The following is a 288,358-nucleotide window of genomic DNA, read 5'->3' on the forward strand; positions in this document are numbered from 1 at the left end:
GCAACTGTGGCTGCCCCTGGATCCCTGGCAGTGCCCAAGGCCAGGTTGGATGGGGCTTGGAGCACCCTGGGATGGTGGAAGGTGTCCCTGCCATGGCAGGGGGGTGGAACAAGATAAACTTCAAGGTCCCATCCAACCCAAACCATTCCATGTCTCTAACATTTGAAAAACACACAGCAAAAGAAGAAAGCAAGTCAAGTAAGCACTTAAGCAAGAAGTAGAATCTAATGAAGGAATCATTAAAGAAGAAAAAAAAAGAAAAACTAAGAAAAATTAATTAAAATGTTACGCCACATGCTTAAGCATAAAATCAGAAACACCAAAGTGATTTCAAGTGATAAAAACTAACCCAGGCTATTTATGAAAATATAAGGAAAAAAATGAAAGATGGAGGAAATCTGTGAATTCTCTATAAGAACAATATTCTACTCTATGACAGAATAGAAAACCAAATAATGGAAACCACAGAATATTTATAACAAACATAAAATTATATAAATATAAACACAGAACCTTTATATTATATAAATATGAACACAGAACCTTAATTTCCCCATCCTTCCAAAAAAAGGATTAGCAAGTAAAAATAACTTAAAAAAACATGAGCAGTGATGATCCAAGACAAAAACAGGTTAAAAGATGAGAGGAATCAAGACTGATGGATTCAAGGGCCTGAAGAAACAAAGCAAAAGTAGCTGAGGTATGGGCAGGGTAAAGTTTGGCTCCTCAGGAATCTGAGACCCACCAGCTTTATTCCAGTAGCCAGGAGGACACTGGTAAAAATTACCAAATAATCAATTTATAAGAATCTGGCAGAAAATAATGTAATAAAAACCAACCAATGTGGATTTGATTAGAATAAATCATGTCAAGGGAGTTTTATTTCTGCTCTGAGAGGATGACTGGGTGTATCTTGGCTTGGGGAAGGTTTGTGTTGCTGCCCCAGTGAAAACCCATCAGTTCTGCAGGAGCACCAGCTCTGGACAAACCCCCACCAGCTGCTCCCAAAATCTGTTTGCTCTTGCATCAGGTGGGCATCTGAAGCTGATTATCAAACTAGAAGAGGCTGCAAACCTTCATGAGGTTGGGTGAAAATTAGGAATTATTTTGTTAAATTGAAGGGATGGCTCCAGAGCCAACAGAAGGAAATGCAGTGAGTGGTAGGGAAGGAAGGAGGCAGAAAGTGGCTGGAAAGAGCATCAGAAGATGTAAATGTCCTGCAGACAAAATGTGAGTGGAAAACAAAAAAGGTGTTGCAATGAGGAATGTTGCACCTCCCTGTTTTAGGAGGTGATCTGCAGAGTTTTATAGAAAAATTGGGCAATGCTGGGTTCAGCCCAGTTTTGCCATCACACAAAGATGTGCTGGAGCCTGGAGAAAGCAAGGAAGAATGGAAAGCATTTGAGAAAATAAGAAACAGAAAGGAAATGGGATATTTTCTCCTGCAGCAATAGTAGCTGTCATTGGAGGAACAGGCTTTGTGACAAAACTGTTATGGTACAGTTATAAAAAGTTAATAAAGTTATTGGAATTTTTCTGCCTCAAAAAAGACAAGTCAGGTTTTTTTTGTTTCCAAAAAATAAATTAAAAAAAATAAAAAGTGTTTTGCAGCACTGGGAAAATTGTCCAGCCCGTATCTGACACTCAGCACAGGCACCTGCTCACACTCAGCTGGTTCTGGGTTCAAAACAGACCTGAGAGGAGGGCAAGGCTTTTCTTGAAGGCTTCCTCACTTTAAGGCCACTTAACTGTGAAAAACTGGCTTGGTTTCCAGTGGGATCCTCTTTTTTTAGACCTACTCCTTTTTGTAACATTGTCTTGATGCCCTTAGTGCAGTTCTGGTACAGTCACAGGATGAAAAACCTAACCCCTGTTCTGCACAAGTTACTTTTGGGTGGGATCCACCTTCAGATGTCCCTTTTTGAGACATCTCCTCTCATAGCCAGTGGAGAGGAATAACCTCTTTCAGGAATAACATCTTCCTTTGTCCATCCTGGTCAGATGGATTAAGTCTGCTCCAGCTCCAGTGATGGCCTCATGTCAGAAAAGAGCCACAAAAGCATCAATGTCCATTTTTTGTTCTAGCAACACAGCATTGTTTTCTCCAATGTTTTTCTTCAAAAAGGAGGCACAGCTCCAAGAGAAACCAAATTTCCCCAGCACCAGCACCCAGAGAATGGCTGTGCCTGCTCCCAGGATGGAGCCCAGCCCCAAGCCTGGATCCTGATACCCCCACCAAAGGCAGAGCAGGATTTACACCCACAAAATATTCAGATTCTGGGGAGGTTGGAACAGAGGCAAACCTTTAAGGAACAGCTGGAAAGACTCAAGATCAGGAAAGACCAGAGATGGGACAGCACAGAGCAGCCCTGGTGGGAACTCTCACCTTGTTAAAGGCTGAGTGAAGCAAAAACCAGGCGCAGCTCCAAGATAAAACAAATTTCCCCAGCACCAGCACCCAGGGAATGGCTGTGCCTGCTCCCAGGATGGATCCAGGGAGGGACCCCAGCCCAAATCCTGCATCCTGATACTCCCACCAAAGGCAGAGCAGGATTTATGTTTTCTTCAACTCACTTGCCCCCAGAACACTCGGGTGTTTTGTACCCCCAGAGTACCCAGTGTGATGGTGGGGATGAGGAAAAGACAGTGGCAGGTCTGCAGAGGGTTATTGTGGTGAATTGGAGGGGGACACACCAAGCTGCCCTTCCCAGGATGATCCTCAGGGAAATTATTAATCTGCTTTTATTTATCACATGGTGAAGAAATTACTTCTGAAAACAAGATCCCTTGGGAAAGCTTCCTTTAGCTGATATTGGAACAGACTTTATTGATGCTGCCAGCAGCAGTGATCCCTGCTGATTCAACAGCAGCTGGACTTTATTCTTGCTGAATTACCCATTTGACAGGGCCTAGCACACTGAACAATCAGTCCCAGGTTATATTCATAAGCAAGAGGCCAACACCAATTTCTGTATCAGCCAGGGCTTTGTATTGCAGGATACTCCAAGGAGTAATTGTCAAGGTAATTCTTTCCTATTTTCACTAAGTGCTTTAGCTGTGTTATTATGAGATGTTCAATGTCTTGCTCGCAATGAATGGGAATAATTTCCCACTTTACAGGGCCTGTGGCACTTTTGGCTGGCTGTGCTTGGCTTGGAGCTGAGAATTGCCAGCCTTGCTGACCCTGGCTGTGTGAGCCAGAGGGGCAGGGGACACCTGCAGGTCTGTGCCTGTTGGGACCCAGGACATTCCTCTGGCTGCCCTGGGTGATTCCAGACCCTGGCAGGGGGCTCAGAGACCTTGGCACAGAGTCACAAACACCTGTGCCTTTGATTTTAGCCCAAGGAAACAATTACCAACTTTGTGTGAGGAGTTACAAGCCACAAGGGTTTGAGTAGAATGATAGTGAATTTGTCACAGGGTGAAAAAGTAGAATTTTGGGGGTTCAGAATGGGGGCTTAAGAGGCAAAATGAAGGAATCTGGGCCTGTCCTGTCCTTCTTCTCCTTCTTCTTGTCCTCCATTTTCTGCTGTGATGGTGACACTTCTGGATTGGATTAGAGACAGACTGTCTAACATAGGTGATAGGTATTGGAAAATCATTGTAAATAAAGTACATGTAGTTGTTAGTATAAAAAGCCAACACCACCCCAAGGGCAGGGACTGTGCCACAACCCAACCTGCTGGACAGATCTCAGTGGGTCAGAGAGAGAATGTCATAGATAAGAGAAAATAAACAACCCTGAAAAGCAGAACTGATGGATCCCAACTTCTTCTTCGGTCATGGGGCTGGGAAAAAAGACTTTTAATGCCTTGGGAGCCATCTCAACCACAGAAACTTGAGATGTGCCCAGCTGGGAAAGGCAGAAAGAAAGGTTTCAGCTTCCCTTTCTCCCTCCCCTCGTTCAGAACACCCCAGCTCTGCAATCCAGCCCCTGGGCACAGCCCCCTCCTCTGCATGGCCATCCCTTCACCCAGGACAGAGTGGGAGCTCCTACAACAGCACCAGGAAATCTTCACAGGTCCCACCAGCCCTTGCGATGATGTCTGTGGCATTCACATTCTCTGGAAAATCCCTTCGCCCAGGATTTTTCTCCTGGGAAGTTGAGAAACCTCAGAGAAAAAGGAAAACAATTCTTATCTCATTTGCTTCTCCTGTGTTGTGCTCATGTGGAATGTGTTTGGAGATTGTTTACTACAGGTGATTGTTCCATTGCATTCTGCTGTGAGTTGTTTTCATTCTTTGGCCAATCAGGGCCAAGCTGTGTTGGGACTCTGGAAAGGGTCACGAATTTTCATTATTATCTTTTTAGCATTCTGTAACTATATTTTCTGTATTCTTTAGTATAGTATAGTTTAGTTTAGTATTCTTTAATATAATATAGTAGCATAAAATAATAAATTAGCCTTCTGAGAACATGGAGTCAGATTCATCATTCCACAGATCCAATAAATGTCCCTGCTTCAGGTTTGACTCTCCTGAGGTCGTGTATCACCCACATTCCTGCAAGGTCAGCCCTTGGAGGGGACTGGACTGGATGACCTTTAAGGTCACTTCCAAACCAAACCGTTCCATGGTTCTAAGATGATCCTTGGGTTTGTGACTGTTTGGACAAGGGTAGAACTGCTAGAAAGGCTCAACATTTGCTTTTCCAATCAATTTCTTCCTTGAAAATTAAACTTGTTCTATTCTTATGTAAGAATGGCCAGATGCAAGTTCCTTCTAGCTTAAGATACATTTGAATTTATGGCCATTGAGACCTAGACAAAATTCCCTGAACTGCAACAGAGTGGATTTAGGCTGGCATCAGGACACCTTTTTCAGGACTAAGGCTAGTTTAGAGCTGCAATAAGTTGTTGGGGGCAGAGGGAGAAATTCTGCCATTGGAGAATTTTAATAATATCTATCTTTTTAGAATCAGAGAATCATGTAGGTTGGAAAAGACCTCTAAAATCATCAAGTCCAACTATTAATTGGTCCAACCAATAGTCTTCTCTCTGGGACAGCTGGGTAATTCCTGCTTGAGGTGGGAGAATTGATGAGCTGATCTAAATTCGCCATGAGCTGCATTTCCTTGGCTGCCCTGCTCCCTTTTACCGGCCTGTATCTTGTGTTGCAGTGGTTTATTGGACTGACAGGAATTGTCCCAGTCCTGTGCTTTTGGAGATCTTACTCCTCTCAACATCCTTCTACTTCAGGGGGATCAGATTCCTCCTCAGGATAAAAATTAAAAAAGGTAAAGAGAGAAAAAATTCAATCAAATACAGTTTTGTTCCTTACAGCTCTTCTGTGTCTCTGGCAGACCTGAGGTTGCCTCAGGAAAAAGAAAGATTTTTGTCTCTGGATGTTGGAATCTGACAGCATGGGTGACTATTTATGCAAAAAGATCAGTTAGGAAATGTAGACCTACCCTACTAGAGAAATGTTAAATATTCACAACATTCATGTAGCACGTAGAGAGAACCTTGGTTATTTTCCCCTGAGCTCTATTGCTCACTGGGAGCCTTGAAATAAAATGCTAATTTGCCAAGACCTGGTGAATATTCCCTGCTCCCAAGCCTTTCTCCATTAGCACTTGAAAACCACAGGTTCCTTCACAAGCCACCCTTGATGTTTTATAAATGTTATAGCTGAGACATCGCTTCTTCTCCCTTTAATGCATTTTTTACAGCTGCAGCAGAGATATTATTTCCATTCAGGCTGCAAAGAGTCATCCTGGAAGGGACCTCAGTTACCTCTCCTGAGCTGCTCCCAAAACAGCACAAGCTGCCTGACCTAAAGCTAATAACCTGCTCAAGGACCCCATTTCACATTTTCTGTGCAATCTCAGCTGCAGAGCCACAGGTCAGGAGCCTGATGGATCCTTACAGGTACAAAAAAAGCTTTCAGAAGAGAGCTCAACCTTGGCTGAATTTCACGTGGATGAATTTCCATGAGAAAAAAAAAACCCTGGATGTGGAAGAAAAGGGGTGTTAATAGTGCTTGGATTAGAAATGGTGCAACAAGTATTGCAACAAACAAAAACCTTCTCAAGGTTCAGGAAGAAGATTGTCTCCAGCCTAGAAACCTCAGCCAAATCTGCCTCTGTGATACCTACAGTGTTTCTTTCCAGGGATTGCTAAATAAACCTCACCAACTGTCTTAAAACTTGATTTTTACTCACCTAGAGGGTCTCTGATGAGAAACATGCACACACAAGCCCATAATGATCCAATTGGATATTAAATGGTACAGGCCTATTCCTCCCAGACAAGGAGGAAAAGCCTCCCACTTTGAGCTATGCCAAAAGCTAAGAACTCTGCAGAACTCATCTGAGTCACCAGGCACAAATATCCTTGAAAAAATTAGCTTTTCAGCCTGTAGAGTTACTATTCTGGTGCAATCAGTAAAATTTAGGCCAGTTAAAAGCCTTTTTTCAATTGCATGTACCAGAGGAAGGTGATTGTAAAACTCTACCCCTTCTCTGGTACAACAATATCAGAAAAACTTTCAAAGAGCAGATCTGGTGTCAGCCACAGACACTAAATGAGAGGAGGAATTAAAGCAAGGAGTTGTGTATTACTTTCCTTAGCATCCTCAGGATCCTGCTCAGGAAATCAGTCAGTTTGGGTCCCAGTTCATTATCCAACATGCAAACGTTGGGTGTGCACTGCAGAAGGCACAGAATCTGCTCAGCTAAGCCAGTTCTTCCTGAAGACCTGCTGGAATCTTGATTTTAGGTTTAACTCCTTCTTAGTGACTTCATCTAGTTAAGCAAGGAACAAAAATCACAAAGAAAACACCAAGGGGAGGATTGCTCATTTCTCCTGTGATGGGTAGCCTCAGATCTGGTGGTGGTTACTAAAACACTTGGCTATAAAATATGCATTTCATTTAAAATATTAACTTTGCTGTTATTATTTTGTTTTACACTACAATATCCAGAAGTTTTCCAAAGCAGTAAGTGCTGAGGTTCCTTTGGTCATTCCTGTGTTTTGTGAACTCAAGGGGGATCTTTTTCCTGATTCCAGCTGGCCTTATGTGGCATTCACATTCTCTGGAAAATCCCTTTGCCCACGATTTTTCTCCTGGAAAGCTGAGAAGCCTCAGAGAAAAAGGAAAACAATGCTTATCTCATGTGCTTCTCCTGTGTTGTGCTCACATGTGGAATGTGTTTGGAGATTGTTTATCCACAGGTGATTGTTTCATTCGATTCTGTTGTGAGTTGTTTTCACTCTTTGGCCAATCATGGTCAGGCTGTGTCAGGAGTCTGGAAATAGTCACGAGTTTTCATTATTATCTGTAAGTATCCTTTCTGTATTCTTTAGTATATTTTAGTATCTTTAATATAGTATAGTATCATAAATTATTATTATTATTATTATTATTATTATTATTATTATTATTATTATTATTATTATTCCTTCTGAGAACATGGAGTCAGATTCATCATTCCTCCCTGCTATGGAGATCCCTGCAAACACAATAGCCTTAGATCAGATGTGTAAATCTCACCCTTAGATGAGATCTGATACAAAACAGTCTCCGTTGAAAGAATCCATTTACCAGAGCTGTGTTTTCACATTTTAGTTCCCAAACTCTGGGCACATGCCACAATGTACAACTCCTTTTCAGGCAGAATTATTGCAGCATGGCTCTGCACATTCTGAGCCCAGAGCCTCCTTCAGCATAGGAAGGTAGGCTGGAACTGCAGGGAGTTGGGTCTGCTGCTTTTGAGGTCTTTGAGATGGAGCCCTGCAGCCCAAACTGGCTTTCTAGGCTTCCTTAAATCGTGCCTCTTCACCCCATGCCTGAATTAACTTCTGGAAGGATCCTTAAAGTTATTTACAGAGAAGCCCCAGTGCTCACATGAGCACAGCTCGCACACAAAGCTTTGTGTGGCTCTGTGTGGATGCAGAGCTGTACAAATGCCTGCCAGCTTTATCCCAGAGAAGCTGAGCATCCCAGAGGAGCCATATTTTTACTGCATTTCCATCTTTAGCAGGAGAAGAGGAAAATATTTGAGGGAACAAGACAGCAGCTGCTAGAGATGGTCCTACAAATGCATCCCACCCTGCAGCCCTGCTCTCGCTTTCTGTAACCGCATGGGCAAGACACCTTTCCAATCTGAATGATTCTATGAGTCTATAACACAGCTACAAGTTCTTTTTAAAACAAAAAGGGTTAGAAAATTGCTTTACAGAGTGATGTGCAAACCCCGAGTCACTCTATGTGTCTGACACCAGATCTGCTCTTTGAAAGTTTTTCTGACATTGTTGTACCAGAGAAGGGGTAGAGTTTTCCAATCACCTTCCTCTGGTACATGCAATTGAAAAAAAGCTTTTAAGTGGCCTAAATTTTACTTCTTGCACCAGAACAGTAACTCTAAGGCTGAAAGGATATTTGTGCCTGGTGACTCAGATGAGTTCTGCAGAGTTCTTAGCTTTTGGCATAGCTCAAAGTGGAGGTCCCAATCCTGAAACTTTTCCTCCTTGTCTGGGAGGAATAGGCCTGTACCATTCAATAAGAAATTATTTTTAACCCAATACTTACTTCAAACTCAACCTAAACAGTGTTTCTACTTTCTTCTACTGTACATTTTCTGTTTTCAGCCTCGCACTAATCAAGGGCTGCTGTTTTAACAGGTGACCCCTTAGCCTGATGCTGATGTAGGCCATATGTTCTTTTCCTCCCCATCTCCTCACTTCTGGATGTTACAGCTGAAACACAAACCCCTGAATGCCCAGGGATTTCCAAAGGCCAGAAGACATCTGCTTGCTGTCACAGATGTTTGCAAGTTAACACATGGATGAAATAATATTAGTCAGTGAGATTCAGAACTGATTCAGATTTCCACAATTAAGCATAAATGGTGCTTTGATGAAGAATTAAGCAGGGATGAAAAAATTGAAACATAGGCATCAGTTAACAACAGTTGCCTAATAGATTTCCAGCCTTCAGCCTGGAGTGAGACACCCAAATCAGGGTGTTACAGGAATCAGTCTTGCTGTAGCAGGAAGAAATGCCTGTGTGGACTCATTTTGCTCTGTTTTCAACAGGGAAGGTACTACAGCAGCTTTGTGGTTTCTGGATAAGTGTGTCTGCAGCACAGGTCAAGGCCAGGCTGAAAAGGGCTCTGAGCAGCCTGGGGTGAGACACTGAAATGTTTAGGGTGGATGGTTCCAACATTTGCCCTTCTGTGCTTTGCTGGTGCCAGGTTTGCACCCGAGAGAGGGAGGCAGAGAGTTCCTGGGTGTGTGGTGTCATTTCACTCTAACCTGCCCCTAGTGCTATTAACAAGAACAAAAGTGAGTTACCTTCATCTCCTGCAGCAGCTTGTAACACCTGGGATAGTGGAAAACATCCCTGCCTATGGCAGGGGGCTGGAACCAGATGGTCTGGATGGTCTTTGGATGGTCTGGATGGTCTTTGGATGGTCTTTAGATGCTCTTTAAAGTCCCTTCCAACCCAAATCCTTCTGTGAGTCCAGGGAGGCAAGCATGAATTTGGAACCCACACCAAACCAAAGAGCTGGAGTGGAAAGTGGTGGCTCAGGCTTCATATAATGCATAAAAAAGAGAGATGTGCCAGCAGAGATGAGTCCCACAGGGAGATCTGGGTGGGTCCCTTTTCCTGGGGGAGCCATCACAGCCACATTCAAGGAAAATGCAGAGTGAGTTTGTGTCTCCACTAAAGCTAGACTTGTTGCTCTCCATAAATATCCTGCTGCTCCTTTTGTGGTTTCCATTTGCCCTTTTGTGCTTTGCTGGTGCCAGGTTTGCACCCCAGAGCAGGAGGAAGAGTTTCTGGATGTGTGGTGTCATTTCACCCTAACCTGCCCCTAGTGCTGTTAACAAGAACCTGAGTTAGCCTCACCAACCTGCAGCAGCTTGTAACACCTGAGATAGTGGAAAACATCCCTGCCCATGGCAGGGGGCTGGAACCAGATGGTCTGGATGGTCTTTGGATGGTCTTTAGATGCTCTTTAAGGTCCCTTCCAACCCAAACCCTTTTGTGAGTCCAGGGAGGTAAGCATGAATTTGGAACCCTCACCAAACCAAAGAGCTGGAGTGGAAAGTGGTGGCTTAGGCTTTATATAATGCATGAAAAAGAGAGATGTGCCAGCAGAGATGAGTCCCACAGGGAGATCTGGGTGGGTCCCTTTTCCTGGGGGAGCCATCACAGCCACATTCAAGGAAAATGCAGAGTGAGTTTGTGTCTCCACTAAAGCTGGAATTTTCACTCTCCATAAATATCTTGCCGCTCAATTGCTGTGTCTATACTGATCTCCACAAGAAAACATCCCATTTTTTTTCAGTGGGATCCTATTGGCTGAGGCAAAAATAACTCCAGAAATCGTTTATTTCTTCAGAAAGTGTGGGAGTACTTGTCCCTGCTGCTGTCAGCTCCCATCCATCCGTTTTATCAGGCAGTATCAACACACTCTCTTCCAGCGAGGACTGCTCAACAGCACACAATAAAATTGATTCATTACTCATTTTCTCCTTATTATCTTTCAATTGCTCCAGCTCTTGATGCCACTTAAAGTGGACATTAGCTCTTTGTAACCAGTGTGTGAATGGTTTTTCTCCAAGCTTTCATTACATCTATTTTCATTTAGTGTCATTACACCATGTGTCTTTCTCATGAACTTCTTATAATGCCTTTATACTCATTTGTGTGTGCCCTGTCATGGTGAGGAGTGAGAACCCAAATGGATTTCTTGAAAAGCTGCCCCAGGTGCTCTGTGGGTGAAAATGAGAAGTATTTAGTGCTGGAAAGTGGTTTTATTTACAGGAGCTGGCTCTTGAGCTCTCCAGAATGAAAAAGCCCAAAATCACTAAGAATAAAGCTCGACTTTTGTGCTTGTCTTTGGCATGAAAGCAAAACTGATTAAACTCCAGGAGGGGCAAGACTTTCTGTTTATAATTAGCCTTGAAATGGAGATTGGAGCTGAGAGCTTTGTTTTGGGGTAGGGGGGAGGATGATCTAAACTTCTGTCTGCTTTGGGAAGGATTACGATGACAATGAATTTAACACAGTTTTGCAGACTCTGATTCATACTCTGGAAGGAAAAATCTTCCCAGTTTCCACACTCATGCAGGATTTAATTCAAAGAAGTTCAAAACAGTGCAGCTCCAGTGGAGCAAACCTCACAAGTCCCTGCAAAAGTTTTTCATACAAGTAGTTATCCTATGGGGAATCTCTGCTCCCTTCTGGAATCTCTGGGACCAGGGTTCTTCTTGGCTTTGGGCTGGGTTTGGGACTCTTCTCACCCAAAGGTCCAGACCAAGGTGTCTCACAGGCTGCTTAGGGCCTGGAAACCAGTTTTGCTTTATTGAGACAGATCACAGCTAATACTCAGCTGGAAGTTTGAAAGTCTCAAGCACAGATAAAATATTTGCTATTTACCCTGGAGGGAGATGAATTTCTTTTCCAGGTCCCTGGAGTGATTTCTCCCCCCAATTACAAAGGGGATTAATACTTCAGCTGCACTTATCTCAATATCTCCCAGCTCAGACAGATGAATACAACCTTCAACATTTCATGGGATCAGATTTCTTTTTAATTAAAGCAGCCCTTTGTCTCACTGTGCCTCTGAAAATCTTATTTATCATTAAATCCTTTAGAAGTCTCTTAGGCAAATAATTTCCTGCTCCCAGTTTTAACTGAGCCTTTGGATCTCCTATCTCTTGTCACCTGTAACAAAGTGCTGTAGGAAGGAGCAGTGCTGGATTGCTTTCATGTTCTCCATCAGCTCTGATATGGATGGTTGTTATAAGGCTTCATACATAATATATGCCATGTCTTAAAGCAGCCCTGTAAACTGTACAGCTGTAAAGGTTTCTTAACTCCACCAGCCTCCAGCTAGCAGCTATAAAAAGGCAGTTAAGCAGATTAGCATTAAAACTACCTGGTGAGATGAAAAATGGGGAGGCAGAACGGCCCAGTGATGGATCCTTGGAGTGTGACCAGTCACTGGGGATGTCACCTTTCTGTGCCTCACACCTGCTGGCACTGGCACTAATCATTTTGGGGATATTTCTCTGTAATTGCCTGGTTTGCCCCCACAAGGGCCACCTCTCTCAGCACATACAGGGAGGATTTTCCAAGCAGTCCAAAGGAAATGTTGACCCTCTCCTGCTGGGTCTGAGTTTTCTTGGTCTGCTTTGAGAGTGCTGCCTTTGCTGTGCAAATGCCTTTGAATGACTTTGCATGCTGAGTTTTCTGCTTTTTTCTGAAAAAGAAAAGCCTTTGGAGCCTGTTCTGCCAGGAAGTGTGCTCCCATTCCTGTCCAAAAAGCTTCTCCTGGCCCCAGTTTTTGAAAAGCTGAGCTGAAAATCAAATGCATTTGAAAACTTGTCATGAGGAAAATCAAAGTCCTTTCCTACCTGGACACCTGGTGTTACTCAGCAGAGGAGGAACAGGAATTCTGTGCCCTGTGCTGTCCCATTGATCAGGTCTGGATCAGTCTCCAGGGACATTTCTCACTGCTCCCATCCAGGAGGGATGGGCACAAATAATAGTTACAGAAAAATAAATAAAAGTTACAGAATCACAGAATTATTTGGGTTGGAAGGCACCTCAAAGATCATTTCATTCCACCCTCCTACCATGGGCAGGGATGCTTTTCCCTTGACTGGGTTGGTTAGAGCCCTATCCAACCTGGCCTTGAGCACTTCCAGTCATAGAGCGTGGAAATATCCCCTGAATACTGACATTTCCACAGGAAAAAAAAAAATCCCCAATTGACATTTCCAGAATCATTCACATCCATTGCATTTGGCTAAATGACAGTGTGACATACTGCCATTTAGAAGGCATTGCAGGCCAATCTTTAAGGCATTGAACATTGCTTTTCAAACAGAAATAATTTTCCCTGTCTTGTTGGCTCCTCTTCCAAAGTCCCCTTTTGCCTTTGCCCCTACTCTTCACTCTTTGTTTATGCTAATAGCTAATGAGCTGCCTTTGTGGATCTTGGATAAATGGGATATTTCATAGACAGTAACATAATCAATTAATGGACTGCAATCATGATTTGTTTACCTAAACAGGACTTTAAATCCAATGCTTGTCAACAAGCATTTCCTCTTGACAGGGCTGTGCAACATCCTTTTGTTTGTAAAGAGGTAATTTAAAGGACATTGAGATGAGAGCTAAGAAGATTTGTCAGGGTAAAGCATTCTCTCATTTTACATTATGAAATTGTAGGTGTGAGCAAGAAAGCAGCAGTTATAAAAAGTGATTTTTCCTGTGTAAAGAGTTGTGTTCCTGTAGATGAAAACTTTTCTTCAGAGCACTAAAACCTATTATTTTCCCAACACCATGCCAAGAAGCTTTTACATTTATACCTCACATGTATAATAAGAGGTGATCAAAAAGCAAGGAAGGAGAATAATTTTTTCATGTTAGAATGTTTTAGCTGTTGGAAGCACACCTTCCCCAGTGATAGTGTTGGGGAGCCAGAAAGGCAAACTCATCCTCAGTCACATTGTGGGCAAAGGGAAATTTTCCTTCAAGTGACCCCTGAATGCACCCTGGATCCATCAGGGAACAACCTGATTCAATCCAAAAGAAAACCTGAAAGATGGTTAATATTTATAATGTGTGACAGGAACAAGCTGAGAATTTTCTTTTTCATGTTACACAGAACTGAACACACAGAAAAATAGGGCTGGCATGAATGTCAGAATTTAGGAGAGGTTTGGAGATTCCCACTGGAAAAGGCTCCTGTCCAGACTGTAAATCCTGGCCTGAAGCAGTGCCAGTTTACAAAATCAAAAGGGAATCAGCAATTAGGTTGAATTGCACAAAATCTCTGTCTCATTAAATGCCAGCATGCCCCATGCCATGTTTTAAGGTTTCAGATCAGTCCCACCACATAAATCAGAGGGGTTGACTCAGATGACACAGTTGATGCCTGAGGGCACATTCTTCTCCTGGCACTGTGACTGTGTGAGGGTGTCTGCACACAGCCAAAATCCAGGTGCTTTTTTCCTATGATCCTTCTTGTATGTGAATTATGAAAAAGTACAGCCATTATTGTACAGCCAGATCCACCCAAACTTGGGTTTTTTGTTGGATCCCGCTGGGATCCCCCAGTGGGATCCAAATGACGGTTAAAATAATTTGATTTTAAAAAAATGATTTTGAGCATTACCCAAACAATGGTTAAAATCTCATCATTTTAATGGATGGGATACTCAGGTAAGAGTCCTGGCTTTGAGGGCTGAAGTTGTCCCAACATCATCTCACCCCTTTAAGAGGAATTTCTGAGCAGCCAGGGTGGGTGCTGAGGATTTTCACCCTCTCTACGTGTGGCAGCAGTTACAATTTTTTTTTCCAAGTTTGAATTTTTTGGGGGGTTTGGATGCAAGTTTGTGATGCAGGAGCTGAGTCTCTGTGCAGGATTTCAGAGAGGGTGTGAATCTCAAACAGAGCAGATGCTACTCCAGGACCAAATCTTCCTGAGGCTCCTGGAGATGCCTGAAGGTAACCAGACGTGTCCTGGGCAGGTTTATTGTCTAAAACAAGCAAGGCTAATGCCATTTATTCGTGAACACAAATTTCATCTCAGCACCATGTTCAGCTTATGAGTCCTTCAGGGACCTGCTTAAATTTGGGCCTGAAATGGATAACCAAATACACAATCACCTACAAATCCTACAGTGTCCCTCTGAGCATTTATCTTCCCAAGCCAGGAGAAAAGAGAAAAATTAGGAGTGTTAATGCCATAACATCTCTGTTTGTGTGTGTGCTTGTGCCTCCTTGTGTAGGGGATCTTTTTACATCTCCATCTATCCTCCAAAAACATGAATGTGCTGAAGGCAACAGCCTGGAAAATGGGAAAATTTTTGTGTCTTAGTAATCTTCTCCTGCAGATCAGGAGCTGCTAATATCTGATCAAAAGTAATGGGACTGTCTGAATTTCACTGGGTTGGACAGTTTTTGTGTGTGCAGCTATGGAGAGTTTGGGATGTGAACAGTTCCATCCTTGGGGAGTGATCATCAGAGGCAACAGCAGGTGGATGTTCATTACAGCTTGGGTACTTGGTTCTCAGGTAAATCTCTTTTTATCAGTGCTACTTGAATAAAAGTGTTTTAGTTAAAAAAGAGTCTAAAAGTGGAGAAAATTGTATCAATATCATAGTAAACAGAAGGACTTTGAGGAACTGACTTGATCCTGGAGTCATGTCCAAGGCTGCTTGCAGCTTTTTGCCTTCCTTAAAAATCTCCCTCCATTCCTAAAACCTATTATTTGCAATAGGAAATCCAAGAGGGATTTAAATTATTAAATATTTTTATGGACCTGACTTTTAATTTGCCTAGATTTCAATCTCCCAGCTGTACAGTGCTTCCTTTCTAAAGACAAAGTACAGGATACTTAAAAGGTACAGAAGATGAGATTTTTCAGCAGTGAATTCTTCAAGCAGTTTATAAAACCAGGGCATTGTTCTTATTTTCATTTTAGGGATGGGAAAACTGAGGCCCAGAGGCTGTCACTTGTCATGGCTCAGCCAGTCTAGGGTGAAACCATGGGCACCTCACCTGCAGACAGAACATGAACTACCAAGGGAGCATGGTGTGAAATGAGATCAGAAAATTCACTTCATGAAAAAAAACCCCAGAGTTCCAGTAAGAAAAGTATTTAAACACCTCCCCTCCTGATCCCTGCACTGAAATACTCAGTTCTGAGCTCATTATGACCTTAAATATGTTACCTATTACCCTTAATGGCATCCTCTAGACTCCTCCACTCATATGCATCCTTATTAAGTGTGCTTAGCAACCTGGCAATGAAGAACTAGAAGTGTCAGCCTCTTCAAATTAAAATAAAAAATCAATTATGCTCTTAGGGGCAGATGGAGATTAAGCTGAATACAATGTACAGTTACTCTGTTGTGGAAGCTGGGCTCTTTATGTGCAATTAGTGGCATTTTGTTCTTAATCTTCCTCCTTAATACAGAAGGAGCCATTAAAAGAGCAAAAGCCATCCACAAGCCCTTTTCATAGTCAGCTTCATAAAGACACTTTAAAATGCATCATTTTCATCTTAGCTCTGTCAAAAACATCCCTCAAAGTACTGCTCTGACCTTTTAATACTTTGCTGTGAATTTGGGGGTAATGCTGAGAGGGAGCTGGAAGGAGGGAGGACAAGGTCAAATGGATAATTGCAAAATTAGGTTTTGTTTCATGGTGAGATGTTTGCCAGAGAAATTTTGGGCACAAATTGTGTTGTGGATGGGCTTTTGGGCTGTTGTGGGTATTTCTGACCACAGCTGTCCAGCTTCTAAATCCTATTAGGTACCAAAACCTAATGGAAATACCTGAGCTGGGTTTTGAGCCCACCATGCAAGGAGGGCACTGAGAGAGCCAGACCAGCTCAATATTTTGCAGGCTATGACACAGAATTCACTCCATGTGCAGCATGATGAGAAATGCTGATGTGGTGCATAATTTGTGAAATGAGAAAAACTTTAATGAAACATGAGCTCCTGGTCATCCTTGTCAGTCAGAGATTTTGGTCTCGTTCTGCCATTAAGGATATTCCTGTATGAAACAGGAGGGAAATGGAGAATTTACTTGTTTGACACCACAGAACCTGGCAGAAACAGCCCTGTGAAGTGAAAGCTGTAACCACAGTGCTGCATCTGAGGTGTAAATCCATTTCCATTGTCACAGCCTGGAATTGCATATCTGTGTGTGAGATCTCAGCTCCTCCTGCCTCAGCTTCCCCAGCCTCCCTTCCCAACACCAGCTAAAAACCAGGAGGAGCTTTCCTGCCCAGGCAAAGCCTGTAAATACTTGAAATAAATAAAGAAGCTGTTAGTAAATGGTAGAAATGAGCAAGTTTTTGATATGAGAGTGGGTCTCTGCTGTAGTGCTGGCACGATCAATAAGTCTCATAGCTGAGAGCCTCAGTATTGAACCTCAGCTCTGTGATTTATTTGGTATAGCATGTGCTTCCTTTTCATTTACTGCTAAGGTGGGAAAGCCATTGTTTAGCACAGAGACCATGCTTGCTTGGCATTCCTGAGCTGCGGGCACGAGGTACTGGCTCAGATTTTCCAGTTAATATTAAAGCCACTTATTGCCCCTCTGCTGAATAGCCACAACCCCTACGCAGCGATTTCTAATCAACAGGCACTAAAAATAAATTAAAATTGGGTGAATAAAGTGCTTTGGGCCATGGAGGTGGTGTGTGGGTCTGTGTTTGTCTGGGGCAGGGTGTGCAGGGCAGCTGGGGGCTCTGGGGGTGCCTGGCCCTGGGAGCTCCTATTTGAGAGGTGATGATCTGTCACAGACACCTTTTTATGAGAAATCTTTCTTTAAGTTTTTTTTTTCTTCTTGAGAAGCTGAGAGACTTCAAAGACAAAATGTAAACAATGATTGTCTGCTGCTGTGGAATGCAACAGGTGCATCTGGGATTGGTCTCATGTGGGTGTTTGGAACTAATGGCCAATCACAGTCAGCTGGCTTGGACACAGTGTCCGAGCCACAAACCTTTGTTATCATTCTTTCTTTTCTATTCTTAGCTTAACTAGCCTTCTGAGAACTTTTTCTTCTATTCTTTTAGTATAGTTTTAATGTAATATATATCATAAAATAATAAATCAAGCCTTCTGAAATATAGAGTCAAATCCTCGTCTCTTCCCTCATCCAAAGACCCCTGTGAGCACCATCACAATGATCCCTTTTCCCTGGTGTTCCTTGAATTCCTGCAGGAAAAGGGCTTCACCAAGGCACCTTTCACCTCTCCAGGGGATGTTTTTTGCCTCTGCAATCACTGCACACAGGGCTGGTGCTGCCAAGAGGTGCAAAGCCTGTGGGACCACAACCCAATGAATATTTCATGAACCCCAAGCCAGCAATTCCTCTGCTGTTCGCAGCATTCAAGAGGCAGGACTTTTACTGTGAAGCATAAAGAGGGCGTTTAAATTTTGGATTAACTTCATTTAGGCTAATCTCTCCTTTAGATCATGCCTTAAACACCTTAAACACCTGCCTTCAAAGCTCAGATACGTGGAAAAGAAAAAGGTATCAGAGAAATTCAGCCTAAATAGGATCTCCAGGAGATGGCACTGTGAAACAAGTCTTTCAGCATCCCAATGCCACCTCCCAGGGACCAACTTCTTTCTGAATTAGGGCTGATGGATAAAAAGAAGACAAAGGTAGAAGTGAAAGCCTTGGCCCAGGAGATGTCATGAAATAAGGGCCTGATGGTGTCTTTACCTCCTGTAAAGATTGTGATAAGGTGGGGTGAAAACTTGGGAGCTGAAGGCCACAGTTTGTGGAGAGGAGAGGGAAAATGCAGAGAGGCTTTGCTGTGAGCCCAGGAGCAGTGCCAGGAGATGAGAATGGCAGAGGAGCTAACAGGAGCTGCACTTGAGTGTGGAGTGGCCCCAGTGATGTCCTGTGTCCCCTCTCTGACACCAAACTCCTTTAGACACTCTCCACCCTTCAGCTCACTCAGGCTGGACTCTTAACCTGCCCCAAAGAATTCCCCAGTGCCAGCTGCACTGCCCTGCCCCTTTTCCAGTGCAGGAATCAGCACCCCAAAAGCAGAAAAACACCTCCAAAAGTGGAGATAACCACATTTTTTGGGTTAGAAGGAAACCTGGCTGCCACCAAGGAACTTCTGCCCAGTCTCACTCACAGTGTTTATCACAGATGAAGCTCCAGAGCCTCAACTTTGCTGAAGTTGTCTCAGATCCCCCCAGCTGCTGTCTGAAAGGCTAATGCCATTTATTCATGAACACAAATGTCATCTCAGCACCATGTTCAGCTTATGAGTCCTTCAGGCACCTGCTTAAATTGGGCCTGAAATGGATAACCAAATACACAACAACCTACAAATCCCACAGTGTCCCTCTGAGCATTTATCTTCCCAAGCCAGGAGAAAAGAGAAAAATTAGGAGTGTCAATGCCATAACATCTCTGTTTGTGTGTGTGCTTGTGCCTCCTTGTGTAGGGGACCTTTTTACATCTCCATCTATCCTCCAAAAACATGAATGTGCTGAAGGCAACAGCCTGGAAAATGGGAAAACTTTTGTGTCTTAGTAATCTTCTCCTGCAGATCAGGAGGTGCTCATATCTGACCTAAAGTAATGGGAGTGTCTGGATTTCACTGGGTTGGAGAGTTTTTGTGTGTGCAGCTATGGAGAGTTTGGGATGTGAACAGTTCCATCCTTGGGGAGTGATCATCAGAGGCAACAGCAGGTGGATGTTCATTACAGCTTGGGTACTTGGTACTCAGGTAAATCTTTCTTTAGCTTTTTAAATCTTTTTTATGCTACTTGCATAAAAGTGCTTTAGTTAAAAACAACAACAAAATTCAGATGTGAAACTTCTGTTCCCAACTTAAAACACAAGATCAGGTGTCATGGTTGCCAACAATAGCAGCACTAAGGAGCAGGGACAGCAGTGAAATTAATGGAATTGCTTTAGATGAGTGGAAAATTCATCCCTGAGAGTCACTGAGACTGAAACTGGAGCTGATCTCAGGGTGGGTTTCTGCAGGGCTTAAATCCATTTTACATCTTGGGATGCTACACCGCTACAACTCAGTATTTCTCAAAGCACTTTCTTTTTTTCCCAGTGATGCTCTCAAAGGCAGTGTTAGAGTGAAATCTCTCAGCAATTACTGCAGTTCACGTCCACTAGACCAATTTGTATTCTCAGCAACGAGCAAGATGCAAAGTCTTTGCTGCCAACAGGAGCTGTTAGAGTCATCTCCAGCTCAGCCCTGATATAAATCTGCACCTTTTCATTCATATCTGAGAGTTTTGTTCTAGCAGCCACTTAGAAAAGTTCCAAGGGAATTTTCCTCAGCTTTAATTACTATTATTTTCTTTTTTTTCCAAACCACCTCTTTGGACCCCATCCACAAACCTAATTTAGATCACAAACTCTTAGAAGGCTTTCTTCCACATCTCTCCATAGAGGCCCAATTGAACCATCAGTGCTTCAGAAATAGTCTCTAAATAAAAGAGAAAATCGAGGTGAAGAGGAAAGAAGAGCTCCAGAGAAGACAGTGGAACCAAAACTTCTGGGAAAGCCTCTTAGGCCTGAATGGAAAAAAAAAAAAAAGAATAAATAAAGCACAAAGGCATCTGGTGTTAAAGGAAAGGAGATGGAGAAACACCTGAAGTGCTGTGAATCTGTCCCTAAACTGGATGATGCCACCAGCTTTAGATGAGGAGAGGCTGCAGCCAGAGAAATCTGAGTGTAACCTAATTCAGAGCAGATTAAAAGGACAGAGAACACAGATATGGTGTTTGCAGAGCATCTTCCTTTCAAAAGTGCTGAAAATTTGAAACGTCACTGTGCTGAAAATGTCACCCACTTCCACAATCATCAGGATAAACAGGACTCCAATGCCCTCCTGGCATCTAGTTGGGGGTTTGGTCATATTTTGAAGTTCTGAGAGCGCTTCCTTGCTGTTTTGAAATCCCATGCAGCCCAAAGTCTGAAAATAGGAGCTGCTTGATTTGTATTTGTATGTATATGTATATGTATATGTATATGTATATGTATATGTATATGTATATGTATATGTATATATGTATTTGTATATATATGTATATGTATATTTGTATTTGTATTTGTATTTGTATTTGTATTTGTATTTGTTTTCCAGGAAATCTGCTGGAACAGGAGATGCTGAGCCCATGCCCGTGGCCTCTTGGAGTGTGAATGGCAAGAACATGGATTGTCTTGAAGAAACACTGTCTGCAATATTTGCTCTTCTTTCCAAGCATTCACCATCTTCTCAAATGTATTCCAGAATCAAAATATTTCTTCATCTTTATTCCACCCCTCACTTGTCTTCTTGCACAAAATCCATGAGAGGCTGGTGGAAGAGAAACGGATTGGAGAGAGAGGAAGGGAAAGGGGTTGGAGAGAGTGGAAGGAAAAGGGGTTTGGGAGGTTCAGTGATGAATCCCCAGCAAGAACCAGTGGAAAGGTGCTTGCAGTAGGGCAGAGAAGATCTGGGGTCACCTGTGGGAAACCAGCTCTTCCCCAGGTGTGAGATCACCATCCCTGCTCCTGCAAGGGATGCCCACAAAATCAACCTGGAAACTTCAGACCTTGGCTCAGAAATGTCCAGAGAAAGGCAAGTGGAGACAGCTCTAGACATTTCTGAGCCGAGGTTTGAAGTTTCCAGGCTGATTGAGCACAAGGGGTGATGTCAATTTGGCAGCCCTGGTGTGGGGATGGACATAGTAGCGTTTGGGGTTAATTCCAAAAGGAATTTGTGGAAAAGACAAAGTCCAGGACTGGTTGCTGCCTCAAAACTGGGATGTTTTGAGGGATGTCCCTTCCCTCTGCTCTCCTCCAGACCTGTTGAATGTGTGTGCCCTGCACCAACCCCCAGCTCGGAGGATGCTCCAAAAGCATCCCTTTAAATCCTCAATTGCACCAACCGTGCCTGCAGGGAAACAACGGGAGCTGGGGCTCCAAAAATCCCCATCAAAGATGCTTTACACATTCCCTGAGCAGGGCTGCAAGAGGGGGAATGAAACCCTGCAGAATTCACCCTGAGCAGACCTGGGTAGAGGAAGCTCTGAGATCTGCGGGCACTCGGAGCATCCCGAGAAACCCCGGCTGCAGAAATGCGGATTTATCCCCATCCCTCCCACCCCAGGGGATTTTTCTGACCCCCTCCCCGAGAGCAGGACCCACGGGCAGTGATGTCTGGAATGATTTCCCAGTCCTGCAGCGGGGCTGATTTTCTCGGGAGGGAAGAACAGAATATTTGTGCAATCTGAAAAACCCCGCAGTGTGGCTGTACGTGCGAACACCCCCGCAGCAGCACCGAATGCAGCGCGAATCCCCCGCACTCGCCAAAGAAAGGAAAAACCACCAAAACACCCGAAAGGAAAAAAAAATCCCATCCGATAATCTGAGGAGCAAAGGAGGGAAAGTTGTGCGTGTCCCTGTGCACCGGAGGGTGCCCACCAGTTGATTTTACATTCCTTCGCCGGCTTTTCGTGATATATTTTATTTATTTTCCGCAACAGGGAATAAACAGGTAATGCCGGAGCCCTGCGGAGCGGAGGGAACGGGCTGGGCTGAGTGATGCGCCGTATTTTTGTTGCTTTCCCTCTTCTCCCCATCTTCTTCCCCCATCTCCCTCCCTTGGAAGTTTCTTGGCGACGCGAAACGAGGAGGAAAAGCGAAATAAAAGCTTGGGAGGAAGGCAAGCCGGGAGGCAGCGCTCCGGTGTTGAAGGCTCGGATTTGATGGTGTTTTATGGTATTTGATGGTGCTTGATGGTATTTGATGGTGTTTTATGGTATTTGATGGTATTTTGTGACATTTAGGGTGCGGGCGGCCAGCCCTGGATGCCGCTGCGTGCTGTCCCGGGTGGGGACAGGGATGGAATCCACGACTTCCACACGTGGATTCCATCCCTGCCCAAATCCCCGGCAGAGGCGCGGCACAAGGCGCGGAGGCACCGCGGGCGCGGAGCAGCGGGTTGGGATGCGCGCTTGATTATTTTATTATTATTTTTTTTTATCCCTTTTCTTGAAACTGCTGAAAAAGGTCAACGAAAGGAGTTGGCTGCTAAATATTAAAAGGGAGAAAAAAAAAAAAAGCGAGAAAGAAAGAAAGAAAAAAAAAAAGCGCCCTAAAAAGAGCGGCAGGCATGCGCACTGCGCGGATGCCATATTGGAAGGAGCCTGCCGCGGGTGCGGGCGCGGGCACGGCCGGGCTCCGCTCCGCGCAGCGCCGCGCACCGCTCTGCGGGGCAAAAACGGGAAAAACACCCCCAAATCACCCAAACTCGCACAGGTAAGGCACGGCTCCCAGCAGCCACCCCTCCCAAACCCTCCCGGCTGGCATTTCCCTTTATTTTATTTATCGCGTTTGGGTGGAGAGGGTCGCTTTCCCCTTTTCACGATGTATTAAAAATTCTTTCCAATTATTATTTTTTTTTTAAGCGTGAGAGGTGGGTGCGGGTATTTCATCCGCCCGTTTTGCAGAGGGCGAGCCCGCGGTGGAGTTGTGGAAGTGCCGGGGCTGAGCCCCCGGCCGGGACCGGCGCTCGGAGCGCGGCTGCCGCTGCCCGGCTGCGCCCCGGGAGCTCCGCGCTGCCCCTCGGCTGCATCGAGCTTTTTTACTCGGCAGATCGCGTTTTAGATGCTCTCATCTCCTTTTTCCCCTTCCTTTCTTCCCCTCCCTTTCCCCCTTTTTTTGCTTTCCCTCCCCTTTTTTGCCTTTCCCCCCCTTTTTTTGCCTTTTTCCCCTTTTTTGCTTTCCCCCCCTTTTCTTGCTTTCCCCCACCTTTCTTTTGCTTCCCTCCCTTCTTTTTTTCCCCTTTCTTTTTTTTTCTATGTTTCCCTTTCCCCATCTTTCTTTCCCTTATTTTTTAAATTTTTTTAAATTTATTTTTAAAGTTACACCTATCTTTTTTCTGCTTCCCTGCCAAACGCTCGTGCGACCTCCTTTCAGATTTACGAGGCTGATGATGCACATCTCTCGGAAAGAGTTATTTTGGGTGTGCGGGTGGGTTTCTTCTGAATCTGCGGGGGAAAGGAAAAGCTGCTGCAGGAGGCGAAAGGGAAGGGGAAAAAAAATAAAAAGAAAAGAAAAGAGAAGAAAGCGATCAGCTGTGCCAAAATGTGCAGCCCTGATCTAGACACATTTTCCCGTAGCGCTCCCGAACTGCGGTAAATGAATATTTATAAAGCTTGTTCAACATGGCGGGTTAAGGTGTCTTCAAAAACTGCAAATAAACATTTTGAGAGGGGGAAAAAGAGGGGAAAGGCGTTTGGTTGAACTCTCTTTTGTTGCTCGGAGAGGTGCGCTGGTGATTTCCTTGCGGAGGGATGAGGATGGGATCCCCAATTCGGGATGCTCCCCCCGCTGGAGCCGGCGCTGGGAAAAGCACCGGGGCATTTCTGTGTGCTGGGAATGGATGTGTGGAGTTGGAACCGCGGCCGATTTGCCTTTGAATGCCAAAATCGCAGGCGTGCCGTGAGAGTGGAACAAAAAAAAATAATAAAATAATGCGCCGGGAGACGGAGCGCTGATTTATTTTGCATTAGCTGTAGACATGTCGTGGGATGTGATGTCCTGTTGGAGCTGTCAGACCTTCCTGGGCGCAGGCAGCTGGGGATGGCTGGGGTGGTTTTTATTTTTTCGCTTTTTGCATGTTTTTGTTTGGCAAAAAGCCGCTCTGGAATCGCTCCACGCGGAAATTCGGGCGGCAGAGAAGCGAGCTGGGCAGTGCGAGCTGCATCTCTTACAGAGAGACCCTGAAAACCCCCGGGGATGGAATCGCAGCTTCTGCAAAGCCAGAGAAGGAGTTTGCAGAGAGTTCTCCCGGAGTTGTTCGTGCCCTTCCCGGCTGCCTTTTCCAGATGTATTTTCCAGGGGAGTGGGGAGTGAGGTTGTTACAGAGGCAGGGAAAACTTCCTTGATCCTGTGCAGGGAGCATTTGGGTGCTGCTGCTGTTCCCCCGTGGATGTAAGGTGTTGATTTTGGAGCATCTTGTGTTCTGAAGTGTGGGAGGGGATGGAATGGGATGGGATGCTCCAGCACCGCGGGCTGTCAGTGCCTGGTGTGGATGGAGGAGCCAGGGAGGATCCAGGAGAGGATGGAGGAGCCAGGGATAATCCAGGAGTGGATGGAGGAGCCAGGGAGAACCAGGAGTGAATGGAGGAGCCAGGGATAATCCAGGAGTGGATGGATGGATAATCCAGGAGTGGATGGAGGAGCCAGGAAGAATTCAGGAGTGGATGGAGAATCCAGAGATAATCCAGGAGTGGTTGAGGAGCTGCTCTGCTGCTTATTTCCCTGTGCCTCTTGGAGATGCTGCCCACAACCTCGCTGTGGTTTTATTTATTTTTATTTCATTGGTTAGCGGTGCTGTTTGCACACCTTGTATTGCAGGGTGAGGTTTCCCATTCCAAAAAGGTTCTGATCCGTCAGCCCACACATTTCCCCCTCTTTTCTCCAGCCCCTGCCAGGACCAAGCTGGCTCAGGGATCCACAAACTCACATTGCAGGGTTGGGTGGTGGGGAGGGGGGCAGAGGAGAAGATGGGGGTGAAATTGTGATTTCTTATCAAAATAGCAGAAAATAGCATTAATTATAAGCAGAGAGGCTTGGAAGGCAGTTATCAATCTGTGGTGGGATTTGGGTGGCAAAATCCAAGAGCTGCAGTGGGGTTTTCTTTGGGATGGGAAGAGATTGGAAGAACTAGAAAGGGAAGGTATCTTCCCTCTCTGCCCCCCATGGATCTCCCCATCCCCAGCTTTGCTGTCCCTTGGACAGAACAGCTTTTCTAAAATCAGTTTGTGCCCCGGTGTTCTGGGATAGAAGGTGTGGTAGCAGAGTGATGACCTTGTGTCTGAGCAGAGCAGCAGCTTCACCTGGTTGTGTGATGGGGACGTGGAGATGGAGGGGATTTGGAAAGCTCTGTGGAGATCCCTCTGAACCTGGGGCAAACCTTCCCCAAGGAGTTTCTTCTTCTTACACAGAGGAGGGTGCTGGCCAGGAATTAGTGCAATTTGTTTTCCCTCTCTACTAGCTTTTAGGTGAAAACAAATTTGATTTCCTTTGCTGTTGGCAAATTAAGAACCTGCCTCACCTGCTCTTTCTTTGGGCTTGGGACTGTTGCCTGAGTGAGCAGGGGTGCAAGAAGTGGCTTTTTTCCTCCTCTTTTTTTCTTATTTTCTTCCCCTCTCGCCAACAGATTATTTATGAAAGGGAAGAAAATATCCTCACAAGTCTAATAACTTCAGTGCTTATAAAGGATTAGGTCCTAATAACTCCTGTGATAAGATGGAGGCTCGGTGTAATCTGTTACTAAGTGAAGATCTAAAAGCCATTTAAATAAACTCAGCAAAGAGATATTGTGAGATTGGTACCTTGTGCACAGCAAGGAAATACCTTTTTAATGATTTTTAAGGGGTGCACAGGGTAGGGGACAGTAAATACATTATAAGCAAGGCAGTATAATTTCAGTTCCGTATTGAGAGAATGTTTGCAAATATTCAACAGATGTTACATGTGGCAGAGGTGGAGAGTGTGTTTTGCACAGATGTAGGAACATCTGCAGAAGACAGTATACAGTTATATAGCTGTGATTATGAGTGATAATTGCCTGGCTGGACAGGCAGTTGATGTTTTAATGAAGCATTTATTAAAACTTTATGCAAGTGTTAGTAGGAATAGGGTAAACACCACAACTGCTGACACTTTGGACTGGGGATGCTTTTCCCTCACTCCTGGTTTGTTCTGTGCTGAGCTGGTGTGTTTTGGGTCACTGCTTCTGGCCTTTCAGAGCCATGGGATGCTGCTCTGAGATGAGTGAGGGGATGTGATGTTAACTTTAGCGAAGGACAGGACATGGTAGAGAAGGTGCCACCTTGTTTGTCCAGCAGATTTTGGGGAGAAATTCTTTATTGTGAAGGTGGTGAGGCCCCGGCACAGGGTGCCCAGAGAAGCTGTGGCTGCCCCTGGATCCCTGGAAGTGTCCAAGGCCGGGCTGGACATGGCTTGGAGCAACCTGGGATGGTGGAAGGTGTCCCTATTGGAATGAGATGATCTTTAAAGTCCCTTCCAGCTCAAACCATTCTGTGTTTCTGTGAGTTTTCAGGGGCATTTCACTGCTTAAATTCATCTTGGTGTGGGGTAAGCAGAGGCTTGGAGAGCATCTGAGGAGGTGTACAAGGATGGTGATGGATGAAGGAGGTGGCTTGTCCCTGATTGTGTCCAAGTGATCAAATAAAGGAGTTGTGAAAAACCCCAGAACTTGTGACAGCCAAAACTTGAAGCAGAGGAGCCAGAGGTGTGTTCATGAGGGTTCACAAAAACAATAATGTGGTAACCACAGGGTCCATGCTTTAGATGACCTGAAGGTGTCAGAAGTATTTTATTACTATGAATATTGATGCAGAGTCTATCAGCTGGTGCAGCAGGATCCTCAGTGCTGAAAATGAAATTGTTGATAATAGTGATGCCACCTGCAAATAGGAGTTTGTTCTGTCGTTGTTACATCTGGCCCCTAGGAGCAGTTGTTTTGGGATTAGTGTTGCTGATGGTAACTTGTCAATATTTAAAACTCATCATTTGAAACTGTTGATCATGATAGACCCTGTTGAAACCTGTCAAATCCATCCTATGGGTTTTTTTTGCCAAAACATTTCTCTTTCCCTTATTTTCTGTGTCTTTTTTAACCACTCCTACAGTGGTTAAAAAAGTTGGAGTTGCAAAATAAGGAAATACAGAAATAAGAGCAAAGATTTCTCCACTGACATTTAAAAAACTCCTGAAAAAGTTTATTTTGAGATTGGCCTTTTGTAAGACCTCAACAAAGCATTCTTGTGAAGGCTGATTTGGAAAATGTGTTCACGGTTACTCCCATTTCTATGAATCACAAGTGATGATCTAAAATAAAATAGTAATAGAAAGAAAAAAAAGGCCAAAACCATGCAGCTCTTGACAGCTGACCCAGAGATCAGTTCTGAGTAGGTGTGAGGCTTAAAAAAAATATGTGCAGAATCCTGGCTATTTTTACTCCCAATTCCTGCTTTCATGACTAATACTCTAAGCATCACTGGGTGGCTTGTGCAAAAGAGCCTTATTTCCTTGGGTAAAGATCTGAGACCCAATTTGAATAAAAGTTAATTAGAAAGTCTTGCATTTATTTGCTTGGCAAGGAAGTGGAATTCCCTCCTAAAATCCAGGAGGTGGCATTATGCCTGCCCCTGCTGTGTGGGAGATCAGACAGGATAACCACAGGCTGAGGATCCTTAAAGTCTAAAGGGTCATAAGTCCTTTTTTGGGTAGAAAGCTATAACTCTCCTAGGTGCATCAAAAATACACCTTTAAAGAAAGTTCAGGAAAAAGCAAAAGTTACGTGTTTCTTGGAAGGTGTTTTTGCCATGGGAGCTCAGTGCCAGTGTCAGATCAGGCTCCAGGATGCTTTGTTGGGATGGTGGTGGGGCATTAAACCTGGATGTTTTGCAGGAATTCTCATATTCACATGAAAGGGAATCCAGTTTGTTTTACCTTGGAGAAATGGGGTGGAATTAGCCCTGTAAAAGTGACTTTTAAGACTCTGTGAGTTGAAATATCCTGTGCAGTTTGGTTCTGCATGGACCTTGGCAGGGCTGTGCTGGCTGCCGTACATGTGCTTGGAGAAGGGAAGTGTTCTCTTCCTTCTACTGTGCTCTGGGGTGGCTGGAGATGGTTGTGAGGGCTGCATCTTCTTTCCGTTTTCCTTGTTTTGGCAGATCCTGCCAGTCAGTGAAGCTGCTTCTGGATGTGAAGCACCCACAGGGATGTGAGTGTGTGTAGGACTGAGCTCAAGTGCTGATCAGCTGTACTGTTTAAATGAGCCAAACACTGCCAAGATGTAAAATGTCTTTTTTTTTTTTTTTTTTTTCCTAAAAAGTGTTGGAATCAGATGGCAGATGTTTCCTGGATTCTGCTTTGCATCTTTTATTTTTTTTCCTCTTTTTTGAGAACGACTCTGACTGGTGCAATGACATAGAAGGCAGAACTGATTGCCCTGGACAATGGGAGTTTGGTTGATGAGGGACTTCTGAATTGGGCTGTAAATTAAGTCTGTGAAAACAGTGTTTTGTGTTTCCTGCTGGGTGACTTCTGTCTCTGGGCTGATTGGTGCCACTCAGGGGGTCTGACTGATTAATTTGGTCCATGTGGCTGCTGCTCTGAGGTGATCAGTATCACTTGGTGGGGGCTGGAACTCCCTGATCTTTAAGGTCCTTTCCAGCCCACTCCACTGTGCTCTGTGATTTTGCCTAACAGCATGAGGTGTCTCAGGATGCTCAAGCAGCTCTGTGTCTTGAAGTTACCCATCTCAAAGGCTTCATGATTTCAGCTCAGTTTCAAATGCAGAGGTGGGAGAGGACAGTGTTGCACATGGTTGTTGCTGTGCTTCTTCCTTGCCGTTCTTTTTCCTGTCATAAAGGGCATCAAGGACACTGTCCCAGTCTTCTTCACAGCCCTGCTTCAGCTGAGAGCTTTAGAAGATGCCCAGATTTACAAATGCCATGTTTCCATGTAGTTGGTGTATGTTGGATGGTTGGCATGGGTAGAAATGCTTTACCAAAGTGGGGGGCAGCATCATGGAAATTGCCTGTTGAGTCATGAAGGAGGTGCAGACACCTGTGAGGGGACAGAACATCTGGAAACAGGAATGATTAGTGTGTGGTGACCTCCCTGTCCTTGGGAGACATGCTTTGTGGGGTGCTGAAGGTGGGCATGTCCAGGGTAACCAGGGGTAGTGGCAGGAGTACAGGTGGGGCAGCAGTGCCCCCTTGCCTCTGTTTATAAAATGTCCAACTTATTCAGGAGAAGGAAAATTGAATGAAAAAGTGCTTTAATTTTTGAGGTCTGATCTAATCCTCAGAGAAGTTTGTGGCAGGTTTTGGCTTGAAGTCCATCTCTAGGTCCTTAGGTTTTATTCACACACAGGACAGTTACGAGGGTGATGTGTACCCAAGCCTCGGTGTCTGCCTGTCATCTCTCTCTCTTTCTTTTAATACTGCAGGGCTTTTTGCTGTAAACAAGTTAACAGTCCCTAATTAGGTTCATTTTACTTTCTGTTATCTTATCTTACTACCATTTATCTCTGTGTGTATCCTGCACTCAGGAGTGTGCCAGGTCGAGAAAATTGCTTTGTGGAACAGGTTTGTCTCTGTTGGCATCAAAAGTATGAAGCTTTTGGCACCAGTGCAAGAAGAGAGGAGAGCAAGGACCAGCTGAGTTATAGGGGCTGCCACCACCTTGCACAATCCCTTCTTCAGAGGAGTTTGGTTCCTTTCCCTCTCTGACTTTGAGATAGACAATCCAGACCATCCCTGCTCTGGTAGTTCCCTAATTTCCTGTTTTTACATGTTTTCCCTTGATGTTTTCCCTCCTGTTTTTACATGTTTTCCCTGCTCATTTATTTTCTCTGCTGCACAAATGCTGACTTCAAGAGCAGAAAGATGAACCCTGGTAAGTGGCTGGAGCAGGGGGACTGGAAGGGGACTTGGACTGACCATCCCTTAACCCAGGGCAGGATTAACTCCCCCAAGAGTTAATTAACATCCTAACTCCTCCAAAAAGCAGAGCTCTGTGCCCTTCCCACAGTGTATCCCACTTTTTGACCAAATTCATTATAAGTGATTTCTTCTGCCTGAATCATATCCCCTCCCTGCAGTTTCAACCAAGCTGCCTTCTTCAGTCCACCAAGAACATGGAAAACAGATTATACTCTTTCCCCATTCAGCTGTTTTTTATGTATTTGAATATTGTGAACATTCCTGGTTCTCCAGAGTAGATGGGATTTGTTTCTTCCACCCCAGAGTGCAACACAGAGCTGTTCAAAGCAGTAAATTTCCCTTATTAAAATCCTGTGGGGTCTTCAATATGAAAGAGAAATTGTCAGTTGATATAAGTGAAAACATTTGGGCGAGGGAAGCTCTCAAATAAATAATAAAAAAACCCTGGATCGTGTTCCACAGGCATGAGATCTCCTTCATCCTGCCCAAAAACAGCACCAGGGCCACCTGGAATTTGAGCATCTCCCTTCACTGGTCCAGTGCAAGGTGTCCCTGCCCATGGCACGAGGACTGGAACCAGGTGATCTTTATGGCCTCTTCCAACCCAAACCATCCTGTGGCTGATGCAGCTTGTCTGCTGGGAAATTTGGGTATTTAAAACATTAGCAGGTGCTGTGCAAGAGCAGGAACCCCCTGAGGGTTGTTCATCTCATCTGAATTGCAGGTGTCTGAAATTAAGGCAGTCATCCTTTGGATGTGATTTCTCTTGGCTTGGTTTAGGCTGGGTATTTGGAAAAGGTTCTTCCCCCAGAGGATGGTTTGTGGTGATGGTCCCAGGATGAGGGAAGAGATGAGAATCTTAAGTCTATGTTTCAGAAAGTTGATGTGTTATTTTATTATATATATTATATTAAAATAAAATTATATATTACATAATTATATAATTATAGATAATTATAATTGTATATTATAAAATGTATAAAATTATATATATTTATTATATTAAAATAAAACTACATATTTTATGATATATTAAAATAAAATTATATATATTTAGTATACTAAAACTATACTAAAAGAATAGAAGAAAAGGTTTCATCAGAAGGAATAGAAAGGAATGGAAAAGAATGATAATGATATCTTGTGACTGCTCAGTCCCAACACAGCTGCAGTTGGTCATCAAGTAGAAACAACTCACATGGACCAATCAAAGATGCACCTGTTGCATTCCACAGCAGCAGATAGTTATTGTTTTTCTTTTCCTCTGAGGCTTCTCAGCTTCTCAGGAGAAAAAATCGTAGCAAAGGATGTTTCAGAAAATATGTCCATGACAGAGATTGGGCACTGAAACAGGCTCCCCAGGGAATTGGTCTGTCCTGGTTTAGGGCAAATTTGGGACAAAACCTCCAAAGGGGGCCCCTCCAGAAAGCAAACCCACACAGCCCCTGCTTCCAACTGCGTCAGGAAGGATTCCTCAGAGAGAAGTGGAAAGAACCTGTTTATTTAACAGGCACAGCACCCCCCAGCACACAGAATGAACAATACCAGGTGACACCACTCTGTCACTGCTCTGAAAAGATGACAAATTCAGAAAGTCTCTCCTGGGGGTGGTTGTTCTATTCTCAGTCCCTCCTGTGCTGGGGCAACTGCTGCCCAGAACAGGCCCCAGTAGGCCGCAAGGTGCAAACTCTCGGGGTTTGCCAGGGCCCAGTCCAGAGCAGGTTTGAGAAGGTCAAACAAAAAGGAAAGGAGAAACAGTCCAGGAAGAAATTTGGACTGTTTAGTTAAACTAACTAATGAGCAGAAGCAAGAGCAAAGCAAAAAGCAGAAGCAGCACCATGTACTGCCCCATCTGTGTGTCCCACCAACCATGGGGGAGCAGCTGATAACAAAATGAAAACAAAACATTTGCTCTTCAGAGCCAGTCTTGAAGGCACAGAACACAATATCCAGCATAAGCAGAATGCACAAATGGGGATACAGGCATCATAACATACCCTAGGACATGGTCACAGCACCAAGGCTGACAGAGACCATAAAGAGTTTGGACAACACTCAGGCACGTGGTAGGATTGTTGGGGTTGTCTTCTGCAGGGCCAGGAGCTGGACTTTGATGGTTCTGGTGAGTTCTTTCCAACTCAGGACATTCTGTGATTCCCTGACCCTGCTGCCACTCTCAGGTGTTGCCGTGCTGAGAGATGGGACTATCTCCCATCAGTGCCTCTTGCTGGGTTTTGGAGGGGCCAGAATCAGTCCCAGATCACTGGGAAAGCAATGAAATTTATTTCTCCGCCATTCAGGACTCAGCATTACATTGGCACACCTGGTTAACTGTTCAGGCTAGAGGTTTCAGGGATTCAGCATCTTTCCTCTCTTCTTGTGTCAATCCCGATTAACCAAGCATGTATTGGAGGGAGAAAATGAGTTTTTCAGGAGTATTTTTAAGGAGGAGCCCTAGGGGTGCTGGATTTGTGTGTGGGTAAGAAACCTCTCCCTACAGAGGATCACTCCAAAGGAAGAAAACCAGGATGGAGCTGACAGGAGACGAGAAGTGTAAAATGGTGTGAGGAAGCCAGTGCGGTGCTTGTAGAAAGAGCCAATATTGATACAGATGACAGGGCAGGGCTGAGACTGACAGCCGTGGGAAGGAGGAAATAAAAGAGATTCTTCATTATATTGCCTGCCTTTTCCTGCCTGTGAGTTAAGAGCCTGGATCTGAATTAAATACCAAGGGAATGGGAGCTGCGTGGGGGGAAGAATCGGCTCAGTCTGAGCCACCACTGTGCAGAAACAATGAGCAAGGGATCTGAAACCAGGGAATTTCCCCCTCCCTGCTCATTCAAATGCATTTCATAGGATTTTCCTTTGTGCTCCTGCCTGGTGTAATGTCACCTTGAGCCTCTTTTGGTGCAGTTTCCCATCACCTTGTTCCCAGCAAACCTTGATTTGGTTTACAGTGTATTTCACTGGGAGAACAGTGGTGTGTGCTGCTGGTGTAATGTTTTGTGCTACTGTTAACAGGATGGCTGGGGACTCTGTTTGAAGTGTTAATTAGCAGCAATTAATAAGAAGTGAAAAATTAATACCCTGTGTCAGCTTTCTTTGCTAGTTAGTAATACCAACACTAAAGCTCAGCGCTGTTTTGAGGCTGGTGTTTGCATAAGAGTTTGGTCTTGTTGTCACATGCTGTTGGGAAAATACTGAAGTGCTCTCCTGCCATAACTGGTAAACTTGTTATTCCCAAAATAAACCAAGTAATGGCCTCTAATAGATCCAGTTTCCTTGGGACATGGATGCTCTCAACATGACATTTCAAAACCAGTATGTCCAAGCAAAAAACACATTAAAATAGAGTTTAAAACCCCAAAAATGTTGATGATGTTGCTGAATGTGCCTCAGAGATTCTGTATTTCCCCTTTTTAATTGAAGTAGGCTTAAAGCCAGCCCCAGATGGGGCCACTGAGGATGGGTCCCAGTTGTGTTGCTGACACCTTGGGCAGGTTCCTGCTGATTTGCCCATCCACTTTCCATTTCTGATGGCAAATTCCATGATCCAGGGGTTTGAGTCCCTCCCATGGCTGTGGTGGCAGATTTGGGCTGTGTTAAAAAAAAAAAAAGGCAAATACTGTTGTTGTCTGATTGGGCACCTTCAGCTTTTTGTCAGCTCATAACTCTGTTTTATCAGCATCATAGAAGCATCACAAGATTTAACTACAATACTGAGAGGATTATGTTTCTTCTTGGTATTTATATTGTTAACCCTGAGCTCTCTTTAAGATGATGGATTTGTTGTGTTTAAATTGATGCCTCTTTTTCTCTCCATTCTTTGAATTTTTTTTTGTTAGACCCAGGTTATCTTCCATCCTTGTCTGGTCCCTGGCAAAAATTAAAACAGCCACATCCCCCCAAGGTTTAGCTTCAGCTGGCATCTCCCCTCCTCTGACATTTAACAAGCTTGATGTAAAGTCCTGATACTTAGCTAATTTATTATTAATGATATTTACGGAAGTGTCTCTATCAAAGGAGAAGTGGGGGTTTTTTTTGACTTTCAGTAAACTGACTGCTTCTAGTTTCATGGTTAATTGAAACTTAATATACACTGGGGATGAGTGATGTGTATGTTCAGAGGTTAGCTGCACTCTAATATTGGAGTCTATAATACACTTAATTCATTAGCAAGTCTCATGTCAACAAAGAATAAAGATGTAGTGCAGTGGCAGTGGGAAAAGGGTCATATTTGGGGAGTATTTCAGATTTGCTGAGCACTCTGTGAGGACACCAACAACCATATTGCTCTGAGCTGGGTTATGATCTTCATTTTTTAAAATACTCATTTTTTTCTTTCATTAGCAGATTTCTTTGGGGTGGGAAGCAAAAATTTCTAACTTTGCCTGAACAGCCTTTGGTGGGGGTTGAATCACCTGGCTTTGTAATTTGCTTTCACCAGTGGTTTTTCTGTGAAACAGCCATGGTTTTTGCAGGTTTAATTGCAGCTCCAGCAGACATTCCCACCATGGTCCTGCTGATGGATATCAGACACTTGACATGCTCCTCATCTTTTTCAGTTCTGATCTAACTGCTCACACACGTCCATTTCTTCTTTTAAATTGCCTCAGGAGCTGCCTTAAAAACTGGGAGTGAGAAATCCACAGCAGAACACTCTCCTCCTTTCTGTTTTACAACCATCATATCTAGTCTTCTAGAATATGCCTCCAGAGTAGTAAAAGTTGAAAAAATCCCATCTATTTTTACAATCTTATTACATCCTGCTTTGCCTGGCCTGTGGCTGTAAACTTCTTTCCTACTTTTAGTCACACATTTTGCAGAGCATTTGGCACAGTCCTCTCTTGTCATGCAGGGTTTGGAGGCTCCTCTAATAAAATAAGCAGGACCAATTCTCCCCATCAGATATTCTGGCCACACACCTTCCCTGCTGCCTGGCTTGGCTTTAGCATATCTTGTGTGAATAGTTGCTTCCCTCTGTGCCCATAACCCCAGCTCTGGTTTCTCTTTTTCAGTTGTCCTTTGACACCTCATAATTCATCAGCATCTCAGAGTTTTGCTGAAAAGCTCACTCTGGAGTTGTTTTTAATCTACTCCTAAAGGTGTATCCTGGGGTGTTGCTTGTCTGGTGTGGCTGGAAATACAGTTCTCATTTAATCTCATGCAAGATCTGAGCATTGTGCCCTTCCTCATACTGCTTTTCATTTCTGTGTGTTTGTATTCAGCTTTGAGTTTACTGTGGTCACTCCTGCTAGAAGAAACTCTTCTGCTAACACAACCCAATTTAAAATCAGCTACTATTTCCTGCCCTGCATGTTAAAACTGGTACAGTTACCTTACTCAATAAATAGCCAGCACTATTACATGAAGGTGTCTGCACTTTGCATGCTCAGTTTTATTTTCTAGAGTTACTCCAGTCTCTTTCTCATGAGTATTTCACTTCAGTGTTTCCTCTGTTTCATTATCACAGATCTCCCCCTTTGGAAGTTTGAATATTTGTGGAGTGAGATATAGTGTTAGTTATCAAAATGTTGGAAATCAAGGGCTGAATAGCTGGAAGTTGGTGGAGATGATTTTTTTAGCATGGGTTGTGCTGCCTTGTGGGCCCATCCTTCTCTCTCTGTTGGTGAGCTGGAGGGAACTTTGAGGTGTGAAGCCTCTGGATGCTGTTTATTACCTTATTATCTTCTCTCTTGTCATTAATTTTGCTGTTGCTCGTATGATATTATTGCCACTAAGGTCCTTTGTTGTGGTTTTCATTCAACCCCAGCTTCAGGCTGGAGATAAGAGCAGGATGGAAGGGGCACCATCAGAGGGTCACAGAATTATTTAGGTTGTAAAAGACCTCTGAGATCTTTCATTCCAACTGTATCAAGATGGAGTGATGTGAAAAGAGTGGGGAAAGGCTGAGGGAATGGGTTGGTGTACCATAAATCACTCATTGCTTTTTTTCCAAATTTTCCTTGTAGCTTGTCCTTGCTGCAGGATGAATTAGGAAGGCCAAGCCTCTTCCTCTGAGCCATGGAGACCAGGGCATCCTTCATTGCCAGCATGAGAGAGACCCAGCAGCTCTCCCCAGAGCAGGATCCCAGCCCAGCCAATGGTGATGGGGAGCACTTTGATTCAGGTGAGTGTGGGGTCCCAGTTGTTGGTGTCTCTGGATTGAAGGCACTTGAGATGGCAGCTCATGTTGGGACTCAGCTGTTTATTATTTCTTATCAGTAAAACAGTCTCACTACTGTGAGTTCAGCAGCTTTTCATTAGAAGGCACAAAATGGCCAACAATCTCTTGTTACAAGGCCTTTTAAGACTGAACTATCCAATTAAGAGCTGACACCTGGATTATTTTGCCTTATAACCCAATAACTGATCCTACAGAGCTGCAATGGGGACTTTTCTGCCCAATTACAAAATGCCACCCAAATCCATGGAGAAGCAGCATGAAGAAGAAACCCAGGATGACACCCTGTGCCCTCCATTTTTCTTCCATCCACAGCACACTAAAAATCCCAAAACCTCAATTTCTCACCAAGTGATACACCTACACTACTCTCTATAATCTATTTCACACTTTTGTGGGTTCCAGTCTATCTGGAAGTCTGGGAAATTTTCTCCATGGATGAGGGTCAGAGTCAGTGCTGCCCTGGGGGTCAGGGCACCCCAGAGCAGACAGAGGAATATTCCCTGTGCCCGGGGTTTCCACAGGTGAGCTGCCACACTCCTCACTGCTGCAGCTCCTTGCAGATAGATCTGGAAGCCAGGGAGGCACTGGGAATGGTTGTACAGCTCCAAGCCCTTTTTTGGGTCTTAGGATTGGACTGTGTCCTGTGATTGATGGGCAATAAAAGTTTTTCCTCTTCTGGACCTCATTTGCAGTATCAGCTATTCAAAATTTAAACAAACAGCCATGGAAAACCTTTCCCAAGGCAGCATATTGTGTTCTCCCAGCTTCCCCACCATTTTGTATCCTGTTGAAATTTTGTGGTAAAGAGAGACAGAACAAACATTCAGAAAATATCCTATTTCCACTTCTATCCAACAACCTCAAGAGCACCCCCAACACAATTACAAACACAGTCCAAACCTCCTTCTTAATCAGCCTAATCCCAATAACAATCTACATCCACTCCAGAACAGTGGATGTAGATAAATTTACAGCATTTGTCCTTTGTTTTGACCTTTCCCCTCATTTCCTTCACTATTTTTTGGAGTGCTTCAGGTGAGGGGGTTTCACAAACACGGAGGAGAGGAGAGCTGGTGCCATGTTGTCCTTGTGCTCATGACTGGATGCTTTGTAATGCTCTGGGATGGGCTCCTGAAGGTGTCAGGATCTGCTGTGCTAAATTTGGGTGTTCTATGAAGCAGAAAAGTAAATGCTTCATTCTGGTGATTTTTGATGGAATCAGGTGCTTTAGCTTCTCCCATCTAGCCAAAGCAGGAGGAGACTCTGTCATATGATGGAAAAGTACATTATGGCTAGACCTAACCTACTTTCTTTCTGAAGCCAAGTTTTTCCTTGCTTCTCCTTCAGCAGGTCACAAATTTGGCCACTCAACCTTCAGTTTTCTCACTTCTTGTAGCAGCTCAGTGATTTTCCTGTTTCCTTGGATGCCAGATCCTTGGATTTCCAGACCGGACACAACTGGGTTGATCTGGTCACCACTGGATCTATTTTTATCTATTTTTATCTATTTTGAGAGATAGGAATCTCTAAGGTGAGATTCAGTTGGCCAACCATAGACATTTTTTTGGGGAATGAAGAGAACTGGCCTGTAATGCCTGAATTTTGGTGGGGACAAGGATTTTGATGGCTCTCCCAAGGCTGTGCCAGAGGTTTGTGGTTGATCAGGTGTCTGTGTGTCTCCCCACACCTGTTGTGGGAGCATTTCAGTGCTCTGTTCACTCAAAAAGTCATTTTTATGTATCTAGATGCTATAAATAAGATGTCTAAACAATTTGCCTTAAATACTTTCTCCTACAGTGAAGCCTGAGGGGAAAAAAATTAAAAATCATTGTTTCTGGAGCCACAGGGTTTGGGTCTTTTATCCCTTTTCTTTTCCATAGCTGAACATTCCAGGGGGCTGTTAACAGCTGGAGCAGTTGCATTTTTATAATGTCAATGCATGAGCACTTTAAAGCCATTGAGAGGCTCTCAGATAATGACTTGTTGATTTTATTTGTCATCCTGGGCTTGTTTATACATCACCGTATTGTAAAGCAGCCAGCCTTGACTCTTTCATTAAGAAAAAGCTCTGGACCTAAGTGCCAATAATTGGAAAGGGAGCTGGTATGTAAAACAGGTTTAATGGCAGATTTATCACCTTTCAGGGTGTCCTGAGCTCCTCAGCAGTTGGGTTTTTTGGTGATGGATGAGGAGATTTGTGTGCAGCCCTGTTGAATGTGTGGGTAGTGTTGGGTCCTTTGGGCTGGTCCCATCCCTGTGTCTGCTCTGCCAGAATTTCAGCAGGGAACCAAGTCCATTGAAAAACCATTTTAGAAAACATACAGTCCCTTCAGAATCCCTTGTGGTGAAATGAAGCAAAATAAACCAGTGATGCTGTGATAAATGAGTACTCTGACATTATTTTTACAGACCTTGTAAAAGTAATTTCCTGATAAAGTCTGCAGATAAAGCATGGTGTAGGAGCCAGGCTGGTGATGTGTCAGAGAGGAATGAGCTGACAGCGAGGGAAGGCTGCAGCTCTCACTCTGCCTTGCCTCTGGGCCTTATAAAACCTCTTTATTTGGGTTTAGAAAGGAGAGATCTGGGTGGTATTTTGTTACAAAGGTGGTGGTGTGAGTTTTGCTGGGCAGGATGTGAAATAACCTTCCAGTGAGAGTCTGTGCTGGCCTGTGGCAGAGCAGGTCAGGTGTGATGGTGTTCACAGGGGTCTGAGGGTGAGGGAAGAGATGAGGATCTGACTCCACGTTTCAGAAGGCTGATTGATTATTTTATATATTACATTAAAACTATACTAAAAGAATAGAAGAAAGGATTTCATCTGAAGGCTGGCTAAGAATAGAAAAAGAAAGAATGATAACAAAGGCTCTGTCTCGGACTCTCTGTCCGAGCCAGCTGGGCTGTGATTGCCTATTAATTAGAAATAACCAACATGGGCCAGTCACAGATCCATTGTTGCAGACAACTTTTATAAAAAATCCTTTCTTTAGGATTTTTTCCTCCTGAGAAGCTGGGAGGCCTCAGGAACAAAATGTAAACAATGGTTATCTGCTGCTGTGGAATGCGACAGGTGCATCTGTGATTGGTCTCATGTGGTTGTTTCTAATTAATGGCCAATCACAGCCAGCTGGCTTGGACAGAGTCTGAGCCACAACCCTTTTTTGATTCATTCCTTTCTATTCTTAGCTTAGCTGTCCTTCTGAGATGAAACCTTTTCTTCTATTCTTTTAGTATAGTTTTAATGTAATATATATCGTAAAATAATAAATCAGCCTTCTGAAATGTGGAGTCAGATCCTCATCTCTTCCCTCAACATAAGACCCCTGTGAACACCATCACAATCCACCTGTCACATTCCACAGCAGCAGATAATCGTTGTTTACATTGTGTTCCTGAGGCCTCCCAGCTTCTCAGGAGGAAAAATCCTAAGGAAAGGATTTTTCATAAAAGATATCTGCAACAGTCAGGGTTAATAAGGTTGTGAAGGACTTAAAGCATCCAAAAATTGCATCCAGTTCTATTTGTTAAAATCTTTTCCCAAATTCTGGAGAGGACTCTGACCTGCCTGGAGACTTTGCTCCTTGCAAGGGCTGGGGATGATGCACTGGACTGGCTGAAAACCTCTGTGGAGTGAATCTTTGCTGTAAGGTTGCTGAGGAAGGCTGGAGAAAAGGAGAATGTGCTAAAGGAGAGACTCACACAGGAATTTAGAGCAAAAACAGGAATAAAAACTGTCAGTACACAGAGGTGAGGGAAAGGGAAGTGCTCTGACATGGAAGTGCCTGACCAGGAGAGAAGAGAGCTGACCTGGAAGTCACAGAATCACAGAATTATTTAGGTTGGAAGAGACCTCTGAGAGCTTTGGGTCCAAGTCATAGAATCACAGACTTATTTAGGTTAGAAGAAAACTCTGAGAACCATTCCCCAGCATTGCCAAGAGCACACCCTAAGCCATGTCCCCAAGTGCCACATCCCTGTGAATTTTAAATCTGATGGTGACTCCCCCACTGCCCTGGGCAGCCTGTTCCAGGTGTCCTGGCCATGTCCTGAGGTGGAGATGCCCTTGAGATTGTTGGAACAGCCCATCCCAACCCCACAGAGACAGGCAGCAGGGAGAGATGAGGCACAGGGGATGATGCACTTAAGTTTCCATGTCAGGTGCTTCTGACCTTTGGTGGGTTGTGCTCAGGGAAAAAAGTTGCTTAAGCACTTTTAAGCCTGGAATGGATAATCATATCTGCCCATCTCCTGATGGACTTGGTTTTAGAGGCTCAGCCTTTGCAATCTCTGCACACAGCTCTTCTCTGTAGCATTAACTCTGCAGGGTTGCAGGCATGAAGGCTGAAAAATATCCCTGTTCATCTAAATTGCCTGCCTGCATGATACAGAATTGTTCCACCAAGCTCCTACCTTGTGGTTAAGTTGTGGCTTATCATTCAGTCAAGGTTGAACAAACCCCTCATTCTGGGTCAGATATCTCAAGTAGAGCCAGCTTCTGAGCCTGGAGGTTTTTTCAGTGATTGCAAAAAAACAAAACAAATCCCATTCTTTATTCTGCCATGAATTTGTCTGTTTTTGGGTTGTAATCATGGAATTGGGTTATTTCTTGCTGAGTTGAAGAGTCACCTGGTAGTGTCTTTATCATGGAGTAAATGTTGATTTGCATCTCCATATTTAAGAAGATGATTTAAGTTTAGGGCAAGGAGTCAGGCTTGATGCAGCAGCATGAAAGTGTTTAATAGTGTAGACAGCTCAGCTTTGAACTCCCAGACAGATCTTTACCCTCTCAAAAACCCTCTTCTGTTCCCCTTTTTCCCCCCTCACCTACATGGGTCTGGTGCCACAGGCAGCAAATAAAAACTGTGTCTTCCCCTTTTAATAATGAGAAATTTCCCCTTGCACAACATCATTTTCTCTGGTCCTGGAAACTGGAGACCTGTAGCAATAATTGCAATAAATTAACCTAGCCTTTTTCTTCATAAAACTGTCTGGGGAGGGTTCTTAATTCAGTTTGTCATGAGTCACTTTAATTACATCATGGCCACGCTGATGAATGCTGGGGCAGGTAAAGGGTCTTGCAGAGTTTGCCTGATAAATGCTTATTGCAAAGAGCTCATTGCCAGACTGTAAATATTTTTGCTCTGGGGATGAAACTGGGCTTGCAAGATTGCTTGGGAACAAAATGAAAACAATCAGATTTGGCTGATTTTCTGGAAGTGAAAGAAGATTTATTTTTAATTATTGCTGGATGAGTTTCAGAGATGGTTTTGGGCCTTGGCTGTGCCTCAGTGTGGTTCTAAAGGAAGAAAATAAAAAGTGGTCATGTCCAGCCCTTGCTGTGGGGTGTGGATGGGGGAGAGGCGACACAGAGCCCCAAATCTGAAGGGGAGCAGGGATAAGAAGGCAGTACGGGGCTGGTGAGGTTTGGGGAAAGCAGCTGTAGCTTGTAAAAGGGATTTATCTGAGATTTATGGGTGCAGTGATGCTGAGGAAGGAGAAGAAGGGTGGCAGGAGTGAAAATGGGTCTCACTCACCCCAAGGGTTGGTGTTTGGTGTACTCACGGCTCAGCCAACAGAAGCATCTTTAATTTATCCCTGGGGCACTGCTGAAACCACCAGGGCTGGGGAGCACTGTGAGGGCACAAGGACATTGCACCAGTGAGGGTGGGCAGGCAGCCACATCCCTCACAGCCTGGGAGTCACCAAATGCAAAATAAAAGAGTCCAAGTGCCTCTTGCAGTGTGTGACAGCTTTGTGCCCCCACTGCCATGGAAGCAGAGTCATTTCTGGTCTCAGTGTTGGCTGCTAAAAGCCCAGAGTCTGCTGAATTCATAGCAGGAGCTGGTCAAAACACAGATCCTTAAAGCAGGCTTTCTGTTTTCCCTTCTGTTGATGTTTATACTGGTTGCTATTCTCACCCTGAACTCTTTGACACAACTTTTGCCTTCTTTGGCTGTGTTTTAGGCTGCTTTTCTTTCTCTCATTTTTTTTAATTTATTTTTTTTTTTCTTCTCTTGAACAGATGAGGGCTCCAGCATTGAGGATGTAGACTTCAACTGGGACGAGTTCCTGGAGGAAACAGGAGCCAGTGCTGCTCCCCACACCTCCTTCAAACATGTATGTGCTCCCTGTGGGTGTTGGACACGTTCCCTCTTCTGGTTTTCAGAGTCTCCCTGGAGAACTGAAAGTGAAATCTTCCCATTTTGGGGAGAAATTTTGTGGTTGAGCAAATAGACCAACCCTCAGTTGAGCAAGTATACCATATTATATTTGTCTTTATAAATAAAAGAATAATTTAAAACTGCTATTTCAGTTGGAAATCTATCAGAGACAAGCTTACCTAGAGTTATAATCCCTCTGGATTTAGCAGCTGATAAGGTTCTAAGAATCCTGTGGTAGTGACAGGTCTGTGCTCTGCTCTGTGTTAGCACCAGCAGCGTTTGAAGGCACCTCTGGAGATAATCTGGTCCAACCACCTTTGTCTCCAGGTGATTTTGTGGTTGAGGACGTAGACTGTGTTATATTTGTCTTTATAAATAAAAGAGTCATTTATTTCAATTGGAAATCTATCAGAGACAAGCTTACCTAGAGTTATAATCCCTCTGGATTCAGCAGCTGATAAGGTTCTAAGAATCCTGTGGTAGTGACAGGTCTGTGCTCTGCTCTGTGTTAGCACCAGCAGCATTTGAGGGCATCTCTGGAGATCACCTGGTCCAACCACCTTTGTCTCCAGGTGATTTTGTGGCTTGTTTTGTAGGGCTAAAGGAGCTGCAGGGATGAAAAAACCTCTCTTTTATCTAGTCTGAGAAACTAGAAAAGTCCTCTATTCTCTATTTTGCTTTCATTTTAACAACAGTTAACCTGGAGCATTGCAGGATGAAGGACCAAAATTCTCTGTACTGGAGATCTGCAGGGCAGTGCTTATTGTGGAGTTTATTCTTGATCCAGCAGCTGCTTGGAGAGAGCATCTTGTCCCAGATTTCTACTCCAGGCTCAAAGTAGAAAGTTTAGTGCTTCATGAAGCCCTTAAGGATGCCTTCAGTTGTGAGGAGATGTCCAGCTCATCCTACTGATCCTGCTGACTGCAGTGTCTCACAGCATCTCAATCCTGGGATTGTCATTGTGGGACACATTGGTGCTGGAGCAGCCCTTAGTGACTGCTTCACAATCTGAAACTCAAAAATCTGGCCAAAAGCTGTAGGAGGAGATTGTATTATCTGTCTGTCTGATTCTCCTCTTGATGTGATTTCCAGTCACAAGTCTCTTGGTTCCAGAGTACCTTGCTGGTGTTACAGTGAGCACAGGGCTCAGAAAACCCCCAAAAACCAGTAAATGAATCACTCTCTGCAGGCATCTGTGACAGTGTTCATAGGGGTCTTAGGATGAGGGAAGAGATGAGGATCTGACTCAGTGTTTCAGAAGGTTGATTTATTATTTTATGATATATATTACATTAAAACTATACTAAAAGAATAGAAGAAAGGATTTCATCAGAAGACTGGCTAAGAATAGAAAAAGAAAGAATGATAAAGGTTTGTGGCTTGGACAGAGTCTGAGCCAGCTGACTGTGATTGGCCATTAATTAGAAACAACCACATGAGACCAATCACAGATGCACCTGTTGCATTCCACAGCAGCAGATAACCATTGTTTACATTTTGTTCCTGAGGCCTCCCAGCTTCTCGGGAGGAATAATCCTAAGGAAAGGATTTTTTATAAAAGATGTCTGTGTCAGGCATCAGGCTGAGGTGCTTTGAGCTGCAGCTGCGATTCTGTACTGGGAGGAGGCCAGGAGATTCAGTTTGTACTGGGACATGGGCCGGTCTGTAGCCTGGATTATTTGTGAGGACTCTGAGCATTGCTGAGGTCCTGGTTTGGCACTGATTAAGCAGTGCATGTCACAGGCCACCCTCAGTGTCACACCATGTCCAAAGGTCCCTCTCAGTTGTTCTGTGCCTCTGGGCATTGATTCTGCTGGAAGTGCCCACCCCAGGAAAGGCATAGGGAGTACAGATGATGAATGGGTTTGGCTGGGCAGCCCTGGGGTCAGAAGCTGGAGCTGGATGAGTGAGGGATTACCGCTGATGGACCAGAGGAGTATTTTCTCAGCAGCTTGGCATCCCCACATCTGTGAAATCCTTGAGCAAGTAGACCATGTTATATTTGCCTTTATAAATAAAAGAGTCATTTAAAACTGCCATTTCAATTGGAAGTCAATCAGAGACAAGCTTACCTAGAGTTATAATCCCTCTCTTATTCAGGAGCTGATAAGGTTCTATGAAACCTGTGATAGCCTGTCCTTAAATATCTCCTGAGGAGTAACAGGTTATATTTTGGATGGTTTTGTGAAGACAAGGCTGGCACCTGACCAGTGCACTGGCATCCACCTCTTCTTTATCAGCAGCAGCTAGAAGTATCCCACTGGTGCTTGGGACACAGGTGGTGCTACAGCAGGCCCTGGTGTTCATCAGCAGTGTCCCAAAAGAGATGCACTGGCATCTGCAGTGTCCTAGGGCACATTACAGGTGCCCTGTCACTGCTGAGATGAATGGAAGTGACATCTCCATCAGATGGAGGACAGTGACTCAGACAATTTACTTCTGTCAGTGACAGGTCATGCCTTGTTTTCCATGGGGGAATGGGTTGAGGCTTGAGCTGCTGAGGATAGGTGCAGTGGAAATTCTCTCCTTGGTCTGCCTGGTACAGCATTCAGCCCTTGATGCTTGTCAGGCCTCTAGAGGTGCTTCAGTGTTGTGATGTGACTAAATATTGTAGTTGGGCTTAACTCCTGGAGGTGCTCCATGTGACGGTGTTCACAGGGGTCTTATGTTAAGGGAAGACACGAGGATCTGACTCCATATTTCAGAAGGCTGATTTATTATTTTATGATATATATTACATTAAAGCTATACTAAAAGAATAGAAGAAAAGGTTTAATCTTAGAAGGCTAGCTAAGCTGAGAATAGAAAAAGAAAGAATGATAACAAAGGCAGCTGTCCTAGACTCTCTGTCCAAGCCAGCTGACTGTGATTGGCCATTAATAAAAAACAACCCAACTTGGGCCAATCATACATCCACCTGTTGCATTCCACAGCAGCAGATAATCATTGTTTACATTTTGTTCCTGAGGCCTCCCAGCTTCTCAGGAGGAAAAAATCCTAAGGAAAGGATTTTCATAAAAGATGTCTGTGACAGCTCCATACCTGCCTTTCTGTGCCCTGTGGTGTGCCTGGTGGAGCTGTGCAGTGGGAAATGAAGCTTCATTTGGGTTATGCTGACTGTATCCAAGACACTGGGGACATGTAGGGGTTGAAGATGAGTGCCAGTCCTCTCTTGGATGTAGTACACCTGAGGACACCACTCCTGCATGTGGGAAATATAGCTTCATTTGGGTTATGCTGGCTGTATCCAAGGCATTGGTGACATTGAGGGCTTGAAGATGAATGCCAATCCTCTCTTGGATGTTGTACACCTGAAGGCACCACTCCTGCACTTCAGTGCCTGCATGATGGGATATGAGCCAGTGAAGTAGGACTGGAACTGCCCAGAGAGAAGGAGGAGGAGGTGGTTGGATTAAGAAGCACAATCAGCTCATGTCCTATCCCAGGGCTGCTCTTCAAGGGCAGCATTCCCAGGGGAGGTGACGTGAGGGGATCTCCCTACCAAGCGGAAAAAGTTAACACCATTCCTTTCTCCTTTTGCAAGGTTGAAATCAGCCTTCAGAGCAGCTTCCAGCCAGGGATGAAGCTGGAGGTGGCCAACAAGAGCAGCCCAGACACGTACTGGGTGGCAACCATCATCACCACGTGCGGGCAGCTGCTGCTGCTGCGCTACTGCGGCTACGGCGACGACCGCAGGGCTGACTTCTGGTGTGACGTGATGACAGCAGACCTGCACCCCGTGGGCTGGTGCACGCAGAACAACAAGGTCCTGATGCCCCCAGAGGGTGAGTTCTGCCCGCTCTGTTGGGGTCCTGCTGTGTTGTTGGGCTCCAGGTTTCTGGTTGGGCTGGGATTGTTGGATTTGCGGGGTTTGCTGATGAAGGGAGGATGATGAGTCTGACTCCATGATGAATCTGAGAACTCCATGTGCTCAGAAGGCTAATTTATTATTTTATGATCTATATTATATTAAAGAATGCTATACTAAACTATACTAAAGAATACAGAAAGGATACTTATAGAAGGCTAAAAAGATAATAATGAAAACTTGTGATTCTCCAGAGTCTCAACACAGCTTGGCACTGATTGGCCAAAGTGTGGAAGCAACTAACATGAAACCAACGAAACAATCTCCAAACACATTCCACATGAACAAAACACAGGAGAAGCAAATGAGTTAATAATTGATTCCGTTTTTCTCTTGGCACTGATTGGCCAAAGAGTCAAAACAACTCACACCGGAATCCAATGAAACAAACACCTGTGGGTAAACAATCTCATAACACGTTCCACATGAGCACAATACAGGAGAAGCAAATGAGATAATGATTGTTTTCCTTTTTCTCTGAGGCTTCTAAGCTTCCCAGGAGAGAAATCCTGTGTGAAAGGATTGTTCAGAGATTGTGAATGGGACGTGGGATGGGTATTGCAGGTCCTTGGCTGCTGTTGGGTGATGTGGGCACAGTTGTGTCCCCGCAGGATTCAGTTTGCCAGTCAGCCTTCAGCAAAGGAGTTTTTGCCCTAGTTGTTGACAACAGAAGGCGCTTCCATAGGGAAATGTCTTTTTACTGCTGAGCTGTAATGCTGTGATTTTCACTTCAGGGAGAAGTCCTGTTCTTGTGGAAAGGAGGGGTGAAATTCAAGAGTGAGAACAACCTAAAATAAGCAAGATCAGCTTGGGTGTAACCAAAATCAGAAGCTGACTTTGCACTCAAAACTGTTTTGCTCTGAAAATTTAAAACCTTCCATCGCCAGACTCTGTCAGCTTTTAATTCCACTGGTAGATCCACGTGATTAAAGATAGCAGAATTTGGTCATTATTGTTTAGAGCATGTCCTGATTGGCAGCTCTTAGGTGCACAAAAGCTGAATGAAAGTGTTGTGGATTTCTGAATGGCCCATGTGGAGCAGTTTGTTAATAATACAATTTGATCCCCAAGGTATTTGAATATAAATATATATATAAATGTATATATAGGCTATGTGCATCAACAGAGCAGCTGTGGTGTATCCTTGCTATTACATTGCTCCAAGCACAGGCATATTGTCAGTGTTGCTGCTAAGTATTTCTGCCATATATCCCATTTATTCTGCATCAAGGGAAGAAGAGATGAATATTCAGCCTCCAGCTTGTGCATACATTTAAGGGAAGTCTCATTTAAGGGCTGTGCTGCTGAAGTTACCCTTTCCCTTTCTGCTGTGTGGGCACTGGAAACAGTGCATGTGCCAGTTGTGTGCCATGTGGGAATTCTCCTGGAGTGAGTGTTCCTGCCTTCCTCCTGAAGTGAGCTGTACACACAGTCTTTGAATCAAAGCTGACATTCCTACCTTGCATGTGCCCAACTGTGAGCTAAACTTGTCTTTTTTGTTCTGGTCTGTGTGTTTTGAATAAACACAAGATTGATTGCTTAAAAAAAAAGGGAAAAAAAAGGAAGTCTTGAAGATAAATACAGCTGAGAAATCTCTTGGCTTGGTACCAGTAAATCAAGCTGATGTGAGAGGGTTGAGGTGTTTTATTTTATTGGCCTCTTAAACTGCATTTTATTATGTGGATTACAATCAGTGTTACCAGAAAGGTGTACAGTGCTACACACCAAATCTCAAAAGTGAGGGTCAGGGGGGTAAGAGAATTTACTGAATGTCATAATAGAAAATAACAATTCCCTTATAACCTGAGGCAAATGCTTTTCATGGATCTGCTGGAATTTGCCCTTTGGGTCGTGGCCACTCTGTGTGAATTGCCTTGCTTGACTGTGTCATGGTTTGAGCCTGGCACAGAGCCAGTGCCCCCCCCATGAAAATGCCTCACCCTGGTGTCTGCTGTGAGATGTGACCAGGAATAAGCAAAACAGGCTCTAACTTAAACATAAAGAACACTTTATTACTTAAACTACAGGAAAATAGGGAAAGACTATAAGGAAAAGAAAAAAAGAAATTGAAAACCTTACAAAAAACTTTCCTCCTCCCCACTCCCTGACTTTCCCAATCCGATACATTCTCCCAAATCAACTGCCCAGCCTTGGCCCCACACTTTAGTATACTCAAACTGCAGTTCATGAAGAGGAAAGGAGTCCTTCTTGTTCCATAGGCTTCTCCTGGAAACACACTGAAACCTCGTGTGCTTCCTTGTCACTTCGGCACCGCCCGGAAAAAAGTCCTTTTGCCGCTTGTGACATCTTCCTTCCATGCCCAGTGCTCTCACCACTGACGGCATGGACCAGAGCTGCTTTTAGGGTTGTCTTTCAAGGATGCCTTGTCTCACTCCAAAAAGGCACAGTCTCTGCTTTGGGACATCTGTCCCCCCATATTTTTCCAACCCCCTGGGGCCGGGGGTCCTCACGAATGAACCCTCCTGGTTTTGAGGCACTGCCTCCCCCTAAAATGCAGTCTGTGTCACAGGAACAACTGAGTCCATGGCCACAAGAAAAGTCCAGCCAAAAGGCCACTCCAAATCATCTCTCCCCATTCAATCATCTCCACGTTCTTCGGGCCAGGTCCTTGTCTCATCTCATCTCTTATCTCCCTTCTTATTCAGCTTCGAGGAGGATTAGCATTTTTGCAAGGCCCCAATCATGAAAGAAAGGGTTAAAAGTTTTCAGTCTCTGTCTATCTCAGAATGCTGGTAGAATGCTGGTACTCCCACAGGTGCTGCTGCTCCACCGGCCAGGCTGCACTCTTCCCTCCCCTTTCTCCTCCTGGGCGGCTGCTATCACATTCAGACGCCGGCTCTCCTCTCTCTCCCTCCTGGGGGGGGGGGAATGACTGCCCGATGTCTCTTGGGGCTCCCCCACCCTTCCATCCTTGAGAGCTTTCTCACCCCCATCTCTGTCCAGGCCCCGGGCCTACCGCATGGCTGCCCCTCCCCCGCCCAGCAGCAGCGGCTGGGCTGGACGGGGGAGAGATCTGACCTCTTCGAAGCGACGTCCCAAGAGAGAGTGCCAAGGGCAGTGCCCTGCTTTTAACCCCTGTGTATTCTCGGAGGTGTGTCCAAACCCCACTGGCTACACCGGGTGCCAGTCTCAAACCCAAAACCTTCATTGGTTTGACCACAGCTTCCAGAATTCCCACTCCTTCCTGGTCAAACCACCACAGACTGACTTCCAGTGTTCAGTGTGCCCTGCATCCCTTTTCCTCTGGTGGGTGATGTAACTGGACACCAGGGTGCTGCATGTGGGCAGCTGTTCTGTTAGTTTGGGGCTTTTTTTGTTTATTTTCTCATTCCCACTCCCATTTTCAGTGACTAAACTTGGTTGAATATGTCACAGTATAATTTTTAAAAAGAAGAAATTAAATGCATGGGTTGTTATTCCAAAAGAGATTTAAACATTTAAGAGCTTGGCTCATTTTGGAATGAGGCATCTAAAATGCTCAAGAGGACCTCAACCTTCAGTACTTAAAGAATCATAACACCTATGGTAAAAGAGAAGCTTTTCTATGAAACTATGTTCTCTATGTGGAGATTTTTTTAAACCTCTTTATTTTGTGGTCAGACTTTTGGGTGGAGAAACAAAAACCAGCATTAAACTGCACAGACCCAGTTGTGAAGGCATCAGTTCTGCACACCTTGATTACAGTGGCTGTATCTGTTGGCTACAGCATGGCTGGGGCTGGTTGTGTGTCATTAGGCTGTGATTTTAATCAGGAGCTGAAGGCCTTGGTTAAAAAGCAGAGTTGCCAAAATGAACTTGTTAAACAGGCAGGATGGCAGCACTGGGACAGTGCTTTGTTTCTGCTCACGAGTCAGGTTGGACTGATGGGTGCTCATCTCGTAAATGTGCTGCCAGACAAGAATGGTGGAGTGATGGGACAAAGAATTTCATTAGATGAGAAAGAGATGCAACAAAATGGGCTGGTTCAGTTCAGCAGATCAATAGAACTTGATTTAAAGTCCAGCACACACAGAGCTTTTAAGAGGCGGCTGCCAAATAATTGTAGTTTATGATCCAAATCGAAGGAAGTTGATTAATTTGCAGACTGCTGCCGTGTTATTTATGGGGTGACATTAGTTACATCATGGTGCCTGTGGCCTGTGAGTAAAATGTCAAGTCATGTTCTGTCCTCCTGTGACGTGATGGTGCAGTCACCAGACCAGGAATACCTGAGGTGGCAATAAAATGTCTTGGTTTATGGCAGGATGATGTGAGTGCACGTGTGCTGTGAGCTTCATGCTCCATCCCCCTCCTACACAGGAAATCAAAGGAGTAAAATTGTAGTTACTTCAAGCTCTGCCATTAATTATATTTTTCTCATTACAAATCGGTGTGTAATTTGAATTGCAAACTCAACTATCCTGGCAGAATAGATCTGTTTACCATTCAAAGCAAAATGAAAATTATTTAAATTAGTTAATATAGAACTCATTTGAATGAATTGGATGTTTATTCATGAACTAGCTGAGGCAAGTGTGAAGCTGTCCTTATGGTCTGTAGCTTTGGCAGTGATCAGCTCTAATGTCACGTCCTGGGACAGAGATTTCTTCTTTATTGCATATTAACTGTGGTGTAAGCAGTGGGTAACTACAGCCTGATGTAGCTGAGTGTGAAATTTTCATCCTTCCTGACAAGGCCCTTCAGCACTTGTAATTCATGTGAGGAAGGGCAGCCTGCAGAGTTCACTGGCAGTGGCAGGGCCCTGGTGGTGTGGGAGCCTTTGTTTCCTGCACTGTAAGGGTGGGATGTAAGGTAGATTTTCCATCAATTAGTTAAAATTTCCCCATTTTATCAACCTGAATGGTAGCAGGGATAGAATTTATCCCTTCCTATGTCATACCCAAAACTCTTCCTCCTCCAAGTGCAGTTTGTTGCCTTCCTCATCCCTTGGACTGAGCATCCTTCATCCCTTTTACCCACTGGGCATTAAAAATTGAAGCCTAACTAAACTTTTTTGATTACTGAAAGGAAAAGAGGTGTTCTTTAGACTGTTCATTTCCATGTGTGTTTTTCTCTGCTGGTGACAGTTGAGTTCATGGCCACATCCACCATCGGGCGTGGAGAACCTGACAAGTGTAGTAGCTAAATTATGCATTGTGAAAGAGCAGGGATGTCCTGTGATTGACACTCAGGGGGTTTTTGTGCAGATTGCAGATTTCCAGCTGAGCTGACAGAGCCCAGGCTCCCCTGGCACTGTTGTAATGCATCCTGGAATGAGCTAAAGACACTGGATGAGGGAATTGCTTTGTACGCTTGGAATTGCAGCAGTGGCTCTGCTTTGATGCTATTGACAGATGGAAATTCAAACAGAGCATTTCTGTGTGCAGATCTGTGAGCTGGAGTCTGTGGAGATGGAAAGAAACACAGCAGAGAGAGAACCAGGTCTATATTTTGATTTGGTGATAGGCTGGTGCAAAAATGGGGAAATCTCTGAACACTGGGTATACCTGGGCTTGGTGACCAAGAAGATCAATCCCACTGTGATTCTGTGTGGGAAAGCAGCTTTCACTTCCCTGTTGCATCAATACAAGGAGGATTAAAGTTCAGAAGTCTGATCCTGAGTCGAAATAACTTCTCTTTCATGGTGCTGAGCTTGACAAAGTTTAGTCATCAAATATACCATTAAGCTGGGGTAGAGTTAAAGCATTTTGCCTGCCCAGGCTTCCTGTGAAGGCAAACAGCATAATTTGGTCAGTATTTGAGATAGGTTTTCATGTAGCTCTCAGGTGAGATTAAGGCCAAAGGAGGGAAATTTCACTGTGATTCCAAGTGCTGGGTCAGATCCTGGGCTGGATGTGGTTGAAAAGGGAGATAAAACTTGTGCCAGGGCATATTGAGTTACCTTCAAATAACAACTTACTGCTTTTTTTGTTTGGTTGGTTTTATATATTATCATGTGAATCTATCCCAGAGCAAAATCCTGCTCTTTGAGGTCAGCAGTGTAAAGGAGGGGAGAAATGGATCTGGTTGGACTTGATGAAATTTACAGCAGGGTGATTCTGAATGGCCGCAGGATGGCCTGCTGTGTTGCAGGTGTGGGTTTGATGGCACTCCAAGGCACACAGAAGGCTTTTTTTGAGGTCCATGCCCTTGGCTTTCAGCATCATTTATGGAGCTGCCTTGCTGAATGCAAAGCTTGTCCATGGGTTCTCAAAAGAGGGACACAGAGATCAGAGATGATGTTTCTGACATTGGATGAGGGTGTTCAGAGATGCCCTTTCAGAAAATATAATCATGAATATAGTTGGATTTCTTTTTGTTTTTATTTTTAAATGAAGTCATCTTCCTCCTGGTAATCTCATCCCAGAGGAAGTAAAAATTAAACTGTACTTGCAGATAGAGAGATAGATGGGGAAGGTGGACTTCTCCTTTTGCTTTTTTACTGGTATGGAGAGCAGATATGGCCCTGATTTAGCTCTTTCACCTGAAATATCACTTCCTAAGAGCTTGAGGCTGGAGAAAATAAGTAGGCATTCACTGAGCTTATGCTGTTTTACATCAGCTAAGAACTGGGCCCTCGAGCCAAGTAAAATGAAACTCAGAAATCTTCTTTGGCAGGTTGCACTCTCAAAGCCTGTGGATGTTTCTAAAGCAGTATACAGGGCTGGTTCTTAAAATCTCTGCCCGATCTTTATCCTGTTATTCCATCAAAACTGAGTTTAGACTAGCCTAATGTAAATAGATGGCAGGATTTCTTTATTTTAAATGCTGCAAATGACTCTTAGTGCAGTGTTTTATGTGTGCTTTTCAAGTCGACTTTAGCAGACTATTAATTATGCAGGGATGACGTTAGCATAAATAACTAGTCAGCAAATAAATGTCAATTAAATATTCTATTAGCATAGTAGGCAGCTTTATGCATTGGCACAGAACATTTAGCAGATCATACTTAACGAGCACATAAAAAAAATGGATTTTTTTTCCTCCCTAAGCTCTCCTGATGACGGCAAAGGGGAGGAGAGGAGGTAAAAATGCTGGGTTTGCCTGAAATTTGCTGTAGTAGGAGTCAGGTCAGTTGGCTCTGGTGTATCTTGGGAGTTTCCAGGAGCTGGAATTCATTGGAGCATGTCATGGCTTGGCATTTCCTCCCAGCCCCTCAGATTTGCTCCCCCTTGCAGATTTGCTCCTGAGAAAAGCATATTTTCATCAGAGCACCCTCAGTAGCTTTTCCTTCCCCTCCTTGGCATGAGTCAGATCCCTCAGCCTGGGATGTGAAAATTCAAGAGTCTCCTCGTGGGTTGAGTGGCATCAGGATAATGTTGTCTTGATGGGGAAAATGTTCTTTTCACTGTTGTGTGAAACTGTAAATCTTTTTCATGTGCTGCTGGCTTTAGTTACTTTCAGAAGACTTAATATTGCCAAGAGAGGCCCTTTTGGGGTAAACTGGGCATAACAGCCCCCCATGTGTGTTTTGGGAATATAATTAATTGTTGAGCGACTGTGTAAATGTGGCACAACCTTGTCACTTTGCAAGAAGTTTGAGTTGTAGACTTTATCAAATGGGTTTGATCATCTCTAGCTCTGCTGGGCTTGAGGTCAACATTTTCTGTTTTGATTTTCCTTTCAATATAATTTATCAGGTCCAGAGGCATAACTGCAGAGAGCTTTGCAGGGATGAGATACTGGCAAGTTTATTAGGAGGAGTGGGGAGTAAATGAATTATCCTGCTATTTTAATTGTGAAACTGAGACCAAAAAACACTTCCTGAGTGGGAAATGTATGCACTGCTGTGGCTCTGAGAGTGATGGAGAAAATAGAGGGGGAAAAACAATGTTTGGTTCAACACAAGTCTTTTTGTTGAAAAGTGTTTTGGGAGTGCAGTAGAAGTTTTGGGAGTGCAGTAGAAGTGTTCTTCAGCAATGTGGACAAGACTCCCAGCCTTGGCTCTGCTGGGGCCCTGTGGCTCAGGTAGTGCCCTTGGGGTGCTCTCAGCTCTCTGCTGAGGGGAAAGTTTTCCCTAAGGCCAAGTCTCATCAGCTGGGGTCACTCTTCTTGTTTCTCTTCAGTGTCTGGTGGAACAGGCTTAGAAAAGTTCCTTTTTCCCCTTCATGAAACCATAAACTCAAAGCCTCTGCTTTGAGTATTGTTCTTCAGGAAAAAGTCAGCATTTTTCCACTCAAAAACATCAGGATGGCCGTCTTTGGGTTTAAACACCCAAAAACCTGTCTTTGAGTTGAGTTGCAGCACCCCAAAAGTGGGTGCTGGTCCCTCCTTGCCCTTTTGCCTGGGTTAGACTTTATCTCAGAGGGTTTTGGCTTTTCCTTGTGCGTTCATCTTGAGATTTTTCTCCTCTATCCCCCATGAGATGCTCTTGGGGAACCCACCCTTGCTGAGGATCAGGCATTTGATGAACTGAAACCATGCAAGATTGTTTAGTTTTCCAGTGGAAAAAATAAAGCCTGGAGCTTGCACATGAAGCAGGCTCTGTTTATTAAAAGCAAGAAAAGAAACACACTTTTATCAAAACCTAATTTTCCACTAAGAAGCCGTTTCAGCAGAAACATGCCCAGCAAGCTGAGTTTCCAGGGACAACAACATCTGCTTATGCTGTATTTATATTTATTTATGCTCACAAGCAAATGGAGGGAGGGAAAAAGGAGCAGGCCTGAGCAGACAGCCTGTGGGTCCAGTGAGGCAGGGATGTGTGTAGTGTCTGTGGGCACCAGAACTACTCAGGAACCTGCAGTGCACCTCATTTTCCTGTTCAGCACCTGTATTTGGGCACTTTTTTATCATAGAACCCAAGGATGGTTTGGGTTGGAAGGAATTTTATTGATGATCTCATTCTAACCCCTGCCATGGACAGGGACACCTTCTGCAGAATAGAGTATTACTGAGGATAATTTGAAAAATCAGATTTGGCCTACACCTGGATTAGATATCAGTGCAGGTCCTTAGAGGATTGAGAGCTTCACTGATGCCATGTTCCCTTAATGCAAATCCCGGATTTTTGCAGATTTCTGTGTGGAAATACTTTTCATCTATAACTGTAGCTTGTCCTTGTTCCTGTACTGGACTGAGCCGTGTAGTCAGCAAACCTTGTAAAAAACATGACTTAGTTTTGCAGCTAACACTGAGGATAATGCAGCACTGTTTACTCTAGTGTGTTATTAACCCAGCTCCGAGCAGGGGTTTAATCTGGAGGTTGGCTGGCAGCCAAGGATGGGTTCCAGAAGTGGTTCTCCAGTGGATGAGGTTTGAGAGCCAGAGCCTCAGACATGGCCCTGCTGCAATGAATCCACTCCCTGCCTGCTTTTCCCTGGCTTGGGTGAACTCTCTGTTGTAGCCACATTTCCCTTCACAGAGAAAAATCAAGGCACAACTTCCCAAGGATATTTCTGGGATTCACATTCTCTGAACCTCAGAGAAACAAAAACCAATTCTTATCTCAATTGCTGCTCCTCTTGTTGCTCACAAGTGGAATGCATTGTGGAGGATTATTTACCTGAAGGAATTTGTTTAGATTATTTACCTGAAGGAATTTACTTGATTGGATTCTGGTGTGTGTGTTTTGATTCATTGACCAGCTGAATCCATGTCTGTGTGTTGGGACTGTCAGGTGACAGTCATGAGATTCTGTGCAATTGGGTGCTTGTACAGATTCAGTTTAGATGTAATGTAATAGAGAAAAATATAGCATAATAATTAATTATACTATGTGCAGATGGGTGCTTGTGCAGATTCAGTTTAGATGTAATATAGAATAATATAGTATTATAAAGTAATTAATTATACTATATGCAGTTGGGTGCTTGTACAGATTCAGTTTAGATGTAATGTAATACAGAATAATATAGTAATAAATAAATAATATAATTAATAAAGTAATTACTTATATTATGTGCAGTTGGGTGTTTGTGCAGATTCAGTTCAAATGTAATATAATATAGAATAATATAGTATAATAAAGTAATTAATTAGCTTTCTGATATCCGTGGATTCAGATGCATCATTCCTCCCGGACATCAGGTAGAAATATCACCAATACTCTGTTCTGACTTTTATCTCCACATGCTGCTGCCTTCCCCCATAAAGATGTGATGCTGCCATTCCCACAGCAACTGGATGGGTTGCAGCATTGTAAGGGTCCCTTTTGGGTGCTTTGGTGCCTTTGGGTGCTTTGGTGCCTTTGGTGCTGGGAAGGCTGAATGATGAATCCTGTTATGATTAAAGAAGCAGCACCTTGTGTACAAGCAAAAGCAGAGCTGAGGATCAGGGATATTGCAATGAAAACTGAAAGCCTAATCCTTTTATAAACAGTCTGGAGGGGGGAGAAAGAAAAGCAGTGATTTTTGGGGGCTTTGACAAGTTATAAATATATCCTGAGTGAAACCAATAGTGTGGAGCTTTATGAAAGATTTAATGAATGAATATTTCATGCCCACATGGTGCTTCTTCTGTAAAGTGTGCTGTTGGTAAAAAGCAATAAACAAAGAACCTCCTTCAGGGTTTGTTTGGGCTTTTAAATTAAACTAATTTAATCAACTTTTCCAGTCAAGCTTGATATTAGTTCCTTTCTGTACACAGCTCTGTACTGGGTTCTGTTTGTTTTCTCCTGATACCTGTTCTGCTGTTTGGGAGATGCTTGAATATCAGAGAATGATTCATTTCATCCTGCCCTTATGGTGCATCTGTGTTTTCAAGGCAGAGAACTCCTGACTTTCTCCTTTTCCCAAAATCTGAGGAGCCATCCATCCTCCACCATCACAGCTGGAGGTGTTCCAGGACTCCAGCTGAGGTCATTATCCAGCAGGAAAATCACTTGAGCATGCTGGTCATTTCTGATTGTAAGCAAATAGGATTTTTATGGGTTTTGGAAGCCTTCAACACCCAGTTTGCTGCTGCTTGAAGGACTAGAACAAGCCCAAAGTGCCCTGGAGTCTGGCCCCCTATGGCCAGTGAGGCTTGGACATTTCTGCACTGGATTTCACAGATTTATGCAGAGAGATGGAAATTCTCTTCAAGCTCAGGCTTTTGGCAGGCTGGGGCTTGGGTGTGCTGGTGAAGTTTCTTTACGGTTGGCAGTCATGACAAATGGCCAGGAGGAAATCAGGGTATGTGTTAGCTCTGTGTTCCATGTCTTTTGCAATTATTTCTAAAAAAAATCCTTGGGGATGTGATTTCTCCTTGGGAACAGCAGGACTGAAGCCAGTTGATGTTTTCACAGCTGGACCAGCAAGTGAAAAGCAAATGAGGCAAGTAGGGAGGTAAAAGCAAGGATGATTGGAGGGGTAGAGCTGATTTTGGGAAGGCATCAGCATGGGCTGGGGATCCTCTCAACCCCACACCTTGCATGGAGTGCTGGGGTTGGTGTTGTATGGAATGAGACATTTCTTAGCTGCTTTTGCCATGAGAAGGAGCAAAAGTGCTTTTTTTTTCTTTTTTTCTTCCTTTTTTTATTTTTTCTTGTGCAACCAGTTGATTTTCTAGCAGGCAACTTTGGGAACTGAAATTTCTCCCTCTTGGCTGGATGGAGTATGGCCCTGTGAGGTTTCTGCTACATAGGAGCAGGGCTTTATATTAGAAGAGAGGTTGTGTTAGAAACTGAGAGAGTTTTGCTTGTCCAAACCCCCACAGATCTAAGTTCCATTTTTAGGGTGGTGTTATTAGGCAATGTGTGAGATTCTGTCTCTGTAGATCAAGTCTCAAGCCCATTGCACAGCACAAGCATTAAACTTCAACAAATACTGATGCAGCAAAACTCCTTGCAAGTGGTGCTGAGCTGCAACAACTGATTTACCCAGCCCAAAATGTTGGCAGAACCAATTTCTGTGGCAGCTCCTGACCCCCTGCAAGGAAATCTCATTTCAGTGGGACTCGGTCTCTGTTCAGGATGCCTGAGGTGAGCAGGTGAGACCCCATGGCTTTGCCTTGTGTTGCTTATGGTTCTGATCACAGCCTGCAGCCTCCACCGTGACCAAACCATTGGTTCTGAGCCTGGTGTTCAGCGCAGGTTGTGCTGGAGGAGCAGAGATGGGGCAGGAGAGGAGTAATTGCAGCTTGAGGCAGAGACTGTGAATGAGGAGCTGCATTTCCAAGGAAATACTGCAGGAAAAGGCTGTGAGCAGACACCAGATTTTCTGCAAAGAAATTTCCTGAGATTTCCTCCTTCTTTAGCAGCAGAGTTGGTTTTTGGGTGGTACCTTTGAGACCATTTCAGAAAACAATTCCCTTTGACAATTCTTGCAAAAAGCTTCTTGCATCCACTGAGTGAAACAGCAGAATCCTCCTCCCAATACATTTAAGTGCCAAGATGGGAATTATTTCATAATCAGCCTCTGTGAGGCTCCTTAAAAAAAAAGTTTGAGAACTACTGGCCCCATTGCTCTGAGTTTAACCAGTGTTTGACATTATCCAACTCCTTGGTTCAGACCATGTGAATACGAAAGAAAATGCAGAAAAGTTGAGAATCTGTGCAGTATCTAAGAGGAGAATTACAGCCCCATTTGTAGGCTTGGTGTGTGGTCACTGAGGAGACTACAGCATCAAGCAAACACCATTGACATGTGCACCTTGCTCACCTTGAATATCCAGCAGTGAATATCCACAGTTGTTCTTCCACACTCACACCATGTCCTGGGGCATCTGCTCTCAAGCTGGGGAGCTAAAAAAGTCCAGAAACCACAGAAAAATGGGATGATTGACCCTGAAAGCATAACAGTGGGTGCAGACCACTCATTTTTGTAATTGTCAGTTTAATTAATGTCTAGCTAAATGTATTTTTAATAAAATACTCTTAAAAAATTATTAGTTTGAGAGATTTTTAAATAGTCATTCTTGATAATTGAATTTAATTTCCCTTCCCCAGTCTCCTGTAATTTTCCCCAGAGGAGTTCTGGAATGGAAATGCCACTTCAACTGTAAGACTAGACTTAGGTAGTTAATGATATAAAAGGTAAAGCATGGTCAAACTTAATTAATCTCTACTGGAGACATCTGTGGAGACTTAAAAAAAAAAACCATGTCTTTGATATTCCAAGTTAGACAGTTTTGGATGTTTATATCAGAGAAGCAGGTGATATTTTTGGTGCATTGGGTAGGAACTGGGAAGGGTGAGTAGCACGAGGGATTTGCTCCAGAGCATGCCAAAACTGAAATACACTTTTCTGCAGTGAACCTTTTTTTGATCAGTTTGAATATTAAATTATGCCTTTTAGTGCTGAGTGAGGGAGGATTTTCTGAGGTCTTTTAGACCAAGGACAAACCACCATGTCCAGTGCCATGTCTTCAGCAGAGCTTTCCTTCAGGTGCACCTGGGATGGGTGAGGAGCAGGCACGGAGTGAATTTGGGAAGCTGCTCGTGGCAGATGCAAGCACCAGCATGATCCCGAGCCAGCTGTGACTTGCACTTGATTTTTCCTTCATTATGCATGATAATGTGGGCTCCCAGTCGCCGTGGAAGGGGCTGGGTTCCTGAAGCAGGCCATATGCTCCTGCAGCCCGTGGAGGTGGCTGGTAACACAGAGCAGAGCTTTAAGGGATGCTCCTATAAAGCATTTTCCTGATGGCAACTAAAAATCAGTTCTTCCAACCCAGATAGAAAATTCTGGGTCAGTTCTGGCCCTTCTGGATTGGAGAACTTTTTTGCTCTGAATTCCCAAATAATCCGTTTCTGTGTCTGTGTATGCGTGCTCTCGCTTCCATTTGATTTTGGTCACAGAAGGAATAAAACCCAGACCTACAAATGAGCTTAAGGACATGCTGAAACCCATCCTGATTGATGGTTTATTTTGTGTTGAGAGGCAGAGCATCCACCTCCTGTGTTTGTAGCTAAAAAAAGCTGCTTTCCTCACGCTGTCACTTGGGAATGAAGAAACGAGGGGAAAGTCAGCGTTTTTAGGTGTAAAAAATGTAGCTACTTCCTAAAGGGCTGGAGTTGATGTAGGAGATTAATTATATCCAGGGGAAACCTTTTCCAGATTCAGGAAATCATCCTGCTTTGTGTTGTACCAGTTTTACTGAAGAGGCTCTGCTGTGATGAGTACAGAACATAGAGAGGGGGAAATCCTGCAATTCCTCTGTGCCAAAAAAACTCAGGGAAGGTCAGTGAGGGGTGGAACATCTACACCCTGAATGTTTTGGCTCCTGAAATTACCTTTTCCATAGAATCCTGCTTTGCTTTGAGCAGTTCTGCTGTTGAGCTTGACCTTTTCAGCAGGTGGATCTGTTGGGAAGGCCTCTTCATGTAGAATATCTAAATTTATTTAGAAAGAAGGCAAAAAAACTCAAGAGGAAGCATTGTATGATGAAGATGAGTTAAAGGGCTCACAAACCAGTTGAATGAACCGTGGCTCTGCGCTAATCTTTGATTTAGCAGTGAAAACATTTGGGTTCAATGGAGCATCATCATCTCCAGTCAGAATATCCCAGGCTGATGGAGAAGCTAAAGTTTTGTAATTCAAAGGAAATTCAGAGAGCTGTGGAAAAGCTGCTCCCATTTCTTGTCCTGTAACACATTGTTATTCTCAGTTCACAGTAATTTTCCACGTTGATCTCCGATTCAGATTTAAACTCTTCAAAGTTTCAGGGGATGTTTTTGATCCTGGGATTTATAGTTCAAGCCCCTTCTCTGTTTCCAAGTGAAGAAAACACATGTTTAGCAAGCACAAAATGAGCCTTGATGGAGTATTTCTTTGATGGTGTTGTGATGATGGTTATGAATTTACATTTTGTGCATAGGGTGTTGAGCACCTCATGGGGCCTGGCTGTGCTTTGACTGTACCATTAATTTGGGGAAGGATGCATGATGAATGTTCATCAGGCCCTGCAGGTTCTGATTTGTGGTGCTCACATCACACAGCTGAAAGGCTCCAGAGTGATTAAACGGGATTCAGTCATTAGGAGCTGGCAATACAAATGTGATTAATTACAGAACGCACTGTAAATTGTGAAATGAGTTTGATGGGATTTTTTGGAAAACATATGTTTCTGCTTCATGGGGTGTCAGAAGTTGGAGTCGTGGTGAATGAGGCTTGGTTGCTATTTCCATGAGAATTTAGGAGGGTGCTGGGTCATGGGAATGGTTGGATTTTCATTGTTGTCCCAAGCTCTGGCAGTGAGCAGTGAGATTTGGGGAGAGGCACAGGCAAACCCTTAAATCAGACCTTACAATTCCACCTTGGTGCCCACAGCCAGGCTCTTGTACTGCCCAAGGTGTATCCTTTGAAGGCCTTACAATAAATACCTACTTTATTCCTTCAACTCTGTCTAGTCTCTGTTTCAGGTCAGCCTCTTTAAACATAAATTCCTCACTAACCCAATCACACTTGCACCAGCCTCCCCCTGAGTCCTGACAGAATTTTCCAGCCAAGAATCTCTTTGCCTCTTGCCTCTGAGATGCATCTTTGTGTTGGAGGTGTCAGGCTGAAACTAGTAATATATTGCTTTTCACTTTGAAATCTCTGAAAAAAAATGTTGGAAAAAATTTAGGATACACTGCCCAGAGAAGCTGTGGCTGCCCCATCCCTGGAAGTGTTCAGGACCAGGCTGGATGGGGCTTTGAGCCACCTTGTCTAGTGTAAAGCATCCCTTCCCACTGTAGGGGCTTGGAACAAGAGGATCTTTAAGGTCCCTTCCAATCCGAACCATTCTGTGATTCTAAAAAAAACTCTCCCAGTTTTAAGCATTAACCAAAATTTCAGTCCTTTTTTTAATTGGTGTTTCTTTCATTGTGTATTAAACAGTGTAATGCCTACAATAAACTGCAAGCATCGTCCCCACTCATTCTCCTCTTTCTGTAGAATACAGAAAACAAACAAAACAAAAAAAAAAAAAAAAGAAAAACCCAAAATCCCAATCCCAAATCAGAATGGATTTCTTGGACATCACATCCCTCTATTTTGTCTTCTGTGTTTTGATGCTTTTATTTGCAGTGGATATTTGCTGTAGACTGTTGGCACTACCAGGGAAAAACACCATAATTGTGCAGTGAACTGGTTTATGCTTTATGTAAGAACATGGTGCTGCTGTAAATCTGCTGGGTTTTGCAGAGCTGTCTCCAAAGAATATCCTTCAAAAAGTGACCATGGGGTTTGGGAGTGAGAAGAGGCACTTAGTGTGGGGGATAATTGGATGGAGCTTGGAGGTGTGGGGTCAGAGCCCTGGGCAGGATATTTATACTGCAGTGACATCCCAGCATGGAATGGCCCATAAATTTTAGGTGTTGTTGTGCCACAAAATCTATTTGGGGCTGGTCTGTGAGGTTCCAAAGGCACAGGGCATGGAGCTGCCTCTTGTGTCCATTGCAAAGGCATGGCAAACACTCATTTTCACCAGTGTTTGGTGTTCAGGAAACCTCCAAGTTTTCTTTCTTTCACTGTGTGGCATCAGTGACACCTGGGACGATGTCATTTGATGTGAAATACCCCAGTTGATTCCTACTGTTGGCAAGGGCCAGTGTGTGTCCATGCTGCCCAGAAACTCTGATTGAGCTCTCAACCAAGCTGGTGGCTGGCTTGCAATAGTTCTGACTGTGGTTAGGAATTCTGACTTGGATGGGGATTTATCTAAAATTCAGTATTTTACTTTGTAGACACATTTTTTCCCTCTTTCTGTGTTTCTGATGTGGAACAAGTGCACAAGGAGATGTGGAATGCTACAGGAGGACTTCACCAGGATTGATGGCGGTGCAGGCAGCACAAACATCCTCCCCCATGGCTTTCAAAACTTTTAAATTATACTTTTAAAGAAAACTTTTGAAACTTTTAAACTTTTCAGGATTTTACAATTTCTGTACAATTGTACATTCTGTTCAATTTCTGTTACATTTGTCTATGCATTTCTGTCTTCCTACCACAGTAAATCTCTTTGCCTGCAAAGATGACTAAATAGTTTTTTGGTTTTCAAAGATGACTAAATAGATTTTGGGTTTTCACCCAGAGGGCCTACAATTTGGAAGGAAATAACCATGCAAATGCCTGCTCAGTGCAGGGAATCTGGTGTGTGTACTTGTTTCTCACACAGGTGAATTCATAACCTTCTCATGCAGTCACTCTGAGCTCTGTGATCTGGTTTTGCTTCTGAGCATGTTGCTTAAGATGCTGATTTTCCCTGGATAACAGCACTCTCACAATGTTATTGCTATTATTCTTTTATCTCTATGGGCTAAGAACTGATGTAGAAATTGCAGTCACAATATCAGCTTCCCCCCTCTTCCCTGAAAGCTCCCAAACTGCTGATTTCACAGGGCCTTCATTAAACACTCCTGGGTCTGGAGATTGGGAGCTGGAGCTCTCCATCCATCTCTTTTGAGCCCTGGGCACGGTGCTTAATGCACAAGGAAGGAAAAAAATAATCAGGGAATGTTTGTGGAGGCTTGGGGTTAAGTGCCAGGAGCTGCAGGGTTTGGATGCTCATTTTCACAGTGAGCCATCACCCTAATGGTCATTGATACTAATGATGGGAGAGCCCCCACGGTGATGCGGTGTGCAGAGCTTTCACAATCCAGGCACTGCCTGCCTCTCAGAAATGCCTTTCAGAACTCTGTGTGCACATCCAAGATCATTTCAGTCAGCCAGCCCTGATTTGTTGGATTTGTTTCTAAGGGTGTTGTTGGCAGCAATGAAATTCAGGTTCCTTGTTCCTAGAATCGAATGGGGCACAGAGCAGTTTAATGCTGTTGTTTTAAAGAGTGTTCAGGTTATGTTTATCTAAGAAATTTTGGAGGAGCACTAATGACTAACTCTGGGTGAAACACTCTGACTCTGTAGTTACACCTCAGGATTTTTCCTAATTTATCACACAGGTAACAGAGACTAAAATCAGCCCATTTTTGCCACGTTGGATTCTGTAACAAAATCAGAATAATCAGCCTTCATTCCTGACTGCAGATAACTGCCCCACTGTCCTAGGGTGACTTCATGCTGCTTGTATCCCCAATTGCCTGTTCTGCTTATGCTGGATATTGAATTCTGTGCTTTTAAAACCAGATCTGGGAGCCAAGAGGGGAGTATGAGAAGCAGTGGAATATCTGAGGTGGCTGTATGCAAAAACATAAAAGAGCTTCAGCTTTCCTTCTCACAGACTGTGTTGTCTGCAGCCTGGGGAGCAGGAGAGAGCTCTCCTATGCTTTTAGTTGGTTTTTTAGCTAGGTGAGGCAGAGAAGTTCTTTGTGGCTTTTCTTCTTCTTGGAACTGATCTGCTCTGGACTGAAAATTCAGAAAAGCATCAGGAGCTCACAGCTGTGACCCACTGGAGCCTGGGATGTGGCATTTTCCAGCAGAGGAGAGACTGATAAGAGACTGAATGAGCTGAGTTATCCCTCACAACAAGGACTTTCTGTATTTCTTCAGAACAACGAGAGGTTCCATTGTTTAATATTATTCATTTTTTATGCTTGTGAATACTTTTTTTGTTACATAAACAGGTTTTTTCCACTTTTCTCGAAGGAGGTTTACCTCCTGAACTGATTGTGGGGGGGACTGCTTGAATTTGCTTTCCAGAAAAGACCACTTCAGAAGTTTCCTCCCAAAATTTCCCCTAAAGCAGGACACCCACTTAAAAATGGTTGTGTCCAGAAAATAGTTTTGCATTCCCTTCCCAATTTTTGATGGTGTTAATGAGGGTGGGTTTTGATACCTAGTCTAGGTGACAGCATTGCAGAATTGTGTTCCAGGTGAAATCAGTGTAAAATCACCTTTAAAATAAATAAATGATCATAGAATTGTTTGAGCCCAGCCATTAACCTAGGCTATAAATACATGGTAAATGCTCTAAACAGTTGAATTCTTTATTAAATTCCAAGCTGTTGGGTCTGGATGACTTTTTGTTATGCTGAAGGACCAGGTGAATGAATTGGTTGCATCCCTGCAAGTTGAAGGATGGGAAGAGATTAATTCCCCTCTCCTCTTTCCATGTCCCACCTGCATCTGTCTTCCCTCATTCCCAGATCCTGAGGGAGAGCAGGGCTGTGTCTGGGTCATTCCAGGCTGGCTGGTGCTGATCACACCTGGATGAAGCCTTGAAACAAGTGCAAATGGGAGCTGATGGATTTGGTGCTGCTCCTTATCTGCATAATCTGATTGCAATTGATAAGTGACACCACCAAGATAAAGCTGAGTCCCTTCCCACTATCACACCCCTCTCTTTTTTAGCTTTTTTCTAAAAAATTATTTTAAGTACTTCAGTGCAAACCAGGTATTGACTTGGACTGAAGGGAGGTAATTAATCACAGCATTTATGATTAAATAATTTTCTGCTGGGTGGGTACCTGAGGTTTTTCTGGGAGTCAGGGCAGGCTGCTCTGGATTTGTGGCACTGTTGGGATCTATGGGACAAATTTCTGTTCTGATCTTGGGCAGTTTGACTTGGAAGCAGAAAGCCACAGCAGTGGGATGTCAGAAAAGTGTGTTTGTGTCCATAATATTATGTTTGGGGTGAACACAGCTGATCCTACTGTTGGGAATGCCTCAGTAGTTGGTGGTGGTGACCAAAGTGTCTTGTTCAGCTTCCTGAGCTGAACAAAAAATCAGTATAATAGCATCCCCTCGCCCTATCTGCACACACTGATGATGTTCTCCCACAGAATCCCACATTCACCTCTTCCATCCAGAGTTCCTGCAGCTGGGTTGGAGTTTGTAGCCAGTGCAGTTTTTAATTTCAAGAAATGAAAAAGCAACTCCCAAACCACCCACTGCTTTTTTATTGTTAAAAGATAGCAGTTAATTAAAGACTAGGGAAACACAAGGGGAATGGTGCACATGTCTGTGAAGGGCTCAAAGAATGTTGGGAAGCAAAATGTCCTGTGGACACTGAGGCAGCTTTTTGCCCATCAGCTTGCTTGTTTTGACCCAGAGGATATAAGCAGATAATTTCTGGAAATGCTGAATGGCAGCAGGAAGGATAAAAGTTGCATTGTACTGAAATTCAGTGGAGTTGAATAGAAAACACTGTAAGGGAGTTCAGGTGAGAACCTAAAGCATGTGTTCATGCTTTTATCTGTTTTTTAATTTTCTTCTCATTTTTTCTAATTAAGGGCTGCTTTTTCATGCAGAGTTGGGTGTGCAAGGATTAAAGTCTGTGTGCTGGCCCTTTCTTGGGTCAAGACCACAGAAACTACAGTGTAGTCTTCTCTTAAAAATGAGATCAGGGTGGTTTGGATAGAAAAAACAGAGGACACCAAATATCTTGAAGAAAATTTTTAAAACATTTAAAAACATTAAAACATTAACATTAAAAAATATGCAGAATATTGTTATTAAATTAAGTGGCTCACATGGGCTAAATATTAATTTGAAGTTTGCACTTACTCAATTTTATTTTTTAAAAAGTGAGATAATTAGGAGCAAGCAGATTAATGAACAGCTTAAAGGATCAAATACTGAGAGAATGCAAGAGTGACACATTCTCCTGCAGACATCACACTTCCTTCCAGCATCTGCTCATTCGCCTGCTGTAAATTCCCATGAATGGGAGCACACAGTGCTGCTGGTCCAGAGGTGTCTTTTGAGCACCTGCATTTTTTGGTGGACAGTTGTTTATGACTTCTGGTTCCCATGAAAATCCTCTCTATGTAATATTTTCCATGAACACTTTATTTAAGGCAGGTGTGTAGAAGGCAGTGCCTGAGCTCTGAAGTTGGGGTCTCATGATATTTGTGGCTGCACCACAAGGAAATCAGATCAACAGCTTTTGATGCACTTCCTTTTCTTTTCTGGACCGAATTTGCATTATTTTGTGATCCAGTGCAAACCACAGAACTCTGCTGCTGTGAGAACAGAAGACTGTTTGAAGTTTTAAGTAAGAAATTGTTTGAAGATGTCTTTAGCCCCATTTGGCTCTTTTTCAGGGAGCCCACAAAAGAATTCAAAGCAAACAGTCATTTTTATAAAGAAAAATCATTAAAGCACTAAGTAAATTTTTTTAAATGTAGGTTTTACTTGATTTATTTTGGAAATTCTTAATAGGGGATCTGGCTTTGTGTTCCCAGCCCTGAAGGTCTTGGGGAGGGTTCAGAAACAGGCTGAGCCTTTACTTGGGGACAGCACTCAGCCCCCATCCTGTTTTCACATCCAGTCTCGTTCACAGGGATGTAAATAGTTCAGCAAGAGGAATGGAAATGTGGGGATTCAACCGTTTCCTGTCAAAATGCTGTTTTATCAAAATGGAAATATTTTGTGAGAACATGTCAGTTTTGACAAATTGTTTTGATGGGTGAAGTCTAAACAAATTGTTTTAGCATTCTATGTTATTTTGATATAAAGACATCTCATTTCAACTCCATCATTTAGACCTTTATAACATAGCTACAACATTTATGTGTTAATATTTTTGTAACTTATAAATATTGCATCGGATTTGTGACAACTTTAAAATTAAAAGAAAATGTCAATATTGTAAGCTTTCTATATGGTTTTGCAATATGCTGTTTAGCTTTTAAAGAACTGCATATCTTGTCACAGAGTCACAGAATGGTTTGGGTTGGCAGGGACCTTAAAAAACATCTTTTTCCACCTCCCTGCCATGGACAGGGACATTTTCCACTGGATTTTGGATGTTCCAGGCCCTGTCCAGCCTTGGTTTTGCTGGCTGGGTGACCTGTAGCAGATCTCCACTATAATGTCACCTATCCCTGCTGGATGGAGTGGCTGGAATTCCCTTGTGTTGCCCTTCAGGTGCTCTCCTGCTGATCTGGGTTCTTTCTTCCCAGGCTCTGGGCGTTTCTTTCTGGCACCAGCAGCTTTATTTTAATGTATCTTAATTGTATATCTGATTCTTGTATCTCATATATATATATATATTCATATATATATACACACAAATACATATATATAAATACATAATATATATAACATATATAATATATGTACATAATATATAAAATATATATACATAACATATATAACATATATACATAATATATAAAATATATATAATATATTTCTTTTAATGAATTTCTGTATATCTGTATTTATTTTCACAATGCAGGCAGAAGAATTGCCTGAGTCCTGCCCAGCTATAATTCCCCTTGTTAACTGTTTTTGTTCGTTCCAGTCCTGGGAAAGAGTTAAATTTTTTAATGATAAAAATAGTTCCCACACTGAGAGTGTTGTCATTTAGCAGATTAATCTGAAAGATCTTAAACCATTTTATAAAGCTGTTTAAGATGCTGTTCTTCACATATGAGAAAATTAAAACTCTGCTGTTTAGAGGTTGATGGGTTCCAGTGGGGATTTTCCAGCAGAGGTGTCGACAGGTTGCTGGTGATCCTGGGTTATTAAAAAAAAAGAAACCCAATGTGAAGAGTGTTTTGTTGTTTTTTGGTTGTTGTTTTCTTTTCGATATGGACAAAAATGAGCATAATTTGATATTACTGCTTCTTGGGCACGTAGTATCCATGGGGCATTCTGAGGTGTTTCCAAGGAGTAACTTATTTTTAGGTGCTGAATGCCTGTAAGTTATTTATGCTACCATTGCTGTATTTTACCAAATGCAGCAGTTCAGATCCCTGAATCTTGTTCTTGCCAATCAAGTGGGTGCCTTGGGGTGAAAAAACAGTCATGAAAAGTAAAAAACGAACCACATTCTCCCCCATTGTCTTGTTGATTTTTCAGATTTCAGGGTTTTTCCTGCACTTTGCAGTGTCCTGTTCTTGGGGAAAGAAAAAAAAAAAAGAGGAAAATAAGAATTTCCATGTAAACCTGAGAGGAGTGACTCTCAGCAAAACAGCAACTACTAGAAAACAAGATAAAATCCCAAGAGCTGCTAATGTGATAATAGTATCTCATATTCATTGAATGGAGTGCCTGTGCCTCAGTGCTGCCATGGGACTGTGAATGTGCTTTTAATCTCTTATTTCTCTAGAGAGGCAGATAAATCTGAACCCATTATGTGCTGAGGCTGAGGCAGGGCACAGAGATTTACAGGGTTGCAGGGAATGAAGCTGCTGTCCTGGCTCTGGGGCACGTGTTCAGGGGGATTGGATGGGATGGGATGTGCATTTCCAGCTGCTCTTGGAATGGTTTTCATGGTCAGCAAGCACAGAGCAAGGGGAAAGGCTGGGCTTGATGGGGAAAACCTGATGATAAATACCAAATCCATCAGCCAGTGAGCAGCTGGCAGCAGCCCCTGCTCCTCAGGTCCAAATGCAGCCTGGAGTGTCAGGACACAGCTTGGGAAAATGAGTAAAATGAGCAAAAGTGAGGAAATGGCAGTGGGAAAGAAGGGGAGAGAGGAGTGGGAGTCAGAGATGTTGTGGGCAAGGTGAATTGAGTAGGGAAAAGTGGGAAGAATTTGAGGGATATTGGATATGATCCATTTCTTGGTGGAAGGAGCACTCAATTTTATAACCTGAGTCTTAATGTTGGAAAGGTCTTTTTTCTTACTCAATAATTTGCTGTAATATTTGCCACACTAGAAGGTGATCTCTGAAATAATCATTTTTTCATGGAAGGAGACAGTGAGCTGCAAGGTTTTTTTACTGGTTTTTACTTTTGCAGGTGTGGATAATTTCAGTGAGGTCTGTTGGGAATGGTTCACCCTTCACCAGCCCATCACTGAGTCTGGGAACTGGTTCATCCCTGCATCTGCTCCTCAGGAATTGGGAGGGAAATTTTGGGTCTTTTTCAGGTGTTTGAAGCCCATGGACCACTCCTGACTCACTGAATTAATTTAAGGCAGGGGAAAATGTTTTGAAAACAGGAATATTAGTTTAGGAGTTTAGGTCACTGTGGAGCAGGATTCTTTATCCTGGCCACCTTCCCTTCCCACCAGCTGCAAAAAAAAAGCAGAATTCTCCCAGCCTGTCCAGCAGTTGGAGAGGTTCAGTAGAGCCTTTTCCTGTAGCTCATGATGGGAAATAGTGATGGGAAGTTCACTGCTTCACTCCCCAGTGCTGAAGGAGTCTGATATTCCAGAGGAACAGCATTTCTGGAGAGGGATGCTCAGGCTGGGCACCCATGCATGGCACTGACAGCTATTCTCATTTACCCAGCAGATTTTCCTTGTTTGAATATATTTGTTTAACATTTTGCTTGGTCCTCAAAGGCTTTTGCAGCTATCGTGATCATTCAGATTCACTTCATTACTACTAAAAATTAATATTTGCTCTGTGGTGACTTGAACTGTAAAGCTGAGCAGGCTGATTGTGCTCTGTAGGCACAGAGGAAGGTACAAATCCCTGTTTCTACAACTTCCAGTGCAATTTCCTGTCTCTCAGAGGTTTGCAGAGCCGTTTTATCTATGCCACAAAAGCATAATAAAGGAAAACCCTAGAAATTAGATTTGTATGGGAAGAATGGTTCTGAAACCTAGAAACTGAGAACAGCTCAGATTTTTTTTTCAGCTGAGCCTGTTTAGTCTGAAAACAGAGGTCACCTTGTGACTTTTGGACTTTGGAAGTCTCTAATCCAGATCTGAATGTGGAGAGGAGCTTATTTAGATGTCAAACTGTGAGGTGCAAGTCTTTTAAAAAAGGACAGGGATTTTTTTCCTCTCTCTGAAAGGCACTGGGAGACTGACAGACAGGCAGATCTGTGAATCAGGCATCGTTATGACATCTCCAGTTGGGCATCTGGAAGTGGAAGCCCCTGAAATCTGTTAATCTGTTGTCAACTCCGAAAAATCCTATTCTCCCCCCATCTCCCTCCCCCCCAGTCCTGCCAGCTTTCAAAGTTCAAAGTGTGTGCTTTTTATCACATTTGTCATTCCTCGGTAGCGAAGCTCTGGCATTCAGAGATTTGGCTGACAACTTTGTGGGAACGAGCCAGAATCGAGTTCAACTTGCACCTTTCTGTGCTGCAGCCAGTGCTGTGCTCAGGGGGAGGCAGAATCTGAGCGAGAGGGACCCCAGCCTCATTCATTGCCACAATCACCATCCTCTCCCTGGTGCCAAAATTCAGCTCGGTTTCTTTATCCTAAGGTAGGTGGATGGGAACTGATGAGTTCAACACAGCAGGAGTGTTGAGAGAGAAAGTGTCATATCTAAACCATTTCTTCTCAGGCAGTTCTTTCATCTTAAATAATGCAAAGGTCATAAATCTTCCAGAAATGATGCAAAACTGGTGCTGCAAAAGACTTAGAATGGTTCCAGGCAAGTTCAAACACTATTTTATGGATGCTCAAGTCCAGCAGTGCAAGGTTTGATAATTTTAAGTACATTTAAGGTTTGATAATTTTAAGTGCATTTAAATGCACATTTAAAGGAATTTAGATATCTAAATGGGATGTATAGCTCAAGCTGGGAGAACTGGCTTTTGGGGAAGGAGCAGAGCACAGAAATGAGGTTGAGGCAAGGTGCCCTGGGCATGGCTTGTGTCTTTATCCATGCTCAGTCCTGTGGATTACCATGGGGTAATGGTCTTTAAATAACATATCTGGTTGTTTATTCAGAGGAAATGTTTACATTTTCAAATGTTTGTGATTTTTCCCTTCTGTAGGTGTTTCTGAGTTAGTAGCATAACTGCATGTCTGATGATTCTCTCACTTACAAGTAAGATTCGTTTGAAGAGAAAACAAAATTTCAGATGTAATTTAATTCTCATTTACAGGCAGGTAGAATTAAAGTTGAATTTCTGGATTTTTGATAGCAGCTGCACAGTGCATTTGAAGAGGCATCTCTGTCTGACAAGCTGAGATTTGCTGAATTATTGCCTTCATGTGTCCACTGAATTAAACCAGAACTGACCTGGAATGTGAATCCTAGAGGCAAAATTTATATATTTCAGTTCAAATCTTAAACTGCATACATGTCCTAAATTGATGCTGGTTCACAGTGTTTACCTCAGAAATTACTCTTTTTTTTTTCCTAAATGAAACAGAAGTTCCTGATAAGGAAAAGACTTTAAGTCTTTCTTCTTGCTGGTGTATTGACTCAGCAGCTGATATATGATGTTCTCAGGGTTGATTTTTCTACTCTGTTGGAAAAGCACCTGCAGTTTCTGGTCTCCTGTCAAGGAATTGAAAGTTTGCACAGCTTCTTTTTTTCCCAGAGGTCATTAGTGAACATACAGAGAGACTTTATAAATCACATCTGAGCCCAGGTGATAAGCAGGAAACGAGTGGTTACACAGGCAGTGGCCAATTCTGAATGGGAGAGATGGGGATGATAAACCCTGATGTTGTAAATCACTGTCAGTGGCTACAGTGGAGCAACACCTTCCCTTTTTTTGGCATTTAACTGTGTGCACAGGTTGCCCAAAGAACTGGACAACAAACCAGCTTTTCTTCCTTGTCTGAGTTGCAGTTGGACCCAAAACTTTAGAGCTGGTAAATCCTGAGGAGATGTTTCTGATGGATTCACAGGATGGTTTGGGTTGGAAGGAACATGAAAGATCATCTCGTTCCATGCCCTGCCATGAGCAGGGACACCTTCCACTATCCCAGGGTGCTCCAAGCCCTGTCCAACCTGGCCTGGGACACTTCCAGGGATGGGGCAGCCACAGCTTCTCTGGGCACCCTGTGCCAGGGCCTCATCCCTCTAATAATGAATAATTTCTTCTTAATAAATACACCAGGTCCACTGTGTGACACACACATGGCAAGTCACTGCAGTCTGCTGTGCTAAGCATTTCTTTTCTTCCCTTCCCTTCTCTTCCCCAGCAATCAAGGAGAAATACATGGACTGGACAGAGTTCCTCATCCAGGATCTGACCGGCGCCAGGACGGCCCCTGCCAATTTGCTGGAAGGTGTATGTATTAGATTGCATTCCTCCTCCTCCTCCTCCTCCTCACTGTGTGCTTGCAGTGTCTGTGTCTGCCAGCCCTGGGACCTGACCATGCCCCAAAATCCATGGCAGCAGTGCCTGGGCTCTGCTGGCTCTGCTTCTCACCCAGTCATGGGGAGTTTTGCCTTTTTGTTCTTTACAAAGTTGGTGCTCAGAAAAGGCATAGAGTGGGGAGGGGATCCACAGAAGGAAGAGCTCAGCCCTTCAGTGCCCCAATAGATCCATCAAACGGGTGAGCTGAGCTGCCAGTCCATCTCTGCCCCATCCCTGGAAGAGTCCAAAGCCAGGCTGGATGAGTTTTGGAACAATCTGGTTTAGTGGAAGGTGTCCCTGCCCATGGCAGGGGGTTGGAACTGGGTGATCTTTAAGATCCCTTCCAACCCAAACCATTCTGTGACTCTGTGGCACAGCTTGGAGAGGGTGTTTAGTAGGTTGATGGGGAGCATCAACCTACTTTGGTTTATCTTTATATGGGAAGTGCTCCCTCAAGGACATTCCCTCCACCTAAATCCAGCAGTCACATTTAGCGGGGAAGTTGTTGGGTGAGGTGGCCTCAGAAGAGCAGAAGGGTTCATTTTTTAGATGCTCCCAGAGCCCAGTCTGTGCAGCAAATCCAAGGGGTGGCTTCACCTGGGACAGCCTCAGTGTGCCTTGAGATCCTGGGCAAAAACCCCACAGCTTCACCTTGAAACCACTTTTGCATCAGGGCCTACCCTGCTCTGCTGTGGGTGCTTTGGAGAGGAGACAGATGGTCCTGCAGGAGCCCCTCATTCTTTGTCCCTCTGTGTTTAGGCTGAGGGCAGAGCCACACAGAAATTTGTGAAAGTGCTCATTTGGCTTGTGGGAGGCCAGTGTTCATCCAGGCACCATTTTTGATCATTTTGTCCCTGCTCACTTCCACCATCCACAGCTGCATCCTTTTTCCACGTGCCCAAGCAGTATGGATGGACCTGGCAGGGGTAATTAATAAATACCATTAGGGTTTTTCCCCCAGTCTGAGTGAAGAACAGCCTTGCAGCCCCCAAATAATCCACATCCTGCTGCATCCCCATTCCTGGACTACCACATGCAGAAATCTGGTGGTGTCCAGCCCCCATCTCTGGTGTGTGCCAAACCTCCCCTCTCTGCAGGCAGAAAAGCAGAGAGAGAAAACATTGAGTTGGCTTAAAGCAGTTTCTGACCCTTTCCTGGTGTTTTATGTGCTCAGTGCTGTCTGTGTCATGCAATGTATGTTGGCCCCTGTTGACAGATTTGCTGTTCATGAGTGCTGCAGATTGTTGTTAGGCTGTTAAATCAATATGTAGTGCTACTTTTTAAATCCTTTTTTTTTAATTTTTACGTGCCAGCTGTGCATGTAAAGGGTTCTTGCATGATGGTAAATGTTAATATTTCATGCAAGCTGATTATTAATCCTAGCCATTCAGTTCTCATGGGGTAAGTGACAGCCCATTGGCTTAAAATTTAGCACACAAATCAGGGAAGCAATATTCACTTTGATACAGCCAGGGATTTATTATAATAAGTTAAATCATTACACCGTCCTTTCATATTAAAGAATATTTGGTTGCAAGCAGTTGTATGAGAGGGGAAAAAATCCACATTAAAGTGGATTTCTGTTGTATTATTAAATTCTGACACTGCATTTTGCCATGAAATAATATTTGAAGAGATTATACAGATGCTTACAGCTTGCACTGTAGAAGAGTAGCTTATTTTGGCAAATATATTGTTCTGAGAAATATCTGTTAATCATAAATTTGTTTAAAGTTGTACTTGTGATAAGTTTTTTGTTAATTTTAATTGCATTTTTTTACCATATTCTCATGCTCTTGCCTGCTTTTTTGGATTAAGAGAGATATATGAAAATCAATTGCATCTCAAAATTTGAATATTTTCAATATTCAGTAAAAATATTCAATGTTCAACATTCAGGAAAAATAACTTCTTGAAAAATAAGGTTTCTCCTTTTGTTTTGTAGTCATTATTAGAAAGAACCATCCTGGACTGACTCTTGATTTACAGAATTAATATTTTAAAAAGTAATGTGAGATGTTTATATGGTTTAATTAAGTAAAAGTGAAACAAACACACAGAAAAAAAAAAAAAGGTCTTTGTTTTTAATGCATTTTGCCTTTGCTGAGCATCTCCTTTGGGGACCAATGCTTCCAAGTCTTGGGGTCATTTTAATGCTGCTCTTAAAACCCCGGAACTGAGACATTGCATAAGAATTCAAACTTGTATTTAATAACAAATAAGAAATTTAACCACTATGTTAAAGCTTGAGAGCACAGAGATGCTCACAGTCACAAAACAAAACCACTGAGCCCCAAAGGGGTTGTTCTGCAGAGCATCTCATGTTTTTTTAATGCCTGTGCTTGCAGGTGGAAATTACACATATGTATAAAATGCAGCAAAAGTGGGATCCCAGAAAATAACCATGGGGAAGCAAATAACCTCAGTCACTGGGATTTCTTGGGCATGGTGGCTTGACCCAATAAATCCTGTGTGCCCTGAGCTTGGCTCCAAACCTGCTGTGGGCTTTGAGCTTTGGAATAACCCCCACACCCTCCTGCATCCGTGGCTGGGGGGGATAATTTGCTCTCCTTGCCAGTAGGAAAAGGATAAAGCTGATCTTTGGTGAAAGAGATCAGTACACAGAGTGAAATTTCTGGGTCATGCACAAAGTAGTCACCTTTAAGGTAAATATTAGGGTCCAGTCCTGTGGTTGGTTCTTATCAGCTGCAATCAATAAGAATTTGTTTAAAATCCTTCAGTACAACTGGGCTTTGAGTAGTTCAGGAGCATCCTAAATGGATATGCTGTTCCACCTTTATTATTCTTTTTTTGTTGTTGTTGTTGATGATGTCGCTTGAGAAATTAGCACAACTGTTGTTTTCTGTTTTACTTCTGAATTTGCACTTGGAAGACATTGGGTAAAATAGAAGAAGAACAGACTGTTTGCTGATCGCTTGGATGATGGTGTGAAAAACAAAAATAATCTTCTGCTGTCATCTGTTTCCTTGAGAAGTCTTCAAATAAAGTTTAAAATAAGGAGTTTTGCTTCTATTCAAACAGCCTCTGCGAGGAAAAAACCCTGTAGACCTCATTACAGTTGATTCCTTAATAGAGCTGCAGGATTCCCAGAATCCCTTTCAGTACTGGATAGTTAGTGTGGTTGAAAATGTTGGAGGAAGATTACGCCTTCGCTATGTGGGATTGGAGGAGACTGAATCCTATGACCAGTGGTTGTTTTACTTGGATTGCAGACTTCGACCAGTCGGTTGGTGTCAAGAGAATAAATACAGAATGGACCCACCTGCAGGTAAGGAACTTCCTTGAAATATTGTCTCCCTTTGTGGTGTTCACTGATGTTTTGAGATGATTCTTCCTTTTCCAGCATTCACATTGCTTTGTCAGTAGCTTCTGGTTGTGGCACAAATAGGAGCTGAGATCCATCTAATTTGGGTTCATAGTGGGTCAGGTGAACGGTATTGTTTATTAAATAAATTCAGCTGAATTGTGGCACGGATGAGAGGTGAGATCCATCTGATTTGGGTTCAGAGTGGACTGTATTGTTTATTAAATAAATTCATTTGAAGTCTTTGCAAGTCTGTCAGACCATATGAAACATCAGGAGATTACAGCTTGGAGATGAAGTGTCTTTAGGGTTTGGAAGTCTTTAGGGTTGCGTTTAGTGTTCATACCAGCTGGAATGGAAAGGGATCAGGACTGCAGTTAAGCCAGCCTGGGATCACAGATTGATCCACATTCTCCTGTGTAGGTTAAGTGCATCCAGGTCTGTGCCTCATTTTCTTTGTGCTGTGGGTGTAAGTTTTTCCATGAAAGTTCCCCTCCTCTGGGAAGGTGTTTCTGCTGTGGCTTCTGTCCCTCACACCTAATGAGGAGAGTTGGCCCTGACATGTTCAATTCTCATGTTCACAAGTTTGTCTGGGACTTGGGTCTTGAGTGGAAGCTTTTTGGAAGTGTGTGTTTTTCTTCTCTGGTAGGTAGGAATCAGTTTTCCCCATCATTTGCAAATTAGATGTGAGTGCTGGAGAGCATGAATATCACCCACTGTTATTTTACAGAGTCTTTGTGTTACAGAGAAACAATTTTTTCATTGACCATCTCTGAACCCTCTTGGCCTGTATAGGTTTGGGGAATATAGAAATGACCCAGAGGAGATTTGTGCTTCCTCTTTGTTCATTCCATTTGCTTTCTACTCTTTCCTCCTTTTATCCAGTTGTGGAATCCTTCTCTGTGGATTCCCCACCCCTCATGCCTTTCTTTTCATTTTTTCAGTTGTATTTCTCTAAACTTGTTACTGGACTCTTTATTTGCTGGAGTTTACTTTTCTTCTCCCCTCTCCTTGATTTAACTTTTAAAATTTCTGTCTCTTGTTCTTACCTGTTTTCACCTGATAGCTGTTTTCTCTCCTTTAATTTTCTGGTCATTCACTTTTTAGTTAACATTGTTATTAATGGACACAATGCCCACATCTTCTTCCTCACTTAAGTAGATCTTCATTATTTTACATCTCCTGAAGTTGAGCCTGGTAGGAGTTTGCTGTGAAAAGATCCTTCAGGTCTTAACTTTTCTGTTTTTGCCCAAATCCTCTCCTGGGGTCTTTCATTAATCCCCCCCTTGTGACCCAGCTGTCAGGCTCTGCCAGGCAGGAGTGGAAATCTGAGGAGTTTCTGGAGTCAGGAATTCTGGTTGTTCCTCTCCTGGTCATTTGATGTCCACCTAACATGGAGTCACAGAATCATCAAGGTTGGAAAAACCCTTTAAGATCTTAGTGGCTGATCTTATGGGATCTGCTGCAAATTAAAGTCTCTGCAAAAGAAATCTTGGAGCAGTCAGGGAAGCACTAATGAGTTGTGAGGACGAGGTGCTGGCAGCAGAGAGCTCTGAAGAAACTCAGAGATGAGGCTGTTAAACCATAAACTCAAAAAATGAAGTTTGCTGAGGACCTGAGGCCTGGAGACTGTCTCAGGGGTACATCCCCATGTGATTTCTTTAGGGAAGAGCATTTGGGCTAGGCAGATGTGTGTTGTGTGAAAGACCTAGTGTGGACCTTAAGGAGAGATCATGTGGGCAGTACTTTGTTTTTTACTCATCAGGGATTAGATTCACCTGCCATGGTGCAGGCATCAAAAGACAGTTCTGCATGAGAAGTCTCTTTCTCTTTACAATGGGTAGGGGAAAGAGGATGCTAAGACACACCTAACATAGGTAAAATGACATCTTTTTAAGCCTATTTTTTGCACTCATGGGGGTTGAAACCAATGAAGACACACTTGGTTGTCCTAAATTTTGAACATCTGAAGCAAGTTAAGGCAACTCCTTGATTGATAAAGGGAACAGCCTTGGACTGTGAATCAAATCTGTTATGAATCTCCTCTGAGGAGATGCTGAGGACATGCAGCTGCTCCCAAATCAGGCTGTGTGAACCCTTGCTATCAAACAAGGGTGTTTTTGTGCATCACTTCTGCAGCCTGTAGCACTGCTTACCCTACCCTCAACTAGGATTCCACATATCCACCCTGAGCTTTATTTCCCTCTGTGTCTGACTGTGACTTTTCCCTGTTGATCCACCTCTGGCACCTGCCAGGTTCCCAGGTCAGTCTTTCAGGATGCAGAGCATCTCAGATAAGGGACATCCCATGGACCCAAGCAAAATTTTGGATGGAGGGGTCTCTTTCCTGAAGCCATCCACATCCTAACACCCACTTAATGTGAAAGAGGGTCCTCTGGGGATTGGAACTAGATGATGTTTAAGGTCCCTTCCAACCTAAACAGCATCTCAGCTGTCTCCTTCAAACAACTCTGTATATCTCACAAGCCAATTTAACTGAAGCAAAGGGGTTATAGCTTATTTTCCCCTTCAGATGTATATCTGAGTCTGGAATAAGCCTCCTTGCTAGTGCAAATTGGCACAGGCTGCTTGACACAGAGCCACTGATGGCCTGAACTCAGCTGTTTATGCAGGACAAGATCATCCTGGTTTATGCCACTTTCTATTTAAAGACAAATTGCCAGTCATTTTAATTGCTCACTGCTTGTGAACCCTAATACAAATTGACACAGTACACTTTGTTCAATTACTTGGAGCCCTGACACTTAAATAAAATGCTTTATGCTCTTTTAACCATGCAATTTAGTGTCCATACACTTGCCCAGCATAAGTGAGGTGCCACTAATTAAATGTGCGTATTCCTTGCTGGCCCTTGAAACCACTGGAGGTGCCTCTGTATCTTGAATTTTGTTGACACTACCCAAAGAAGTTGCTGCTTGTTTTCACTGATTGTGGCCAAAGTTGCCCAAAACTTGGCCAGAGTTGCCCAAAATGGCAATTTCAACTTTCCTGTGTTTCACTGGCATCACAATAGAAAATGAGTGTCTGTTTCCAGCAGGGAAGCATCAGGCAGAGTTTTTCTGAACTCAGACCTGAAACAACAGGCTGTCTGCAGCATGGGGCAAAATCATTTTGTGTTAAGTATTTCCCTGTAAATTAAACCAAAAAAGAAAGAAACAAGGTGAGTCATCCCCCTCCCTGCACTTGAGGCTGATCAGAATTCCTGCAGGCAAGGGAGAAGTGGGGCAACAAAACTATAAAATAATGAACAATTAGATAAAGAGTGCACTTCTTAACACTTGTGCCCGCCGCACACATTGTAAACAAAGACTTGAAATCTATGTTCCCATTAATAACCAGACAGCTGAGGAATTAAAAATACTGCCCTGAAAGGTTAACATTCCCCTTCAAGTGTGTTTAAATTCATATGCATATCCTTGATGTCTGTTCTGAAGTAGTGAGATTTGATATAGTGGAAGTATAAATACATCCACTTCAGTGAGTGATTCTGCAAATCCTGCTTTGATAAGGTCTTAAATCTGTTGAGTTCAGAGCATAAAATTCTCTTGTAGCATCAGTGCTAGGTGGAAACAGTGCTTGCCAATTCCTTTTTTTTCTTTACACATATTTTTTATTCCCTCTTTCAGAATTGTAAGATACAGCGGTAAATCTTCTGCTAGCTAGTAAATATATATGGTTATTAGATGTGCAGGATTAAATGCAAATTGGGCCAAATTGAACCTTGATGTGAATGAGGGGAGCCAGACTGGCCAAAGAAAAGCTCCATACTCCTCACTCTGTATCAAGGTTCGAGTTTATTACTGAGCACATGTTCATTTCCATTTTAATAATTGTTGCAATCTGTCTACCTATCTTCTCTCTTTGAGGCCTTGATATGAATGTTCTGCAATAACTTGTTACGTGCAAGATAACAATGTGTTTTCTAGGGCAGGAGTAAATCCAATATAATGTTCCCCATCACAGCATTGTTCCCTACATTGTTCCCTTTGATGATTCATAGGCATTTCACTGCACTGAACCATAAAGGGCTTGTTAATATCATGATTTAATAATATTATACCTGTGTAAAGAAACTCACTGCAAGCAATGTGAAGCTGCACAAGGATGTTGCCTAAAAGTATAGTGATGAAAATTCATAAGTGGAAGTCCTTGCTCTGGTTTGAGTGTGATACCAAAAAATGTATCTGGGTAGGGATTTACCTGAAATGTTTCTTCCCACACCCACCCCAACCTTGCAATTAAAAAAAAACCAAACAAACCAAAAACCAAACCTTAAACACTTTCTGATGAGCAGGTGTCTTAATAATGATAATATTTGTTTTGTTTAAATATGACTAATATTGCTTGAAGACCTGAGGCTCCTCAAACTAGGAAACATCAGGTATTTTGAGAACTGAAAATTAGTTTTTTCACTATTTTCAAGTAATGAGATAATACGATTCTCATTCCTTCAGCAGCATTTGAAGGATGTGAATTTTTCTGGGTTTTACTCCAGGTTATAAAACACAATCTTTTTCCAATGTGCCCCTGCTAGCTGCTTTTGTGTTGATTTTATCCATGCTGCACAGCTTGGAATATAGACACTGTTCATTTCACTTGCTCTGTCCATTCATATGACTTAAAAACTTTAGTCTTCCAAAAATGTTTGATGTCTAAACAGTCACCTCTTGGTTTTGTTGTTCTTTTTTTCTTTTTGTTATTGTCATCCCTTTAGATATCTATTCTCTGAAGACTATAACTGAGTGGAAATGCGCTCTGGAAAAATCCCTTAATGATGCAGCAAATTTTCCTCTTCCAATGGAAGTGTTCAAGGTAAAAGATATTTTTCCTTTGCTTGTGGAACTTGTGATGAATAAATATCATGCCATGTTTAGTAGCTAATGTTAAACTTTCTCTAGAAAGGCCTTTGCTATAATAGATAACCGTGGAAGGTCACAAGTTGGATGTTTGTATAAAACACTTTTTATGTGTGGACTTATTTCTTAGTTGGTGTTTTCTGGGGGCTGGGGGTGACCAGCAGGGATTTCTCCAGTTATTTTTCCTGTGTCTTACTCTGTTAAATCTCTGCAAAGACATCATACATAACTGTGAAATAGTAAGGCTGTGACTGTAGAAGTTGACACAAACTGGACAGATTTCTATGAGCCTTGCACCAAAGTTTTCACCTGACGACAAGCTACAAGGTGGAGAAATCTCCTCCAGAGACCTGTAGTAGAAATGAGAGATTATTTTGTTCCTGCATCTTGTTTTCTATATTTTTTTTTTTAATTCTCACTCTGGTGCTTCAGCCCCAAGGCACTACCTTTAATTTCCCATGTAAATCTGCACTGCTGTGAACCATGGTGGCTCCAGCTAATCCTGATTTACAGCTGTGCCTGCCTGGTTCCAGCAGTTCCACCCTGGCTGGGGTGGCATGGGCAGTGAGGGGATGCTCAGGGAGCTGTGTGGGAGCACAGCAGTGCCCCCATGGCTCTGCTGTCACCTCCTGCTTGGGGACACCACTAGCCTGGGGACCCTCTGGGTTCCTTCCCTTCAGCAGCAGTGCACTGGGATGCTCCAAAACATCCCTGGAATTGGTGCAGTTCCTGTGTGGATGTCACACTTGGTGGTGCCCTTGGCAGTGCTGGATTTGGATCTTGGAGGGCTTTTCTAACTGAAACAATTTGATGGTTCTGTTACTGGAATAAATCTCTTACCATGTCCCATTCTGGCAGCCACAAAACCCCAGTGCCACCTTCACCCTCCCTGGATTCCATGAGGAATCCAGGCTCCTCACCCAGCTGGGATGCACTCAAATTAACCACATTAATTAGGGGACACTTTGCTAATAGCCCAGGCTCATTGGCTGGGAGAAGAGGGAAGATTGGAGTTGGCTTTGGGCACAGATGTGGGTTTGAGGAGCCCTGTGCTGGGATGGAAGTGGAGTGCACAGAGTTCTGGGTCTCTGCCATTCATCTCGTCCAAGGCTTCCATCTGCCAACTCTATTAAAAGTTTGCATTGGCAGCTTCAAGATCAAAAATGCTTTGTGTGGGGCAGGGATTAAATCACAGAAGGGAATTTCTGATGTGTAAATTTTATTCCTGTCTGTGTGAAAGAGTGAAGAATGTTTCTGATGAGGCTCATGAAACATCCTTTTTAAAAAAAAAGTTTATGACTAACAGCTGTGTTGCTGCCTCTTCCCAGTGTGCCAGACTTATACCCACTAATTTTAATTATTACATGCAGGTCATAAATTTGAATTCATAAAATCCCAGTTGCTGTGCTGTGTGCTTGGAGCTTTGGAGCTTGCAAAGATGTTCATCTTAGAAGACAGTGCAAAACCTTGGAATGCTTGAATGGCCCAAGAGTAGAGTTACTTTGGGGCCAAATATGGCAAAAATGTCAATGTTTGGGTCCATGATTAGGTCAGTAGGACTTCTCTGTTTAACACAATGTGGAAAGTGAGCACAAGATGAACAGAATTCAGATTTTATTGCTGGGAAGGCAAGAGACTGAATAGATTTTCTGTGTGTGGGCATCACTTTATTCTGCCCATTTGGGGTGGATCAACCCCATTTTGTACATCTTAATGAAGGAGAAAAAGACAAGATGTCATCTGTGCCTGTGAGCAAGTCTTCCTCTAGTAATGACTTAAACCTGAGTTAAGGCTTTAGGAGACTATCTGGGAGTAAATTCAAGTGATCTTGCAAAGAAAGCCAAGGATTATCTGTGGGACCTTCAAGTAGAATCCCAGATCCCAGCAAAGTGTTGTATCCAAAGGTGTCTTTTATAACTTCCTTTTAATGTGAATTTTTAAAGTTTTATTTACAAACCCAGCGCAGAAGTAGCGTCTCTACACTGTGCCTGGGGCTCCTTGCTATTGTAGCTGTTTGTTAGATGAGATAAAAAACACAAGGTTTGACAGCTGGCAACTCTTAGAGATCTTCTGGAAAGCTGAAAGTGTCTACTTTGGCAGACAGGCATGGTGACTGCACACTGAGCAGTTACATTCTGTTTTTTCCACATTTCCCTGTAGAATTCCCTAGCTGAGCAGGGTGGAGGTGTGTGCTTGCTCTCCATGAGCACGTCCCCTGGGCTGGATTGTGAGTTTAATCCATGTTGTCCTTAAAGCTCTGCCTGACTGAGGGAAGTGTCACTGTGGTGCCATCCAGCTGTCCCCAGGAGGTGGCACTGGCAGAGCAGGCCCACGTTTGCAGGGTGAGGAGCAGCAGCTCTCAGGGGTCTGTCAGCCCATTGCTGCTGTGTCACTCCTCACTTTTGGTGTCACAGGGTTGGGTTCTGCCTGACAGCTCAAAAAAATGGGTTTGAGCCTGAATTATCAATGCTCACAAGTGTGGCAGAGCTGAGCTTGGCACATGGTGGTCTTCAGCAGCAGCTCCAAAAACCCCTTGCAGAAGCACAGCCCTGATCCCCTCCTGGTATCCAGGGCGATGACACCAGATCCCATGACCTGGTTTCAAAACTCAGGAGAGAAGGCTGCAAACAGAGTTTTCTTTTTTATTTTTTTTCCTGGTGCTGTTTTACACTTGGCCATATGTTGGAAGTGTTTGTAAAATGCTTTAGGATCCTTTGAGAAAGGAACATGATGTTTAACTGTCACAAAATGCTGCTATTATGCAGCTACTAAACATAGTGTTTTGCAAACTGCACATCCTAGAATAAATTTTCCTCCTCACAAAAGCTTTTTGCAATGCACCTGCTATTTTGTCGTTCCCTGCCTTTCAGAAAACATGTTGATCCTTGAAGAAAAATAAATACAGACAGGGTTTTCAAGGATGTTTGAATGGCTTAGGAGCACAAATCCTTCCAAAAGGCCACAGCCCAAGGACATGTGTCCTTTGCCGTGTCTGCTCTGATTTCAGAGTGCTGTTGAGATGCTCCCCACACTTGGTATGGTCATAAATGATGTCTTGGGCTTCAGGTGACACCTGATAAAATGGTCCGGGCTTGTTGTGAATAAAAATGGTCAAAATGTTGCCAGGGCTTGATTTCAAGTTAAGTGGAACAATTTCAGTGGTTTGCTTCAGTGCTGGCATTGCTCGTGCTCTCTAAGGGGGAGCCATAGTCGATACACAGCCCTAATACTACAAACTAGTGCATATTGTAGAGGTACAGCCCAGCAGCTTGTGTAAGGTGAATGGGTTTCATTTCCTGGAGAGAGGCAGACAGGAGATCCTGGATATCCTCTCTGACCTCCCATTCTGCTTTCTCCAGTCTCCTGTGCCAGATCTGTGGGTGCCATGCAGATCTTATGGATCCTCACCTCACCTGCTTGGGCAGCTGAATCCTACCCAGGATTTGGGGTGCTTGTCATCTTTCCATGGATTTTGCATATTGGCATCCTGTTCCCAATTCCTGTGAAGTGAATCCTGATGCCTGGCTTGGATGGAGCTGTTATCAGCCACATCCCTAAACCAAATCCTCATAAACTGCTTGAGGAGCACCTAGGAGAGAGAGGTATTAGATATCTAATACAGGTGGAAGTTCCTGCTTTATAGCCTTTGGTCCCATTCCTCCTATCCTGAAGTTGTTTGTTCTTTCCAGCTCTAAATCTCTCTAGCAAAAACCCTTCTTTATTATACCCAGCCCAATGTTCTTCTGTTTCTGACTGGAGCTTCTGGATTTCTCCTGTTACCAGTTAAAAGCATTAATTAATACTAAAACTAGTGGCATGGAAGGAATCAGTTGGGACAAATCTCTCTTAAAGAGACAGATGGAGGGACCATCCACCACCCAGGCAAGAGCTGCCCCTGAAATTCAGGACAGAGTGGTGCTTCTAGCTCTACACTCATAAGCCTGACAACAAATATTGAACAGGACTCCTTCCTACAAAAAAAAAAAAAAAAAGTTTTTTCCATTGGATGAACAATGCATTTTAGTAGTGAGAGTGAGAGCAACATTTCTCCAAGACATTGATTTTTTTTTTTTTTTAAGAAAACTGTCACATCATATTTTCTGAAAAATCCCTTTGCCCAGGATTCTTCTCCTGGGAAGCTGTGAGGCCTCAGAGAAAAAGGAAAACAATATTATCTGATTTGCTTCTCCTGTGTTTTGCTGCTTTGGAATGTGGTTGGAGGTTGTTTATCCAACAGGTGGTTGTTTGATTGGTTTCATATGAATTATTTTAACTTAATGACCAATCACAGTCAGGCTGTGTCAGACTCTGGAGAGAGAATCATGAGATTCATTATCATTCTTTGTAGCCTTCTGTAAGTATTCTTTCTCTATTCTTTAGTACAGTTTTAGTATAGTATTCTTTAATATAATACCATAAAATGATAAGTTAGCCTTCTAAGAACATGGAGTCAGATTCACTCCTTCCTGCCATGGAGGACCGCAGAAAATACCACAGAAAACAACATCTTTCAGAATTTAGTAAACATTGTGGTTGTTTCAGAGTGTTTTCTGTACTGGAAGAGTTGAAATTAGAGAAACTCATAGGATTTTCACTCATGGACAATCCTGACCTGGCTGCATGAGTAGCCTTGAAGCCCAACAGGGTTTTTGTGTCTTCATCCCCCTCAGTGGATGGGCACGTGCTGCTGCAGCAGTTTGAAAGGATTATGCCTTTGGTCTCCCTTGGAAGCCGAGCCCCAGTCCTGAGCTCCTTCATGCTCTGCTGGCCTGGCTGGCCCTGGCTCGGCACACTGTGCTTTAATAACCCACGAGTTGTCTGCAGGCTGCCAGATTATTTATACTCCATCTGTTCTGCCTCATCTGTGGGCTCTCCAGCCCTTTTCCATGGCTGCTGCTTGCCTGGCTGGGAGACATGCATGGGGTCTTGGTTTGGAAAGTCAGGTGTCTGCTGAGGAAGGCAGGAGCCTCCCCTGAAATGGAAAATGTAAACCCCCTCCCTCTGAATTGTTATAAATTTGAAATTAAGGGGCTCTCAGGCAAAAATATGGGAGCAGGAATAAAAGTTTTTTGTTAGGGAAGAAAATGAAAAGATAAACAATGCAGTAAATCAAAACAACACTGACAGAGTCAGAACCCAACCTGACACCCTGTGGGTCAGGGTGTTGGCAGCACTCCCATTGAAATTGTGGCTGCAGCCTTCCTGCAGTGTCAGGGGTGGTTCTGCTGGAACAGGGATCCTGTAGAAAGGTGCAGGCTTCTTCTGAAGATCCAGGGGAAGAGGCACCTGCTGTTCCTCTGGGCAATCCAGTGGAGAAGCTGTGCTGGTGTTCCAGAATCTCCAGATTATATCCAGGTAGGAATGCTTGGCTCCTCCCTCTGGGCTCACATCTCCCAATGGGATGCTGTAATTCTTATCAGTCAAGCAGTGACATTCAATGGCCTGTTATCAGCAGATGTCTCCCCAGAGGGAGGAGTGGTTGTGGAAGAGATAAGGAAAACTGCCCACTTAACAGAAGACCACTGCCATCCAGATGGCAAACAGAATACAATTTGCTTGGCAATCCAGGACATGTGGCTTCCCAATCCCTTTGTTGTTCTGCTGTGTTTTTATCCACTCCTGCCTCAGCACTTATCTCTGTAAGAACCATGGGACACCACAGGGGGAGTCAAGAGGGTGAGATGCAGCCTGGTGCTACCTCTGTGAGCAGTGAACAGCTCTAACCCTCTCCAGCTCCCTCCTGACTGTCCAAGGCTGAGCAGGGATTTGGGTTGGGAGAGCAATCCAAGGAGGTGGGTGAAGCCAAGCCCTGTCTGAGGTGCCCCAGGGTCTGTTTGGCAGCACCATATGAAAGTCAGGGTTGGCAGGGAAATGCTAGAGGCAGTTCAAGCCAAGCAGATGGGATGAGTGAGAACCAGGTCCCTCAACCTTCCTCATCCCTCTGGCATGTGTAGTTTTCTTCATTGGGGATCTCTCAGGATGGGGAGAGGTCAGCAAAAGAGCCTTGTTTAGTTCAATCACTGCATCTAGCCTTGGTGTGAGGGAGCTTGTGACATCCTTAGCTCCTGCCTTCCACATCCCTGGGCAGTGTTTTTCACTTGGGGGGGCTGATGTGCACCTACAGCAGCATCTGCTCCTGTGTATGGGATGGGGATACCTAGAAGTCACCCATTTTAGGGCATTTTGTAAGGACATGAAGAGAGAGGGCAAGGAGGAATGGCTTAAAACTGAAAAAGGGAAGGTTTAGGTCAGATATTAGGAAGAAATTCTTTCATGTGGGGTTGGTGCCTTGGCTTAGATTGCCCAGAAGTTGTGGCTGCTCCGTCCCTGGAAGTGTCCAAGGCCAGGTGTGATGGGGCTTGGAACAACTTGGGACAGTGGAAAGTGTCCCTGTTCATGGCAGAGGCTCTAGAATGAGATGATCATTAATGTCTCTTCCAACCCAAACCATTCCATTAGTCTACTATTGTATGATCTAAAGGTGAATTAATGTCCTCCAAGAAAGCAAAAGCAGCTGTGGTCTGTAGCTGTTATCCAGGATGGTTGCATCTCACAGTGTGCATTGAATGAGCTCCTGATCCTCTCTGCTCTCACAAATTCCTGTTGATTTCTCAGTAATGATTCCTGCCATGATGTTACCGTGGGCAGCCTCAGGCCCTGCTCACACTTGAGGGGCTGTGTGTTGAGGGGATGTGAGCAGAGACACTGCAGGTTTCACTCTGAGCACTCAAGGAGCTGTTCCCACCTGTGCCACCCTTTCTGTGTGACTTTACCTTCCGTGAAATGGGACCTGGGTGTGTAACACAACCAGGTCTCACCAATGCTTGTGAAGTGCTGTGTCTCTGAGATGCTAAAAACCCAAACCAAGCTGTCCTGGTTTTGGGAAAATTTGGGTGAAAACCTCCAAAGGGGGCCCTTCCAGAAAGCAAACCCACACAGGCCATCACCCCAGCCAGTTCAGGAAGGATTCCTCAGAGAGCAGTCTGAGGAAGTTTATGTAACAGACACAGCACTCCCAGCACACAAAATGAACAATACCAGATGACACCACTCTCAAAAAGATGACAAATTCAGAAAGTTTCTCCTGGGGGTGGTTGCTCTGTTATCAGTCCCTCTGATGCTGGGGCAGCTGCTGCAGCCACAAGGTGCAAACTTGGTGTTTCCCAGGTCCCAGTCCAGAGCAGGTGTGAGTAGTTCAAAAAAGGGAAAGGAAAAACAGTCCAGGGAAAAATTTGGACTGCTTAGCTAAACTAACTAATGAGCAGAAGCAAAAAGCAGGAGAAAAGCAGAAGCAAGAGCAAAGCAAAAAGCAAAAGCAGCACTATGCACTGCCTCTTCTCTGTGTCCCACCAGCCATGGGTGTGCAGGCTGATGACAAAACAAAACTTTCACTCTTCAGAGCCGGTCTTGAAGGCACAGAATACAATATCCAGCATAAACAGGACGTACGAATGGGGATACAAGCATCCCTAGGACACAAACACACCAAAAAAACCCCAAGTGGATGAATATCCATCTTGTTTACCTCTGCCCATGCTTCCAGTGGCCAGGCAGAGCCAAGCAGGCGCTGTGTGGGAGGGGGATCTTTGCCCTAATGCCATCTGCCTTGGCCCGAGCCATACGGAGAAGGTGTGCTTGGATTTCGCCCGGCTACTCTGCAATGTTGCTGTTTCTATGGTAACTATTTTTTATTCAACAAGAGGAGCTTAAAATCCATAGGGCTAAATCCAGTCCTCGGCAGAAGCATCTGCAGTTTTTCAAGGGGCTCTTCAGTAGGTGCAGTTTGTAGCTGGCTCTCATTGCTTCAGGGTTGTGGTGTCTCTAAAACGTCCCTCCCAGCGCCCTTTCCTCATCATCCCGCCCCACATCTCCACATTTTGGTCTTTCTCTGATGGCTCTTGTCAGAGCAAGGGGACAGTTTGTACATGTTGTGTCTTACAGGGATTTCTGTCTCCCTGCAGAGAGTGCACCTTCAGGGAAAATTGCTCCGTGTTTAGCAGAGTAAGTTGGTGAATCACAAACAAGACTGATTCATCTGCAAATAACACAGAGGGTTGCATTGGGTAGCGTTTCTTTCTTTATTTTCTCTTTTTTTTTTCTCAATTAAAAAAACAAATGCCAGATTCCTGTGGAGGCAGTTTAAGCACTGCTATTACTGTGTTTGTGACTGGTTCCCACACGTGAGCTTTGTGATTAAAATTAGGCTATTAGGAACAGCCAGTTTCTTGGAGAAATTAGAGAGAAAAGATGGAGGGGAAGTGATTTCTTCAAAAATAAAAACCAAATCAACTAATACGTTCCCAGTTATACCAGATGGGGCCTGCTCCTCTGTGTCCTTTATTGGGGTAAACCAGGAGAGATGGGACTGAAGGCAAGAGTAGTTCACACTGTTAAAGGAGGCTCAGGTCAGTAATTTATTAAGTGGTCAGTGTTTCTAATTACCCTCTCAACCTTGCAGCTTTTTAGCATTCAGACTTAGTTCTGAATTTTACATGGAGTTGCAGTTTTGTAAATTGTGTGCATTTGACTGTCCTGGACCAAAAGAGCCCTGACTTCCAAAAATATTTGAAAATAAGCCTGAAATTTGAAAATTAGATGCAAATGCAAATTAGATGCCTTTTGCTCTTTTCATACACTACGTAAGCTGCTGTGTTTAAAATTATATTACTCCAGTGGTCTTGAGCAGAATGGGCTAAAAATGGAGATTTCACAATCTGAAAGCGATGCCCTTCCTTGGTTTTGGGGACACAGATAAAGCAGCCAGCTCTGTCAGAGTGCAGCTTCCCTGAGTGTCACAGACAAAAGCAGCTTAGCCAGGTCCCCCTGCTCTATCAGCTTTACCCAGTGCACTGTAAAATTACCTGAGCTCCACTCTTGTGACAGGGACAAAATTGAGTTTATTTACAGCCAAATGGCATTTTTTAGCAGAAATTACATTTGTTGACCTGGTATTTAGCTACCAGGTTGGGCAAATGGCAGTGATGATGATTTTGAAATTTCTGAGTCCATCACCTAAAACTAAAACTTACTGACTTAATTATCAGGACTTAAGCATGTCACCCACACAGGTACTTCCCTAAGGCTTACTCAGATCCTGAAGAGTTGCAGTGCTTTTCTAAATCTGTTTGTGGATCTCTCTTGGAGTGACATTTAGGCTTCCATGTCACCTGGCATTTCTGAAATCCACACTGCTGGTGGCTTGTTAGCTGTGAGGGAGAAAATTATGTGGCTATCTCAGACCCTAAAGAAAGAAGGGAATTTGGGAAGGGAATAAACTCCCTAACCTGGGAATTTGGAGCCTGTTTCTGCTCCTAGTACTGTGGCTAACTTGTTAGTTGACCTCCAGATGTGCAGTTCCCAGTTCTGTGTGTGATGCTGGATGCAGTGAGCTGTTACAAAGCCCATCAGTGATTTTTGCAGGATAATTACAGAAACACAAGCCATGTAAAGATGGAAATCATGGTGCAGATGTGTATCAAAGCAGGGCTGTCTTTCAGGTGGCCCAGAGGGTCACAGCCTGTGCATTTGCAAATGCACCCCCTGCTCTAAGGCTGTGAGCATGGGGGTGAGTTTAATTGCTTTTTTTGGGATTATAGTGAGAGCTGTGACAGCTCTGGCTGTTGCCAGTGGGTTTGGACTGTGAGTGACAGACGTTCATTGAGGGCTTTTGCAGTGCTCCACTCATTACCCCTGAGCTGTAATCCATCATGTTGGAGACTGTGACCCTTGGAGTGAGCAGCTGTGCTGCCCGTGCCACGTTTATTTGTTGAATGTTTTGTGGCACGGTTTTTCACTTTGCTCTGAGGGACTCTTCTGAACCCTTGTTGACTGTCAGTCCAGGTCACTTGGCTGCTCCTCAGCAGCCAGAGGGTGTTTGCATTGCCCTCTCAGGGCTTGTGAACCCCAGGACAGGCAATCCTCTGGTGTAAATTATAGAATCACAGAATCATTGCCTCATTTAGTTTGGAAAACACCTCCAAGATTGAATCCAACCATTAACCCATGACTGCCAAGCCCACCACTAAACCAGGTCCCCAAATGCCACATCTGCACAACTTTTAAATCCCTCCAGGGATGGTGACTCCAGCACTTCCCTGGGCAGCCTGTGCCAATGCTTGGCAGCCCATTCAGTGTAGAAATTTTTCCTAATATCCAGAGCAAACTTCTGTGTGGTCAGCCAGGCTGCTCCTGGGAAGCACTGACAGCCAGCAGGAGTAAAAGCCCACCATGCATGAGGCTTTAAAATGCTCCAGCTGGTCAAAACTATTCTGCCTGTTGATCTCCATTTCAAAGGAAATTGAGTCACTCGGAGAAGTTGCTAGAAAATAATGGCTGGTGACATCCTCGCTGGTGGCATTGAATGCTGTGAAATAGCAGCAAAGGGTCGAATTCTGCCACCCATTATCATGTCAGGCATTTCTTTTGTTCAGCTGCAGAGCCTGGCGGGGACCAGGAGAAAGTCTCACCCCTCCAGTCCTTTCCTTGTAGCTGCTTTTATTAAACAGGCGTCGTTCCTGTCAACGTGAATAAAGGGAAGAGAGAGCAGTTCATTATCCAGTGTATCACTTTGAGTCTAATACTAATTAAAAGCTTTGCCATCACTTCTCTGGAACCTATTCTTAGAAATTATGTAAATTAATTGGAGTTTTGAAGAGGAGCATATGCCAAATCCTAAGTAATTCCCTGCTGGCTGAGGCAGCTCCAGCGCTGGAACCAGAGAATGGCATCAGGAATCTTTTTTCTTTCCTTTTGTGGCTGCAAAAATATAAAACTGCTTTGGTAAATTCTGATGATTCTCTTTAGCCGGTATACAAGACAGATCAAATATCCAGACCCTGACCATTTTCCAGAGAGGTGCAGTACAAAGGCTTTTTCTCCATGAAAGCTTTTCCATCTCAAAAATGACATTTAACACAGAAAGGGCTTTTACATCCTCAGCATTTCTCAAAAGAAATGCATGTTTCTGCTTCAAAGAGGATTTTGACCCTCAATAGGAAGACGTACTTGAGATCCTGTGAACTCCCCTTGTGAGTTCACTCTTGCTACTAATTTAATGGGGAAAAATATTTACTTGCTGTGCTGAAAGACAAGGGAGATTTGATCCCAAGGTACACAGTGCTTTTGAAGTAAAATACTTTTAAATATTATTAGTGGGGTTTTTTTCCCCATCTGATTATTTTTCCCCTTTGAAAAAAAAGCCAAAACAAATAGAAGGAGAAACACCAAAGAAAATGGTTCAGATAAAAAGGAGAAGCAGTGTGGTTTGGTGTCAGTATATTTTGGTCTCAATCAACAAATCACTTTAAAAGTTGATTAAACTACTTGTGTGTTTAAAGATAAACATGATTAAGTACTTTGGTGGATCTTGGCTTATTACACATTGAGGCTGGATCCGAGCGTGAGTTGAATCATGGAACATTTGTGGGGAGATGCTGATTCCAGGTGCACATTTTGCAAAGTTCCTTTTTCTTTACAACCTCACCCTGAGGATCAAGAGAATCAGAGTGTGGATCCTCATGCAGGAGGAGGCAGCCCTCCAGTCCAGATGCTATTTTTCCTTTAGGGGTTTAAAGTTCAGTGCTGATGATACTGGAGTTTTGCAGCCATCATCTTTTCCCTCTGAAGCTTTTTCAGTATTAAAGGTGGCAGTTTTTGATAGGATCTTAAAGCTCATCTCCTTCCACTCCCCTGCCACGGGCAGAGACACCTTCCACTATCCCAGGTTGCTGGCCATGAACACTTCCAGGGATGGACATCCACAACTTCTCAGGGAAACCTTTCTTAGTGACTCAGTTCCCTCACAGTAAAGAATTTGTTCCTAATATCTGATTTAAATCTGCCTTTTTTCAGCTTAAAACCACTCTGCCTCATCCTATCATTGCAGCCCGTATGAAAAGGATGCTCAAACTCCTGGATGTCTGCTCCATCCTCAACCATTAGTCCTTTGGGCTCTGGGCCATTATTCTTAAATATTCCTCATCAGTATTTTCTTCTGCTTTGAGACAAAATTCATTATTGTTCTGTTGGTTTTTTCTGTTTCTTGTTTCTCACCAAAAAGGGCTCAGTAACACTGCAGGTTGGTAGGATGAAAACAACCATTCATTTAGCTGTGGTTGGAGCTTGTAAAAATCCTTATCTCTAGCAGCAGTTGGAATGGAAGATCCCAAAATAGAAGTTGTTAAGCCCTTACAAGTGCAGACAGTTCTTGGGAAAAGAAAGCACAATGAAACACAACTTTGGATCAATAGAAAATCATTTTAGAGCAAGAATACCATGTGTAGCAATGAATGTAGATGGGATTGTTGTTGCTAACCACTTATTCGATAGCAAGCTTTCTGCATGTATTTTGGAGTAGGCTGTGAGTGTGTGCTAAATACAGCATCATCTCTCTTCATGCTTGTATTGGCTAATGCACCAGTGGTTTAGAAATACTGTGGGACATTTTTATTGAATGAACACAAAATGCAGTCATTACCCTGGAATTAGGGTGGCAGCTTGTGTGGCTGTTAGATAGGGATCACAAGGGATGGAGTAATTAGGTGTTAAACTAAACTGGTGGCAAACCAGGGAGTTGAATCTGGGTTGCTCCTGAATTTCAGGACTGCATTCTGCATCCCCAGAGCTGCTGTGGGGAGCCCTCTGTGTGTAGCCTGTGGTGCAGCCAAGTTTTATCCCAGGTGGAAGTGTTGTGTTGGGGATGTGCTTGAACACAGCTGCCTGTTTTCCTACCATCATCTTCTCTGGTTGCCCACATTTTGGGTCTGCTTTCACTGTCCAGGCTCTAATCCATTTCCAGTCTCCTGGCTGGAAAAAAATACCTTTCCATATTTCCAGCCCAGTGCTTGTTTTGGTGCCCTGCAGGTGCTGGACATCCATCTGGGTAAATCAGGGCCATGCTGAGCTGTTTGCATCCATCTTGTGCATTACTCTGGAGGGCTTCAGTTTGAGTCTTGGCACCTCTGGACTCTCAGTTGCTCCCAGAGGGTGATGTTGGTGGCAGAGGTGGAGAGGCTCTGCCCACAGGAGATTTTCAAGCAGCAGTTCCTTAGCCAGGTCCTCACTTTGGTGAGCACAATCTCCTTGTGGACCAAATTCTGGTGGGATGCCTGAGATGGGCATAAACTCTGTGCTTTAGGTATGATGGGCTTGGTGCTGTAGATATGTCCTCTAAGACTGAGGTTGTCCCCTCTCTTTCTGTGGTTGGGTTGGCATGAAAGGAACACAGGACCAGCTGACAAAACCCACATGGATGTCTTTCAAACAGATTTTCAGATGTATTGGCTGCTTCTTGGTGTCACCACATGTTCCTCTTCCCACAGGACCATGCTGATTTGAGAAACCACTTCTTCACTGTGGGGATGAAGCTGGAGGCAGTGAATATGAGGGAGCCATTTCATATCTGTCCTGCATCAGTGACCAAGGTGAGTGCTCAGAAAGGAGGGATGGAAAGAACTTGTCTGGGAAACCCTTCCTGATTTCCACTGCATTTAGGAAAAAATGTAGTGGAAATTAGGAAGGTACTTTTAAAAAAAGGAGTGATTCTTAAGTGGCTGGAGAACACATTAAAGAATAGGTTTAAAATCCATGAATGTTCCTAATTAATTCTTTCTTTCCCACATACATCACCAGCTGATTCCATGCACTCAAAACCAATGGGAATGAGCACATTCATCTACCACTTGCATGCAAAAAAAAAGGATCCCTCTTTTGTCTTTATCTCGCCTCCATCCATATGTATTTTCCCTGCCCATCTGAGAAACCTTTGGAAATAAAACAGCTGCATGGAGGTGGTGGCTGGATATTTAATCCACACACTCAAATACAAGAGAGAGGAAAGCTCTGGGGTCTTCAGGATCATCTCCAGTGTCTGCTCAGCTGTGGGACCCTGAACCTCAGCACTTTCCATTGCTTCATTTCACCCATCTCTAAAACTTAGACTTTGATCTCTTGGGTAGAAACACTTTGATGCAAAGATTTAAGTGAAAGCAAATTATTTTCAGTAGTTTGATGCCCAGGTTTGACTGTTTCAGCTTTCTATGTTACCTAATGTTTGCAGCAAATCTAAGCCCTGATTTTGGTCTCTTCTTTTTCACCCCTTAGGTTTTTAACAATCATTATTTACAAGTGACCATTGATGACTTGAGACCTGAACCCAGCAAAATCTCAATGCTTTGCCATGCAGATTCCTTGGGGATCTTGCCAATACAGTGGTGCCTTAAAAATGGAGTCAATCTCACACCTCCCAAGGGTTTGTATTCCTTCTCAGTGATTTTTTGGGTTTACTCTGAAGCACGTTTGCTTGCTATTATTGCCTTTAAAATTGTGCTGGTGGTTGCTGCAGAGCATCAGCTGAAGTATCTCAAGCCAGAGTAGTTCTCTGGAATGATTGGGGCTGTTCTGAACATGAACATCTCAGCAAATGTTTCTTGCTGGTGGATTGATGTCCCTGTGCTTTGAAGTCTGATTAAGGTTTGTGAAATCGTCATGAATTCCTGTGGGATGAATCCTAGCAGTTCTTTGTGTGTGTAGAGAGCAAAAGCAGCATTAAAACTCCAATCACTGCAGAGGCAAACCCTGTTTCATCCATGTCAGTACAACACTGAGGCCAAGCAGAGCTCCTAAATCTGGATGTCTGAGCTAAAAACAGCTGCCTGCCCAGGAGTGTGGAGGGATTTCCTTGGCTGTCTCAACAAATCCCAGGGCACACTGCAAGCAGTGTTCAGGTCACAGCCAGGAGAAACAGCCTCCAGCCCTGCTGTTCCTCAACTTTGCAGCGCTGCAGTTAATTACTCCCAACTTCAGACAACCACCTGTGGTGCTCTAGCAATATTTCTTTGCTTGCAAAATGTGTTGGTTCGCTGGAATTTCAAGTTTTTGAAGCTGGCTGGGTTGTTGGTCTGTTGCCAGAAATCAGTGTTGCTTGGGAGTAAGAAATGCCTCAAAAAAAAAAAATTAAGCTAAGTTTTGTGTATGAACTTTTGCCTTCATTTTGGAAAAAGCATGATGCTGCCAAAGCCAGGGAAGGGAAGGGTTATTCCCTACCAGATTCAGAATCCTCTTATGTATATCCAGAGTGTAATTTGAAATTCCCACCAAAGTCCTGGAGCCCTGTGCCTGCAGCTGCATACAGTGCATCCATGATTGCTCTGCTGCTTCTGCTGAAATAAATCTGCTGTCTGGGGCTTCAGCTCTCTCCTGCTGAAACCCAGGTGTAATGATAATGCCTGTGTAAGCACTCACTGATACTGGCCAGAAAAGTTGCTAGAAATCAAAGTAAATGGAATATTTTGGGGATTTTCCTCCGAAATTTACATGCAGCTTGTCCAGGCAGGATAATTAACTGAAGGAGACCATAAGGCTTAAAAATTTCCAGTCCATGCTGACACAAAGCCTGTCTGAGATGCTGGTTTATAGGTCAAGTGTGTGTGAAGTCTATTTTAGATGCCAACATTTGAAGGCGTATCTGAAGCATCTGTCATGTGAATATTTTTCAGCTTGGCCAAGTCTGGTGGGAGGTGTCCCTGCCCATGGCAAGGGGTGGAACTGGGTCACCCCCCAGGCCCCTTCCAGCCCAAACCATTCTGTGTTTCTGTGATCTTGTGTGGTGCTTGGTTATTGGGATCCACCTGGGCACCTGAGGAGGTGCAGAAAGTCTGTCCTTATTCCCCTGGTGAAAATCAAATTGGCTTTCTGCTCTGAGATCAGAAATCCTGGGGGAAAGCTATTAAAAAAGCAAAAAGCCAGTGGCAGATAGATGCATTCTATGTGTTGCTGTATTTTTTATACTGTGTATAAGGGCTGCATGTCCACACTGAATTTTAGCACCTTAAAACCTTTTCTATGGGCAGACACTTTCTTTGAGTTACTAAAATGTAATCAGATATTAGAATGAGTCATTTGAAAATAAGCACAAACTAAACACAACAAAAACCCCAAAACCACTAAAAAAGAAAGCAGATGGAAAGTGAAAAGCATCCAAACCCCTGTTTAATATAGGCTTGACAAGGAGGTTTTCTGATCTCAAAATCAACTGATTTTTTTTTGGTCAGAACAATATGCCAGGTTGGGATATTAGAGTTTGGAGTTCTTTATTTGTCTGATATCCATTCTCTTTCCTTTTTGCTTATCAGGGCTTTATTGAAGACAAACAAAGAGTAAATGGGTCATGAACAGGAGGTGCAAATATTTGCTACTCGAAATAGAGAGCAGTATTTTCCTGTACAGTGCCAAAAATGAATACCCATTAACTGCTGCTGTATAAACATTGAACAAGCTCTGTTTATATTTATTAGAGCAGGATTTATAGACCACTTCCCTTTAGAGTAACAATCATTGTTTTATGAGCTATTATTAAGTGGGGAAAAAAAAAACATTTTGATAATGTTCCTTGTTGTAAAGCTTACTAAGGAAAAGCCACTTCCAAATCCTCCAGTACATTTGTGTTGTTATATTTGCTTTGAATTAGCTTCTCATGCTGGGCTCTTCCATGCCCAGAGCTGAGGTGACAAACATGGTGAAGGTGTTGCATTTTTGAGGAGTTGTGCAAACACAGCTCTCAGTGCTGTCCCTTGGGCTGAGCCTTGCAGGGTGTGAGTGCCACATGCTGATGGAGGCACTGGGTACCTGGTACCTCCCTGTGTGCTGAGGGAGGCAGCTGGGAGCAGGACCACAGAATCAGGGATCAGTGAGGTTGGAAAAGACCTCCAGGCAGGCTGAGTCATTGAATCCATCTTTTGATGGCCACCTTGTCATCCACACCACAGCACTGAGTGTCCAGTTGTTTCTTATCACTTCCAGGGGTGGGCACTCTGCCCCTTCCCTGGGAAGCCCATTCCAATTCTTGACAACCCTTTAAGTTGGAAGAAGATATTAGGAAGACAATATTAGGAAGAAATTCTTCCTAATATCCACCCTGACCCTCCCCTAGCACAGCTTAGTGTCATTCCCTCTCCTCCTGTCCCTGTTCCCTTGGAGCACAGCCCGATCCCCCTGGCTGTCCCCTGTGGCATTCACATTCTCTGAAAAATCCCTTCGCCCAGGATTTTCTCCTGGGAAGTTGAGAAGCTTCAGAGAAAAAGTAAAACAAATTTTTATCTGATCTGCTTCTCCTGTGTTGTGCTCACATGTGGAATGTGTTTGGAGATTATTTATCCACAGGTGATTGTTTCATTGGGTTCTGCTGTGAGTTGTTTGATTCTTTGGCTAATCAGGGCCAAGCTGTGTCAGGACTCTGGAGAGAGTCATGAGTTTTCATTATTACCTTTTTAGCCTTGTGTAAGTATCCTTTCTGTATTCTTTAGTTTAGTTTAGTTTAGTATTCTTTAGTATTCTTTAATATAATATAGTATCATAAAATAATAATTAGCCTTCTGAGAGCATGGAGTCAGATTCAGTTCCTTCCTTCATTGGGGCAAATTCTGCAATACAATAGTCCCCTCCCGTCAGGGACTTGTGCAGAGCCACCAGGTCATCCCTGAGTCTCCTTTTCTCCAGGCTGAGCCCCTTCCCAGCTCCCTCAGGTTCTCCAGACCCTTCCCAGCTCCATCCCTTCCCTGGGCAGCTCCAGCCCCTCCAGAGCTCTGTGGCCATGAAGGCCTGGAACTGGCGACAGCCATTGAGGTACAGCCTCACCATGCAAAGGCCACAGACAAGTCAGGGCTCATTTGAAGTCCAAATGAAAAAAACCCAAAAAAACCCCAGAAAACTGGGAGATTTAGTGTTTTCAAAAAATTGTCTGTGAGGAAATGAGCTGCAGTGCAAAGGCCCAAAACATGCCAAAACTAAGCTCAGAGATGTTGCAAAAGCAGGAGAAAAAGTCAAGGAGGAAGACACAACTTGGAGGGGAAGATATGAGGGACGTGGCATGGATAGTTAAAACAAAAAACAAACAAACAAAAACAAAACAAAAAACAAAACAAAACAAACAAACAAAAAAAATAAAAAAAAAAACCAAGAAAAAAATCTTCTCCAAAGTCAAAGCCATCAAAAGGCAGGACATATGCCATCAAGGGCAGGCACATGCAGCAAAGCTTGCCAAAATTGATCCCCACTTAAGTCCAAAACTGAAAAGATGGACTTAGGAACACTCTGGAATGGAGATACCATCAAAGGAAATTGTAATTGGAGAGGGAAAATAAAGAAATTTGGGAAATTTAGTGACTCTAAGAAAATGGACTGGGATTATATCAAGTGCAGTGCGAAGGACCAAACCAGGCCAAAACGAAGCTCACAGATGTTGCAAAAGCAGGGGAAAAAAATCAGAGGAAGACACAAGATGAAGGGGAAGATATGAGGGACATGGCATGGATACTTAAAAAAAAAAAAGCAAAAATCTTTCCCAAAGTCAAAGCCATCAAAAGGCATGGCATGCCATCAAGGGCAGAGACATGCATCAAAGATTCCTCTATTGGTCCCCATTGAAATCGCAACATTCCGTTCCCCTTGGAATCTTGCGAACCCAAAAAAAAAGGCTTCCAAACACCCTGGAAAGGAGATGGTTCATGAGAAATCAATTCCTGGGTGTTCCTCCCTTAGAACCCTCCTTGTGCTGCTGTGGGGAATTATTTTTACCTTCCCCGCTGCCCTCCTGGCTTCCATTCCTGCTGAAGCCTGAAGGAAAAGGCTTCCAGTGGTTCCAGTGGTGCAGGGCACAGCGGGGCAGTTGTGTGGTGACAGCACAGTCTGGTTTTTGTACCTCACTAAAACACCTCTAGTGGGCCTTTTCCATCCACTCTGTTAACATCTGCGTAGCTTAAAATCAAGATGCAAAACCCATCCACGAGGGGTTTGAATTGGAGATAAAAAAAGAGATCAAGTGCTGTCACTATGATATTTTTTGAAAATTTTTAGTTTCCCAGGATTTTTTTCCTGGGAAGCTGAGAAGCCTCAGAGAGGAATACAACCAGTAATTGTCTGATTGTTGCTTTTGTATTTGTTGCTTTGGGAATGTGGCTTGGACATTGTTTACCAGCAGGTGAATGTTTGATTGGTTCTATGTGAATTGTTTTAATTTAATGACCAATCATGGTCTAGCTGTGTCAAGGTTCTGAGGAATTACAGGGTTTTATTATTTATTCTTATTAAACCTTCTGTTGTATCTTTTTTCTTTCTTTAGTGTAGTTTTAGTATAGCATTTTTTAATATAATATAGTATAATAATAAATCAGCTTTCTGAAAACAAGAAACCAGATTCTCATCTCTCACCTCGTCCTAGAAACCCTCACACCACAAAGTGTGAAGAAAATACTGTTGCAGAAATTGTTGAAAAACAGTGCAAGGATATTTTGTGTATGAAAAAAGAACGTTTTTTACAAGTAACTACCCTTTTTTCCTTCCCTGTGCATGTTTAGTTTTTTAATTATTATGCACTTTAATGCCCCACAGAGACAGGCATCATAGCTCAAGGCTTTATCTCAGTAATTTGCTTATCATGAATGCAATTACTAGGAATAGAAATCGTCTTATCCAAGATACTTGGATCTTAGCAGGATGCTTGGCATGTTGTTTGCAAAAATTTTGCCTCCTTTTTTTGGGATCTGGCAGACTGGTAGGGGATTATACTCAGTATTCCAGTCCTTGCCTATTAAAAAAAAGCCACAATTTCCATTGTCATAAATGATTCATTCACATTTGGTCTTGAGTGTCCGTTTTTGACTATCAAGGCAAAAGGCATTTAGGGGTGTTCTGTGAAATGAGGCCAAGCTGAGATTTCTAGGGAGATTGAGGGGAGATTTTGGCCTTTGGGTGACTCCTGAAACTTTCCAGTAGGAGTAGTTCTGCAGTAATGTCATTAGAGTATCCTCAAGCCCCTGGACAGGATTAGCACTCACTGGTTTCAAGCACTGCAAAAATAGAGACTTAAGAGGCAAGCCAAAAAAAGCCCACAAAAGCAAATTAAAAAAAACCCCTGACACATCTGTCCCAAGAATTTATTGCTAAATTGCCAAATAGGAATAGTGGATGAGCAGAGGTCTGATTTGTCTTTCTGTGATGGAACTCCTTGAGAGATGCTCATATAAAGGAATCTCTTAACTTTACCTGGAAGCAGAGGCTGAAGGGATGATCTACTTGCTGAGGCTGTTTGAGGGAGATCTGCATTCATTTTCCTGCTTTGCTCCAAATTTCTGTAACATTTTTACTGTGATGGGATTCAGCTCACACACCCTGAGCTGCTGGGGAGCCAGTCAGGAAGGGTACATGAATGAAGAGAGGGGAATTTATCTCCTGCTTTGAGAGGGAGGATGGATCAGCTCCTGATTATGCTGATCCCCTCCCTCTCCACTCCTGAGGAAGCAGCAGATATCCCATGTCCAGCTCCATCACCTTGTCCACCTTTTATACAGCTAAAAGCAGGACAAAGAAGTCTATTTTCCCATATGGAAATCTGGCACAGTGGCATTTCATTAGTTATGGGTTTGTTAAAAGTTGGGAGATGCTCACATAAAAGGGAAAAAAGGGGAAATAATGATGTCTTACTACTTTTTGGTGGAGAGTTGGCAGTGAAATGCAGATGTGTGAGTGGAGCTGGAGGAGCCATTGGCTCTCATGTTGTGTGACCAGGGGTCCTGCTGACACTGCAGGGGTCACTGAGGCAGGATGAGATGCTGAAACACAAATATTCATCTGCTTGTGGTCTGTTTTGTCCTCTCTCTGTGGTGTGGAGTGGTGGCTGATGGCTCTTTTTGTTTCGCCCTCCTGCAGGTTACTCTGGCCAGGACTTTGACTGGGCAGACTACCAGAAGCAGTGTGGAGCTGAGGCAGCACCTCACCTGTGCTTTAGAAATGTAAGTTCTTCCTTTTGCTCCTGTCCAGCCATGTGAAACAAAACAGCTTGCACAGAAAAGCTGCTGCAAGGCTTTGAGGGGTGCCTCCCAGAGCACCATGAGGATGCCTTAGGAAGGAAACTGGGGGAATATTCCAGGTTTCCATCCCTAAAAGTGAAAAAACTTATTTTAGTCTTGTCTTTATCTGTAATTATCCTGCTCTTCATCCCCTCTCTGGTTTTGTACAGCACTATAAGGATCTCATCTGGTTATTGCTATTAATTCAAGTGCTACTAAAAATAATTCAGGTAAAGAAATTGCATAGTATCATTTGTCCCTTTTTACATTTTAGGTGTTCTCTCTGTATCCCAGGGATACAGAGAAACCAAACCACATGTATTAAAATGCTAAATGTTGAAAATGTAGGAGATGATGATTAACCCTCATGGATGTTCTGGTCCTTGGGACAGTTCATGTCCTTCCCTAATGCAGCAACAGTGATGTGAGAGTGATGGATGCCATTAAGATTCACAGGTTTTGAAATAATCTTTTGCAGGCTGTTTTATGACAATGACAGTCCTGTGTGGCTTGATCTGACATCAGTCTGATTCATGCAGCCTTCTGCCTTTCCCAGCAACCTGGTGCTCTCCTTCATGTGCCCATCAGCTGATGGAGGTTGAGATCCCATCAATAAATACTCCTGATGGTGGTACCTAAATGTTAGTGCACCTAAAATGAGCACAGAAAGCTTTGCAAAATGAAGTGATGTGGTGAATGATGAACAGACAGGTTTCTGTAGGAATTGTACAGATTTTCACTGGGCTCAGAAATCACAGGACTGAGGGATGTGGTGTTTATGGATAGCAGAATGGAGACAGGCACCAGCTTTGGTTTTCCATGGCCTTCCTCATCTGTGGTGGCCTAGGGGAAGCCTGGCTTGGAAGCTTTGATGGTGAATTAGTCAATTTTTTATTGATGAACTCACAGTACCATGAACAGTCTGACTTGGGAGTCAAACCAGGGTAAGGATTTCTTAGCCCCATAAAGGCCCTTTTCCTGAAAGGACTTAAAGCAAAGATTTCCAGCAGTCCTGAGGGAAGCTGCATCACACAAATACAGTGGGGCTATTTTTACATTTCTCTTCTGCAAGCATCCCTACCTTTTCTTTATATCTCTTTTAATTTTGCCAAGTAGTGAATCTCTTCTCTCAGCAGAGAAAAGTTTCTGCATAGTATCCTCTAAGATTAAGTCAGGTCTGGGCATTTTTTGGTCCTTTTTTCTTTTTTTTTAAGGAAACATTCACCAAATGAACATGTGTCTCTTATTCTTCCACTCTCAATAACACAATTCTTTTCAGAGGTAGCTGCTCTGCTGTCACTTGTGCAGCCTCCTGGCTGGCTGATCCCCTTGAATTGTGGCTGTGAGGGGCTCTTTGATGGAAGATTTTTTTGCATCTCCCACCTCGTGCAGCCAGACGTGGTGCTGGCAGTGGAGGTGCTGGAGCTGTTTCCCCAGGAGGGATTTTTAACAAGGAGAGGCAGTTATGGAATGGATTGACGTGCCCAAATGCTTAGTAAAATAAACTCCACCTAACTGTTTTGCCATTGATTTTGTATAAATGAGCCTCCAGCACTGAACTGCAATGAAAGGAGCCAGGGTGATGATAAATGGCATTTCCTTGTTAGGCAACATAAAAGGCATTTAAACAAACTCAGCCTGCATTCCTGCAGCCCTGGCCATTAGCAGCTTTTGCAGGGTGAAGCTGATCTGTGTGCTGAGCAAGGCTTGAGGCAGTCCAAGGTGTGCTTGAGAGTAGCAGCATGTTCTAGGATGGAAAAGAGACCAAAGCCATGAGTGTTTAGTTTCTCAAAGAGCTCTCAATGGTTGTTCAAGGTGAAGTGCCCATGGTCCTTGGTGTTGTATCAATAGGAGAAGGGTTGAATTTGAGCCTGGCTTCCAGGATGAGGGTTTGGTGTCATTTTGAGTTAGTGGCAATTATTACCCATCCCAATTATTATTAGTAAAAACTCTCATCCCAGAGAGGGAACCCTTTCTGTGCTACTGTGTGCAGAGAGATGCAGAGCAGGTGCAACAGAAGGGAGGGAAATCCAAGGAGGGGAAGCCCTGGTATGGACACAGGTGTTGCATTAGTGTGTTTGCAGGGACAGTGGTGGGGAGATACTGGGAAGGGACTGAGAATAAGTGACAGGAGGGGACACTGGAAGGAACAGTGGCAATGAGCACAGCTGGATCCATTTACGCCCCAGTCAGTGTACCTGAAAGCTTTGTTCATTGAGCTTAAAATAGAATCACGGGATGGTTTGGGTTGGAAGGGTCGTTAAAGACTGTCTAGTTCCAATCTTCCCATCCCATGGGCACTGCTGCCACCCACTAGATTGGTTGCTCAGAGGTCCATCCATGAAAACTCCATGAAGTAAAGCATTCTTGAAAAGGTTATTCAGGTATCTTCAGCTTCAGTCAGCTTGGGTGACTGCATGCTTGAAGAGGTTTCTCTGATCTCAAGCAAGATGGTTTTTTTGCTTTATAAAGTTTCTCCTAGCAAGGTGAGAGATGCTTAAGCACAGGAGTTCTGGGAACCCTCTGGGTAGTATCACATTAACAGAAAATGCATAATTGGCAAAGATTCAGTCATCTTTGGAGCCGATGTGGAGCAACCTCCTCCCAGTCCCCTAGGAGTCAGGAATAGAACATGATGACATGCATTTCATCATTGAGTTTTCCAGTTGGTGCAAACCTGCTCCTGCATGGGCTCCTCTCTCCAGGGTCAGAGGATGGATACTCCTCTGGGTATCCATCTCCTGTGACAGGGATCCTCCAGGGGCAGCAGATGGGTCTCTGCTCCCCTGCAGACCCCCATCTGCTGCAGGGGCACAGCTGCCTCATCCTGGGCTGCACCAGCTCAGCTCTGATTGGGCTCTGGATGCCTTTACATTCTTCAGGGTATCCTGCCCTTCCAGCTGAAAGCAAACCATGTCTGTTCCCAGCAGACAGTCTGGATGAAGTTGTGCAGTGCTGCAGTGCCGTGTTTCAGCATTGTTTATTGCCTCTTTCAGACATCCTTCAGCCGTGGCTTCACCAAGAACATGAAGCTGGAGGCAGTGAACCCCAGGAACCCTGCAGAGATTTGTGTGGCTTCCATCACCTCGGTGAAAGGACGGCTGATGTGGCTGCACCTGGAAGGTACATACTCTAAAGGCTGCTTGGTGTTTGTCTGCTTCACTTACTCACTCACTCAATTTTGTCCTTCATCTCTGCACAAAATTGCTCTCTCCAACTTTTCAGTGTTACACACATTGATCACTTATGATTTATGAGCAATTACATTTACCTGCTCTTTCTCTGGGGGAGCTGCAAGTTCCTCCACCCTTCCATCCACATGGTCTTTATGACCATGATAACACCCTCCTCCCTGCCATCATCATACACCTTCATCCTAGGAATAGTTTGTCTCACTTGTGCAGAGACTTCTATAGCGGTTCCCAACCTGACACTTTGTACAGGAGGAGAGATCTCTAATCAAAACCCTTAAAGTTGGTAAAAACATTGCCAAGTAACCCAAAAGATTATAGTTCCTCCCAAGTGTTTGCCTTTGGTAGAGCTGTGTGCAATGGCAGCAAAAGCTTATTTGGAGCCTGGTCTGGACACAGGGCAAATATTATTTTTTAATTGCTGCAATCAATAATTGTTTGATTATTAATTTCATTCTCACTAAGGCTGTTGTTGAATTTACACCCATCTGATCAAGGAATTTGACCCATTTTGGGAACTTCTTTTCTTAAATGACCAGGTGCCTTCACTTGTATATGCCAAAGATGTGGATAGATGCAGGAAGAGGGCAACACACTCCCACATTGCTTCCTTCCCTCATCTCTTTCTTCCTGCCTCTTACTCTTTTAATTTCTTAAAGGATGTTTTTTTACAACTTACCATAAAAAAGCCCTGTGTGCATCTATTTTATTTTGAGTTCTGATATATAGATGCTTTAAGCTTGGTTTATATCTCAGTACCAGGAATTGAATGATCTGTTGTAAACAGAAAAGATGCAAAAGACTGCAGAAAACAGAAAGAAATCTTTGCTGCTCTAGGAATACATCACTACAGTATGCACAGTGTTATGCAAAAAGCAGGCATTAAAAAAAAAAAACAGCCAACTGCTTGCAGAGTTGTAAAATAAATGTGGCTTGAAGTGAGGCATGGGTTTTTTTTACTCCATTAATATAGTGTTGTTTCTGACTGATTCTTTATATTCTGGAAGCAGCAAGGCTCCCCAGCTTCCACAGGAACCCCTCACTGAAGACCTCAGGTCCCACCATTTATCACAGGCGCCTCTGCAGCTTTCATTGTTGCCCTCCCAGTTTCCCAGTTGGACAGCCCAGGCTGCAGGCATAAACCAGGAGCACAGGAGTTAAGCAGGGCTGAGTTAGACATGGGGGAACACTGTGTGATAAATCACACTTTGTACAGTAGCAAAACCCTAAACTCGAAGGCGAGCATTTAATGAGCAGCAGTGCGTTCCCCCGTGGTGGAGGAGAAGCTCAGGACTGATGGGATGCTCTGTGCTCTCTGCTACTTTATTACTCATCATCTGCATTGTTAATTTTTACTGGTTCATTTTAGATTTTAGAGCTTGAAGCTTTCTGCTGTGAATTTATACAAGTAATAATGCACGCTCCCTGCACAGCCCAGGAATTTGAGGAAAACCCTTTTGGTTAATCACTTCTCCAGGGAGGTTTCCTGTAATTTCCCCTTTTACAGTTTTCTGGAGTTGCTGCTCTGTTCTACCCATCCTGTAAAATTCATGGTAGACATTTTCCTCACCCTGTTTCCAGTTTCCTTGTTTTCCCTTTAACCTCCCAATTCCCATGGACATTTCTTGCTCTGAGAAGAGAACGGCATAAAACGCAACAGATGAAACTAATGAGTCTCAGAAAAGCTGTTTTCCACTCCTGTGAGTGAGGCCAAAGGAAGCAGTAAGATGTTGGAAGTGGAATTCAGGGTTATCAATTGCCAGAGGGCAGAAGCAGTGCCAGGGAGGACAGAGGAGCTGTGAATGTGTCTTACAAGAGGAACAAAGTGTTGCTGGAGAACAGGCATTGTGCTGCTTTCTTGCTCCTCAGGGTGGCTGCAGCTGTAAAATTGAGAAGCAGAATGTTCATAGAACCATTTTGGTTGGAAAAGATCCTTCATGTCTCATTTGTTGTTGCTTGTAAGCAGGAAAGTACATTTCATCTGGTTACTTTATAATAATTTTGAATTGTAGAATAATTAGGTTGGAAAGGACCTCTAAAATAATGGAGTCTGTTTTGTCAGAATAACACCATTACAATAATGAAGTAATTGGTTTTCCCAGACCTGGTGACATTTCAGTGGGGTCTGTGTTGATTTCTTGTTCTGTTTAGGGCTTGATCCATGGCTTACTCGCTGTCTGCATGTCTTGCCACTGACTCATTGTTGTCACATGGGGTCCTTGCCTGGATTTGTGTCAGGTGGAAATGGAGCTTTCATCAGGTTCAAACTGAGCAGTGACCATGTGGTATTATCTCATGGAGGGAAATGGTTTTTCAGGGAATTTCAGCTGCTGGAATCTTGTATTCAGCAAGTTGTGTCCTTGCCCTATACCTTCATCCCATTCTCTTCCCCCTATTCTGGTGTGTATTTTCAGTGGATACTGCATGAACACAATGCAGGGCTCAGGAAACACCATGAGGACATCTTTGGATCTACACAGACATCATAATTGCATTTTTTTCATTATTTCCTCTGCACCTATTTCCCTGCCTCCTTTGAGGAGGAGGCTTTTTTCTGCAGCCACACACTCTGAGAGCAGCAGGTTCATTACTGAGCCAAATGCTGCACCTCAGCCTCAGTGCTGTTCCCATCTCAAAGTTCAATTACTGTTTCAATTACACCACAAGCCCTTGATGAACACACATTAGTGAGAAGCTCCCTGTAGTCCTCTGGCTGTGCACAGTCAAGTGCTTGCTGCCTTTAGCAGGAGGCAAAGATGTTTTAGCAGATGCCAAGGCAAGGGTGATGCAGGGGAAACTGCTGATCCTTTGGTCTCTTTTATTAGGAGATCTCCCCATGCTGGTGCTGGAGCGTCTCTCCTGGGGTGGAATTGGCAGAGGGAGGAGGTGAAGTTGCTGGCCCAGGTGTACCAGCAACTTGAACTTGAATTGGAGTGGTTAAATGGTGCCTTGACTCAGGACACAAGAATTGTTTTATAAAGAACTCAAAGCCAGCAGGAGTATCTTCATTGCATTTTGAGTGAAAATCGGGTAAATTAGGGAAAAAAGTAGGAAAAATTTCCTTCATTGACGGAGTGGTCAAGCATTTTAACATGTTTCCCAGGGTAGTGGTGGAATAATGTCTCTGGAAGTGTTCAAAAGTCACATAGACGTGGTGCTGAGTTACATGGGTTAGTGGTGGGCCTGGCAGTGACAGGTTAATGGTTGGGCTTGATGATCTTGGAGGTCTTTTCCAACCTAAATAATTCATTTGTTCTGTGAGTGGGACCCACATCAAGAAGAAAGGAGGTTGTCTTCTTAAGTAGGTGTAATAACCAAATTGGAAGATAATTGCTATAACTAGAGACTTCAGGTGAAGTTTTGGAGTCAGCATCGTGCCATAGACCTTGGAGCATCTGTCCCACTTGGGATTTTCATACTGCTTCTCTCCTGTTGGGTGACCAGCTCTTGTTTCATGTGAGGAACCCTAGGAGAATTCATGGCACTTCTGGACAGAGGAGTGGCCACCTCTCACCCTTAGAAAATGGGACTCAAGGGCAGAGCTGCACAAAAAAGCTTCAGGGAAGCACTGGAACATCAAAGCCTCTCTCTCACATTAGCTACCAGCCTGGGAAAGCCTGGATGCACTCTCCTGCCATTAAGAGCAAGCATTCAACGCATCCTTCTAACTCAGATATGCAACATCACAAAATATCCAGGGGTCAGCCAGGCTGTCTTGTTGAGGGAAGTTACATGTGTTTAACCTCCCTGACTTTTGGCTGCTTCACTGCACACCCTCAAAGTGCTCTTAATGGGGTTTTCCTCTGAACCACATTGCACTGTAAAAGCAGCAGACCCATCCTTGCTGTCTGTGCAGAGCTGAAGATGAAATGATGCCTGATTTGGGTGCAGGGAAGCAGATTTATTTTTACATGTTCCATCACATCCCAGGCTTGTGATGGATGCTTGGATGGCTCTGAGCTTGGTGTTCCCATGCCTAAATCCCATTATAAATTTGTGTTTGTAGGTTCACAGATGCCCTCTCCAGAGTACATTGTTGATGTGGAGTCCATGGACATTTTCCCTGTTGGCTGGTGTGAAGCAAATGCTTATAACCTCACCCCACCACACAAAGCTGTTTGTAAGTACATGGAGACCTGAGCAGTGCAGATGATATCAGGGATTTTTCCTAAGGTCTCTAATCCCATTTTTGACACTATCAACCTACCCAGCAGACCAATAACCAGGCTATTTACAGTACACAATCAAGTGTACTGCAATAAATCATAATAAATCTAATTAGTGACCAGACTGGAATTATACAGTTTGTATTTTTCTCTGTGATCAGCCCCTCCAAAAATGGGGTTGTCTGTGCTGGGGAAGGCTGTTCCGTGGTTTGGGATTGCAGAGGGGGTTGTTGGTCAGTGGGGTTGTCAGAGGGAAGCCAGGTTTTGTTGTGCTGAGCCAGGTTCACTCAGGCAGCTGAGTGCACTGGGGACAAAGACCTCAAATTGAAAAAAACCAAAACCATAAAATGTCAGGTAGAATGGATATACAGAGGCCATCCAGATGCCCCTTTCCAAAACAGGATCTGCTTCATTTAAATAGAGAAATAATTGCTGCCATTCTGTGATGGAATTTCTGCCCTTTCCCAGGGTATCTGTCCCTTATTTCACTGCCCTTGCCAGCTCAGAGATTTTCCTGTGCAGTTTAAATTCCCCCACAGCACAATTAAGCTCACAGTGTTTTGTCCTGCCTCCAGTGCATATTAAGACAAATTTCTTTCCTTTCTATTTGCATTTGAGGGCAGTTCATGAGAACTCAGTGGCTTGGTGTTGTTCTCCTGTTCCAACATATCCAATCTCAAGCCACTAGGTGAAAAATTGGCCTCATTGTTTATATTAATTAACATCTGAAAGGCAAATTTTAAAATGTATTGTCCCTTTCAAAGAGTTAAATATGCTTAAGTTAAAAATCAGGCAGCCAGAGCCTAATTTAGGAGAATACTGCTATGGCAACATTATGCAGCCTTATCACAAGTTATTGCTGGGGATAAATTATGCTGGAGGTAATCATGCTTGTAAAATGTAATCTTATCCATATGTGTTTCTGTATGGAAAAATATTTGTGTTTTTATTTTAATTTTTTTTCTTTTATGCTGATCCCATAAAACACAATATTAGCATTCCAGAGGAAAGATTAAATGTATTATTACATCCTTAAAGTAGGTTTTAATGATGTAGTGACTTACTTAAAAAATACCAAGAAAAGATGGTGATAGTAATTAAGTACCATTTCATTGTGTTCAAAGTCATTTTATAGTCAGTGCATTTACACAGCTTTTTATGCATTCTGGGTGTACTTAACAGGACAGAAGGGGACAAAATTATTTTTTTCTTTCTTGCTTCATTTTTGCAGTGCGAAGGAAGAGGAGAATTGCAGTTGTGCAGCCAGAAAAACAGTAAGTTGTTTTGGGTTTTTTTTGTTATTTAAGGTGGTGTTTTCACAGGAATGCATCAGGTCTTCCAGGGGGGATAATACACAGCAGCTGTGTAGCTCAGTAACTACTGCTCAGATACTGCAGCACAGCCAGCAAGAGGATTCTTTTAAGGCTGAAATATTTGTTAGCATATTAGAAAGTCTCTGTAACAGCAATTTTTTATTGGCTGGGGCTGTACAGCCCCTGTCTGATGGCCAGCAAGGGATGCTTAGGGAAGATGGACATATACCAAGAGGGCATTTCCCTGTCTAGCTCTTGCAGTTTGTAGAAACTTGAATTTAAGGGGTTTAAGGGAGATATTTGGAGCCTGGAGGTCTAAAGCTGACACATCAGAGTATATTTTCAGAGAAGGAGTGGATCTGGCTCCTTCATCTGCAATACCCTGGTCTGTGATCAGCCATGGGGAAGTGGAATTGTGTTGGAGGTGTCTCTGTTCCCCATCCCAGGCTGCTGCTGGTGTAGCTTTTGATTCAGCCTGGGGACTGCTTCTGGCCCTTTCTGATGCTATTAAATACAACAAATACTCTATTAAATACACCCAATTCCTCTTTTAACAGGTTACCATCCACAGTGCCTGTTGAGAAAATACCTCATGACCTCTGCCCAGTTCCTCAGCTAGACACAACAGGTAAGGATCCTTATTGCAAAGACCCATGTCCTGTGTGGAAGGGGAGGACCCCAGAAAGGCAGTGAGTTCCAGTAGGGGTGGGGAGATGGAACCACATCCTCAGGGGGTGTAAGGTGGAGTGAACCCTCCTGATGCACAGCAGGTGAGGGTCTGGTTCTCCACATGTCCTGCTGGGGCTATCAGATTTCCCCTGGAGCTTGCCCATTTCAGATGTTGATATCAAGACAAGGCTGATGACTCTCTCTGGTGGAGATGGGTGCAGGTTGTTAATTGAAACTGATGAAATTTGGTACAGCAGGACCTGATGGGTCCCCTCTGTTATGTCAGGACTGTGTGGTGTGGCTGCTGCTTCAGCTAAAGGGAAATTCCTCTCCCCTTTAGCAGTGGCAGGAGGCTCTGAGTGCAATATTCATCCAGTTAATGGTGTGAACCCAGCAGCAGGGACAGGATTTAACTCACTTTATTTCAGCAGGCTGTGGACACATGTTGGCATTGCAGCCAACACCCCATTACAGTCAAATGGGGAGAGTCAGGGTCCTTTTGGGTATGACAACCAAAAAAAGTGGATAACCACTTGGAAGGCCTGTGAACCACATCTAGAAATTCCCATTTCTCTCCATGGTCTATAAAGGAGCCCAGACTAATTAGCCCAGCCAAGGAAAACTGCTCTGTAGACCCATGCTGGGTCAGGGAATGGCACTGCAGGACTTGTGGGGTTGGACAGGAGCTGAAGAGGGGTTTCTAAAGCTCTTTCTTCACTGAGAGAATGTTCTCCCTGAGCTGACCCCCTGTCTGTGAGGCTCAGCTCATGCATCCCCTCCTGGCAGGTTGCAGTGAGGTGCTTGTGTCCCCCTGCATTGTGAGTTCTGGGAGAGCCCTGGCTCATGTCGTGGATTAACTCCTTTCCCAGTCCTCCTTTCAGCAGCCAAATCAGTCACTATCAAAAACACTTCATTTTCCCATGCTGGATGGATTTGAATAGCAGAGGCTTCCCAACCCTGTATCCCAGGGCAGAATTTTGTTCCTCCTTTTTGCTCCTCCCCTTCTTCCCACATCCAGGAGGAAGAAGTGTGGAAAATAGAAAAATAGAAACATCCACAGGCACAGGATGGTTTAATTTGCAGCCTTGGAAGAAGCTTGAATTGATGTAAAAATAAAGTACACAGACATTAAACAGAAAAATCATAAACTTGTGTTCTGTAGTTATAAGTAAGAATATGCCTTAAATGAGAAACTGTACTGATGAAGGGTTTATAATGTCAGGGTGTAATTGTATACAATAAGCTAAGAGTTTAGAAGTTATAATAAAAGCATGTGTGTGTACATGTGATTGTAACCCATTAGATGAAAGTGTATACACATTACAGTAGAAGTAAGTAAAGGTGATAAGTTAGAAAAACAAAATAAAGTTTGTGGCAACTATCCATTAGATTAGAAAGTTATATATTATCTTGTAATGAAAAACTTGAGACCATTTTGAGCTACAGCTGACTACTTATTCTCTTAAATATCACAGCCTCTAAGATTGATATTTATTTAAACAATAAATTGTTTTTAACCCAACTGTAGTCCCATCCCTTCAATTAAAGCAATGATAATAATACAGAAATGCCCTTGATTTTTGGTATAAGAGTGCTGCAGGCACCTCACTGCTGCTTTCTCCTTGCAGGCACCATCAATGGGAGGTACTGCTGCCCCCAGCTCTACATCAACCACCGCTGCTTCTCAGGTCCATACTTAAACAAAGGCAGGATTGCAGAGCTACCTCAGTCTGTGGGGCCTGGCAAGTGTGTGCTGGTCCTCAAGGAGGTATGGCCCTGCTCTCTTTTGGGGGGATTTCAAAGGAAACTATGGGTCATGGCTTGCCAGACCCAGAATTAACAAACAGTGCACCTAAAATTGTCCTGGAGTGGTTACCATGAGGCAAAACTGCAAGCCAGGAAGAAGGGGCAGGTTTTGCATTGTGGGTTTTGATGGGAGAGCTGATATTTTTCAAGCATGGGGAGTTCTTTTGGTTGGAAGCAACTTCACTGTGGGTTGCCATCAACACAGGAGCAAACAGCAGTGTCATGGAGATGTGGGCATCTTGTTTTGGAGATATAAACAATTTCCCAAGGAGCAGGACAGTGGCAGTGGCCCAGCATTGGTTACTTTGCAGAAAATATTCAAGCTTATTATGGCCATAAACTCAAGCTCATTCTGACCGTGGGAACCAGTTCCAAATTCTGGAAAGGGTGAAAAGAAAATATTCAGGGTGTTGCTGTACCTGATTCCTGGTAGCTGTTGCTGAGATGAGGGAGGTGCCAGCAGCACAGAGAGCCCTGGGCAGGATGGAGGTGAAAAATTGCAGCACAATTGAAGTTTCTGATGCTCCTCAGCCATTTCCACCCCACCATCATTATATTTGTGTACCCTTGAGTCCCAAAGTTTTAGGTGAGTTACAAGTAACTCTTGTGTAGTTTATACCAAACTTATTTTTACAGCCTAGCTGTTCATTATTTCCAGTGCCACCACAAGTTTTGTACTGGGACCACTGGTTTATTGTGGTTTCTTTCACTGGAAGAGGCAAGTGAGGTGGCAGTGCCTGTTGTTTGACATCAGCTGCAAAGTTTGTCTCATTCCTGAAGTATTTTCTTGGAAAACAAGTTGAAACCTGGAGCCAAATACAATGGGGACATCAGTTACTGCCATCCAGCCATTGCACCTGGGCTGAAAAGTGGTGACTGTAAGGTAGTTCTATGTAATAAAGGCTGACTTGAAGCTAAATTAAAATAAATACATTGTCAGCTTTAGTTTTAGTACTGGGGTCAGAATATCTAAGAAGCCTAAACAGTTCTTCATATGTGCCAAGAACTCCTCAGCAGCATTGTAAAATAAAACAAGGTGTCTTCTTAAGACTCCAGATGATCTATAACCCCCCATATTTTAGAGAAATATGCTGTAAAGATTAATTGGCTTCATTGCTTACTGCTTTTGCTATTTTTAAGACACTTTGCTCTTTCTCTATTTAAAAAAAAATTGACCATAACAAAAGATGCCCTTTAGATCCTTGATCATCTAGTGAAAGAATCCCAGATAACTCTTCTGCTCTCCTCTCTCTGACACATCAGTATTCCAAGTTAAAAAAACTAAGTTTACTGCCCTGCTTTGAGGCCACCCTGGGATTTAGTATCCCTTGTTAGGTGAGAGTGTGGGATTATATCTCAGATAGAGGAAGGAAAATGAGTTTTTCGTCATGAGAATGCTGATCATTGAGGTCTTGAATAGGAGAAAAGAGTTGTGATCATATTTTAGCTGTACCTTGACAGTGAAAGTTAGGAAGGAAGTTAGGAGTTTTCCTAAGAAAGCTTCATCCATCTCAAAACTTGAGACTGTTTTGAGGGGGATGGAGATGGGAAATGTGTGACCACCAAGAGCTGTGATGGGAACAAAAGTGCTGAACTGCCCAGTGGCATCAGGCACACCAGATATACTCAAAAAAGAGCCCTGTGCACATGAAAATACATGACATGGAGAACTTTATGAGCATCATCAGGTGCTTGTGAGGTGGGGCAAAGGCTTGTGATGGTGCTGCCTGATCATGTTCACTGGTGTGACTCCAACTCACTCAGCTCTGGAAATCCAAAGGTCAGCAGCATCAAAATAAAACCTCACTGATGGATAACAGCAAAGGCTGAGCTTGCCTAATCCCCCCTGTGCTCCAAGGCACCCAAACCAATCCTGATGCAGAGGGCTGAAATTAAACCACCAAAATCTGTGACTGGTCACGCTCCAGCCAAAGGAAATTTGACATGTCTGAGATGGTTGATGTAATTTTCCATCTCCAGAGAATGTTGGAAACTGGTCTAGGTTTCTTCACTGGTTTTGTTTAAATCACAGTTAAATTTTTTTTCCAAAATTCTGTTTGTTTGCATTTAATAGAGTGCAATATGTAGTGATGCTGTTGCTAGAAGGTGCCACTGTTACTGTGATGATGGACCTTTGCTGTAGAGTAAGATGCCATACCCAGTGACTCACTTTAGATACAAGAAGAGTAAAACCCAGAGGTTTTAAATTTTAAAACCAGAGGTTTTAATTTTTTTCCCCCTTCCCTGTAAAGGAAATAATTGTTCTTACAAAACACTCATTTTTTTGAACTGAGTGTAGAAGTTTACAGAGTCCTGCTGGTGACAAGCCAGCTTTGAGAAAAGTCCTGGCACTGTGGGTGCCTGTGCAGGGCTGGAGTTGATTAGGTGTCTGGGAGAACGCCCAGACAGGGCCACACTGGTATTGCAGGCTTGGGTTTTCTTTTCTTTTCTTGCTCATTTCCCAGCTATTCTGACAACTCATACAAGCACCATTTCACGGGTGGAAATTGGTCAGCAAGATGCTTTCTGCCCCATATGTCTGCACCACCCAGGGTGGGTGTAGAGGTGTGCTCAAGGAGAGCTTTCCAAACAAGCACCTGCACAGGGGTTAAAACTCCCTGGATTTGCTGATCAAGGCACCTGATGAGCTGTGAAGGAGTGTGGCAGCTCCCCAGACACTTGATGTTTTGAAAACCCACTTCTGTCTGGCTTCCTGATACCAGGTGTCACAGGCCAGTGCCCCTCAGTTTGTGTGGGGAGAGACCAGCAAGAGAAGTTGTGGATGAGCAGCTGAAAGGGCTCACTCAGAAACTGTCATTTCATAGCATTTTAAAATGGTTTGGGTTGTATGGGACCATAAAATCAGCCAGTGCCACCCCCTGTCATAGGCAGGGACATGTTGCACTCTCCCAGGTTGCTCCAAGCCCCATCCAGCCTGGCTTTGGGCACTTCCAGGGATCCAGGGGCAGCCACAGCTTCTCTGGGCACCCTGTGCCAGGGCCTCCCACCCTCAGGAAAGAATCTTTTCCTCATTTCCAGTCTAAATCTACCTTCTGTCAGTGTTTGGTGTCTCTAATTGGACTTTTTTGAAGACTGGTTTGAGTTATGTTTCCAAGGGCCCAATGATAAATTAAATTTTGCTTCTAGTAAATAACCTATCCAAGCAACTCCAGCCAGTGCCATTTTACAGAGTGCTCTGCAGCATTAAGTGAAGCCCTTGCCTGAAAATGATTAATCCTGTAGGGTTTTCAAAATGCTAGCAAATCCTCAGGTTGCTGGATTTAGAGGGGGAAAAAACCCAACCCAGAAAAAACCAACCAAACAAACATAAACACATTGGTCACTGCAGTATGACCTAGTTATTTTTTCATTTCTGATGAACTCTGTTCATGGTTGTTGGATAAACTTCATGTTCATCATACTGAAATCATTTGCAGGCCCCCAAGGAATTAAGAACAGGCGTTAGGTAAGGAGCTAAATTAGATGAAAACCAATCCAGATTCACTGTGGGATCACTCATGTGCATACAATGCAGAGTGTTCAAACACACAGTCTGGTGCTGTTAAGAGATTTGTTTTCCTTGTGTTTATCTCCCTATGCCAAGTGCAGGCTATTAAAGCTTGCATTTCCTGAGCCAATAGCAAGAATCATTTTTATTCTCAGTGACTTTGGATTAAAAGGATTGGCACATGTGCTCTCTTGTACAGAGTGGACACACACTGGGCTCCAGGCACACCTCCTGCAAACTCTTTTTATGGAGACTTCATTGCTATTCTGTTAATACAGTCAAGGCACACAACTCTCAGCCTCTTAAGCACATTGCTGACCTCAAATGTGTGAATTTCCCCTTCAGTGTTCACTTTGTGGTGGTGCACATGACCTGTATCTGGTTGTGCCTTCAGAACTATTTCTGCTTTCATTTTTTTATTAAACTGGTCCATGATGGGTGCAGTCTGTGGAATCTGGTTTGGGTGAGAGTGTTTTTCCACGAAGACAAAATCACTGCTTAGCAGACTTTTAGGGTTAAACAGCAGCATTTAATGCAGTTACCTTTTCAAACTCAGGTGTTATCTATAATATGGCAACAATGATGGCAAAATATGTATAGTATATATATTATGATCCATTCTGGGACCCCTCCTGCTTGCATCCAGCACTTAACCTGTGCAACCAGGACAGAAACAAGCTGCTCCTGCCTGTGCAGCACCTGTGTAGTCAAGGACTGCTTTTAAAGGCATCATTGTTGTTGGTTTTATCTCCCCATAGGTTCTCAGCATGGTGATCAATGCAGCTTACAAGCCAGGGAGTGTTTTACGAGAACTGCAGCTTGTGGAAGACCCTCAGTGGAATTTCCAGGAGGAAACACTTAAAGCAAAGTAAGTCTTCAACCTGTGTTCTTTTATTTGGGAGGTTTCAGAAAGGAAACTGACTTGGGAAAAAAAAATGTAAGAAAAGGGTTTTTTTCTATTGTGAGAGTTTTACTTTTCTAATTATCGTTTTGCTCCATTGAATTATTTGACTCATTCGTAGCAACTTCAGAAATGAAATATTCACCTGAACAGTTCATTTCTGTTGTTTTTCTCCAAGCAGCCATCCAGTTTTTGATGAAGTCAAGTCCTGAGTTTTATGATAAGCTGTTCTTATAAGCTTGGCTATTACTGAATGAACTAAATTCCTGGCTTCCTAGATGGAGGACTATGGCTGCTTTTAAATTAGAGCCTGTCAGGGTAATGCGGGAAAAACTGGTGAGAATGAGTGGCACCAAAAAAAGTTCAAACAGATTAGCAGGGACACATTTTTTTAACAGGAGTGTGATTAGGGCAAAGTAGTAACAGATCAGAGATTCAGGTCAAGATTTGATGCCTTTCTAGAATATATTCTTCAATTCTCTTCTAAACAGCACAAAAGAATACTGAATTCCTCCTTCCAGCATTAAAATCTACCTGTTTATGTCTTCTTTATGTAATGGGCACTATACTTTGGATGTGTTCGAACAATTGTTGTCTCTCTGAAAGAAGGGAGTCTTACCTAAGCTCTCTCCAGAGTCCTTCTGAAGAATAATTCTTCCCACTTGAAGATGGATCTCAATAAATATTTCTTTGAAGAAAGCTTTCTTTGTTGACTAATGGTCACCTTGACTTTTTAAGTACTGTAGTTAAATGCAGTGAATCTCACCCTTTGTACTGAACTCTGTGACTCCTTTTCAAAGAAAAGCAATTTTCTCTTGGTTATTTGATATGAATAGCTGCCAAACACAGCACTATTGATGGCTACTGTGTTTGCTCTTTGCCCATGCAGATATTACAGAGAGTTCATGTGTTCTCTGGTTGAGGGAGGGAGTTGAGAAACTTTTACTCTGTACACTTAAACTGCATTCCTATAAGGAGGATTGCAGACTGAAATGAAAATCTACTAAAAACATCCTATTTTTAATTTGCTGCTTTCACCCATGTGGAGTATCAGGCTTTTGTGTTTGTTGTGGATGGAAATCTAAAAGTCAACTTTGTGCATGCAGATTTTCATTTAAAACAGGTCTTTGTCCATGACCTGGTTTTCATTGATTCCAGGATCTCACATCTTGTGCTACAAATACCAGGTAATTCACTCCTGCAGTTACTTAGCAGTTGTGAAATCAAGTTGTAATGCCCTTTATTACTTAATATCCTCTTCTACAAAGAACTGAGCTTACAGGCACTTTTCCTATTAGCAGTATTTTGAATAGGATTTTGTTGGAGTTTCCCATTTGAGTGTGGGGATCTGCCTGGTGCAAAAGCAGAAATACCTATTTCTTAAGGCTGCTGCAATCCATATTTCTAATGGGAGACAGCCTGGGAAATGTTTAACTGACCATCCATGGTAGTATTTTAGTCACAGTCCATATTTGTGTTCCGGTGTGCTGGCTGCCCCAGCAGGCATCCACCTCACTCTCCAGGGAGTCAGGCAGCGTCTTTCAACTTTATTAAGCCACAGAAGGGACCATTACAGGCTCAGAGCCAGGACAGAAAGTTTTGAAGTGCTTTCTGAGGATTCTCCTCCAGTGTGGCATTGCCCTCTGGCTCCTGAGGAGACAAAGCTCGTGGGGCTGGACAGTGCCTGGTTCCTGCAGCTCTCTGGCTTCTGTGGCTGATCTCTTCACAGAGCAGTGCTTGGTGCTGGTGCCAGCTTGCACCACTCTGTGGGTAGTTTGAGTGCTTCTAAGAGTGGATAGCAGAGTATTGACATGCCCCAAGACTGTTTGGCTACCCTAGGACTTCCTTCTTATTTTCCTTTTTAGTTTGTTTGAGTTGCTCCATTCTGAAGTTTTAATTGCATTAGGTTGTTCAGGAGCAAGAAAGAAAATGCAGTTAGGAAACCAGATACTGTGGAACATTCAAACAGCCCATGACACCTTCCACCAGCTGTGACAGTGCTCCAGAATCTTAAACACAGACCTCTAATGAGCAACAGAGGCCTTCAATGAGCAACTTCCAGCTCCATGGGCTCTGGATGGTGCCTGTTGCTAAGGGTGGCAGCTCCAGAGCCAGCTGTGATGGGGACACATTGTGTCACCTTCTTTCTGATGTGGGCTGGCACCTCCTTGGATCTTGGCAGTGCTGTTTGTCTGCAGTGCCTGCAGCAGGGTGGAGCAAAGGGAGAGGTGAAGAGAAAGCTGCCTTTCCCACCATTCCAAAAGCCAGGTTTTGCACTGCCAGGAATGCATTATCTCAGTCCTGGGGCAGCCTGTGTTTAGTTCTCTCTGCTGCCATGAGTGACCACTGTGGAATCAATTACGCCCACCTTGCAAAGAAGATAAAACAATTTAGATTGTCCAGAGAGATATGTTTGCAGGGTGTGATGGCAGCTGCTTCCCATCAGCACTGCTGGCTCTGTGTGAGAAGAGTCAAACCTGATTTATTGGTGATGATGAGTTAGAAATGTCAGCCTTGATCCTCCTGGGTTCCCATGAGGGCCAGTTGAAGCTCTTGGCATTCAACCCTTATAGTTTTGATGCTCTTAAGTGCAGTGCCTACATCTTGATTTGCCTTCCCAGTTTTACATAAAATGCTTAAGGGACTTCATGCTTTTCAAGGGGTTTCATTTCTAAGCGCTGATAATGGGGCTGTTTGGATTTACCCAATTTTGCAAGGCTTTGGACATAAACAAAAGCAGTGTGTGCACAAAGTTGTCTCCTGGGTCTTGTATGAAGCCCAGTTGATCAAAATAATAAAGATGAGTATTCCTTGACTCCTTCATTAAATGAAATCCTGAGAGGTGCTCAAATCCAGTAGCTGAACTCCAGGAATATTTACCCCTATGCCAGACATCATTGCTTATTTATGAGGCAGCATTTCAAAGAAAGCCTTTTCACTGCAGCTGCTTTAGAAGACTGCCTTCAACTTGTGATAGGTGAGGTGTTTGAAATCTTCTTTGCCTCAGCCTTTGCTAGTGAGGGTTTGCTCGCAGGCTTCCCAGAGCCCTGATCCTGTTTGAGGGAGTGAAGTGTTACCCGCAGTAGGTGGAAAAGAATCTAAAAACCCGGGAAGCAAGCTGGATGTGCACAAGTGCATGGAAGCAGTTGGGATGCAGCCAGCTCTGCCTGGGAGAACTGGCCAATGTCATTGCAAGGCCGCTCGCTGGCGTGTTTGGAAGCTGATGAGGATGAGGGAAGAATCCTGATTTTTGGAAAAGACGATTATCACACCCCTCCTTAGGAAGGACAAGAAGGAGGATCCAAGTAACAAAGCTCTCAGATTTATTTTCCTGGAAAGGTTATTAGCCAGATCCTCTTGGAAGCCATTTCTGAGAACATGCAGGACCAGTAGGGGACAGGCAAGAAGCAAAGGGTGAGTTGTGCCTGATGTGATGAGGTAACTGGTTTGGGGTTGAGGAAGAAACAGCGGAAATTTGTGTTCATTTTGAGCAAGGCTTTACAAGCCAGGATCAGTGGAATGATTCACACCTTTTATTTCTCTAATCAGGAGACTTAATGAGACAAGGCCTTACAACCAGAGCATTCCAGTGCCCTTTCTGAATCCAGTGTTCAAGAGTACAAAATGCCACTGGATGATTAAATAGCTTTGAAGGAAGTTAACTACTTACGTTAACTTCAAGGTAGACAGACAAAATAGAAATTTCTTGCAAAGAATAGAAAGGAGTTTTAAGTCCCCCAAAAGGAAATTGAGACTTTTTAGTTGCTCAAATTAGTCACAAGAATTGTCAGAACTCCTTAGAATGGGACTTTTGAAAATGAGGTTCTCAATGTTCTTGCTTTTTGAAGTTTTTCAGCAAAATACTTTCTGTGTCATCACACAGCAGTCCATAACTGGGGCTTCTAGAAGTCCCTATGTTCTCCTGAGCCTCTAATCTATTTTAGGGAGCTTCAACAGAAGAATTCTATTGCAAAGTGTTGTTCATTTAATATTTTTGCTCATGGATCAGCAAGTGTATTTTTCATGGAAATAGTTCCAGCCTTAAGGTTTTCTCTGAGTTTGGCATCTGAGGGCAGAGAAGGGGGAAGAGGAAAGAAAGATTCCTTTGGTTTTAGCTGGAAAATAATTTTTTTAAAAAAGAACAGTGATTTCTAAGAAAACCAAAAATATTATCCTTGACATAGCAATTTTCCAAGTCTCCAGTGCTGCCATGCTATGCATGTAGATATTTGCTGCTTGCAAGTGATTGAGAAGATAGGAGCCCTGGTGTAAAAACATAAATAGGAGCATCAGTAGTTGGTAACTTTTTGAGAGATGCTAATGGAAAATGTTTTCTGACAAAGGAGCTCCTACATGGCTGTCCTAGAAACAGCTCAGATTACATTTGGTGGTGCCTGTGTTAAAAATCTTTAGTGTGTGTGTGGAATATGGAAAATATTAGGAGAACCTGGTTTATAGTTGAAAGAGGTGCTGCCAAGACCAAAATGATGTAAAAAATATTGCTGTGGCCAGTGCTAACACCTTGGGTTATTGAGGCTGATTGCTGCAGTCATGGAGATCTCCATTTTGCCATCCTCTCTGTTAATTAAAATGTGTGTTGCATTCAAAGCAGACGATGAAATCAGTCAGTTGTTCATTTTCCTAGTTTCATCTTTTCCTTTCAGCAGCCACTGCAGTACAATGGGTCCTTCCTGGGCAGCCAAACACAATAGGAAGCACACAGTTAGAAAAAGTCAGCCATCCTTGAATAATACCCATCAGGCAGCTTTCTTAGCTTATAAGAAAGAAGATCAAGAAGCAATTTGATTAGAGTGCTTTTGCAGGGAAACAAAACCAGATGCAGTCTTTTCATCCTAGTGCTGAAAGTCAGAACAAGGACAAATAAATGTGAGTTAAATTCAGATGCATCCAGACATAAAATGAGGTGTAGGTACAGGTGCTCCCTGTGCCATGATTCTTCCAGTGGGGAGACCCTCGAGGCTGGTGCTTGTCTGGAAGTACTGGTTTAGTCCAAGCAGAGTTATTTGGGTCCAGGTGAAAGCAGCTCAATGAAATCTCTGAGAGCAGACTCACTGACCAAACAATCCAGGCTGTCATTAAACTTCATGGCTCCTGGAGAAGTAATAAGTGCAGGAGTCTTTTCAAACACATTGAAAAGAAATATAAAACTTTTATAAGTAGGTGCATTTAAATGCCTGTGGCATTTAGTGGTTTTGGTATATCAGGTATTGCCAAACCCTGCTCAGCCAGCCTGCCTCTGCAGCTGTTTCATGGGGAAGCTGGGATCATAACAGTGCTCTGTACCTGAAAGGAACATTTTCCCTTTTACATCATCTGGCCAGGTCTTCAAGGGTGTGTGAAAAGGTCGCTCATCAAATCATTCATGCATTCAGGTTAATGAATCCAGGATTGTCCTGGCACCAAAATGGGTATCAGAGCCTGGCACCTTGCAGGAATGCTTCAGGTTTTATGCTGAGGTGATAATTTGCATTGCGACCTGAGCATGGTTGGACTGGGCTGTTCTCAGACCCAAGTTTCATTTGGGTTTCCCCTTTATAACACTTCATGTGCCACAGTTTCAAACCCTTTTCCCACACCTCTTTGTTTCAGAGAGAGCTGTCTGAATGTTTTAACTCTCTGGTCACATCTTTATTCCACCACCTCCTCCTCTTCCTCTCCCATATCTATCAGCAGCTGCTAGGAAACTGCAGATCTTAATACACTGACAAATGCTTTGTTTCATTTTTCCTGGTGACTGTATCTTTCTCTTTCCTTGCCTGCCATCCAGTAATCTTTCTTCCACTGTTATTCCCTCTTTTTCTTGGGTATGTGTTGCTTTTCCCTCGTCTGAGCACATTTGTAATGCCAGCGCCGGGCTCTGGCACAGTTGTTTCTCGTGTTGCATTCCTCAGGATACATAAGAGATGTTTTGAAAACCTTATCTCACTGTTTACAACAGCTTGCTGCTGCTGTTTAATAAATTACGGGGATAATTGGTTTTCCAGGGTTCACATCTACAATGTAGTACAGCAGGGATGTAACTGTATCTTTCTCAGCCATTTATCACTCAGAAACACTTCATATGAAACACCGAAATAAATGTTTTAGTGGCGTAGCAAATTTAAGACAAACCTTTCATTGCAGGTTTCTGCTCCAAGCATTCCCTGCAGGAATCAGTTTTTAGGACCTGTTGCTGCAGCCCTGTTAAATAACTTCAGAGACTCCTGATGAGTTCCTCAGGTTTTGTAGTGCCCACATCTCAGAGTGGTGAAGTCATCTGGTCCTGGGGTGGCAGAGATTGTTGTTTCACACAGATACTTCTTCACAATGAGTGTGTCCTGATAGCCACAGCTGGCACCATGAGTCTTGGGGATTGCTGGGAGCTGGAACATGATATGGGAACAGGAAAGATGGCAATGGAGAAAACCAAAGTGCACTGAGGGCTTAGAGAGTTCAGTCCAAACACAGGGTGGTGACCAGGTGTATAAGCATCTGATCATGGGTCAGTATATGCAGAGACACTGCATCCCTCTCCCAAAACCTTTGCATCAGTTCACAATAAGGGCTTGCTGTCCTGTGCAGTATCCTCACCAAGCCTACTGAGATTCATGTCCACACCTTCAATTTATTTCACCCTTTCCTTCCTCGAGTCCATCTGAAATGGAGCCACTAAAAAAACTAGACCTGTTCTGCCTGCATTCTCAAGAGAGACACTCTCCCAAAGGTCCCTGGGGAGGATCTCTCCCTGGCAGAGGAGGGTCTGGTCTGCAGCACCACAGGATTTTGCTGGATGGGTGACATGGGGCCCTGTGCTGCTCCCCAGGTACAGGGGCAAGACGTACAGGGCGACGGTGAAGATTGTGCGCACGTCGGACCAGGTGGCAGATTTCTGCAGGAGGGTCTGTGCCAAGCTTGAGTGCTGCCCCAACCTCTTCAGCCCTGTGCTGGTGGCTGAAGTCTGCCCTGAGAACTGCTCCATCCACACCAAAACCAAGTACAGTGAGTATTGGGGAAATGCCTCTTGGTGCTGGCTGCGAACCAGAGAAGTGGGAGGTGGTGTGTGGTGAAGAGCAGGAGTTGTGTGATATGATGTTAATACTGATGAGGATTCATCTCATCTAAGAGCTGTTATTTAATCCTGAGGCCACCACAGATTTCCTTAGAATCCAGTACCAGAAAACTGTCCCTCTTACTCCATCCCAATACATCTGTTTGGTGGTGTGTGATGAAGAGCAGGAGTTGTGTGATATGTTAATACTGATGAGGATTCATCTCACCTAAGGGCAATTATTTAATCCTGAGGCCACCACAAGTTCCCTTAGAATCATGTACCAGGGAGCTGTCCCTCTCACTCCATCCTAATGCATCTGTTTGAGCATCATCACTTTCTGGAAGTCTTGAATTTTCTTCATACCCAAAGTTAACACAAGGAGTACATAAAAGGAACCTGCAGTGGCAAGCTGAGATTTTAACTTGCTACATCTGAGACAGCTTTGTTAGGTGAGATGAATCCTCCTTGTAAAGAGTTTCTGGCATACACACCAGCACAGAACCACAGTGCTGAGGTGCTGGAAGGTTTGAACACTGACTCTCTACTCAGTGTTTTTGATATTTAAACATGATCCTGCCTGTTCAGGAAGGTTGTTGTTAGAGTTCAGTGCTTTTTGTTGTCAATATTATTGGTATTATTGACTCTCAAACAGGTCAGGAAAGTGGAAGTGAGTATTGTCCTTCTTCCACAAAGATTGCAAAAAGCAGTGTAATTGATCTAAAGCAATTCTCTTGAGTGTGGTGCCAGTAGAAGGAGGAACACACTCAGGGGGATACTGAGATCCCTGGGGATGGGTTTCTGTAGAAATCTACACCTGAGCTGGAGTCCTGGCTCCCACTGGTAGCAAATGGAGAGCTGGAGGAGCTCCAGCTGAGGTTGTCCCACCTCAAAGTTGATGGTTTCTGTGACTGGATGAATTTTTCCTCAGAAATCCATTGATTTGCTGAAAAGCTCAGTTCAGTTATGAACTTTGCCATGGGTGCCAAGGGCCATTTTAATTGTCCTGGGATACCCTTGCTGTCTTTCATCAGTGTCTTTCGTCCCCCGAGTGTGTCAAAAGGATTCAATACAAATATTTAATGTAAGGTCAGAGGATTCTCACATCCTTAATTTGAACCTGAACCACAAAATAGTTAAATTAATAAAAACCCATTCCTTTGTACATGACTGAGGCTAGCTGGCCCTCTCCCCTCTCTGCTGAAAACTTCAGCAACTTTACCTCACACAGAACTGTGTTGGATCAAATCTGGAACTTGTTGGCCTCTTTCCCTCCAAATCACTGCTCAGCTCTGCCTGAACACATTGTTAAATTCTGAAGTCTTCATTCATCATCAATAAATCTGGGTACGTAAGAGCTGTAACACGCTGTGCTAGTCCAACATGACCTATTTATGCTGTACTTTTTTTTTTTTTCCAAATCAATGTATTTTAAAGTTTAAATTGCACTTAGAGTACATTCCTGAAACTGTAGCAAGGAGCAAGCCAAGGTTCCCTTCTTTGGGTGGTTAAAGTTTTTAATGGGCATTGTGCTTCTTTTCTCCAGCTTATTATTATGGGAAGAGGAAAAAAATCATTAAGCCACCAATTGGGGAAAATAACAACATGAAAAGTGGCCATGTCAAGCCAGCCAGACGCAGAAAGAGGCGGAAATCCATCTTTGTGCAGAAGAAAAGGAGATCATCAGCTGTGGATTCCAATGCTGCAGGCTCTGCAGAGGTTTGTGTCACTTTGGATAAATCAGCAAAAACCCCTTGGTGCCTTCTGCATTTTCCTTTTGTGGGGCTTCTCAGCACACCTGAGCACTTCCAGTTTCTATTTTGGATCCTTGCTTTCTGCTCTGTTCTTCTAAGATCAGTCTGGTTTCTTGGGGCACTTTGGGGATTTTTACCTTGGCCATTTCAGAAGTAGCAAGCAGATTTTTTGCTCCCACCTTTCCAATGCTCACTAATCTCTTTATTTTATTTCCTTCCTTAAAAGCAGGCAGATGAGCCTGTTGGATACTTTGCACAGCATTTAGCAGAGTGAAGGAGCTCTCTGATCCATGTCTAAGATCTCCAAATATTGTAATCAATAATAATAGCTCATAGCCATTGTGGTTTCAAGGAATTTTACATATTTTTTTAACTATTCCTAATATTTTTTGGCTCACAACATCAAGGCTTAGCATGCAAGCAAATGGTTTGTGTCCCAAATACATGGAATTTTAGGGCTCAGTCTTTCCAGTCTGCTGTGTGATACAACAGGTTCTGAGCCTCAGCAAAGATTCATGTCCAAATTAAACCTGGAATAGACTTAGCTCTGTGTGGGCTGTTTTCTGGGGGCTTTTCCCATGGTGACAATAACAGAGCTCATGTGTGGTTTCACTTCCTCAGCTGAGTGCCAGTGATTGCTGCTTTGTGCAATGTGAAATAAAATTGGTTTACTTAAATTCCCTGCACTTCAGCTAGAGTAAGTTATTTTATTCAGCTTTCAGTTGATTGCCTGCATCTTCATGGCTTGGTCCTCATTTAGGTGTAGTTCTGCTTCATTTCCTTAGATTATACCTGCTTCAAAGGAACTTAAACCTGTGTTAAGCCTAAATCAGCCATTAGCCAAGTTTTTCAACCTTTCAGCCAATACAACTATCTTTGTCTAAATTGCTCTTTCACTCAAGACCTGAGCACATGGCTTTGGCTGCCTGCTCACACTTGGATCAGAGATAAGCTGTCAAAGCCATTTGGGCAGGTTATATATATATAAAGTCCAAAATGCACAGTTTCCATCAGTTGGTGAGTGCTTGTAAAGCCCTGTGTGACAGAAATAACAAGAATCTGGTATAATACTTCAAATGGAACTTAGGGCTTCACCTCCAGCAGTTCAGTGTTGGGCTGAAAGCAGGGAAATATGGGTGAAATCCTCTGTCCTGAGTTTTGCAGAAATGTCACTAAAAATTGCTATCTTGAACATCTAGCCATTTTCAAAAGGCACCAAAATTTCCCTTTTTTCAGGAGCAGTAACACCCAAACCAATTTGAATCAATGTGAAAGTTTAAAGTCAAATTTCTGATTTTACTTCCTCTCAGTCAGCCTGAATTTTGCATGCTCGTAGTATTTTCCGTTTCTCCTCCTGCACATCAACAGTGCCACAAGTTTTGAGATACCAGACCAGGATAGGAACATTTTATGCCAGATGAGTCATCGGTGTTGTTCCATAGTAAACCACCTTTGCTGGATTCAGGGTGTCCCCAGCAGGCTGCAGGGTCCGGATAGCTCAGTCCTGTTTGGGACAGACTGTCCCAGTTCCCAAGCAGTGCTCAACCACAGGCAACCTTAGCAAGCTTTATGATATATATTACATTAAAGCTATACTAAAAGAATAGAAGAAAAGGTAATAGAAGAATGGAAGAAGGCTAGCTAAGCTAAGAATGGAAAAGAAAGAATAACAAAGGTTTGTGGCTCCGACAGAGAGCCGAGCTAGCTGGGCTATGATTGGCCATTAATTATAAACATCCAAGATGGGGCAATCAAAGATCCATCCACCTGTTGCATTCCACAGCAGCAGATAATCATTGTTTACATTTTGTTCCTGAGGCCTCTCAGCTTCTCAGAAGGAAAAAATCCTAAGGAAAGGATTTTTTATAAAAGTTGTCTGCGACAGGACTTAACGACTGACTCTTAACAGGTGATTACAACAAGAAGTTATCAAAGAATTCTCCTCTGCCAGCAACCTTTTAAAAGAATGGGCAACCTTTTTTTTACTCATAATACTGTGCTTGCAGGAGAGTGAGGAGGACGAGGCGGACGCAATGGAGGATGAGACGGGCAGCGAGGAGACGAGCTCGGAGCTGCGCGACGACCAGACGGACACGTCCTCGGCCGAGGTGCCCTCTGCCCGGCCCCGCAGAGCCGTCACCCTGCGCGCCAGCGCCGAGCTGGACAGGCCCCCCGTCCCCGAGAGAGCCCGCCGCAGCCGCAGGGCCCAGCCCCACTCCGGCAGCGAGGCGGACAAGGGCACGCCAGCCAAGGAGGTGAGCGTGTGTTTCATAGCACAGTTCATCCTAAATTGACCTTCAGTGCTGAAATAAACAGGGCAGGAGACCTTTCTCCTTTTTAATGCATTTATTAAAAGTGATCAGCTTGGCTGGGGAGAACTGATGGGTCTGCGCTCACACCACTGCTGCTCCCAGGGTGATGAGGAGGAGGAGGAACAGTGCAGCTTTGTCCACTGGTCTGTGGGCAGAGCTGGGGGTTCTGTCCTCACAATAGTATCAGGAAATTCCCTTCCTTTTTGGTTCAACATTCGAGCTCCTCTGTCTAGCGACATCCTTTTAGGTTAGGGTGAGGTGTAAAAAGGCCTTGGCGGATACTAGATTCTGTTCCTCACATCTAGTCATCACTTTGATTTGTCAATTTTGTGTTGGCTTGTTGTTTTAGAGGTTTTTGGCTAGGTTTGGTGAGGGGTCCCTCCTGTTGCATGCTGGATCCGATGACATTTGCATGCTAACTCCAATGTCCCTTCCTCTTCACCGTCTGGTGTCATCCTCCAGGAAGCAGCAGGATGTCACTGGACAAAAGGGAGAATTCTTAACCATCAATGACAGGGAGTTAAGAAAAATGACAGGTGATTACAGTAACAAACAGTTAGAACTCCATCCTGGCAGCAGTTGGCACAACCTGTGAACTCTGCAACCTTCTAAAAAATGGGCAGCTTTTTCTACTCATAACAAGTGCCAAACTTTGCTGCTCTGAGGAGGGCAGCCCTGCCCTGGTTCTCCACTGTTGGACTTCCCTCTGGCTGTCCTGGATGGCACAAGCACCTGCCAGGGGGCTCAGAGACCTTGGCACAGAGCCCAAGACCCCCCTGTGACTTTGATTTTGACCCATGGAAAAAATTACCAACCTTATATGAGGATCTGCAAGCCACAAGAGTTTAAGTAGAATGATAGTTAGTTAGTCACGGGGTGAAAAGTAGAATTTTGGGGGTTTTAGAATGGGGGCTCGGGGTCCCAAGATGGAGGAATTGTCCTTCTTTCTCCTTTTTCCTAGCCTCCATGTTCTGGGTGATGTTGGCACTTACGGATTGGTTTAGGGTAGAGACAGACTGTCTAACATAGGTGATAGGTACTGGAAAGTTATTGTAAATAAAGTACACATAGTTCTTAGCATAAAAAGACAACACCACCCTGAAGGTGGGGAGTGTGCCTCTGTCTGACCTGCTGAATGGACCTCAGCAGGTCAGGAAAAGAATGTTAGAGATAACAGAAAATAAACAACCTTGAAAACCAGAACAGAAGAATCCTGACTCCTTCTTCGGTTGCTGGGCTGGGAAAAGAGACTCTCGGACACATCTCAGGGTCATCCTGACGACAGAGACTCCACAGGAGATAGTTTGCTTTATGATGTCACCCTTGAGCCAAGAATGACACAAGAACAAGTGAAAGACCCAATTGCAAGAGGAGAAAAGGAGGCCTTATTACAAAGGATTCTTCAGTTTTTATAGACCAGTAGGATACATTCCACTTGATTGGCTAGTTAATAAAAAACACCTTTCACACACACCATCCTGGAGAAGAACAGGAAAACAAAGTGAAAAAACACCACCTGCAGATTGTTTGTACTAGCAAGTTATCACATTCTTACAACTCCATAAAAATTCTCACAAGCCACTGGGATAAACAATTGCCATTTCTCTCTCCCTGACTGGCTGGCATCCACATGATGAAAACCTTTCTTTGATTTTTTTTCCTCACAGGAAATTAAGCCAGAAGAGGAAGAGAAGCTCATCCTGGACAGTAACCCACTCGAGTGGACTGTGACTGATGTCGTGAGGTTTATTAAACTCACCGACTGTGCACCCCTTGCCAAAATATTTCAGGAGCAGGTAGAAGTCCTTTTGTCACTTGTCCCTTTGTGTCTGTGGTGCCTGTTCACGTTACAGGACATCCCACCTTGCTGGCTGGGCCTGGGGCTTTGGTTCAGGGACTGTGACCAGACTTCAGGTCCATCAGGCCAAGTTATAACACCAATTTTGGCAAGGCATGAAAACCCTTAGAAACTTGAGTCAGAACCTTGCCAAATCCTCAGAGAGTCCAGAAACTCAACAGCCTTGTGAAAGACCCTTGTGGAAAGCAGGAGGTTCAGTCCTTTCATTCCAAGGCCCACGGTGCCATACTGATGTCCCATAGGTAGGAACCTCAATGTAAAAGGAGGTCATGGTTACCTGGTGCATACCAGGCTTTCTCCAGCCAGATGGGTTCCATCCTATTCCAAAATACTGACCTGGGAAGCAGAAACTTCTGCTGCTTGAAGCCCAAACTGGCTTTCTAAATATTTAGCACCTAGATGTCCCAGGTGTGTAGACACCTAATTCCTAACCATGTTCCTCTGAAGATCTGCCAGTCAGGCATTGGATGACCTAAATTTAGGAGATGCCAGCCTTCTTCCCATTAAGCAGATAGGTTTGCAGGAGCAAAGCCAGTGCTCTTCATCTCAAGCCAGTGTGAGTGTGTACAGTTTATGTGGAAAGAGCCATTCCTTGGCAAATGAGTCGCAGCCACTGCCGAGGGTAAAGGGCAGCACTAATGAGCCGTAGTTAGGGAAAAACAAGTGTAGTTAATTAGTCAGTGGTGTGGCCAGCTGCTCATTGAGCTGTCTCTGATTCTTCACCATGGATGACTCCAGCTGCTGTGGCTGGGAGAAGGTGGAGGGTGAGTCTGGAGCAAGTGAAGCTCCCCAGAGCAGGGTGCTGCAGTTGCTGTGTCACAGCAAGCTCCAGCCATTTGTTAACCAGCCTGGAGCAGTGCCAGGGCTTGGAAGCCAACCCTGTCTCTCCCTTGCCAGAGGGTTTTATAGTGGCTTGAATCAAACACAGATGACTGGAGCTTTTCCTTGTGAAGCCCTGGTGCAGTGGTCTGTGCCATGAACCTTCAGTGGGGGATGGACCAGAGCTGTGGACAGTCTGATCAAAGCAGCACTTCAGGTGTCTAAATCCTCCTTGTCTAAATCCTAAGTCAAAATCTTAACTCCAAGTCAATTTAAAGTGCTGCCTAATCAGGGCTGTCTTGGGGAGTTTTTGTTGGCTGTGAGTTGCTGTGCATAGACTCTGATGCTTTTAAAGGGTTAAAAGCAGTTTTGTGGCCCGATATCTCAGTCTATTAAAGAATAAAGAGAGCTTGAGCTCTTTATTAAGAAGAGGATCATAAAGCCAGCAGAGGTTCCCAATAAAAGTGCTCATCCAGGGTACTGCTTCATGGAGTTTGGTGCATAGTTATGCTTGAGGGAAAGATGACCTGCAGAGGTCCTTTGCAGCCTACACCATTCTGGGATTGTGGGACATTGGAGATTGCAAGGGCTTTGGGTGGTCCAGGCCCCTCTCTTGGTTGTGCAGCAGTGGAACAAGGCAGGTCCTGGGTGTACCTGGATACAGGGCGTGGAGTGAGGCAGACATAAACCTGTGCTGAGCAAATCCTGGCCAGAGGAGATGGGGAAAGGGTCTGACTTGGCAGTGGGACAGCATCAGTTTCTCCATTCAGTTCCCTCCTGGTGTCTGTCTGTAGCCTGCCCCTTGTTTCAGCTCCTCAGGCATAAAATGGACTGATCAGATCTCTGTTGGCTCTGCAGAGGTTCAGCAGGTGATCCCTCATTTCAGCAGCTGGGAGGCTTTTTCCCAAGCTGGGGGTTAAACCTATGAAGAGACACTAGACAACTTCTGAAAAATCATGTTGTGTCTCAGGGAAGGGAGATGGGCAGTGTCAAAGTGGGAGAAAAAAGCAGAGGATAAAAGAACTTAGTTTTTAGGGCAAACTGTTCTTCTTATTCCTCCAAACTTGCTTATGCATTCTGCCCTCCAGAGTGCTCAAACAAACCCATTTTCCCTGTGTTTCTCTCCCCAGGACATCGATGGCCAGGCCCTCCTGTTGCTGACTCTGCCCACGGTGCAGGAGTGCATGGAGCTGAAGCTGGGCCCAGCCATCAAACTGTGCCACCAGATTGAGAGAGTGAAAGTTGCTTTCTATGCACAATATGCCAACTGACTGCACTTCTGCATTTCTTTCTCTCCTCCTTGTTCCCTGTCTTTTTGACCATTTCAGCTTGTTCAAGGAGTTTTCTTCCCCCATATCCTTTTTCTTTTCTGGGAACAAGTGGAATTGGAAGCACTGGGAGCAATCCATAGGGGGAAAAAAACAAACACAAGAAGAAACGAGCTACAAATGGAACTAACTTTTCTGTACTTGTAAAGCACATGGAAAGACTTCTGGCATCTCTCCTCATGAGCCTCTCCAACCCATTGCCCAGTGGTGCAAGGCCAGCATGGATCAGGTGATTTGTCACCAAACCAAGCCTACCAGTGGCAGACACATTCCCAAGGAGAAGGGTCAGACGTTTCCAGGTGGTCATGGTTTGTCTAGGACAATTTCTGGACATGAACATTTCTTTTTGACAGCTCTGACACTCTTCTTTCATATTGAAATGTAAGTCATCATTTGTAGCATTACCTGGGGTTTAACTGCAAGTTTGATCTTGGTGATCTTGCAGTGATCTTTTTTTTTTCCTTCCACCTCTCTGGTTTTACAAAAGGAAGAAATGTTACACCAGGCATATAATGGTTATTCCTGACTGAATTTTGGAAAGGGACTCAACCCATGGTCTCTGTGATACCAGACAAAATTGCAGTGGACTGACAGGGGTGACACAAGACCTGGTGGGGCAGCAGCACACCCTGAGCCATGCTGGCTCTGCACAATCAGCTGAAAATCTCTGTGATGGGATCTGTACAATGCTCCATTTTTTACAGGAACATGAAGGCTTTCATAGTCAAAATCTTAACTCCAAGTCAATTTAAAGGCCTGTCTTGGAGCCATAAGGTGACAGCAGACTGGGATCAGGGACTCTGCTGACCCCTGTGCTCAGAAGATCCTACTCACCAACACCAGGCTGCAGCTGCTACATTCCCCTTCACTGGTTTCCTTCTTAAATTCTTTGGAGAAGAGGGAGGACCTTCAGATATAAATACTCTGGAATACATCCAGATCTTGTCCAGAGGGTGTTTTAGTCAAGAAGCTTTGCCTCTGCCATGCATCACTTGGGAATTCCTGGCTTGCCTTTCAGCAGGTTTCCTGATTTGTCACTGAGGAATGGGATTGGTGCAACTGCTGCAGGCTGGACCAGATGCTGAGACTTCATCAGAAATGTTCTTACATGGAAGATGAGCAGGACTGGGTTTGTTCTCCGCTGTTGCTTTGTTCTGAATATCTTCTTCAAGTTTTAATTGGTTCAAGGCAGTATTGGTTGCCTCTGCATCAAATGCTGGGGTTTTGTTCTTCAGAAATCTAGAAACAGGGTTCTGTAGTGGGGCAGATGTTAAAAAAAATGGGGTTTAGACTGGATTTCCTGCTGACAGTGAAATGTGTCAGTGCAACTGATTTGATAACTACTTTGGATCCCTCTCAGGGTCCCCTGAAAGTGTTGCTCAGTGCTTCACCTGTGAAGACTGAAGGATTGCACCCAGCAAAGCGAGAGAACAGCTGAGAAAATCAGGGAGGCTGCTTCTCCCAGCTCCTCCTCACTTCAGCCCAGTCCTGGTGTTTCATCTGTCAGCAGGAGACAGCTCCTGGGAGGATTCTCTCGGGAGAACTGGAGCATGAGGACGTTCCAAGGAAGAGAAGCAGAAGGGCTGTGTGCAAACAGCATCCCAGCACTGATCCTTTACTCATCAAATCCAGCTTCTTCTGCTGCTGTGATGTTCTTGGAGTTTCTGGCCTCTGGGATTTGTCAGAGACATTTCATGCCTTCTGGGACACACTGCAAAAATGTCATTTTTTGTCTCCATCAGCCTTGTGACTGTAGATATTCCTATGGCAGCTAATTCCTCGTGGAGGCATGACTGGGGAGCAGACACACACAGACTCTGAGAGCAAGCAGCTCTAGGGCTGGCCAGCCAAGGAATGGGTGAAGCATTGAGCCAAGAACATGGGAATCTTTACTGGCTGTTCAGGGAAGTTAAATCATATTCAAAACTCGAACTATTAAACAACAACAAAAAAGTTTTAATTTTATCTCACGCCGGCTCTTTTATTTCTTCAGATTTCTCTCTCACTATTTGTCTTTCACTTTATTGTTCTTCAGTGTTGCCTCATTTATCACTTTCTGTCCTCTCAGAGAAGTTGATAACCTGAAATCTTTATGCTAAAATTACCTTGGGTGGTAAATGCTTTACAGTTTCTTTTTAGTCTGCAGGTTGGGAAGAATACAGGGTTGTGGTAGTGTTGTCTGTTGCATTGGTTGTGTTCCAGAAAAGCTGGAGCTGAACTTCTTGGGCCGCTTCTTACACAAGTGGACAATGAGTGGTGTGGAGTTCGACTGGACAATATGCTCAGATTGAACAGAGATCAGAAGGAACTAATTGCCTTTGCCTGGACTTCATTTCAATTCTGGAACATCTGTAAAGCTTTGGAGTAATGTACTTCAAAGGAGGTGATGGGAATCCAATCTTGCTGGAGTAAAATGCCACTTTACTTTGCAGTGTACAAGTGCAAACCACTGTAAATTTGTGGGATTTTTTTGTTCCAGACCTGATTGATTCCAAGTTAAATTCAGAGCTGCTGCAGTTCCACAGATGCACTAATGGCAGTGGTGAAGCCACATCTCCCCTCCCTGTTGAGAATTTGGTATCCAGGCCTGAAGTTTGTTGTGTTACCTGCAGCAAAATTCCACTGCTGAGAAATGCTGAACTCATGGTTATCCCAGGCCACCACCAAGGGCTGGGGAGCAGCCCTGCTGTTATTTCTGGGCTGTTGCATGCTGACCTTCAGCACACTGACACTGACACTTTGCTCCCACAGGGAGGCTGTGCAGGTGTTCCTGGAATCTCTTCGGGCACAGGACCAAAGATGAGCATTTTTGGAGCAAAAATAGGGGGCTGAAGGGTGTATGGTGCCTGCTCATCTTGATCTGCACTGGCTTCTTTGGAGCTTGCACTCAGGCTGAACAGATCCATGGGCAGGTCCTGCTCCCTTCACAGCCCTTACCTTGGCAGAATCAGCCAGTTCCCACTTTTCAGACCCAAAGCATCAATCTCTGAAATTGGATGAAATCATTAACTTAAGGAATATCCATGATTTCCTGCTTGGTTGTCCTGCCTTCCTCCTGTTGTCATGGATGCTCTTCAAGAAAAATGATCTTTGATTTCATAGCTTTTCTTCCTTTTTCAGCTCACAAACCCTGGCTTTTCCTACCTCTTAGAGGCACAAAGGAGGATTTCAGGGTTTTCAGCTCTTTTGTGTTATCCATATTCCATAACCCTTGATAGTTTGGTCCTGCAGGGTGCAGAATACCCCTAAAAATGCTGTGTGCCCTCAGAAAACACCAAAATCCAGCCACACCCTGTCCTTAGTGAAGTTCTCAGTAGATGCATGTCCCAGTTGAGATGGCCTGACCCACCCTAGCAGATGTATTTGGATGCCTGGTGGGATTTAAAAAGTTTCTCAGTGGGACACCTAAACTCCTTTATTTTACTCTGGGCAAACAGCTGATTTGCCTTAAACTGGAAAGTCACCATTCCTTGGCTTTAACCTTCAGCCTGTTGCAGTCCCAGTTGTGTGGTGTCCCCATCTCAGCCTTTTGAAGGCAAACCAGGCAATTCTGGGCTGCCATCATCAACATTTATTCACCTTAAAGCCTGCCTTGGTCTTTTCAGGGCACAAAATGGAATTTGGCAGAGCTGCTGTGCCATCTCAGTGTTTCAGAAGCTCTGTGCAATCAGGGCACTTCAAATACTTTGTGCTTTTCTGGTGCAGTGCGCGTGGAAACTCTGAACTCAGTGTGTTCCTTTCATTTCCAAGTTCAAGTGCCAAAAGAGAACAACATGCTGCAACTGAACACCATTGAAACCAGCTTTATTATGCATGGATAAATACAGTCCCAAGGGCTCCATTTTGGTGCTAAGATCTGTCACGCTGTATTTTCCATTGCTTGGGATTGCAAAGCTGATTCCTTACTCCAGGAAATATTTTCTGTAATCTGCAACATCTTGAACATTAGATTTATTTTTTCTTTTTCTTGTGACTGTACACTTTTTAACTTGGATACACTCAACAAATACTCCTTCACCCACAATACTGGGTGTTTAGGAGATGTTTTATACAGTATGTTTATGTAAAAATTCTCTCAAAATGTGGATGCATGTATATTTTCCCCCTCACTAATATTCTTTATCACATCACCTGACCCAGAACTAAAGGAATCTGTTACTCAGGATTTGATCCAGAAATAACTGAGGTTAGTGTTAGGGCCCTCAAGACGTGTGGGTTGTGGAACCAGTTTCGCTCACATAGAAGTCAAAAAGTCTGCACTTAATTAACAGAAAATTTAAATGCCTCCTTCTGCTAGCAGGCAGAAATGCAGCTGCAGTCTGTCAGACTTCACAAGAGAGGGCTTGTGTCCTTAGGTGCTCATGAACTCCCTGTAAAGGAGCAGAAGCCTTTAATGGTCTCATTTATTTTTTGGTACAATACTCCAGCAAGAAGTGTAAATGGTGTTAATGGCTGCATATAGAATATGAGCCAGTCATCAAAGATGAGAATTTTATAGCCCAGCAAGGCTTTAAAAATGTCAGCTGTCCTGCAGAATAAGAGTGGTTTTGCAGTGATTTGGTGCCATGCATGGGAATCCTCTTGGAGAAGACAGATGAGCTGCACAAACCTGGGTCATAGTTACAAATACTCGTGGCCTTTCTCTTTTTTTTAGTCTATGGTGTTAATTTTTGCCGTGAAAAAGGTAAGTCTTGATCACTGCCAAGGATGTGGGAGAGGAGGGAGAGGGCTTCAAGAGGAGGGAGCCTGGGGTTCTGGACTTGAGTTGTCTTTGTGGAGAGAGAGCTCTCAGAACAGCAGCACAGCTGGGCTCTGTGGGCATCATCCCTGAAAGCTTTTCTTTTTCACAGCAAAAATGGTGTTTGAGTCCCAGCAGGGGCCAGGTGAGAGGAGGGAAGGAAGCTGGCAATAGACTCAGAGCTACAATACTGAAAAGTTCTATTTTTTATTTCCCAGTGGAGACAGAGAAATCTGACTCAGATATCTCTAGGCTCATTGGCTGGATAGGAGGGAAAATCAGTCTTTTTTCATTGTACCCAACTCTGGTGTGTCTTCTGGAGTTTGGGAGCTGAAGACTCTCCTCTTGCACCTTCCAGGCCTCCATAGGAAATACCAGGCTAAAACTTGAGCTGTCTCCCACTGGAAAAGGTGACACTGCCCTGAGTTCAGGTTGTGGATGTGCAGAACCCTCTGCTCTGTGTTGTGATGTGACAGGATGAAAATGCTCATTCCCAGGGCACCCCACCTGCTTCTTGTTGCTCCAGCCTCACTGAAGATTATGGACATACAAATGTCTGTAATTTATACATTGTAAATGTGTGCATTCCATTTCCCCATCCCTGTTCTGCCTGACCTGGTCAGGATGTGCCAAGTTGTTCCAGCAGCTTCACCTTCAGGGACCTACCTGCTTTCTGGAAAACACCTGGGGAATGGTGTGGGAATGGTACCATGGCACTTTGACATGCACAGGCAGGGGTGCCCTGTGTGTTCCAAGGGAGGTGACAGTCCCAAATGCAGCCTTGGAGGGGAGTTGAGTCTTTTCATGTGCCTTGTGTAGGACAAGGCAAGCACTTAAACCCTCCTGTCTCTCCTGGAGCAGCAGGAATTGGCTCCACAACCAGCAGTTACCCTCCATTCGTGGTGGTGCATGTTGGAAAACTTTGAATTGTTCTGCATTCCAGTTTGTACTGAAGGTTTTTGACCCCAAGTTTGTGTACATAATCCCTTTGGTGTGTTGATACATATGTGTGTATATATATATGTATATATATGTGCGTGTATATGTATGTGTATATATATATACATATCAACCAATCAATGCTGGTGTTTTTACTTTTTCAAGTTCCCAGGGCGAAGGGCATGTTGTCAGTTTGCTGTAAGATTCTATTCTGTATATATGTTTCCATGTAAATAAGTGAAAATCTATATTCAGAGTTATATTTTAATTTTTATTCAGAATGAAATCCCTTTTTACTTGAAACAGTTGTAAGCCACGTTGTTAATAAAGTAACAATAAGTCATATATCTCTCCAGGCTAGTTTTGTTTGTTTGTTTGTTTGACAGAGATGTGGTTTGATGTATCAAGCTGCCTGATCAGTTTTGCCTTCCCTGAGCCCCCATACTTCCAGAGGTACAACAAAACCTCCCTGGCTCAGCCCTCCATAGGCACCAAGCTGAATAATTTTGGTTTATGCATCTTGAAGTTCTTCCCAGCATCAGGACATGAAACAAGAAAGGTGGTGGGTGGTGAGGAGACACAGCAGCATCCAGGAATGTTTTAAGGAAGTGATGGGAGCAGGGTGACAGGAATGGAAATAACTCAGTGAGCAACAGGCAAAGGAGGGTGTAGGAGAGGAGCTGATGGTTGCAGGACGAGAGTTACAGCAGGACATGGAGGAGGGAGACAGAAAATAAAACTTCCCCAGGTGCACAGCAGCCATTGAAGATGGGGGAAGCCATTCTGCAGCGAGGAAAAAATAGCTGTGAATTCCAAAGGGTGGGCTTCAGGCATAGCTGCTTTGCCAGACAAAACCTGGTGTGCTTTATGTGCCTTGTGTAACGTTTTTCTTGCACTTACAGGCTGGGCTGAGCTTAAATTCCAGCTATGCAAGTCCTGTCACCTTGCAGACCTCTCAAGGGCATTCTGAATCCTGCTCTAAAAGTCTCTGTTTGTTGGACAGGCTTGGCTACCAAGCATTTGCCACTGGTGTCCTCCCCTATCCCATCTGCCTCAGTGAAAGCAGGGTGGTTGACTGATGTGTACATGGGAGAAAGTGAGCACAGAGTCCATAGAACTGGCTAACGAGAGTTTGGATGACTCTTTTTGGTTTTGTTCCACTGTTGAGTTTGGGAGGTCCCCAGGACGAGGGAGGAATTGAGAATCTGACTCCATGTTCTCAGAAGGCCGATATATTATTTTATGATATTATACTATATTATATTAAAGAATGCTACACTAAAACTATACTAAAGAAAGAGAAAGGATACAGACAGAAGGCTTAACAAGAAGAATAATAAAAACTCATGACTAACTCCCGAGAGTCCAGCTCTGATGGTGATTGGTTATTAAGTAAAAACAATTCACATGGAACCAATGAAACAATCACCTGTTGGTAAACAATCTCCAGACCACATTCCAAAGCAGCAAACACAGGAGAAGCACTCAGATAATTATTGTTTTCATTTTTCTCTGAGGCTTCTCATCTTCCCAGGAGGAGAAATCCTGGTGAAGGGATTTTTCCAGAAAATATGACAGTGACACTCCATCAATCCTATTTAAATGCCTCTTGTGGATACAGCAAAACCAAAATTTCTCCCTCCGCGTTCCATTGTTTCTCCATTTTCATCAAGACTGGCTCTTGTCTATCAGACAAAACCACAACCATGGGCAAGCAGATGGGGGTAGAGTGATTTAAAAAATAATCAAGCCATTGGAAAATTGTTATTTTACAATGTCAACAAGTCTTGGGATGATAATCCTGTTGTCTGACTCCTTATGACTCTTGGGAATAAAGCATCAGAGCAGTGGGTACTGCTGGCTGCTGACCAAGGGCCTGCTGGACCACAGAAGAGCTCACTGAAAGGTGAAACACAGAATGGGAAGGATTTATCAAAGGGAATAATTCTGAGGTGAATCTGATGATGGCAAAACCAAAAGAGCAAAAACTTGAATGGTTTGTGATATTCATCAGGATCCAGAGGTGAAAATAGATCCAGGTATCTCCCCATAGCTCATTATGTAGTCATTTAAAAGTAATGCAAAGATCAGACACTAGTTTTTGAATTTCTGCCCCAGCTCAGGCAAGACTCAGAGCTCTGCAGAGAGACAATTATTGAATAATATGAAGTGACTTTAGGCAAACCCTGGCAAAACACTACAACTGAGTTCCTCTAAATTAATGACCAACACATGAAATATGGTTGCCATATATCATTTCCTGAGGGGAAAAATGCCTACCAACCAGTCTGGCTTCTGGTATCACAGACCAAGATTTTGGAGACACTTCCATTTTTAGTGTTTTTCATGTGCAATTAATTTGTGAAAGATTTGTAGATACTTGATTTGATTTGTTGAGACAATCTAGCAGTCACCTAAGTGGAAGTATGAACACCAACATGTAGTCATCCATCCCTAGAACAAAAACACCTACAAAACAAAAGTTATATTTTCAGGTCTCTGAGGAAACACCATTTTCTTTCCTGCATACAGAATGAACAAAAGCAGGTAGTTATATTTCACTCCCAAGCTTTCTAGACAGACTTTCAAGGCAAATAATTACTGTTTTTAATAACCATGTTGTTGCTGTTACTGCTGCTGTTGATAGCAGTTTTATTACTTCTTTAATTTCAAGATTCATGCCTTTCTGTGAAATTTAATGATTCTCCAAGTCCCTCTACTGCTACAATATTTACTTAAGACTGATACACCTCTTGCTGTAGTGTCTGTACTCAATTACAGCAAGTTGATTTTATAACTACGTCTCAGCTGAAGTTGTAATTATGCTGTCTTCTCTAGTATGTCATAAAATCTTAAAACCAGAGAAAAAATAGTGCTGCAGGACACCTTGAGGTGTCAGGTTGACTGTTTCCCTCCACCAATTAGACAAATCTTGTTCCTATTTGGCATTTGTTTAACCTGACCATTCAGATGGGTGTCAAAGCAAGACCTCCAGCAACAAGCCTTTCCCCAGCGCTTGCACAGCATGTAAAACAAAAAAAGTGATGGCATTTGGATGATGAAATGTGATATTCCCAGGCAAAACCACAGAGCTGATGTTGCCATGGAGTGGTCATTTCATTTTGGAAAGCTCAGTCTGACTGGTGATTAATGCAGCAATTAATAAAAGTAAAAGCAGAAGATTCATGGTTGAGATGGAGAAGAAAGGAGGGAAAGGGGGAAGGGGGAAGGAAAAGGGAAGGGAAGGGAAGGGAAGGGAAGGGAAGGGAAGGGAAGGGAAGGGAAGGGAAGGGAAGGGAAGGGAAGGGAAGGGAAGGGAAGGGAAGGGAAGGGAAGGGAAGGGAAGGGAAGGGAAAAGGGAAAGGATTCCCTGCCAAGGCATTCAGCAGCCTTCCATGATGTCAGCCAGCAAAAGGACCTGTTTAGGGGAAGAAAGTGTTATTTATTATCACTTTCATGGACTTGTTACTGAGACCTGGGGACCTTGCAGAAATCAGGGCCTGTGTTCCCACTGGCTTAAGGTGAGATCACACTTGTCTCTAGGGAGGAGTGTGCTGGGGGAATCACCACATTGAAATGCAAACATCCCTCTGAAATTCACTGTTGTACAGAGCTGGAAGGACCTCCAGCATCCAAACTGTGAAGCTTTAGGTTTGCACAGGAAAACTGCAAGGTCTGCTGAGCTCCTGGATGTATGATTGATCTTAATTGCATTTTAGCAGTGCAGTTTTCTATTCAGAGCCTCCACAGCAGGACTTTCCCTGGCCAAGGAAGGATTGAGCACAGTGGGTCCCAAACCACAACCACCAGTGCCAGGCTTTGACCCTTGTTTTTGTGCTCTGTCATGAGGACAATAGAGAGAAGGACAAAAGGAGAGAAGAACAAGAACCTGGACCATCTGAGGACTTCTCTGCCTCCAAGGATCTACTTCAGCATGAAATAAAGCCCTGAAATATCATCCTCATTTTGTTCTGTGCTTGCTCGGTATCTACAACTGCTGGTGCCTTGGAGCTTGACTTCATTTTTAACCTCTATTATTACAAGGGATAAATACATTAAAGAGAATATCTTCAGCCAAGAACTTTGAATAAATTCATACATCCTTTTTCAGTGGAGAAGCCCTGCTGTCTTCTCTTGTCGCAGGAACCACTGAGGCAGGCCAGGATGATCCTGCACATCATGCTGTGTTGCAGTGAAAAATTGGGAATGTCTTTCCTCCTCCTTCCTGATTCAGGGTCTCTAGCACACTTAAGAAATCAATATACAACTTTCCCTCTCCTTCATGTGCTTGAGAAAACAATGTCCCTAAGAGGGTGGCTGATACCTGGGTCATGACGTTTCTCAATGAAATCTGAATTTTTATGGGGGTACACTGCATTTGTGTATGGGAGGGCAGAGTAGAAAAATACCAGTCCAAGCCCAAATATTTGTTAAGAATGAGATGGAGGAGGAAAAGATCGTGGAGGAGGTGGAGGAGGAAAAGAAAACCAGTCAAAGAATGTTCTCTCTCTTTTCTCTCTCTTATTTCTCTTCTGGGAATGAAGTTGCTATTTGAGGTTGATGCTGGGGGCCTTTTTCTCTTTTTTTCTTTTTTTTTTTTTTCTTTCCTTTCAATTTACTTCCTTTAATAAGAAGCAGCTTTTCTGTTTTCATTTAAAGTTGTTAAGCTGTGGCATCAATGTGCCTGATGTGTCTCTGTGTGTGAGAGTCTCCAGCCCATTGTGAAACACAAACCAGAATATCAAGTCCTTGCATTGCCTTAGATCATGGTTTTTATCTGATATTGAATTAAGTAAAGGGCTTAATGTTCAAAGTGGTGTTTGGGGAGTTACTTGCACAAATTCTGTTATTGCTGTTAATGGGATTTGTGCAGATTGCTTTGAAGATGAGCTCCTTCATGTAGAATGGGAAAAGACATTCTCAATTAAAACTTATTTCAGACAAATCTATCTTTAATTTTTTTACTGATAGGGCATCAGAGACATGAAGCAAAAAAGCATTGGATTAATTTTTTATTAGTATTATTGACAGGCATGTGAGGAGAGGTTTGGTTCAGATAATTGAGTGGATATTTGGGTAATTTTTAGGAGTGGACAGAAAGAGACGTTGGAATTTTGGAATAATGATAAATTTTAGAATAGTGATAAAATTTGGTGACATTTCAGAAAACCTACAAAGCTGGGCAGTAATTTTAAGTGTTATTTAATCTTCAGGTGCCTGGGCAGAGTCTCTCACCTGACTCCAGCCAGGGCTGGAGATTGTGTTACCCCAGGGCATCCAAGACATGAATGGGATGGCAAAGCCAAGGAACAGTCACACCCTTTAGAGCAGAAGTGGCATTTTCATCTCTCTCAGATAATGGTAAACACTTATTTTGTGTCAACTCATTCATGTCCCACCTGGATTTCTGCCTCTGCAGCTTCCCTGGCTGTTCCAGGTGCATTCACAGACCCTGAAATACCTCCAGACATGGAGATTTCCATTATCCTTTCTGGGAGAAGCAAGATCCAGGCTCCCTTTGTTGTTTCTGTCTCTGAAGGGGTGTGAGGGGTGATAACCACCCTGGTGCAGGCAGCTCCTCTAAGATGGATGAGCAGTTTAATTCTGCTTTTCTCACTGCTGGGCTTGCCGTGAAGATTTGTGGGCTGCTTCCTCCTCAGATCCTCGCAACCCTATTTTTTATCCTCTGATCTGGATAACAAATCTGACAGAAGTTGTATAAATTACAGACTTTGGAATATTAATGGGCTGTTTCTAAATGATTAATTACAGGGGATCTCTTGCATTCACAGATCAGTATTAGTGAGTCACCCAGTATTATCCACAATATCTCTTTCTCACTCAGCCTGTCCTGGATGGAAACAGTTTGGGAGTTTCTGGGCAGAGAGATGTGAAAAAGTTACAGGAGGAGGAGTTAGGATGGACTTCTGTGCTTTTTCTGCTTGTCATAACTACCTAAATGTAAGTTTGTGGCTCAAAGCAAACAAGGAGGAATTTAATGCTCTTAACCCACAAGCCAAGGTTACTCTGTGGCTTTAGAGGGAGGAATTTCTGCTTCACTGAGTGGCCCCATCCCTCCCCTGTGTTCCTCCTCCTGTCTCCCTCATGCTGACATCAATTTTTGCAGTTGGGAAATTCATCTGGTTAAACATTAACCCCCATGGAAAAGCTCTCAGCTGGCTCATTTTCCCATTCTTTCTACCTGGATGTCCAAGTTTTTCAGTCAGTGTTTAGGTGTGGGGAGGAAGGAGCACTTGGATGGAAAGAAGTTTCCTTCTTTTTCAGTTTCACATGGGTTCTTTTTCAGTTTCATCATCTTTTCCAGTTGCACATAGATTTACACTGGAATCAGGAACAGGAATTGCCACAGTCCTGAGGACAAGGGCAGACACTTCTTCACACCACATGCAGAGCAGGAGAATTGTGTCTTACACAATTCAGTTTTCCACAATTCAGTCATCCACACTTTTCATGTAGATAGAAACTTGGCTCATTGTATTTTTGCTCCATTAAAAAAAATCTTTATGATTTCGAAATGAGATTTCCCTCTTCCTTTCCCAAAAACCTGAAAAGGGAGTGCCCAGCTGTATCTTCAGGCACTTCTAAAAAGCTGTCCCTAAGGGAACAACTATTTACCACAAGCCACAACAGGTCCTTTGCTAAATAAGATGATTCCCTGATAGTGCAATTCCCAAGGTAGAGAGGGGCAAGAGCAAGGACAGCATAAGAGACTTTAAATGTCTCCCTTTTCCAGCAGGAAGCAAGCTGAAGGAATAATTGTTAATTGCTGTTAATTGTTAATTGCTGCCTACTCCATCTGCAAAGTTTCCATTAGGAACTAATGAAACCATGAAAGAGCTTGGATGGGTGTATTGTTCTCTGGCTCTAGAATTTTTTTCTCCCTAGCTGGAACAGGCTGAGTTTTCCATGAGCTTTGTTCAGAAGGATGCTCAGAGTTTCTGATCCTGCCATGTGTTTCCACCATGCCAGAGGGGCACTTCATTGGGAAGAATTCAATTTCTTCCACATATTCCCCAATATTTTCCTGTTATTTTCATAGAATCACAGAAGGATTTGGATTGGAAGAGACCTTAAAAATCCTCTCATTCCACCCTCCTGCCATAGACAAGGACACCTTCCCCTTCCCCAGGTTGCTCCAAGCCCCATCCAACCTGGCCTTGGACACTTCCAGGGATGGGGCAGAATCCCCCAAAACTTCAGAACTCACCTGTCTTCAGGACACCCAATTCTGCTGTTCTGCCTCCCAACAGCAGGTTCTTGTGCAAATAAATTTAAGGGCAATTCATCTGGAGAAAATATTGACACTGAGACTCAAAAAGGAGCTGAAAAATCCACTTTTCATCCCCACAATTAATTATTGTGCAAAAAGTGTCTGTGGACAAGCTTTGCATCTCCCCTTATCAAGCCTTTTACCTCATCCAGCCTTATTATTTCATTCATATTTTAGTGAAATCTGGAGGCCTGTTCATGGGACAGGAAGATGGCAAATCAAACCAGGAGCTGCACTTGAGGAGCTGCCTCACCTCCTGCCAGCCACTGCATCTATTTCACGTATTTTTTCCATCTCCTTGTCTGCAAAATGTGCAAAGTGTTGCTTACTGCACTTCAAGAATCTTGTGAGCTCCTTAGCTGTGGATAACTAAATATTATGACATATAAAAGCACAGGGTATAGATATATCGTAGACTTCACACTTGTATTTCACACTCTCTATTAATGTGGCACTCCACAGTGACATGATATTTACCAAAAAACTTCCTGGAAGCAGATTCAAAATTTTAATTTTTTTTTTTTCAGGGCTAAAAACTGTTAAGCTCAGTGTTTATCTGCAATGGCAAGGCAAGGTGCTCAATGAATGGTAATGAAAGGTTTCTAGTCCTAAAAATAGCCTTTCCTAGGCAGAGGAAAGAAAAAGAAAGAAAATACCCTGCGAGATTTTTCTGGCATTAAGGCAGTCAAATTGTCTTTTTAAATAGTGTGAAAATTGACAGATTATAAAAAATAGAGAGAACAATCACTGGAGAGTGTACGATAATCTGGCAATATGGAAATTACAAATTTTAATATTTCCCCAGAGCCAGTGAAATATGCAAAGGAACAACTGCATAATGCAGCAGGCTCTGTGTAACCCCGAGGTAGTTTGACTTAGCAAAATATTCTGTCCCTGCTGGGTTTTTTTTTCTCCTTGGTTAATAACAAATCCACCAAATTACTTCAATGGTGAAGGACAGGAAAATCCTCTCTGAAGTTCAATTGTTGCGCAAAGCTGCTCCATTAAATATCCAGATTTAATGATGCTCTGGTAGTTCCTGATCTTGCTGAATTCTTTACTGCAACACGAGGAGTCAGTTGTTCTAAATTGGTGCAGCTGCCATCAGCGTTCAGGTGCCATAATGGATTTTGTTGGTGATCCATCAAACCCAGGTTTTCCTCCAGCAGAAACCAGCAAGCCATCCTGAACTGTGGGGAGCTTTGCTCTCCAGCTTGTAGCTGGTTTCCTTTTTGAATCACAACATTTTCCTGAAAATTTGGAAGAAATCTGAATGGATGTCACATCCAGGATTCCTGTCTCTTTGGTAATGAAACTGCAGAGTAATTCCTTCTTTAAAGAAGATCAATTCCTTCTTTGAAGAGAACAAAATATTTTAGTAAACATCAGTCACCAAATGACAAGGCGTTTGTTCCTGCAGAGAAAGAGCAGCATCAAACTCACCAAGCAGAACATGTGTTTTGCTTGAGAGTTTCTTTTTCCAGGAGCTTTTGTTTGGTTTCATTGCCCAAGCTGCATTTGGAATAATGGATTGCAGCAATTTTCACATACAGCAGAAAATTCAGCCTGAGTTTGCTCAGGCTTCTGATTAAGAAGAGATCTTCAACATGTGCTTAATTTAAGCATATACTTGAGGGTCTGAAGGGCTGAACAACACATTTTTTTGCCTTTCTAATTAGGGATTACTCAAATCATGACTCAACTAATCTTCCTCTAAAGCAGAGCCAGAGATTACTCAAATCATGACTCAACTAATCTTCCCCTAAAGCAGAGCCAGAAGCAGCTCCAAAGGAGCTTCTCACAAAAAATACAGGGATATGCCTGTAGTTAGAGTCACACAGGCATGTTCTGGGCTGAACTAAGCAGGGAGATCCTGGCAGGACTGTCCAGAGAGTCCTGAATGTAGAAATTGGATAGAACATGGAAATCAGACTGTTTTATTTGGATAAAACATGGAAATCAGACTGTTTTATTCAATCCCTCTCCAGTTTTCAAGGGAGGCTCTGTGAAGTGATGCTTGCTTTGCCTGAGGAGATGATGTTGACAGTTCATGGTTGACCCAGCTTAGGTCCAGACTTACAGAACTTAGGGCACCATGTAGTGAACTTTGCATTGTGCTAAACTTGAACAAGTAGTTTTCTTTGAAGGCAGGGTTCTGCACCAGTCAGATTTTGTCATTCAACGTTTCCACTGAAAAACTTCCTGTTTCCAGTAGTTCTGACTGTAATTCTCCCAAATACAGGTGCTTCAGACAGGAAATCCTCCTCACACATCTTCCCTTTTAACAACTGAACCAACCTGCCTTGCAGTGCCTGAGCTTAGAAGATTTCAATAATGGTTTTGATGCAAGTTTATCATCTCCCTTCTCTCTCTTTACAAACTACAGGGTTTTTTTTTTTGTTAAATGTGATGCTTGTCCCTGGATCAACAAGCCAGAACAAATATAATCCTCCAGTAGCAGGAGGAGCAGCCCTTTTTCAGGGGGAGCAATCAATCCCCTCCAGCGACACGTGCCTAATGGATCTGTCTCTTTCATTAGCTCTGGGCTTCTAATAACCACTGTCTTTGCCAAATGAGGGATGTGTTATGTCAGCCTCCTCTGCCTCTTCTCCTCCCTTCCCTGCCTTGTCAGCAGCATGCTAATTTATGTAATCAATTCATAGGACTGCTTAATGAATAGCTTTGAAGTCGTTAGATTCATCTGCTGGTAAAGAGGCTGATTGGTCAGCCTCTGAATCGTTTCCATTTTCTGAGGCTTGAAAGTGTCAGCCAACATAATTGCTTTAGAAACACCCTTGGGAGACACTTGGGAAGTAGCTGCACAATCCCTCTTTATGTTTAAGTGGAAGACAAAGTGGAACAATAATAATACTTAGCATTTTTACCACACTTCATATCATTAAAACGCTTCCCCAAACATTAACTAATCCTTGCAGTGTGTCCAAAAGGTGAATCATTGCTTCACTTACACAGAGCAGAGTCAGCAGGAAAGACAGTAGATCTCAAGCCTCTTGGATGCTGCAGCTGATGGGTATTTTTGTGCTCAGGAACGTGTAAACCCAGATTCACAATGTCCCTTCAGCACCCAGCTCCTATGGGAATCCCTGGGGAATGTGAGCTCTAGGACTTTAAAATTTTAAACCACACAAAAGGCAGGAAAAGGGACATGGTGGGATTGCTGGGGTGTCTATGCAGGGCCAGGAGCTGGACTTGATGATCCTTGTGGGTCCCTTCCAACTCAGGATAATCTGTGATTTGTCTGAAGTATAGGGAACACTTCCAAAGATGTTATCCTGCTCCTCTCAGGTCCGTGGTTCTGATGGAGGCACAGGCAGCCACTCACAACTCACAATTACTGTGATTTGGGGCAGCAAGGTTTTTCTTGGAGTCTCTGTAGTCAGGATGACCCTGAGATGTGTCAGAGTCTCTTTTCTTAGCCCATCAGAAAAAGGAGGAGTCAGGATCCTTCTGTTCTGCTTTCCAAGGCTTTTTATTTGCTGTTATCTGTAACATTCTTTCTCTGACCTGCTGAGATCTGTCCAGCAGGTCGGGTTGAGGCACACTGACCACCTTGGGGCTGGGTTGTCTTTTTATACTAAAAACTACGTGTACTTTATTTACAATAATTTTCCAATACCTATCACCTGTGTTAGACAGTGAGTTTCTACCTTAAACCAATCCAAAAGTGCCACCATCACCCAGAAGGTGGAGGCTAAGAAGAAAGAAGAAGGACAAGGCACGCCCAAATCCCTCCATCTTGGCTTCTGAACCCTCATTCTAAAAACTCAAAATTCTCCTTTTCTATCTTGTAACAAACCAACTATCATTCCACTTAATCTTTGGTGCCTTGTAAATCCTCACATAAGGTTGGTAATTGTTTTTTCCAAGGACTAAAATCAAAGGTGTTTTTGACTCTGTGCCAAGGTCTCTGAGCCCCCTGTCAGGGTCTCGAGTCCTCCAGGGCAGCCAGAGCAATTTCCTGGGTTCCAACAGGTTTTTAATCTGGATTGGCAGCTCAGCGCACGCCAGCCAAGCACTCTTCTGTCTTCACACCCAAGTCCTGCCCTCCTGATGGAGAAAGCTTGTTGAATTCCCACCCCAGAGGGGATGTGCTCAGAGGGGACCCTGTGTGGGTGGAATTTGCTGCCTGGGTCAGACACTCAGGTGTGTCTCAGCCAGCCCCACCTGCACAGAGGCAGCTGGGACAACAACAACAAAATCACACTGATTTACTCAGAAATGGAAAGGAGAAAGTGAGATTTCCTTCCAGCTCAACTGCCTGCTACCAACAGAGCAGAGTACTCCTCAAAGGACTTGAAAACTTTCAAGCAGAGTGTTTTGCAATGTTTATTCAGTGAGCTGTGATGCAGGGTGCCCTCTGGCCACACCAGCTCAGTAATGACTCTGCCATTTCTGACAGAGACTAATAGTAGAAATTGTTATCAACGTTTTTAGCAAAATACTGCAAGCTAGAAATTGGATTTCCCCCCCTTCTGCATCCTCCTTCACTCGTTAATGAGCCACTTCTTCAAGGTGCCAATGGTAAAGCTGTAAAGTGAGATGGGCAATTAATTTTCTGGGCTTGAGACCCTTAGACACAGGAGTACAGAGTTATTTATTTTAATGCATCATTCACATAAAATTACATCATGCCTTACAGATGTAGCAGGAAGACAAGTTTCCTTATCCCTGGGACTTATAAGGAGATATTGATGAGATGCCAGAGCAAAATAAACATGAGATGAAGAAATCTCTAACTGCAGGTGTAGGTGAGGGTGGTGAGAGCAGTTCTTGCTATGCATCACCACTGGGAATTCAGGGATGGACAGGACATTTCTTTCTTGATGGGGATATTTTGACTTTTTAAAAAGTTACAGGACACATGTAACATTTCCAATAGAATGATTTGTCCTGCACTAGTTCAGAAGTTTAAAATCAGTGAGATCAATAATGCTCTGTTTACAATTCCCTATTTCCCATGGTAGACAAGAGCATATCTGTAACAGCTTCCAGTGTAGGTGTTTCCACCTACATCATTGACATTTCTGGACTGATGTTACCTGTGCACTAAAATTGCTTTCCTTCATATTCTCCTCCCTTTCCAGAGCACCCTAATTTTTTGAGGTTGTTTTTCGGACTGTAGAAATATACATTATCTCATATTGGATGGATGAGCTTTGCTCTTTGTGGAAGCTCAGGCCTGCATCATCAGCAAGAAGCTATTTTATAAGCATATTGATATTTTTATTAAGGTAAGAATATATTAATATTTACGGGTATATGAAGATCTCTATTAATATTTTAAGGAAAATACAGAAGACAGAATATTCAAATGTGGAAGCATGTGCCAATCACTACCAGTGCTGCCCCAAGAATGAACCTTTCCTTTCTGTCCTCCATCAGCCTCATGGGGGTCATATCAGACATCCCAGGAGGGCACAACCAACTCCTAGAAGTCTGTGAGAGCAGCAGCCTTGTGTCTGGACTGAGTTGTGGAGCACAGAAACGGGCACTGAAGGGGCTGGGAGAAGTTATCCAAGAGGCCTGATGGAGAAAGAACCTACCCAGAGGGTACAAACCAACTGGGAGGTAGATATAGGAGTCTAAAGGGAAATTCCCTTATAAGCCTTTAGGAAAGGTGTGAGGTTTTCAGGGTCCCCCATCGTGGGGAGGAAAGATGAATCTGACTCTGTGTTCTTAGAAGGCTTATATTATATTATATTATATTATATTATATTATATTATATTATATTATATTATATTATATTATATTATATTATATTATATTATATTATATTATATTATATTATATTATATTATATTATATTATATTATATTATGCTATACTAAAACTATACTAAAGAAAAGATAAAGGATATTTACAGAAGGCTTAACAAGATACTAATGAAAAACTCGTGACTCTCTTCTCAGAGCCCCACACAGCCCGACCTTGATTGGTCATTAAGTAAAAACAATTCACATGAAACCAATCAAACAATTCACATGAAATCAATCAAACAACCACTTGTTGGATAAACAATCTCCAACCACATTCCAAAGCAGCAAAACACAGGAGAAGCAAATGAGATAATATTGTTCTCCTTTTTCTCTGAGGCTTCTCAACTTTCCAGGAGAAGAATCCTGGGCAAAGGTTATTTTTCAGAAAATATGATGGTGACAGAAAGGGTCACTCTAATCTTCTAGATTCTGGACATTGACAGGTGACATCAGGGAAGGACCATGACAAAGCCTTGATTTTTTACTCCAGGTAGTTGGGGATGAAGGAAATGTGTTCCAGAGTGGGGACAACTCAGACATGGGCTCTTTGCAGGCAGGAACAGTGATCCTTGGTGGCTTTTCCTTCCTAGTACTTTTTCTTTTTTCTGTTAGTGTTTTCCTTCCATTTGCTGCTAAGGCACTGTGCTGCTCACCTCACTTTTCCTTCCAGGGGAATGGAGCCAAAAAAAAAAAAGAGAGTTGTGACCTTCCCTGTGATCACAGAGGGACAAGATCTGATTTTCTGGGGAAAAGTTTCAATTCCAGCCCATCCCAGGTGGGGAATGTACCCTCAGGATATGTGTAACCCCACATGCTGGAACCCAGGACACCCCTCTGACTGTCCTGGATGGCTTGAGTCCCTGCCAGGGGGCTCAGAGACCCTGGCACAGAGCCCAAGACTCCCTGTGCCTTTGATTTTTGACCCATGGAGCAAATTACCAGTTTTATATGAAGAATTACAAGTCAAGAGAGTTTGACTAGAATGATAGTTTGTCACAGGGTCAAAAGCAGAATTTTGGGGTTTTTAGAATAAGGGTTCAAGGTCCCAAGATGGAGGAATTTGGGTGTGCCTTGTCCTTCTTTCTCCCTCTTCCTAGCCTCTATCTTCTGGGTGATGTTGGCACTTTTGGATTGGTTTAAGGTAAGGTAATGTAACATAGGTGATAGGTATTGGGTAAGGTAAGGTAACATAGGTGATAGGTATTGGGAAGTTATGGTAAATAATGTACATGTAGTTTTTAGTATAAAAGATAACACCACCCCAAGGTGAACAGACCTCAGCAGGCCAGAGAAAGAATGTTATAGATAAGAAATAATAAACAACTTTGAAAACTACCACTGAACAACTCTGACTCCTTCTTTGACTGCCAGGCTGGAAAAAAAGACTTTTTACACATCTCGGGGGTCACTCTGACCAGCAGAGATTCCGAGACACAGAGGCCCCTGTGCCAGCCAGACCCACAAAGCCACCATGAGAGGTGGTGCAGGGAAAGGCAGGGACACAGAGAGGAGCTGGTCCCTGAGAGGGAGCACAAGGTGAACCCAGATGGACAAGGACACACGGGACAGCAGGCAGGGACAATCTGTGTGGGTCCTGGCCATAATTTGTTGCTGCTGCTTCCAGGGAAGTCAAACATCACTCATCTTGGCATGATATCCAGCCCATGCCAGCACAGGAGCCCAACAGGTTAACACCTTGCCATCCCTTCTGCATTGTTCACCCAGCCTCAGCTTTAATCTCCAGAGAAGTTTAAACAAGAAAACCTGTAGGGGAATACAGTATGGGTAAATGAAGGTGGTATAGAATGCAATCTTATCCCCTAAAGAGTTGCAGCTGAGCCAATGACTAAAGATTAGGAGCAGGCCTGATGCTAACAGGCCACACCTGTAGCCAATAAGAACATTATTACAAAGAGTGGCTTGGTGGGAACTGGAGTTAGCTGGCTGCTGTGAGGACAAGGAAGAGTTGGTGCCTAGAGGAGGTGCCTACAAGAAACATCAAGGAGGTGTGAAACTCTGGTAATATGGAACCCTTGCAATGTAACGATAATAGAGCTCTTGCAATATAATGACAACAAAAACCGCTACCACCATGGAAGCAGTTTAATTTCTTGATGGAATTCCAAGGCAATCCCTTCACCTGTGGTATCTCACAGAATTACTGACAGCACTGAGAGGAAAAACCTTGTCCTTGCTGCTCAAGAATGTCTAAGGGACCCTAATGCACTGTAATAATTGTACAAGAACTCCTTTCACTCATGATTTATATGATTTGATTTGATTTATAAAGGGAGACAGCAAAGCAGTTGTCAGCTCTTCTTCCCATGCAGGGATCAGGTCTGAGGAGAGACAAGAGGTGAGTGCTGCTTGGTGACAGGTTATTGCCAAGGTTGAGATATGGGGCCTTTTTGTTTTATTCTCCATCTAAATTAGTTACTGCAAAGAGATTTCCCTGGTGGGAAATGCGTTTCAATATTTATTTCCTACCTGACACTTTATTATTCTTTTATTGAGTGGAATGTGTTTTTGCTCTCTCAGAACAGGTTTTCATGCAGAACATGCTATGACACTGGTTTATAAACTCACACCATGTGCCTGATTCTGAAATGAAAACTGTCTGGGGGCTGACCCCTTGTCCAAATCAAAGGTAATGCAAACATCCAGTTCAACTTGACTCAAGATGGAATAATAAACTTTTTTTCATATTAATTAAAAAAAGAGAGCTGGGGGGCACCTAACACAGCATTCCTACAAATTAGCAGAAAGGTTTCATTCAAAGTGGTTCATTTATATTTTGATAATTTGTGACAATCAGAGAGTAGACTGAGGTGATTTTTATCCATTGGGGAAGGGAGCAGATCAGGTTTTGGAGACTCCAGAGTCTCAGGTGTTGTTCACTGCCTCTGCCTGGGAGAATGTAAATCATAGAATCATTAGGTTTGGAAAACACCTCTGAGGACATTGAGTCCAACCATTAACCCAGCACCATAAATGACTGGTGATGTCCTGCATCTGGGGTTGGACTAGCTGGCCTTTAAAGGTCCCTTCCAACCCAAACAATTCTATAATTTTGTTGTCCAATTCTTTCTGCTTTGTACAATATGTCCAAGCATCCCCTGGAGAGGGGCTGGAGATGTGCCTAGAGGGGGCAGGGACTCCTGAGCACAAGGGACACTCCTTTCTCCAGTGGTTCCCTCTCACAGGTTTTTCTACAGTCAGGTAAAGGCATATAAATATTTCATAACAAACCATCACACCTGCTTTTCATGGTGGCCTAGAGCTCCAGAAAAAAAATCCCCAATTTAGCAACCTGCATGATTTTTATTTTGCTTCCCTTAAACAGATTTCAAGATGCATTGTATGGCTCCAAGAAGAGAGAGCAACACTCCTCCTTGTGTTACACCTCAGACTTTCCATTAAAAGGGATGAATGTAATTACAAATTCCTGCAGGTCAAGAAAATTGAATCCTGGTCTTCCACCTCACAGCTGGATTACAAAAAAAACCCTGCCTTTAGTGATTTGAATATCTTAAATATTATATAAATATCACATGCTAAGTCTAAAACACTGCACCTTCTTAATGCTCTGACTTCAGCAGAATTTCAGTAATTCAGCTGCCTCTGGGGCCCCCTTTATCTGAATATGCGGCAAACACATAAAAGTCACCCCTCAAATGTGATGGAGAACAATCAACCCTTATGGTGCTTTTCCTCAAACTGCATCAAAGTGGTAACCAAAACTGAGTTGCAAATAGATTTTATGTATTTATAAGGTACAGTGGAAAAGATTTAGGAAGAGGATATTTATAATAGAGCTTTTTCACAAAATAACTCTGTGCAGGACAATATAATATTACAGAGCATATCAGACCTTTACATTAAGAATGTAATCTATTTTTATAATGGAACTATAAGAGTTTCTGCTGATGTTTTGAAGACTGAAATGTGTTTTTCTCCTCCCTGAGCTGATTATTTTTTCTCAATTTGGCATCTTATTTGTACCGTTTCTTCTTATACAATTTTATTGTGACATCTGGCTGTAAAATAAAAAATGTAGCCTACAGGAAAACTTAGAATTGTGCTCCCCACAGTGCATCAGTCAGACAATAAAATAGCCATCACTAGAAAAGTGTGTTTACAAAAGCTACTCTTTGTAAATAGAAAGGATTTTTTTCTGGCTTTACATCTGAGTGAATACAGAGGGACATTTCAGGTGGGGTAAGCTGGGCTCGGGATTGCTCCACCAATTTTTCCTTTCTACCACTTCTGAGGTAATCTAAAAATGCACCTCTGTTGGGTGAGTTTGGGGCTGGGTTTGTTTGGTTGGTTGTTTTCTGGCCCTGTGTGTGAGGATTTCTTCCTTTGTGCTCATCCCACCATTCCTTCTCATCCTGTCACCAACTCCCCTGACCCATCTCGTGGTTTCCTCAGTGATGTGTGTCCAGATTTAAGCACAGTAATGGTAATTTGGTCTTCAATATCCTCCTTTGAAAACCATGAATAATACAGCTAACAGGTCAGTGGGAGAGTTAATACTGGATTAGAAGCAGCTCCAAGATTGTTATCATAGTGTTAATACATTTATCTACTGCAGGCTTAGGAAAAGAAGCAAAGCAGCATGATTACCTTCTTACAAATTGATTACATCCATGCAAACACTGTGGAGGAAAGCAAAGGCAGATCAGAGCATGATTTTTACAGCAGACTCACTAAACAAGTTATTTTAGCAACTCCTTAGGAGGCAAAAGAAGGAGAGTCTTGGCTGGAGGCCCCATTGCATGAGCAAGGCCTTGCAGAAGGGAGGGATTGGTTTGGGAAAAGGTTGTTTGGAGCTGGTAAATCTGCTCTGTTCACCTGATTGTGCTAGAAAAGGAGTGTACTGAAAGGATTTACTAAAAGGGTTGTACTGCAGGGCTGCCATGCACTGAAATAGAACATGGATATAGGGGTGCAATGGCACCTGCTCTTACAGATCATGGGAGGAATCAAATTCTCCTCAGTTGTGAACTGCTTTGGATGGTCAGCTTAGGAGGAAATGGGGGTGCACAAAACCTCCTTGCCCCCACTCAGAAAAGAGGATAGGTCCAGATTAAGAAAGCTCTGTTATTGTTCTCTCAGTGGAAATGAATCCAGACAGGATTTCAGGAATGGCTGGAACTGGCCGTTTTTGAGGAGGAGTGCTAAGACAAAACCCCAAATCTGTGGTTTAAATCCCATGCTTTTCTGGTAGAGTAGAATCATTGGTTTCACAGGATGATTTGGGTTGGAAAGGACCTTAAAGTTCACCCATGGTAGGGTGTAGGCAAATATATCATAACCCAACCTGTACTGTCATGGCTCTCAAAGATGTTCCTTTGCTTACCAAAAATCTTCATGGGCTCATGATATTGACAGTGGCTTTAAGAGCTCCTCAGTAGAGCCACAGACACTCTGCAAAGTGACATCTAGGAAGAAAATAATTCCAGCCTATTTCATCTGTAGGCACCTACAATGCATCCCAACTCATCTTGTTGAGGTTATGGGTCTTTTTTTTTAATATCTTATCACATAGATAAGTCTATTATGACCACAGTGTTTGTTATGACCACAGCTCAAATAAATCCATGTAATTAATTTTTCTGCTGGTAATTATCTGCTCACCCAACTGTGATTGTGGAGATCAGAGTAATAACACTAATGTTATCCAATTTATCCAAGCCTAATCAGAGTGTCTTGTGATCTAAAATAACCCACAGAATCTATTTCTTGACCTCTTTTACTCACTTCACCCTTACACAAGTGGAGATGATAGATCAATCAATTTGGAATGCAACCAAACTGATCTAAAAGGTCCTTCCCTATCTGTCTCATGATCCTGTTGAACAATTTTGTTCCTAAAGTCAGGAACAATTGATGTCTTCAGAAGGAAAAACGACAGCAGGGCCCAAGCAACACAGCATCAAGAGAGCAGAGCTGGAGATGAGGTGTGAATGGAAGAATGAAGATAAATTATTCTGGATGTTTTCAACCACCCAGATTCTTGAAGTTTTCTGAGTTCTGCTTCAAAAGCCTTTGGTGGTTCTGTCAGAACAGGTGTAGGATCAGTTGCATAAAGGCAGAGTGTGCAGAGGAGACAAGCACCAAGATAATTCACCACCTTTCTTCTGTTTCTGTTCTTCTTCCAGGCCTAAACCTCCAAGGCAACGAGCTGTGGTTGCGTCAGCAGATGGTGACTTGAGTGTCTGTGAAGAGCCCTTTGTTTCCAGTGGCTGCAGATGGCATGGGTTAGGATTCAGCTGATCAGGTATGCAATCCCATGTGCGTTAGATTAATTCCACCTATGCAAGGTGCAGCACAGCGTTTCAGCTGTCAACCCCCAGCTCCCAGTAGGGCCAATGGACACAAATATTCACTTTTAGAATCCATGTGATTGATTGCAGACAATTATTTTACAATGAGATGAATGATTTCCTGAAGGTGCAGTGCCCCACTGACTGTAAAACTGGTCTAGACAAGTAGTTTGGTTGTAGGTACTGGAAGCATCTTCATCGAAACAGGTGTGACCACTCCAGGCTGATTTCATACTCAACCTAATCTGCAATCCTTTCCAGATCAACAAACAGACATTTAATAAATTTTTAAAATGTTACAAAGGTGTGAATAAATACTAGAATATTTACAGTTATGGGGTTTTGAGAGTACACATTCAAATACTTGTTTTTTTCACTTTAATAAGGTGATTAAACTGATGTTGACAATATTCCAACATCAAGAATTGGTATCTGTCTGCAAGTTGAGATGTAGTTTAGCACAGCTTGTTGATCTGGAACAGATCAACTGTGAAACTGTAAAAATTATATATACCTGAAATTAAATATCTATCTATGTATCTCCCTATATTTATAAATTGTGTAATCATGCCTTTTCTGTGTTGCAGCTGCAGCATTTAACTCAGATATTTGTACCAAAGGAAAATCTTTTCCCAGCGAGTTAAACTAACACTGTGTAATTTAATTAACCAGTGGATACAAATAGAGAGCAGTGTAGTCTCAGACTGTAACATTTCTGATGGTAGCAGAAATACACTGTGGATTTTTCAGTGTCGTATTTGCTGACATTTTTCTTAATAAGCTTAGTGAGTGAAGCTCACTGAAGCACATCATCTCCAGAGACCTTCCCGTTTAGTTTTACTGTGGATTTGGATTTTTCCATTTAAGGCCATTTGAAATCCCAAATGGTCTCCTTCAAAGCCACTTTCACTTAAAAGAAAGTTGCTGCAGCTTCCTGAGCTCCCTTAGAAATCAACTTATCCAAATCATGGCATTAAGTGGGGCAACAGTATTTGATTTCAAACAGTCAGGAAATTGACTGTTACACAGCTTTGGTGGTACAAAGATGGCTGGTAATTTCTAATTTCAAAGGTCTTTTGGAGGATTCATAAAGCCCTTGAGAATACTGCAGAGGAACAAGATACTGTGTTCTGCTGCTAACGAAATAAAGTGTCTGGGAGATTAAGCAAGGGGAAATCTTGCATTAGAATAGGTTGACAAGACAGATGAAACATTAAGAATTCATCCAGCTCATCAACAAAGGCCTGGCTAGATCTCAAACAGCAGAAATCTCTATGCAAACCTCACTTGGATGCCTTTAAATCTGAATCTGACATGCCAGTCTCATATAATTCTCCTTTTCCCAACAAAATGGTGTAAGGGCTTCATTGGACAGGAGAATGGAGAAATTGTGTTTGCAAGAAGCACACAGATGCTAAGATGCAAAATTAAACTCCAGTGCCAAGTCCTCCAAGACCCTCTTTGTCTGGGGATACAACCAAGGATTGATCTCTGAGAATCACAGAATCATGAAAGCTTGAAAAGTGCTCCAAGAGGAAGTCCAGCTTTTGACCAAACATTTGGTTTTTGAACATTTCCATGGATGGTGATTCCACCACTTCCCTGTGGAACCTGTTCCAATGCTTAACCATTCTTCCAGTGAGGAAATTTTATCTAACATCCAACTTTAACCTCCCCTGGAACAACTTGAGGCCATTTCCCCTTGTTCTGTCTCTAGCTGTGAGAAGAGGTGAGAAGAGGCCAAACCCATCTTGTTGCATTCCTTTGTGAAGAGTCCTGGGACATGGCCACTGATAAAAACACCACAAAACCGGAGCAAGCTGAATCCTGAGATCAAGAAAAGCAACTGAAGAGGGAAATAAAACATGGTTACTAGAGTTTTTCACTCAGCAAATGCCACCCCACTGCTCACCAATCTCAGTCAAAACACAAGAAAACACTTCTTCAGCTACTCCTACAGCCCAGGCAGTTCTGTTGACAGGAAAAGAGGTTTTCTAACCTTATGAGGAAGAAGAAATCAGAAGCTGAGTGTCAAACTCGGCCTCCTCCTACCTGCCAGCCTCAGTTTTGCAGGGGAGACCAGGGGATGATAAATCCACCTCCTCACTCCTCACAGGAGCAGCAAATCGCAGAAGTCATTCCAGGGCTGAAAAACGAGCTATAACTAAATGATGCCAGTATATCTATACCCTTGTGTTCTCTCTCTCTGCTGGCATTTTCCTCCCTACAGCTGAAAACACCACCCATCCCAGGAAAAGGAGTGACAAATCCCCACAGAATAGGAAGGCAAATGCGTCCCTGCTGCCTGTAGATCACACAAGCTGAAGGTTTCACATCTCACGATGATAACGCAGCACGTGGCACAGGAGCTGGAGGCTGCAGGACCAGTGTTTCACTGCTTCATTCCTCCTGCATGGGTCCAGCACACAGAAGGACTTGAGGCTCATTTGTCCAGCTGATGGTTTGACTTCATCTGAAATGTTTCCCCCGGGTCACTGACCTCTTAATTGCAGGCAGATAATAAATAGTGGATACGCTCCTGAGTCAGATCCCTTCCTCACAGTTACCAGGCAACCTCCTCCAGCTCTCCACAGCTCTGCTGATACTCTTCCCTCCCTTCATGTTGGAACCCAGGACATTCCTCTGACTGCCCTGGGTGATTCCAGACCCTGACAGGGGCTCAGAGACCTTGGCATGGAGTCACAAACACCTGTGCCTTTGATTTTAGCCCATGGAAACAATTACCAACTTTGTGTGAGGAGTTACAAGCCACAAGAGTTTGAGTAGAATTAATTTGTCACAGTATGAAAAAGTAGAATTTTGGGGTTTTTAGAATGGGGGTTCAAGAGGCAAGATGGAGGAATCTGGGTGTGTTCTGTCCTTCTTCTTCTTGTCCTCCATTCTCAGAATCTCTGCTTGTCAGAGTGACTGTAAGATATGTACAAGCCTCTTTTTCCCAGCCCAGCAGTCATAGAAGGAGTTAGGACTCTTCTGTTCTTGTTCTCAAGGTTGTTTATTGTTTCTTATCTGTAAAATTCTTTCTCCAACCCACTGAGGTCTGTCTGGCAGGTCAGGTTGAGGCACACTGGTGTTATCTTTTTATACTAAAAACTATGTGTACATTATTTACCACAACTTCCCAATACCTATCACCCATGTTAGACAGTGAGTTTCTACCTTAAACCAATCCAAAAGTGCCACCATCACAGCAGAAGATGGAGGCCCAGAAGAAGAAGGAGAAAGGCTGGACACGCCCAGATTCCTCCATCTTGCCCCCTGAACCCCCATTCTAAAAATCCCAAAAATCTATTTTTCACCCCGTGACAAACTAACTATTATTCTACCTAAACTCTCTTGACTTGTAATTCTTCATATAAAGGTGGTAATTGTTTTTTCCAAGGGCTAAATCAAAGGCACGGGGGATTTGGGCTCTGTGCCAGGGTCTCTGAGCCCCCTGGGCAGGGATTCTGGCAATCCAGGACAGCCAGAAGGATGTCCTGGATTCCGACACTCCATCTTCTGCTGTGATGGTGACACTTCTGGATTGGTTTAGAGTAGAGACAGACTGTCTAACATAGGTTATAGGTATTGGAAAATTTTGTAAATAAAGTACAAGTAGTTCTTAGTATAAAAAGCCAACATCACCCCAAGGGCAGGGACTGTGCCACAACCCAACCTGCTGGACAGATCTCAGCAGGTCCAAAAAAGAATGTAATAGATAAAAGAAAATAAAAAACCTTGAAAAGCAGAACTGACAAATCTCGACTTCTTCGAGTGTGGGGCTGAGAAAAAAAAGACTTTTTAATACCTTGGGAGCCATTCCAGCAAAAACAAACCCAACACCTGCCCACTGCAAATTCAGGGATGGAGAGCATGTGTTCATCAGAGGGTAGGAGACAAGGCAGGCCATATTTAAGTTGGATGGCTTTTTACAAGCATGAAGCAATGCACTCCTGTAATAAACAACCATGCCAGAGCTAATACTCAATAAACAGTGTGCTTTATAAGCAATTAGGGACTCACATTGTGGAACAGCCATTTCGGGGGAAGATACACTACCCCAGTAATGCTTAGCAAGATAAGTGGCTTGTTAAAAGCACCATAATTCTCCTTTAAAAATCAATTAACAGTTTGGTGCATTTTTTTTTAGTGTAAGGACTGCTGGGTGTCTTATTCAAATGACAATGAATCCAGGGAACTGCATCTCATGTTCTATTCATTGGCTGGTGTTTAACCCCAAAAAGTGCAACAGGAAGCAAACCTGCAAAATAAAGAAATAAAATTATTTAACTGTAGTCAAGTCCAGTTGCCAAGAGGCAGCTGAAGTTGCTCAGATGAGTCAGATAAACACATTTTCTCTGGGCAGAGGAAAAATCATAGCATATTATAAAACCATTTCCTTTGTGTTTCTTATTTGGCGTTGGAGTTTTTTAAAATTAAATTCATTAATAATCTCTTCCCCTAATCACAACTGGTTAGGATGGAGAAGTTTAGATTAGAGATATTTGGTTGTGAGTTCTACCCAAAAAGGCAGTGCAAAGTCCTTTTCCTGAAGTTACAGAATGTCTTCTTTCTCTTCTAAAGAAACCTGCTCAGCGGGAAGGAGCAGTCTCAGGGTACCAAGCACAGAAAAGAGGGAGAGAAAATCATGGGAGAGGATCAACATTGCCATGGCCCCCCTCCATCACCAGCAGCAGGGCACTGCAGAGCCAAATGTCCTCCTCTTTTCACCTCACAAAGCCAGAGGTGTCTTCAGCCACTTCTGCTTGCAAAGGTAAAAATCCAAAGCCCTAATCTAAGTGAAACTGAGTATTTCCAGTCTCTCTAAATATTCACAGGATTGTTTTTCCCAGCCCAGTCTGATGCACTCCTGATTTCTGAGCAGCAACGTGCTCTCCTTGCCATTGATTTCCCTTCAGTCCTTTACAAATGCCTTCAGTCTTCCCTCCCTGATTAATTATTAAACTATTAAATCAATTGCTGCATCCAAGAGTTTGCAAATCAAAACACAACCTCCGCCTGCCTCTCCTCAAACACAAGCGGCTGCAAAAGAGTTTGGGCAGACTTTATAATCCTGCTGGACTGTGCTGATCTCGTGGATGAATGTACCCTCACATTGCAGAGCCTTGGAGGTGATAAAAAAGCAAATTGTGCTGTTATTGATGGGACACAAAGCAAAGGATTTCAGAATCCACCTTCAGTAGGAATTGTGGTGTAATATGAACTGTTCAGAGAAGTTTCCAGGTTTCATGCTTGAATTAAACTAGATAGAAAAGTGCTTTTCTCCCATCTACCATGCTTTGTGCTTCTGGGAAACAGATGGGGGAAAAAAATGAATATTTTGGCTGTCTAAAACTCAAACAGTTTAATTCCCCGTTGCCAGGGCTGCAGAGTCAGTTGGCTTTTCTCTGCTTTCCATCCCCTGTGTGCCCCAGAGGAGGAGCAATGGGGATGTTTGCAGTAGTTTTACTTTACAGAGCCACTTCTTCCAACCTGCTGTTTTAATCTCTACACTCTAAAATCTGGGAGTAATTGAACAGAATGAAAACTGGGAGGTGGTGCCATCCAAAGAGGCTGCCACAGCTGCTCCAGCTAGAGATATGCATTTCTCAAAAGTGTGAGTGCATGTCAAAATATTTACTTTTCCAGTCTTGAAAGTTTCTCGTGTCCACCTCACTGATTTTTTTTCATCTTGACAAAGAGTATCTTTCACTAAAAAACCAAAACAAATGGCACTGCTGAAGATAAACTTGTTCTCACACACCCAAGCCAATATATAAATATCAACCCAATAGCCAGTATCAAAGTCAATAGAGAAATCTGACTCTTACCCAAAGGTTTATACAACAACAAAAGGTTTGCAGATACAACCTGAAAAACAAACCCAAATTACTTTCTGTATTGTCTTATGGCTTTTTTACTCCTTTGATTTTTTTAAGATTAATTTTAATTTGAATCACTTCAGAATGGGATTATTGGCAGGTCAGAGAGGAGCTAACAGCATTTCTTAAGTAAAGTTTCATGATCCCTGTGCTTTTATTTCAGGCAGGTCAGACCCTCTTCAAGAGGAACTGAAAGGTTGTGATCTTTTCAGTGAAAAAGTAAGATTTTCAGTAATTTCTGAGAACTTTGGAGGGCTCTTCCACTTTTTTGCTGAGGTAGTAAAAATAGAGTACTGTCTCTTAGCCTCCATAAGCATATTTATACTGATTGCCTATGAAAAGATTGCATTTAATAACAAAAGCAGAGGGTTTTAAAAATTTTGCTGGGTACTAGCTATGGCAAGAATTAAACTGTCAGGTCTCTCTTCTCCCTTACCAGGTCCTACTATCTTTTTAGCCTTGATTTATACAAAAAAGCACATGACTGAAATCCTGACCTTTTTCCCCTCCAGGAACCTGCTGTATTTAGAAGAGATAAACTCAGCAAGCTTTGAGGGTAGAAATGCTGTCCCCAGCCACCAGTCCATTGTTGCAGGAATTGTCCACTGACAATTCCCAGGCATTGCACAGGGAAACATTTCACCAACACTGAATAGATTCCGTCTCTTTCAAGGCCAGACTCTTAGGGGTCAAAGGTATCAAGATTTTTACCATGTTTATCAGTAGATCTCTTCTCTCTCTCTCCTCTCCTCTCTCTCTCTCTTCCTCTCTCCCCTTCCTCTCCTCTCCTTCTCTTCCTCTCTCTTCCTCTCTTCTCTCCTCTCCTCTCTCTCCTCCCCTCTCTCTCTCCTCTCTCTCTCTCCTCTCCTCTCTCTCTTCCTCTCCTCTCCTCTCCTCTCTCTTCTCCTTCTCTCTCTCTCTCTCTCCTCTCCTCTCCTCTCTCTCCTCCCCTCTCCTCTCCTCTCCTCTCCTCTCTCTCCTCTCTCTCTCTCTCCTCTCCTCTCCTCTCCTCTCCTCTCCTCTCCTCTCCTCTCCTCTCCTCTCCTCTCCTCTCCTCTCCTCTCCTCTCCTCTCCTCTCTCTCCTCTCCTCTCCTCTCCTCCCCTCCTCTCCTCTCTTCTCTTCTCCCCTGCTGGTTTATTTCCTCCAGACACAACATGGAAAAAAGTGATTTTCCTAATTTTAGCTACAATCTGGCCTATTTCACCCCAACCAAGGAAAGTCTTTTGCCATTATGCACCCTCACTTTGTCTCCTAGAGGACTTCCAAGACAGCCACAGCTGATGGACCTCTCCTCTCACCCCTGATACATCCATTTGTCATAACTCATCCACACCTCTCAGTCAAAGTCAAAATCCTCTTAAACATTCACAATCCAGCCTGGAAACATCTCCTTGGCTCCAGGCTCCCTGGCTCTGTAGAGTCTGGAAAGAAGCATTGTCACTGAAGAGCATCCAAAAATGTGTAAATTTTCCCACATAAGGCCTCCCTGGGAGGTTGCCAGAGTGAGCATCCTTTTGGGAGCAATCAGCTCAATATATTGATCCCATATAACCCTGCACAATGAATAGAGGCACTGCCAATTATCCTGGGCACCCTGGCAGGGAGGAGCTGGCCATCTCTAATCCATCCCAGGGAACCCAAACAGATCATTAAGGAAAGCCAGCCTGCAGTCAATAGATTGGAATTTGCACCTCAGGGTCTCCAGTGTAAAATACCTACAGGGTCTGGCACTTAAAGAAAGGCTTCAAACCCCTACTGTGGAATCACATTTGGATTTCAGGGATTACACTGTGCTCCTCAGAGGGTCTCCTGTCCTCTGGTGACTCCAGGAGAGCAGGTGGTGACTCAGTTTTAATGTAGCAGCTCTGTTAATTGTCCAAATAATCAATTTTGCATGTATTTGGGCCCTCATAAAGGTTCAGCTCACTTTTAAAATCAATATTTGCCAGGGAAGGTGAAAGCAGACAGCAAAATCTTTCTGCTCTGCCTGTCTGACGTGATTTTGGCAATTCCCAGGGGTATATTGCAGTACCACAGAATCTGGTGAGGGCTTTTTTTTTTTGTAAATCTCCAAGTGTTAAAATGATAAGAGAGTTGCTTCTTTCCATTTTCCTTGTGCTCCTTCTCATTATAGGAAAAAGCTGAAAAGTGGGAACCCAGAGCACCTGGCTGCAAATATACAGAAATAAAACCTTGTGTTTCGTTATTTTTAAATCATAATATTTCTTAAGCCCAAATTTTATTTCAGGAAGCTGCCTGAGGTTTTTATGGTCTGAGTCTTGTTGGTGCTATGAGTCATGGAAATTCCCTCTGAGATAGTCTGAAAGGGGTCTGGAACTCAAATGCAAGCTCATGTTATCTTTAACCTGGTTTATGGCCTGTTGCATGGAAAATATACTGCAGTATTAGGTGGTCAAGAAGTAGGCAAATAGGATCATATCTTTCTCATTCTGTGAACAATCACTGCAGCAGTAAAATACTGCAAACCCAGCTTTGTAAAACACATGATGAAGAGCTCTGCCATGTGCCGCCCATTTTCATCCAGGAATGCACACTGACTGCTCATGAACTCTGTTATGACACCTCAAAAGCCTTCACTGAGCAAAGCTGAAATGGATCATAAAAAAAACAAATCCCATTTTTCTCCAGGTCTGTTTAAGTGTATGGCAGCTGTCAGGGCAAGGTGTACATTCACAGAATTGCAGAATCCAGAGTGGTTTGAGTTGGAAGGGATCTTAAAAATCATCTCATTCCAACCCCCTGCCATGAACAATTTCCACTGTCCCAGGCTGCTCCAAGCCCCATCCTGCCTGGCCTTGGACAATTCCAGGGATCCAGGGGCAGCCACAGCTTCTCTGGGCACCCACAGGGAATGATTTCTTCCCAATGTCTTATCTAACTGTGCCTTCTGCCAGTTTAAAGCCATTCCCCCTCATTCCATAATTACATTGCTTTGTCCCAAGTCCTTCTCCAGCTCTCCTGGAGCCCCGTTGGGTACTGGAAACTGCTCAAAGTTCTCCCTGGAGACTTCTCTTCTCCAGGCTGGACAATTCTGGCTCTCCCAGCCTGGCTCCAGCCTTTGGAGCATATCCATGGACTCCTCTGGATCTGCTCCAGCAGCTCCATGTCCTTCTGCTGCTGGGCCCCAGGGCTGGAGGCAGCTCTGCAGATGAGGTCTCACCTGAGTGGGGCAGAGGGGCAGAACTCCCTCCCTCAACCTGATATATCACAGGTTATCAGAGGTCACAGAATATCCTGAGCTGGAAGAGACCCACAAGGATCATGGAGCTCAGCTCCTGGCCTTGCTCAGGACCTCCCTCATTAGTACTAATTAAGACACTCCCAGTACTTAACTGGGTGTCCTGGGTTGACTATATGATGCTTTTATCCCCAGTCGTCTCATTCTGTTTGTGTTGAATAATAAGTTTTGTACCTTTAAGAGTGTCCCAGAGAGTGAAGGGGGGGAGAGAAGAAGCGTGCAGTTTGTTTTCAGACACTGCACTCCTCCTCCAGGTCTGTGTTTTCTGTGGATGAACAGACAGCGGGGCAGAGCTCTTCTTTTGCTTTTTAGTTAGATTTAGCTAGCTGAGGCAAAGAAGTTCCCTGGACTGTTTTTTTGCCCTTTTTCTTTGGACCTCTTGAAACTGCTCTGGACTGAACACCCAGGAGAGCACTGGCAGCTGCAGCTGTGGCCCACCGGGCCAGGCCTGGCCTGCGACAATTCCAGCACTGAGGGACTGACCAGAGACTGAGTGAGCTGAGCTTCAACCCGGGGTTTTCTCAGTTTGTCATCTCTTTTAGAGTGGCAAGGGGTCTCATTGTTTGATATTGTTTTGGTTTTATTGTTTAATAAACAGTTTTTTTCCACCTTTCTCCAAGGAGGTATTTTTTCCTCCTGGACCAGTTGGGGGGAGGGGCCAATTGGATCTGCTTTTCCCACCGGAGCTCTTTGGGGGATTCTTCCCCAAATTTGCTCTAAACCTGGACACTGGGAGTGACTTCAGGGAGCAGATCCTGATGTCCATTAACAGCTCCCTGACATCCTGGCAGTGCCTGGGTTGGTGTTTATGACAGCAGGATATGTACACCATGACAAGTTTAACTACTCTAGATATCTCTGAAATGCCTGCTGGATCTGGATTTGAGAAGGGAAGAGTGTCCCACTCTCCCTGCTCCACTCAAAGGAAGTTTGTTATTCTATTTAATGCAGCATGAACACTGCCTCATTTAGCATGACAACTATAAGTGTGTGTATGTTAGCTCAACCCAATTTTGACTCCAGTGTGAAATTATTCCTTTCCTGGTTGGAAAATGAGTGACACAGACTAGAAAATATCTCATGCTGAAATCCGTATTTTACATACAGCACGCACTCAAGTTGCACAAGATGTTGCTTCCTCGGGCCATTTTTGTCTTCTGAGACTGTTCCAGCAATGCTCAAGTTTCCCCCAATGGGCTGGGAGCAGCTGCATGTTCTCTAGGCATGAAAAACAGCAGGGAGAGCTCTGAAACTCTCCTGCAATGACGCACCTTGAGCTCCAAGGACTGCTGATACTTGAACAGTGCAGACATAAAGCAGCTTCCACCACATGGCCTGGGGACCATGCCCTGTTCCTTGGACAAATCCCAAGCACTGTATGGATGAAGCCTATATAATCCTGGCAATCACTTATCTCCCTGAGGACAAAGACCCCATCTGCAAAATATATGGAATAAATGTACCAGCTTTGCAAAGCTTTAATTCAGCTCATGGCTGCAACTCTTCTAATAATGACATATGACAGCTCTGTGAAAGTGGTTTTAGCTGCCAAGACAAGCAGTGGAAAAGGAAGGCCAGATTATGTTTGAGTCTACAACTTGAATTAGCTCCCCTTGTCTTCCCCTGTGCAGGTGGAATGCATTTTGAGGCAAAGGGGATTTATCTGGAGCACAAGATAGGACTTAAATAACTCCTGTAATGATGTGAGTACAGAAGATTAGGGAAGAACAAAAAGTGCCTGACTGCTAAAAAAAAAAAAAGGGGGGAGAAACAAGAAAATGCTGATAATTCAGTTTGACTTCAACTTCCTTTCCAGAGCAGAGCAAGCCAATATTTACACAATATAGGTTGAACAATAGCATATATGTTCTCATGCTCTTTCCAACAGCTTGGCTCTATCAGCTGGGCAATAGCCTGCAAGACAATGGAAGTCATTCTCCTCTCTGTCCCCAGTGGCATCCCATGTCTGGTTTTGATATCAGCCTTCAAGGAAAACAGTTTGGCCAATGGGAATATTCCCAGGGGCAGCAGAGATCATCAGTGTAATGTGCATGGTCTGCAAGAGCAAGAGCTGGAGTTGTTTAGCCAGAGGAGAAAGACCTAAGGGGAAGCTTTAGCAAGGCTCTTAAGAAGGAGAAAATAAAGTTTTACATGTGCCTGTAGATGGCAGAACAAGAAATGATGGACCTAAATTTCATCAAGAAATTAACTGGCTTTTTGATTCTCCCACCATTAGTTCTGGCACCATGCAGGGGGATCCTCAGTGTGCCTCCCATCCTGGTTCTTTTTAATTGAGCTGCTGGAATACAGAAATTGATGGCTCCTTCCACAGCCACGAATGTGACCATGAGGACATCAAGCATCTCCTCAGTGTGCTGCTACCCTGCCAGTGGAATTGCTCCAGAGCTGACAAAACACATGAATATCAGATAGTCACACATCACCTGGCTGCTTCCCCTCACTGATGGCTCCTCCACTCCACATGTCTTCTTTTCCTCCCTCTGAATGTCCCTTAGGTGAGCCTGGAGTGCCTCATTTCACTCTGCTCTAAATTCCTCCAAAGCTCACCTTGCTGAAAGGATCTGACCTCCAAACAGCATGGCTGCTAACACCTCCAAATTTATTTCCCAGGAGAGTTTTGCTAAAGCTTGGATGGCAATCTGGGATCCTCTAGCCTACCATATACAAAGGAATATTAATTTCCCATTGCTCCCAGGGAAGTAAAAATACAGAAGAATATCAGATGCATCTGGAGTTATATTTACAGTCCATTGAGGGGGAAGGGGCATTAGATCCCAGAGATTTAGCTTTGGGAGGAGTTCTGCCTGTATCAGGGTTTGAGGCAGTCTTTGATGTTAGTGAAATAAAAGAGAGAAATATTTCCCTCAGGGAGTGAGAAAAAGATATCCAAAATCTTCAGCCTGAGGTTTTTTGTATCGCTGCTCCAGCTACTGTCTCCAGGACTCATTACAATAAGCAAATACTCATACATCATTGGTTTAATATGACAACTGTGATGCTTAATAAGGCTGGAAGAAACATCACTGTGACTCTGTTTGAGCCTCCTAAACAATCAGTTATTGCTGAGAAGGTTACACCAATTTTTATAGCTCAGGAGCTGATTTGCAATTTGTATTCATCTTTCATTTTGACTAGGCCAATTGTGTGTTCCATCTGCATTATCAGCTCCATAAAAATTCATTCCTATCCATAAAAATAGAAGATTTCTAATAATGCTTCTCCTGCTTTGTATGGGCGTATTTGGTTCTATTTAGAAGAGAAAGGCTGTTAATCTGGTAACTGGGTTGTCTTCCTGTCCAGTTTCACTGCAGGACCTAATCCATCTACTCTGAACCCATCCAGTCAGATTTAAACTGAATTATTTTTACGATGAGATGGGAGAAATTTGTCTTTGGACAGTGTCAGCATGAGTTCTGAGTAACTGTGAAATTATTGCCTATCAAATATCTCTCTGTACAGAATCACTTGGGCAGATGAGGCTCCTGACAGGTGTGGCCCATGTGGTCTGAAAGGAGGTAAAGAACTGAAACAATTAATGTTTGCAGCTGATGGAGCAATTGGTGCTGATGAGGCTTTCTGAGCTGTTTAACCAAGGTCTGTCTCCAGAGAACTGGAAAATCCCAGTGAAAGCAGCAAAAATGACAATATAGGTAATAAAAATTATAAAGAAGTTGTGGGTAAGAGGAGTAACAAATGAATTTAAGCAATGAAAATACCTCTAGTGTCCAAACCAGCCCCAGGAGCCTCAAGCATCTGTGATCTCCATGACTTTCAGGTGAGTCTGTGCCTAGAAATACTCTGTGAGACCAGAGCCAGTGCTGGGTTGCCAAGGGAAGGACAAAACACAGACCTGTCGTGGGGAGATACAAATGCAAGTCCAGACAAATGGGTATCACTGGGGCATAACCATTTCTCACCATTGATTACCTTGGATATTTGACTGGCATTTGCTGAGCAAAGAGCCAGATAATAAATAATAAACAAACAAACATATATTATATTTATGTAAACAAATAATATTATAGACATAGTTTTTAAAGTAAAAACTAATGCTATTTTTAGATATTAAAATTAATTTTAAATTAGTTTTTAAAATGTTTTAAAATTGTATTTTTAGCTAATTAAATGTTTTATAAATAAAATACTTTATAATGAAGTGTAAGAAACAATAGGTATAATAACAGAAATAAGACGAAAAAAGAACAACAAAAAAAGAAAAATGAAAAAAATCTGTAGTTCTTACTACTATTCAAAACATCAAACTCTATACAAAAAACAAGTACTGCTACTACTACTACTGTTCTTACACAAAACCTTAAGACTATACTGAAATACTTTTAACGCAAACTTTAATACTTTAACATAAACGTTAATACCTTAAATTCTTTACCTTCAAAACTAATATATTCATACAATAAACAGCATACAATATATATGGACCTAACCAATATATTCAACTAATATATTCATATAATAGACAACTTTTTAACTACTAACAACTACTCATATCTCTATCACCAGCTCCTCCCAGGTGTTTGCTGTCTCCTACCCAGCACAGGTGCCCAGGTGTCCTTGGTGCCCAGCTGGAGCAGGAATTGTTTTTTCTCCCTGCTCTGTGCACAGAGCTCACCATCCCATAATATGAAGCCCAGACCCACACACTAAGGCAGCACAGAATGTGAAAAATATAAAAGCTAAAACCCAAGGCATTATTTCCCCCCACTATTCCTTCTTTCTCCTTATTCCTTTTCTCCTTTCCTTGTGCTTCCTTCTGTACCCTGTTAATTATCTGTGCCATGCATGGGGTTTTTTCTTGCCCATGATTCTTGCATGCTGCAGTACTGCTTAGAGGATGTGCAGGTTGTTGAAAAGAAAATAGTTTGCAGCTTTTTCATTTTTGATGCAATGTCCAGCTATGTTGCTGGTCCTGGATGATAGATCTCAACAAACTCACTAAATATCCTTTTTTAAAATATTTTTTTTCAAACCTGGTTGCTATTGTTGATCATTGTAATAAATAAATCCAGAGTCTGCAAGGCTCTTAATAGGGACAGGACCATATTTAGTTAAGAAGGTAGAAGGGTGTAAAGCCAGGCTGGAATGATAAAGAGGCTAAGAAGCACCTGTCTGATCTCAGTGGGTGAAAAAGAAAAAAGAATTTGTCTTTAGGCAAGTGAACTTTCAGAGGAATCCCAGAGAGATCTCTCTGGCCCTGCATTCTTCAATGTCCCTGCAATTCCTGAAATCTCTGAAATCCACTGGGCTGTGTCCATTCTACCTGCAGTACATAAGCAAAAAAACTCTGAAGTTTTGTCTCTGTCTTCCTCCCCAGGGGCCTCAGCTCTGTCAGACACCTGGAGGAACAACCTCAGGAGACCATTCCAGCTTTGCAGAGAGATGCCACAGCAGTTGTGAGGTCACACTTGAGTGTTTGTTGCCCAAAGGCAAGAAATTTAGGCACTGGTGGCTTTTACAGGGCTGGAAACAAAGGTCATCAGTCTAAAGAGAAGAAAGCGAACTGGGAACTGGAGAAGGGATAGCTCTGGATTACTTGTTGAAAGGTCTTGGCAGGCAAGATCTAAATGAACATTTATACACTTTGCTCCTTCCTGTATGAGTCTGGGAAATGAGAATTTATTTCTTACCACTGCAATCAATTTATGTTCTCAATTCTTTGTTAATCATTACAGTTGTGGGTCCAGCCTTGGCTGCTCCTTGATTCTTCATCCCCACCTGCCTCAGTATCCTCCTCCCAATCCATTCCCCAGTGCTCCCCAATAAAAGATGTCCCTTTGTCCCCACCAATATCCCACTCTGGCATGGCTGAACTTCCAAGAAGATGGTTCTCCAGCTGGGGAGGCAAAGTGGGATCTGTGTTGGGGTGGGAACAAAGTTCATCGGGAGCTCTTTCCTACGAAGCTCTGGAGTCCAGAGCCCCTCTTGCCTGCCCTCCCAATGTGCAAACACAGAGGCTGGACAAAGCTTCAAGAGCACCTGTCCAGATTAATAAAAGCACATTCAGAGTCCGTGGCTTGTGCTGAGTTTTAAGCTGCAAGATTCCTCAAACCACAGCTGCTTCAGTCTGAGATACTGTGGCTTTGCATGCCCACATCTCAGTGAAGCCTGAAGCAACCTCTGGCTACACCCTGCACTCCAAGCAAAGGAGGTTCTGGGGACGATTCAGTCCATTCCCTGCTACCTGGACAAATGGGGACACTAAATTCAGGTTTCCTATTAACTTCTGCTGATTACATTGCATTCATCACAAACTGTGGTGAATTTATTAAAGCAGCTTTAAATACTCGAAGCAGCAAATGTAAGCACCTTAGTGAAATGGGACACAGATAAGGCTCTTCATCTGTCAGCTCCCAGGCAAAGATCCTTAATATTCAGGTAAATAATATGAAATAAATTGGAAGTAGAGAAAGAGTTGTTATGGCTGTAAGGCATGTCAGGACATGATTATCCTGTTTCATGCTGTCTGAGGAGTGTGAGATGGAGTAACTGACAACAAGCAAGACTTAATCAATCTGGAAAAGCTGAAAGGAGACAATTTTAAATGGGAAATTTTCCAAACAACCCTCTTTGCCAGTTTAATGAGGGCAATGATCAAATGAATGGATTAGAACAGGATCAGCCAGTACAAAGAGCAGTGCATGGATGCTCTCCAAAGCAGGTTGTGCACATGCCTTACCACAATATACTGTCCTGTATGTATGGGACCCTATGTCCTAGGGAGAGGAAAATTCACGCTTTTGGTCCTTTTTACTTGTCCTTTATATCCTAAGCCAGTATAGATCAACACCTTGGCCTAAACTTTACCAGCTTTCCTAAAGAATTGATGTTTATATCAGAAAGGCACTACCAAAACCACCAAGTTATGGCTGTTTCCCCAGAAGACACAATAGTAGTTGGTGGATTATAAATTGGACCAGTCTGCAAAGGTCTGGAATTTAGCTTCTCTATGGTACAACCAAGAAATTGTGGTTTATAATCTTGTATATTAAATTAGAGATAATATATTAAATTAGGTTTGTCATATATTAAAGTAGGATCACAAAACCTCTTGGAATGGTGCTAGGAGAACTATAGAAGGTATAGTAGTAGTTATTATTATTATTATTATTATTATTATTATTATTATTACTACTACTACTACTACTACTACTGCTGCTGCTACTACTGTAATTACTGTTATTACTTTATTATTATTGTTGTGAATAATGCAGTAACCATGCAGCACATGAAACCACAAACTGTGGATGGTGGGAACAGAATATTTTTCCTGATGTTTCTGGTCCTATTAAACACAAAATGTGACACCAAACCTAGCAACCTCCTCCAAGGTGGAAGACAACACTGACCAAATGGATGCTTCACCCTTGTGAAGCATCATGCCAGAACAAAAATAATGACAACTGCTGAAAAATTCCTTTGGCTGGGAACAATTGAGATGTTGTTTTGTCCAGTTCCCATTTCATGGATATTTCTCTCCTTCACTCCTTCCCATAGTCCTATTCTTAGTTTGAGAAAGTATCTCAAGAAAAACACAAGGGGAGGAGATGGAGGTGTGTCATGGGGAGGGTGGAACATTCAGCGTTTTTTTATCTCAGCCCCAGCTGCATAAAATGACATCAACACATCTGGAACAGCAGAGAGAAAATCAGCATTACCAGGGAGGCTTTGCTGGTTAAGAAATAGGAAGCAGCAGCGCTGGAGAAGATGTATGGAGCAATAAGAGATGATTTATTCACACAGATTTTATTGTTTGAATACGCACACTTGCCCCATCCATCCTCGTTTGCCCTGGTGCGCATGGCGTTCCTCCCCGTCGGAGGATGGCCATGTTGCATTTGTTGGCATTCCCACCAATATATCACAAGGAATAGCTGCTCCTGGGCCTGGATGGAGAAAAGCAATCCCCTCCCCATGCTTTGCCTGGTAATGGGAGCTCTCCATCACACTGCCAGCTCATGGAGCAGGGTGCAAGGCTTGCAGAGCAGGAGCTTGTCGGAAGCGATTTTGCGAACATCACGTAAAACCCCAAATTACTCTGCTCCCAAATTACTCTGTTCTCCTTGTGTGCTCTCATATCGTGGCACTTGCCTTATTCTGAGGAAAAGAAGCAGAGAAAAACCCACAAGATCTGTGATAGTAGTGCTGTTGCCAAGAGTTTGATATGATGTGGACAACTCAGAGTGGCTGGGGATGTGACGCCTCTTTTCCGAGATGGATCTTTCACTGATGAGTCTGCTTTGGTTCTTAGTGAACCAAGGGTTAACTCCAGCTTAATCCTACCCAGGCAAGTGCTGGGGGGGAACAGGACCCAAATATGGCTGATGACCTTAATAGGGAGAGCCTGAGACCATTAATTAATGACTTTTAGGTGAAGGAAGGTAGACTTAGAGCAGATATTAGGAAGAAATTATTCATTGATGTGGGGGGTTGGGTGAAGCTGGTGGCTAGAGTGTCAGGTAGGGGTATAAATTGAAAACCCATTGCAAAACAAAAAAAAATTATATTTATTTTCTTTGGAGTTTTGCATTACTTCAGGCTTGAACTTTTCCTAGGAATGTCAGAATTAAGTCCCACAAAAAGCCTTTGAATGTTATTTGAAGTCCATTACAAGGATTTTGGATTAGGATTTTCATGTTTTTATTACATGATTTTACCTATTTACTACAAATGGGCTCTGCAAGAAGAGGTATTGCAGCCTATGATGGTGTGACTGATGGGTTTATTTTTCCAGTTGTTTTATTGCCTGCCCCTAAAGGTATGTTTACATACATTAAATTTTGAGGGAAGTTCTAAGTTACACAAACATCTCAAAAATTTAATCTATAATCACAAAGACAAGTTATGTAAAGAAAGTGATGTAAAGGACATAACTGGAATTAGGAACATAATGGAACAGCCAATTGACTGTTGGGCAAATTATGCCTTTCCCTGCAATCCAAGTCAAACACTCCTCACAGCTTTGGGGCTTAATTAGTTAATTATTATTTTAAATTATTTAATTACTATTTAACTTTAAGAAGTTACTGAATATGTGTAGAGGTTTCTTTTCACAGCTTTGAAGCTCTTCAGCCCATTCCATTGCTGTGATAGTGGCCACATAACCTGATCCTCTTGGAAAATGCTGGACCTCAGCTGCACAAGGATGCAGAGAGTCTGGGAAATCATCCTGAGGAGTATTCACAAAAACATGATAAAAATTCTGATGGGAACTGCTTCAGTGCTTAAAATACTCAGGAAAAAAAACCCCAAGTTGGAAATCTACTGTAGAATTTTCTAGAAAGGAGAAAGAACTTCCTGGAGGCAAAGGAGACTGCTCTCTCTGGCATATTATTTTCTTCAAGATGTATTCCCTTCTAAGAATTTTTACTGACTCTGCTTTTTATCATTTGTTGGCCAAATCTGCAAGCAGTCTAATTATGTCTTTGGAGATCTGTTTTGCTCTGTCATGGTGATAACTTGGCTACATAATTTTGCCTAGGGTTTGATGAACCCCATTGATATCATATTTAGCTCAAGGCGTTATCTCCATGTGTGCAAAACAATAGAGTTATTTTCCACTTGAGGTTGTGTCTCTGGTTTCAGTAAAGCTGCATTTAGCTGCAGTTCCATTCTCTTTAGGAGGTCCAAAAACTTTCCAAACACTCATTATACTTTCCTTCCAAAGGACCAGACTTCAAGGTGTTTAAAGTGCATACCTTGCAAGGAGATGCCTTCAAGCTGCAGTCAAGAAAAAGTTCTCTGTCCATCCAGTCCAAAAGCCTGAATGAGTTTAATTAAAAAGGTTACTTTGGTTCAGCCTTCTCAGATTGACAAAGAAAAGGATGATTCATCAGCTGTTCATTTTTCCACCCAATTTGTTCCTTGTTATTTTTAACAAGCTTTTGAAAGCAAGCAAAAACATCAAGGGGAGATTAATTTCTGTATAACAAGAAAACATAACAAAACTCTGAGCACAAGAGCTGGAAGTTTACATCTTTTCATACCTAAAAGAATAAACAGAATGAAGAATGACTAAATCATCTCAAAAAGCAGTGGAAGGGAATAGGGTTTTTTTTGTTTCAGAAAAGCAACAGTCTACTTGAAATTGTTACAGCCAAAGCTCTGAAAGGATAAAATCACTTTTCCTCACCTCTGCTCAAGGCTCTGCACTCATAAACCATTCCAGCAGATGCTTGTGCTGTTCTGAACAGGTTTGTCCTTGCAACCCTTCTGCATGACAAGGTGACAGCTCCAGCTGCTGCACAAAATTGCTTAGAAAAATTTGTCACATTTAGAAGCCTTTCTCAAACTCCTTGAAAAAAATCTTCTCCTGGCTTCAGCAATACCTTGATTTAGCTCAATATTCAAGAAGGCCACCTGATTCCCAAAAATTGGTATGATTTTTTCATGGATCTCCATGTTTGGGAAGAAGTATCAGTTCTGGAAATCCTGAGGGAACAACAGCCTGGGGACACATGAGATTTTGCCTGGACTTTCTCCATTACAAAATTAGAGGTATGTAGCCAGTAAAAAGGCTTCTGTAATACATAAGATAATTTCTCTTTCCTTCCCTCTATCCTACACCAGCCTTGTGTTTCCAGCTCTCAGTTATAGATTTTCAACCCCCTTATGCTCTAAGCAGTTTTTCAGTGCACATGAACAACTCAAGCTGTCTGAAAGACAAGGCAGCCCAAATCAATAATTAATAGTTGTCTGAGAATCAAAACGGAGACATGGGAGTAGGTTTATATTGGATGTTCAAAAGAAATTATTGACTGTGAGGGTGGTGAGGCCCTGGAAGAGGGTGCCCAGAGAAGCTGTGGCTGCTCTGGATCCCAGGAAGTGTCCAAGGCCAGGTTGGATGGGGTTTGGAGCAACCTGGGACAGTGGAAGGTGTCACTGCCCATGACAGAGGGTTGAAATGAGAGGATTTTTAAGGTCCCTTCGAACCCAAACTAGTCTATGATTCTAGAAAATCATTGCTGACCTGGAAAGACCTGATTGACAAACTGGGGCCAGGTAATTCCTGCTAGAATGGCAATATTATTCTTGTAAGTAAATCCAAGTGTATTTGAATGCATGAAAACCTCAACAGAATGAAAGAACAGGAGGGAAAGTTGTGTTTGCCTACATTAAATATGGAGGATTTTGTGTATTAGCCCATTAGCACATTATTATAATGTTACTAGCATTAACTTTGCTCTATTTGAAAGCAAAGTTAATGCTAGTAACATTATCACAATGTGCTGAGTGAATATGGGAATTTGAGGCCACACTTATAATCACCTCATAGAAAAACCCAAAAAGAAAATATGCCACTGAATTGCTCAAGCCCACAAACAGCACGGTGAGTAAAAATGGCTTTGATAAACCTGTCCCAAATTTGCTGCAAATCACCATAGTTACTGTAGTTTAGTGAAAATTCCCTTATTTTATGCCATTGGTAACATATTTTGAAGAGCAAACCCTAATACCCAAGGGTCAAGACATCCAAGAGGAGTTTCCTCTCCATGACAGGATCTGGACAACCAAGTGCATTAGTGGGGCTTGTGAGACTCCATGGCTCAGTCAGAATATGCTCTGTAATAGTCATGTAATTACAGATATTTGTGCAGCACCTTATTCCTCTGCTTGTCAATGTGAAAGAAAAGCTGCCAGGAAAAGGGAATTTATTTGTATTTATATTTTCAGCAGGCTTCTTCTCTTGTCTGCCTCACTCCAGTGCTTTTCTTTCCAAGAAAAGAGTAATTTATAGGATCATAATGCAGAAAATGACTCATTGTAAGGATTTTACTATGAATTAGTAGGTGAATCTTCAAGGATGTGTGTACTTACATCATCACATTCACTCACTCAGTTGTCCTCTGTTGTTACCTGTAGCCCTTTATTCTACATATCCTGTGAATAAATCCATAAATAAGCTCTTTATGTGTCCAATGATTTGTGTTCCCCCAAGTCTTACACATTTCTTTCCCTTTTCTGCTTCTTTTTCTATGCTCCACCTAAATATTCATCTGTCCTTTGGAGAGCACCAGCACAAACAAAATGATGTCTGTTTTCTCCTTGAACAGCAGCTGTGTTCTGGATGTGATTTTACATTGCTGTTTATTTATTTTATATTTATGTGTGTCTCACATTAACTCATGCAGTGTCCTCAAGTGAAAAAAAGGAAAGGAAAGGAAAGGAAAGGAAAGGAAAGGAAAGGAAAGGAAAGGAAAGGAAAGGAAAGGAAAGGAAAGGAAAGGAAAGGAAAGGAAAGGAAAGGAAAGGAAAGGAAAGGAAAGGAAAGGAAAGGAAAGGAAAGGAAAGGAAAGGAAAGGAAAGGAAAGGAAAGGAAAGGAAAGGAAAGGAAAGGAAAGGAAAGGAAAGGAAAGGAAAGGAAAGGGAAAAGGAAAAAAGGGAAGGAAAAGGAAAAGGAAAAGGATTTCATAATGTCTTTTCACTACCAGCTTTCCATTTGCCTTCCTGAAATTTCCTGGAAGGAGCATTTCTCTCATGGAAATGCTGGGGTCAGAACTGTGGTGTTCCCATTGCTTATAAATTTGGGACCTAAAATCCTGATGCTAATTCTATTTCCTATTATCCATCCATCCATCCATCCATCCATCCATCCATCCATCCATCCATCCATCCATCCAGAAGACCTTGAAGCAGGGAACAAATGTCCCTGGGAGAAGGTAGGACATGGGGTTCTGGATCATTCCACTATCTACAAGTGGTGTTTGGAAATCAAGGGGCATTTTGTGGGCACCTGAGTCCTATTATGGGACTAAGTCCTCTCAGGATTTTGAGGGATTTGAAGCTTAGAGAATGTTTCCAGAGTAGGTCAGTGTCAAAGATGTGGCTAATTCTAGACCCTAGTTATAATTCCTAGATTAGAGGATTCCTAGATAAGAATTCCTGACTAAAGGATTTCATCCCTGAATTGTGTCCCTGCTGCTGAAGTAGGAATTGTACTTGCAAATAAAATCATCCCCAAAAAATCCAGTGAGCACCTTTGCTGATGCAGAGTGGCTGTTACCTCCCACCCCAATACTTGCTGAAGGATCTCCTTATTTTAGGCTTAGGAAGCACCTGGGAGTTTTTGAACATGACTGACCTCTCACAAATGTACATTATAGTAATTGTCACTCAGACTGAAATCAGCTCTGTGGTGCTTTATGGTTTAGGGTTTTTTTTGTAATATAATTTTTCTGTGTAGGAGGGCTGTTAAATAATATATTCCATTATGTGGCAAAGTTAAAATTTTATATTTTTTCTTCTTATTTTTTGTGTTCTGTCAATCTTAAAACACTCTTTTTCCTGCAGACGCTGAGCTTTATTCTACATTTCAGTTGTGGGGGCTGTGGCTTTCCAGGATGCTCTCCAGCATTTTTAATGATAGATGAACAACACCTTTCCAGTCTAAAAACTTTTCTATATAGAAATACATTTTTAAGGAAACATTTTGGGAGTTTTGTTAAATAATTGTATTTTCTTTTTGGGCTGCTTATAATGTGCTTCTTTTGGAAACACCTTAGCAAATTATTAAACTGCATTTTCCTGATGGGACTGGTAGTTTTAGCCCTATTTTCACCAATAAAATAATCTCCTCAGAGGATTGTGCTTCCACCAAAAGGAGCTGTGCTGACTTCTTACCAGCCAAGCAATGTGGTTTGTCATGGACATTACATTAACTAGTAATTAGCATGTAATTATTATGAGCAGGAAGCCTGCTCTAGGAGAGTGGGGAAATGTGACTGTTTCTGTTGTAACTACAGCTCCCACAAGACCACGTGCTGCTGTGAGAAAACAAAGTTGGATGTTGACATGACTCAAAACAAAACCTTTCAGCAACCCAAATGGAAAGGTTTTGATTTCAGGCATGTCGAAACATTTCTCTTCAGCTGAAAATGTCAAAAAGAGCATTTGACATCTGTTGTGGTTTGACCTTTCCAAATTGAATTTCTTTGTCGCTCCCTCGTCCATTCCGTAAAAAATAAAAACCACACATTGCTTTTGTCCTGGTGTGGGGGAAAACACAGAGCAGAAGGGACATTTTTCAGTTTCACTTAGCTCTTCATAAGAAAGCTTAGGCTGAAATAAAAATTTCCCTTTCTCCAATACCTGCAGAGGACTGGCACTGAGCTGAGCCCTGCAGCACAGAGCAGGGCATAAAGCAGCAAGTGTGGTCCTGGGGGACTCTGATTCCTTTCTGGGCACATGATGCAGAGGTAAATAACTCTGCTCCCACCCTGTGAGTTCCTGCAGCAGCTGTACAGATTCCAGATATTCCTTCTTTTCCATCTCTTCCTTGCTGCTATCTCCCGTGACACACTGTCTGGTTTATTCTTTGTACATCTAGTATGAAATCGAATAAATGTCCTATAAGTTACTTTCATCTCAGCATCTTCATTATTTTCGTGTCAGAAGTGTCTCAGAGAGGGAAATTCAAGTTTGGGTGAGCTCACAGACATTTCTTTTCACTCGTAAGACATGAACAAACCATCTGGCACAGTTAAGCCACTCAGCATGATCCTAAAACAAAGACAAATGCTGCCACTGTTGTTTCATTGTTTAAAATAGACATTTTTGGAGCATGCATTATTTGAGTCCAGATCTTCCAGCTCTTTTTTTGTTAAACCCATACATATTGATACATGTCCCTGTATGCCTCCGTATCGCCTTAAGGAATTGTCTCTTTATAAATAATGCACATTAAATATATATAGCAACCATTTCTGTGGTGTGCATCATAATTCCAAAATCCATTTAAAACAGCATTGACATCAAATGGGGATCTCAGCACCCAGTGTGGTTTTCTGCTGCAGACTCAAACAAGACAAGTGCCATAGAAACATGAAATTATTGGGGTTGCAAGGGACCCTAAAGATTATTTATTTCCAACCCCTTCCATGGGCAGGGATGCCTTCCACTAACCCAGGTTGCTCCAAGCCCCATCCAAACTGGTCTGGAACACTTCCAGGGTTGGGATGTCACCATTCCTACATCTTCTCAGGTTGAACATGACTGTTTGAGACTTTGTTTATGAGCCATAAAGGTGCCCGTGGAGAGACAGAGATCTGAGCCATCCTGGGAAAGAAAAAATTGAAGCACCAATGGTTTGGGGAAGAGCATGAGCTCAGTTTTCTCTTGGATTTCTTTTGACACAGGAATTTTCAATGCTTTGTGTTCTCCAGAGAGGTCTGTAAGGGATGAGAGAAAATATCCTGCTTTTCCTTCTAGTCCTTCTAGAAGCCATTTCCAAATGTCTAAAGACAATAAAGCACTTGACAGAAGTCAGCATGGATTCATGAAGGTGAAACTGTGTCTGATCAAAGCTTTCTACAAGGAAATACTTAGCCAATGGGTGAGAGAAGAACAGGGATTATTTCCTTAATTTAACAAGGCTTTTGACACAGTTTGCCACAACGTCTTAGTTTTCAAGCTGGTGAAACACAGGTTAGACAAGTGGACAGTGAGTTGGATTGAAAACTATGTGAAATGCTGGACTCAGAGGGTCTCAGTTGGTGGAGTGAGGATCAGCTGGAGCTCAGGCACGAGGGGTGTCTTGGTTTGGAAAGCCAGGTGTCTGCTAAGGAAGGCAGTAGCCTCTCCTGAAATGGAAAATGTAAATCCCCTCCCTCCAAATTATTATAATTTTGAAATTAATGGGCTCTCAGGCAAAGATATGGGAGCAGGAATATTTTCTTCTTTATTAGGGAAGAAAATAAATGGACTGCAACTCTTACCAAAACAGACCCTTTTCTAGCATTGATAGATTTTCCTGCATTATAGAAAAGTTCTCTTCAATAAAATTATCTCTCTGGGGACTCAGAAGAAAGTTTTGGCCATTTAAAATGTGTTTACAGGAAATGGAGCGATGCTTAAGGATTCTGTTGCCATCAGTTTTGTGTGTGCTGCAGTTCCACTTGCCTTCTTTGGGCATCTGCTCCTGTGTGATTGCATTTTTATTCTTTTTCAGAAGGGCAGATGGTATTTTTTTTTTCCCTGTGTGCATAATTAAACAAACACACAACAAACTCATCTAAAGATACTAATTAATTCCTTTTCCTAATAGATTGCAGGCAGTCTATTAATATTACTCACTCCTGGGACCAAGAGTCTGTTAGCAAGAGCTTCCTCGTCTTGCTGCTTTTCCCTCTGCCATGGTGGGGCTGATGAAGTGATCCAGCACATCCCTCTGAACACAGCCAAGCTGGAAGGAGCTGTAGCTGGTCCTGGGCTGGTCTTGGGGATAGGCTGAGCATCCTTCACTGGATTTGTTAAATGTTGCTCCCCTTGAGCCCCCTCACCATCCTTTCTTTGATGATCCACGCTGCCATGGTGCTGCTTGGGTTCAGTATTGGCTGAGGACTCAGTCATTCCCAGGGATTTTGGGCTCCCTGGTATTCCTGGAAAGGGTGTGACAAAGGATAAGAAGCTTAATGGCTCTTCTCTTAATATATAACTATATATACACATTAAAAAAAACCCGTGAGATCAAAAATGCCGTTGGATGGCACGAGTGATTGTCAGCTCCATTATAATTACCCAATTAAAGAGGTGATAATGAACCCAGGCTTGAAATGCTGGAGGGAGAAAAGGAGGGTGTCACCAGCAACTCAACATTTGTTTTATCCTAAATCTTTATTGTGAAGTAATCACCTGTCAGGAAGTGTGCTGAGGAGAGAGCAGCTGCTCCGTGCAGCGCTGTGATCACAGGAGCACGGTGGGAACAAAAGCAGCACTGACAGATTCAGGTAAGGCAGTCTCCAGCCCAGGAAATTCCAGCAGCACAAGGCTTTTTGAGGAACCCACCCATCCTGAGGACAAGGAGGTGCAGCCTGAGCTGGGGATGTTAGGTAGAAGCTGTGTTCTCTCCTGATGGGTTTAGTGTTTACAGGGTGGGTCATATTTTTATTATGCTGGACAAAACACAATCCAGGAGCTGTGGATTCACATGTTCATCCTTAGAAACTCTGCTGGAAAAAACCTAGGGCAATCTGAGAAGAACCTGGGGTACGTGATCCCCTCAGCAGACTGAAGTGTGAATGGGATACTGGTTGATAGAAGTTCTTGGGGAATAATCTTCTATTTTCATTTGGCTTTTGTCAGACTAAATCTGAATCCATGGCCCTGCTGGGTGAGCCCAGGTGAGGGTCATGGAGATGCTCAGAGAGATGGAACATCTCTGCTGTGAAGACAGAATGAGAGAGCTGAAGAAGGGACGAATTTAGAGCCCCTTCCAGGGCCTAAAGGGGCTCCAGGAGAGCTGGAGAGAGACTGGGGACAAGGGATGGAGGGACAGGACACAGGGAATGGCTTCAAATTGACAGAGGGCAGGGTTAAATTGGATATTGGGAAGAAATTCTTGTCTGTGAGGATGGTGAAACACAGGTTTCCCAGTGAAGCTGTGGCTGCCCCATCCTGTATCTAGCCCTTCATCTTCCCCCAGACTGATCCTGCCAGAAGTTTATTCCACTTTTGGGACTACAAATCCCATCAGTCTTCATTGTTGCCTCAGTTATGAGCCTGACTCCAGTGGGCCCCAGGAACAGAGAGACAAACCAGGTGAATGCTCCCTTCTGAGATACAGGGAGGAATGCATTTTATTAAATTCTTTCAGCTTTTAATGTGTGCAGAAATGTGTTTCTTTTCATATGATCCTCATTGCTGGTTTTCAGTCGTGTTCAAAGATGACAAAATGAAAAAGATCAAATGGTAAATCAAAACAAGAGTAACACAAAAGCCTGAGGGATACAGAACTGACAACAGATGATCACAGAAGAAAGTGATAAAATTCTTGCTTATTCCAGAAAAGCAGTCCTTAACTAAGAAATATTTCCTAGATATGTGTGTAAATGACAGAAAAATGTTAGACTGATCATTTCTACTAGACATTGTATGATGAAAATTTCAGTTTATTAGAATTCAAACCATCCAGTTCATAATTTTCAAGGCTGATTAGTACTAATATACATATATAAATATTTTAAAATGCATCGAACAAGGCAAAGACCCAGCAACTAACAAATCAATTTCTTATTAGTTTACACTGGAAAATAGAGTGTCCAGAAGTTTGAGCCATTTGTAAACACTGGGTGCATCAATCTTGGTCCCTTCAAACAATCAATTTCCCCATGAAAGGAAGACAAACACTGAAGGGAAAGAGGGAAAAAAAAAGAAAATAAAAAACCCCCCGAACCTGAATGCAACAATATCATAGCATAAATCTAAATCATTGCTGTTCTGCTGTGAAGAATAGATACCCCACTTTTAATTTCTGGGTTTGGATTTTTGGTTTTTTTGTTTGTTTGTTTGTTTTTGTGTTGTTTGGTTGGCTGGTTTTGGGGGTTTTCTGTTTGTTTTTTTATTGTTTTGCTTTTTTGTTTGTTTGTCTTTGTTGGGTTTTTGTGTTGTTTGTTTGTTTCTTTGTTTTGGTTTTTTTGTTGTTGTTGTTTTGGTGTGGGTTTTTTGTTTTGTTTTGTTTTTTCTTTGATTTTTTTGCTGCTGTTGTTTTTTTTCCCCCTGACTTTTTTGGGTTTTTTAAGTTGCTCTTGTAGCTAATTATAATGGCACCTGGCTTAAAAGTGTTAAGAGGAGAAAGATAAATCACTTCTGAAACATGTTTTGTAGCGGGTTAGTTAATGCTAGGAGCCTTGCCACACTCACTGCAGTTATTTCCTGTGTGATGGATTGGTTTCAGCTCCTCTCTGGTGTCCTTAGGGATTTCTTCATCTCTCATGAGGGCACTGGAGGAATATCCTGCCCATGGCAGGCACCAGCTGGAAAAGAGCTCTAGGCTGTACAGGTGAAGACAGACAGACACTTTGCAGGTTTGTGTGATCAGCAAAGTCCCCTGATCTGGACTAGGGGTTAAGCAGCACCTCCTCAGGGCCATCCCACAGTCACCACTTCACCATGGTGTTCCTCCTTTGTTGCTGAGTCCCATCTTGGCCTGAGGAGTCTCTGCGTTAATATGGGTGCACTGTCTCCAGCCATGAATCCATGAAATTCTTTGTGATCTTTGCACCAGCTTTGTGTGGACACAGCCACTCTTGAGTTCCCTTTGCTGATGCTGACACCTGGTCAAAAAGAGCCAAGAGCCAGTCTGAGGTGCTCAGGCCAGCTGGTCATGACTGGTTTGTGGCCTTGCTGCCAAGGGTTTGCAAATGCACAAGTGGGGTTTTTTTTCCTATTTGTTTAGCACAATACACCTTCTCCAAAACTGGAGCTCTTCCCCAAAACTGGAGTTCTGCCCCAAAACTGGAGTTCTTCCCCAAAACTCGAGTTCTGCCCCAAAACTGGAGTCTCTCCTGGCCTAAAAGAAAGGATCTTTGTATCCAGCCCCTGAGATCAATGAGGTACTCAGATACCACAGAGATGCTGCTTTGGGAGAGCCTTTGGAATTACAGGGACTTGCCTAAAGGTGCATCACAGCTTTCATGAGACTTTCACCATTGCCATTCAAATGTATCCATTCCTTTTGCAAATAAAGTAATGAAAATCCTGTGTAGAGCATGGCAGTATCTCTGAGGTCCTCAGAATGCTCATTGCACACCCAGAGCTTGAACCAGGAGGATAAAAAGTAAAATCAGGGAGGATTAACAAGCAGAGGAAGGCAGGGCTGCTGATCATGGCACTGCAATCATTATGGCTGGAAAAGACCTCCAAGACCATCAAGTCCAACCTTGGCTTCTTGCAATTGGAGCAGGGATTGGTACCCTGTCACCACCCTGCTTGTTTTAGTGCCCACTTCTCCAAATATCCACTGAGGCCAAGAAGAGGTGTGGCTGCTCAGCTGGACAAGCACGGTGTGGTTTATTCATGTTGAGGTGATTTTTCCTCTCAGCTGCTGCAGCAAGTGCTCTCTTCAGGGGTCTCTGATGTGAGTGCAGCAGAAATGTCATTGTGCAGTGGCTGGTGGTGAGTTTAAATATCCAGGCTGTGCTTGCTTCTATCAAGAAAAAAAAAAACTTCTTCCAGCCTTAACTGAAAACATGCACTGAGGCTTCTTGAAGATTCTCCATGAATGAAGGAAAATTTATTAATTTCCTTCTCCATGTGAAGGAAAATGTGTACAAGGCACAGTGGCCACTGGCGGGATATCTCTTCTCCTTTGCCCTCATCAAAAAACACTAATTTTATTTTATTATCTCCCATTCAGCTGGGATTCGGATGTTCCCACTGTCAGTGTGATGGAAATCAGACTCCTGGGAACTGATAAAAAATGAGTTTTGTTCAGATCCCCACACAAATTTGGGCGTGATGACTCTGAATTTGAAGGACTTCCAAGTAGCAACCTCCTGGCACACAGCCACAGCCCTAAGTGATGTCTATATTTTTTAAAAACCTTGAAGAGGAACAGCTGGGAACCCAAGGAGAAGATTCCCAATTGATATTTGTCCACCTAAACATAAAAATATTCCCTATTTTCAACAAAAACTACAGTATATGTGTACATTCACATACACACACACATTACTGTATTTTTCTCTAATGTAGTGCATAATTTATTAAAAGGGTATATATTAAAGAATTCTGCTTTCAATGAGGGTTCAGGAAAGGGCAGATGTTACTGCTTGTCTTCTGTGAAATAAATTAAATGGAACACTCCAGTTAAGCAGGACCATCAGTTAAGAGCAGGTATGTACCACTGCAGTGATGAATGGCTTAATATAAATGACATAGGTGTGCTAAGCCAGGGAAAAAGCCCAAACAGGAGATCAGTAATTGCATCTCTCCATTAAAACTGAATTATCCCTCAGCTGCAGCTCCTACTTCTCTTGTCTAGTTGAGTCTTAAAATCCTCACTCTGGGGCCCTCACAAAATAATGCAGCTGCTGAGGCTGAAGGTGCTGCACAGAAAGCAGCAGAGCTCAGTGCACAGGGCCAGAAATCCAGAGGGAATAAGGTGGAACAGATGCTCCTTGAGGGACAGCTGTGAGTCCAAAGTGGCCATGCCCAATGTGGCCATGACCATGAAGAGCTGATGTCTTTTCTCTCCTGGTCTTGGTGTTGCTGCAAGAGGTTTGCTGAAATTTAGACCTCTTTTGCTCTGTACTCAGCTCTGCCCTTTGGCACAGCCTCTGAAATGGCCTTTTTGAGGGTGAGTGAGTGAGAGCTGCAGTGCCTTGTAGGCTGGGGGATGAAACCTGAGTCCTGCAGTTCAAATCTTTTGGTAAAGTTGTGTTGTCCCTTGTATTTCTTCTCTTCTCCCCTTTGTAAGAGCTGAAATGAGGGATGTGGGACTCCAGGGGCTCTCCAAAATGCAGTTTATTCCATCCAACAGGTTACAGCAGTCCAGGGTGGTGGGTGACAGAGCTGTGCCCACAGCTGTCAGCTCCAGCTGCAGGCAGGCCTGGAGCCCCTTTGGTTTTGGTTACATTGCATTATAGACTTTGCTGAGCATCTTAATACAGTAGAACCAATCTACACCTTAACTGTTATCTATAGTCTATCATAACTACTGTAATTACCAGATTCATGTTACTATTCTCCAATCACTCAAAGTTAGTACATTACAGTTTAAGCTAGAAGTTGTTTTTCAGTTTTCTTGCAGTGGAAAATTCTGAGACCTTTTTTCTACTTGCCACATCAGCAGGCTTGTTTGCCTGTGCTATCTTCTTGCTTGGTAAAAACATCTTATTTGGGGTGGGTTTATCCTTTGCTCTAAGCCATAAAAACCCCTTGTAATGAACACACTCTTTGCCTCCTTGGTTATCCAATGAGACTGGCTCAGCAATTCTTTTCTTCTATATCAAAACTTGCTTCCATCTCTATTCCTTCATTAGACTCTACATTTAAAAATCTTTCTGCTAAGCATACATGTCTGTGAGACCTTCTTGTCAAACTTTCATCCTTCCCAACAGCCTTTTCTGAGACAAGTAATACATGAATTTCCAAGTCTTTCTTTTCACACCAACCCTGTTGGTTTCCAGGCCATTTCTCCTCCTTCTTGGACCCTCTCCCTTCCATATCAGGCATATCACTGCATATCATGCATCCCATTCATGTGTCTCATTCCAGTGTTAAACCTCACTGATGTGGCCCCAGCTTTCCTTCCCACGTTGTTCCTAACCTCCTCCCTTCCCTTCTTGTTACTTCTCTGCCCTCACCACTGCCCCTCACTTTGGTTATGAGCAGTCCCTGTTATTTTCTTTAGTATTAACAGGGCAGAAATCAGATCTGCTGCTCTCCAGTCCCACATCATCTCCAGGATATCTCCTTTTAGCTCCAGTCTTAGGTGACAAACACTGGCTTTTGTTTACAGCCCCACAGCCAGAGCAGTGCTTCCCCCTGAATGAATTCCAGTGGGTTTTGCCTCAAATGAGATTTCCCAGGAGGTGCTGGAAGTGCCTCTGGAGCTGTGTCAGTATGAATAGATGCCCGTTCATGCAGGCACACACCGTGCTGTAACAACCACAGACATCTCGTACTGTCTTGGGGGGAAATGTGTCTGCTGCAGCTTGAACTGAGCTTCAGATGGAGCTGGGAAACCATGCACTAATTAGTTAATTGGCTGAAGAACCCTGTGTTGTATTGGATGGATTCAGCTTATAAACTGACCCTAGTTTTGAGGGCAAAAAAAATTAAATATTAACCTTTGCAAAGTCATGGACCTTGTTAGTCCAAATTTTGCCCTCACTCATCCTGGCATTACATGTGCAAGGGGCTGACTGATGTTACTTTGTACTCAGGAATATTGGTCAAGCATAAAATCAGGAGTGAAGCCTGAATCACATCTCTCTTCCACGCTCTGCTGTGACTTCAGTTTGCTTTGTTGTGGAAAGACAGAATGAGTCACTGACTCAAACACAGCCAGCACAAGCATGTTTGTTTTTTTTCTTTACACCAGAAAAGCACATGTTTTTGGAGAAAAACAGAGAAATCTACACACAACCAAGAGGATTGTGACTGACCTACACACCTGCATCCCAGCCCACCCAGGAACTGCTCCTGGACGGGAGCACAGTGACCCATCCACTTTGTGCAGAGCTGCTCCTCCAGGCAAGCACATCTCATCTCTTTCAACTGCAAGAACCTGTGCCAAGGGAGGTTCAGGTTGGATATCAGGAGAAGATTTTTAACCCAGAGGGTGGCTGGGCACTGGACAGGGAAGTGGTCACAGCACCAAACTTGCCAGAGTTCAGAGAATGTTTGGACAATGCTGTCAGGCACAGGGTGGGATTGTTGGAGTGTCCTGTGCAGAACCAGGAACTGGACTTGATAATCTTTGCAGGTCCCTTCCAACCAGGACAGACTGATTCTGTGATTTTTCTTGGCTTTACTCCCCTTCCAACACACACATATAGTTCTCATAAAGAACTTTTCAGAGTAATCAAGACATATTCAAAGTTATTACTGTTTAGCTCTGAACTTCTGGGTAAAAATAAATAATTCTTGACATATGGGAAGAAAAAACTGGAGCTGTTCTGGCATTTGGGGTTTGAGATGTTTTCTGATAGCATGGTGCAGAGTGGAGGGGGGTTTCTGTAGTGTGAAGCAGAATAAAGATCACAATAATGAGGGCATGAAATTAGCTTGGCAGTATGAACTCCAGCGATACTGCATAGGATTTTCAATTAGGATGAATTAAATTGTTGCCAAAATCAGAATGGAAATAGGGATTGAGTAGGGTAGGAGGGAGGGAAAAGGTGAGCCTTAAAGATAATGGCTCAGAGAATCTTGTGTACTTAGGGAATAGCTCATTCATCTGAAAATGTGTAAGAGAGAATCATGAAAATTACCTAGGAAATAAAGCATGTGGATGTATAGTGAGAGTGAGACTCTAAAGTGATGTCAGGGAAATCGCAGCAGAAGAATAAGTGATGATTAGAGCCCCTCTCATTCTGCAGACCTGCCAAGGCTGCATCTTCCAAGAGCACAGCGATAATTTACGCCATTGAAAAATAGAAAAGAACCAGATTTCTTCTGTTTGTCATGCCAGGAAGGGTCAAACACGCCTAGGTAGGAAAGCTCATTCAGAGCAGCTCAGCCTCTGTGGTTTTGTACACAAAATGTCCGTAGGATTTAAGCAGAGCTCATTATGTCTCGTTTTATTTATGACAAATTTCAGAGCCATTCAAGCAGTGCTCTGAGTTTTTGTGAAGAGTAAAAAAGCAACCATTTACCCAGAATGTTCTTCTGTTCTGTAGGAGTCTGATTTTTGAAGAAACAAGTCTTTCAAGAGTGACAAACATTGAGCACCTTCCAACAACTGAGGTTCCAAAAGATCCCTCATTGCAAATCCCAGCCATCCATCTTTCCCCGTGTCTTCAGATGTAAAACACAGAGAAATGCTTGAAAAGCTTCGCAAGAAGTGCTCAGGCACCTGACTCCCACAGAAACACATTTGATGTTGAGTGCCACTCCCCTTCTGCATTTGCCCACTTTACCCTTCCTAAATAGATTATAATGAGTGATTTTAATATTCCAATCATGCAAATCTTCCCCCAAGATTTCAATAATGCCAACGAAGTCTGATGTATACTCATAAATGAGCTCCTCCAATTCCAGTTCTTGTTTATTACTCAGGCTCCCAGCATTAGAGTATAGGCAATTAAAGAATTTCTTCTCTTCACGTCCCTTGGTGCCTTGATTAATTTTGTTCTTGACATCTTAATTTCGAGCTAAATGAATGCTCATTCATTCCTCCCTCTCTGCCTTCCATCTTTCCCAGTTTAACACTCTCCTGACTATTCAGCCTGACACCTTGAAGACTCTCCTGTGAAGATGCAGTGTTGGAACACAGTGGCTTTGTCTTCTCACCAAATAGGTAATTGTATTTCTTGCAGGACAAATATCTGCCTTACTCTACTTAAAACTAGAGGTCCTTAATTTCCAGAGGTTTTTGCCTTTTTCTGCTTGTTGGAAATAAGATTTCTGGATGGAATATTCATCTGTAGCATCCAGGAACTCTTCAGCCACCTTCAATCCTTCATATCAATCATAAAGAATGTCCACCACCATCTGTGGAAACTTGGGCATTGTGTACATGCTCAACCGTGCTATAACAACTGTGATGGGTTTTGGAAGAAAACGTCAAATGACTTCTTTGTCTCTGGGAAATTTAATTGCATTCTGAACCCAGTGCCTTTGCCACAGTTGATGGGATTGCTGTGACCAAACGTAGACATGTGAGAGGTAAAATTCTCCATTTCCACCTTTATAGTCAGAAGAGAGAAATAAAGCTTTCTGGGGAGAAATTGTTCTGAACTAGTGCAGATGAATCATGCTTGGGAAATGTCCATTGCTCTCTGTGGACTGGAAAAAATACTTCATGATGTAGTTTTCTGTAATTGAGACCCGTAAAGCATTCCTGGGGTCATTCCTACCCCACGACACAGCACCAAAAACAGCTTGTCAGGCTCTTGTCCTTTCACTTGGGGCCCTCTGCTTTGTGCGCAGGTTTGTGGATGTGCATTCAGAGAGTGTATTATGGCAGGAACCATACAGAAACATGGTCAGAGGCAGCCTGTTCTCTGGGGAAACTGTAATCTAAATGAAATCTTCTATTCCTGTCCCTCTCCTGGCCTGGCATAATGCAGGGGAACTTTTAAAACATTTAAAGCCCTTCTTCAGGGGTTTTTGCAGATCCTGACTGTTTCTCTGAGATACTGAAAAACTGATGATATACCTTAAGAACATGCTGAGTTCAAAATAGACCATATTCCACAGCTAGCATGTAACAGCTTCACCTGTGCCCTCGTGCCAAATAAATTCATGTTCCTGCAGCATCTCCAAGCCAGGCACTTGGAGTACAATTGGTAAAAAACCTGTGGGGGGATGTAGGTGCTGCCTTTGGAGATAATAACCATGCAGAGTGCTGGGTGGTGGAATGACTGCTCTACACAGAGAAAGAGCAGCCCCATGGAGAAGAGGATCAGTGTGGGATGTGCCCTCAGTGCTTCCTGCACCTGTCCTGAGGTGTCTGCTCAGATGTGGAAACAACCAGGTCTGTGTGTGAGGCAGAGAAGATTTCTGTGAGCTGCTGGTGTCCTGCTGGAGGACGTGCCCAAGGGAGAGCCACAGCAGGTCAAGTTGCCATCCTGGAGCTGTGATTTTCTCTGACCTGGTTTAATTTGTGCAGGTGCTGATTAGAAGGGCTCACAAACTCTGCAGGCATGGCTCGGCCAAAAGGACAGACACGTCACACCCCAGCATCACTCAAAGGCTGGGGTTGGAAGAAGATCATCTAATGCAACCTTCCTGCCAAGGCTGGTACAAATCCATCTGTGGTTCATTGGAAACAGCCCCTTTTCCATTTGGATGTTTTTTTAAGATGGAATTTAATTTATGGTTTTTTAAAGTTCTTTGTTTGAGCCAAAGCAGATGTCCCTGGAGCCACCCCTACAGAAATAGAGCTGGTAGAAGAAGAGGTTTTAAATCATTTCAGCTGTGGAAATACAAACATGTCCATAATAATTTGCTCTTTGGACTTAACCTTTCCTATTTTACCCCAATCTAACGCTCAAACTTCCATAGGTGAAGTTCAAACTGGAACCTGTCATTTTTGCTCTGAGGAGCACAGACTTGCAGATGAGTGTCTGGAGATTGAAGCCAAGCTCAGCTCATGGAGTTTCTTGCTCATGTTCCTGGAGATGTTGGGCTTGTTTCACTGAGGAGGGATTAATCTCCTTTAGCTTTCATGGAGGGCTTACACTGCAGGTTAACACATCTGAATCTCAGAGTCTCCATGGATGTGTTTCTGTGCAAGTTCTGATTGCAAATTCCCTAGGGAATCTGTGCAAATGTGTGATGGCATCCAGTTGTCTGAGCATGGGGTCTAGTGATGGTTTTGGTGGTCTGGAATATCCTCCTGACCTCCAGCAACACTTTGAGGGTGAACACCTCCCCTAAATCCCAGCTGCATCTCTCAGTCTCACTTGGGCACCTCTGATTCCCAGAAACTTTTTGTCCTGGGTTGACTATATGATGCTTTTATCCCCAATCGTCTCATTCTGTTTATGTTGAATAATAATAAGTTTTGTACCTTTAAGAGTGTTACAGAGAGTGAAGGGGGAGAGAGAAGAAGCGCGCAGTTTGTTTTCAGACACTGCACTCACTCCTCCACATTCCTGCTCCTGACTGTGTTGTCTGCGGACAGACAGCGGGACAGAGAGCTCTTCTTTTGCTTTTTAGTTAGTGTTAGCTAGCTGAGGCAAAGAAGTTCCCTGGACTGGTTTTTTTTCCCTTTTCTTTGGACCTCTTGGAACTGCTCTGGACTGAACACCCAGGAGAGCACTGGCAGCTGCAGCTGTGGCCCACTGGGCCGGCCCTGGCCTGCGACAATTCCAGCACTGAGAGACTGATCAGAGACTGAGTGAGCTGCTGCTTGAACCCGGGGTTTTCTCAGTTTGTCATCTCTTTTAGAGTGGCAAGGGGTCTCATTGTTTTGATACTGTTTTGGTCTTATTGTTTAATAAACAGGAGTTTTTTTCCACCTTTCTCCAAGGAGGTATTTTTCTTTCCTCCCGGACCAGTTGAGGGGGGAGGGGCCGATTTGATCTGCTTTTCCCACCGGAGCTCCTTTGGGGGGATTCTTCCCCAAACTTGCTCTAAACCTGGACTGCATATCCACGGTTTGTGGCTAAATTAGGAGTCAACAATTATCTAGAAGAGTAGCTCTTTTTTTAGCTGTAATTTTTTTTCAAAAAGGGCAGTGGGATTTTTCCCTATTCCTTCTGTGACTTGTTCCCCTTGCCTGTGTGGGGCTCATTAGAGCGCTGCTGTTGAAGATTGCAAAGCAAGATGTTTTCAATTACCATCCGTATGGCAGATTATCTTTGTCAAGTGGGCAGTTTGCCTTACCTCTCTCTCTCTGAGTGACCACATTCACACCTCCCCCAGGAGGTGACATCTGCTGATAACAGCTATTGAATGTCACTGCATGACTGATAAGAACTACAGCATCCCATTGGGAGATGCTCCGCCCAGAGGGAGGAGCCAAGCATTGCTACCCAGATACAATCCAGAGGTTTTTGCAACACGGGCATGGCTTTCTCCACGGGATTCCCCAGAGCAACAGCAGCTGTCTCTTCTTCCACTGGATTCAGAGGAAGAATCAGAATTCACAGAATTCAGAACATCCTTCTGTACAGGACCCCCTTGCTCCAACAGAACCACCCCTGACACTGCAGGAGGGCTGCAGCCACAATTCCAATGGGACTGCCACCAGCACCCTGACCCACAGGGTGTCAGGTTGTGTTCTGACTCTGTCAGTGTTGTTCTAGTGTACTGTATTGTTTATTTTACCCTTTTTTTTGGTTTTCCTTTCCCTATTAAAGAACTGTTATTTCCTGCTCCCATATTTTTGCCTGAGAGCCCCTTAATTTAAAATGTATAGCAATTGGGAGGGGTGGGGAGGGTTTACATTCTCCATTTCAGGGGAGGCTCCTGCCTTCCTTAGCAGACTCCTGTCTTTCCAAATCAAGACAACTGCCATTCCTGATGTGCTCAGATCTCACTCAGGGCCTGATCCTGGCTGGATCTATAAAGCATGAAGTTATTAGCAGGCCCTGTTAGATCTGCATCTATGTTCAGGGAAGAACACCCTCCTGGGACTGAGCACGCAGCAGCTCTGCAACAGCTGAGAGAGATTATCATAGATACCGAGGAAAATCAACGTAGAGGGGCAAAGGGAACACCTTAGCCTTCTCTAAACCTGTTCCTCCACCTTCACAAGTTAGAATAGCTTTGGCAGTGTAACACTGGAAACAAGAAGATTGTACCCTGGAAAACTCTTTTTAAAGCAATTAAGCCAAACTGTGCTACATGGTGTTAATTTAGAATTTCAATTAGTGCACACAATTTGCTGTCAGCTCTGGCCAAGCCATTTGCTCTAACCAAAGCTGCTTCTTGCTTGCCTGTTTGCTTGAAGAGCATGAAGATGGAAGCAATTTGTTAACATAATCTGGTTTAATATGATGACTAATGATTTTCAGAAGAAACCATGGATTGGGTTTGTCAGGCTGATTATATCTGAAGCATGACTGAGGAGGGGCTCTTTCATCTGTCTCAATCAATGCAGTTCTGCAGGACCTGAGCTGGCCCTGGGCTTTTCCAGGGTAAATTCCAGGCAGCTTCACTTTACTAGCCAGTTGTAGGATGGGTTTATTTAGTTATTATGGGCAGTTTGAGTTGCTTCCTCCCAGGATCCTGTTCCTATTTGTACAAGGCAGCAATGACTGCCCGGCTCCCTTATTCTGCCAAAAATTCCAACCCCCTCCAACCCCACCTATCTCTCATTCTGCACACCCTGCACACAATTCATCTTGCTCTTCCCTCTTAGGAGAGCTGCTGGCTGTGCAAATCAGTTCCCCCAGAGTCTGGGGCTTTTCAGGCTGGGTGGTTTTGGATCAGTGCTGCAGAATTGTCACTGCACCCGCGGCTCTTGTCACGGTCACTGTGGATGCTGACCCCACACCCTGCAGTGCCAAAGGAAACCTCCTGCCTGCTGGCCAGAGGGTCACTGCTCTGAACATCCTTCCCTGCTCTGCCCCTTGGCCAGTGGTTCTGGTGTGACTCATGTAAATATTGACATTTGCCACGGGCCTGCCTTTGTGCTTTCACTCCCTGCTGAAAAGACTTGATGTTTTCCTTCTGCCTTCGCCTGGACTTTTTCCTCGCTCTTTTCTTTTACATAGCCTTTCTCTGAAGAGCCTGGAAGAAAGAAAACCTCTTTTGTAAAGGCTGCTTTTTTGTGTGTGTGGGTTTTTTTTCCTGGAAATGTTAACTCCCTGCGCAGATATTCTGGGAACTTTTCACTGTTCTTTTATTGCATGACACAAGAAACTAAAAGAGGAACATTATCTCTTCGAGGCAGCAAGTCATTGTACTTGCTTCTAAAAGCTGATCTTGTTTTGTTTGACTCACTAGCTGTTTTACTCTGGCAGTGATGCACTAAAATATCCTTGAGCTAGCTCAGTTGCACTTTGCTTTCCTTTCTTTTAATGCTACATCTCTCTCAGTCACACTGTCCTCACCATGAGCAAACGTATCAGCATCTGGCCCATTAATAACAGCTCGTTACGAAATAAAAATTAATCAAGCCCTGAGATTATCGTGCAGCATTTCCCAGGACTTATTACTCAGAGTGATTGTGCAGACATCTTGTTGCATGGGGGTAGGCTGTAGTTTGGTTGGAATTAACTCACAGCAGCTGCTTTATTGCTGTGATGTATTATTATTTATGTGGGATGAAAGATGTGACCAGCACTTGAGCACAACGGAGCTGTTTGCAGGCTGAGGGAGAGGAAAGGCTGGAGCAGAGCACGATAAAAAAGGGAATGGGATGTGTGCTGCTGCAATTCAGTCCATAAACTTCAGCAGAGCCTTTGTTTCTCTGGGCTTCTTGTTCTTCCTCACACAAGGCACAGTTATAAGCAGCATTAATCAAGGAGGTGAAGAGTCAAGAGCTTTGTCCTTAATAACATTGAAGTGTTTCTTGTTTAACTTTCTCCCTGTGGACCCAGTTCTCAGATCTGGCCAAGTTTCACCCTGTTGAGGAGCCAAACAAAGCAGATAAAAGAGGGATTTATGTCAGAGGAACAGTTAGTATATTTTCATCTCAGAGACACAATGATTTGGTACAAGAGTGCATATTAAGCATCTTAAAATAGAGTTAAGCTGTGTGCTGATCTTTACTCTGAAGCCACATTGCTCAGCTACTTGTACAAATCCTGCAAGATAACAGAAGGTGCTAAACAAGTCACTGGGAAAAAAAAAGATGGAAAAGTGACATATCTTTTAAAACATAAGTAAGACCAAATTGATTTGCAAAGGAAGAGTACAACTAATTACACAGTCAGAGCTTTGCAAAGTGTCTGTGTACCCGAGTCTTGAAAAGTTTGGGAGCAAAAGTTATAATCCCTGAATGGGGAAATGCTGAGTGCCAGAGTGATTGAAACCAAGGTGGATTTGTGTGAAAAAGACCCTCTAACTCCCACAGTCCATTAAATATTCTTCTCACTCTTCCCAGTCTTCTCGCTCACAATATATTCACCACAGCCCCCTGCCAGTTTCAATGTGTACCCTGCCCCAAATCTTTAATTTTTCTGAGCGTGTTTCATGGTGTTTTTCTGCCCAAAGAAATGCCAATGGATCTGCCATTAGCTGCACCTTGCCTCTCCTCAGCAGAGTTTTTAGCTTTTAAGAATACTTCAAACCTGCCAGGAACAAAAAGGGATATGAAGAACCAATTTCAATTACAGTGTGTGAGGCGGTTTCCCAGCAACAAGAGTATTTAAGAGCAACAAAAATTAACATACCTTCAAAGAAAAAGCAGCAGCAACAGCCACTGATTTTTCACGGTGTAATATTTTGTATTCATTAAAACAGAGTTTCTGAGCATTGTTTCTGCCTCAAGGCTCAACTCCAACTCATCTTAAAATCGTGTTTCTCCTTTCTTCACTGAAAAGTACTTAGAACTTTATAAAGAGACACAGGAAAAGGGTGGAAAGAAAGAGACAGGCTGGACTGGTAATATAATTCCTTGGAGCTAAGCTACTGACTCCTATCTTGCTGGAATAGCAAAACTCTTAAGGAATAATCTCTTCTCCTTTAGGATCCAACTCCACTTTTGAACCACAGAAAGAAACACTCCATCTTAAAATTGGCTTTTTCAAAGCCTTCCACCCCTTTTGTCACTGTACACCCATCCATCCCTATTCTCCCTGGAAAATAATTGCTCTCCAAAGCCTCTGGTTTGACTGATAAATCCAGGAGAATTTGTGCTCTGTGAAAGAGCTATTTCCAAACAGAGTTAATAAATCACAAATATTGTGGTCCTGAGCAGGTAGCACAGATTTTTACCTGAAAGAAAGGGAGGGATGTTACCAGTACAGACCAGTAAAACGCAAACCATCCCAGTAAGCTCCAGTGCAAGAAGAAACTGGGACAGGAGGTTGATTTTCATATCCTTTTACCTTGAAGGATTTATGGTGTTTGAGTTGCTCCTGTCTTTTAACACCTTATACTTGACAGAAAATATCTGTAGCAGTGACATCCCTGTCTGGGCTGATACTGCCCAGGTATAAATAAAAAAATTGAGTTTAACATTCAACTGCTTAACGTGAAGAGTTTCTGACCTGCTCAAAACCAAAACTGAAACCATTCAACCTCTTGAGTTTATTTCACATTGCTTTTTATTCCCCCAAAGAATTCTTTTTCAGGAAAACATTGGATTTTTCAGCTCAAGTTGGACCAGAAGGGAAATCCATGCACTTGCAGGGCCTCGGTTTGCATTTTCCAAGAGTGGAGATCAAGGTCATCTGTGACATTGCACAAAACCTGCAGGACACAGATCACTTGCACGGAAAACATCAATCTTTGGCATTTTGGGGCGTGCAGAGGTAATTTTGGTTAATCTGATGTGTCTGATTTGCTAGACATCCAAAAATCCTGGCCAAACTATTAAATTCCGTTATTTCTCCCTTGTGTGAACAGGATTTCTGAGAGACTAGAGGAAGATATATCAAGAAAAGCTGTTGGAGGAAAAAAAAAATTAGTTTTAGGAGTAGGCACAATAAATATTTTATTTCTTGAAACTGCTGATTGTCTGATTAAAAGCTCAAAGGGTGAAGATTTATCTACCTGCACCAGTTCCAGCAGTAGGACAAAATCCTGTGCCAGATGGTCCAGTGTTGAGTAAACCCACTGGCTTGTGCCTCCTCAAATAAAGACCATTTTAACCAATCATTGATTGCTGTAATTATAATAATACAATACAAAGATTTGAGCCACTTGCCTGCAGACAGGAGCCTTGCTGCAGACAAAATGCTGCTTGAGAAACCCCAAAGTGCCACTTTGGAGCTACAGGGGTTCCTGGAAGTTGGGGGCTGAGTAAAACCCCCCCATTTTCCCCCTGTGCTCAGACAACAGCATTGAATCCTGCCAAGGTGAAACTCTGGATCCTGCCCCAGCCTTCCCTGTTCCCTGCAGGATTGACCTTGGAGCAGTGGAAGTGGCAGCCAAAGAGGCTGCAAAGCATAATGAAATTATGGAGATATGAGTGGATGTAGCTGCCTTTGCCCTTCCCTGAGGAGAGCAGAGAGGAGAGCCCAGAGAGACCCAGGGGCTCGGATCCCCAACAGGTGAACTGTCAGCAAAAAGTCCCTGGGAGGAAGATATTTGCAATTTAAATGGATTAAAATAAAAGGCAAAAGGCATGAGGAACTGGTCAGCAAGAAGATAATTTGTTAAGTTCCTTCTTTAAAAAAAGAAAAGTTACTTGACCTAAGTGCTGTCATCCCTTAATTCAACATGTCCTCTTCACAACACCCATTCCACACAAAGCCATGTGAATTTTGATATTTCATTTACTCTGCTGAGGGGCAAAAATCTCTCTAAAACACTTTGCTTCCTTTACATCACCTTCCTCACCTGCTCAAGGCCCTTTGCAATGTCTGTGTGTCCCTGCACTGTGGTGGCAGAGAGATGGAGAACTTCCCCTCATCATCAGTGCCCATTCACCAGCACCTCCTGGGCCATCACTGGGGATGAATTTTTCCACAGCTCCAGCCATCCAAACCTGGAACTGGATTTTCACCAGGATTTTCAATCCAGAAGGAAAAAAAAAAACTGATAGAAAGCATGAGGGGTGAGTTTTCTCACCATGGCAGTTGTGTGGAGCAGGATTTGGTTGGGTGATGAAGGCTCTCAGCTCTCTTGAGGATGATGCACCAAATCCTCAGGAACCAAGAACCGTGACCACCAAGAAATGCACAACCAGCATTAGAACCCCTTGTACCAGATATTTTTTCCTGAAATAGGAATGTGTACCTGGCTTTAATAAAGGTGGCTCCCAGCTTCCACAATCTCCAGTGAGGGAGATACCCTGTGTGCACAGAAGATAAAATGGTTTATGAAATGGGCCAGCTTGTGGGCAATTAACACATGTGGAGAAGGGAATGAGGACAGCACAGCCAGCAGTGGAGATCAGGAGGAATAAAAGCTACTGGGATGCAGAGGAAGCAAATGGGAAAAGGACTATCTGGGAGATTACATTAGCACTTGGCTAGGTTATATATAAAAATGAGCAATTGGTGGAAATGTTACAAAGCACTGTGAATTCAATTACTTTTGAGATGTTTTACCACATGATACAGAATGACTTTAGGATGGAATATTTAAAATTGGAAGGTAACAGTGGCGTGAGGAATATGCAGAGATGTCACAGACATATTTTATGAAAAATCCTTCTGTTAGGATCTCTTCTCCTGAGAAGCTGAGAAGCTTCAGCTTCTCCATGTTTTGCTGCATTGGAATGTGATTTGGAGAATTGTTTACCCAATATGTGAAATTGTTTTTACTTGATGACCAATGACAGCCACCTGTGTCGAGGCTGTGAGCAGGCACAAGATTTATTTTTATTATCATTCCATTCTTTTCTTTGCTAACCTTCTGATGAAGTCCTTTCTTCTATTCTTTAGTATAGTTTTAATATATAATTTTTAAAAATATAATATATATAATAAAATAATAAATCAGCCTTATGAAACATGGAGTCAAGATTCTCATCTCTTCTCTGGTCCTGGGACCCTTGTGAACACCACCACATTTGGTGAGCCCCGAGTGAGGAACATTGTCAAACCAAAAAGAGGTTTTCTTTTAAATCATTGGTCTGCCAGTCAATGTGGGAAAGGCTTCCTCACATGTAAAAAACATTGTGATTCTTGAGGATCTTCACAGGAAAATACCAGAAGTCAAAAGGCAGTGAAGCACAAACCGGTGTGTGCTGATTTCACAATGTGAAATTGTCTCATGGTCACATCCATGGTGAAGGAGAGGCAGAGCCAGCTCTTGGATTCAGGAGGCTGCTGGAATTGGGGCCAAAGCTTGGTCTGTGACACCCCAGGGGTGCAGAGTTACCTGTTGGTGGGACTTGTGTCACCTTGTGGGGACACAGAGGGGACCGGAGCACAGGGAGTGGGCACAGTGACAGGAGCAGCGGCTGGGAAAAGAGGAATATTCCCTCTTCTAGACCAGGACAGTACAACTTATTCTGTCCTCATTTTCCAGTTTGCCTACAGTGCTGAGGAGGATTTAAAAATATTGCAAAGATGACAAAAAAGACCAAAAACTGGGGATGATTTTCCTGCTGTTTCATCTTGCTGTTTGGATGGGGGTCCAGGTGAGCTTTGATTTCCTGGTGTAACAGAGACAAATTATTCTTATCTGTTGAGGTTGATGGGGAGAAAAAACACACATCAGCTGTCTCAGCTGGCTGAAAGATGTGGAATTAAACACACTCACATTTACGGCCTCTGGCTTCATTAGTAAATTATTATATAATGAACTGGTACATGGTAACTTTCCTATACTCTTCCAGGGCTAATGCTCTGCTAATATCTCATCCATAGGCTTATTTCACAGTGCAGCCAGCCTATTTCTGCAACAGGCAGCAGCCTGGTCCCTCTTGGGTTCAATGTGAGCGGGCCTGGATGCTGAAAGTGGAGCTGGAGGGAAACACAGTGATGGTTGTGCTGGGAGAAGTGTTCGACCATTTCATTAACCCTGCTAATGGTTCAAACCAGGACCTTAATAGCACAATCAATAATGCAGCCTGTGATCAGTTTGTTAGCCAGCCTCTCATGCTTTGCTTTTAATAGGGGACTCCCAGGAGGATCATGAACTCTTACTTGCAAGCAGTAATTCAGGGTGCATAAAAAGTATGACTTTGGGTCTAATTTTGCATTTTTCTGAAAAGCATAATCACTTCCCTGACTCCTTAGACTGCTGCTGCAGAACTCACCCCAGGAGTCCCAAAGCTCTCTGTCCCTCATCAGCCTGGCATTTCTGAAATGATTATTTTGGTATTCATTCCTGTCCTTAATGCTTTTGCAGGAAAAGTGAATCTCTGGGCTTGCCTGCACTTAAGGCAGAGCTGATGGTAAAGGATAATCCTTTACCAAAGAATTGCTAAAGAGGAAAGGAACTCTTTACTGGGAAGGAACAGGTTGCCCAAAGGTGTGGGTGCCCCGTTCCTGGAGATTTTAAAGTTCAGGCTGAGAAACCTGGTTTAGTGGGTGTCATCCCTCTCTGTGGCAGTGGGGATGGAGCTGGAAGGTTGTCGCAGACATCTTGTATAGAAAATTTTTTCTTTATTTTTTTTGTCTTGAGAAACTGAGAAGCTTCAAGAACAAAATGTAAACAATGATTATCTGCTGCTGGGGAGTGCAACAGGTAGATCTGTGACTGGCCTATGTTAGTTGTTTGTAATTAATGGCAAATCACAGTCAGCTGGCTCGGACTCTGTCTGAGACAGAAGCTTTTGTTATTATTCTTTGCTATTCTATTCTTAACTAGCTTTCTGATGAAATCTTTTCTTCTATTCTTTTAATATAGTTTGAATGTAATATATATAATAAAATAATAAATCAAGCCTTCTAAAACATAGAGTCAGATCCTCATCTCTTCTTTCAACCTAAAACCCCTGTGAACACGGTCACAGAAGGTCTTTAAGGTCCCTTCCAATCCAAACTCCTCTGTGTCTCTGTGATTTTATAATGGAGCCCCACATTCGGTTCTTGGCTTTTTTCACGGTTCTCTCAACTCTGCCTTTTCTTCAGCTCCAAATCTGAGACTGTTCAGCTGTGACACGACTGCACCAAGTGCAACCTTTCACAGCCTCTGTGGAGCTCATCAGCCCAGCTCAGCTATGTCTCTTCAGGTTCCAATCTGCCTGGAAAACCCCATGAAGACACCTCCCAAACAGGCTCTTGTGACTGTGGTCATAGGGGTTTTCAGGTGAAGGTAGAGATGAGAATGTTGATTCCATGTTCAGAAGGCTTGATTTATTATTTTATGGTATATATATTACATTATAACTATATTAAAAAGAAAAAGAAGGTTTCCTCTCAGAAGCTTGCTAAGCTAAGAATAGAAAAGAATGATAACAAAAGGCAGCTCTCTCAGACTCTGTCCGAGATAGCTCCGTCCTTGATTGGCCATTAATTATAAACATTCAAGATGGCTCAGTCAAAAATCTACTCATTGCATTCCACAGCAGCAGATAACCATTGTTTACATTCTTTTTCTGGGCCTCAGCTTCCCAGAAAGGAAAATCTTAAAGAAAAGATTTTTAGTGAAAAAGATGTCTGCGACAGGCTCTGCCCCTTTGTTTCCCTACTCCTCTTTTACTCTTCCTTTCCTTCTCTCCTTGTCTTCAGCAAAAGTTTCTCACTTAAATAAAAAAAATGCTGCCAGACACCTGCATAGGTGCGAGGCACTCTTGAAACAAAACATTTTGAAATTGGTCCAAATCTGGCATGCACAAAGCAGTGCTCCCCTCTTTGGAGACACTCTGTCCAAAGCAAGGTGGGCAAGGAGAACCTGTGTTGTAATCTTCACTGCAGTGTTGTTCTTGCCTCTCTGCTGGGGCTCTTCTCCATTCTCTGCAGCACAGTCCTTCCTGTCTTCTCAGGGGCTCCTCCTGGGCTCTTGACCCACCCCTATTTATTTCAGTTATTTTCACGAGCTACAGCTGCTGCCCAACTAAGGACCCTGCAGCTGCAGCTCGTTTGGAGCAACTCGAACCCACACAGATCCCACAATACAACATATATTCAGGCCCCCACAAACCTGAATGGCAATATTTAACATTATAGGTGAAGAAAAACCAGCAGAACAATTTTTTGGGGGTTTTGTGCTCTTTCATTTGTAAGAAATAGGAATGCTCCCTTTCTGCTTTACTGGTTAGAATTCTCTTTTGGTTTTGACACTTACTAGCTTTCCACTTATTAGGTTGTCTGTGAGATTTTTCATTGTTGAGGTGTTTTTTATTATTATTTAAAAGACTGATGTGTGTGTGGAGTTTTCATTGTCAGATTAAACACACTGAGTAAATACATCCCTGAAACAGGAGATTCTATCTGGGGAGCTCAGATGGAATTCCATGGCTGGCTGGCAGTTGCTCAGGTGAGCCCTCTCTGCCAGACTTCAATAGCAAAGGAAATTCTTCCTTCCCTTGACCTTCTCCTCATCATGCATGGGAGGGAAGGGAGCGGGAGCAGAGCAGGGTCAATTTGGCATGGCATTTATTGTGCTGCAATGGCTTCACTGAGCAGGGGTAACAAAGGACTCCCTGTGAGCACAGCTCAGCACTGAGATTGCACCAGGGTGTGATCTTGTACATGACCTGCTCCAGGATGCAGCCAAGCCAGCTCATTTCTTCCCCTTATCCTCACACTGCAGAAGAGTTTGAGATTGCGCACTTTCCTATCCAGAAATCTTCATTGCTGATGGCATCCGCTGTGAGAGCTTGGAGCATGTACATGAGCGGTGGCTGAAGGATGTGCTCTGTTCTCTGGGGCAGAAGTTGCATCCAGAGGGGAAAAGCAGATTCAGACTTGTCAGTGAGCGCAGCCTTCATGTGGTTCATGATGAAAGCAGCCACGTTGTTTTCAGGAAGAGCTGATCTCTGGAGGACTGTGGGTGGTCAGGGCAGAGCAGGGTAAGGCACTCAGAACACCCAGAGGGCATGGAAAGAAGCGCCATGGAAAAGCACTAGGTTTGGGACAAGGAAATCAGTGAGAGGGATTAAATACAGGGTGTGTCAGGGCATGGGAATGGCTCAGGGTTAGCCTTGCTCAGCATCCCTGTGACTGCTGTGCTCAGTTCCAGTGGGAGATGGAGCTCCAGGTGCAATGGCAGAGAGGTGGGAGGTGAAGCTCAGGCACTCACAAGCACTGGAGCAGGCTGGCTGGGGGAGCAGTGGGGACAGCATCCCTGCAGGCATTCAAAATTTGCAGAGATGTAATGGATCTGTCACCATTAATGGTAAATTCAATGATCTTAGAGAGATCTATTCTATTCTATTCTATTCTATTCTATTCTATTCTATTCTATTCTATTCTATTCTATTCTATTCTATTCTATTCTATTCTATTCTATTCTATTCTATTCTATCCTGTCCCATTCCATCCCATTCCATTCCATTCCATTCCATTCCATTGTTGAATTCTTTATTACATGCAGGTCTCTTGTTCTTCAGAACATGTCAGGGTTTCAAAGCAAGGTACCTGGTGCTGACTCCTCCCTCCAGGCCCCCTCCCTGACAGTGCTGAATGGCTTTCACATGAAGGCAAACAGGGCTCTGCCAGACTCCCAACCCTTTCCTTTTGTGTTTTGCCAAAACCCACAGCCACACAGCCAAAAGGATGGGAACTGAACTGGATCCATGACCCCTACCTGGATTCAACAAAACATGGAATAATTTGGATGAGAAATGATGTCTGTTTGATGGATCACAAAGAATGTCAGCAGGGGAATGAGGTGGCGGTAGAGACAGGGAAGGGTAACAAACGTTTTGCTTCCTGATTCTCATCTCTCACAGAACAGGAGATTTTTTGGTTGGTTTCTTAACAGGAACTGGTGAAGCTCAACTCATTGATGCCATAATTAGGATTGAAATCCAAAGATTCTTTATAATGATAGGTAGGAATGGAGCCAGAGGAGGCCACAAAGGTGATTGGAGTGATGGAACATCTTCTCTGTGAGGACAGAGTTGTTCAGGCTGGAGAAGAAAAGGCTGCAGGGAGACCTGAAGCACCTTTCAGTTCCCCCAGAGGCCTTGGACAGATAGGAACAGATCTTTTAGCAGGGATTGTTGTGACAGGACAGGGCATGACGGTTTTACATTGAAGGAGAGTTGATTTAAATTAGGAATAAGGAATAAATTTTTTTGCAGTGATGGTGGTGAAACACTGGCACAGGTTGCTCATGGAAGGTGTGAATGCCCCAACCCTGGAAGTGGTCAAGGCCAGGCTGGACAGGGCTCTGAGCAGCCTGATGTAGTGGAAAGTGCCTCCTTTGATCTTTGATCCACGTCTGTCATTCAGCAGGGACATCCCTCTGCAGCTGGGACACGAATCTGCAAACCCTCCTGCTGCTGCTTGGGCAGTTCTGTCACTCTTGAACCACTTTTCACTCCTGGATGTATCCTGAAGATATTTGCATCATATTTTGTTTTAATTCAATGCTCAGGCAGGGTGGGAGACTGTTCTGAGAAGAGACACTTTGTGACAATACTATTAACATTTTACTTGTGCACGTTTTCCCCTCTAGATTGGTTTTCACTCCAGCTATATTTCTTTGAATGTGACAGATTTTATGTTTTTTCTATGTGATTTTTTTTGGTCCTATCCTCTGTTTAAAAGCAAGGTCATCAATAATTTTAGATGAACTACATTTGCTGTAACCCTTCAGGATAACATGGTTTGAATATTTTGATTGATTTATGTCTATAAAAAACAAACTGCATCAGCTGTTTGTCTGCAGAAACCTTTGTTTTCTTTAAAGGCACGAGCCTTGTGCCTCATTAGTCTTCCCCAGCTTTCCTTTTGGTACCTGTTGTGTTTCACACATTTTTATAAGCTGTCTGCCTCTAATAAATGAAATTATACTTCAGCTGTAAAGTGTTCCCATAAGCAATCAAAGAAATGCTGCCTTGTAGTCTGTGAGAATAAGCACCATCAGTACCATTGTCACATCATCAGGACGTAGCTCAGCCTGGTTATTAGTTTTGTGCTGCTCTGACAGCTTGGCTGGTGCAGCATCTCTCAAAAAACCACTGCTGCAGGAATCCAGGAATGGAGGATCAGCACATACCAGCCTAAGGGGTCTGGCACTGCAATATTTTGGCTGATTTTTAGAAGGGTGGCTTGGTTCTGCATAAGCTCTTGATTGTATTCAAGGATCAGAAGTGAAAATTAAATGAGTTTAAAGAGGAAATCACTCACAGGTTTGTTATCATGATTAGGAGCTATCAGAGTGGGCTGCAGCATCTTTGGGGAGCTCCAGGGAAGCTCAGCCAAACCCCCTGCAGGATTCACCGGCAGGTAGAAACTTGTTTGCTTTTCCTCTCATTTCTTGTTACAAAGAGAGAGAATTTGAATGATTTTGTTTTTTCCTGGGACACCCTCATGTCAAACAGAAGATGAATGAGGCTGTGCACAAGTTCTGGTGAGCTCATTTCTTACACTCTTGATACAAACCAGAGGAAGAAGATGGGCCAGCTTGTCACATACAACATCATTTTATTTCAAATGAAAGCTGGCTGGCAGATCTTTGTTTTTCTAGAACTGATGGCAATTCTATTAACGTGGAATTATTTAGGTTGGAAAAGGACCACTGAGTCAAACCATTGACCCAGCTCTTCCAGGTCCGCCACAAAACCATGCCCTGAAGCGTCACCATCATATTTTCTGGAAAAATCTCTTTGCCCAGGATTCTTCTCCTGGGGAGCTGAGAAGCCTCAGAGAAGAAGGAAAACAATATTATCTCATTTGCATCTCCTGTGTTTTGCTGCTCTGGGATGTGGTTGGAGATTTTTTATCCAACAGGTGATTGTTTCATTGGTTTCATGTGAATTGTTTTTACTTAATGACCAATCATGGTCAGGCTGTGTCAGACTCTGGAGAGAGTCACAAGTTTTTCATTATTATTTTTTTAGCCTTCTGTCTGTATCCTTTCTCTATTCTTTAGTATAGTTTAGTATAGTATTCTTTTATATCATAGAGATCATAAAATAATAAATTAGCCTTCTAAGAACATGGAGTCAGATCCCAGAAAATACCACACTGAAGTGCCACATTCCCAAATTTTTGGAACATTCCAAGGGCAGTGACTCCACCACTTACCTGGGCAGCCTGTCCCAATGCTTGACAACTCTTTCAGTGAAGTAGTTATTTTTTTAATATCTGATCTAAACTTCTTGTGGTGCAACTTGAAGCCATTTCTTCTTGCTTTACCACCTATTCCTCTTGTGCTATCCATGTTCCAGCCCCTGCAGCTGTGGGGTGAGATATCCATGGCAGAAACATTCCAGCTCAGAGCTGAGGGCACCCCTGGGTCTGAGTGGAATCAGCCCTTTGAGACCAGAACAACATGTTGCTTGGGGCAAAAATAAGCACAACACAACGTTGTCTTTAATATTTCAACAACTTCTCAGCTTCTCATTCACTTCAGCTGGGTGATCTTTAATTACAAACATTTTTTTGCCTTTTTTTCTCTTCAAATGGGGATGAGGCAGAGAGGAAATCAGCATTCAGAACTCCTCTCTGCTTACATGCACATTGATTGCAGAAACGAACACTGTGTCTGGTTCAGTTGGATCAACTTTGTAGGCAGATTATTAGTAATTAAACCAGAGATATATCTCAGAGGCAAAAGGGAAAATCTCACTGACTCCTGTTTATCCTTTTGTAACCCATCCTGGGAAGAAGCAAAGCATCAGACAGCTCTCATTATTGATGTATATTTATATATATGCATAAAGGTATTTTTATATATGAATGTGTATAAAAATTTATGTATATTTCCATATATATGGAAAGCAGATAGCAATTCCTTCATTTCCCCACTCTGCCTTTCTGCTTGGAAGCCTATTTATACAAACACACAGTCAAAATCCTGCTCTGAAATGGGTGATTGTGTTCATTGTTCCAGAACACATAATAGCAGAGGCAAATGGGAATGCTGAGGCAGTAATAGCTTAAGTTGTTCAAACAGGAGGAACAGGGAAAGCAGCAAATAATTGTCACAACCTAAAGGCTGCAGAGTCTCTGAAATCACCAAATGTTTCACTCTGTGAGTCTTCCACACTTGTTGAGCTACATAATGTCTTGGCTATGTCATCAGGATCTAATATCTGGTCAAGATGCTCTTAAATTCTGCACCAAATTTCATCAAATACTGGTTTTGTGGTGACTGATTTGAGTTTTCTGGGGCTGCTTCCATAATCACAGTTCCCTCCATGTGTACAGTGATCAGCCAGGGTCATCTCTTGGATTCCTTTTGGGAAAGAACATCCAAGGTTCCCTGGCTTCAGGGAACAGGTATTTACTATGTCCCTCCTGCAGGGACTGTGACAAGCCAGGACAGGGTGTGCAGGCCAGGCAGAATGGGCAAAATACCAAGTTAAGAAGATACCCTTGCAGGAAGAAACTCAATCAGGCTAGACAGAGTACCACAGGAGGAATGTGAAAGTCAGACTCAGTAGGTGCAGAGCAAAAATGAATGCAAAATACCAGATGGAGGAAGAAGCGCAAGAGAGGCAGGAATGGGAAAGTCAGACCAGATGAAGAATGGCAGAGGAAGAAGTGGCGGAAGGAAGAAGGCAAGAAGTGGCGAAGAATGGCGAAGGAAGGAGTGGAAGGAAGGAAGTGGCGGAAGGAAGTGGCAGAAGGAAGGAAGTGGCGGAAGGAAGGAAGTGGCGGAAGGAAGGAAGGAAGTGGCGGAAGGAAGTGGCGGAAGGAAGGAAGGGGCGGAAGGAAGTGCGGAAGGAAGTGGCGGAAGGAAGTGGCGGAAGGAAGTGGCGGAAGGAAGGAAGTGGCGAAGGAAGTGGCGGAAGGAAGGAAGGAAGGAAGTGGCGGAAGGAAGTGGCGGAAGGAAGTGGCGGAAGGAAGGAAGGAAGTGGCGGAAGGAAGGAAGTGGCGGAAGGAAGTGGCGGAAGGAGGGGGGAAGGAAGTGGCGGAAGGAAGGGGGAAGGAAGGAAGGAAGGAAGGAAGGAAGGAAGGAAGGAAGGAAGGAAGGAAGGAAGGAAGGAAGGAAGGAAGGAAGGAAGGAAGGAAGGAAGGAAGGAAGGAAGGAAGGAAGGAAGGAAGGAAGGAAGGAAGGAAGGAAGATTTGTGTGTTTTCAGTGTGCATCTAATCCCATTCCAGTGTGCATCTAATCCCAGGAGAACACAGTCTCCCACAGACCTGTCAGGATATTTCAGGTGCCTCCAAGATATCTCAAGTGATATCAAATGAGCCTTTTATTTTTTCATCCATTTTCCTCCTCATTTTCTTTTCCCCACATCAGTGGAACAAGCTCAGGTCTCTCAAGTACCTGGTCAAACCCACTCACGTGTTTTGGCTTCCTGGAGTTATTCAGAGTTTCCTGCACAAAGGAAAAGCATCAGGACACGAATTTTGTGCTGACCCACCTGCCCCAGCAGACCAATTAAAAGCAGAGTTGTGCCAGAGCAATATTATTTTAAAAACACAGCACAGCCTGTGATATGAAACAGCGCCAAGAATGGACTTGTCAAACACTATTAGTTTTCCATTTTATTTTTCAATAAAAGAGGGAAAGAAGGAGTGTTTACAAGCAAGGCAGTCTGTTCTAAACTCAAAATACTCTGTCTGATTATGCCCAGGGACCAAGCAATTAACAATGATCAAAGAGGGTAATTGTCATTAAAAAGTTGATAGGGATAAAAATATCACTATATTAATTTTATTTTGCCTTTTTTTCCCCTCCAGAAATAAAGCCATAATTTTTCAGCATTTGAAAATATAATCCTCATCACTGATTGCCTTTCTTTGGGGGCAGAAAGGAAAAAAAACCCAAAAAATAAAGATGAAATAAGGAAAATACTTCAATTAATCTCATTTTTGCCAAAACATACCTTATTGGGTCAGATTTACAGATTGCACAAGGTGGTTAGTTCAATTACAGCAGGGAAAGAGTAATTCTGAGAACTAATTAAATATGCTGGTATGCAGATGGTTAATTGGATTAATAATTACCTTGCATATGTAAAAAGAGGTTTTATGTTTGCACAGGCAATTTTTTATCAGGATTCTCCTGGGATAAAAAAAAATCATGCTAATAAATGATTGTTTCACATAGCAAAATTATTTTGCCTTGGTTTTGACTAAACTTTAGAAGAAAAAGCTTTCTGCTCCCATCAGAAGGTAATTTAAATAAAAAAAAGATTTCACTTTCTTTTTTTTTTTTTCCTGTTCTCTCACCTAGAGCCACTCTAGGGAAGAGAGAAAAGCAAAGCATGTTGTAATCTGCAGAAATCAGAAGACAATGGAAAAATCTGTTTTTAAGCATTTTTGGGGGGTGGGAACAAATTGCCATGGCAACTCTCTAAACGGATATGTCTTCAAGGAAATCATGCTGTTCTCTTGAAAAGTGAGATGCATAATACAGCAAGCACTTGAAAGTTATCTTTGGAAGGCATGTGTACAGGAGAATCAGAAATATTTTATAAATTCAAACTTATGAAACATTCATGCTGATTCACTAATGTTTCACAGGGCAATTATTCCACCCAAAGGCAGGAGCTGAATAACCTTGCCATGTATATGTGCATTTTTAAGAGTGCTTTGTGGCTGGGCTCATCTGATCTATCAGCACCTTCCCCCTGCTCTGCAGGCACTCAGAGTTCCTTGCCATCAATAGAGAAGTTGCTGCTAACTCAGGTGGTTGTTAAATCAGAGCCTGAAATATTTAACCCATTTCTCAGAGCCTTTTTTTTTCCTGACAGGCTGTGTCAGTCAACATTTCCTTTAGCAGCAGCATCAGTGACATCAGTGTGCTGCAGAGTGGGATGAGAGGGGAGGATTTGACCTAATAACTTTTCTTGGAAAAGCTGTTCCTCCTATTTTAAATCAGTCAGATGGTTTGAGGCATCTGGTCACACTCAAAATTATATTTTGCTCTCAGAATTGAAGGATTCTCATCCTGGCAGAACAACTTAAAGAGTTTTACCTCAAGACTGGGGCTAAATGATCTTTAAGGTGCCTTCCAACCCCAACAGTTCTATGATTCTCTGCTCCTATTAAAAACAAGAGGAGGATTTTCTTTGCCATGGGTTATTTAGTTCCTAAGCTTCTGGCCTGACAAAGTAATAAAATAAATAAGACATTAACTAATATAAAGGGAAAAGCAAATCAAGGCATTTGTTTGCATCCTTGAGATGGAGCTGCATTTGTGCTTCTTGGCTCCTTCTGACAACTCCTGGGCTTTTCTTCCACAAGGATGAACCATTTTAATTAATGCAACCCAAACCACTTGCTTTATATAAACCAGAGAGAATAACAAAATCTGTCCTGACTGAAACCAAAATCAGCATCCTGTACCAGTTTAAGTGAGGTAATTTAAAAATGTCACCTCGGACTCACATTTTACACAGAGGAGCTCAGGGTGGCAGTCACATTGCCAGGCCTGGGTGCTTAAATTTAAGGTGTCAGAACAACAATCACATCTAAAAAGCAGCAAATGGATGGAACAATTCACTAATGTGTCCCTGAGGGTCTTCTCCACGTGTCACTCTCCTGTTCTTCAGGGAGGTGAGGATACTGTGCCAAGACAGGGCAATCAGCTGTGGCTCCAAATAGGAGGAGCAGATTGTGAACAACACCCTGGTTTTCTCTCCCACGTGTCTCTCTGTGCCTGGTGCCCTTCAGTGACTCAGTTTTCTGCTCAGCAGTTGTTCTTGGAAGCAGAATGATCACGGCAGCCAGAAGAAGGAATCCCATTTGGCAGGTGGATCACTTGGTGGGGATGGCTGGGACTGAGAGGGCTGGCTGCAGAACAGGGACACAGCTCATCTTGGCTAAGCTCTCTCATGATATTTTCTCTTTTTTTTGAGAAACAAGTAAATATTTTGACAATTTCTAGCACAAGCTGGCCCTCAGGAGACATGGAAGTGGAAAAAATTACTGCTGATGACAGACAAAAAGACCAGAATACCTATCAGGGCTAATAATTGCTGTATCTGAGAAATGCCTAAAGCCAGATCCAGAATTCACAGCTTGAACAAGGGCTCAGAAAGAAATCTGGTTTGAAAACCCATCTTCCAATGCTGTGGAATATCCCTGTGGTCAGTTTGGGTCACCTGTCCCACCTATGCTCCCTCCCAATTTCTTTTCGTGAACCTGGCAGAATGTGAGACGGGGGAAAAAATTCCTTGACTTAGGATAAACACAAAAGCAAAAACCTGAACCATCAGTGTGTCATCAACACCATTCCCATCCTGAATCCAAAACACAGCACTGGAGCAGCTGCTGACAAGAAATTAACTCTACCTGAGCTGAAAACAGGACAGTGGTGTTAAAAGGTCTCTGTCACAGACACATTTAATGAAAAATCCTTTCCTTAGCATTTTTTCTGCTGAGAAACTGAGAAGCCTCTAGAACAAAATGTAAACAATGATTATCTATGCTGTGGAATGCAACAGGTGGATCTGTGATTGGTCCCATGTGGTTGTTTCTAATTAATGGCCAATCACAATGAGTGGCTTGGACTCTCTGTCCAAGACACAAACCTCTGTTATCATTCTTTGTTTTTCTGTTCTTAGCTAGCCTTTTGATGAAACCCTTTCTTCTATTCTTTTGGTATAGTTTTAATATAATATATATCATATATAATAAATCAACCTTCTGAAACATAGAAGTCAACATTCTCATCTCTTCCCTCACCCTCAGGCCCCTGTGAACACCGTCACAGGTCTCTTCCAACCCAAACTATTCTGTGACTCTAAGATTTTTCATATGGCTGGGGGAGGCTAAGGTTGTTGCCTGAGGCTGTGGAACAGCAAAGCCAGGCCCAGGTCAGGGCAGCCCCTGCTGCTCCTGCATCCATGGCTCAGGACAATGCTCTCTAAGCAGATTTCATTTGCTGCGGTCACGCTCGGAGCTGGCCAGAAGCTGTGCAGCTGATGTGGCACAGCCTGCTCCCAGCAGAGCCTGTCACCTCCTGTCACCCCTCTCAGGAGGGGCTGTCCAAGGCTGAAATGACCCTACAGGCAGTGGTGGACACGTGCTGTGACCCCATGGCACTGCTGAGGTCACTCCAGGCACGGGGGGTGACTTTGTGCATGTGTGTGTGTCACCACATTTGTCTTCACAGAGAAAAGCAAGGCACAATTCTTCCTTCCCAAGAATATTTCTGGGTTTCACATTCTCTGAATCTCAAAGAAAGGAAATACAATTCTTATCATTATCATTTGCTGTGCCTGTGTTTGTGCCAAAGTAGAATGCAACATGGAGATGGTTTACCCAGAGTGATGGGGTTTTGTTTCCTTGGCCTGTCAGGGCCGAGTGTGTGTGTGTGTGTGTGTGAGGACGGTCAGGTGACAGTCACGAGATTCTGTGCAGTGTTGAGTGCTTGGCAGAATTCAGTTTAAATGTAATGTAATATAATGCAATATAATATAGACTAATATAGTATAATGAAGTCATTAATTACCCTTCTGATAAGATGGATTCTTCCTCATCATTTCTGCCTGTCATGGGTGTCATCCTGTTTGGATGTGTGTGAACAGCAAAAACCATCCTGGGTGAGGCAGAGGATGCTCTGAGGGCTCTGCACCATTCAGATGTGTCACTGTCATATTTTCTGGAAAAATCCCTTTGCCAGGATTTCTTCTCCTGGGAAGCTGAGAAGCCTCAGAGAAAAAGGAAAACAATATTATCTCATTTGCTTCTCCTGTGTCTTGCTGCTTTGGAATGTGGTTTGGAGACTGTTTATCCAACAGGTAATTGTTTGATTGGTTTCATGTGAATTGTTTTGACTTAATGACCAATCACAGCCAGCTGTGTCGAGGCTCTGGGGAGTCAGGATTTTTTAATTAGTATCTTGTTAAGCCTTCTGTAAGTATCCTTTCTCTGTTCTTTAGTATAGCATTCTTTAATATATTATAAGTACATAAAATAATAAATTAGCCTTCTGAGAACATGGAGTCACATTCATCAATTCCTCCTTCATCCTGGGGACTCCAGCAAATACCACACAGATGGACTTTGGTTTCTTTTTACCTGGTCACAGGTGACACCTCCATCAAGGTTAATGCTTTTAGAGCAAGAGGCAACCAGCTCCAAGGGTCAGATTTCAGGTGGGTTTGCAGGAACAAGGGTTTCACCCCACTTGTGTTTAATGGGGAAAAAATCAGCACCATTCAGAAAGTTTGTCCTATACCTGCAATTTTTTAAAAGAAAATTATGTCATTTTAAAGGTAAAAAAGCTCATTTTTTGCATGCACTTTTCCTCAACAAAAACATGGCTTTGGTGTACATGCTAAAGGAATAAAAATATTAAAGATATTCCCCAGGAAGTCCTCCTACATATATTTGAGGAGTTTTCTAGGATAGCAAGGACAGGGCAAATCTGTGTCAGTAATCCTGGCAGAGGCAAGGTAGAGATAAAGGTGTTAAATGGCCAAAGAAATTGTATAATTCAGTGGCATTTCTTCTGATGAAGCAGTGTTTAATCTGACAGCCACAGGAACTGGGGTGTGACATGAGCATGAGGCCAGGAAATGTAAAATGAAGTAATCACCCTGAAAAAGGAGCTACTTTGAATAACACATGATGCTGGAAATCTTCAATGCAGCATTGGATTCTGTTGTTCAGTGCCTCCTCCCAGCCATTTGCCATTAATTTAAATATTACTGAAAGAATTTAGGGCAAAAAATGTTTCAACACTGTCTGCAGCAGCATGAATGTTCTTGCTAGAGAATCTCACCATCAGCCTGAAGGGTTACGGAATTTACTGTGTAAATTTGATTTTTAACAGGGATGATTTTAAAATGATGGGAGAGGAAATTTGAGGGGAGGTGAAAGGTTTTGTGTAGGTCAATATCATGAATGGGATAAAAACAGAGCAGGAGTTTTTATAAAGGACCCTGGTTTAAAATGAGAGGAACTGGAGGGAGAGCTCTGAGACAGTCAAAGAAAAGACAATATCTTGTAATGTGGGGAGAGGGGATTTTGACCCTACAGATACTTGAAGATAAATTATTCTGCAACAAATAAAAGCAAGGCAAGGTCATAAGTGCAAGACTCAAAACCCAGCTGCTTTAAGTTTAATTTCTGAAAATGCATCTGAAATAACTAAACATCATCCCCCAGGTGTCCCACTGAAAGTGTCCCAGGGGCACCTTTAGCACAAATAAGAGGAGGTTTGATAAGCAGGACATCATATTAACATTAAGGTATCTTTATCCTTATTCCACAAGGACCAAGTTGAAGCAGAGAGAAGAACATAGTAAATGAAAATAATAAAGACAGGCTGATGCTTCCTTTTGAGCTGGATTCCTTTTATCTAACATTAGCCATCTGAAAATGAGGCATCTGGCTTAGTGCAGACATCTGGACTCTCTCAACAGTCAGTAGAGGGAAGCAGCTCTAGAAGTGATCCATCACAGCTCTTTACAGAGCATGAATTGCCCTGGGAAGCTCCACCAGCTGCAGAAGGAACCTGGATAACAAGCTTAGCATGAAAACTTGTTCACAGGCAGGAACCAGCCAAGAAAAGTCCCACCCTTGCTTGCTGCGATCAGAAGAGGTCGTGGGTGACATTGTGTCCATTGCATGATGTTCCCAAAGCTGAAATAATGTGATTATTGTTGATCACACAAGAAGATGGAGAGTTATTACAGAATAGATGAGTCAGAAAGGTGATTTCAATGGTTCTGCTCATATTAAAGGTGATCCCATCCCTTTTAATTCCTCACTAAGCTTCCCAATGTCCTGGGAGGTCCAGAACCCCCACATTTGGGTCCTCAGCTGAATTCCCTGTCTTTATTGAGGAGCTGGCACTGAAACCCTCAAGAAAACTCTTCATCCCTACTGGGATGGATGGATGGATGGATGGATGGATGGATGGATGGATGGATGGATGGAGGGAAGGAAGGAAGGAAGGAGGGAAGGAGGGAAGGAAGGAGGGAAGGAGGGAAGGAAGGAGGGAAGGAAGGAGGGAAGGAGGGAAGGAGGGAAGGAGGGAAGGAAGGAAGGAAGGAAGGAAGGAAGGAAGGAAGGAAGGAAGGAAGGAAGGAAGGAAGGAAGGAAGGAAGGAAGGAAGGAAGGAAGGAAGGAAGGAAGGAAGGAAGGAAGGAGGATTTGTGTATTTTCAGTGTGCATCTAATCCCATTCCAGGGCATGACAAAAGTACCTCCCTTGCCCTGGAGATGCAGAGCAATTGCAAAGCCCCTTGCAGGGGAAGCCCCTCTCTTAAGTCATCAGGCTTGGATTAAACCTTCATCCTCAGAAATTTCTCCTCCTTCCAACTGAGCACGCTCATCCTGATTTCCAACTGAGGCAGATTACAATGCCTTTTTTAATTTTATTTTTCCATGGACAGGTGCAAGGGTGTCCCTCCAGAAGAAAATTTCTTTCTCTTTATGCCCCATTTAGACTCCAAACTTGCTAAGCTATTTAAAAAGAAGCAGAGGGGGAAAAAAAGAAATGCAGAGGTAGACTTTATACCCCTGATGTCAGCTATTTTTCCTTGCAGAAGACCATCTTTGAGCGCTATGTTATTGAACCTCCCTGTTTAATGACCCCTCTAATGCACTGCTATCAGGTAGTGCCATCTGTATTTGGGCAAATGTGCTCACTCGTCTGTTTACTCAGCATAAATTAGCTTTATTTAAAGTTTAATGGAAGTTACATCTATTTGGACATCTGTACTTAACTGATTACTGGCCACGTTGGGCCGCCTGGTGGTTCTGCATGAACTTGCCAGCTGCTCTGAAATGATAAGAGCCTGACATATGTTAAGAGCCAGCAACAATCACAGTCAGGGTGTACTTTTTTTTTTTTTTAATTTTTTTTTTTACTATTTCTGAGCTGGCAGTTAATAGCAGCAAGAAAGAAATCCACCCACTTCTCCCAACTGCCTCCTCCACCCCCGTGCGTGTCTCTGCTGTCAATCCAAACCTTTTTAGAAGCACATAAAAAAGAAAATATTCCCCTGCACCCCGCCTCAGGAGTGAGTGGAGCTCTTTGTGAGTACCATTAAATCCACGTGCAGTTTGTTCCCCGTTCCATGCACTGAAACACTCCTGGCCGTGGGAAGCCAGAGCCCATCCCGGCTCATCAGCATCTGCAGGAGATTTGGAAAGTTGCTGCCATCTATAGATAGGCATGAGGATTTGCTGGCACGGCTAGGGAAAAGGTTGGGGTTCGGGGAACAGGATTCAGGGAAAAGAATCATGGAATCACAGAATAATTACGGTTGGGAAAGACATCTAGGATCATCCAGTCCAGCCATTAATGCTGCCAGGTCCAGCACTAAACCAGTGCTGAGCTGCACACACAACAACAATCCTCGACCTCTGCTTCTGGATATCTTCTTCTGTGATATTATCTTCTTCTGGTTTTCAGTTTATCTGAAAAGATCATGGCCTGGAAACTCTAGTTTTTACCTAATTAAAAGCTTGTTTGTGAGTGCAGATGTTAACCTGATGTCAGCTGCTGCCCAGATCTATGCTGGTTAACAATTTTGCAAGTAGTCATGACTATTGTGCAAGACCAATTAATGTGACCTTGTGATCCCTGAAATGCTGACTGTAGTTAGGTCTCTGTGGTAGGAAGAGTGTTGTGGTCCTCTCAATTTCCATCCCATCCCATCCCATCCCATCCCATCCCATCCCATCCCATCCCATCCCATCCCATCCCATCCCATCCCATCCCATCAAGCTGGGGTTGATGCAACAGTGCAGATTGCCCTAAATTCAGCTCCCTGCACAGAGAGAGGAGATATGATAATTTCTTTGGGATGCTCCAACCCTCCTGTGCCATTCTATACCATAAAAATAAGGTTTATGAAAAGCTTCTTTACTTTTCCTCTGAGTTTTCAGGGTTACTTTAATCCTTTCATACTTAACTCATTTCTCTCAGGGTGAGGTGATTAATTTCTACCTAAACCCTTTGGTGCAAATTCAGCCCTGGAGAAAATATCTGTCAGCTCCAATTTGTTGTGGGTATCTACTGGCCTTTATGACTGGATTTTACTTAGACCCCAAAGAGGGTCCTGCTTAAATGATGGTCCATGGAGCTCCCTGGAAGTAGAACTGGATTTCTGAATATAAACTAAAACCCCATTGTAAAGCTTCATAATTAATCAATGTTGATAGAGTTTCAGTGAAAATTAACAGCAGTCTACTCGCAAAAATCAGGAGATTTTATGTATATGTATAGTTAGAGTGTGTTTAAAGAGTTTAGTACCAGGCACCCATTTCTGAAAATCTTAGTGGAGTGGAAAAAGATACAAAACCACCCTGTGCCTGCTGGAAGCAAAAAGGCCAATGGTTTTCAGATGCAGAATAATTGTGACTTGTGCTTCTGAGGTGAAATCAAACTCTATCTCATGGGCTGTGCCTGAAGAAACACCAGGTGTGGTCCTTGGAGCTTCTGAAAAGAAGGGATGGAGCATCACGGATTAATGGAAAAAGTGTCATTGCTTTTTCCTCAGAGCTCAAGGGCTCTTGTGGGGCCCATGTGGAGTGGTGGGACTCAGAACAATTTCCATCACACGTCTCCAAAAATCCCCCTCCTTGTCTCCCACAGGGATGTCATGGATGTGCCTCATCCACAGCCTCATAAAGACTCTGTTCTGAGAGAGAAAAGATCAGAAAAGTTGCCCATTCTTCTTCTGGCTCTTAAATGGAAGGAGAAAATCTGTCACTGGAGCCTCTTAGCCCATCAGCTCCCATTGCAGCTGCCTTTGTCTTCTTTGGCCTTTCTGGTGTGAGACAAAAATGGATGATGTGTGGTGGCTCCTCTCCTGCTGCTGACACACAGAATTACTTTTATTTACTGCCATGGTTACATTGCCATATGTTGTGTTTTCACCACATGGCTCTGTGTAGTGATAGATATGAGGACTGCATGTCTGTAAATGGACCTTTTTATTCCATGTTTGTCTATGGATGTCTGATGTCTCCCTTCTTATTTTTCATCACCAAAGCAGAGCTGGTGATGAAAAATAAAAAAAAATACAAGCACAGCCAGCCTGGCTGCGCAGGAAAATACAAAACACACCTAGAAAATATGGGAGGGTTAGACCTGCATTTTCTAGAATGAATAGAAAATTATTTGGTCCACAGAGTTCAGAGCACCTGGAGTTTTGTGCATTTGTTGGAGGCAATTTCAGGTCCTGTGCTTTGCATGGGGTGCACTGGTTAATTGTTGCCATCCTGTCCTTGAGTGCTGCTCTGTTGGCAGCAATTCTTCTGCATTACAGCAGGAGGAATTAGATGTAAATCAAGCTGTTAGTGCTGTTTTTCCCGAAACTAAACACAGCGGATTAAATTAGCTGTACCCCTAAACTCCAGACTTATACCGTTGCTTTGGTTTTAGTGTTTTATTTGACATGACAGCTCATTCTTAAAGAGCCTGAATGAAGAATTTTTTGTCTCTGTAAATTTAACATTTGCTTGTTTAAAAAATTAATTAAACAGTGATCTCTTCCCCCCAGCACTAAATCACACAGAGCTTAGAGGCTCAAGGAGAAAAACCTTACACTTTGGAGATACTATGAAACCACTCTACAAATAAATCTGCACTTTAAGCCAGGGGTATTTGCCAGGGAGAAAATATTTTTGCTATCAGAGAAAAGAATTTATTATCCTTAATGTATTCAAAACTTAAGAGCTCCTAAGTTGTATTAATAGCTTAAAAGTACTATATTTTTTACTATAGTTACTATATTTTTTCCATTTTAAGCGTTATTATGTTTTTATTTACCCTCTTATTTTTGCTTCTAATGGTCCTGCTCTTTTACAGCTTCTTTCTAGCTATGAACTTGTCTATTATAAAGAGCAGCCCAAGTCTCTCACACGCTCAGCTGTCTCAGGGGAGCTGAGCTCTCAGTCCAAATTACCCTTCTATCACCACCAGAGTCACCCTCCTGTCTCCTGAGAATTGCCACCACAGCTCAGGAAATGACAGCCGGAGTTTCTGGGCCGTGGATTAGAAATAATCTGCTCCTGGAATGTGCTGCAGGGGTCAGCACAGTGACTGGCACTGTCACCATCCCAGGGGACACGAGGGTCGGTCACTAACAGGACCTGTGACCCACAGGGACCTTCTCCAGCCCCTGTTTCTGCTGTGGATCTGCTCTGGGGGTCTCCTGCAACCCTCTTCCATTGTGCTGGGCACTGGTGTCCTCCTTTGCTCAGATATGACCTTTTTTAAATCCAAGGAGGGAACTTGCAAGGTAAAAGTCCCACGAGCAAGTAACCAAAAATACAAACTTTCCCCAATATAGGTCAGATTCAAGAAAACCCCTTAAAAACAAGTTGATAAAAATCTCAATTTCATGTTATGTTTGTATACAATGTTATGTGTGTTTGTATCCTGAGATCACAGGCACTTAACTTGGTAGGTGATTTTCTTTTTTCCACACAGATTTATCAATCGGAGCTCAGATGTCTCAAGACCACTTGGAAAAAACACCTTAAGGACTACACTGACATTACAGCAAGTGGAATTTGGGAGGTAATGAAAGTTTGCAAAGCATTTTGATATCCTGAGAGGTGTTCCACATCTAGCCAAAAGGTATTATTAGTGTGTGACATGCAGAGCAGCTAAACATTGCTGTAAAATACAGAAGGCACAGCAACAGAGAAGGAAAAGCAGCAGATCATTGACAGCGCAACAAATATTGAATCTGTTGACAATAAAAGGTGGGGGGTGGAAGATTAGGAACACTTAAAAATGTCTAAATCATGAAAAGAGCTAATTTATTGCTGGTAGCCTCTTTGGGAAGGAATGTTGCCAAACAATCCAGCAGCAACGTAAATCATGTGGAGCACAACTCCTTGGGAAATGGCAGGTGCTCACTCAGCTGACAAAAATACTGAATAAAAACACACCCCTGGCTGAATACCTATTCCACTTTTTGAAGATTACAAAAGCAGGTACCTGGCCCGGAATGTTAACTTGATAAGGAGTCTTTATGTGGTTTACCTGTCATATAAATAATGGATTGTTTCCCTTTAGGTAGCTTTTTTTTGGTTTATTAGTGGTTTCCATTAGACAAAAGCTATATTCCCAGGGATCTGCAGGGATTTGCCTTCAATAACAGCACAGCCTTCTTCTTTTTCCCTTTTAAATTAGATTTTGATCCTGGTTCACTTTCTTCTGGCAGCATGAAGGAGGCAGGGTCTGTCCCTGTGGGAACAAACCCATCTCCCACGGGAAAATCAGCTCACAGCACTCAGCTCTGCCCTGGTTTAACAACTCATGGAGCAAACAAAGCTGCAAAGTCACCAGCCCCAAGCAAACTGCAAGTGATGGGGGGGTGGGCAGGGAAGCTGCACAGTTACCTGTGCAGAATTGGTAAAATGAAATATTTCCATACAAGCAATGACTTTCTGTTCATATTCCTTTTCCTGGTTTGTCCACACCTAAATATAGAAGATCTTCTGGTGCACATTACCATTGTCCTGCCTGAAATCTGAGCTTCATTGAAACGTGAACATAGAAAAGACAAACTTCAGTTATTCAGTTAAAACCAGCCAATCGAATGGGAATAATTTTTAGCCAACAGCAAGGTGATGTATGATGATAAACCTGACAGAAGTGATCTCTGCAGCCACTCAGAGTGGTATTTTCATGGCTTATTCAATGCAGTTAAGAAATACTTGGGAAATTAATGTGTAAAGTAGCTAAACTGTGATACAAAGCACACGTTTAACAGGGTGATTATCTGGTACTTTCTTCAGGGTAATGTTTTTGCAATTTTTCCATCCAGATTCTGCTCAGTGCCATTGCAACAGGACAGAAAACTTCCACTATATAGCAGAGAATTTTAACTCTATTTAATAGGACATCTGTAATTTTTCCATAAACATTTCAGTGTGCCAAGTCAGTAAGAAACTTGGCAATGCCTGTCTTAGTTGGGGTTTGCTTTATCTTAATCATACATGGAATTCTGCAGTCCTTAACCAGGATAGAACCTTAAACACCATCAAATGGAAATTACCACAGCACTTTACACCAAGTGAGAGTCCATCCTTAGACTTGACTCCTGGCATCTTTTACTCCTGCCCTTCTCTAATTAGAAACCAATTTACTTGAAGATCTAGTCCAGGTTATAAACTAGACCTAATCCAGGTTACAATTAGAAGCCAATTTACTTGCAAACTTAGTCCAGGTTAGAAGCCTTCACACAGTAATGAAAACAGAGTCATTTATTCACACTGGTGCTGAAAAGCCACCTGGCTTTGCTCCTCAGCCTGCTGGAAGGGAAAGAGCCCTGTCCATCACCTGCTAGTGGGGACAGTAATCAGAGTCATTAGGCTCAAATGACAGGTTCCACTGGAAAGGAGCAGAAATGCTGCTCTTTGTGTTAAATTAATGGCTGCAGCCACAGTTAAAAGCCCATTGGTTCCACAGCAGACAGAAACAGTCACCTCACCATAGAGAAAATGAAACTCTTGGCTGAGTGTCAAGGTTTTAAGAGCAGATCCACACTTACCCTTCATGGAGCTTGGTTGTGCCACCACCTCCCACCCTTGTGTCTCTGACCCCCCAGCTGAAGCTTAGCAACACCAGTGAGGGGAGCCATGTACGTCCCCCAAGGGTGACCATTTTCCTCCTCACTCTTTGGGTGATTTGGGTGTTTTGGGTTCTTTGGGTGCTTAGGGTGGTTTGGGTGTTTTGGATGTTTCGGGTGCTTTGAGTGCTTTGGATGTTTTGGGTGGTTTGGGTGTTTTTGGGTGTTTTGGGTTGTTTGGGTATTTTGGGTGTTTTGAGTGCTTTGGGTGGTTTGGGTGGTTTGGGGGTTTAGGTTATTGGGTGTTTAGTGGTTTGGGTTTTGGTGTTTGGATGTTTGGGTGCTTTGGTGCTTTGATGTTTGGTGTTTGGGTGTTGGTGTTGGGTTGAGTGCTTTGGATGTTTGGGTGTTTGGGTGTTGGTGCTTAGTGGGTGTTTGGTGTTTGGTGTTTGGTGTTTGGTGTTGTTTTGGGTGCTTTGGGTTTGTTTGGTGTTTGAGTTCTTTGGGTGTTTTGGGTGCTTTGGGTGCTTTGGGTGCTCCATCTGTGCTCCAGATTGTGACTGGCAGTGGAACCAGAGATCTTCTTTTTCCAAGCCAGGAAGTCTGGAAGGTGAAGAGCACAGTCATGGACAGGATTTAGCAGGGCTGGTTCAACCACCTGATCCCTCCATGAGAACGGGAGCAAAAAAATTGAATTTAAATTGAAGTTAAGTTAAAGTTAAGTTAAATTAAAGAAGTTAAATTAAAGTTAAGTTAAATTTGGAGCAAAGGGAAGCTGCTGCTACATTTTGCTGTTGGATTAACCATGCTGGGTCAGGAGATGTGGTTTAATTCCATGGCAGCCTTACCCCAGCTCCCAAGAAGTTCTGCTCCAGGGATGGTCAGAGCAAGCTTTTGTGCCATCTAATCTGTCCAAGTTTCTTTGTTATTGAATGTTCCTGTGAGCTCTTTGTTCTCCTTCCCAGAGGACACTAAGTCAGATCTATTTAATAGCAGCTAAGCTCAGACCACTCCTGGTCAGTATGGAGGCAGGGAAGGCCATGGAATTATGGAGGAAAGGTGAGGACTCTTCCTTTTAAGTGTTTATTTGGGCTCTCTCATCATTTGAGTATATTGCAACTGTTAATTCATCTTCTTTAACTACTCTGGTGTTGGGGGGAAATGCTATAAAATATGCCTGGTTTACAAAGACTTGAAACCAGTGATATCCCTAAACCCCTAAATCACACAGATTTCTACATTTTCAAACTGGGAATCAGCTCTCTCATCCAAGGTAAAAGCAAGAGTCTTCTATGGCAGAAATGGGAAATGCAGAAATATTTTATGGCTGCTCTGATGTTCAACATGGGCCTCTGAAGCTTTAGCTTTAGGTGTTTTTCCCACATGGAAGAAGGATTGTTTCCTGGACTACGTCCACATTAAAAGGATTCTCTTCTCTTGCTCAGAGACCCCCACTTCCCTCCCAGCTCTTCATCCACCCCCAAACCCATCTCCTGGAGAGACTGCAGACACCGCCTGCTTAAAAAAACACCCCATAAATCATTCAGAAGCTTATTATCAAGCTCATTATAAGGCATTATAACAAATCAGAACTAATAGTGCTGCCTAATAATAAGATTTTTGTAACAAGATATGATGCCCATATTTATCACTGTGAGGAGTTAGGTGGCCACTGCAGATCAGGTGAGGATGATTGATCAGCTTTCCTTTTTCTTCTCCTGATTATAAAGCCAGGCAGCTTGGATCCAGAATATTAAAGTGCACTATAAAACACATTATTAATATGTACAACAACCCTCTTTTTACAGCCTTATGCCAGTTTATTGCTGGAGCACCCTCCTGAATGTGACATTAATAAAACTGGTGCAGTAGCACAGACTCTAAATTGGTGGTTATTGGTAATGAGGGTGCGATTTAGTTAGCGAGGTTTGTTGGCAAAACTGAAGGCCCATTATTAGCCTGATGGCTGATTAATTAGTGATTATTCTCTATCTGTTTTGTGACCCAGCCCACTGTTTTTAGAGATAGTCTCACAAATATGCAATTTTTAAGCTAATAGCCAAAACAGAAGTAAAATAACAGTCTGCTGCCTAAGCAAAGACTTTACATTCTAAGACAAGCAGCAAGAATTCCTCATCCTCCCTCCCATAATCCAGTGCTGTAAAATGCCAGGACTCTCCATATTCCTGACTCTATGAGAGAACCAAGGCTGACATAAAAAATATCAATTTTTTGGACACTCTAAAGTTGTCAGAGGAGTGGATGAAGCTGCCTGAAGGATCTGCTAACATGGAGAGAGTGGAGGACTTCACCCCAGGAATGTCCTCTCCATTTTTAATACCATTAGATCTGCAAGCTGCTGCTGAAGGAAAAAAAATATTCAGGGGTTTTATGTGAAATTTTCATCCCATGCAGAATCTGTTTTGATAAGTGAAAAGAATATAATTAATGCCTCAATGGTATTTACATTGCATTTATGAACAAGCTATATGATCTGCAGCCTATTACATTTATCATACATTGCATTTATGAACAAGCCATATGATCTGCATCCTCTTACATTTTTACAAAATCTTTTCATCAGTGATCCTTTTCCACAGAAGCAGCAGAAGCACCAACAATTTCTACAGCATCTGGACATCTTCCCAGGTTATTCTATCTGCTAAATCATAAACTGGTTTCCTAAGTTCCCAAAAGTTTTGCAGTTAATATATTTTATTTTTAAAAATCGGGGAGGACTGATCTTGTTAAGATTCTGTGAATAAAATAGCAAAACAAAATTAAACCTGAAAGCTTTTAAAATGTTTTGAGTGCTTTGCCCAGCAAAAAATACCACTGTTCTTTTCTTGATATCACAAGAGACAGGATATCACCAAGGATATTTGGATGATCCTTCAAGGATCATGTAGCCCTCCAAGAGGTATTAAATCCCTAATATTGCCCCTTCTCCCAGCTCTTGTCAAGGTGATCTGATGTTTCCAGTCCCACCAAAAAAGGTGAAGAGTTGATGGCAAACAAATAAAAATGGTTTTTCCATGCTTATGTGTTTAGTGCAGACAATTTTTAATGGAATTTTCCGACATTCCAGCTGAAGCTTGCCATTGTCTCTAAAGATAGGACCAGGGTTGAGATCACTCTGAGGTTCACAATGTACATGGAGGAAAAAACCCTGGAAATCTCAGGGATACAATCTTTTTGAAGAGTGGTGACTGTTCAAGGAGGTCAAGATCAAATAAACTCAATGAAAAATTGAGAGGGTTGTTTTGGTGAGTTGGACATGAAGACAGAAAGCCACAGACTGATTTCCTCCTGTGGTCAAGAGGATGTTTATTGTGATAATTAAAGCAGGATTTTTATGAAGGCAAACTCTACTCATTGCTACTTCCAAATCCACAATCCCTTTGCCACAACAGAAACAGAAAATAGTGAGAATTACCATCTTGACAGAAGTTTCTTTTAACCATTCTTTTAAATCCTGTATTTTATCTATCCCTCTGTTCATTTAATCATGGACTCGCTGTTAAGCTTTCTCACATTTTGAAAAGTGGGATTGATGAAAACACATCAATTTTTCCCTATTATTTCACACTGAAATTCACCTATTGTGTTGTGTAAGTGGAGGAGTTGGGGCTAAAGAACAGGCTGAGTTTGTCTTCACCAACATTTAGTGTTGCTCATACACCCTACACTGCATGTACACCCCAGGGTGAAGCTAAACCTCCCTGGATCCTGTATTTAAAAATGAATTAATTACATTTAAACCCCTTCCACAAGGACCTGACAAACCCAGGGAGACAGAAGAGTCACAGCCCATTAACATCTTGTCAAAACACACTCCCTCTCTGGTGCTCAGATGTCCATGCTGTGTGACAGAGGCTTCTGGGCCCCAAAAAATGAACAGCTGCCAGACTCTGCTGCCTCTTTCAACCACTGCAAACCCTCTTAAAAGTCAGATAATTTCACATAACAGCATCCTCTGCTCTGTGTCTTCCAGCAAACCTGATCCTTTCTCCTTGTGCAGCCAGGAATTTCTTACCAAATTCACAGCACTGAGGTGTGCAATTTTAAAATGTACCCCAAGACTTGGAATTGCTCACACTGGAGTGTGAAATAACAGGAAGAGAAAAAGCTTCCCTGGATTCAGGGTTTTCAGTCCCATATCCTGAAGTGATACCACATAGAGGACAATTCAATGAGGAATTATTTTGGCACGCTAAAAATATCATTGCCCCTCTGCTCTGTAACTAAACCATTGAGTCCTGCTCCCTGTGCAAAATGTGTGTCAGGCAAATAGAGGAGGGAAGAGCCTCCAGCCCAGAGGGAAGGAGGGGGATGGCAGGGGTTAGGGAGAGCTGCATTTCTCCTGAATTTGAGGAATGTCTCCTGAATTTCAGAGGGCTCCTGCCTTGGCAGGAAGGGTGTTACTGCGATTGCACCTCGCTGTCAGAGGCAGCAGGGCCTGTTTGCAGGTTTTCAGGCTGCTTTCTGGAGACATTAACAGTTGCTGACTTGTCAAAAAAGTCCGTGGTGTAGCCTCGAGGGGTTTTGAAATCTGAGATGAAAAAGACGCGGAGGGGAGTTCAAAGTGATAAGACCCCAGCCCTGCTATCTTGCTATCAGGCAGTGATGCACTCTGGTGGGGACTGAGTGATCCACAAACCAAAGGAGGACTGGGCTGGAGCCAAGGCAGGTTGTTTTAAATCCTTTTTCATCTCCTTCAAAGTAATATTTTCCCTTTTCCCGTTCCAACTCCTCATATCACTCCTTGAAATAGAGTAGACAGGCATATGTCAGGAAGGAATTAAGTGAAGTTCATCCAGAATTGGGTCATAGCAGGGACCGCTACAAAAAAAAAAGGACAAACTCTTGTTCAGAGTAAATAAATAAATAAATAAATTTATTATTGCTTCAAAAAGGGAACACTATGGAAATGCAGTATGGTGCCCTCAGTGCTAAAGAGAAAAGGACTTTCATTGCACATCTCAGGAATTCTACTAGTTATCAGCTGAGGAGCTGGTGATGGTACAAAGTGGTCAGCTGTGAGGAATTTCTAACCAGAACAAAAGACTGAGTGCCCACAGCAACCCCTGAAAATGCCAGGGCAGTTCCACCTCTGTGGAGCAGGATTTATGCAGGAAAGGCACCATGTTCCAAAAATGCTCAGCTGTGAAGTGAGCACACACTGGAAGAAAAGAAGAACAAAAGGAGATTGGATTCAGCAAATCATCAAAGAATAGCAGAACTCCAAAGGGCAGCTCAGCATCCCCCAGAAAGGACCCCATTGCATTCAAAAAATACATCTCTGTGTCAGGGACTACAATGCAGCCTTTGGAGTAGCTGCAGACTGAGACATGAATAATGGAATAAAGAGAAAAAATAAAAATGAAGCTTCAGGAAAGGAGTTGGAAATCCAAATTAGTCACTCTGAGCAGGCTGCATCCTCCCTTCCCATAGCACACCACTCTTAGGGTGATCTGACTGAAGCCAACAGGGTGGATGAGGAGTAAGGGGACTGGAAGATGAAAAAGAAATTTAGAATACAGCCTTTGTTTAAGAGAAATTATGATAAGATGAACTGAAGCAAATCCAAGAAGTTTGAGAGAGATGAACACTCATCCAGTGAAAAATGTGTCAACAACCTTTTTGAATCTTAATCTCCCGTTTTCCCCCCTGTGGTTTGGTGTATTTCCAACATGAAATACAATAAAAATAATTAATAAACACGAAACCTCAACAACTAATCAGGATAATTTTTGGTGCTGCTTTAATTATTGATGTTTTTACACCACAACTGTGAATCCAGTTCTTGGTGAGCCCAGCAGTTTAAGATGACTGATCCACATCTTTCAAATTAGCAAGGCTGAATTTTCAGAGGGTGACATTTCAGTTAAGCAAATCAAAGCTATTTTTATCATTTAAATTCTACCTGCAGACCCCCTTCCTCTGTTTCATGAGCTGAAGGAAGGAACAAAAATGTGGGATTTGTCTTCCAAACCTCCAGTTGCAATGTTGACAGACCCATCTGAGCTGGTTGTCTAACCCACATTGTAAGTGGAAAGAGGAGAATACTTCTCTAAATGTGATTCACGCATTTTATCTAAAAATATCATTAGTATGAGACAAGTCCCACCCTACAGATGGCTACAAAGGGAAATGAGCTTTGTGGGGACTGAGCTTTCAGGCAGCCAGCATTAGATGAGGTAAAGTTCACATCTAGAGTACAAAACCATGGGGAGTTTTGTTCCCCAGATCTTTGGCTCACACAGCAGCAAAACCGGGTTTAAGGACTGCAAGGTTTCTGCAAACCTTTGTCTAGAAAGATGCTGTAAACCTTGGGATATGATAACTTTCCATAAATTCTGACTTTGCTACTGCCCTAAACCATTCAACCAATCCTACTACAGTAAACCAAGCCCATGGGGTACCAGCCATCCTCTCACATACTGCAGTAGCAAGTTCTGCTGCAGGTGGATGTGCTAAAAAATGCAGTGACCCCAGTGAAACTCCCTGCCTGCTACGAAAATTTTCTGTCTAGCGTGTAGATAACAGAAATGCCTCAAAAGTTTGCTCAAGCTTTAAATTACTCGGTATTTTTATTTAAAAAAAATGAAGAGGAGAGTTCTGTGTTGCAACCAACATGTTCTTGTGCTAGGAACAAGATCCATAAAGGGATAATCTACATTGTGCTCTTATTTCCCACTGCTCAAAAGGGAATTTTGGCTACTGGATATGCAAGAAAACCCATGCCTGTGGCTCCAATAAATTGGTTTGATCCTGGACAGGAAATGCCAGATGACATTATATCCGAAAGGCTCAGACAAAGCCATTTAAATGTTGCTCAGAATTGCTCATCTGTTGTTCAGGTGAATTTAAATTTTTGGTAAGGGCCTATATTTTCCCATTTCCTGATTAATGAAGAGGGAACAGGAGCATTTATTTCTAACCCAGTAACCCAGACAGGAAAAATCTTTCTCTCAGTGTGGAGATGCCACTGGGTCACAGCTGTCCCCAGCCCACAAGGGCTCCACACTCACCCATCCCTCTTTGGGGAGGTTCCTTTGCCACCTGGTCTTTCCTGAGCTCCCAGAACATCTCAGGACCAGGAGAGAGGCCAGCAAGCTCTGTCTTTGCCTTTGCAGCACAAAGGGAAGTTGGCAAATGACCCAAACAATCTGAATCAAAAACTAAAGAGGGAATCCTTCAGAGAGAGTTGAATATTCAGGTTTTTTCTATATTCACACTGCTCCATATGCAAGAAGGGCAAGGTTGGAGGGGAATGGGCTTCCATTAACTGATTTTTGTTGATCCTAAGTATCCCCCATCTCCCTAGTCAGGAATTATTTGTTGAAAGTATTTTAATAATTTTTCCTCTGTTATGAATAATTTATTCCTTTATCGGGTAGTTGTACATGTTTTAAATAGTCACAGGCTTTCTGTGGGAAAATATCAGGACAAATTCCAGCTTGGAAAGGTCTCATGCTTGTTCAGAGTCAGACCAGAGAAGCTTCCATGCTCTCCCTTTCACTTCCATTCACTCCCTTTCCTGGATGCTTTTAGTCTGGCACAATGTGAGACTGAAGGGAAAGAAGCAATCTTGATTTCCTTTTTATCATTTGTAAGATAAGCAAAATGTGTCCTGTCTCACTGTGCTGCTGATGTATTCTGTCACAAATGAATGTTTGACAACCATTTAGCCAAAGAAATATGTATGTTTTCCCATTTTTATGTGTGCTTGAACAGTTCGGAGTACCTGAAGTTTAATTAAGTTGTTATTGCTTTTAATGTGAATACCTGCCTCACAGCAGCAGTGTGATGACTCAGATCAGAAGCCAGGGAGAGGGGAAAACACTCATGAAAAATGAAAACCACTTCCCCCTTATCACTGAGCCACCATCCAATCTCGCTGCAGGCACTGCAATTTTTTGTTCCTTGTTTGCTTCTAAGGATAAATATAACACGCAGGGTGTTGGTTTTGTGAAATGCTAAGGATGTTTTTCTGTGTAGAAATGTATCTTGTGAATGCCCAGTTGAAAATGCTCCTTAATAACCCTGTTTTGATCAGGTGCGTCTTGCTGGACTTTGCACCTGCTCTCTGGCTCATCCCACACGTTCTGCTCTGGCTGACACATGCATTGATTCCATCGTAATCCCCCTATTCCTGCCTTCCTTTCCTCATGGGATACAAGGAAATCTTCCACATTACCTGCCAGTGTGGTGGCTGTGGAAGGGAGATTAAATTCCACACAGTTTTTAATGGCGGTGCTTTCTGTCCATGCTGCATTTACAGGAGCATGTGCAGATGGGGGAAATGGCTTTAAACTGAAAGAGGGCAGGTTTAGATTGGTTATCAGGAAGAAATTCTTTATTGTGAGGGTGTTGAGACCCTGGAACAGGTTGCTCAGAGGAGCTGTGGATGCCCCAACCTTGGAAGTGTCTGAGGCCAGGTTGGATGGAGCTCTGAGCAACCTGGGATAGTGGATCTTGTCCCTGCCCATGGAGAGGGTGAAACTGGATGAGGTCTCTTCCAACCCAGGGCATTCTAAGACTCCCTGAGCAGAAATTGAGGTATTGAGGCTTCAAACTTTCATCCCAAAAAATAAATGGCTCCAATAGATTGGAAGTGGCAGCTCACCTTAGGTCTTTAATGCTCCTCATTGCTCCAGTAGGAGAGAATGGGCTGGAAAACCTCTCTGGGCCTTGGGCAAAGACCAGAGGACTGGCAGGTTTAGGTTGGATATCAGGAGGAAATTCTTTGGTGTGAGGGTGGTGAGACCCTGGAACAGGTTACTCAGAGGAGTTGTGGATGCCCCATCCTTGGAAGAGTTCAAGGCCAGGTTGGATGGTGCCCTCTCTGAGCAACCTGGGATAGTGGATCTTGTCCCTGCCCATGACAGAGGGTGGAACTGGATGAGCTTTGAGGTCTCTTCCAACTCAGGGCATTCTAAGACTCCCTGAGCAGAAATTGAGATATTGAGGCTTCAAACTTTCATCCCAAACAATAAATGGCTCCAATAGATTGGAAGTGGCAGCTCACCTTAGGTCTTTAATGCTCCTCATTGCTCCAACAGGAGAGAATGGGCTGGAAAACCTCTGCATCTCTGGGCCTTGAGCAAAGACCAGAGGACTGGGGCTGAACTATGACTGCACACAAGATAATTAAGCAGACTTCTCAGGATTTCCTCTCATTTCCATGCCTCTCCCTCAAGGGAAAGAGCAATGTCACTGCATCTCATCAAGGTCCTCACATGAGCAGAATATTGTTTACAGTGACCAAGAGGGAAATAAGATCCTGGCAGCTGACTGCCATTCCCTCTCCATTCACAAGCAGCAGCAGTGCCCATGAAGACATCATTGTAAAGTCAGTTTTGATAATACATAATTCAGTGCCTTCAATTTGGCCCTCAAGGCAACTGTGGTATTTTATATAATGGCTTTACTCACAAGGGGGAAATTAATTGCATCTTCCTGGCTGGTTGCTCAGAGCTACAACTTCATGTGCACGAGACAGACTCCCCTTAGGAGTCCTGATTTTTGTCAGAACAATCTGAAATTGTCTCTGTGTCATTTATTACAACAACAACAACAACTGAGCAGCCTATATAAAATACAAATCTAGGTCCATTTAAAACCCATACTCTTTATTGCTGCTCTGAACAGCATGTTTTAATGAAAGTCAAGGAAGAATAGACGTCAGTGAAATTTGCCTGGTGTAATTTTGGGACACTTGGCTATGGATAGGAAATGCTCAGAGGAAAACAATTGTGGACATATTGCAAATGGATATATTCTTACTTATTCATTCATGCTTTCATTTGGCCCTTGGGGCTTGCAGAGAAATTAAAATGGCAAAAACAGAACAGGATGACTCCAGTAACCCCTGCTGTCCAAGCTGTCACGTATCAATAAAGCCACTCACCTAACAATGGATTGTTCACATCAATATTCCCTGCTGTCCACACAAAGACTCATTATCCAACCTGCCTGGAAAGTTCAGTGAGGTGAGCATCCATAATCGTGAGGATTTGAAGTGCAGCAGAAAAAGCAGAAAGTTTCTGTAAGTATGATTACATATTTATCATAGCATCACCTCACATTGGAGGCCCCAGTTACAGACAGGCTCCCTTTGTGCTGGACAAGAACAGAGTAAAAATTCCCTTTGCTTCAGTTCTGTGACAAAGCTGTTGCAGTTGCCTGTTACTTCTTTGCAGAAGTTTTGGAGAGGTGTTGAAATGCCCAAAAATCAACCCACACAGTTAACCCTGATCTGGGGTTTATGTGGAGGCTTCTCTACATCTAGCATTGATGGAGCCTGGTCCAATCCTTTCTACTACTCAAGGTTCTACTAAATCTCAGTGATTTTGCACCAAAAACTTCACCTCAGTATTTCCCAGTCATGAATAAACCTTTAGACCCCTTGAGTGGCTGTAAATTCATCTCCCACCCTTTGATTTTCTCATCTCTGCAGTACCATGTTAAATATCTCACATATTTAAGTCAGTATTTCCTTGTGACACATAAGGGACTGGTGCTACATCATAAGACACAAGAATTTTGGTATTTCAGAGGCAATTCCTTGTGATAAAGTGTGTCTCTCTGTACTCCTGCAACAGATGCTCCAAATTTAAGTTACATCAGTCCAAGCACTGGAAACAGCTGGACAAATCCAAAGGTTTTTTGGCAGGAATTGAGTCTTTCAGGGCTTTCACAGAAGGAAAAGGACAAGAAGAAGCAGCCTAGAAAGGAGGAAAGCTCAGTTTCCTACGAAGTTCAGCAGTGGAAATGCCTTCATGAAACATTCATGCCCACTTTGAATATTATATAAGAACTGTTAGGGAATGATTCATGCCGTGTGTCATTTACTCACCAAGTGCACAGATTGTTTATAAATATGTTATAGTCTATCTTTGGAAATATAAACGACTGTAATTAAAGACTCCTGTTTTTAAGCCTGGTGAAGTCAGTTAACTGTGGATAATGGTTACTGAATGCTGTTTTAAAATACCATATGAATGATCTTTACATATTCATGGGGCTGCTGCTTATACCTTGCTGTTGGGGACTGCAATTTGTTTTTCCAGATAGGGTGTTAGAGAAGGGATTTAGATGAAGGGTACAGCTTAATATGCACACTAGTTGGAAATCTCCACTTCAATTTCTGTTGATTACAGTGGACCAAATCCTCTGCTGGTGTAACTCTGCTTACTTGGCTGTCTATATTGAAAAATTCATCCTGACCTTCCTGTTCCCATTTGGCTTTTGTTATTTTGTTGTGCATTCCAACAAATGAGCCCTAGTGTTAAAGACATGGAAAAGTGCTTTTCTTCAACTTCTGTTTTCAGTTGCACCTAGATTTGACAATATTAGTTGTGAAAGCTGGGATCATCCCAGTATCTCTGCTTCAGACAGAGTTATTTTGAAAAGTCTACACAAATTTACCAAGATTCCCTTCAGCAGAATGCAAGGAAAATTCACTGCTATTAATTTTTTCCAAGTGCATCTGTTGGAAATTGGATTTGAAAGGTGATAGAGGGAGAGCACTTATCTTAGCAGAAGGCTCCAAACTTTGAATATTATTTTCAGTGCACAAGGCCTGGGCCAAACTCATCTCCCTGAAGGACACACAGGCAAGACCATTGATAAAAGAGTTATCTTATTCTTCCCTCACTGAAGTCACATCTCCCCCTCTGGGTTATACTCAGTGTTGTGCATTTCATGGGACTCCTTATTCTCATTCATGACAGTTCCCATGTCTTTGATCCAGTGGCAGAACCATATGAGAACTAAAATTATGTTTCAAGCCTTGATGGCCCAAATAAAAAGTGGTTAGAGCTGCCTGCAGCAGGCTTACTTTGGTCTCCCCTCTACTTTTTGGTTTATTTTCGTTCCTTAAAATAAAGGAGAAGGAAGTGTGAGGAATACTCAACCTTAAGTCTGGCTTTGAAGTACAAAAGTTGAACAGCAAAACCAGGTAAATGGCAAAATTGTGCATGGTCTCTGATGCAAAATATAAGTCAGGAGAGCAACTCTCCAGATTTAGGCCAGGAGAAGTGGGAATGTAAAACCCATGCAGAAAAGGGGAGAGAGGACAAGCCCTGCCAGGCCTGGCTGGTGGGAGGCACCAGTGGTGGGCAGGGAGGCACGTTTCAGCTTTTTGCCCTGAGCCCGAGCTGCAGCATTGGAAGGGGAGTTTGCAGAAGGAAATTAAGGAGGTCAGCAATGCTTCCTGGCTTCCTCCCTGCCACGAGCCCAGCCACACTGGCAGCCACATCCAGGGGTGGGAATCCCTCAGAGGAATTCCTCTGCATCCCATTCCAACAGCTTCCTGTGCTGGCCATCCCCTCTGGGCAGCTGGGGCAAAGGATGTGTGCACAATGGCAATCAGTCAAAGAGGAGAGATTGCAATTTAATTTCATTTCAACCTCTCACCCGAGCTGTTAACGCTTGGGAAAGGCTTTTAATGAAATGGGAGCAGCGGTGATCTCATTTGCCGTAACTAACACTATCTTTACAGATGCACCATCTGATTCCAGGCACACAAGAACAGAGGATTATTGGATTAATTCTAATCTCATAATTGATTCATTCTGGGTTTAGTCTGCTTGTAAAGCAAGATAAGATCTTAATATTGTGCATGCAGCACAACAACCGCTTGCCTTTCAGAGCAGCCTCTAATTTCTGTGAGTGATTAGCTCACAGCACATCCCCACTTTGGCACAGACCCAAACTAGGGGGATATTTGGAGCAACATCCAGACTTCACAGCTGGCTCTTATCTAAAGAAGGGGCCTGGCTATTTTCATGGCCATTTACCATTCAAGCAATATTAAACTCTAGAGCTGGACGCAAGCATGAGGTTAGTAATTTGCAAAAAAAAAGAGAAGAGATTGTCCCAGTAGGGGTTACAACTGCATAGCTGATTTGACACAGGGAAGGGGGGAAAACAATGCAGTCAAAGATGTGATGGGGAACAAAATACTTATATTCCATATCAATGCCAGGCCTGGAGTTAGACCATGGGAACAGACAGAGACACATGATTGCTCTCAAGGTTAGGACCTGGACATGGTTAATGGTTATCTTGGTATTACTGATGGTGTGGAAAATGTCTCTGGCTGCTCAGAGAAGCTCTGCTGTCAGTGTGCACAGTCAGGGCATGGCCTCGGGGCATGCTGCTGTGAAGTGACTCTTGTCTCACTGTGCCACATCCTCCATCCACCTGAGAACCTCTCATCTCACCAGCTCGACACATCTCAAGGGAAGGATGAGCAAGATCAGCTGTCAAAACCTATTCCTGTAAGACATTTCAATCAGCCTGACATCCACAGCACTCTTGTCTCTGTCTGTAGCCTCTTGCTCTGCTGTGTTCCCATTAAGATTTCAAGCCTTTGGAGAAAGGGAATACATATGTCAGTCTGGTTTTACAACACCCACCCAAAGCCTTTCTCAGAACTCACATCTTTCCAGCCATGGGTTTCAGCCTCAGTGAGTGGAGAAGACTGAATTTTGCTCAAGGCTAAGAGCCAGGTAGGATGTGCAGAGGGGAGCAGTGTCTGTGTGCAGTGAGACATTTGGGCCTTATCTTGGCAGGCAGTAAAATCTCGAGTTGTCCCTAGAGATGTGCTTGATATCATTGGCAGTGCCTTGTACCTCGTTCATGGAGTGACAAGTCCTGAATGCTCCAGTTTACACAGACATGGGAGCTGACACAACATTTTGCCTGGAGCAGCAGTGACTTCCCTGCTGGGAATAAAAGTTGAGAACTTGTGTAGGTGGTGCTGGTGGGAGTGGGTGACTGGTGAGATAACCAGGTAAGGTAAAAACTCCAATTTTGCTGGTTCTTCAGCACATCTGATCATCCAGACGCACCACAGGCTGTCATTGACTCTGCCACACTCGTGTCCTCTCAAGTTTGATATCTGAATTCATTAACTCAGCCTCATCCTGAACTTCTGCAGCAGATCCTTGATTGCTGTTGCTGTGGGAGGACAGTCATGTGACCCAGTCAAGGGCTTTGCAGCAAAAAGAGGCAGCAACTGCCATGGGGAATCTCAGTTTCAATAGGAGTCTTAGAGAGAACCCCAAAAACGACAAATAGTGCTAAAAGTTTGAGAATAAAAGTAACACCAGGGTGACAACAACGCAATTGTCATGTCTGCTGCCTGCTCCCAGTCCTCTGCAATGTCTCTCCAGGGCAGGGGTGATTTCTGACTGTTTATTATGGATCCTACACCCAGAAATTAAGTGGAACCACTATCCAACATCCCAGCAGCAATGAGTGATGTCCCACTGTCCAGTATGTCATGCATTTGTTACGATGGAGAATAAGACAAGAGCAGAAGCAGCTGCTTGGGTTTGGAAGTATTTAGTGGCAGCTTCAATGGCTCATGGGGGATGTGATTTTGAGATTAACGGGAGAATGGCGAGTGTGTTGATTTCAAGGTCATAATTCAGTGGTTACTTGAGACAGTAATGGTTGTCCCTAGGAGTAGGCCAATGATCAGGATTAAATTTGCTTGGGGGTTCATTAGCAGGGGAAGGAGTTGAACTATCATTTTCAGCTGCAACCCAAAGACAAAGTTTTCTCAGTTTTTCATCTCTTTTAGATCAGCAATTAAGTGGAAACCACTATCCAACATCCCAGTAGCAATCTCCTTCTTCCCAGCTGGCTGCAGAGCCACACATCTGTGTGTTTAGTGTGAAGATGTCTGGGCCTTGGAATGATCAGGGACATGGAAGAAGACTGTGAAAAGCCTAAACCTGGGAGGAAGAGGAGGAAGGGAGTGCACCCAAACCTCCACCAATGGTCTGTGCTGTTGTTTCTCTCATCAGAAGAGCCTTGGGAGCTGGCCCTGGAGTCACCAGCATGTCTTGGTGGGTGGACAGAACAAAACACTGGAGAGACAAAAGAAGGGGATTTCTCTGACCCATGGCTCCTGAATCCTCACTGCCAACAGGATCATGAGACCTGACAGCATCCTGATCCCCTTCTTCCATCTCTCATTCTGATGAAATGGCATCTTCCACCAAGCCCAAATGGGTTACAGACATCCCTGCGAAGGAACCAGCGTCCCTGAGGCTTCACAAGCTAAGATGACCCCAAATGTCTACTGTGGAATAAAGAGAATTATTTCAAACCTCCATCCTCTTCCTGGCTGTGCCTGCACCATTCCTTTGTATCCTCTTCATCTTTGCCTGCATCCCCCCAAGCTGAGCTGCCTTTCACAGAATTACAGATTCCCTGGGTTGGAAGAGACGTTCAAGATCATCAAGTCCAACCTCAAGTTTCTCTGTTTTAATAAAATCACCCTGCCCCCTGCTCTCCTCCCTCAAATAGATTACTCCAGTATTTCAATTATTGTGCTGGTAATCAGAAATGTTGGTGAATGAATAGCAAATTCATTTAAAGAGAGGCCAGAGGAATTTCTTCTCCCCCAGACACATCCCCAAGAACTTTAACTGCTCCTGAAATGCTGCTCAAGGCCAGCAAGAAGACCATCAGTTGCTATGAGATGGCTTTTGAAAAGATGGAGTGTATCTAGCATGGGTGGGAGGAGTTGTTGTTTCTGCCTTTTTTTAATATCCACAGAAAAAGGAGAAATATAAAGGGAACAGCTCTTCCCACACTCAACCTCTACACCCCCAAAAATAAGACCTGAATTAAAACAATGAGATTTTTAAGGGCTTTATCATGGCTTTCATTTAGTTTCTGACTGTAAGATTCATAAGCGGTAGTCAGGAAAGAATGTGGAAACTGGAGAGGAATGTTTAGCATAATACAAGTGGGGTTAAAAGGCAGACACAGTGTGCCTGTCTCTTACTGCCAGCTGTAACAACCACATCAAACCAGAGCACTCCCATGGGCACTGCTGCTCCCCTGTGGATTATCCACCCACCTGGACAATTCACCTGGAAGTGGTGAAGGTTTTAGAGGCTTTGCCTTGTTAGAAACAGAATGTACATGAACCAGAGACAGCTGCCACCTTCCAAGGAATTTCAGTTTTCAGGGGATGATCTAATCCAAAAAGGAAGACAATGAGGTCTTTCACAAAAAGATTTTTTGCTTGACTTTCAATTTCCCTAAAAGAGGTACTTTTAGGACAATTGTGCTATAAACTTCAGAAGAATTACAGATGGAATGAAACATTGCAATGTTATAAAAATTAATTCTTATTATTTGACTTTAATATTACTCCAGCTGTGATTTGCTGTAGCAAACTTATGCAGGAGAGGTTGGCTGCAAATCACATTGATCCTTTTCACTCCTGAGAGTTCAGTGCAAAGTTTAAGTGGCATCTGCAGTGCTGATGTTCTGGACCAGAATAACCTAATTCTTCTTGACAATAAACCTAATTCTTCTTGACAAAAAACCTAATTCTTTTTGACAATAGCCTTGTGCTGCTCTTGGTACTTTTGGAGCACAGCAATGCATCCTTAGTGCTGGGAAGAGCAGTGGGGTTTGGTACCTGCTCCAAGAGAGGACAGACCTTGCTACACAGGAGCAAGGGAGAAAAAAAATCACATTATTTATCAAAAATTTTAATAAATATATAAATTTTGGCCTCTAAGATGATGCCAATATTTTTCATTCTGTCTCAGACTAAATTCCTGGTCTGCATGAAGCTGTAGGACCATTGTCAGGGACTGCAGGACAGGTAACAGTGTAAAACTGAGAGGTTCAACCTAAGAACCTCCTCACAGAGGTTTGACACAACTGCATGGACTCAACCCCACTGTGCTCCAGCAAGAGAAAATGAATCATTTGAGCTTTTGAAGTGTTCATGGAAACAGATTTATCCCAGCCAGCATCCACACAGAATGGATCCATTACAGACACTGCCTTCAAATGACTTTAACTCTTTGCCCAGCCCCAGATATGTCCTTAACACATCTGCAAAGTTTTGTTGCTGTTGTCCTTTGATCAGGACAACTTTTATGAGTGTTTCTCCATGGAGCCTGAACATCAGCCAAGCAGCAAACACTAAGCATGTGTGACTGCAACGTGTCTTGCCATTTAGATGATGCTACTTCACACACAAAGGCAAGAGCAAAGATAGGGAATGTGTCCCAGATGGCAAATATTGGCAGGAACCTTGCAACTTGGACAAAGAGTATTGTCTTTTTGTCACTACCCATGCAGTGAATATAAAGGCCGTGGGTACAACACTAAGCCTTGATCTTACATAAACTTCTAAGCATGAGTAATTGAACACACAAACACATCCTAATTAAGTTTGGGTTGTCCCATGATTACCTACAGCTCTCAGCTAACAGCAGTGCCTTGTGTTGGCTGTGTAGGTGCACATCAGATAAACAACAAAGCACAAGTGGATTAGGGACAAGAGACTTGATGCTGCATGAGGTCATGTAGGAAATCAGTGCTCAACCCTTGGGAATTCTCACATGAGTGGACTTGTTGGGAAGAGCTATTTCTGGAAGGGTTCATATGCACTAACAAGATATAATATCTCTGCCATAGAAGCTCCATCTGCCACTTTTCATGCAATGGACATGTGATTGTGTCCATCTGACCCAATGACTGGAGATGGTTCAAGGTCCCCGCAAATGTGTGGGGAGAAATGATTCAAAAGGTCCCCACTGCAAAATGAGGCACCAGCCAGGCTTAGTTTCTGTTGATGCCCTGTAAAGGCTGAGCTAGAGCAGAGGCTGGGCAGAGTTCCAGAATGAAGCAGAGATTTATGAAAAGCATCTCCTCCATGGATGCACCCTGGGCAGGACCAGAGCCCAGCCAGGGCTGCACCCAAGATGAACCAAAATGGCCCCAAAATGCACGAGCGCTCCCGAGGTCTCTCCCTGGGATCAGTTCTGCTCCATTTGCACCTTGCAGTTCATTGTCCCATCCCAGCTTCAGCCCAGGCAGTCCCACCCTGCTTGTTTTTCTCTCTCCAGCCCAGGGTGTTTGTGCTCCTGGGCTGAGATTTGGGTCATTTGTCCTTGGTGCCCAGCTGGAGCAGGAATTGTTTTGTCTTCCTGCTCTGTGCACAGAGCTCACCATCCCATAATGTGAAGCTCAGACCCACAGACTAAAGCAGCACAGAATGTGAAAAATATAAAAGCTAAAACCTGAGGCATCACTGTTATAATTTCAAGGTAAGTTTGCATTTTCAGAGACAAAGGTTTAAGGGCAAATGGGTTCATTTGCAGGTTAGTCCAATCCCCCCAGTGCACTGAGGATGTTCCATTTCAACCATGGCTGATGCAGCTGGGAAGGCAAATCCAAGGCTTACCATGATGGCTTGACATCTAGATAGCCATTTTCAAATCTCTTCTTCACTGGGATGCCCTGGGAAATTCTCTTAGTCTCACATCCACAGATATTCCTCATCCAGCTCCTGTAGAAACAACAGGGATTGCATGTAGGGATGTTTCTGTCTTGTCATCAAAGGCTTGCATGTCTTTGTTGAGTGGAGCTTCAGACTTTGGAAGACATGCTCATAATTTTAAAATGGCCAACTTTTATGTAAATCAAAGATCAGACATGAAAAAAAGGTGTTGGTGAACAGAGAGTGGCCAGGAAGAAAAATAATGGGAATTACTATGGGAACCACAGCACAGAGTAGTTCCTGAAACGGGCCACACCTCAGAATAGCCGAAATGCTTTTAGGGTTTCCTATCAAATGTCTTTACTTTGTTGAGGAGAAACCCTGTTTGCCTTTGAGGGATATAATTGACCTGGTTTAGCGATTACAATATAGCCAGGCCTTATCAGAAACAGAAATTTGAGTCCTGAAATTAAATGTTTTCCTAGTTTTAAACTGTTTTGGTGGGACCTCCCCCCAGAACTTTTCCATTCCTCAGTTACCAAAGCTGTCAAAAAATACTGAATCATGAAAAACCCCTATAAGAGAAAGTCCATGCTTCTGCATTTTACATCTTTTCGTATAAGCTGTTGATATTTCTTCTATGGCACATCATTGAGATAGAGGAAAACAAAACTTTTGTTTTGTATGAGAAGGAAACTTTAGTGTTCTTTTATTGTGATTAATCTCTTTCTGTTCATGATTTTATTTACCCTTTTCTGAAGGCAGATTTCATGTTTGGGGTAAAAGACAGAATTATGGGGAGCATTGTGGGCTCTGTATTTAGTGATGTGAAATTGGAGTCAGCAGCTCCTGCCTAGCTGGGTAGTAACTGAAATCCTCTGATTTTTAGTGAAAAGGGTTTAGTGCATTGATCCAGTTTTCAGTGGACAAAAGCCATTACTTCTGAATTAAAGGCATCCCAGCTGCTCTGCCTGCCAGGGCCCAGTACTGAGAGTTTCCCTTAAGTGACTGTGGAAACTGATTTGTCACTGCCACAGCTGGGTCAGAGCAACACTGAAATGTGGATCTCTGTAAGGTGAGCAGAGGGACTTGAAAGCCCCATTTAAAGAGAATATTCAAGCACAGTTATGGACTCAGATATGAATCAGAGTTACTTTGCAGTTGCAGAGAAAAGCATTTTTCTGAGCAATGCAGTGTTCTCATAGCTGTGGGGAGCTTAAAATCCTCAACTCAAACCCATTTGATAAATGCTTTCTGTGGCAATAATAAGATTTCTCACCTCAGAAATACCATCTTCAGTTAATCCTCACACGTGTAGACATTAGATCTTTTTCTCCCAATTGAATGTAAGCTTTATAAGGAAGAAAAGCAAATTCATACCCACATGGCATCCAGCAAGAATCACTGCATGAATTATTAAAAGCCAGCATTCAAACCCTTCCCTTTCTGGGAGTAAAGGGTTGCTAGGGTGTACATTCCTCATAAAGCCCCAGTCTGAAGTTAAAGAAAAGCTTATATCCATATTGGCACTTATCTGTCTGCCTCTTCATTATCCATCTGGTTAGGACTCTTTCAGGCTTTTGAACTCAAGGTTAAATTCTAAACCCTCTAGAGATAATAGGGTTGAGCCACTAGAGCCAAAAGGATTAAAACTTACATCCTTAGTGATTTTCCTGTGAGTTTACACAGCTACACAGAGCCCAGCACTTAGTAATAGTTCATCAAATTCAGAGATTCTAGGAATTAGCATTCCAAATTGTAAACAATGGGATAGACAAACTGTTTAATTTGTCCTCACTTTTTGGATAAATTCTGCTAGGATGTGTGTAGAGGTGGCCATGCAGAACATGCAGTTCCTCTCTCTTTGCCATGTCCCCGATCATTTGCAGGATGAAGAGAAAGGGGTGGGTATTTTGGGTGGCTGCAGCCATCCAGGTGTTTGCTGCTGACTCTGCAGCAAGAAAACACTGGGGAGTGTTTGCCTGCTTTGGTTGGCATTTAACTCAAGAAAGAACCACAGATTTCATTGTGAGGCCACAGAAAGCAGTGAAAAAGTTCACCTTCACTTTCTGGATTTTAGATAAGCTACTACAGTTTTATTTCATCTGCACACAGGTGTTGAATCCTCCTCCAGTCCAGAGCTGTGGTCTTTCACAGTCACAGACAGGGTGTGTGTCTTGGTTTGGAAAGACAGGAGTCTGCTAAGGAAGGCAGGAGCCTCCCCTGAAATGGAGAATGTAAACCCTCCCCACCCCTCCAAATTCCTAAAAATTTTAAATTAAGGGGCTCTCGGGCAAAAAATATGGAAGCAGGAAATAACAGTTCTTTAAGAGTGAAGAAAAAATAAAAAGATAAAATAAACAATGCAGTACACTGGAACAACACTGACAGAGTCAGAACCCAACCTGACACCCTGTGGGTCAGGGTGTTGGCAGCAGTCCCATTGCAATTGTGGCTGCAGCCCTCCTGCAGTGCCAGGGGTGGTTCTGCTGGAGTAGGGTTCCTGTAGAGAAGGATGTATTCTTCCTCTGAAGAGCCAGTGGAAGAGGCAGCTGCTGCTCCTCTGGGGAATCCAGTGGAGAAGCCGTGTTGGTATCTCAAAAACCTCTGGATTATATCTGGGTAGCAATGCTTGGCTCCTCCCTCTAGGCTCACATCTCCCGATGGGATGCTGGCGTTCTTATCAGCCATGCAGTGACATTCAATACTCTGTTATCAGCAGGTGTCCCCTCCCGAGGGAGGTGTGAATGTGGTCACTCAAAGAGAGAGATAAGGCAAACTGCCCACTTGACAAAGGTAATCTGCCATACAGATGGTAATTGAAAACATCTTGCATTGCAATCTTCAACAGTGTGAACTCAAAAAAAATGCACACCTCAGTCAAAAATATCCTGGAGTCCTTTTCTTTTTGCCTTGAGTGGACTCTGGCACAACATTTTAGGGAGATGTGTCATTGCTGTAGCTCTGTCTATGACCGAAGACCACATTGCTTCTGTGTTGAAGCTGTCATTTGTCAGGGATACCAAAGCAAGAAGGTCTGGCAGACACACAGAGAGCTTTGCTTTGCTTTGTTTTGCTTTGCTTTGGAGACAGAATGAATGAAAAATGAGCCATTGAGTGTCTGGCTCGTGGCAAGCAAACACACACCACTCCATCCTTTGCTTTGGTGTCAAAACAGCATCTCAGCTGAGCCAACAACAGCACATTCAGGTTCCAAATGGCAGAAAACCTCTGTTGGCCACACAGCAAGACAGGAGTGCAAGGGTTTGGTATCTCCAGAAATACCAATGTACACTCAGGCACTGAGAATAGGTCTTAGCTAAATTAGCTGAGGAAAACATCAATATAAATTATATCTAGAGTCTTTAATTCATCTAGAGATGGAAACCCACTCCCACTTCCACCTCTTCTTAGATCAGCCCTCTCCACCACGTGCTGTGCTCCTGCTTTTTTAGTCTCCTACTTCCATTCTCACTCTTTCCTCAAATTAGGGCCCTTTCTACCTATCAGCTTTCCTTATCAAAAACATTTAGCCTTATTTTCCCTAAAAAAAAATCTCTGGAAGGACTGATGTCACCACAGAGCATGGATTTCTTTACATACTTTAATCAGACCAACCTGCAGCCCTTGGCAAGCTGTGGCCCATCTCCCCAGCACACGGAATAATTAATGGCAGCATTGCTCCCTTCATTGCACTTCCTGGGATTCAGTTGGCATTCCAGAGCCTCTGTTATCAGACAATTACAATTTAATTGTCTCAGCACACACACTTTTATTTAAAAACCCTCTCTGATTATTGCATTTGCATGTTGTCTGTAATTTGCTTTCAGAAAGGAGAAAAGACATCAAGAACAACATTCAATCTAAAGGCACATTTCTGAGACATTTATAGCAGGCTACTAAATGCCTAAAGAGGGGTTGAAATAACTAGTTTATTAGAACAGCTTAAATGGTAGAGTCTGTAAAAAATGATTGAAACACTTTTTTTTAAAAACTAGATTATTTAAACAAGCTTTTCACAAAGGTAACATCCAGTTAATTTTTAATTATTTTCCATTGCATTGAAATGTACAAGAATACAAATTACCTTTTTTTTTTCCTTTTATTCTGCAGAAATGCCCCTGTGGGATATTTAGTGTAGCTGTCTCTACATTCTCGTCTGTGGATAAAGAAGACCTGGAGGGTTTTATGAAATAAACAGGGCCAGGAGACTTCTTCTCCTTTATAATGCCTTTATTAAAAGTGATCAGCTCAGGATTGGGCGGCTCGGCAGGGCTGCAGTCCCCGTCGCGTCTCCCAGGGCGACTCAGAGGAGGAGGATAAGCGCAGCTCCGTCCACTAGGGGCAGAGCCGGGGGATCCAGTCCTCGTGGGAGCTTTAGGGCGTGAGGTCCCCGTCAGATGTTGATCCTGTGAGCTTCCCAGGTGGCTAGTCCCGGCGTTGGAACCACTCCCTGCTCAGGGCGAGAGGGGCTCCGCATCTCTGCAGGCTCAGCCATCGGCTCCTCATGTCCAGACATCATTTTAGTCTCTCAATTCTTGGGTGGCTCGTTGTTTTTGGGGTTTTTTCCGTGGGTTTGGAGTCGGGGTCCCACAAAGCATTCTGGTCTTGGAGTCACTTTGCATAAACCCCCCCCCCCCTCTCAGGTGTCTTCACTATGCTGGGAAAAGAGCACAGCCTTGGGGAAGGGCCATCACCCCACCCCAGCCAGGGCCTTTACCAATACAAAAGGGGTGATAAGCTACCACGACCCGTGATTACAATAACAAAACACGCAGAAGCTTGGCAGGGACAGAGATCTGGCTGCCTTTTTGTAACTTTTTCTCACCAAAAAAATATTAACCGAATTTTTGTTCATAACAGTCCCCCCTCTTTTTCTTTGATCGAGCTTAAATTCTTAAGCTCGCATCAACTCACAATTTTTTTGTTTTGAATCTACTATAAATCTCTTGTGCACTTTGGTAATCATGCTTACTTAACCTTGTTACTTTGCTTGGTTTTTCCAGATTGGTTTGTACAGCCAATACTGTTTTACTAAAACAGACAAATAAGCATAGTAAAAAGAGCAATCCTCCAAGTACACACACAGCGAGAAAAACCACTTTTTCCCATACATATTTTCTGAAAATCTCTAAATTCTCCCACCCACTGGGATCAAGTGTAGGAGTTTGATCTTGATTATTTACACATGCCAATCTTTTTATTTCATTTGAAATGTCCCTAATAATTGAATTCTTTATTTTTAACACAGCCTGGAGCCGGATGACTTTGTTCAACACAGATTTTGGGATCTGAACTTGGCTTTTACAATTTTGGATTTTCCCAATTTCTATTTCACTTTCCCGGTTTTGTTTAATTTCTCCCAAATCATTATATATAGGAACTCCCAAACTTGATCCAGTTTCTTTGGGTAATAAGAAAATTGGTTTTATCACTCTAGCAATGCAGTTGCCAGATGAGATCAAACTTAGGGGTTTAGAGCTCCCCTGAAACGTGTTCCAAAAGGGGTTTATCTCTTTTCCAGTACACTCATATAAATACTTGTAACAAACAATTTTTTTCTTACCATTTTCACCATTTCTTTGCTTTTTACTCGATCTGCTGAGCTTGTTCCAGCAGCATCACATTCAAAGCACAGCCAGACTTCCTCTATAGGGCACTCTCCTAGGAGTGGCTGCCTAAAAGTGGCAGTATTATGTGCTATCCAATACACTCTCTTATTTTTCTGATAAAGGACCAATTGGGAGAGGTTAACACAATCAGGGTTAGAACTGATGTGGACTCTCGACAAGGAGCTCACTTCCTCCTCATAGAGGGGTTGGTAGCACTCTCTGCACGGCTCAGCTGGGCTTCCCTGAGCACCACCAGCAATCAGAGCCATCAGTACCACCCTTCCCAAGAGTCCGGTGTGGGTCATCTTGCACAGCCTGCCCACCCGGCCTTGCCTCTTGGGGAATTTTTTCTGAGGAGAAGCTTCCAAGCTCTTTAGAGTCCCTTCTACCCGCTTCTCTGGTTAAGCCTCTCTTGGTCTGTTCCCTACAAATTTTAGTTTCCCCCCAGGGGAGTGTTCTGTAGAGGGTTAACCTGGAGTCTTTAGAAGTATATTGGGGAACTTAAACTAGAATTACTTATTTACAGCCTTAAACTTTTTACCAACATAATTTACACAAAACAATTTTTGAAACATTTTAAGCAATATTAGAACTCTGATACTAATTTTTCCCATACAGTTCAGTCTTTTTGACTCTTCCTCCTGAGAGTCAACTTTAAATCACAGTATACCCAGGTGAATTAACTTGTGATGTGGATGAATCCTTATCCAGTGCCCAGAGGTGAGTGGCGTGGACTCTGGCTCAATGCCAGAGGGGAAAACTGGGAGTCTGGCCCAGTGCCAGAAGTAGACAGGGGTGTAATCCAGTCCAATGCCACAAGGAGAAACTGGGAGTCTGGCCCAATGCCAGACGTAAAAACTGGGAGTCTGGCCCAATGCCAGCAGGAGACAGGGGTGGAGTCTGGTCCAATACCAGAATGCCAGAGGGAAAAACTTGGTGTTGAATCCTGGTCCAATACCAGGGGTGAGAGTGATGTGAGTCCAACCGTCTCAGTAATGAAGAATACCTGAAACGGGCTTTCAAACACAGGCATTAATGGTCTACTGTTAATGATTTTATCAAAACTCAACTTCTCTGTTTAATGTTATCAGTAATTTCTCTTTTTCCATAGCTTGTATGTTTCTCTCATCAACTTCTACATACTCTGTATTTTGCAAGGAGTTGTATTTCTCAGCTAGCTTAACTCTCAAAGTACTTTTATTCTCCTATATATCTGTGTATTTAATTCACTGGTTTTCTGTTCTATTTTCAAGATCTTATTTATCTATCTCTTGCTTCTGTTTCATACTTTCACTTACAGCTTAAATATTTCTTTCAACCCCCTTACACTTAAATTTTTCCTTACACCATTCTTTTGCACAATACACTTCTTTCTAAGGAGATGTGGTAAAACTTGTAATGCACAATCTACATTACCTCTATTCTAACTCATCTATATTCACTTTTTCATTTCTCATTCACTTTCACACACTACTCCACACCTTTAAGACACAAACTTATTGCTAGAAAATCACAGGTCCCTATAGCCCCCCCGCCACCTTGGGGTTGGCCCACAGGTCTCAGTATCTCTGGGCCTCTTGGAAGGGTCCAGACTCTGGTTGCCTCTGGTGCACATTCACCTGTGAGGCTGCCTGCGTGTCACTCACGCTCTTACAGCTACGGCTCCCTCACACATCTGGGGAGCACTAGTCTGGCTTGCAGGTCACACACACACACACTTTGGTCACAGCCCCCACCCACCCGGGGGACACAAGCCTGGTTTGCAGGTCACACACACACACACACACTTTGGTCACAGCCCCCTTCCCACCTGCCCGGGAAGTTGAGGCTGACTTTGCTTGTAACTCACTCTCACACACACAACAAGACAACAATAAGGTACCTTTTACTTTCACACCACTTATTACAAGTTTAGTTTTACTGGCCAGTTTTGGTGCTATTGGATATCCTTTCTACCTAGCTGTTTTTTCTAACTTCAGATGTTACTTTGTTGAGACAGGACTTATCTGCTCCTGTATCAACCAAAAATTCAAATTCCTCATTTAAAGGTCCCACTTCAAAGTTTACCAAGGGCTCTTCTAGATGTTGCATTGGGTCCCCTAAAGTATAAAGCCCCTGACCCTCTACTCATCACCTCTAAGGATCCTTCCTAAATTATCTTGTTCCCTGGCTATTGCCACATCGAGACTGAGCTTTCTACAAAACTTCCTGGTGTGTCCTGGCTCTCCACAGTAATAACACTGCCGTCCTCTCAAAGGGACTTGAGGTGTCTCTATCCCTTTTGCATCTGACAGTACAAGAGGCCTATCCTTGCCTCCTCCCGGTGGTGGTCCTGCCCACCCTGCACTTTCTCTGGCTACAGCAACCATGATCTTAGCCTTGGCCTTTGCTTTTTCTTCCTCCCTCCTTAAATACACCTTCAATGCCTCTCTTAATAACTCATTTATGTCTTTCGCTTGCCACTCTTCCATCTTTTCCAGTTTCCTCCTTATATCAGGCCAAGATTTGGTAACAAATTGGACTTTTAGTAGCATTTGACCTTCTGGGGTGTCTGGGTCTATTCTAGAGTACAACTGGAAGTTCCGCCTTAGGCGATTAAGCCAGGCAGCAGGAGCTTCATCTTTCTCCTGTGTACCCTCAAATGCCAATTGGGTGTTAGTTCCTTTGGGAACTGACTCTTTGATCCCCCGTATTATCAAAGACCTATATTCCATCATGGCCTTCCTCCCCTCCTCCTGATTAGGGTTCCAGCTGGGATCCGTTAGTGGCAATTTCTGTTCACCTGATGGCACCTGGGGTCCTGGACGGTTATCCTTCTCCCAAATTCTTATGCTAGCCTCCCTAATCATCTGAACCTCTTCTGGAGAAAATAATATACTCAGGATGGAATTAATCTCCCCCCAAGTGTAGATATTTGGACCTAGAAATTGATCCACTTGGTTAGCTATCCCCACTGGGTCCTGAACTAAAGGCCCCAACTCTTTCTTGAATCCTCTCACCTCAGAAGCAGTTAGGGGAGCATTCACAAAGCCAACACCTCCCACTACTCCTCCCATAGGAACCTCTCTGAGGGGAAAGAGTCTCTCTGCCTTGGAGGTCTTGGATCTGGTGCTACAGTACGGCCCATCTTCAGATGCCAAACTACTTTGAGGGATATCTGGGTTACCCTGAACTTTCTGCCTATCAGCAGGTGTATTTGCTGATAGCTGTTTATCGGGCGAGGAGGCATTTGTGTCCCAACTAGGAGGAGGTAAAGGGACAGCAATAGGAGGTGGAGAAGAGCCTGAGTGAATATTAAGTGCAGCTGGAGAAGGGGTGGAGAATGCAGCATGTGGAGTAGGCACTTGTGGTGGTGCAGAAGGAGCTGGAGGGGATACTGGGTTTATCATAGCGGAAGCTGAAGAGGTAGAAGGAGGAGTTTGAACAGGTGGTAGTGAGATGGCAGCCGGGGGAAGAACCGGACCTGCCATTTGAGGTGCTTGAAGAAGAGGATTATAAAGTGGAGGGGCAGAAGGAGGCAAATAATCCAGGGGATCCCATCTTTTACTAGTCCTATCATCCCCTCCTTCATTCCCCTCTTTCTTCCTCTGTACCTTACAAATTCGCACCCCTTCATCCCCAACAGTGCTCTTTAACCAGCAAGCTACATACAATAATTGCTCAGGATCAGTATCCCCTCGAGCTGTCAGATAATTATTTAATAGCTGGCACATCCACTTATCCTTTGTCCCACACCAAGGCCATCCTCCTTGTATCTCTAATTCTGGCCACACTTCCATACAATAATGGATCATTTTCGCTTTATCTAATCCCTCTGTGGCCTCTATAGAATCCCATTTTACTAACAGTTCTCCTAAGGGACTATTGGGATGTATATACCTCAGTCTCTTACCGGTCTTTTTACTATTACACCCTCCCATTTTACAGGTCTCAATAGTAAAAAAATCCCAAAGGTGCCTTTACTGACCGGTAATTTCAAAAAGAACCTTCTTTGAGGAGCTTCAGCCTCCTCCACTGAAACTTCAAATTTCTGCCTGATGCTCAGGACTTTATACTGAAACAACTGCCCAATCTCTTGATTGCCCAACTTTCCCCACGTCAGGTCTTACATCTATCGGGACTTGAACACACGAAACCTCGGCCTAAGAATCCGGGTCGTGCCTGACTCCCTCAGTCAGGAAAAACAACTGCCTGATTTTTAGTTTGCCTAACCCACCAATTTTTAGGCTTCACCGTATCAGGACTTAAAAGCAAATCACAGCCTCCTTCGCTGGGGTTTTTGCCTGGTTCCTGTGCCAGGACTTACTTTTGCCTGCAGGGCTTATGAGCTACCCGAATCCTTCTCGGGACTGACAAAATCTTACGCGAATCCTTCTCGAGACTTACAACTGCTACCCGAATCCTTCTCGGGACTGACAAATCTGCCTGACTTCCCTCTGTCAGGGCCTATTTTGGGTGCGTGCCACTCATACAAATATTCCCTCCGCACGCCCGGAGGGGGGGGGCCCTTTATTCCCCCTTGGGAGACGACTCACTCACGCTAATTCCAAGCTCCGCCCCCTGTTCCCGGCCGGCCCCTTCGCAGGAGTCCGGAACCGCGGTACTGAGAGGTCCGCTCTCGCTTCGAAGGTCCGGCTGCCGGCCTTCGTCTCATTCACACACACATGCGCTCGACTCCCGCTCCCGCCACCGGCTTTCTCACCAATCCGGTGCTCCGGTGCTCCTCTGCGTCGCTGCTCCTGAGCTGATCCCTCTGGTCCTGGTAGCCAGCTGTCCTGAAGTCCAAGATGGCCAGTCTTGAGTCTTCTTGCGGCGTGGCTATCCCGGACGAGCCCCCAGCTGAAATAAACAGGGCCAGGAGACTTCTTCTCCTTTATAATGCCTTTATTAAAAGTGATCAGCTCAGGATTGGGCGGCTCGGCAGGGCTGCAGTCCCCGTCGCGTCTCCCAGGGCGACTCAGAGGAGGAGGATAAGCGCAGCTCCGTCCACTAGGGGCAGAGCCGGGGGATCCAGTCCTCGTGGGAGCTTTAGGGCGTGAGGTCCCCGTCAGATGTTGATCCTGTGAGCTTCCCAGGTGGCTAGTCCCGGCGTTGGAACCACTCCCTGCTCAGGGCGAGAGGGGCTCCGCATCTCTGCAGGCTCAGCCATCGGCTCCTCATGTCCAGACATCATTTTAGTCTCTCAATTCTTGGGTGGCTCGTTGTTTTTGGGGTTTTTTTCCGTGGGTTTGGAGTCGGGGTCCCACAAAGCATGCTGGTCTTGGAGTCACTTTGCATAAACCCCCCCCCACCCTCTCAGGTGTCTTCACTATGCTGGGAAAAGAGCACAGCCTTGGGGAAGGGCCATCACCCCACCCCAGCCAGGGCCTTTACCAATACAAAAGGGGTGATAAGCTACCACGACCCGTGATTACAATAACAAAACACGCAGAAGCTTGGCAGGGACAGAGATCTGGCTGCCTTTTTGTAACTTTTTCTCACCAAAAAAATATTAACCGAATTTTTGTTCATAACATTTTACATCTCCTACAGCTTGTTAGGGCTGGGGTTCCACTGAATGCTTTTTATTCCCCAAACACTGTTCCTTCTCTGCTCTTCTGTAAGGAGACCTCATGTTTCATCCTGAGGCATTTAGGAGTGCAGGGAAACCTACAGAGTGGAAGCAAATAATGTTCTAGTTCACCCCCAAAGGCAGCGTTACAGCAATTAGGAACTGACTCTATTGCTTATTTGAAATAAAAATGGTATTGAAACTTGCATGTATTTAACCATTTCTAGGCAAGGAGGTTATTCCAGCACATTTCACTGATCTGCAACGTCTGTCACTTGCTCATAACATCATGATTTTACCACTAGAGCAGCACTTCAGACTGCTATCTGTTGGACTTTTGAAAAGGCAACCTCCAGCCCAAGTGAGATCAATAGGATTTAAAAATATACAAGGTAGGTTTTGGTCAAAATGCTTCCAGGACGTGCAGTAAAAAAACCCCTGGGGGTTGCCTGTGAGGTTTCTTTATCCAAAGCTTTTGGGTTTGTGCATTTGTTTCCCCTCTGTGAATCAATCCTCTGCCTCAGGGACATTTTTATTCAGAGCTCGGCTGACCCTTGGCTTGTGAAGGCTTGTTTTGTAAGCACTGAAAATCAAGCTAGGCTGTGGCAACTTAAAAGAGATTGCAACTATCAGTTAGGATTTTCTAAAAATTGCTGCTTGTTCCATAGGGTTGCTCATGGATTCAGAGGATGCCTCCTCCCAGCACACGAAGGAAGATGAGTTGGTTGGTGACAGTGTGGGGCTGGGAATCCAAGGGTAGGAGAAGTTTAATCATCTTTTCCCAAATTTGTTTTCACTAGCCAGAGGATTTTGTAGATAGGAGATGATAAATCCCTAGCAACACAAACCCCTGACAGATGGTGTTAAATGGTTTTGAGAATATTTCAAAATCTGCCCTACTTTTTATTCCCCAAATGTTGCTCCCTCTCTGCTTCTTTTTTTTTTTTTTAATACAGAATTTTCCTACACTGTCTCCCACATTCTCATTTGTGTTATAATTTATGCTTCCTTATGCTCCAAACCGGAATCCAAATCACCAATTTAAAGGGAGAAACAACCTGCTGAATTTTAAAGCCAGTTCTTTTCCTCCTGTTGAGCTGAGTATCCAATCTGAGAGGAAGGAGAGTGTATCAGGCTGATCAGAATTTACTTCCCATTCTCCAGGAAGGATTGTCTGGGTGCAGCACGTGTAAATCAAGGGAGAGCTTGCCACCAGTCCCATTCTGCAGAGAAAGCAGCAAATTCTCTTTCCACATGAACTTTGTTGAGTGAAAACTTTGTCTCTGGTTTACCAGGATGAAAATCCTGTGTGTAACTCCATGGAGCATTGTAGGACTAGGAATGGCTCCTTTATGTGTTGCAAAAAACCAGAAAAATGTGAGGTTTAGAAATGTGGGAAGAATCAGCTTTTACAGTTTACTTTAAAAAGATTGGTGTTTAGGAAGTCTCTGTGTCAGCCCCCTGAGAGGAACTTCATGGGTTCCAGCTTTCTCTGGGATCCAGATGCCACCTCCTTCCTGCAGACAGGGCCCAAAATCCAATCTCTGAGACAACTGATGATGCATTGACAAAAAAAAAAAAAAACCCAACAAAACAACAACAACAACAAAACCCACAAAAAACCCCCAAAAAACCCAAACAAAAGCAAACAACCGCCCTGACACACACTGATAGAGTGAAACACACACTCTACAATGAAACACACACAGAAAAAAACCCAAAGTAAACAGAAAAGCTACATCTTCTTTTGGTTGGTATGAAACATCAAATCAGAACAAATCTTTTTTCTATGGATGGATGGTGTTGCCCAATCTTCATCAGTGCTCATAAGTGACCTCATCCCAGAGCAAAGGAAGATCAGAGACTAATTGCTGTCCTTTTGCTGAGGGCTCTGCCACCTTCTCCATGGAGATTTGTCCCAATTACTGCTCTGAGGCCAAACTGCTTTTTCTGATCAGAACCTGCAGATGGAAAAGGCAAACCTCGCCTTTTGTCCAAGGCTTCCCTGTGTGCAAGTCAAGGAGTCTCACAGCAGTAAATACAGATTCAGGGGAAGAAATCCACAAATCAGAAGTTAAAATTGCACTGGACAAAGAAACTTTCCCATTCCACACCCCCAGATTTTTCTCTTTTTGCCATCTCTGGTCACATGCTGATGTTGTCTATATTTTACAAACTCATTAGAGGATGCTGAGGGCCAGCAAAACTCCCTAGCCTGGCAAAAAATGAACTTTACCCTCCACCCCTCCTTCCAAAAAAAGGGATAATTAACTGTTTTCCATACAGTCCAACAAGCTAAGCAGCACCAGAGCACTCTGATAAGCAACAGCTTCAATACAAAGGGGAGGCAGAGCAGGAAAGAAGACAGAAGATCTGGCAGCAGGAAAGAGGAAATGAGAAGAAAGTGTTTGACAGATGCTGCCTTTTCATGGCAGCTCAGATGTTCCTGCAGTCACACCCCAAATGTGACCATGAAAAGCATTTTTTATTCCTGCTTTTACTTTGTGCCTGCCCCATTAGGTCTGGAGCTGAGTTTGCTGTAACAGGGACCTTGGACTGAACACCCACCTTTCCCCATGGGTCTGGAAGCAACAAAGCTCACCTGTACTTTTGGCAGATTTCAGATTTTAAGGATGTCAAGACACCCTTAAGCCTAAAAGAACTGCCCTTCAGGACAAGAGCACTGAATATTTATGGATGCCTGAAGAGAAAATGTTAAAGAGCTCACAGCTGACAGCATTTTAACAGGATGCCTGAACTAGATTCCTGCCTATTTTCCAGCATGTGACTGGGAATGCTTGCTAATAGGCAGGAAAAACATGTAAACTGTTTTCTATGTATGGATGATGACTGTTGAGCAGCCGATTACAAGCTGCTGCCAGTGACCTTTCTGTGGGTAGGTAAGCCCTTGCTCCAGACATCCAGAGATGTATTTATGTCCCACTGGAGATACCTGCCCTATGACTGCACAGGGAGCCAGGGCTGGCTCTTGGAGATGGACCTGTGGCCATACCTGTGGCCTTGAGGGTTTTTAGTTCAGCTAAAATGCTGAAAAAATCCAAATTTCCCTGCAGACTCCCAGCTCACCCTGCCTAGTTGGTGGATGCCTGTTCATATCTCCCTGACCAGCTCCTTTGTGCTGATGCATCAGATTTTAGCTCTTATATTTTTCACATTCTGTGCTGCTTTGGTGTGTGGGTCTGAGCTTCATATTATGGGATGGAGAGCTCTGTGCACAGAGCAGGGAGACAAAACAATTCCTGCTCCAGCTGGGCACCAAGGACAAATGACCCAAACCTCAGCCCAGGAGCACAAACCCTGTGGGCTGGAGAGAGAAAACCAAGCAGGGTGGGACTGCCTGGGCTAAAGCTGGAATGGGACAATGAACTGCAAGGTGCAAATGGAGCAGAACTGATCCCAGGGAGAGACCCCGGGAGCGCTCGTGCATTTTGGGGCCATTTTGGTTCATCTTGGGTGCAGCCCTGGCTGGGCTCTGGTGCTGCCCAAAGTGCATCCATTGAGGAGATCCTTTCAATAAATCCCTGCTTTATTCTGGAACTCTGCCCAGCCTCTGCTCTAGCTCAGCCTTCATAAAGCATCAGTTCCCAAACATCTTCCCTGCCAGAATCCACCCAATCCTCAAAAGTTGACTGCAAGTACCCAGCCCCAAAGGCCTTCTGCTCTTGACTGGGTGAAGGTTTATCCACTTGTGTGGCCCCAAAACCTTTCTCTGCAGAGCAGTCACCCTTAGGAGCTCCCCAGGATTCCTTTGCTCTCCTGGGTGTTGTCATCTCTGGCAGTGCAGAGTCCTAGAGGCAGAACTGCCATGGAGACCCAAAGCAGCTCAGTGTGGATGGAAATAAAGTTAAATAACTGCTCCGGTGTGGTATTTTTTGGGGTTCCCCATGGCAGGAAGGAAATGATGAATCTGACTCCATGTTCTTAGAAGGCTAATTTATTATTTTATGATATTATTATATTAAAGAATGCTATACTAAAACTACACTAAAGAATAGAGAAAGGATACAGACAGAAGGCTAAAAAGATAATAATGACAAACTCGTGACTCGCCAGAGTCCAGACACAGCAGGCTGTGATTAGCCATTAAGTAAAAACAATTCACATTAAACCAATGAAACAATCACCTAATGGATAAACAATCTCCAACCACATTCCAAAGCAGCAAAACACAGGAGAAGCAAATCAGATAATATTGTTTTCCTTTTTCTCTGAGGCTTCTCAGCTTCCCAGGAGAAGAAATCCTGGCAAGGGGATTTTTCAGAAAATGTGACAGTGACACTCAGGCAGCACTGGAGAGTTCTAAGGGTGACCCCTGCATTACAGCAATTGTCACATCCAAAGAACACCATGAGGAAAGAAAGTTCATGGAGGACGTGCTAGAAACTGATTTATCCTGATTTTGACGTGCAGGATGTTGTAGTGGATGTGAAATGAACAAAAGGATCATGCTCAGGAACTGTGACATAAAGGGAACCACTGTCTTGTAAGCTGTAAATAAATATGTTTGGATTCAATGTTCTTAGAGGTATTTTCCAATGATTAATGATTAAATTATTATTTATTAGAGTGAGGGAAAGCCTTTTCTGCAGCTTGCAAACACTTGTCTGGAACATCATTTGCAGAACGCAGCAGTTTTCCAGTTTCCAAGTGACAAACCTGCATTTTCCTCCCTCCAAGGAAAGATCTTCCCTCCATTGGACAAATTTTGTGGAACAGAGAACAAAACAGAAACAAAAATCAGAACAGAACTAAATCTGGCCAATCTGAGATCCACCAAATTTATCAAGTGATAATTCCTTAAAATCGAGGCAGTGAACAGAGACCCAAAAGCTGTAAAATCAAAGTAAATGGAAGGTTCTGGAGGGAGAAAGACATACTTCATGATCCCTATTCTGAGGTGGGTTGTTACCAGGGAAAATTCCTTTCTGTCTCGCTCCCTCTGGTGTTTTTTACAAGCAGTGATTTAGATCCCAAAACCCCCTTGCATTCCCAAAATATTTAAAAAGATTCTGTGTGATATGAAATTGTAATACCCCAATAAAGCCGCAGCAGAAATGGAAGCCCAGATATGTTTGGTTGGCAATGAAGGGGTGGTTCCTACCCATTCAAACAGTGACATTCCAGAGCAGTCTTTGGTTGGATTGAAGAGGGAACTGTTTAACTTTATGGAAGATTTATATTTTCTGAGCTATATTTTCCTGCCATATTTTTTCTGTTACTATTTCCAAGCCTCAAATTGCTCAAATCAGCCTCATGTTGTGGTACAGAACCAGCCACCACTTAAAACAAGGTCCTCAGCCCCCCCATTGCTCCACCAAGGTTATTTTGTTCTGCAGAGCTCAGAGATGGCTTGAGGCTAAAATTCCTGATAATAATTTTACATGTGAATTCCTGTAAGTAATTACAGAAAGAGGTTATGGAAGGGATTTTCCAGGTCAACTTTCCACTGCATGAAACCAGGGTCAGTGCAAAGTCCTTTGGGACACCATGAAAAGGCGATTCCATCTCTGCCTTGCTGTTTCTGGAGAACACCCCACGCTCTCAGCTGGGTGAGGCATTGCTGCTTTGGGCTCTCTGATCAGCTACAGGAGAGGGATTATTTTGATGTGAAAAGCTGATGAAGCCTAAAAATGTCACTGCCCTACCAGACAGCTGTGAGAAAGCAAAGTGTGAGGATCTATGAGAGGAGGCAGGAAAGAAAAAAAAATCTGTTTACAAGAGCTTGGTGAGTCACAGCATCCCAATAACTCAGAGATAGACGTAGTTATGCAAATGTCAGGCATCATGTTTGAACAAAAGGTTACTCACTCACATCTCCTGAAGCTTTTACTGCTAATGAAGCATTAACTTCCATCTCAATATGGGACCATGAGGAATTTAGGACTTTTTATAGCTCAAGTCATGAATGATTGAGCAATATAAAAATAACAATATCCTGTGTCTCACTCAGCTGAGACAGAGGCTTTCGTTTCTTCCTTTCTTCCTACCTAGAACTTCTAATTGACAGGAAAACTTAAATCTTGATTATTTTGTTTGTCACTTTACATTGTGGGATGAGGCAGCTAGAGAACAGTGACAGCATGAGATGCAGGTTGTGCAAAATGTTGCCAAGCCTGTCTTACACCAGTGAGGAAGTTGGGACATGGGCAATTATAGACCTGTTTTAGGCACAGGAAAAAACATGTTTTCTAAATGACTTAATTAAAAATGTAGGATAGGATAGGATAGGATAGGATAGGATAGGATAGGATAGGATAGGATAGGATAGGATAGACTATTTGGAAGAGTCAAGAATACTACATCAATCAGCTAGTCCAAATGTCTGACTACTTCACGGCTGGCCAAAGGATAAATCATGTTATTGAGTGTGACCATGTTCACAGGGGTCTTAGGATGAGGGAAGAGACGAGGATCTGACTCCATGTTTCAGAAGGCTGATTTATTATTTTATGATACATATTACATTAAAATTATACTCAAAGAATAGAAGAAAGGGTTTCACCAGAAGGCTGGCTAAGAATAGAATAGGAAAGAATGATAACAAAGGCTTGTGGCTCAGACTCTCTGTCCGAGCCAGCTGACTGTGATTGGTCATTAATTAGAAACAACCAACATGGGCCAATCACAGATGCACCTGTTGCATTCCGCAGCAGCAGATAATAATTGTTTACATTTTGTTCCTGAGGCCTCTCAGCTTCTCAGGAGGAAAAATCCTAAGGAAAGGATTTTTCATAATAAGATGCCTGTGACAATTAAGGGCATTTTCCAAATCCCTAGCACTGACAGGCCTGGGGTGTTGACTGTCCCTCTAGGGAGCCTGTTTCAGTGTTTGACCACACTCTCAGTGAGGAAATGCTTCCTCATGTCCAGTTTAAACCTTCCCTGCACAGCTTTGAACCATTCCCACATGTCAACACTGTATTCCAGGGAGAAGGTATCAGCATCTCCCTCTCCTGTTGAGTCTCTGCCAAACAACACCAAAGATCCCTCCCTGCAGGGCTGCTCTCTTCCTCAGTTTACTTTTGTGTCTGGTGTTTCTCCACCCCAAGTGCAGAATCCTGCATTTTGACTTGTACATGGAATAGAGGCAGTTGTTTTCCAGGAGAACTTCACCTGCAAGTCATCACTTCAGTCCAAACCATGGTCCAGGAGACTGCTCTTTGTGGTCTGAAGCTTTTGTGCAAAATCAAATTAAGCACTGCAATTTGCAGAACTTGTCAGTCCTAATGAGCCTGAACCACGGGGAATTTTAGAGTCCACTGAGATCTGAGGTTGCTCAGAGGTTTGGGAGCCATTGGCACAGGGGATGCACTCACTTCATCCAATGGCAATCAGTGAGGAGGTGCTGATTTGGAAAGGTTTGTTTGTTTGTTTTTGTCAGATTCGAAAATAAGAAATAAATAACAGAATCTGTCTTTACACTCATGACTTTAGCTGACTGAGCCTCACTGCAGGCTCCAAACCTTCCTACCCCTGCAGGGGGATGCAGACAAATGTTCCTGGTCACCTTGTGCAAATAAAAGAGATCAAATCCTATCCCAACACCCCCTCCCCAGCATGGCATCATTGCCTGATGAGAGCTCATATGCTGAGATATAGAGTTTGCAGGGAAAATACATCTTCTTTAGCACCTCTGCACTGAAGGTGATGTGTTGGCAGAAGGGAAAATGAAGAGGTAGTTTTAAAGGCAAGATATTAAACAGAAACACTTTTGAGGGGGTAGTGATGGAAGGAGAAAGGGGGAAAATGAGTTTTGATCTTAGATGGAGCTACCTGGGTCAGGGGGTTAATGAGATTTTGGGTAAGGGAAGAGGTCTACACACAAACATATCTGTGTCAGGGCTGTCAACCTGCTCAGCCCACTGGGCACGGCAAACATTGTGCTCTGAGCTTCACACCAGCCTGGCTCAGCCTGATAATTGGTGGCTGCAAGTTGTCTCTGTGATGGTGCTCACAGGGGTCTCAGGATGAGGGAAGAGATGAGGATCTGACTCCATGTTTCAGAAGGGTTGATTTATTATTTTATGATATATACTACATTAAAACCATACTAAAAGAATAGAAGAAAACGTTTCATCTCAGAAGGCTAGCTAAGCTAAGAATAGAAAGAGAAAGAATGATAACAAAGGCAGCTGTCTCAGACTTTCTGTCTGAGCTAGCTGACTGTGATTGGCCATTAATTACAAACAAGCACGAGACCAATCACAGATGCACCTGTTGCATTCCACAGCAGCAGATAATCATTGTTTACATTTGTTCTTGAGGCTTCTCAGCTTCTCTAGAAGAAAAAAAATCTTTAAAAAAAGATTTTCACAACAATATATCTCCCACAGTCCCCCTCCCTTCCCTCCTCCAGCTGCCCATTCCTATCCATTCCTTTTGTGCCAGCTCCAGATTTCACCAGATTCTGCTGCTTTGAGGGAGTGTAGGAGTGCAGGAACAAATCTAGAATCATCTTAAAAAATATATAAAAAAAAAAGGGGAAATGTTTTTGGGGTGTGAGAATTGTTTTTGGAGCACGAAGTTGTCAGGTAGTCATCCCAGTCTGGTATAAACTCATGCTGAAGCTCAAAAATTGTATGACCCTCCAGTTCCCAGCCCTGCCCACTCCTCCCTTAGGTGGATCCTTCTGCTCCTGTAAGCACATAAATTTAAACTTTGAAGTAAATTGGGATTTGTCTGACCATCCATGCTCATTATTTCTTAGCACATTCCATGGTGGGTTCTTAGCAGAGCCTCAGTTTTAGCAACAGTTTTTAAGTGAAGAAGCCTTGAACTTCATTTGGAGAAGGAGGTAAATTTAATTATGTTGCTGAGACAGAAATATTCATTGAGATAGATGTGGCTTAAAAGAGAAATCTCTCAATTTAAAGGTCACTCTCACACACATAATGTTAGAAAACTTGCACAGGCAGAAGGGAAACCACCTACATTACAGTGATGGTTTCCAGGTTCTTTACAATTTGCACAGAAACTCAGAGTTTCTGCAGGAGGTCAATGAAGAGGCAAAAAGAAGCAGCCACATTAAACATTTTAAAGGGTCAAACCCCAACAAGAGTCAGCAGTTCAGCACAGTTTCTTTTAGGTCAACATAAGACAGAACTAATTTGAGCAACACAGAATCAAGCAAGGTTTTGGAGGATGCTTTATTTCATGCTGGTGGGATAGCATGGAAAACATGGAGAGCAGCTTTAGGGAAGATCCAAGGTGGCAACAAAGAACAGAGCTGAAGGCATCCTCTTCAGAGAGATGAAATGTGGGGTTGTTTCCTCCTTTGTCCATAGAAAAGTACCCCAAAACTTTAGATGTTTTAGGACACATGAACCAACTTCTCAGTATTGGGAGTCTTTGGCCAACTTTTTATTGTTTTTTCTTAATCTGAGTGATAGCATGAATCTGTGGCACAGGGAGCAAGGTGAGGCACATCAGTGCATTTACAGGACATGCATTCTCCCTCTCAGAGAGGGAATTAAGCTTTGGAAAAACCTAATTCCAGGCTTTGGAAATTATTTGGTCTCCTTCCAAACTAAAAGGAGATTGGGTGACTAAACAAATGTGTGATGGTGCTCACAGGGGTTCTTGGATGAGGGAAGAGATGAAGATCTGACTCCATGTTTCAGAAGGCTTTATTTATTATTTTATGATATATATTATATTAAAACTATACTAAAAGAATTGAAGAAAAAGTTCTCATCAGAAGGCTAGATAAGAATAGAATAGGAAGGAATGAAAACAAAGGTTTGTAGCTTGGGCTCTGTGTCTGAGCCAGCTGACTGTGATTGGCCATTAATTACAAACATCCACATAAGACCAATCACAGATCCACCTGTTGCATTCCACAGCAGCAGATAATCAATGTTTACATTTTGTTCCTGAGGCCTCTCAGCTTCTCAGGAAGAAAAATCCTAAGAAAAGGATTTTTCATGAAAAGATGTCTGTGACACAAATGCCCAGGTTAGATGGGTTAGGTGTACAAAGCTAGGTGGGTCCCAGCCCTAGGAGTTAAAATACTGTGAGTGGAAGCACTTTTGCTGTGTCCAGCCAGGGAAAACAGGACTGGAATGCTGGGGTGATGACAGCACAGTGAGTTCTTGGTCAGGAATGGGGTTTCTATGGTGCACTAACAAAAACAGTAATTGGAATAGGAGATAAGTGCCATAAGGCCTTCAAAAAAAAGTCATCTTCAGAGCCTGAATGAGCCTAAAATCTTAAAACCTGCTCTCATCAAGATTTTTTCCTTAAGGTGAATCCTCTTCAAATCCATGAGAAGTCAAATATTTTCTTTAGTAGCCCATAGAAAGGCATTAGAGCCTGGCTATTCTTTAATAGCAATGATGACACTCACTTAAGGGAAATGTTTAGCATTTGGTAAAGACTACAGATGGTCTTTATCTTAGCTAATAGCTAAAACTTGCAAATATTCAAGCAGAGAAAGACCCAAGCTGGTAATTTCTCAGGCTCCTATTGCCTGAAGTCCAGAGCCTTGGTCTGAGTAAAGACAGCTGGAGGCTTCCCTCAGATTTTCTGTATTTCATTAAAAAGTTTTAAAATAGAAGTGGAGAGTCTGTGTAGATCCTTCTTCACATCAACTTTGTGCCAAGGTAAGATATTTAAAAGTAATGGAGTTACTCCTCATTACTTCTAAGAGTGATTTTGAGCTGAGTGATTTTATTCATTTTAACCTTTTGCTGGGTGTTAGAAGGTGCCATTTTTCTAGGTATGACCTTTATCTTGATGAGAGTTATGAAAGTTATGGTAAATACATTTTTATAGTAAATAATTTTAAAATACCTCTTTATTATATAGTGAGAGCAGAATGTGTAACAGCAGCCCAGTGAAATTTTGTCTGTGGCGTCCACTGAGTAATATTCCATGTTTACTTCTCCAGACTGTTCATGATGCAGACTGAGGGAAGGCAAAACAAGTATTTTGTGCTGTCCTACTACACAAGACACAGATCTATCAAACCATGAGATCTTTATTGGAGATTCTGACTGCTGGCCACCAAAACCACCTGGTAACCACCTGAGCACCTGGCACTGAGTGCCTGGAGTGGCAGCCAGGAAGACATAAACAACAAACTTGCAAGCAAGCTTTGGGTTTCTGTGGTTGAGATGATCTTCGAGGTATTAGAAAGTCTTTTCTTTCCCAACCCCACAACAGAAGAAGAAGTTGAGATCTGTTGGTTCTGCTTTTCAAGGTTGTTTATTTTCTCTTATCTATTCCATTCTTTCTCTGACCTGCTGAGATCTGTCCAGGAGGTTGTGCTGTGGCACAGTCCCTGCCCTTGTGGTGCTGTTGGCTTTTTATACTAACAACTACATGTACTTTATTTACAATAATTTTCCAATGCCTATCACCTATGTTAGACAGTCTGTCTCTAATCCAATCCAGAAGTGCCACCATCACAGCAGAAGATGGAGGACAAGAAGAAGGAGGAGAATGAGGAGAAGGAGAAGGGGACATGCCCAGATTCCTCCATCTTGCTTTTTGAACTCCCATTCTAATTCTTCAAAATTTTACTTTTTCACTGTGTGACAAACTCACTATCACTCTGCTCAAACCGTTGTGGCTTGTACCTTCTCACACAAAGTTGGTAATTGTTTCCATGGGCTAAAATCAAAGGCACAGGTGTTTGTGACTCCGTGCCAAGGTCTCTGAGCCCCCTGCCAGGGTTTGGAATCTCCTAGGGCAGCCAGAGGAATGTCCTGGGTCCCGACATCAAGCAGACTTTGAAAGTCATCCCTGAGACTGTCACATCCCAGAAACCACAGGAATCTCTGATGCAAAAATGAAGACCCTGAGTGGGAGGGAAGGCAAGGAGTCCATTCTGCTCTTCAGGCAGATGCTCAGGCTGAGGAGCACAAAAATAACCCTGGGAGTGTCTCTCTCAGAGCCACTTGGAGAGGACAAGCAGCAGTGCTGCTTCCTGAGAAGAGCTGAGTGCCAGGTGTGTAATTTATACATTCTAAAAATTATCCTCATAAAGGCTGTTCTGATTTTTATCTTCTTTTAAAAACTTCTCCTGTGCTTTGTTGTTGGTAAGAAACTCCAAGAAGTGGCCAGAAGTGAACACAGTGAGCACTTGGGGTCTTCTGCCTTGTTCCAGTCCAGTGATTGTGATGAGAACACATAAGAAATTATAAAGAAATCATAAGAAATTATAAAGAAATCATAAGAAATTACTTATTTTGAAACATTATTACCTATTTTGAGTTATGGTTTAGGAGAGTTTGCCAGCTGATTTATCCTGAGATCTGATAAGAAGATGGGAGCTGGGTGAGATCCACCACTCGTGGTTTAGCTTGAGATGAACCCTCAAAACACCACAAGACTGTTAGAGGTGAAAAACCAAGGTGTTCTACCATGGATTTCACCTGGGAGTGTTTTTTCTGACTTGTTCAAGCTTCCTGCTGGTACCAAACTAAACTTTCTTGTACTTTCTACCCTGCAAAGAGAAAAAAAATTAGGGTTCCTTGTCTCTGCAGTACAGAGAAAGAATTTAGGGTTCCTTTTCTCTGTACACTATGCAATAGAGAGAAAATAGAGCTGAACTCTTGTGAGAACAGTTCAACTCTATGACCCAAAAACCACTGACACAATTTTTTGGCCACTTGGAAACTTAATTCAAATTTTGGGCTGAGTTCTGCCCTGTTTATATTGGAGATGTAGTAAAGAGAGGCAGGAAAGCAGTGAAATTTCCCCAGTGATGATTCCTCAGAGTGCACAGGGGTACCTTACCCATCTGTGGATGCTTTTATATATTGTCTGATATTGATCTATGCAAAACCTCTGCTCTGAGTGGGAAACCCTTCCCAGTGAGCAGTGCTCAGCTCATGCTTCATCAGGAATTTTAACACACCCTCCCTGTTACACTTCCTTATCCCACAAAGGATTCAGCTGGAGCATCTGGAGCCAGAATTACCCAGGAGGGCACATTTCGCACTCAGGGTTTTAAAAGGAATTTCAAACTGTGAGCTGATGCCTCCCAACAGGGGGGAAATTGTCATGCACAGAGGTCCCTCCCTGGCTCTAAATCATCCTGCTGAGATGCAGGGATCCAGCCACAAATCCTGTTAGCTCGGGAGGAATCAATGCCTAATGTTTCTCTACCTTCAAATTGTACACTGCCATGCAGGGCCACACCTTGAGATTGTTTGTAAGTGTATTTATTTGTACATATAATTGCACAGATACATGTAATATATGCATGAATATATGGATCATTAAGTCATTGATATTTTACACTTTAGAAATACATATATATCTAATATATAGATATTTTTCTCTCTTTATATATATATATAAAGTATATATATATAAGTATACATATGAAGTATGTACAAATAAAATGTATAGCTATATATTAGCATAAAAATATATAATATATCTCATATGTTATGTATAAAATATTATTAAATATATAATATGCATATTTTATCTATATGTACATATAAAAATATATGTATATATAGTAGTATACATACAGTATATCATGTATGTACTACAGTAAAATATATAAAAATATATATTTATTTATAAATATATATATTTCATGTATTACATGAAAAAATATATATCATATATATTATATCTATAATATATATGTTTTATAGGCAATCTTGTAGAAATTAGCTCCACTCTTCTGCTTCATAATTTGGTGCTGTTGAATTTCTCAGGTTTGGTTTGGTTTTTTGGGGTTTTTTTACATGAGGGAATCTATGGAGAAACTCAAGATCCTTTTGCAGCTGCCCAAATTTAAGTTTTGTATTCTTATGGAGCAGGAAAGTTTGCCAACCCAGGCAGCTTCCCACTAGAAGCACCAGGGAATGGGAATTCTTAATCATGGGGGGCAAACCCAATGGATTTTTGCAATGGATATTATTCTGGGTCTTGGTTTATCATTTCTGAGCCATCCCAATTAAAGATCTTGTCAGCACAAATGATTTGTATTGAGCTGATGTCAGTGGAGAAGGATGTCTGTAGCTGAATTCAGCAGGGAAGGATGCACAATCCTGATGCAATTCCCTCCTCCAGAAGCCACAGAGTGTGGAGACTTTTCTAAAAGAATTGCTAACAAGATTCTCTTTCCCTTCGAAAGTTTTTCTGCTGTATAAAGAAGAAGAGTTTCTTGTTCCTGGTGCTCCCCAGGGTAAGGCTGACACAATAAGGTTCTGCAAATCTGAACTACAATTGTGGCATATCCACCTGATGTCACAGTGCCAGAAAACACACCAGAGTTTCCTCCTGCTTGAAAACTCCTGTTGACACAGGTTTCTCAAAAACCTCTTCTGACACCACACCAGTGGTTTCTGCACTATGCAAGCATTAAGGCCCAGAAATACCCAAACCTAAACTAGCTAAGCCATTAGTCTCCAAGCAAAATCCTCTGCAGCTCAGACAGGTGAGACTTAACCTTTCTTACAGGCTTCTAAAGTTAAACCCAATTAAACTCAGAGAATGGACAGCACTTCTGGGACATCAATTTTCTCATGTAGAAAAGCCTTGAGATATCTGTTCTCTGAGACAGGAGGGCAGGAAAGAATGTTAAAGTAGCAGAAAATACTTGAATTTCTGTTAAAGTTTCAAACCCTCACAAGTATTACCCAAAAATGTAATAATTTCACTTTGTGCAATAAAGTTTCGATGTATAAAAACAAATGCCTCTGATTTTTTCCTTTTAACCTGTGAGTTTTACTCTGTGATCCATAGGTTTATTCTGGTGCATAAAAAAAGCTTTATGAAAGGTTATTAGGAAGATCAGAGTTATATTTAATTGGCCAGAATTTGGTTTAGATGGGATTCTTCCAGTGGGAAAATATCAGGAGCCTATAAATAATGAAAATGAAAGAGATAAAATCTCTGCAAATTAGGCAAAAGACCCAGCTTGTGTTTTCTGCAATTCCATCCATAGCAACTTCATAAAATTGCCTATTTATGTCCATGTGCAAGAAAGAAAGAAGAAAATTTTAATGACCATAAGGGTCTGCTGAGTACAGTGAAGTAAATGGAATTTCTTTCCACAAAGGCCAACAGAGCTGATGGTGGGAGCAGAGGAGTCATGTGAAGTTGAGCATTTAATAAGCTTGGGATAAGATGATTTCACAGGTCCTTCTCAAGAGCAGTGCCCAGGTTCCTGAGGAGCAATCCTGGGATTTAACCTCAGGCACCTGCAGGTTATGAGGATCACAATTCTGCTCAGGCATCTGGAGGTCCCTTCAGACCTTCAGGATTAATAATTCTGGATGTGCTAAAATTAGTAATTCTCACTGTTTTGATCATTCTCTGGCTGCTGGGTAGAGCTTCATCCTTTTTCCACCCAGCACTTCCAACACATCACTCATTTTTTTATTTAATCATCATATTTTAAATTTTTTTTTTATTTAATAATATTTTTGTCTGACCCTTTCCAAAACACCGGGAAGTTTTGTTCTGCTAATTGCTTGTCAATTATTTAATTGCTGTTTAATACCAGAGCAGTTCTGTGCTCCTCCTGTTTCTGAATATGTTGGGTCACATGCTGAACCTTTTTCTATGTTCTACGGTTTTGAATAATCCTTCAGGCTGGAAACAGGGGTAGTAACCAGAGTAACTGTAGTAACTACACTGCTCTGATGTAGCACAGAAATGTCTGTACCATCTTCTGCAGAAGGAAACAAAAAAGAAAATCAAGGGGATAATGAGTGCCTTTGGGTTTTGCAGCTAGTAATCTTCAACAGTTTATTTTAAAAAATTAAAATAAATTAAACACAAACATTTGGAAGACAAAAAAGCCTGTGAGTTTTTCATGCACATTCTCTCATTTATTTATTTAATCATAATATTTTTAATATTTATTTATTTAATAATATTTTTGTCTGACCCTTTCCAAAACACCAGGAAGATATGTTCTGCTAATTGCATGTCAATTATTTAATAGCTATTTAATACCAGAGCAGTGCAGTCCTCCTCCTGTTTCTGAACATGTTGGGTGACATGCTCAGCCTGTTTCTATGTTCTGCAATTTTGAATAATCCTTCAGGCTGGAAATAGGGATAGTAACCAGAGTAACTGTAGTAACTACACTGTTCTAGCACAGAAATATCTGAACAATCTTCTGTGGAAAGAAACAAAAAAGAAAATCAAGGGGATAATGAGTGCCTTTGGGTTTTGCAGATAGTAGTCTTTAAGAGTTAATTTTTGAAATTATTAAAATAAATTAAACTGCATCACAAATATTTGGAAGACAAGCCTGTGAGTTTATCATGCACATACTGGAAGCTCATGAATAGAGGTGCTCACAGGAATGTCTGCCTGCAGGCTCAGTAAAACCAGTTCAGAAAAAGCAGAAAACCACCAGTATTGGCATTATCTGATATTTTCTTTATACTCCATGATGATTCTTTATTATGGTGAAAATCGAGCAGTGTAGTAGAAAATGAGTATAGAGTGAGCAAACTTTTCATATCAAGAAATACACAGAAAGAAGAGGAACAGCAAACCAGAAAATTGAAGAGATGAGATCCTGCAGAGATGTTAAGCACAGTCTTTGTTTTGCAGAGATTTATTATGCAGTTTAAGTTAATACAGCTCTTCCTACAGCTTAAAATATACCATAAATCCTTACATTGGCTTCCTGAGCCACCCTCTCCAGGTGCAGTTTCTTTACAGGGATGCCAATTCACCTGACTGAACCTCTTGACTTCAAAGTGGAATATATAAGTATTCAGCAAGAGAAACATCTCCAATATTTAGCACTGAAATGGGAAAAAAGAATAGACTGACCATTAAGGCAAACCCAGGAAAGCTTCAGTTCCTTTAAATTCCATCCTCACCTCAGGCTGGGAGTTATTACCCATGACATGTGTCATTATGTCACATGAGGTTGCCTAGAGTTTTTCTGACACTTAAATAATTAGTTATCTGCTATTGCCAGCTATTTATAGTCACTGTAAACGCCTGTTTTATTGGGTGTGTGTGCTCTTTGAATGGTGCATGAGCAGCTGCTTCAGATGCTCAGCATTTTATGTCTTTATATCATACCAAGATCACTGTCTCACATGTCACACAAAGCCAGTGAGCAATAAGAGGAGCAGAATGAGATTAACCCATGGAAAGACAGATTTCCCAGGGATGTGGATGGTGTTTCTGTGATGTCACCTGATGGCAAACATGGTCAGTGGTGTGAGGAGAAATCTCAGCTCTTCCTTAGGTTTCTCAGCAATATTTCAAAAGCAAAATCCATCACCCCCCCAAAAAGGATTTTCAAGACGCTGTGCCAAGGCTGAGCAGTACTCAAGGAAGATGTGGGTTTTGCTGAAGGGATAAATTGATTGGAGAGATAAGAAAGGATGCTGCCAGGAGAAGAGACTGCATCTCTGTCAGCTTTAATTCACACTGCCCTTGCTGGACTTGATCATTTTGAAAATGCTTCTTAACTCTAGCAAATAAAACAGGCCATGGCTGATTTCTGGGCTTGAGGGAAACACAGTGACAGCTGAACTCTCTTCTTCTGAACCCAGAATGGGCCAAGCTCTTCTGTGCAGTATCCACACCCTCCTGGGTGTGATGTGAGACCTGGTGCAGGAACAAGTCAGAGCTGAAACATCCAAACAATGACACATGTGACTGTGTTCACAGGGGGCTTAGGATGAGGGAAGAGACGAGGATCTGACTCCATGTTTCAGAAGGCTGATTTATTATTTTGTGATATATATTACACTAAAACTATACTAAAAGAATAGAAGAAAGGATTTCCTCAGAAGGCTAGCTAAGAATAGAATAGCAAAGAATGATAACAAAGGTTTGTGGCTTGGACAGACACTCCAAGCCAGCTCACTTTGATTGGCCATTAATTAGGAACAACCACATGACACCAATCACAGATCCACCTGTTGCATTCCACAGCAGCAGATAATTATTGTTTACATTTTGTTCCTGAGGCCTCTCAGCTTCCCAGGAGGAAAAATCCTAAGGAAAGTATTTTCCATAAAAAATGTCTGTGACAGACTCAGACTGGCCTGAGTAATCTCCTGGACATTTTTATTTCACTATCAAATGTAGCCTGAGAGACACAGCCCTGGAAGGTGATGGATGCTGACCTACAAGTTGCAATCCTTCTCATACCCTTCCCTTAGGACATAAATCCATGTGTTTGTCACCTCCCTTTTCCCACTGCATCTTCTGTGCAAGCCCCAAAGCCCAGCTCAGGTCTTGCCTTTGCCCTCTGCAGCTACAAAAGAAACAGTTTATTCTCACCAATGGTGAGAAAGTTTTTGGCATTATTCCCCACAGCAGCAGGGTTGTGTATCCTGGAAAAGCAAAGAAGAGCCAAGTGGCTTTGCTGAGCTCTATTTAAAATAACAAGTCTGGCCACAAAAGTTAAAGAGTGATTGCACAGCACCTTCCTTCTTCCCAAATGCTGCTGCTGCCTCTGGTCCTGTTCCAGCAGGGATGGCTGAGTGCCAGGAACATCAAAAAATGCATATTAGAGTTGGTTTATAATGAGATTTTTCCTTCATAACAAATGTGCAGTATATTCCACAGTGTTTGTCCAAAATGTGACAGGTCCATGTGGGAAGCTGAACTGAAGGCAGCCCATTCCACCCTGCCTTGTGGCCCTAATTAAACAAAAAATCACTGCATATGACCACATTTTTTCATAATATTATTATGGATGAAGACTACCTGGTGCAATGTGGAAGCTTTTTATCATCCCCAAGGCCAGAAGTGGGATCAGACCCTCTCCAACCCAACCCCATCTGTAGGATCAGGGGAGGAGCAGTAAAACCTTAAACTGCAGCAGTGGAAGCAGGCAGAGCTGCCATTCTCTGAAGAGGAGAACTGACAGAAGTTGCATTTTAATACCTGATTTTACACCACTGCTCCTTGTTTAATCAGATCAGCACAGATCAGGCTGATCATACTGAGAAAGGAAAAAAAAAGAGCCCAACCAGCCCAGAACAAACACTTTTGTTGGAAAACATCAGAGTGTTTGGCAGATTATATAATGTTGCAGTAAGTAACTGCATAGCTTAATTTTATGGTTTCCATGGAAACCATCAAAATGAAAGGTAAGAGTTCAGTGTTCTTGGCTCTGAGGAGCAAATCTCTTCGTTGAGATGTGAGTTTGGGGGAGAAGGGATTTCATCTGTCTTGCCTGGCTTTGGAGTGGAGGAACCTTTAGGAAGCTGTGGAGATGAGGTGGTCTGGGAGGTGCCTGAGCCATCCCCAGCCCCAGCTGGGCTGCACAAGTGCCTGGGATGCACACAGAGCCTCATGAATTTCACATGTGCTGTGACCTGCTGGAGATCCCAGCCCTGCTCACACAGGCTCCTGCTGTGGCAGTGGGCAGCTTGTTTTCCTGTGGAAACTTCTTAATAATTCCAAAAACATCCACTCTCACCTTGTTCTGCGGGGAAAAAACAAAAAACACCAAAGCTGCCCAGGGTTGCTGTAGAAGCAAAGGTTTCTGGTTGTTTTTGTGGTTTGGGGAAAGAGCAGAGCCAGTTTTGCTCTTCTCTTGGCTGGGGCTTCACCTTGCAGATCCCAGTGGTGCTGATCTTGTTGAGGTGTGGATCTGATGCCCTTGGATGAGATAGTTTAGGTCTATAATTACATTTAATGCAAGATAGAGACAGTGCTGAGAAGGGGCTTGGGCTGGTCAGACCCATCTGTCTCCTATGGCTTTGTCCCTGACACAGACACAGAGAGAGCCTGGCACGTGGATGGAGAGGCTGTAACACACTGACCCAGCCTCTCCAGGCAACCTGGGCAAGGAGAGGCTCTGTTTCTGTCATAAAATCATGTAATTCTTTAGGGTTGGAATGGATTTCTGTGTTGTCTCATTCCACATCCCTGCCAGGGGCAGGGACACCTTCTACTGGACCAAAGAGCTCAAAGCCCAATCCACCTTGGCCTTGAACACTTCCAGGGTTCCACAACTTCTCTGGACAACCTGTTCCACCAGTTTGCCATGCCTGGTGCTGTGTCCCTTTCTGCAGAGCCTGGGTAGATGCTGCACTACTCCCAGCAAACACTCAAATAAACTGCTTTTCTGGAACACTGAAACTCATCCAAACCATGGACACAGGTGGATCTGCAAGGAATTTGGGGTCCAGCTGTCCTTGCCTCTGCTGAGCAGTGACAAATGAGTAAAGTAGCTCAGGAGTGCTTCTAGAGCCAAGCCCTAAGGGGTTAATTCCTCACTCCAAATTGCCTCCTCACCGTGCATTCAGCTCATTCCTTGCTCTACCCTGTTGTCATCAAAGCTGCAAGCGAGCCACCACTTTAACAAGTTTTCTTTTCCAAAGAACAGAATCATGAGGCAATACCACTTATTAGGCTGTGTTAGTAAATATTTTTCATGGAGCCAGAAGAGACAGGCTGGCTGTGTGACAAAAAGCTGGTCTGGGAGCTCCCCAAGCCATGCTGAGTCCTTCCTGCATCTGAAACCTTGGGTTGGAGCCTCTTTTCAAGTGAACAGAGAAAAGCAGATGTGTTACATTTGCATTTTTGCCTTGAACTGCTGTGAAGCACCTCACTCCTTGTTAGTGCTGTGCTCTGATATATTTCTTTTGGAGTGTGGAAAGTAGATGCCCAAAACCATCTGAGTGTCTGAGCTGTAATACCTACACTTGCAATTACTATTTTAAAAGGCTGAGAAAATTGGATTGAAGCAGATGTGCAAGTATTTTGATCCTTATTTACATAATATATCTGCCAGTCTATCCCCCTGTGTAACCCTGATGGCTGAGAAGTGCAAATCTTTAAATCTGACACAGGTTTGATCAGGGTTTTTGTGCTCTGAGGCCATGTCTTGCTTCATCATTCACTGTTGCTGCAGTCTTGTCTCCTCTTCTGCTGCTAACTCTCTTCTTGCTCTGTTAATGTATTAAAAATCCAAAATGTCACAGGACAACCTGGAGTCAAAGCTGGGATCTGAAATTAAGAATAATGTGTCCTTTTGCATCCTTGTGGCTCTGTATGGAGCCTCTCCTCCTTCTCCCATACATTCATTTAGGTTGGAAAAGAGCTCCAAGTTCACCAAGTCCAGCCATTAACCCAGCACTGCCACAGCCACCACTAAACCATGTCCCCTGGTGCCACATCCACACAGCTCGTAAATCTCTCCAGGAATGGTGATTCCAGTGCTTGGACCATCCTTGAGGAAATTTTTCCTGCTATCCAACCTGAATCTCCCCTGGTGCAACTTGAGCCAGTTTCTTCTTTTTCTGTCCCTTGTTGCCTGGAAGCAAAGCCTGATCGCCACCTGGCTGCACCCTCCTGTAAGAGATTGTGGAGAATGTTTCTGGATGAGTTGGGGGATTCTTTTTATCACCTCTTATGTGGGGTTAATCAAATTTTCTCTTCCATTCCCAGCAAAAACAGCAAGTCTGGTGTTGGATGTAAGCAACACAGCTATTTCTAGGGGCTGGGCCCTGGCACCAACACATCTGTGTGCCAGAATCCGAAACTGCTTCCCTATTTGCATAGAAGAAATCAAAATTAATGGGGGAAAAAAATCTGACAGAAACCTGATAGTTCTGTGTATCTGCAGCAAGTGGACTTTGCAGCCAACCCAAAATAAACACTCACAATTAACCTTTATATAGTTTATAGCGCAGGATGGGTTTCAGTAAGAGATGGTCACCCCTGGTGCTGCTGAGCATTGGGAACTTTTACTGATCTCCAGAAAAACCTCTACAAGGCTGAAGCTTTCAGCAAATTAAACTGGCAGATGCCAGTGGGATCCTAGGAGAGGAGAAATGTGTAAGCTCTTCTCAGAATCTGTACCAAGTCCTGCAATATTTTCCTCAGGAGGATGTGGAAGCCATAATGTTACATGGGGTCAAAAAAAGCAACAGGAAAAACTTGTGGAAGAAAAAGGCATTGCAGAAAAATGCATTGCAGAAAAAGGCAATCAAGAGTCTGATTCTGGCTTGTAATACTTTGAGGAGCAAGATGTTGGAGGGAAAAAGGAATACCTTTTCCCTGAAATACCACAAGGGATTTGTGCTTGACTTAGTGGTGGAGATGAACTGCTGGCTCAGGACAGAATTAGCTCTGGAAAAGTCATTCCTGCACTACCCTACTTCCCTTCAAGAATAGCTTTGAGACCCTCAGAGCACAAAAGGGGCTAAAATGTACCTTAAGCCAGGTGGGTTTATCTTAGCCAGGTGGGCTCTTCCACTCACTCCTCACTTCAAAAACTCTCACCCAACTCCAAATACTTCCCATATAAGAGGTCCCAAAGGAAGGACACAGATGGTAATGCTGGAGGTGAGAGTGTTCCTGTCTCTACCTAGTCTTGTTCACCCATCAGCCTGATTTTATGGATGGGAGGGATTATTGTCTTCCTTGAGAAATCTCACATGCATGATGGACTCTTTGCCAGGGAAAATTAGATCATATGTTCACACCATTCTCCAAGGAATACACAGCCCTGTTGCAAAACATTTGTTGCCAGATATTAAAGCAGGAGATCTCTTCTGCCAGTGGCATTATTAAACAGCACGGGGAGAGTTTTGCATCCAAAATCCACCTTAATATTGATGTGTTCGTAGGAACAGATGTCTGCTTGCTTCCTGCACAATGTGTTATCAGATTAGAGATTTTGCAGCAACAGCCTTAATTAGAAGCATGTTATTATTCAGCACTAAAGGCCTCTTTTGGAGGTGTAAATCCCTGCAACACAGGGATCCAAACCTGCCTTCTCTCCAGCCCATCCACTGCGAGCAAGAGACTTTTGTCCAAACATTTTGCACTTCAGAGATCCATAAATCCTTAATTTCAAGGCGGGTTTGGGCATGGGACTGAATCTGAGCTTGCCCAGGATGGGGGAGAAAATCAGTGTACAGCAGGGCAAGGAATTCAGATCCATGACCCAGAAGGGCTGGGAATTCCCTGGGAGTTTCCTACTGTTGAACAAAGTCATCACCAAGTGAGGGAACAATGCTGCACTGTTGGGATGGTAGCAGTGAGTTCTTCTTTGCAGGTGGGGCTGCCCTGACTTTATTCTGTCCTTGCTGTGATATTAGAAAGCTGCTCCCTATCACCTGTTCTTTCAGTCTCTGCAGCTGCTTCTTTGCCTTCTTTCAAATAACAGTCTCTGGAAGAAAATCTGGCAATGGTGCAAATGACAGGGAAAGGGCAGAAGGGAGAGACGTTTAATGCCAGCTAATTCTGTAAGGTGGGGAATAGTGTGTGTGAGCTTGAGTAAGAAGCCTTTTCTGTGTGTGTCCCAAATGAAAATATTTTAAGACAGGAAAAATAATTTCCTTGTTTTTCCTACAGCATCCACTAGTCGGTAGCTCTAATGCTGTGTAATGCCTCTAGACCCAACCAAAATACAAACTTCAAGTCTTTTTTGTTTCTCTTTGGAAACATCAACTTGGCACATACAAAGACATGAGGAAAATTGAAGAAATGCCTCAGGTGGCTTGGCAAACTTCTTTTTTGTTCTCTCATCTTTCTGTGGGAAGGTTTGTCAGTTTGTAGCACAGAATTTTGTAAGAAACTGCTTTTAGTTAGAAAGGATTTCAGATGGACATGTGTAAAAGAAGAAGGTTCTACTTCTCAAATGGGTTTTTAGTTCAGATTTCTTTCCATTGATCATTTCCTCAAAAATGTCTTTCCATCTAAAAGAAAAATAAATCCTTCTGACCTTAAGGGATTTATTTGCTGTTATAAAATGCAGCACGACTGAACATCAAAATAACAAAACAAATAAAAAACTTAGTTGAGAAAAACCACAAAAAATATCAAGAGAAGAAGTCAGGAGCAATATTTCTGGAGATGTTCTGCAAAATGTTTTGATCAAATTTGATGTCTGAAGCAACCTGGGATCACCAGAAGTTGTCTGAGCATTTACCACTCAAAGCTGGTATCAAGAAAAGAGAGTCCAATCACTGCATGTTGTGTCTGGGTGAGAAGATGGGGAGGTTCCTTGGAGGAAGAAAGATTTTCAGCCCCATGGGAGCAAACCTTGGTTTGAAGGTAAAAGGTTCCATTAACTCTGGAGAGGAGAAAAGCCTGGCATGATCTTCAGTGAGAAGGGAAACATCTTCCCAGATATTTCCCACATGGACTTTCCAGTCCCAGCACATAAAGAGCAGGAGCAAGCTCCAATGAAGCATGTGAGACCTCCATCCAAGAATGAAGCAGGATTTGCTGTCTCCAGGTTACTGTGATCCTGCACAAGTCTCTTTTTTCCTGGGGTTCCATGGGCTTGGTAGATTGTCTGTTCTTCTGGACCTTGACCTGTGCTCCTGGTAACTATATTGAAGTTCAGCTCCAAGGAATGGCTCCATATGGAACGAGGGGAGCCTGGAAAGGGCTCACAGGGAGATCTGAAGGCTTCATGGAATCACATATCCTGATCCAAGGCTCAACTGGTGGTGTGGTTTATCTCCACAAGTCATCTTCTGCTGTGATTATCACAGCAATCTAAACTTCATCTCTTCACTGGCAAGTTTCCAAACCCTGCCATGTTTTCATTGGAAACATTAAGATTCAGTGCTTACATTGGCTGAGTCCTTGGAAGGATGCTGTCTCTCTTCTCAAAAACCATCTAAGATGTGCTGTTTGTTTGGTTTTCTTTTCTTGTTTTTAATCCAAGCTGGTTTCTTATTCCAAATCTGTAACAACCCTGGTAGCTCCCTTACAAATGCACCAGCACGTTATAAATAGCCCAGAAGCAAAGCTGGGCTCTCTTAGACTTTCAGAAAAAGTTTGTTCATTTGAATAGTACTTAGAATGCATTTGCACTTCCAACATGTCTTCAAATGATTTCACAGATGCCAGGAAAGCATCAGCTGTTTCAACCTCCTTCTGACTCCTGCTCTTCTGTTGCGGACATCTTTTATGGAAAATCCTTTCCTTAGGATTTTTCCTCCTGAGAAGCTGAGAGGCCTCAGGAACAAAATGTAAACAATGATTATCTGCTGCTGTGGAATGCAACAGGTGGGTCTTTGATTGGCCATGTTGGATGTTTGTAATTAATGGCCAATCACAGCACAGCTGGCTCAAACAGAGAGTCTGAGACAGAGCCTTTTTTAATAATTCTTTCTTATTCTGTTCTTAGCTAGCCTTCTGATGAAATCCTTTCTTCTATTCTTTTAGTATAGTTTTAATGTAATATATATCATAAAATAATAAGTCAAGCCTTCTGAAACATGGAGTCAGATCCTCGTCTCTTCCCTCATCCAAGAACCCCTGTGAACACAGTCACACTCTTCCCTCAGAAGCTGTGAGAGGAGCAGCACCATCACTTCCCATCCTCCTGGAACCAGAGAAAAACTGTAGTTGGTGTTTTCTCTGCTGGCCTTGCACTAAACTCTCCTTTCAGAAGTGCTGGATGGCCTCACCTCGCACCAAAGTCAAGGCAAGGTGAAGATGCTCAGCCCCTTTGCTGGATCAACTCCCTGGTTTCCAAGGCAACTGTTCTTGGGTGAGATTTAATGAGAAAGTGAGGACAACCACCAGGCCCTTTGAACAGGCAGGGGAAGGCAGAGCTCACAGAAATGATTGTGCTTTTCCAGGGAAAAGGACAGGCAGGTGGACGGAATGGACAATAAATTATCTGACATTTTAATGGGTTAACATGATATTGCAGAAAATTACCTGGATAAAGTGGCTCAATCCCTGTGGAGAAAAGTAAAATAAAAGAGGCATAATGGAAAGAGGGCCCATAAAAGGCTGAAATGGAGGTTTATTCAAACTGTCTGAATGGAAGTGAAAGGAGCAAGTTACAACCCTTGTTACAGCCTCTTAGCAGCAGTTGGTCTCAAAATGAATTGGGAAAAAATGTATCTGTGATAACCTGACATAGCAAAGCTGGTTGGGTAAGCTCCATAAAACACAGCCTTTATATCAGTGCCACAAATCAGAAGCTATTTGCAAGAGATTTTACAGCAGAGGCAACAGGTGCTTCTTGTTCTAATGTCAAGCCGTGTCATCTGTTACAAGAAAAGTGGAATTGTTGCTTGTATCCAAAATGTCTCAGATCATGTTTATGCTGTCTCATGCATTTCTTCACCCTGGAATTTTCCAGGTTTATTATAAGATGAGTAGACTTGCCCTTTAACATCAAGAAAGATCTTGTGAAAATAAAGAACTATCTTACCTCTGTCTGGTACAGGAGGGTTAAGGAAATATAGACTTCTAATTCTGCAAGAAATACTGATATTTTAATACTTTTCCCATTGTAATAATTCACCTTTTTCACTAGGATAAAGTCTGAGCCTTTTCAATTTAGTATTAGAAACCTTCTTTAAATAAAGTCAGTCTTGACATGAAAGCAGCTCTGTCCACCACATCTCAAAAGGTTTGAGCAAACTGTAAGAGTAATTGAGTCTAACCTTAATAATAATGATTTTATGATTTTGAAAGCTCTATTTTTGGGAGATGAAGGTAGGAGAGTCATATAAAATCAATGTAGAGATGAAAAAAACATTTTTTAAAATTAATTAAGAGATGTTCCAAGTTAAAACATTTTTTATGTCAAATGGGGCATTTGTAATGATTTTTGTACCCCTTTTAAATGAAGAACTGGTGTTTTCAGACTTGGAAACAATTACTTCACAACTCAAAAGGAAGTATATATACCTTCAGAAATACTGAAATAAAATGTTCTAACTGGTGGATGGCTGGAAAAAAATTTTAAAGGGAATTTTTGACAGAAAGGTCTTCATCCATTCCACCCAATCAGAAATAATTATAGCCCTGTTGTCACCCTCTGCTACTCTGGAGTTGGATTTTGATGAATGAAGTGTTTATAGAGCTTTAAATAAAGTCAGGAGCTTCAACCTCATGACAGAAAGACACGAAGCCACTGTAAGGACAATTACAGAGCCAGTCTGCCTGGTAATAACCAGAGATATTGGGGGGAATGGTAAATATATGCCACCCTGAGCCAACAATAGAATTATTCAACTACAATTTCCACCCAAGAGCCACAGCCCTGCACAGGTTAAATCTCCAGGTGCTGCCAGGGTGAAATAAGAGAAAAGATGGAGATGGAGATGAAGGAAAAGCTTTTTCTATTGTTTTGGTGACTGTGGTACCACTGAGCCCAGGTAAAATGAAGGTAAGATGTCACCAGGTTAGATGTCACCTCCTCTGCTTCACAGGCAGACCCAGAACACCCAAAAAACAAAATGCACACATTGTTGGTCAGAGACTCCTGCAGGCTTCAGTGCTCTGTCTTTCAATTTGCAGGCCAGGCTTTACCTCCTTGTTCCCAATCTGATATTTCATGTATTTTTGTGAAGGGCTCCTTGTTACCAGTTCCACAGAGGGGTTGTGCTTTAATACAGTCACTGCAGGGAGAGAAGCAAGCAAGCAGCTCTCCCTCCAAGCACAATCCTGAAGGTCACAATTTTAGCATCCAGGAAATGTTTTTTTTGGCTATGTCAGCATTTTTTTTGCCCATGCTCCTTTATGGATGACTTTAAAACAGTGTCTCCAACCGTAAAATTCCAGCAGCGTTTAATCTCACTGAGTATTTTCTTGGATGCTGTAGCCAAGATCACTTGGCTAATTCAGCTTGCAAAGTACTACTGGGAAGGAGTATTTATGGTAGTCCCAGCAAGGACAACCAAATTAGCTGTAGCAAGCAGCCAGCCTGAAGAAGAAATAAAACGAGGGAGCCAGATAATTTGGAACAAAATGTAAAAGACACACAAATCATTTAATAAAGGTTTTCCCCGGAGGAAACTTTCCAAGCAGCTGAACACCAGGACAGCTGAGAGAAATGAGGTCAATTGTGTTTAGACACAATGTGTACATTTTATTTTTTAATATGATCATCATTTGTCAAACTTTATGGGCCAGGTTCTTTCCTCAGATTAGCTGATACTGGAATTTAAGTCATTACAATAAGGTTTTGTCTTTAGCAGACAGGAAGGTGGAGAGAGTGATTTATTTCAAGGAAACTGTAAAATATTCACTGAGGTGGAATTGCATTGTCTAGAACTGGGAAATAAAAATGGAGTAAAAACAAGGAGCAGGATAGAATAACTCTGCTTTCCCAAGAAGTGCAGCAAACAAACAATACCTGTAATTCTTAAGCAGGAGCCTGGGTTAGAGAACTCCCTTGTACATAGGTTCAACATTACATATTTTGCATTCTCCTTGTTGAACTCATAAATCCAAGTCCAGACACACATAATAGAAGCATTGGAGTCCAGAAGTACAAGAGGTAAAAGGAACAAATGCCCTCATTCTCAGAATAAAAGTGCCTTTTCCATTTGCAGTAGAAAGGGAGCATTTGAAGAATTTGAAGACGTGCTTTTATACAATGCTTTCATATTGCATTAGCCTAATAATAAACTCTGATTAAGAAAAAAAAAAAAACGGAGCCAAGAACCAGAGCTGAAGCTTATTCATCCCCTCTGAAGCTGAGATTACACAATCTTCAGCAGAAAGCACAGTGGTATCCATGAGACAGCTCTGCTGCAAGATTCCAGCATGATTTTATCCTTTCTGGTTTGCATCCTCCTCAACTGCCCTTCCTCTAAAATGAAAACAAACCAAAATAATTTTGTTCCATTCCGAATATGGGGAATCATATCCACAAACATGCACTGGAACAATCATAGAACAGCTTTGAATGGAAAGAACCGTGAAAATCATCCAGTGCCCTCCCCTGCCATGGGCAGGGACAGCTTCCACCATCCCAGGTTGCTCCAAGTCCCATCCAGCCTGGCCTTGGACACTTCCAGGGATCCAGGGGCAGCCACAGCTTCTCTGGGCACCCTGTGCCTGGGCTTTACACCTTCACAGGGAAGCAATTCTTTGGTCTTGGCAAGAGACACTTGAGAAGTTTATGGATACATGGATATATGGATAGATATATGGATATAGGGATGGACTGGACCCCACAACACCCACCAGAGGGATCAGGCCATGGAGAGTGGGATCCCTGCACAAGTAGAGACATTTCAGCAAGGGAGTCGCCGTGTCCCTGGAAACTGTTCAACACAGAGATGAAAAGCTGTGAAATACAGAGCAGACAAAGCCAAGGCATGGCTGGGACTCATTTACTGCGAGTTTTTCCTTTTTCTGGGCCACCAGGAAACAGCCAGTGAGAGTCCTGTTAATTAAAGAGGCTTTGTTGGCCATAAATCACATGGGCATTCCTGGGAAGGGGAAAACTCCTTCAGCAGCCATGGTTTCTCCTGTCTCCTGTTGGAGTTAAAGTGGCATCAAGGTGAGTCTGTGTTTGGCATAGAGGGTGAACTCTGATGGAAATCTGTCACAGACATCTTTTATGAAAAATCTTTTTTTTTAGGATTTTTCCTCTTGAGAAGCTGAGAAGCCTCAGGAACAAAATGTAAACAATGATTATCTGCTGCTGTGGAATGCAACAGGTGCATCTGTGATTGGTCTCATGTGGTTGTTTCTAATTAATGACCAATCACAGTCAGCCGGCTCGGACAGAGAGTCTGAGCCACAAGCCTTTGTTATCATTCTTTCATTTTCTATTCTTAGCTAGCCTTCTGATAAAATCCTTTCTTCTATTCTTTTAGTATAGTTTTAATATAATATATATCATAAAATAATAAGTCAAGCCTTCTGAAACATGGAGTCAACATTCTCAACTCTTCCCTCATCCTCGGACTCCTGTGAACACTGTCACAGAAATCCAGGGAGAAGGGAAGGGTTCTCACAGGGAAGAATCAAAAGCCAACAGCATCACTCCAAATGCACATCCCCCTGTTATCCTCCTGCCCACTGCCTTGTTGAACACATTGTGTGTGTGTTTGTGTTCTCTTTGAGGCCCATTTTTATTTAATGCCGCAAAGATGTGCTGCTTGGAGAGAGCACGAATCCTTTGAACGTGTAATTAGGGATGAGGGGGGCACTCTCTGCCTCTGCCCACAGACTCTCAGCTCACATCTGGGTGTGCCAGCTTCCCCCGGCACTGGGGGGAATGAGGATACCCTTGAGACTGGGAAATGAAAGCAGAGCAGCCTCAGATCTGCGCCCGCACCAAGCTGCTGAGGAACAGCAGTTTAGCTATGCTGATTTTTTTTTTCTTCTTTTTAATTGACATAGCCCTACATCCTTTGATCTTTGAAGGGCATGTTTATCCAACATTGTTCAGTGCAGCTACACTGCTTCTGGTTACAAATTGTGAGAGTCATGTTCTGTTTCAGTGAAACAATGGGATTTAATTATTAGCAGCCTTCAAAGACAAATGCAGGGCTCAGAGTCTTCTCTGATTACAAGGTCAGAGCAGCAGATCAGTGGTTGGGAGCAACAGAGTTAATAGTATTGTTTACATTATTCTGGGGGAAAAAAATTCACTTCCTAATTTTACATTCACTTTTCAAATTTTCTGTGTTTGTAAAAAAAAAAAAAACCCAAACAAGTAATCAACACATAAATCAGAATCTTGATTGGATTTCACTTTAAGGTGAGTTTATTAAAGGTTGGTTGTCCTTATGAAATGCATGTACTGTGCTTGGATGTCAAATACAGGAACAGAGGGGACAGCTGCTGTCAGGAAGTCAAACAAGGTGGGCAAAATATTTATTATGGGCTTTAAAGATGGGGGAAACATTAGTTTAAAACTTTAGAAATATTGTTTAAAGGGGAAGGCACTGACATACTCTATTCAGAGGAGTAATTCACCACAAAATTATTGTAGGCATAGAATTAAGTCACCCACATGTGCTGGATTCTCCATTACTGGAATTTTTAAGAACAGGCAAGGTAAAGATCTTCCAGGAGCAGTTTGTGGATGCGTGGGTACAGATTTCTGAAGTGAAGCTTGACTCAAGTTCCCCGACATAAACACAGCTTTGCTTGTCATGATAACCCAAGGAATATCAGCTTTTACTGCTAATAATTGTAGATCCTAATCATTTAAGCATATGTGTCATTCCAAGCACAAGATGTGCTCAGTTTATGGCCCAGTGAGACATTAAATTAAAGATAAATCATCTCAGACATCAGTCTCTGGAGAAGTGTGTGTTTTCCCTCTGTCTGGGGCTACTAAGATAGAGGTAGTCTAGACTGAAATCCACTAAAGAAAGTGAAATGAATCTAAAACTTAGCTTGCAAATTGTTGTTTCCAACAAATTTTTGGCTTGAAAGTTTTCATAAATAATCTGCTAATTGTCTTTCATTTATTTTCCTTTTTCTCTTAATGAAACAAGACCTGAACACACCGCACAAGGACCCCAGAGTATGAGATAAAGCACAGAAAATCAAAAAGAACTATAAAAGTACCTTAACTTAGAAAAAGGGCTATTTTAGAATTATATTTCACTTAATTGGAGTTATTGGAATAATTCATCTTGTCCTTTGACCATCCTGCTGTGATAATAGCACAGGTTGAGGAGAGAGGTGTCGTCTCCAGATGTGAGAATTCATTATCCTCATCAGATAATCCTCATCACAGAGCCCAGCAAGGGTTTTGTCCATTGGCTCAGGGACCCCATTCTAACCTGATTTTCACCACTGAGTGGCACCCAATGCTACTCCATAAAGGATAAGAGAAAAGCAGGACAAGAAGCTTGTCTGGATAAACCTGGTGTAGAGTGTAACCAAAATGGGAAAAATGGGGGGAAAAGTGAGCAGAGTTATGGAAATAAAAGAATTTGCACCTAGTGCAAACCTCAGCTTCTGGACTGGTGACACCAAAGGTGTAAAGAATGACAAGCATTAGGGAGAAGAAGCCGATAAAACTTTGAAGTTCCTGTGTGTTTATTATTTCAGATATAAGCCTTCCCTCTGTATGCTGAATTGTGTTCTCAGTTTATAAGGTTTGGACTTGATGATGAAAGATAAGGTTTGACTTCATCTTGGAGGTCTTTTCCAACATTAATGATTCAATGGGTCTATGAAGTTTTTGGTTTTGCTGGTTTTGTTTTTTTGGTTGGGTTTTCTTTGTTAGGTTTGGTTTGGTTTTTTGTTTGTTTGTGGGGTTTTGTTTGGGTTTTTTGGTTGGTTTTAGTTTGGGGTTTTTTATTTTTGTTTTTGTTTCTTTTTTTAAATTTGATTTATTTGTGGTTTTGTTTGTTTGTTTGTTTTGTTTTGTTTTAATTTCCAGCTGAGAGAAATGAGAAATTGTTGTGCTTGCTGCTTTTTTAGCTTGACTGTGAGCATGAACAGAAGCCTGGACGTGGAAATATTTGGAAGGAACAAGATCTGGTGTATCTTTGGGTCTTCAGGCTGGTGAGTAGCTAACAAAATTCTATTTCTATGTCATCATATTAGGCAGAAGTGTCTAATTTCCACTGAGACAAGCACCTTTCCCCACTTCTTTCCTCATCTCTGGAAACCTTTGGACCTGTTTGAAGACATCACACAACATAGTGTCTTGTTCTGGGATTAGTCCCACTGACCTGCTGGGTTAGAGGAAATCAGGTTAAAGGAAATCAGGTAATTAAGACCCCAATCCACTGAGATTCTTTATTCATTAGCTGCCCAAAGCCTGGTCCAGCAATTAACATTGTATTTCCAGTACAGCCACCAGAGGAAACCATGCCAGGGATTTTATTTCAACACATTGAGACAGTTCCCATACTGCTGGCACACCCAACATCCACATTTCTGTTTCAGGAGGCGAAGTCCTCAAATCAGCATTCATGGCTTGGGCTGCAATTCCGTGGCAGAAGGGAGGATAAAACTTGGAGATAAAGCAAAATCCCCAATCGTATTTACTGCCTTGAAACCACAGCTGGACAATGTCTGGGTTTTTGCTTGGTCAGGCTTTTCTTTGCTGTGTGTTTTGTCTTAGTGGAGTCCTGTGACACAAACCAGCCTCATTCCACAGAGCATCTCTCATAATCCCAGTCCCCAGAGACATGATCATAGTGGAGATTACAGCAACAGGCAGTGTTGCTGTTTCAAACACTTCAGTCACTTTCCCACCATGACTTTTGATGTTGTTTGTGCTGGGATTGCTCTGTGTGTGTCAGGCTGTGAAATCTCACAGCAGGAATGATGATTCTTAGTTGATTACACCAGTTCACAGATCTGTGTTCAGCTCCTGTCACACACTTGCCAACAGGATTGTGGGCAAGGGTCAACTCTGTTGGGTTTTTCTTTTCAAGCACATAGTTCCTAAATCTCATTAATTTCAGTGCTCAAAAATCTTGTAAAATTTGGCTTTTGGGCACAAAGCACCCTATGGAATTTTAAGCACTCACCTGAGGACATTATTTCTGAAAATCCCTCTCTACTGCTGGAGAAAACAGTTATTTTCAGAGGGCAGTGCAAACTAACCAAGAGATCACTGTCCCTTTGGTGTATAGGTGTGCTTTGCACACCAGATATGCACCTACAGACTCATAAATAAAGTTAAATTGAAAGAAAATGTGGGGGGTTTCCCTCAGAATTCATCCTACCTTTAGATTGCTGAAGGATCTGGAGTATCAGGAGGAGCTGATGGAGCTGGGAAGGGGCTCAGCTTGGACCAAAGGAGGCTCAGGAGGAACCTTGTGTCCTTGCACAACTCCTGACAGGAGGGGTCAGCCAGGTGGGGTCAGGATCTGCTCCCAGAGAGAAAGTTAGGATAATAGGAAAAGGCCTCAAGTCATGCCAAGGAGGCTAAGATGGAATACTAGGGAAAAATTCTTCACAGAAAGGGTTTCCAAGCATTGGAACTGGCTGTTCAGGGAAGTATCATCATGAATATAGGAAAGATGGTGGAGTCACCATCCCTGGAGGGATTTGAACAAGCCATGCAGATGTGGTGCTTAGAGATATGGTCTTGTGGTGGGTTTGGCAGTGCTGGGGGAATGGTTGGACTCAAGGAGATTGGATTCCTTTTCCAGCCTCAATGATTCTATGATTCTGTGAAATGGGAAGGTTGAGGCATCACTGACACCTCTTGCAGTCACTGAGAATGTGGAGGGGAGCTCAGCTCATCTTGGACAGCTGTCCTCAACTCCTTTCAGGCAGCTGAAGAGAACTCAAGCACATGGCAATTAGTACTTTAATTAGGATCAGCCTGAGCAAATACTTAGGCAAAATACACTGCTCTGCCTGAAAGGCTTCAATCTGAGCTGGCATCAACGTCAGTGTGCAGAATTGTTTGTGCTGGATCATGGACAAAGTTACCAAGAAGCCAAATTCAAAGGAATGAATGGAGCTGGGCTGGGAGCAGGAAGAAGGCAATGAGTATTTTTGCAGGCTAAAGACAATTACTTTAATTATATCCACTCACAAAAAAATAGAAACGTTGCTGAGAAACACTCTGTTTCAGGCTTCTGTTTTCCAAACCTAAATAATGATTTTCATATTCACTGACAAGCTTCATTAGCTGGAATTAGAGGGTGTTTCTTACACCCTCTCCTGTTCCCCCATCCCCAGTACTTTGTCCCTCAAGAAACAAGGGGAGAGAGATGTTTGAGATTCCTGTGTCAGCATCTCAATGGAAAAAATAGAAATGTGTTTTTCCTGGAGAATGAAAACCACAGCAGTAACTTACACCAAAAAAAAAAAAAAAAAAAAGCAAACACTCAATAAAATGAACTAGAGAGAAGAAAAGAATATCCTGAGATAATTTGGTGGGGGGTGAATTTAGCCCAACAGCAGAAAAAAATTACCAAGACCTTTGTCTTTGTCCCAACAGTGAAATGTGTGCTGTGTCTAATTACAGCAACTTTGGGGTTTTTTATGGGTTTTTTTTCACCGCCATCCATCCATCCCCTCGTGCTGACGGACAGCTCACACCATCCCAGATTTGTGTCAGGGAAGGGAATGCAGTGCCAAACGCTGAGTAAATGTCTGCTGCCCTCCTGTGTACATCCTCAAAAAGACAGAGGCGAGGATGCCAGAGCCCTGCATCTCTCTCCCAGCACGTCCAGCTCCCGGGGGAAGGGCTGGCGTGCAGTGTCTGTTGTGTATTTACCCCTGATTTGTGTCGCTGATTCATCCTCGAGTTGATCCAGATTTCTGCTAATGGATCCGGGCCCTTGTTCTGCCACCATCTGCTTGTTGTGCCCGCTGCTCCCCGTGTGTTTAGATGCCATTTGTTGC

General features: G+C 43.1%; 1 protein-coding gene and 2 long non-coding RNA genes across 6 annotated transcripts; all 3 read left to right on the plus strand.

Annotated features, from left to right (window-relative positions):
* Nucleotides 1–21,829: 21,829 nt before the first annotated feature.
* Nucleotides 21,830–138,716, plus strand: SFMBT2 (Scm like with four mbt domains 2). Of its 3 annotated transcripts, none has more exons than XM_064703064.1 (21): nt 21,830–22,015; nt 35,984–36,141; nt 42,218–42,312; nt 45,901–46,141; nt 72,820–72,908; nt 76,020–76,266; nt 81,038–81,135; nt 94,499–94,600; nt 95,280–95,427; nt 101,880–101,962; nt 105,016–105,142; nt 109,217–109,330; nt 110,608–110,650; nt 111,247–111,317; nt 112,987–113,126; nt 117,431–117,540; nt 124,397–124,572; nt 126,168–126,340; nt 128,382–128,630; nt 130,355–130,483; nt 132,495–138,716. In XM_064703064.1, the coding sequence occupies exons 2-21, from the start codon at nt 36,036–36,038 to the stop codon at nt 132,633–132,635; spliced, it is 2,682 nt and encodes an 893-aa protein (XP_064559134.1). In that variant the 5' UTR covers nt 21,830–22,015; nt 35,984–36,035; the 3' UTR covers nt 132,636–138,716. The 3 variants fall into 3 exon arrangements, with proteins under 3 accessions (XP_064559134.1, XP_064559133.1, XP_064559135.1); XM_064703063.1 differs by lacking the exon at nt 21,830–22,015 and adding an exon at nt 22,645–22,779; XM_064703065.1 differs by lacking the exons at nt 21,830–22,015; nt 35,984–36,141; nt 42,218–42,312; nt 45,901–46,141 and having other exon boundaries at nt 72,836–72,908; nt 76,211–76,266.
* A 14,654-nt stretch (nt 138,717–153,370) lies between these two features.
* LOC135458145 (uncharacterized) lies at nt 153,371–155,685 on the plus strand. Of its 2 annotated transcripts, none has more exons than XR_010442866.1 (4): nt 153,371–153,457; nt 153,729–153,794; nt 153,977–154,085; nt 154,782–155,685. It is a non-coding gene; the product is annotated as an uncharacterized LOC135458145 (long non-coding RNA). The 2 variants fall into 2 exon arrangements; XR_010442865.1 differs by having other exon boundaries at nt 153,401–153,444.
* A 14,813-nt stretch (nt 155,686–170,498) lies between these two features.
* On the plus strand, nt 170,499–173,120 carry LOC135458151 (uncharacterized). The gene is made up of 2 exons (XR_010442867.1): nt 170,499–170,706; nt 172,264–173,120. It is a non-coding gene; the product is annotated as an uncharacterized LOC135458151 (long non-coding RNA).
* The last annotated feature ends 115,238 nt before the right edge of the window (nt 173,121–288,358 follow it).

This window comes from Zonotrichia leucophrys, chromosome 1A (assembly GCF_028769735.1).
Source record: "Zonotrichia leucophrys gambelii isolate GWCS_2022_RI chromosome 1A, RI_Zleu_2.0, whole genome shotgun sequence".
NCBI lineage: Eukaryota > Metazoa > Chordata > Aves > Passeriformes > Passerellidae > Zonotrichia > Zonotrichia leucophrys.

Bases quoted from the DNA above. Each gene is read 5' to 3' on its own strand.
- SFMBT2 (XM_064703064.1), top strand. From the start codon at position 36,036: ATGGAGACCAGGGCATCCTTCATTGCCAGCATGAGAGAGACCCAGCAG. The intron at 46,142-72,819 runs GTGAGTTCTGCC...TCTCTTCCCCAG, and splicing joins GGTCCTGATGCCCCCAGAGG to CAATCAAGGAGAAATACATG. The intron at 109,331-110,607 runs GTAAGTACATGG...TCATTTTTGCAG, and splicing joins CCCACCACACAAAGCTGTTT to TGCGAAGGAAGAGGAGAATT.